This window comes from Macaca nemestrina, chromosome 1 (genome assembly GCF_043159975.1).
Source record: "Macaca nemestrina isolate mMacNem1 chromosome 1, mMacNem.hap1, whole genome shotgun sequence".
Classification (NCBI taxonomy): domain Eukaryota; kingdom Metazoa; phylum Chordata; class Mammalia; order Primates; family Cercopithecidae; genus Macaca; species Macaca nemestrina.
Window position 1 is genome coordinate 18,106,755 of NC_092125.1, and position 261,176 is coordinate 18,367,930.

Here is a 261,176-nt window from a genome sequence, read left to right on the forward strand (position 1 = left end):
TCCTTTACAGACAAGCAAATGTTGAGAGATTTTGTCATCACCAGGCCTGCCTTACAAGAGCTCCTGAAGGAAGCACTAAACATGGAGAGGAACAACTGGTACCAGCCACTGAAAAAACATGCCAAATGGTAAAGACCATCGATGCTATGAAGAAACTGTGTCAATTAACTGGCAAAATAACCAGCTAGCATCATTATGGCAAGATCAAATTCACTCATAACAATATTAACCTTAAATGTAAATGGGCTAAATGCCCCAATTAAAAGACACAGACTGGTAAATTGTAGTCAAGACCCATCGGTGTGCTGTATTCAGGAGACCCATCTCACGTACAAAGACACACATAGGCTCAAAATAAAGGGATGGAGGAAGATCTACCAGGCAAATGGAAAGCAAACAAAAGCAGGGGTTGCAATCCTGGTATCTGATAAAACAGACTTTAAACCAACAAAGATCAAAAGAGACAAAGAAGGCCATTATATAATGGTAAAGGGATCAATTCAACAAGAAGAGCTAATTATTCTAAATATATATGCACCCAATACAGGAGCACACAGATTCATAAAGCAAGTCCTTAGAGACCTACAAAGAGACTTAGACCCCCACACAAAAATAATGGGAGACTTTAACACCCCACTGTCAATATTAGACAGATCAACGAGACAGAAGATTAACAAGGATATCCAGGACTTGAACTCAGCTGTGGACCAAGCGGATCTAATAGACATCTACAGAACTCTCCACCACAAATCAACAGAATATACATTCTCAGCACTACATTGCACTTATTCTAAAATTGACCACATAATTGGAAGTAAAACACTCCTCAGCAAATATAAAAGAACAGAAATCACAACAAACTGTCTCTCACATGACAGTGCAATCAAATTAGAACTCAGAATTAAGAATCTCACTCAAAACTGCACAACTACATGGAAATTGAACAACCCGCTCCTGAATGACTACTGGTTAAATAACGAACTGAAAAGAGAAATAAAGATGTTCTTTGAAACCGATAAGAACAAAGACACAATGTACCAGAATCTCTGGGACACATTTAAAGCAGTGTGTAGAGGGAAATTTATAGCGCTAAATGCCCACAAGAGAAAGCAGGAGAGATCTAAAATCGACACCCTAACATCACAATTAAAAGAACTAGAGTGGCAAATCTGATCACACCACTGCCCTGGTTAAAACCCTCAGTGACTTCCCAGTTAACTCTGTAACCCGGTTACAGTGTGGAGACTGAAATGAAATTGGAGTCAGAGTAAATGTGAATAAATCAGGTCTCAGAAAGTTGGAGTGATCCAGGCCCTGTTGGCTAGAGGCTGAGACTACGGTAGTGACAATAGGTGGAGACAAAGGAAGATTTAATCGAACCAGCAGGGTTTGGGGACAGGCTGAAAGCCAGGGAATGAGAATGCTGAAAATATATATATTTTTTTAAAGAGTAAAGATAACTCCTTGGTTCCGGGGCTGCACACCTCCACTGATAATGCTGCTATTTAGTGAGTTAAGAACAATAGAGGAGGATTGGGTTTGGGACCTGAGGTGCCTTTATACACCCAGGTAGCGATATCTAGTAGCCAGTGGGGTTAATGAATTTGGAGCTCAGAAGACATGTGTGAGTGGAAGACAGAGGCTACGGAGCATTCTGTGTGATAGTAACTGAAGCCGTGGGCATTGTGAGAAAGACCAGTGAGAGAGAGCAGAGTAGAAGGAGGCTTAGGAACAAGACTTAAGGAACTCTTAAAATTTCATGCTGAATATAGAGCACTGAGGCAAGAAGGTGAAGGTGTAATCACAGAAATAGGAGAAAACCCTTAGAGTAGGATGTTTGTTTCCACTACAGGAGAAGGAAGTATTTAAAGAAGGAGGAGGAGGTGGGGCCAGGCGCAGTGGCTCACGCCTATAATCCCAGCACTTTTGGAGGCCGAGGAGGGTGGATCACCTGAGGTCAGGAGTTTGAGACCAGCCTGACCAACATGGAGAAACTCTGTCTCTGCTACAAATACAAAATCAACTGGGTGTGGTGATGCATGCCTGTGGTCCTGGCTACTCGGGAGGCTAAGGCAGGAGAATCGCTTGAACCAGAGAGGCGGAGGTTGCAGTGAGCCAATATTGCTCCATTGGACTCCAACCTGGGCAACAAAAGCGAAACTCCGTCTCAAAAAAAAAAAAAAAAAAAAAAAAAAGAAGGAGGAGGAAGTCATTGCTGAAGGTCAACCAAGATAAGCACTAAATACCCCTTTTGGGGGTGGTGCGATGGAGTTCATTGGCAGCCTTAGGACACTCCATGTTGTAGTGTGATGGGCTAGAGGCCAGGTTGGAATGAGGGAGAATAGTGTGAGAAGTGAGATATAGGAATATCGCGTGTACACAGAGCTTCTAAGACACATGACAGCGAAGAGAAGAGAAAATAGAGAATAGGGCAGTAGCTAGAAGGGAAAGTGAAGTGGAAGAAAGATGTAGTTTTTAGATGGGAAAAACCTGAGGATGTTTCAGGACAATGAAAGGGATCCAAAAGAAAGGAGAAATACAAGATACATGAGAGATGAGATTAAAGTTATCTTATAAGTTTTTGTAGAGAGTGGGGAAAGAGGGACCCAGCACCCCCACTACAGAATGTCCTTCTAGGATAAAAGAAGCTTGCAGGGACTCACCCATCCTGTTTCTTGGGATCTGTCAAAACGTAGATTGGGTAAAACTGGTACTAGTGGCCGGGCGCGGTGGCTCACACCTGTAATCCCAGCACTTTGGGAGGCTGAGGTGGGCAGATTATGAGGTCAGGAGATCGGGACCATCCTGACTAACATGGTGAAACTCCATCTCTAATAAAAATATATAAAATTAGCCGGGCATGGTGGCGGGTGCCTGTAGTCCCAGCTGCTCAGGAGGCTAAGGCAGGAGAATGGTGTGAACCCGGGAGGCGGAGCATGCAGTGAGCCCAGATCGCACCACTGCACTCAAGCCTGGGTGACAGAGCGAGACTCCATCTCAAAAAAATTAAAAAATGATATTAGTTCAGGATTGACATTTAAATTCATAGAGTTTGACTTTATAATCAGTCCCAGTTCAGGGAATCAAACATAGAAAATGGTAAAATTAATCATAGTACACGTGTAACTAAATGTAACAGCCATAGAAAAAGATGTTCTAAAGAATATAATGTTAAGTCCAGAAAAAAAACAAATATACAGTATATTCTTTACTGTATATTAAAATATAAGTTTTTATAAATACTGTATGTGTACATTGTGTGTATATGTATGTGCGTGTATCACACATGGTCACAAATTCATGATACTAGCACTCCACTAGCTTCTACAGCCTCCTGATGTGGCCCGCTGTCATTCAGAGTCAATGCTCTTCATTCCTTCTTATCCTCCTGCCTTGCTGGGATGCACACAAAAGAATTTGTTCACACTAAGGTAGGAAGAGTTAATGCAAATGACAATGGCATTTATCCATTCCAGTTAATCCTCCTACAGCCATACACTGTTCATTTCTACATGTACAAGTGATGGAATCCTAAATTGAATCCAATAGGGAAGACCCAGGGTCCCTACAGTCTCAGTTTCCTTGGTGGTGTCTCCCTCAGCCAAGGTCCACTCCTCTTCTGCCCATCTCATGGCTCAGCCTCAATGGGGGCCTGGATCCCAGCCACAGAGATTCCGGCCTGGTGGGGGATCTTCCTAGGGTGAGGCCTGGACATCAGGGGGTTAAGGCTTCCAAGGGGGCTCTGGAGTGCAGCCAAGGTTGAGAGCACCACTTTGGTCTTTTGGGTAAGTTGCAGTCACACAAACACACAGATGTGACTTCTCCAGGAGTTTATGATACGGTGCCAGTGACAATGGTGCACCTTCCCCCTGAAATTCCCCTATCCCTCCAGACCTAGACTTGCCGCTACTCTGAAGCCCTAAACTCCGCCATTGTCCTCTGTCTTCATGTGCTAGGGCTGCCATAACAAAGTTTCACATGCAAGGTGGCTTCAACAACAGAAATTTATGTTCTCACAGTTCCAGAGGCTGGAAGTCCAAGAACAAGGTGTCAGCAGGGGTGGTTTCTCCTGAGGCCTCTCTCCTTGGCTTGCAGATGGCTGTCTTCCCGTGTCCTCATGGTCTTCCCTCCATATGCCTCTGTGTCATCTCCTCTTCTTGTAAGGACAGCAGTCATATTAGATTAGGACCCACCCTGATGACCTCATTTTTCCTTAATTACCTCTTTAAAGACTGTATCTCCAAATACAGTGGCATGCTAAGGTACTAGAGGTTAGGACTTCAACATCTGGATTTAGGAGGGTCACAGTTCAGCCCATGGCACTACACTACACCACGTGGTGCTATGTGTTCACAGCTTGTCTCCCTCATTAAGCTAGATTGTGGAATCCTCAAGGGCAGAAGCACATTAGCTCTTCTTCGTATTTCCATTATCCAGCAGGGTAGCACAGCCTCGCACTATCCAAGTGGATAATCGGGAAGCACTGTGGAAGTGCCTGCATGTTGGAGAAGGAGGCATGGTTTGTGTGGGGACTTCCGTTGGTCTCTGGAGACCTTGCTGATGAGAGAAGGAGCTGGCTTTAGTAGCCCCTGTGGCACTGCTTTACCCTTGAGTTTGTGAAGTTTTAGAGAGGGATGTCAGAAAAGCAAACATTTAGAGAGCGTCTGAGTTTTAAAAATCCTATTTATTTACAGTGATTCACATAAAATATTCTTTTAAAAGGGACAACTGTTTCTTCTTCTTTAAAATGATTATTGGGACATAATGAATCACAGAAATGGACTCTAATTGTGTCATCCCGAAAGGATGATGTACAACATCTGACAAGAAGAAGGCTTTTTGTCATTGATTAGGGGGCGGGATAAAGTCCCAAAGCCATTTTCTTCCTCTCAAATTGCACTTCTACCCTTTGGAAAATTGTAAACCACTCTGAGGTTCCAGGATACCAAGAGGCCCTGCAATGGGACACAGGTTTCTCAGGTTATATCCCAGTTTTGACTCTTGTTTGGCTTTTCATTTCAGATCATTGAATGCCAAAGCTGGAAACCTAGATTCCTCATTGCTAAGGAATCAGGGGGGTCCCAGGGTGGGTGAGTGGTTGCAAACAGGGAGATCATCTGGGATCCTGATTCTCAGACTGAGATTCTTTTACCTGCCTTCTAGTTCCCCCACCACACAGTCCTCAGTCATTGCATTAAAACCTTTCTGGAACAGCTGGAAAGTTGAGTAAGTAAAAAAGTAAAGCTGGAAGTTGAGTAAGTAAAAATTCAGGCATCTAATAGACAGACACGGTAGTTAAAATATTCCTAGTCTGTTGATGGTTAGTCCTCCAGGTAGGCCAACCTGAGTTACATAAATGAGGGAAGTGTTCTTTGGACAATGGAAAACTGGCAACATTGAGTTACGTTATTTAAAGAGAAAGTAAAAGCGTCTGTGGCCTTGCCTTCATCTGATAACATCTTTGTCCTGAAATCACTTTTAGGAGCAGCTTCAGTTAATCTACCTATCACGGAACATAAGGCACACCTAAATGTCTGGCTCATGTCCAGGTTCGGAAAAGCTTTAAGGAAGCTTAAGGAAGACCTGACTTCACCTGGAAAAATACGGTTAAACCTCCTTAGCCTTACTCTCTCGAGTGGATTTACTGGCAGATGAACTTGAACGACCCTGAGGAGCACTTTTCTGATGTCTCAGCCCTGAAGGCGTCGAATCCTGACCTGGGTTGAGAGAATCGCATGTGGGAAACAGCATTGCAGTTCCATGCTGTGTTCCTCAAAGGTTCCGCATGCACCACTGTGTACCGACACTGTGCACTGATACTGTACTGGGTGTGCTGGGGAGTGGCAGGTGCAGGTGCTGTTCTCCCAGACCTCAGAGACCAGTGCACAGGTGAATATAGCCCTGTCGTCACCCCAGACAGTTTTTGTAGGCCTGGGCTGCCTCTTGGTCATATTTACCCAGCACAGCTCAAAATAACCGGGCGCCAAAGCATTTGCTTGTGAGAGATGATAGTCCCCTATTGAAAAATCACTAAGGGCCCTGTCTTAGTCCATTCAGGCTGCTATAACAGAATAGCATTGACTGGTGACTTATAAACAACAAGAATTTATTCTTCACTGTTCTGGAGGCTGAGAAGTCCAAGATCAAGGTGCCAGCAGACTCAGTTAGAACACAGTTGATTCATTGAGTGTAGGGGTGAGAGACTTAACCCTTGCCTGGCCTGGCCTTCGGTCCTGTTGATAATTTGGTATCTTATTGTCACAGAGAGTCAGTTTTGTCAGTCTTATGACCTCTATTTTAACATGAATGCAGGTCAGTTGCTGTGTCTAAACCTTAAGAGGGAGGAGGTATAACGAGGAGTGTCTTACCTCTTGTCTCATCATGGCTGAAAACTCAGTTTTTAAGGTTTTTTCCTGGGGTCCCCTTGGTCCAGAGGGAATCCATTCAGTCAGTGGAGGACTTAGGATTTTATTTTTTATTTATACTACCACTGGGGTTTCTAAACAAACCTGAATGGACCATCAAGAGTGTCCAGGGGAGTCTATGAATTGGGGGCACCTAGAGTGGATTCTCAGGACAATTCCTCCTGTTCCCAGAAGGATCCAGAAACACCATCCTCCCATTTCCCGCCCAGCGATTGAACTTCTGTACAGAAATTCAACGACTCTTGCAAAGCTTGATTTATGAGTCCAGGGAAAGGAGGTTAGAATGCAGCAAAGAGAGTACTGGTAATGTTGAGTCTTCATCATTTCATTAAAGTTATTGTAATGTTATTAAAATTATTATTTCATTAAAACGAGACAAATTCTGCCGGGAGCCTTACAAGCTTGGGGACCCAGTTGCTTGCTTGTCTCTAGGACAGGATGTGACCCGGAAGCAGTCCATCCCATCACAGGCTTACAGTGCACACACTTAATACACACCCTTGTTGCCCTCAGGCATTCCTGTGACAGCTGGCTCAGACTCAACAGGGTTCTGGGTCCTTCTTGCCCTCTGTGGGGTGTTAGTATACCTTCAGGGCAGCCAGAGGCACACTTTTCCCTTTTATATCGATGAAAACACCTTTCCAAAAATTGTAACAGTGAGAAAATTATAGCAGTGGAAGAGAGCTGACGTAACTAACTCCATCTTGCTTTTAACCTCCAACTGCCATTGGTCATTCCTGGGCATGGGCTGAACTAACTTGGGAGAAACTAACTTGGAAGAAATTTAGTTTATAGTGTAAATGATCACCCTTCCTAAAACTAAACTGCCTTTATAAAGCAAATAAAAGGTCATAAGTTTAAGAGGAAGAGAGGAGCCTGAATTCTGCTAAGATGCAGGCATACACAGTTACCAGCCATTATTCCAGAGGTCACAATATTTGCAACTTCCCCAATTACTTCTGTAATTAATATCACTATTATAGAACCTAAGATTGACCTTTTAAGATGTCTCTTCAGACTTTTGCTTTTCTGACAACCAGATGACTCCACTTGGACCAGCAGCTCCTCTGTGGGCCCCTACACAGAAGCAGACTCAGTGCATGAGGACCGTTTTCCACACCCCTATGATTGCATCCCCAGCCAATCAGCTGCACCCATTTCCTGCCCACCAAACTATCCTTGAAAAACCCTAGCCTCTGAAGTTTCCAAGTGACTGATGTGAGTGATAATAAAACTCTGGTCTCCCATTTAGCCAGCTCTATGTGAATTAAACTTTCTCTACTGCAATTCCCCTGTCTTGATAAATCAGCTTTATCTGGGCAGTGGGTAAGATGAACCCACTGGGCGGTTACAGTGACACTTTCTTTTTTTCTTTTCTTTTTTTTTGAGACACAGTTTCACTCTTGTCACCCAGACTGGAGTGCAATGTGCGTGATCTTGGCTCACTGCAACCTCTGCCTCCCAGGTTCAAGTGATTCTCCTCTCTCAGCCTCCTGAGTAGCTGGGATTACAGGCACCCGACACCAGGCCTGGCTAATTTTTGCGTTTTTAGTAGAGACGGGGTTTCATCATGTTGGTCAGGCTGGTCTCAAACTCCTGACCTCAGGCAATCCACCGGCCTTGGCCTCGCAAAGTGCTGGAATTACAGGCGTGAGCCACCGTGCCTGGCTTACAGTAACACTTTCTGCAGTGAGCAACGACTTAACATATTTTCCTTCTCCACTGTTTATTTTGTCTCCCCTCACCATCTTCCCTGTGCTCCCAGCCTGTTCCCCTTTTCCTGTCCTGCATTAGTAAGGATTCACAAGTGTTGACGCATGACATGGGGTGGAATTAGGATGCAGTCTGTGTAGACAGAGTAGGAATGGCAGAAGTTGCCAGTTCTTTGCATCCAGCACCAGTGGTTCCCTGAGGTAAGGCTGAGAAGAGCTGAGAGAGAACTGAATTGCCTGTCTGATGGATCTCATACTCCTAACCCACTGGGAAAGCAGCACGTTTGGCAGCTGTCTTGGCACATCTGGAGGTGGGTGGAGGAGTGAACAGGTGGCTGATTTGTGACTGCTTTTTTCTACTCATGGTAATTTCCAGGATGTTTGTAATGGGCATTTGTTGGTTTTGACACCCAGCTTCTCACCCCTTTGAGGCATGTGGACGTTTGCTGTTTCTCCGCGGCCCCTCTGGTGTGTGCTGTCTCAGTAAGAATCTAGAGGCAGGTGCCCTTCTCCCCCACGGTGGCTGAGAGCCCAGGAGGCTGCCTGGTGGGCCCTCCTCTCCCCTCCACAGTATAGACTCCTGAAAGGGGTGATGTGCTGATGGGGTGATGTGCTGATGGAGACAGTCTGAGTTCTTCACTTCCAGCAGCAGAGAAAGATGAGCAAGCCTTCCTGCCAAGACCTTCGAGGATACTTGATTCCACACCTGCTTCCTCAGCCTCTCCTGTGATCTCATCAGATCTGCTGTTGTGTTATAAGAAATATATTTGGTCTTTGTTCACAGTTCCTGGCACAGAATGCTGAAAACCCTTGGAATTTCCTGAGTGATAAGAATGGCTTTTGTTATTCATAAGGAGCTCCCCTTTTTAATTGACACATAATAATTATACATATTTATGGGGTAGAGGAGATGTTTTCATACATGCGTAGAATGTGTAATGATCAAAGCGGGGTAATTAGCATATCCATCCCCTCAAACGTTTATCATTTATTTGTGTTGGGGACATCCCCAATGTTCTCTTCTAGCTATCTGAAGTATTTAATAAATTATTGTTAACTATAGTCATGCTACAGTGTGCTATTGAACACTAGAAGTATTCCTTCTGTCAAACTGTGATTTTCTATCCATTAGCCAGCCTCTCTTCATCCCTCTCCCACCTACCCTTCCCAGCCTCTGGTAACCATCATTCTACTCTCCACCTACACGGGATCAACTTTTTTAGGTCCCACATATGAGTGAGAACTTGCAATATTTGTCTTTCTGTGTCTGGCTCATTTCACTTAACATAATGACATCCAGTTTCTTCCATGTTGCTGCAAATGACAGTTCCATTTTTTTTTTTTTTTTTTTTTTTTTTTTTGGAGATGAAGTCTTGCTCTGTCGCCCAGGCTGGAGTGCCGTGGCGCAATCTTGGCTCACTGCAAGCTCTGCCTCCCGAGTTCACACCATTCTCCTGCCTCAGTCTCCTGAGTAGCTGGGACTACAGGCACCCACCACTATGCCTGGCTAATTTTTTGTATTTTGTTTAGTAGAGATGGGTTTCACCCTGTTAGCCAAGATGGTCTCGATCTTCTGACCTCGTGATCCGCCAACCTTGGCCTCCCAAGGTGCTAGGATTACAGGCATGAGCCACCGCGCCTGGCTGACAGAGTTTCGTTCTTTTTTATTGCTAAATAATATTCTATTGTGTATATACACCACATTTTCATTACCTATTCATCTACCGATGGATACGGCGGTTGCTTTCGTATCCTGGTTGTTGTGAGTAGCTCTGCAATAAACATGGTGTGCAGATATCTTTTAGACACACTGAGTTCATTTCTTTTGGGTATGTACCCAACAGGGGGCTGCTAGATCACATGGTGAATCTATTTGTAGTTTTCCTGAGGAACCTCTCCACACTGTTTTCCACAGTGGCTGTGCTGGTTTACAACAGAGTGCCTTTGACCATGCCTGAGTTTATGCGAATGGGGTGACTAGGGTGAGGCCCCTAGAAACCCTCAGAGTGGGCTGGGTTACCAAAAAATCAAGTGGGTCAACACTTTTGGCCCCACTCACTGGCCTCCAGGAAGGGGAGGAGCTGGAGATTAAACACTATTTCAAACTCTTGAATAAGATTTGATGAGCTGCTGTGCTGATAAATACATCAAGGTGTTGGGAGGGAGCAAGGTGCAGCTGGAGAGGCCATGGAAGCTCTGCGTGCACCCTCCACACCTTGCCTGATGCATCTGTTCCATCTGGCTGTTCCTGAGTTGTATGCTTTTTTTTTTCCGTTTTTTTTTTTTTTTTTTTTTTTTTGAAACGAGGTCTTGCTTTGTCGCCCAGGCTGGAGTGCAATGGGTGTGATCTCAGCTCGCTGCAACCTCTGCCTCCCAGGTTCAAGTGATTCACCTGCCTCAGCCTCCTGAGTAGCTGGGATTACAGGTGCCTGCCACTACGCCTGGCTAATTTTTTTTTGTACTTTCAGTAGAGACGGGGTTTCACCATGTGGGCCAGGCTGGTCACGAAGTCCTGACCTCAGGTGATCCACCCACCTCGGCCTCCCAAAGTGCAGGGATTACAGGTGTGAGCCACTGTGCCCGGCTGTATGCTTTTTTAAAACAAACAAACAAAAAACAAAAAAACAGTAATATTAAGAGTTCCTGAGTTACACGAGGTATTCTAACAAATCACTGAACTCGAGGAGAGGGTCATGGAAACCCCTGATTTACAGCCAGTAGGTCAGAAGTGCAGGAGGCCTGGGATTTGCAGCTGGCTTTGTCTGAGGTGGGGAGATGTCTTGTGACACTGAGCCCCTAACCTGTGAGGTCTGTGCTAACTTTGGGTAGTTTGTGTCAAAATTGAATTGAATTGTAGAACACCCACTAGTGTCTAGAAAAATCAGAAAATTGGTTGTGGTTTTGGAAAACACCCCAGCCCTACACACTTTCAATAAATCCTCTTTGCTTATTTGCCTGAGTTGGTTTCTTTGCTTTCAACCAAAGAACCTTAACTAATAAGCCTTTATTGAAATAAAAGCCTACCCAGAAGCTCAATAAATGCAGAAAGTAGAAGAAATTGTATCTGCTCTGTTGAAGCAGATGGAGAGTGTCAGTGCAGAGCTCCACTATGCCACATCCTCACTTCCTATGCCTGGGTGCCCTGGAGGGACTCCTGGGAGCATCGGGGGCTTCTGTGAACACTGTGTAAAAACGACTGTCGGCCGGGCACGGTGGCTCGCGCTTGCAACCCCAGCACTTTGGGAGGTGGAGATGGGCGGGTCACCTGAGCTCAGGAGTTTGAGACCAGCCTGGGCAACATGGAAAAACCCTGTCTCTACAAAAAAATACAAAAATTAGCTGGGCATGGTAGTGTGCACCTATAGTCCCAGCAACTCAGGGGACAGAGGCAGGAGAATCGCTTGAACCCAAGAGATGGAGTTTGTAGTGAGCTGTGTTCACGCCACTGCATTCCAGCCTGTCTCAAAAAAAAAAATATGTATATATATCCTAAGACACCCACCTAACTGAATGGACCTTTGCTTGACCATGGGAAGCCCAGAGTAACCTTGCAAACTGAGTTCTCAGCTGTGATGGGATAGAAGATCAGATGCACCTTGCTATACCCTCTCCCTCAATCCCTCAATAACTGCAATGAGGCTTTCTTCCCTGAGGGCTGAACAGAAACCAGCCCTTTCAAAAGACTCCACCACTGAGATGAACCAGCTGCTGGACACTGCCCCTCCTCTTTTGCCTGATAAGAGATCACCTTCCAAGGAGTGGCTTTGGCCAGTTTACGGAGAATGTGCAGTACAGGTTTTCATGCCCTCTGCTTCACCTTTTGATGTCAGAGGGCTGAAAACTGCCCCCTTGGATCATGCTAATGCTGCCTTTTTGTACATGGGACCCATAAAGGGGCATGGAGCTCAACTGTGCAGTGTACACTGCTCTCTTTATGAATATTCATGTCTCCTCCTATAGCTTATTAAATATGTATATTAGACCACCCTGCTCAGCTTAGACTCCTGTTCCCTTTGCCCTTCCCTTGAAGTGTTTGTTTCTGGCTTCTGGCTGGAGGCTACACTTCCCAGCCTGTTGGAATGGCCATCCTGCAGTCTGCAGCCCTTTATGAGAAATGAAGCTCTCCTTTCCAAACATGAACCTAGTTATTCTTCAGTTGACATGAGACACACCCAAAGACTACGTTTTCTCTCTCAGTGTAACATCTGTGATTAGAATGCTGCTGCCATCAAGAGTCCCAGCTTCTGTGACAGATGGAGGAATCGTATTTGACCTTAGGCCCCTCCAAATTTACCTAGGCAAGTACCTACTAGACATTCTGGCAATCTCCGTTGAAAGCCCTCCTCCTGCTGCTCTCTAGCCCTAGGGGTGTATGTTTTGAGTGGACAAACCGTTGCCTGTGTCAGCTGTATGTGTTCAGGTGGACTTGCAAAGGTCTGGTCTCTATAGCGATAGGGAAGGTTTATGGGTCTCCCTGGGCCTTGTTCCCCAAGAGTGGCTGTGGCCTTTGATCCAGCTCTTTCCGGCCAGGCTCTCCAGTCTTCACCAGCGTTCTCAGTACTCACAGCACCTACTTAGGTTCAGATGCATCGACATGTGTGGAGGGTGGGGTTGTCATCAGTAAACTGAGTTCTTTCCCAATTTTGCATCAGTGGCAAAGAAAGGATATCTAATTGGAAAAGGCAGCTGGGTTTTATTTATTGGCCAGAGAATGGAGTAGGGAAGCTCTCCTTCCAAAGGCATCCTTTCCCTGAGCAACAGGAGGCAGGGTTTTTAAGGACTGGGTGCGGAGTGAGAGAGGTATGTTAGCATGCGCAGGGTGGGACTCCAGACACATGGGCATGCTTCCTAAACATGCTTCTTCATACATTGCATATACACCAAATAGTGGTGACCTTCTCTTAGGGGAGGGGGTTTTTAGCATTATAACGCTCTGTTAATCAACTAAAGGCAAGAGGGGTTGCCTGTTGTAATTCGCACCGGTTTCTCCCGGATCTTATCTTCCTCTGGTATTTGGTCAGGGGTCAAGAAGCTCTGGCAGTATCCTAGGCCATCTGGTTTCTTTAAGCAACTGTGCCTATAGATAAAGGCACTAAAGAAAAGCAGTAGGGAAGTGAAACTTTCCCAGTTATTTCATCAGAGCTACCCTGCTAACAGGATGGTGGGTGTGAAGGGTTACATTTACCCCATACGATAGTGTGGTTTTCACTTTGGGATGAGATGTCTGCAGTCTCACTGTCAGCCAGTGGTTGGAGGAGGACTCAAACCAAGATGGGTATGATTGTAAGGAGCTACTTTTCAAGCTGGTCCCTACATGTCCACGCCCATCCCAGCACCTCCCGGAAAAAAACAGTTCCTCTAGAAGAACTAATAACAACCACCTCCCCCTCAGACCCCAGCTGTTTTCTTTGTTCTTAGGCACAATAGTTGACCCACACCCTTTCCTCTTGGGTCCACTCCCCACGGTTGTAGGATTTTCTTCTGTTTCACCTTTGCACGCCCATTCTTCAGGGAGCTAGGGGCAGGGCAATCCTGGGGCTTTTTCTTTTCTTTTCTTTTCTTTTTTAGACAGAGTCTCGCTCTGTCACCAGGCTGGAGTGCAGTGGCACGATCTCAGCTCACTGCAACCTCCGCCTCCCAGGTTCAAGCTATTCTCCTGCCTCGGCCTCCTAAGTAGCTGGGACTACAGGCACCCACCACCATGCCTGGCTAATTTTTGTATTTTTAGTAGAGACAGGGTTTCACCATGTTGGCCAGGATGGTCTCGATCTCCTGACCTTGTGATCTGCCTGCCTCGGCTTCCCAAAGTGCTGGGATTACAGGCATGAGCCACTGCACCAGGCCCTTGGGGGCTTTTTCTCCACAACTGGCCCCTTGCTGGGTGATAGGACAGATTATCAGAGGAAGAGAAACTCCCCAATAATCCTTGAGGGTGGTTCAGGGGTGACTGAAAAAGGTTGACACGACCTGGGCCCCAAATAGGAGAACAACTTGGCGTCCGAAATTAGTTAAGGATGTTAGCACTGACTAGAACAGAACGCTGCTCCACCACGTCAGCTGGTAAGAGGACGTGTAGAGAGGATGGTCAGAAGGGTGCTCGATAAACATTCTTGCAGCCACCTCTTCACCTCTCATGCTACTTAACAATCTGTGGATGAATGATTTTTGTGACTTTGGGTGGGCCAAGGGCAATGTACCAGGATTCCTCCAAATCACAGCACAACCCTGCTTTAAGGGACTGCAGTACTGGATAGAATTTATGGGCAAGATTGAGGTTAACAGACAATGTAGCAAGATGCTGAGCAGGAGAATGGATCTTGTATCTCTGAGTAGGGATGTTAAAGACAGTCTCTGCTCCCAAAGGAGGGAAGGAAGGGAGGAAAGGAAAGAAGGAAGGAGGGAAGGAGGGAGGCAGAAAGAAAGGAAGGGAGGGAGAGAGGGAGGGAGGGAGGTACAGAGGGAGAGGAAAAAGAAGAAAAAGAAAAGAAGGTCGGGCAAGGTGCTCACACCTGTAATTGCAGCACTTTTGGAGGCCAAGGCAGGCGGATCACCTGAGGTCAGGAGTTCGAGATCATCCTGGCCAACACGGAGAAACCCCATCTCTACTATAAATCCAAAAATCAGCCAGGTGTGGCGGCATGTGCCTGGAGTCTCAGCTACTCAGGAGGCTGAGGCAGGAGAATCACTTGAACCCAAGAGGTGGAGGTTGCAGTGAGCTGAGATTGCGCTACTGCACCCCAGCCTGGGCTCTGTCAAACAAACAGAAAGAAAGAAAGAAAGAAAGAAAAGAAAGAAAGAAAGAAAGAAAGAAAGAAAGAAAGAAAGAAAGAAAGAAAGAAAGAAAGAAAGAAAGAAAGAAAGGGAGAGAGAGAGAGAAAGAAAGGAAGGAAGGAAGGAAGGAAGGAAGGAAGAAAGAGAGAGAAAGAAAAAAGAAAGCAATCCAAAGTTAGAAACCATATAGAGGAGAAAATATGTTAGAATCTAGGGAACCATAATTATATAGGTCTTTTTCAAAATCAACTCACTAGATTTTTCTGTAGGAAACAAATTCAAAGAGAGGAGAGCAAGCAAATTAAATTTCCTTCCTGCTTTCTTCTGAAAGGACCTTAATCTCACCATGGCAGAAGATAAAGGGTTCGCTTTCAGCAAACACTGATTAGAGAAACTGCATTATTTTCACACAAGGGCCTGTGGACTGGCTCGAAGTGAGTATCTTGGACATTTACCCCACATCCTGCCTCCCCTCTCCCCATCTCATCTGCCTTGGATGTCTGCCTTTCCCTGTTGCCAGCAATTACTTATAAATGGCTGCTAATATTGAAGTGCCAGGTTACCCAGTTTTAACCAAAGAAAATTCGGGCAGAAGGCAAGGCCTACTGCAAACACATTTGCTTTTATTTGTGGTCATTGTACAGATTACTGTTTGCTGCCTTCCCTTGAAAGCAGCTTTGCCTTTTTCCTGGACTGAAGCATTGCATTCATTGTAATCACCGAAGATTTAAGGCAACTATTTGTAAGGCGGCATCCACTTTTATGGCCCATGTCATGAAAACATTGCAGGCTAGAATTCTCCACCCATATCCAGCCATTTGTTGCTTTATAGTCATATAGAGACATGAAATATTGCTTATCTGATGTATCGGTTTGCTCCGGCTGCCATAACAAAGAAGCACTGACTGGGTGGCTTTAACAACAGAAATGTAATGTCTCACGGTTCTGGAGGCTGGCAAGTCCCAGACCAATGTGTCGGCAGATGTGTTTCCTTTTGAGGGTTCTCTCTTTGACTTGCTGATGGCTGTCTTCTCCCTGTGTCCGTCATTTCTCTGTAACTATCCAAATTTCCTCCTTTGTTTTGTGTGTGTATGTGTGCTTTTTGTTTTGTTTTGTTTTGTTTTTTTTGAGACAGAGTCTCACTCTATCACCCAGGCTGGAGTGCAGTGGTGCAATCTTGGCTCACTGCAACCTCTGCCTCCTGGGTTCAAGAGATTCTCCTGCCTCAGCCTCCTGAGTAGCAGGGATTACAGTTGCCTGCCACCACACCAGGCTAATTTTTGTATTTTTAGTAGAGATGGTGTGTCAAAATGTTGGTCAGGCTGGTCTCGAACTCCTGACCTCGTGATCCACCTGCCTTAGCCTCCGAAAGTGCTGGGTTTACAGGCGTGAGCCACTGCACCATGCCAGGTTCAAATTTCCTCCTCTTAAAGAACATCAGTCATATTGGATTAGACCCCACCCTAGTGATCTCATTGTATCTTAATTGTCTCTTTAAAGACCCTAACTCCAAATAAGGTCACATGCTACATATGAGGTTTTGGGAGATATTGCTCAGTCTGTAACATTTGGGAAAATTTTTACTATTCTTTTGACTTTAGCCCTTTCAAAGAACATCCAAGAGTGCTGGGAAAAACCCTCGTTTGACCACTTCTGCATATGCCTGTTGAGGATTCTTTGGTCTGTTCAATGGGAAAATGCTATCTTAAGTATTATATATGGAATATTCTGTCTGTGGTAAACCAGGGGATGTATTTTCTCATCTGATACTTATTTAATGATGTCATAGGGCTTCAGAAATGAATGCACGGAAGTGAGAAGTAAAAAATAAAAGATCCCCTAAGCACTTAAGATTTCTGTTAATAGAAATGCATGAAGAAGACCATTTAATGGGTTTCTTAGGCTCAGAGGTTGCCGCTTGTGCATCCGAATCAAGTGTTTGTCTTTGAGCAGCACATTCTTCCATGTCAGGTATATTTATTTTTTTGCTTTGTCCTTAATGAGACTGTTCTATTTAGGTTTAGAAGACCTTAGAGACAAAGGCTGTGAGTTAGAGTCATATAAGGTAGCATTATGATTATTCATTATGGTATATGAATTTCATGTTTTACCTATTTTATGAAGTAAGAAATTCCTAACCTTATTGAAGAAGAGACATCTGATTCAGGCCTGCACATGCTAATAGAGGATCAATTCCTTAGTCCATGGTCTAGGAAATCAGTAACCCAAAATGGTTCTGCCTCCACGGCTGAGCCAGTGTCCCCTGGCATATCATTATTAGCTTCTCTTCTCAATCCTCCTGGTTTCGTCTCCCCCAGCCAAGCTCCTGTCTCCCACATGTAATTCTCTAGCTGCTATCTCTCTTCCAAGCTTAGATCCTAGAGATTCCAGAATATAACACTTTTCTACTTAATTTTCTCACGGGTAACTTGAACTCAACATGACCCTAATGGAAACCATTGTCTTACTCCAAAATTTCCTCCTCCTCCGCCTGCATAGTCTCTATTTGATCACATCACCCCACCATGCATGTAGCTGCCTGGTCCAGAAATCTTGCAGTTATTTATTCTCCCTTTCCTCTCCTCCCTCCCATTCCGTTTTCCAGTTCCTGTGATTCTACTTCCCTAGGACCTCTTGAATACATGCCAGCCTCTCTTTCCTCATTGCGGCTCTCCTAGACTCTGGCCTCAGCAGTTCTGCACTGGGGTACTGAAAAACTAACTAGTGCAGGGCAGTATCAGGGTTAGTAGTCCATTTTCTGTTGCCTATAATGGAATTCCTGAAACTGGGTAATTTATAAAGAAAAGAAATGTATTTCTTACAGTTTTGGAGGCTAAACAGTCCCAGGTCAAAGGGTTGCATCTGAGGAGGGTCTTCTTGCTGGTGGGGACTGTCTGCATTGTCTGGAGGTGGTGCGGGGTATCCCATGGTGAGTGGGCTAAGAACACTAGCTCAGGTCTCTCTTTCTCCTCTTTTTCTTTCTTTCTTTTTTTTTGAGACAGGGTCTCATCCTGTCATGGCTCACTACAGCCTCCACCTCCCAGGCTCAAGCAATTCTCCTGCCTTAGCTTCCTGAGTGGCTGGGACTACAGGCATGCACCATGATGCCTAGCTAACTTTTTGTATTTTTTGTAGAGACGGGGTTTTGCCATGTTGCCAGGTTGGTCTTCAATTCCTGGGCTCAAGTGATCCACCTGCCTCGGCCTCTACAAATGTTGGAATTACAGGCATGAGCCACCACACCTAGTCTTATGGGCTATATCTTAAGGCTGAAACAGGAAAATATCCTGTAACAAATGTACTTTATCTCTAGAACTTGATCTCTTGGCAGCAGCAAAATCTTCCCAGACAGCAGAACTGTGCAGTGCTCATCAGGGCTTACTGGTTCAATCACCATAACAGGGTTAATATATGCAGGAAGAATAGATATGCAATTGGCATAGTCCATGATTTTGACATGCTTTGGAAATGAGGAGGCCTCTTGTCCTCAGCAGAAACCACACTTAGGAGTGGTGAGGATGATAGGAGAGCATGGAGTGAGGTAAGGGGACTTGGAGTCAGAGCAGAGACCATCCCTGTTGTCCAAGTATTTGGGGGGCCCATCCCACAGCCCTCTTTACACGTAAATCTCAGGCCCAATGTAAAGTTGCTGGGCACGTGTTTCTTCGCTTGTGTTTGTTTAAGAAGAAAATTTGTTTTAAAATAGGGATGGCAAAGGGGATGAGTGAGGATGAAGCCAAGGCAAACCTTTTTACCTCCTTTATGAATATGCCTTACTCTGCCAATCACTCACTCTGGCTAAGAGGACAGCCTTGGCTCTAAGAGCCTAAATGGGCAATCCACAGTCTGAGAAGGGGCTAGGCTGTGGCGACTTCCCCAGGCTGCTTTCAAAGGCCAGAAAGACTGAAAGACAACTGAAAGAATGATTTTCAGAAGGGTGTACTCAGCTATCTGGGAGGCTGAGGCAGGAGGATCACTTTAGCCCAGGAGTTCAAGGTTGCAGTGAGCTGTGATTGCGCTACTGCACTCCAGCTCAGGCAACAGAGTAAGACCCTGTCTCAAAAAAAAAAAAAAAAAAAAAAAAAAAGCAGATTTAGGAAATGGAAGAATCCTCTGTTCTTCTGAGATTTCCAAAATGATCATTTAAATTTCAGGACCCCTTCCCTGTCATTTACTTAGTTTCATCCTCAAATTATCCCAGTGTAATTATTATTATTATTATTTTTCTGGCATCTCTAGTTGCACAAGTGTGATTCTTGATATGGGCTGTCTACACTCTCATAGGTTAGAAAGCAACTTTGTTAATGTGTGTGATATAAACTAGGGCGTCCTTCTTTCCCTCTTAAAATCTACTACCTAAAAGTGAAATTAAACCCAGTTGTTTTCTTTGATCCAAGGAAATATGACTCATTCTGAATGCATTTCTCTTTACTTTCTGGACGGTATTCCTTAACTCTTTCAGTCTAAAAAGTTTCTTTGCTAGTTATAGTTGAGACGTTTCCTTGGCCTCTTTTATACCTTGCTGGAAAAGGTCGGTGAAGCCTGTGTGAGGGCATACACTCCTTGGGAACTGCAACTCCCAGGGCCTAGAAGCATCTGCAATCAAAGTATCTGATTCCACATCTGATTTCCTGGCCATTAAGCCATGTGTCCTTAGGCAAGCCATTTAATTTCATCTGTAAAATGTGCATAATCATATACAATCTGTCTGCTTAATCAGTTGCCATGATGACCAAATGAGATATGTATGAGAAAGTGCTCTTTTAAAATGACACAGTGCATGGAATGGTTGTCTGTGTGAGTGATGGGATTATACATCATCTTTTTTTCATCTTTATGTTATCCATAATTGACACTTAAAAATTAATTTTTATTAAAATATTATATATTTTAAAAAGAAATCATGCAGTGAAGTTACTAAAACTCTTCTTTTGGTATTAAGCTCTAATTTTATAAAATTTCCTTTATTAACTTTATGTCTCAAACTGATGATATCAGAGTGTTTTTGGGGGATCTGAGTGTGTAGAAGACAGTTAAGCTGTATATTTATACATTAAGAAATAGGCCAGGTGTGGTGGTTCACACCTGTAATCCCAGCACTTTGGGAGGCTGAAGTGGGCAGATCACTTGAGGTCAGGAGTTCAAGACCAGCCTGGCCAACATGGTGAAACTCCATCTCTATTAAAAATACAAAAAAATTAGCTGTGCGTGGTGGCGCACACCTGTAATCCCAGCTACTTGGGATGCTGAGGCAGGACAATCACTTGAACCTGGGAGACAGAGGTTGCAGTGAGCCAAGATCGTGCTACTAGACTCCAGCCTGGGTGACAAAGCGAGACACTGTCACAAACACACACACACACACACACATACACACACATACACACACACGAAATGTAGAAATAGGACTTTACATGAGTTGGTCAATTTAAACACAGCAAATGCCTTTGCCCAGGGCTAGTAGAGTCCTACTACTAAGAAACTTCAGGTTTCTCTACTGAATGCACTGAGCATGCTGCCTCATCTCTCCCCTCTGGTCTGTCAGAATTCAGCTTCCCCCAGCACTGGGCCAGCTCTGGCAATCATCCACTGACAGCTCATCAGTAGAAGCTGTAGGTGTTCAGCAAAGACGGAAGGGTATCCCCATGCAGATTTCCCTCTGCACAGCTTTCTCCTCTTTGATGCCCTGCCCCACATGCTCTCTAAATTTCAATCTCAGTCTCTTCAGAAGTGAGCCCCCCAGTGCTCTGCCTGGATTCCAGAAAGTGTCTCCGGGTAGAAGCCAGGGCAAGTGTAGGACTCACCTTACTTGTTAAGTTTCCCTCGGGGACCACAGTCCCTTGTTGCCTGCCACCCAATGTCTGAAAACAGCTGTTTCCTAGGTTTTGTCTGGTTTTCTAGTTGTTAGCTGCAGGAGAGCAACTCTGGTACCAGTGACTCTATTATGACCAGAGGCAGAAGACCCCACACGAGTTTTTTTTTTAATAGTTTGGCAGTAATTTATCTTTTTTTCATTTCCAATCTTTTAAAGTAGACACAGATTTGCTTAATGTAAAGCTGATTTTAAGAGCACACAAAAGGTGTGCACAGAGGACAGGATTAAAATCACTAATGCAGAGTGATGAAGAGTAAAAGACACTAAGCAGGGGCCTTCAGCAGAAAGCTGATCATCCACGGCAATTACCTAATAATCGGAGGCTGAAGTCCTTATGCTGCAAAAGCAAGACTACTTTAGTGCATGAACTGCAAAGCTGAGTTTGTAGCTATATCTTGGTTTCTGCCAAATAAACTTTTAAGGTCAGAGGCTTCATCTCCTAAATGGGGCTATTCACATTCTGGATCAGGAGTTTGGTGAGTGTGAGACTGACCTTTAAAGCTCTTTGTATCTCTTATCCCACCTGGGAGAGTTGCAGAACAAAATAGAAGGATAATTGACTCAACAAGGAATTGGTGTGTGCCTACGATGGCTAGGTTTTCATTTGGGCCTGGGGATGCAGCAAAGAACAAGACATCAAGGGTCCTGCTTGGTGGAACTTAATCCAGAACTGCCACATAGATGGCAAAAAGGGTAGCAGCCTGGAGGGGACAATTTAAAGGATATAAAAAGCCCTGCTTGTCATCAAAGCATCCTCTTACCACTCCACTGCCATAAGATCACCTTCTGCATTAAAATCCCCACCTCTGGGCTTGACTTTACAAATTTTTTCCCAATACCTGCTATGTGCTGTTTACTGGGTTGGATGCTGAGGATGATTTGATGATGAGTAAAGCACGCCCCCTGCCACCAATCAGCTTAAAACTGGTGGGGGAAATGAGGCATGTATGAAAACAATGATTCAACTCCCCGTAACCACCTATGTCCCCAAGACCACTGGTTTGAAAGATTGACTGACACTAGAAGCAGAGTCTCCGCAATCCTTCTCTGGCAGGCCCAGGCACTGACCTGGCCAGTGCATTCCACAGGCCAGATATTGAGCAGGGAGCTTCTTCCCCGAGGCAAGGAGGCACTGCAAAAGTGGGGACCTGAGTAGGGTGCTGATACAGTTTGGCTCTGTGTCCCCACCCAAATCTCATGTCAAATTATAGTCCCCATCCCCATGTGTCAGGGAAGGGACCTGGTAGGAGGTGATTGGATCATGGGGGTGGATTTCCACCATGCTGTTCTCGTGATAGTGAGTTCTCACAAGATCCAGTGGTTTAAAGGTGTAGCAGTTCCCTCCTCACTGAGTCTCTCTCCTGCCTCCATGAAAGACATGCCTTGTTTCCCTTTTGATTGAAAGTTTCCTGAGGCCTCCCCAAGTACTGTGAGTCAATTAAACCTCTTTTCTTTATAAATTCCCGTCTCACGTAGTTCTTCATAGCGTGTGAAAACGGACTAATACAGGTGCAAAGTAAGGACAGTCAAGGAAGCCAGAAATGGTGTGGAAGCTGGTGTATGAGCCAGCTAGAGAGATCAGTGTATGGGATGCACAGAACAGGAGAAAACTCACTGGGGACTCAGGCAATTGTCTAGAACTTCTGCTTCTCCTCAGGCCTGTTTTTATAATGTGGTTGGCTACTTGGTGGCTGCACTATGGGAACCAGAACCTGCCTAGATACTGAAGGGATAAAGGAAGTTGGCTGAGGATGTGGAAGATGAGGAAGGAGCTGGCACCCAAAGGAGCTGGAAATGAGGCCCCTTGCAAGAAGGGTGGACATATGATAGAGGCAAATGGCCTGAGGACCATGATGAGTGACAGGGAACTTTACCCAAAGGGTAGGCTCCAAGAATGAGGGAACTGCTGAGAGGTGGTCCTCAACTTCACAATCTTGCCTGGAGCTCATCTTGGGAAGGGTGAGTAGTAGAGGGGTAGTGACTGCTTTCTTGATTGCTGGGTTTACCTGGTTTTCTTGATTTCTTAGGTGTACCTGCCACTGGACTTCTGATTGGCAATTCCCCCATGGCCTCCAAATTAATGTGTATCACACTGACTTCTTCACTGTCTTCTTTGAAGACTATTTCTCCTGTTATGTTCCTTCTCTTTGGGAGAATTAGCACATTCACCTTGCTGCCTGACACAGAATCTGGGCTTACCTTTGTCTTCTTCTCTCTCTTCCACTGTAATCAGTCACTGTTGGTTCCCCATCCATAATATCTGTCCATCTGACCTCTCCTCTTCCTCCCACTCAATAAAAAACTCCACGATAAGGGGGCTTTATCTGCCTTGTGCTCAGAAACACCTCCCATATCTAGCATAGTGCCCTGCCATGTCGTAGGTGTTCAAGCAATAGTTGCTGCATGAATGAATGAATGAATGAATGAATGAATTGATCCTCACTGCTACTACTTTGATGTAGGCCCTCATCTTTTCAGATGAACTGCTAGGATAGTCTTACTGAATTCAATGAGAGCAAGTCACAAACCCTTCAACCCATTGACCACAACTCTACCAAAAGGACCTACTGTGGCCTAAATCTTTGTCTTCCCAAAATTCAGGTTGAAATTTAATCCCTAGTGTGACAGTATTAAGAGTAGGGATCTTAGGATATGATTAGGTCATGAGGGATTTGCCCTCATGCACGGGATTAGTGTCCCTGTAAAAGAAGCTTGAGGGAGACCTTTTGCCCTTCTACCATGTGAGGATGGTGAGAAGACACCATCTGTGGGGAACAGGCCTTCATCAGACACCAGGTCTTCTGGTATCTTGATGTTAGACTTCATAGCCCCAGAAATGTGAAAAATACATTCCTGTTGTTTATAAAGTATACAGTCTAAGGCATCTTGCCATTGCAGCCTGAACAGACTAAGACAAAGTGTTTGTTTGTTTGTTTGTTTGTTTTGTTTTGTTTTTTTGAGACGGAGCCTTGCTCTGTCTCCCAGGCTGGAGGGCGGTGGCCAGATCTCAGCTCACTGCAAGCTCCGCCTCCAAGGTTTACGCCATTCTCCTGCCTCAGCCTCCGGAGTAGCTGGGACTACAAGCGCCCGCCACCTCGCCCGGTTAGTTTTTGTATTTTTTAGTAGAGACAGGGTTTCACCATGTTAGCCAGGATGGTCTCGACCTCCTGACCTCGTGATCTGCCCGTCTCAGCCTCCCAAAGTCCTGGGATTACAGCCGACAAAGTGTTTCTAAAATACACTCAGTTCTCATTATTCACAGAGGTTCCATTCTATAAAGTTGCTGTGCACACTGAATTAATGAATATTAAACCATTGCTCCTAAATGAAAATATAGGATAAGGTTCCTATGAGCCTCTGTTCACAGCATTTTTGTCAGTCCATCAAGGCATAACCTTGTTTCATGCATGTTTCTGTTTAAAGATGCCTTATTTAATGTACATTGCTGATTCATTAACATTGAACTCATTGCTAACAGCACTATAACTCATACCTGAATGAAGCTTCTCTAACACACACATTTTCTCCATGAGGTGCATCCCAGCCTTCTTGCACTTTGGAACATTACATAGCATTTCAGCACTATGCTTGGGGCCATTTTAAACAGAGAAATCACCTATCAAAAGCACAAAATGGGGAAAATATGCTATTAAGTAGATTGCAAAAAGAACACTTGTTTACAAAACAAGAGCTGAAACAAGAGGCAGAGTGTTGGCTTATTCCACCTCAGCTGGGAATGTGTGCATCAGGTGACTCAAAATTTTCACCACTCATATATCCACAAGTGACCCCAAAACTGTCACAAGTATTGATCTTGAGGTTACAAATAAATGTTAGCAAGAAGGTGAATTTGTTGGCCAGGCATGGTGGCTCGCACCTGTGATCCCAGCACTTTAGGAGGCTGAGGCAGGTGGATTACCTGAGGTCAAGAGTTCGAGACCAGCCTGGCCAACGTGGTGGAACCCCATCTGTACTAAAAATACAAAATTAGCTGGGCATAGTGGAGCACGCCTGTAATCCTAGCTACTTGCAAGGCTGAGGTAGGAGAATTGCTTGAACTTGGGAGGTGGAGGTTGCAGTGAGCCAAGATTGTACAATTGCACTCCAGCCTGGGCAACAGAGAGAGACTCCATCTCAAGAAAAAAAAAAAAAAAAAAAGAAGGTTAATTTGCAGTACAGAATCTGCAAATACAGAACCTGTGAATACTGAGGATGGACTGTAAAAATGGACCCTGAAATCCCCCTGCCTGAGCATTCAGTGCCTTGCTATTGCACCCGGGAAGCTGGGTATCATCTGCCCCACTTTGATCATAGGACCAATTATGCATATTTAACTTGTGAGGTTACATGCTGGTCTCCTGTGTATCTTAAGGGGAGGAAATATTGGTTGGTTTGTATCCTACCACATAGCACAGTGGCTGGCACATAGTAGATGTTTAATAAATAATAAATAAAAATTAATAATAAGTGAATGAACCACTTAAGTGAAAAAAGTAAATTAAGAATGGTAGATCTCAAGGTCTCTAGAGTAGAAGGGAGGCCATCACTTTAAAAGTTATTTTCAATTCATGACAGATGTATCTGGAGGGAGTATGCAAATCTATTTCACTCGTTAATTAAACTTTGGTAAAAAGCTTTCCACTGGAAGAATAAAAAAGGTAGGAACCTATTTGCTGGCCTGTACTGCTGTTTGCTGCATGGGATTTATTGTAGAATTCAGCTGGGCTCATCTGTAGAGTTGAATAAAGCCCAGTTCGCTTTCACACTGCTGTAGGAAACACTGATGACTCTGTGTAAATTAATTCTGTCTGGTGCTCCTGATTCTATTTACAGTCCAGTTCCCCTTTGCTCTTCATGCAGTTTCCTGGCCAGTGTGCGCTGAGAGCTTTTGGTCTTCTTCCACTTTCTGTTCAGTGAATTTTAACCCCATTATTCAATGTTCATTTAAATAGTGAACGGTGCCAAGCGTGGAAACTCCCTGATTTTTAGTTTCAGTTAAGTTGTTATCTGAACAGGGTTTGCAAACAGTGTCTTAACCAAAGGATTCTTGGAAATGCTGGCTGCAGTTAAGAAGAGCTTTTGAATGAATTGTTTCCGTTTGAATTTTGTCATCTGAATGACTTTTATTTTGTATGACAGTCTCAGTGACCACTAGAGTCATTCTCTCAATTTGTATTCATTCAGGATAAAAAAAGGAACGTGAATAGATGTTCTCTGAGGATAATTCTCAAATCTCTATGCACAACCAGTCATCAAGCACTACACACACCCTCTCCTTTCCATCCTGACAGCCAGGCCCTTGATCTGGGGGGCAGCTTTAACTCCAGCATGTACTAAAACATTAGCTTCCTTCCTTTTTTTTTTTTTTTTTTTTTTTTTTGAGTTGAGCTCTCACTCTGTTGCCCAGGCTGGAGTGCAGTGGCACAATCACAGCTCACTGCAACTGAAACTCCTGGGCTCAATAAAGCATTAGCTTCTTAATTTTTCTTTTCTTCTTCCCGTATGTCAGCTCTTTTTCCACTCCCATTGCATCCCTTCTGTACCTCTGCTGTGTTAACCCTGTAAAACACAGATTGCGGCTGGGCACAGTGGTTCATGTCTGTAATCCCAGCACTTTGGGAGGCCAAGGAGGATGGATAGCCTGGAATCAGGAGTTCGAGACCAGCCTGGCCAACAGTGAAACCCCGTCTCTACTAAAAATACAAAAAGTTAGCTGGGCGTGGTGGTGGGCGCCTGTAATCCCAGCTACTAGGGAGACAGAGACAGGAGAATTGCTTGAACCCAGGAGGCAGAAGTTGACATGAGCCAAGATGGCACCATTGTACTTCAGCCTGGGTAACAAGAGTGAAACTCCATCTTGAAAAACAAAAGCAAAACACAGATTTCATTATTCCTGCACTAAAGGTACCTGTGCTACCTGTGCTTTACACTCCCTTCTTGTCTAAAAGCTCATCTGGTTTATGCAGTTCCTCAGCTCATTAGATTTTCATCATGGGGAGCTCACATGCCCACTCCCCATCTCCACGATGTCACTCATGTTGGCCTCTGTCTTGTCCTGTCTCTAACTCCTTAAAGGCCCAGAGAAGTCTAACTCCCTTTCCAAGTCCTTTTCTATGGATGGTCCCCATTTATGAACTCCTGGAGTCAATAGCACTCTATTTTGGTACTTATACTATTCACTAATGCATTGTATTTTTCTTAACCCTTTCATAAATACATATACATATATATATATACACACACACACACACACACACATGCATATTTAAATTATGAGCCCCTGAAATCCAGGACTTATTTTAGACTGGCACTGTTCAATAGAAACATAATGTGAACCAAAAATGCAAGTCTCATATGTAATTATAAATTTTTTAGTAGCCGCTTTTAAGTAAACTTAAACAGTAGCCATTTACATTTTTAAACAGTAATCAGGAACAGGCCAGGTACAGTGGCTCATGCCTGTAAACCCAGCACATTGGGAGGCTGAGGTGGGAGGATTGCTTGAGCTCAGAAGGTCAAGGCTGCAGTGAGCTATGATCACACCACTGCACTCCAGCCTGGGGAGACGAAGTGAGACCCTGACGCAAAAAGAAAAATAAACATAAAATCAACAGAAATAAACAAGTGAAATTAAAAATGTATTTTATTTAATGAAATATATCCAAAATATTATTTGAACATGCAATCAATATGAACAAATATTAAGGAACTATCTCACATTTATTTCACGGTCAGCCTTTGGAATCCAGACTGCATGTCATGCTGACTGCACATCTCCATATGGACTAACCACATTTCAAGGCTCAGGAACCCTTTGTGGATAGTGGCTGTCCTGTTGGGCAGATCAGTTTTAGGCATTCTTAGCCCCTAGTATCCCATAGTTAAGTGACGGCAAAATATACACAAAATATGTGAGTCAACAGATTGTCACCAGGCACACGTTTCTGTCCTTGCGCTGTTCCTGTTTATTGTTTTCACCGATGGTTGGGATGGTGCAGCGTTCAGGAACCTGCTCTGCAATGGGCACACAGTCAACACTACCGCGCTCTACACTTAAACATTGGTTAAGAGGGTAGATTTCATGTTATGTTTCTTTTGCCACATTAAAAACAAACAACCAACAATAAAAAAAAACCAGCCACGCTGAGTCAGAGAAACCTTACTTTCAAATCTCAGCTCTACCACTCACAACATGTGTGAACGTGGGGAAGTTAGTTTCTTCCCTTGACTTTGATTTCATCATCTGTAAACGAGGATAATTATACAAACCTCAAAGGAGTGTCATGAAGAGTAAATGAGATACTGTCTATAAAATGCTTACCCCAGTGCACAGAACACATTAGGCTCTTAAAAATATTAGGTATTGGCCAGGAGCAGTGGCTCATGCCTGTAATCCCAGCACTTTGGGAGGCCAAGGTGGGCAGATCATGAAGTCAGGAGTTCGAGACCAGCCTGACCAACACGGTGAAACCCCATCTCTACTAAAAATCCCAAAATTAGCCAGGCGTGGTGGTGCGTGCCTCTAATCCCAGTACTCAGGAGGCTGAGGCAGGAGAATTGCTTGAACCCGGGAGGTGGAGCTTGCAGTGAGCCGAGATAATACCACTGCACTCCAGCTTGGGCAATAGAGCGAGACTCCATCTCAAAAAAAAAAAAAAAAAATTAGATATCACCACTATTATATCACTACTAACTGTATATATATTGATTTGGTAGATGTGATAATACTGGGAAAAATAGGTATAAAAAATCAATGCTCAAAAAGCTTTTCTCAGATAGGATTTAACAGATTGAGTAAAACAAAAGGAAATGTAATATAAATAAGTTTAAGTATGGCACTTACAGTAAAAAATCCAACTACACATGAAGAGGTATTTATTTACTCATATAGACAAAATATAATTCAGAATAAAATTATTTTTAAAATACATTTTTATTTTATCACCTTTATAATATAAAAATTCAAATACAGTCATGTCCCTCATAACATTTTGGTCAATAACAGACCACATGTATGACAGTGGTCTCATAAGACGATAATGGAGTTGAAAAATTCCTATCACCTAGTGATGTCACAGCCATCCCTATGTTGTAGCGCAGTGTATCACTCACATGTTTATGGTAATTCTGATGTAAACAAACCTACTGTGCCGCCAGTCTTATAAAAGTATAGCACGTATAATGATGCACATTGCATAATATTTGATCATGATAATCAACTATATTACTGGTTTATGTATTTACTGTACTATACTTTTTATCATTGTTTTAGAATACACTCATTCTACTTATAGTTTTAAAAAGTTAACTGTAAACCAGCCTCAGGCAGGTCCTTCAGGAGGTTTCCAGAAGAAGGCATTGCTGTCATAGGAGATGACAGCTCCATGCATGTTATCATCCCTGAAGACCTTCCAGTGGGACAAGGTGTGGAGGTGGAAGGCAGGGATATTTATGATCCTGACCCTGTGTAGGCCTAGACTAGTGTGAGTGTTCTTGTCTTAGTTTTTAACAAAAAAAAAAATTTTAAGATGAAAAAAAAAGGAAAAGGAAAAAGCTTATAGAATAAGAATGTAAAGAAGGAAAATAGTTCTGGACAGTTGTACAATGTGTTCGTGTTTTAAGCTAAGTGCTATGACAAAAGAGTCAAAAAGTCAAAAACAATTTTACAGTTTATAAAGTGAAAAGGTACATTAAGCTAGGGTTAATTTATTATTGAGGAAAAACGTTTTGGCCAGGCGCGTGGCTCCCGCCTATAATCCCAGCATTTTGGGAGGCTGAGGCGGCCAGATCGCTTGAGGTCAGGAGTTTGAGACCAGCCTGGCCAACATGGAGAAATCCCGTCTCTACTAAAAAAACAAAAATTAGCCAGGTGGTGGCGGGTGCCTGTAATCCCAGCTGGATGAGGCAGGAGAACTGCTCGAACCCAGGAAGCAGAGGTTGCAGTGAACCGAGACTGCGCGACTATCTCCAGCCTGGGTGATGGAGCAAGATTCTGCCTCCAAAAAAAAAAACCAGAAAGAAAGTAGTTTTTTCATAAAGTCAGTGTAGCCTAAGTGTCCAGTGTCTATAAAGTCTCCAGCAGTTTATAATAATGTCCTCAGCCCTCACATTCACTCATCACTCACCCACTGATGTGCCCAGAGTAACTTCCAGTTCTGCGAGCTCCACTCATAGTGCTTGACACGTGAACCATTTTTTATCTTTTACACCATGTTCTTACTCTACCTTTTCTATGGTTAGATATATTTAGATACATAAACACTTGCCATTGTGTTACAATTGCCTACAGTATTCAGTACAGTAACTTGTTGTACAGGTTTGCAGGCTAGGAACCATAGTCTGTGCCATGTAGCCTAGGTGTGTAGTAGGCTACACCACTTAGGATTGGGTAAGTACACTCTATGGTATTTGTACAATGATGCAATCACCTGACAATGCATTTCCCAGAACGTATCCCTGTCCTTAGGTGATGCATGACTGTAGTACTAAAGGGTATACAGTAAAGGGTTAGAAACGTCCCTTCCCTACACTCTAGAAGTTAACATCCACTGTCCACATTTTCTGACATGCCCTCCTGGAAATATCCTATACCTAAACAAGGATGTATTTGTTTATCCTTTTTCTATTTTAACACTTAGGGGGATAGACTGTTATTCTCTTGTGCATCTTACTTGGAAAGGGGTTAAATAAAACTGAAGTTGGATTTAAGTTCAATAGCATGCAGAAATGTGATGTGTCACTCCAAACTTTCATTCAATTTTATGCTTCAAAAGAAGTAGGCTGTCAAGTGGAAGAAGCCGGCCACCGCTATTTAGAACATGTCAACACATCTGAAATTTTTCACTTACATACGGGCACGACCTTTTAAGACAAATACTGACAAATTGTGTGTGTGTGGAGGAGGGTGATAAAGGAGGTAAAATATTAAAACTATTTCTTGACCGAAGACCAGCTGTTTGAGGACTTAAGGATATTTGAACTGTAGAAGGGACAGTTCAATTCCTCCAATTCTTGGAGGAATTCTCTAGGAAAAAATAGCCATTGGAATGAGCTCAGGGAGAAGTGCTCACCCAGGGTTCCGTCAGTTATGTGAGATATACATATATAATTTTTTGGGGGGGATAGAGTTTTGCTTTGTTGCCCAGGATGGAGTGCAGTGGCACAATCTTGGCTCACTGCAACCTCTGCCTCCTGGGTTCAAGCAATTCTTGTGCCTCAGCCTCCTAAGTAGCTGGGATTACAGGCGCCTGCCACCACACTGGCTGATTTTTTGTATTCTGGTAGAGATGGTGTTTCACCACATTGCCTAGGCTGGTCTCAAACTCCTGAGCTCTGGCAATCCACCTGTCTTGGCCTCCCAAAGTGCTAGGATTACAGGCGTGAGCCACTGCACCTGGCCTATGTGGCATATTTTGACTAAGTAAGGACTTTTGTGGAGATGAAGAGGTAACACATATAAAAGGGCTTTTTTTCTTTCTTTCTTTTTTTTTTTTTGAGACAGAGTCTCACTGTGTCACCCAGGCTGGAGTGCAATGGTGCGATCTTGGCTCACTGCAAGCTCTGCCTCCCGGGTTCATGCCATTCTCCTGCCTCAGCCTCCTGAGTAGCTGGGACTACAGGCACCCGCACCACGTCTGGCTAATTTTTTGTATTTTTAGTAGAGATGGGGTTTCACCATGTTAGCCAGGATGGTCTCGATCTCCTGACCTTGTGATCCACCCGCCTCGGCCTCCCAAAGTGCTAGGATTACAGGCATGAGCCACTGCACCCAGCCCACTGCAGCCTTGACTGACTGGGCTCAAGTGATCCTCCTGCCTCAACCTCCTAAGTAGCTGGGACTATAGGTGTGTACCCCATGTTCAGCTCATTTTTAATTTTTTTGTAGAGACAGGATCTCACTATGTTGCCCAGGCTGGTCTCCAACTCCCGGGCTTAAGCGATCCTCCCGCCTTGGCCTTTCAGAGTAAGGATGGAGACCACCCCTCATATTGTCTTATACCCAATTCCTGCCTCCAAAGAAAGAAGAAGTAAAGACTAAAAAGCAGAAATGAAATCCATAGGCAGATAGCCTGATGGACGCCCTGGGCCTAGTAGTTAAAAATCAGCCCCTGACCTAACTGCTTGTGTAATCTATAGATTCCAGACATTGTGTGGAAAAGCATTGTGAAAATCCCTGTCCTGTTCTGTTCCGTTTTAATTACCAGTGCATACAGCCCCCAGTCACGTACCCCCTGCTTGCTCAATTGATCACGACCCTCTCACGTGGACCCCTTTAGAGTTGTAAGCCCTTAAAAGGGACAGGAATTTCTCACTCAGGGAGCTTGGCTTTTGAGACGCAAGTCTGCTGAAGCTCCCAGTTGAATAAAGCTCCTTCCTTCTTTAACCCGGTGCCTGATGAGTTTTGTCTGTGGCTCATCCTGCTACGAGAGTGGTGGGATTACAGATGTGAACCACCATGTAATAATGCCTGCCTTTCCTTCTTTCTTCCTTCCTTCCTTCCTTCCTTCCTTCCTTCCTTCCTTCCTTCCTTCCTTCCTTCCTTTTCTTTCTTTCTTTCTTTCTTTCTTTCTTTCTTTCTTTCTTTCTTTCTTTCTTTCTTTCTTTCTTTCTTTCTCTTTCTTTCCTTCTTTCTTTCTTTCTCTTTCTTTCCTTCTTTCCTTCTTTCCTTTCCTTCTTTCTTTTTCTCTCTCTCTCCCTCCCTCCCTCCCTCCCTCCCTCCCTCCCTTCCTTCCTTCCTTCCCTCCCTCCCTCCCTCCTTCCCTCCCTCCCTCCCTCCTTCCCTCCCTCCTTCCTTCTGGGGGCTAGTGAATGACAGTGTTTCCACATACTGCTTGAGGAATGGACTCCCCTGTCCTCTCTTCCATTTCCAGTGTTTCGACTATCCCCTCTAAGTGTAGACTTTGTTTCAGCCTTTACATAAACAGTTACATGGATTCTGCCTTTGGTATCTTCCCAGTAAGAAGCCAATGGCCTGTGGCAAGGCTCTATTGTTTATTAACTGAGCAAACTTGGGCAACACAACTACGTTTTATCAGCCCTTTATTCCTCATTGCCAGGTAGAACTCTGAGTCATACTCACCCCCCAGTAGTTGTTTGGATCAAATGAGAAAGCTCTTTCTAAAGTATCAAGAGCTGATGATTTCTATTTCCTATCTCTGAATTACCACCTAAATCAGGCCAGGTTGCCTCTCAATTCAAAGTTGCATTCCCCTCTTAACTATTCTTCCTCCCTCTAGTGTCCACTCATACACAGCCTATTAGACATGAAAGTGCCAGAATGATCTTTCTAATGCTCTGATTATTTTAAAATATAACCTCCCATTGCCTGTACAATAGAGTCCAAACTTCTTAGCATGGAATTCAAAACTCTCCCCAATCTGAGGTCAAAGCCACTGTTCCAGCCTAGCTTCCAACCAACCAGGAGTCTACCCACTCTCCCTGGTCTGTCTTCACTTTCTGAAAGTCTACTTACCCTTCAAGCCTACTTTAAGTGAACAGTTTTCTGTTATACATTTTCTGAACTGTACAATGAATCCTGCCCTGCTGGGACTGCCACAGTGTTTGATCTTCATTCCTATCACGATGCCTCCTACATGATCTCACCTGATGAATTGGAAGTCACTTGAAGTCATGGATTGACCCTCATGCATGTTCACCATAGAGCTTTGCACTGTAGCTTACACATAGTAGTGTCAAAAGACCAACTGAGACATACTGAAATATTAAAGAGTTTGAGCAAAAAGTGTTTCATAAATCAGGCAGCTCCAGACCACAAGTGGCTCTAGGCTCTGACAAAGGGACAGGAGGGAAAAAGCTTTTATAGGGTGAATGAGGAAGCAAAGCAAAGAAAATATTTGATTGGTTAAAGTGGAGCAATGGCCTTATTTGGATCATTCCAGTGGACAGCCCCCAGTTAGAGGTTAGTTGGAGGTTTCTGACTGGTTAAGCTTGTTTTGTTTTACTGTTTACACTGAATTAGGTTTTAACTTGCTTAAGTAGGAGCCCAGAGCACTGGAGCTGCCTCAGCCTAATGACCTCCCAATTAATTATTTTAACAGTAATTATTCAACAAATTACATTGAATAGTATGTCCATTAAAAAACTACATATATATATATATATATATATATATGTGTGTATTTGCTATCACGAGGCACCCAGCATTGTGCTATAGCAAAGAAAGCTTCATACTTGTCTCTGACCAAATAAAAAATATTGTCGAGGCGACAAGGCAACAATTTAAAAACTATATAAAGGAATCTATGATTAAATGCTAAGTTTCCCATTTTTATGTACACATAGTTGCACACAAAAATCTTTAAGAGGCATTATATAAGCTTTAAAATTTATAACTTGTTTTAGAAATGATTGAAATATAAGAAATTATGTCTTGAAATAAATACATTTGCTAAAATTTAGCCCAAATTCATTGTACAGTTGCTCTCAAAGTAATCTAGTTTTAGGTTCTGTGACAAATGAAAAATGGCAAGATAAACTTCTCTATAGTTAGCAGCATTTAAAGTCATCAGCTTGAAAAAGCAAGCTCAATTGGTGTCTTTTTCAGGTTCCTTCTAGTCTATTAACAACCTAAGTTATTAAACTTTTAGAATGATAAAAACAAATAAATAAAACACACAAAGACTGTAGAGTTCCTGAAAGCAAACAACAAGTGGGCAGAGATTAGAGGTGGGGAGGAATCTAGTGGCTGGGTTAATAGAAGGTCAGAATGGAGGCACACGAGAATATCTCTAAGTAAATGCCTGGAAATTCATAGGTAAGTTGAGTACCGGCTAGAAAGACTGATAAATCTAGCTTTAGATCTACCCAGTGTCATTGGACACTGGTGACTCTGAGGCTTGTGCTCCAAGGCCCAGGTCCCTAACCTTGATTGAAAAAGTCTAAGAAAAGACGTGGGTTAGTGAATAGAGTACTGGATTAGAAGTTTGTGTTTTCTGATTTCCAAGAGCCTGTGAACAACAACAAAAAACAGAAAAGACTGATTTAGCTTCATGGGTGATGATGAAGCCTCACTCTGATTTGAACTCAGAATACAGATGTTTTGCTATAGTCTGAATGTATGTGCCCCCTGCCAGCCCCAAATTCATATGTTGAAACCTAACCCCCATGTGATGGTATTGAAGTGAGGTCTTTGGGAGGTGACTAGGTCATGAAGGTGAAGCCCTCATCAACAGAATCAGTCCCCTTGTAAAAGAGGCTTGAGGGCGCTCCCTGGCCCCTTCTGCAATGTGAGGACACCCAGAAGGTGAAATCTATGAGGAATGAGCTCTCAGCAGACACCACAGCAGCTGGTGCCTTGATCTTGGACTTTCAGCCTCCAAAACTGTGAGCAATACATTTCTGTTCTTTACACATTATCCAGTCTCAGGTGTTTTGTTCTTTACACATTATCCAGTCCAGCCTAAATGGACTAAGGTAATGTTTCAGTGGCTTAACGCAAAAAAACACATTGTCCAAAGTTATTTATTACTTCTCTCCCATTATAAGCACGAACTTTAAAAGCTACTTTATATTGGCATTTGAATAAACAGACACTAACACTCCCCAAGGATGTCAAAATATTTGTTGCATAATAGTTTCAGGTTTATACAAATAATGTCTTCACCAGCACCACAGAAATTCTGTAGAAACTTCTCCTCACCCCGGGATGTTATTTGTTGATACTGATTTCAATACAGTCACATCACTGAGTATAGGCCAGAACGCAGAGCCTGCCTTTAAAATGGTAAGGCTGGCCGGGCATGGTGGCTCGTGTCTGTAAGCCCAGCACTTTGGGAGGCCGAGGCGGGTAGATCACGAGGTCAGGAGTTCAAGACCAGCCTGGCCAAGATGGTGAAACCCCGTCTCTACTAAAAATACAAAAATTAGCTGGGTGTGGTGGCAGGCGCCTGTAATCCCAGCTACTTGGGAGGCTGAGGCAGAGAATTGCTTAAACCCGGGAGGGGAGGTTGCAGTGAGCCAAGATCGTACCACTGCACTCCAGCTTGGGTGACAGAGTGAGACTCCGTCTCAAAAAAGAAAAAAAACATGGTAAGGTTGGCATTGTCTAAGTTATGTCTCTTTTCTCGAGTCCTGACACCACAGACCTCATGCTGCTGTCTTGCTGACCCTAACCTTCTTTTCCTTCTGCAATCCATAATTCTCTGATGTATGTGCTTTAAAATGATTTCAGTGCCACGATACTTCAAAGTGATTTCTTTTCTTATTTCACCATCACATAGCTGAACCTCCTATCACCTACCTTGAGTGATTACTGCAGGCAAGACTGCAACGTGACCAATGAAATTAAAGAAATTCATGCAGGCTGGGCGCAGTGGCTCACACCTGTAATCCCAGCACTTTGGGAGGCCGAGGTGGGTGGATCACCTGAGGTCGGGAGTTTGAGACCAGCCTTGCCAACACTGTGAAACCCCATTTCTACTAAAAATACAAAAATTGGTCGGGCGTGGTGGCATGTGCCTGTAATTCCCGTTACTTGGGAGGCGGAGACAGGAGAATTGCTTGAACCCTGGAGGCAGAGGTTGCAGTGAGCCGAGATGGCGCCACTGCACTCCAGTTTGAGTGACAGAGGGAGACTCCGTCTCAAAACAAAAAAAAAAAAAGAAAAGAAATTCCTGCTAAGGTGTGAACCAAATGTCAAAATGCTTCCCACCCCTTCCTTTCCCTTACTCCCACACAGGCAGACTGGTCACTCTTCTGAAGACACCCACCGTTTACATAAGTGAATGAATAAATACCTGACATCCAGAAATGTGACTAGGTAATTAGTGGGAGGTGAGGCACAGTGAAGAGGCGGAAAATTCTGGGCAGTGGGTGGGGTGGGAAGCCTGGGTGCTGTCAATCACACCGCCTGCACTAAAGCTTCTTCATATCAGTCTTACCCAGTTGCAACCATCCAGGGAGAATATTGTGCCAATTTCAAAGACACTGCTTCTGGGGTGGGCTCTAGGAGGTGGTAGATTAAAGGGTACAAAACAATCCAAAGTGCAGGGCTCTTTTACGTTGGGTGTCTGAAGGGCCGAGAACACTTTGTAATTTTGATCCCCTTGAATGTATTTAGAAAATTAAATCCCTTTATAATTAAAGCCAATAATGAAAGGGCATTAAAGTTATCCAATCTATACACCGCATTAGTTTTTAATCTGCGGTTGGGCTGTAGCCTTTACTTCTTGATCTTTTCTATCTCTAATCTGGTTATAACTGCCTGTCATTTTTACTTTTCCTGGGAGGGGCAGAGCCTCTCTTTTCTCTTTTCCTCTGAGGTGTGCGAAGTGTTTTTTTTTTTTTTTTTTTTGCCTGAGTTGATGGATAGTTTCCGAGATTTAATCCCTTTCTCTGGTTTCCTGACATTTCCACTTAGAGTTGACTCTTGTGTTCATGGCCAGAATGAAAGGCATGTTTACTAGTGCTTTGAAGTTTCAAAAGTGGGCCTGGCGTTCTTGCTGACTGCTGCGGGTACTGCTGCACAAGGCCGTGCTGAGGACAGCGCTCCCGGCGGCAAGGAGCGACCTGCCCCGGTCTGGGGCCCCCAGCCCTCCCGGCGGCGAGTGGGAAGTAGCAGGAAGCGGGCTGGATTCCGCCCTCGGGGAGGGCCGGGGGTCCTGGGACTAGAGCCAAGCCTCCTCCCCTCGACGTCCCGCCGGTTGCGAGCCAGAGCCTCGGTACCCCCACCCCCTGAAACAGCCTGCTTCGTGGAATCTGAAGCTGGGCCACCCCCTGGGCAGGGCAGGGCTCGGTGAGGCTAGGAGCTGAGGAGCGCTGGCAGGTGAGGGGGGGAGTCTGGAGCCGGGCTGGAGGTGAGGGGGCGTTGAGGGGTGGTACAGAGGGAGTGGAGGCGGGGCTGGGGGTGAGCCAGTGAGCTGCGGGGGTGGCACAGAGGAGGTGGGGACAGAGATGGGGGTGAGCCGGAAACATGAGGTGGGGATGAGTGGGTTCGGAGCTGAGGGTGAGCCAGTGAGCTGGGGGTGGCACAGAGGGCGTGGGGGCGGAGCTGGGGTGAGCCGGGAAGCTGGGGGTTGGCACAGAGGAGGTGGGGACAGGTGGGGGGTGAACCGGAAAGCTAGGGGTCGCGGGGGTGGTGAGTGGGTTCGGAGCTAGGGAGTGGCACAGTGGTGACGGGGCTGGAGGTGAGTCGGGGGGTTAAAGGGTAGGCACGTGGAGTTGGAGATGAATTAAGGCTTTGGAGGGGCACAGAGGTAGGGGGGCACTCAGGTGGAGGCGAGCCCGGCTGCTGGACGCGGACGCCACCCGGACCCGGGGCCGGCGCAGAGGCCTCGAGGGGAGGGGGCGGGGCCCTGAGGGGCGTGGCGAGGGAGGGGAAGTGGGCGGGGCACCGCCGGGAAGGGGGCGGGCCGGGGGAAGCCTTGGGTTGGAGCAGCGGGGCGGGCGCGTGGCCTGGCCGCGGCGCGATGAGTGGGGCCCGGGCGGCGCCCGGGGCCACGGGCAACGGCGCGGTCCGGGGGCTGCGGGTGGACGGGCTGCCCCCGCTGCCCAAGAGCCTGAGTGGGCTGCTGCACTCGGCGTCGGGCGGCGGCGCGTCTGGGGGCTGGCGGCACCTGGAGCGGCTGTACGCGCAGAAGTCGCGCATCCAGGACGAGCTGAGCCGCGGGGGCGCGGGCGGCGGCGGGGCCCGGGCGGCAGCGCCGCCCGCCAAGCCTCCCAACCTGGACGCCGCTCTGGCGCTACTCCGCAAGGAGATGGTGAGTGGGGCTCCGCGAGCGGGGGCTCCTCCCGGTCGGACTCGCAGTCCCGGGAAAGTTCGCGGGGACCGCGCTCTGTCCGGAAGTCCCGGCGCCCACCCGCCTTTTCGGGTTCCTCGGCTCCCGGCTGCGGCGCCGTTCTCCCAACGACCCCCCTTTTTCTCGCGCGCCCCGTGCCCACGATTGGGCCCCCCCGCGGGAGAGGCCGCCGCGCAGAGAGCGGCTTTCTTACGCCCGGCGCCCTCAGTCCGGCCCCGCTGGCTCGGAAACCTGGGCGCCCGGAAGCGCAGTGCGGGGTTCGCGCCTGGCCTGGGGGCGGGGGCGGGGGCGGGGGCGGGGGCGGCCTTGTCACCCCTCCCCGAGTGAAACAGACCTTTCCGGTGGGGGAAAGGCTTTCACAGCGGCCCAACGGGTTAACGCGATTGCGTTTTCCTACCACGAAGAGGACAGCTTTTGTCCGTCGCCAGTGTAGACAGCAGATTGGAACAGCCCGGCCCCCTCCCCGGCGCCCCAGGCCGCGCGTCCATGATCCGATTACCGCGGGATGGCCCCGGCGCACAGATGGCTGTGAAAGCGGACGCGCACCCCGGGCGAGGGAGGCGGCCCGGTCCCTCAGCCCCTAGAAGCTGATTGCCCAAACCCGCTTGAGAAAGATGTGAGGTGGCTGTCCTCCCGGTCTGGGTGCTGTCCATGTGAGTTCTGCGCCTTGTGTCTGAGCTCCAAACCGTGGGCTCAGTGTTTCTCTGTGCTTGGGAAGTACATTAGCTGTTTGTGGACCAGAACACACATGATTTAGGGTGACGCTAAAAGTAGGACAAGGGCAGGGGTTTAGGCAACAGCGAGTCTTTCCCCAGCTTTCTCGGCCAGGCATAGGCCAGACAAGAAGAAAACAAAAACTTTTCCTCTTTTCTGCCATGTTACTGGCCCCCATCACCTCCTCCCAATTCCCTCCTTTTAAAAGCCTCCCTTTCCATTCACCTCGTCCAGGTTGACTCTTTTCCCTATGGGTAAATTATTAAGGAAATCTAACATTAGGAAGGCTGCCTTTTCCCAAAACTAAATTTGCCAAAAAAAAAAAAAAAAAAAGAAAGAAATTGTTACAGGAATCTTTTAAATATGCATCTAGTGCATTTAAGATATTGTTTAGAAACATTCAGAGTATGCATACTTTTTTTCAGGAGCATTATCTGTTCTGAAAACTAAGACTTAATTGAATTCAGAAAGCAGCCTTAACACTTTTAATCAAAGAGATATTGTCTTCCTACTCTGTAGCTGGCATTGAAGTGATTTCCAATTCTCACTGAAAAGATTTTCTAAGCTTCTTACAGAACCACTTAAATTCCAAGCCAACCGTTTTTAATTTATTAAAAAACATTCATTGACATAAGCATCACACAGCTGGTGAACTGCATTTTAATTAGATAAATCTACACGTAGTGTGTTCACAGTCTGAACTTGGACATAGCAGAACCACGGGGTGAAGTAGGAAGATCATCTTTGATTATTTAAGTTCCATACTTGAGCAAGAGACGGAAAAACCTCAGGGCCACTCCTGTTGTGAAGCTGTGGTTTATAAACATGCTCTGGAGTCTTGCTATGGTGGCTTGGGAGTCAACGTGCTATTCCCAAAAGTATTTTTCCAGGTCCCTTCTGGTGTGACTGAAGCACAACCACATCCGTATAATTACGCCTTGGACCAGAGCTCTCTGTAAGCCTATTTGAAGCACAAGAAAAATAAACAGCCATCTTTGGTCTGCCTGGTATTTAGCTGAGATAAAGATAAGGTATGGCTGCAGGCCTTGACAAGTTCCTTTCAAGAAATGTCACAAGGCCTTTAAAGTTGCCCAGAGAATCTTTCAACTTTTTAGTTGATTTACTGACCATGGGGTCTGAGTGGACAAAGCTGAGACTCCCTCTGGGGAGGCCTTGCAGAATAAGAACTGGGAGTTCATTTCTGAGATATCTGCAGAATAGTTTGTGTTGATCGGTTTAAGTTGAAGGCCTGAGGTCAAATCTGTGGCAGGAGACATAACTAGATGTCATGGCAGAAAGTGATAAATGCCTTAATTTTTATTTATTTTTATTTTTTAAAGCAAGCATAGAAAGAGGGACAACTTCCAGCAGGGACAGGGAGCAGGGTGGTGTGGAAGACCTCAGAAGGTGAAAGAATTTCAACAGGGGAAAAAGGCACCAGGAAGGCAGCTGTGGAGCTGGAGCTGGGAGTTCCCCTGTTTGAAATGGGAGTGCCCCAGTTTGAAATGTGAGCAAGAAGGGGCTGGGCAGGTTGACCAACTGGACTCTGGGAAGCTGAGTAGCAAGGATGGGTGTTCAGCAGGAGAATGGTACTATCCCTGTTGGACTTTGAAGAAATGAATTCTACAGCAGGGTGCAGGAGGGAGAGCTGGACTTCGGAGGCTCAATGGGAAGATGAGAGGTGTTCATGGGAGAGGTGATGGAGTCCCCAGCAGGACAGGGCCTTGCTAATGTGAAACAAGACTCATGTGGGAGACACTTTTCTGAAGCAGAAGCTGGAGGAATTACTGAGTCAGGGAAGATGATGAAAAGGGGATCAAAGATAACTTAAGCTTTTTTATGCAAAATGCAGCCAAGCAAAAAATTAAAAATTACAGTGCTAGCACCTAGAAATAATCACTTTTAATATTTTGGGATATCTTCTGTTAGGTGCAACGTAAGTGCTTTCCATATAGTATCTTATTTAATTGTATAAATTCTCCATGAGATAGATACTCAAAGTCTGTTTTATATTAAAGAATGGGATGCTGAGAGTTGAACTCCCTTAAGGTCACAGACCGTACCAGGTCTGTTTGGTTCCAAAGCCCTATTTAACCATTGCAGTCTGCTGTCTGTGCACATGCACGCACTCACACACGCACACACATACATACAACACATTGATCACGTATATTTTGGTTTGCTTTTTGGGCCACACATTGCAAATATTTTCCCAGTCAAGATATAATGACTTCAGTGAGTGTGTCGTGTACCACTGTATGGCAGTTAGCAAGGTTTTGAAGCTTAATAATCACTGGTGAAGTGGGGTTCACTGTAGCATTTGGGGAGTCAGGAGGAGTGGTTGCTTTAGGGAGGAAAGTAATTTGTCATCACATCAGCTGAAGAGCATGTTAAACATTTCAGAATGTGGAGCTGGAAGCTGGAAGAGAGGTTTTGGGCTGGAGATAACTGGTGGAAGAGATGGTTGGAGCTGAGGGAGTAATACAGTCTCAATGGGAGGAGAGGCCATTAGGATGCCGAGGGTGGAACCTGGGAGAGCTGGAGTCCAGGGCTGAGAAGCGTCTGTCCCATGACTGCTGGTGCCCTCCTCTGCTTGGAGAGTTGTGGTTTCAGCTCCAAGTTTCAACACCTCCTGTTCTAGTAACCCTTGTGAAATTCTGCACTACTCGTAAGTCCTCGTCCCCCACCCCGAGAAGGGCCCATTTGGAAAGCTTCAAGGGTCACACAGATAGTTACTGCTCTATAGACCAAAAAAGTCCCTTTGAAAAAGTTGATGATGATTATTTTTACATCAGAGAATATTTTTAGATCATGTTTAAGAGATGATTACTGGGTGTTTGTTAGATAGAAAGTGCTGTGGACGCTTTAAGGGTGAATAGGAAATATCTAGATGTTAAGGGGCTTATCACACCTGGTAGATGTGGGTGTCTTTACAGAAAAAGAATTGCTTTAGTTTGGACTAGTTTTCATTTTTCATGACCAAAGACTGTATATTAGTAATAGAAACTTAGTCTGAACTAGCTTTTGCAAAAGGAGAATCTTGTAGGCTGGAAGTATACAGAGACAGACTAGAACCAGGGCTTATGGGGAACCTAGGAAGTCCACTGAGGTCTTCTCTTCCCCTCCTCCTCTGTTTTGTTTCTTTCCTCCATTTTGGAACCTGGCCGCTAACAGTGGCCCCCCTCAATTTTGGCCATGCTGCTTAGTTGCAGTTTGCAAATACTGTGGAAGGATGCCAGTTGGCCTAGCTTGGGTGGCCTGGCCAGCCTGGGCCAGCCAACAGTGACAAGGACAGGATTGTATTTTAATAAGATGGTGTGAGCATGTGGATGGAATCAGACGCTGGGGATTCTCTAAAGAAAGGACAGTTTGCAAAAATGGAGCAAGGGGTAATGTAGTAGATATATACTGCAGACCCCCTTCTATTTAAAAATACTTGGCCCTCAAGGGTCCCACAATTTGAAAGATTTTTTTTATCTGCTAAGCTGATGGCTAGCTTGGCTAACTAGATCTTGGTTGGCCTTTAAAATATTTGCATGTGGTTGAAGGATGTCCTTGACTGGGTGTCAGCTGGGACCCCTGGCACACACCAGTCCTTGCATAGATTTCTACATAGACTGCCCTTCCCAGCACCTGTGCGAGGTTAGATCATCAGCCTTACAGGTAACCGGAAGTCACACTAGAGCGTAGAGACACAAAGACCCTCGGCCCTGGGGGCAGGAGAGCTTCGAGGAACTGGGGATTCTTGGGTTCAGCTGCTCCCATGGTCAGCAGCAAGGTCTAGTAGCTTTGATTTGGAATCTCTTTGCCTCATTTTTTTTCTTTAAACTATCAGTTATTTTGGTCTCCCACCTGTGCAGAGTGGGAAGTCATCCACACAGAACTTTTGAATTCCCAAATTGCAATGCTGTGTAAAGAATTGAACCTAAGAAAAAAAGAAGTTGAATTTGTGAAACCAGTAACAATTAGCTTTCCTACATTTTAGTTGAAACAACTAAATGCCTAATGAGTTTGTCCAGTGAACTGGATTCCAGCTCATTAGCTGGAATAGCTGACACCCCAGTGGACTACAGTCCTTATCCTTAATGTGAAACCAGTGTCTTACAGAGGAAGTTTCAGTCTTTAAGAGGCTGTGATTGAGTCAGGCTACGAAGTGCCATTTGGAATAAGAGGATTAGCTCCCAGTGCAGCATTCTTGATTGGCATTGGTCAGAGGAGATTGGGAATGTCCAGCAGCCTTTAATACTGTCTGTTTTCACTGGTCTTTCCACTAGCATAGTCTAGCACAGCGATCCCCAAAGGATGGACTGCCAGCTCCAGAATCTCCTAGGCTGCTGGCCCAAATGCAGATTTCAGGGGCACATTCTAGTGGAATCAGAAGCTGAGAGAAGGAATCTGCCTTTTTTTTTTTTTTTTTTTTGAGACAGAGTTTCGTTCTTGTTGCCCCGGCTGGAGGGCTGGAGTACAATGACGCTATCTCGGCTCACTGCAACCTCCGCCTCCCGAGTTCAAGTGATTCTCCTACCTTAGCCTCCTGAGTAGCTGGGATTACAGACACGCGCCACCACACCCAGCTCTTTTTGAATTTTTAGTGGAGACGGGTTTCTCCATGTTGGTGAGGCTGGTCTCGAACTCCTGACCTCAGGTGATCTGCCCGCCTCAGCCTCCCAAAGTGCTGGGATTACAGGCGTGAGCCACTGTGCTTGGCAGGAATCCGCATTTTTAGCAAGCCCTTTAAGACTAGAGAAGCACATGAATCAGGGATCAAAAGCTCGAATTTGGTGTTAATAAACTGTGTGATATAGTTCTGATAAGCCACTTCACTTTTTTGGGCTAAAATCTCTTATTGGGAAAATGAGAATTAAATGCCATAAAGGGCCCTTTTGGCCATGGCAGTATTCTTTCTTTCTTTTTTTGAGATGGAGCCTCGCTCTGTCGCCCAGGCTGGAGTGTAGTGGCGCGATCTCGGCTCACTGCAAGCTCCGCCTCCCGGGTTCACGCCATTCTCCTGCCTCAGCCTCCCGAGTAGCTGGGACCACAGGCACCCGCCACCACACCCGGCTAATTTTTTGTATTTTTATTAGAGACGGTGTTTCACCGTGTTAGCCGGGATGGTCTTGATCTCCTGACGTCGTGATCCGCCCGCCTCGACCTCCCATGGGATTACAGGCGTGAGCCACCGCGCCTGGCCAGCAATATTCTTTACCCCTCATGCCCCTGTGGTTCTTTCTGGTGCCTATAGAAGAAATTTGCTCTGTCATAACTTTTGGGCACAGGTGCGGGGCCTGTCACCAAGCAATATGCTTGGTGTCCCCAAGGACACTTCACAGCTATACCTAGTTGCTGTGAATTCCTTGAATGCAGAGAATGGGAAGCAGGAAAGGAAGAAGGGTACAAGTTTGCTATTCTTGGGCTCAGTTCATCAAAAATTAGGCTGTCTGCAGCAGTTATTAAGATTTTCAAGCCACTGCTACCCTGTACTTTTCCTGACCCCATCCCAGTATCCACCTTATAAAAGCAAAACCTAAAAAAAGAATATCTAATGGTTTGTGTGTATGAAAGCTTGCCCATGTCTTTGGTGTGAGGTGGGGGACAGTAAGGGCAGTGTGTGGGTCGCTGCCTGGCTTCGTTCACTTGGTGCTATCTCCAAGTGAGGTTAGAATTCTCGTCCCAAGATTTGAAGATACAAAGGATTGAAAGTTTTTTTTTTTTAATACCACTTTAAACTTTGCTCTATTACAGTACCTACCTGTAAAGTACTATAAATTGATATTTTTCATAACTCACAAGTATCTTACAACTCTTCTTCTTTTTTCCCTTTTGTTTAAAGGTATGCATCTGTTCAGTGTAAATGTAAATGTGCCCCAATAATTGGCAGTGTGGGCACCTCTTCATCTGCAGATAGCCTCAAGTGAGCTGTAGGCCCGGCATTTCTGTGCCTGGCAGACACTGGTGCGTCCCCTGCTCTGGGTCCTGGCCTCACCGACACGGCTGTAGTCCCCTGAGACCAGGTGGGCAAGGATGTTTAGGGAGGGTTCAAGAAGGGGACCATGCCCCCGTTGCAGTTCTCACCCACCAAGCTGCAGATGGAAGTTTCACAGTTTTGCCCTGGGATTGGCTGCAGGAACTCCATGGAGGCTTTACCCCCCACTTGGAAAAACCAAGCTTTTCGTAATCCCGTGGAGGAAACCAGGCAGACCACAGACTCCATACTCAGGAAGCGAGCCCCGAGGCTGGCTGCTCAGATATTTGCCCCCCTTGCCAATGTCATTCCCCATATGGAGCCCTGGCCTCCTGGCCGCCTTGGCCTTTGCCCACACGCTCCTGATGTTTGGAAGTGATGATTAGACAGGATTCGTAAAGGCTGCCCGTGGCTTCCTGTGGCTCGTTCCCCACAGACACTTAACACAGATGGTCACCGTCTCCCAGGAACTCTGGAGACAGAAAAACCTTTAGCCTGCTTTAGAAGTCTACAGAAATTCATTAAGACATGTGGCCTTTCCCGTTTTGGTGGGCACTCTCTGTTCACTTCCTTGATTGGCCCTGACAGCCATCAGCTGGCCTAGTTTTGCAGGTGTGCGCTTTCTGAGCCTCAAGGATTTGGGAGGGAGGCACCATCTTTGACCAGAGGAGGGATCTGGGGAGAAAGGAGGGCCTCTGTCCTCTGCCCAGGGCTCTCTAGTCAGGGGGTAATTGTTGGGGAACCCCAGGCCTGTCCCAGCCAGGAGAGCCTAGGCTGAGGAAGAAGGTGACTGAGATGCACGTGAAAGCGAGTGTATTCTTAGGTCGGTGACTTGGTTCACCTAAATGGATTAATAAAGTTTCTCAGCTTTCATTTCCAATAAGGTAAATATTGACAGGTATAACTCACATAAACAAAAGCTCTTTGGGACTCTCAGTTGCAATTAAAATTGGATATAAAATATCCAAGTTAAATGCTGTTAAAAGAGCAGTGGCAAGGTGTTTAACATCCCTTATAACCACAGATGTGTGCATTAAGACAATAAGGTATCATGTTGTACCTCCAAGACCGACAAAGATAGAAAAGCATGATCCTGTCACAGTGAGGGTTTGGAGAAGTAAACCTCATGCATTGCTGGGGGGTGGGGTGGGTGTAAAGGACTGCAGGGTTTTTTTGAGCGCAGTTTGGTAATACCTCTGAAATTGAATATGTATGCCTGTCTTTTGACCCTGTAATTGCATTTTTTAAAAACTCTAAAATGGCCTTGTATTAAATAGCAAAGCAGAATTGCAATATAGTTTTAAGATATGTGTAACTTAGGTCACAAAAGCGATGTAAAATGTTTGCAGTATGACTGTTAAATCTTCATACAGCTAAAGCCAATTATTGACTTTTTTTATACCAACACAAACATAAAATCATTTTGTGATGAATAGTAGTCCAAATTGAATCACTTTATTGGTAAATATCTTTCTTCCCATTACATTTTCCCATTGCTTTGGATCTGAGGCCCGGGATTGGAAATGCGCCTCGGGCATTCTTCTCCTCTTGTCCTCCTTGTCCCCCACAATTTCATATTCACAAGTATATCTTAAAGAAGCATCCACACAAGTGGATAACAGCACTTGTACATGGATGTGTATTGCAGGATTTTTTTTATAATAGTGATAGAATACTGTACAGTTGTTGAAAAGAATATGGTAACTATATATGTATATAGAAAGATGTTCACAGTGTAAAGTTACAAAACAGTATTTACCTGACTTTGTGTATGTGGTAACAGTAGAGAAGAAACCATATGGGTGTGCATAGTGCCTTGAGGAATATATGCTAAACTACTACAAGTGGATATCTGAAGAACCACAGTTTCAAAGTGTGGTCTGGGGACCCCAGGGGCCCCCAAGATTCTTTCAGAGGGTCCATAATTATATGATGGTGATATTGACAAATGTGACTTTTTGGTTATTGTGTAAGAAAATGTACCAACATTTGGAAGATGCCGCATAATTTATTGAATCCATTTTCCACCTTTTTCATATGACTAACGCTTGATATTAAAAGATCCATTCAACGTGCAAGACTGATGGGTTTTAATGTAATAGAGTGTGAACATTTCATTGGTATAGTTCCAAATTCCACACTAAACAACAATCAACTAAAGGGCAGTAGCAAAGAGGAATATCCACGATTGTCTGAAAAGGCTCTACTCCTTCCTTTCCCAGTTATACAGCTGTGTGAGGCCAGATTTTCTTCGTTTACTTCAACCAAAACAGCACGTCACAAAGGACCAAATGCAGAACCAGATAAGCCAGACATGTAAAAAGATTTATGAAAATATTATTTGTGTTAACATGTAATGGGCTTATTATTATTATTATTATTATTATTGAGACAGAACCTCACTCCGTTGCCCAGGCTGGAGTGCAATGGCAAAATCTTGGCTCACTGTAGCCTCTGCCTCCCAGGCTCAGGTGATCCTCCCACCTCAGCCTCCCGAGTAGCTGGGACCACAGGCAAATGCCTCCATACCCAGCTGATTTCTGTAATTTTTGTGGAGATAGAGTTTTACCATGTTGTCCAGGCTGGTCTTGAACTCCTGGGGTCAAGTGCTCCACCTGTCTTGGCCTCCCAAAGTGCTGGAATTACAGGTGTAAGCCACCATGCCTGACTGGTTTATTATTTTTAGTGGATTAATACATATTTTAAATTTTCTCGGTTTTAATTTCTAGTAATGTAAATATTCATAGGTATAACCCACATAAACCAAAGCTCTTTGGGACCTTCAGTAATTTTTAAGAGTGTTTGGAGACCAAAACATTTGAGGTCTGCTGTTTTATAACAGGGAATTAAGGAGAACTGGTTCATATGATTATGAACCATTTGAATTTTTAATACAATTAGAATACAATTAGAGTGTTTATTTTTACAATCAGAAAAAAAAAAAAAAAAGAATGTACAAAGACATTTCTTAAAGAAAATGATCAATTGTTTTTCTTCATCTGTTCCCAGGACAGAACAAGAGGAAATGGGCTTAGTTTGTACAAATGTTAGTTTAGGTTAGAGATAAACAAGAATGTCCTTCTGAGAATTGTTAAATTGCAGAACTGGCTCCGTGTCAGTGTGGATGCCCTCACTTGTAAGTTAGCAGAAAATCCAACCCAAACCGCTTTACCTGGTAGAGGAGTTTCCTGAAAAGTGTAGAGGTGGGATGTGCTTTGGGTTTAATGGGGCTTAATCTGGAGGCACAGTCATGCAATCTGGTTTATCTTCTGTCTCTGAATCCTGATGGCTCTTTAGAGTCTAGTCTTCAGCTTGGCAGGTCTGAAATATTAACAGGGGATGAAGCTGACCAAATGACATGGGTGTGTTTCTGCCCATTGGGAGGAGAAGGCTACATAGGAGACCACGTCATCAGAAGCTGTTTAGTGAGCACAGAGCTGGAACCCACCAGGAAGCTGAGAGTCCTTCAGGGTGTTTCTGTCAAGCTTGGGTAGCTGAGCTCATAGGCCGTCTCCAACTGCATCAACACTGATGAAGTCTCTCTTTGGCTTTTTCTAAGCAGTATGAAGGGCAGCATCCTTCAGTCAACACATCCTTTATCAGAAATCAGGTTATAATCGATTAGATCTCTGCTTTCTTCAATTACAGTCCAGGCCTGTGGATATAAACTAGACATTGTGATTAGATTTGGGGCATTTACCAAGTCTTTAAAATAAATCTGTGAGCCATCTGTATATGCTTACTCATTCATTGTGTTTCTAAAAGATAACTGTGAAAGTTTTCTCATTGTTAATACATTTTCATAATAGAAAACTTAGAAAATTCAGAAAAGCCAGAAATAAAAATTGCCTGTGATCCAAGCAGCCTGCTATACCACTGCTGAGTCTGGGGCCTCTCTCTTCATCTTCCCTGCATAGGCAGTGCAGGGTGAGGTCAAAGCACCCGTTTCAGAGTCCTGCAGACCTGGTGTCACTCTGCCACTGACAAATGGTCTTAGGCAAAGGCCTTTGTCATCTCTTTTCCTTTCTTTTCTTTTCTTTTGAGATAGGGTCTTGCTCTGTTGCCCAGATTGGAATGCAGTGGTGCGATCACAGCTCACTGCAGCCTCAACTTCCTGGACTCAAGTGATCCTCCCACCTCAGCCTCCCAAGTAGCTGGGACCACAGGCACGTACCACCACGCCCAGCCAAATTTTAAAATATTTTTTTAGAAATGAGGGTCTTGTCATCTTGCCCAGGCTGGCCTGGAACTCCTGGGCTCAAGCAGATCCTCCTGCCTCAGGCTCCCAAAGTGATGGAATTACAGGCGTGAGCCTATAATCTGCACCTGCTGGTTTTTTGGTTTCTAAAAAAACTTAACATTTTTCATGGTGTTTTGGTTTAAACCGACACAAATTTCCTTTGAAAGGTTCCTCTCATCTTTTAAGCCTTGTTTCCTAGTGGTCATGTTTCTATTGTCCTTTCTTTAAGTTAGGAAGAACTCTGTCTCCCATGCAGCCTCCAGAGATACTCAGAGGCTTTCAGTGACCTAACACCCAGCTGGGAGCCACCGCCCTGTCTGAAGTGTATTTGTATGTGGAGCCTACTCTTTTGAAAATCCGAAGTGAAAGGAAGCAGTTTCAAGGGTGGTTTGGGCTTGTTTGGCCCCATTGTTGGGAATGCTGTGGCTTGCGGGGCCACCTGCGTGTGTTGCGGGAGGGGTGGAGGGGAGCTCTGGGCATGGGAGAAGAGGAGTGAATGATCAGGAAGGAAGCAGGAAGCCTGCACAGAGAGCGGAAGGACCTGCACTCACAGTTTACAGCCATGGAAGCTGCTGATTGTTCTTGAATTTAAAGTAGAGAATAAAGGACCACAAATTGCAGGGTTTGAGCATTCCATGTTTTTCTTAAATGAGCCTGTCTGCATTTTCAAAACGTGTGCTTTCAAAAGAGAGCTGTATTTTCTGAATCCAGCTGTGAATGTGGAGACCAGCCGTCCTCCAACGACATGCGGGAACGCACCATTAGATGCAGGCTGCTTCTGCTCCGAGGGTGGCTTGCACGGTGGCTCCCCAGCCACTCCTTTTTCTGGAAGGGTGAGAGGTTCTTGTTCATGGTGACTTAACCATGTCTTACAATCAAGTCCTTTTGGATGGTCACTCTCTCCCCTTCCTGCAACCAAGACCCACATGCCTTCGGTGTAGAGAGATTGACCGCCAGGTCTGCTCTCTGAAGAGCGCTCCTGAGGAAACTTGGTTGGGTGTCTTTGGCCCTCGATGTGGTGGGAGGCACGCGAGGACTCAGTAGTCTGGTGCTTCCCACAGGGACACCTGGTGGTGTGCAGGGCACTCGGTGGCTGCCCGTTCAGCCTGCACCTCTGTGACTGCCTGAGGGATGCAGCCGGAGGTCTGTGGGTGCCAGCACCACCCCACTGCCAGGCCACTTCTGCAGCTACGTATTCCCTGGGAGGGTGTCTGAGATCTCTGCAGCCAGGCGTTGTCACTGATTCACCAAATATCTGCCTGTCTGCTCTGTGAGTTTCTGGGCTGGGTACTGAGAGATCCAAAAGGGAAATGGTGTTTGCCTTCATGGAGCTTGTCCCGTGTCAGGAGAGAGAAGACCCGTGTACACACTGATCACAGAAAGAGGAGTAAATGCCCTAAGACAGATGGAGAGGGCGAGGGGAAGGGGTGAATGAACTGGCTGAACCAATCACAGTCTGAAGAGTGGAGGGAATCAGGTACAGGGCGGGTGGTTGAGGAGCATTGACAGATGCAGTGGGGATGGGGGTGTAGTGGGGGACAGTCTGGGCTGTGCAGGTTGGGAGTCAAGGGCATAAGCCTGAAGAACAGTCAGACCAGATGGTGGAGTGCTGGCTACGGATCTTCCGCCTCCCTCTAGAAAACGTAAGTGTTGCTGTGTAAACCGCCACAGCTGAGGAAGAGGGGCCCGGGCTAGGAAGTCTTGGTTTACTGTGCAGCGACTTACCTCATGTCCTCCGAGCTGATTTAGAGGATTTCTGGTAAATCAGGAAGTTTAGTCTGGTGCCTGAAGGCAGTGGCATTGAGAGGCTGGGACGTGTGTAGGCGTGTGTGTGCGCGTGCATATGTATGTGTGTGCGTCTAATCCTTGTTAAATCCGTCTGAACTTTTGCCATGTGTTGGGTTGGGTAATAGGTGTGTGCGGGGCTGTGCTGTATTCCTAGGCGGGTCAGAATTCCTTTCTAGGCCAGTGTTCCACCTGATGACAAGGCAGCTTTGTGAGTCATCTGGGTGCTACAGTGCAGAAGTGTCCAGGGAGAGATCCTCTTTGCTTTCCACTCCTTGCCGGGTGCGTCACCTCGGTGGGCCTGGGAATAACTTGGAAATGGCACTGTCAGGAGAAAAGCCTGGAGCCAGGTGTTTGGCTGGAATGGAGTCATGGGGGAGTCAGAGCCTTTGAAACCTAGAAGCGGTCAAGCTCCTGTGTTTACCTGGGCCGACCTCAAACCATCCTAGGAAGGAGAAAATCAGACCTGCTCTGATACCAGGGTGCCTACTGCTACTTAGGTGTTTTTCAGTGATTCATTCCTGGGGTGAGAAACTGAGTCTTGGATTTACCCACCCTGCTGGTGTCAGAGGGGCTCAGCAGGGAAGTAGGTCTAGGATTCCAGATGAACTTCTTCCATGATTTTTGAGCACGTACTGATGTGACCCCCAAGAGGACGTGGCTTTCTTGATTAAAGTTAATATTTCTTTTATTAAATCCTAGAAAAGATAGGGACGTCAGAGCTGGCCGAGTCAGACTCCTGGGGCATGTTGATGGTATCCAGATGCAATTCTACAGAGGAATCCTGGAAAACAGGAGCAAGTCTAGAGGAAAGGCCGCGGGTGGTTAGTGGGCAGGAGGTCATAATGAAAATAGTGGAAGAGCCTGAGATATTTAGCTTGGAGAGAAGAAGACAGGGTTGGGTTTTGTTTTAGGGCATAGGGGTGGTGGAAAGTAAATGACCTTCAGATTAAAGGGTAGTGAGGAAAGAGTGAAACTAGATCTGTTTGGATGCCCAGCCATCACACCCAGCATCAAGCGCTCTGTGGGGCCTCCAGGCTGGGAGGCTTTGACTTTGTATAAAATAATCGTATTGGTTTGGAGAGGAGCGCACTGGTTTGGAAGGTCCTCCTTTTGGGGTTTGAGGTAAGATATCCCAAGTCCTTTCCTAATTGAAAGTTTCCCCTTCCTCACGAGGCAGTGTCACTGGCACCTTGTCACCCTGCCTGACTATGCTGGCTGTCTTCTGAGCGAAGGTGACCATCTGGCTCCTTCCCATGTACCACCTCAGTGCTGGATTGGGAGAGGAGCGGGAGGAACAGTGGGACGGGGGCGCTTCTGTTTTCAGAGCCTGGCTGCACCTACGGCTCCTTCCTGAGGCGAGTCTGCCTGCTAGCAGAGTGGAAGAGAAACCGTGGAAATAATAACAACAATGAGAGTAGAGGCTATTGATTTTTTTTTTTTTTTTAGTAGCTGAGCAATTTATCCACGATTTCTCAGCTGGTGAGTGGCAGAGCCAAGATCTGAACCCAGGCAGGGAGGTAAGCAGGTTCCGAGCCTGCACTTTTAATTCCGTGCTCTTCTGCTCGGCTGGCCTGAAATTCCAAACTTACAGGATAATAAATGTAAGTGTCCCAGGAAAATCAGAAAGATATTTGTGTCAAGATCACTGGTTCTTTGCTGGAACTGGGCATCAGTATCATCTGGGTACCTTTTGTGTTATTTATTTTTTCAATAGAAAATTCCTAAACTGACTTTTCTTTCCCTCCTTCTCTCCCTTCCTTCCTTTCTTCCTTCTTTCTTTCCCTGTCTCTCCTTTTTTTCAATAGAAAATTCCCAAACTATGGATAATTTTTAAAACACAAATGACAGGTATGCTGTTTCCCTCCTTGACAGACACACATCCTATCGAACTCTAATCAAGAAAAAAAGCAAGCAGTGGTGTCTGCCCTAGGGTGTGGTGGCCTGGGCATCTCTTAAGTTGCCCATTGCTTGCCTATTCAAGGTATGCTTTTGAGATGCCATTGAATGAAGTTTGCCCTCTGAGTACAGCCCTGGAAACTGTCTCTCTTTTGCTTGCAGTTCATTTAGGACAGAGAAGCAACAGTTTATATAGGGTCACAAAGTGTTTGAGCTAGCCATAGATGAGCCAGCCAAAGTCCCCCATTTTATAGGCTGGCAGAGGGTCGGGACCTCAACCAAGCCACAGGGGATGGCAAAGCTGGGCCTGGAGACCACGCTCCCGACCTGTGACTGAGGTCTCTTCCTAAGAAAATTTAGAGATTCTAGTGTCATGAGTAGTTGTGGTAACAACAGAACCCACCTCTCTATCTGGAAGTCTTCTCGAGTGTCTTAGCGAAAGATGCTCTGAAGGCTGGGCGCAGTGGCTCACGCCTGTAATACCAGCACTTTGGGAGGCCAGGGCAAATCACTTGAGCCCAGGAGTTTGAGACCAGCCTGGGCAAGATGGCAAGACCCCATCTCTACAAAGAATTTCTTTAAAAAATTAGCCAGGGATGGTGGTATGCACCTGTAGTCCCAGCAGCTTGGGAAGTTGAGGCAGGAGGATCCCTTGAGCCCAGGAGTTTGAGGTGGCAGTGAGCTATATGGTCATACCACCGCACTCCAGCCTGGTTGGCAAAGCAAGACCCCATCTCTAAATGTGTGTGTGTGTGTGTGTGTGTGTGTGTGTGTATGCTATGTAATAAAACATAGTTCTGATTTTTATGGTTTATTCAGGCCGTAGGAGAGAGACAGCCAGTGTTCACTTGGCAATTTAGAGTAGTTGGAGGATTTGAAGAATAAACCTGGAATTTAACACCCAATCTGTTTACAAGATGAACACTTTTTACCAGGCCTCAGCTTCCTTTTGTGAAAGCCCTGCTGTCTTATGTGTAAAATCTTATTGCTAGGTAAATGAGTCATTTTGGTAATTATAGAATCTGTAAATCCTCTGACACTTTCTGTATGCTTTTCTACATGCACATACCCATGCATCTTTAGTGCTTTAGCCCAGGAGGCATTAGCCCTGTTTATTGAATGGATTGATACTGAATCTCCCTAGTAGCTCCATAAGAGAAATTATTGTTCCATTTTGCCATCAACCAAGGCACTGAGATGAAGGTGATAAATGCCTTGCTCAGTGGCCAAGAAGTTGAAGGCAGGTCCCCTGGTGTCTTCTTGAGTTTCTTCCCGTTGCCATTCAGAGCAGGGTCTGTGGAACAGCAGCATTGCACGGGATCACCATAGGGGCTTGGTGGAAGCACAGCCATCCAGTGGCACCAGACCCACTGAATCAGAGTCTGCTTGTTGAACAAGATCCCCGGGTGGTTCTCATTCACTTTAAAGGTTAAGAGGCGCTGATGCTGTTCTATGCTGCATTTCCAAGTGGCTTAACTGTTCTCTCTTTGGTATTGGTGTAAACGATGCATTTCCTGTTCTGATCCTGCTCTTTTCTCTGGGATGGGTGGTGGGGAAGGGAGGAACTGGAAGATAAACAAGTATATGACTTTTATACATGTTCTTTGTTCTTTTGCTGCTTGTTTTTGTGGGACTCGTTTTCAGGAGGCACTGTAGAGCCCTTCATCTTCCAGGGCTTTCTCGTACTCAGTCAGTTACTCTGGGGAGGGATCCCAGAACCATCTGGGATAAGACTGACCCTGCCTGGAGGAGAGGGAGGCAGTGTAACCTCTGACCACTGAGCTACACAGAGGTGGGTGCTCCAGGGGATGTCACATTGGCCAGCTGCTGTCGCCGGCAAGGGGCATTCTGTTGCCCCTGGGAGTTGAGAATGACTGCATCGCTCAGATCCTAACACAGTAGCAGGGAAGGCCAATGTCGGTCTTCTCCGAGTCTAATTGGGAGAGAAGGTGACACACTCGTTTCTTGGCGTCCAAAGTGAAAGCAGGTGGGGCCACTAGAATGTGCAGTGCTGTTGCTTCATCAGGCGTGCTCAGGAGGGCCACGGTAAATTCTGCAGGCTGACCTAGTTGCCTCACAGATGCGATCCTCCCTGGACTCATTGAGTAACGTCTGAGGTGTGGGCATAACACAATTAAGGTGTTCTCAAAGCTGGAAATCCAAAGCATCCGAGTGATGCTCTGAATCATTCACTGTGTGGAAGGAATGTGCTGGCAGGCGCAGATTGCCGGCTGAGTGTTCCACCGAAATTAAACTCAAGTGCTGACTTCTTGTTTTTTACCTCCCCACCCCTTCCCTCAAGGTTGGTCTCCGCCAGCTGGACATGTCCTTGCTCTGCCAACTATACAGTCTCTACGAGTCGATTCAGGAATACAAGGGGGTGTGCCAGGCAGCCTCCAGCCCAGACTGCACTTATGCTCTGGAGAACGGCTTCTTCGATGAAGAGGAGGAATATTTCCAGGAGCAGAACTCCCTGCACGACAGGAGGGACCGAGGCCCTCCTCGGGACTTGTCACTGCCTGTCTCCTCCCTCTCCAGCGGCGACTGGATTCTGGAGTCCATCTAGAGGGTCTTGGGAGGGATGTGACTGTTGGGAAGCCCTTCATACTGGACACACTGTCAGCATTTGCTGCTTCTCTTGCAAGAAAGCACCTCCGTTTTGGATGGTCCTCGGGCACAGGGGATGAGTGCTACCAGTTTCATTTGTAGGCAGGGAGTTCTCCGCGGACGCATGGTGGCAGTCTGCTTTGATGGCAGCAGTTTTTGCTTAGGTGACCTAGAGGTCCTCAGCAGTATCCTCCACACCTTTCTATTGAGGTGCACCTGCTGGGGATTCATAGTGAGAATATAACAAGAGGATCTCGGTGAAAGGCCTCAGTGGGTGTTTTGTGTGAGGTGGCTTGTAGCCAGCTGCTTCCTTGTGGATGGTAGAGTATTCCAATCCTCTTTGTGCTAGGGTTCTTGCTTCCAGTTTGGGATGTGTTAGAACCACCATTTCACTGCTTCCCTTCCTCAATATGCTCTGCAGCTTTTCTTGCTGTTTAATGAGCTTTTAAGCCTCTCGCTTCAGCTTTATTTATTTGTAAGCTGCATTACTAACTGCCCAGTGATTCGGTGAAGGCTTTTTACTGAAAAAGTTCACATTTCTAGTCACCCCAATCAACTGGCTTTTTTCAACCAAAAATTTATATCATTCTTTATGAGGTACAAGAGGAAGGAAGATAATACAAAGACATGTTGAATAGTGAAAAAAACAAAAAACAAAAAAACTGAGGCAAGCCAATGTTCTGTAAAACTCACTGTAAGATGGCAAATGTTTTCATTTTTAAGATTCTGAATGTAAACTAGTGTGCTAGAAAGCAAACCACCCTCCACTCAAACCAGTAATTACCTTAAGCCTTAATATATTTATTAAAATACTTTATGAGAACATTATACTTTGTAGGTTAAAAATGAGGATAAAATGCTAAACTATCTGTTGTCGTGTGTTATTTTATTCTGAGTTTGAAATAATCCACTTTCATGACTTGAATGCATTGAGTCCAAATAATGAAAGAAAATTAGTTTGTTTTTCTGCCACTAAATGCATTTGAAAGAAGGTTGATCTGTTGAGCTTAAGGAATCATTTTAGCAAGAGTAGATCACCATTTACAGCTGGTTCTCAGTGCTCTCTTTTTTTTTTTTTTTTTTTTTGTGAGACGGAGTCTAGCTCTGTCGCCTAGGCTGGAGTGCAGTGGCACGATCTTGGCTCACTGCAACCTCTGCCTACCTGGGTTCAAGCAGTTCTCCTACCTCAGCCTTCCAAGTAGCTGGGATTACAGGCGCCCACCACCATGCCCAGCTAATTTTTGTATTTTTAGTAGAGACGGAGTTTCACTGTGTTGGCCAAGCTGGTCTCAAGCTCCTAACCTCGTGATCCACCCGCCTTGTAATCCCAAAGTGCTGGGATTACACGCGTGAGCCACCATGCCTGGCCACTCTTCTGTCTTTGAATGCTGCAGACTCGTTCATCTTTCTTTTGGTGCGATAATTGCTCACTAGAGCCTCCTTCAGGTTAGGGAGAGGAAGACATCTCAACGTCATGCATCGCCCAGTGTTAACCTGTCAAGTACACCCTGTGTCAGGAACTGGGGTGAGATACAGGGAAGGAAGAATATGCCTGCTTATTTCCTCTGTTGAAAGGAGGTAAAATGAAAGGCGGCAATTAATTGCCTTCAGCACATAACTGGTCAGTGGGGACAAGAAAATTGAAAGCAGTTAAGACCAACAGAGTTAAGTTTGGGTCACTTGCAGGAACCTGTTCTTTGAGGCTGTTCCATGGTTACAGTGAGTTGAACCCTTAGATCAGCTGTTCTTGAACCTGCCCACTTTAAGAATCACCTGGGGAATGTTTAGGAAAATACTGATGCCTAGGGCTGGGCGTGGTGGCCCATGCCTCTAATTCCAGCACTTTGGGAGGCCAAGGCAGGCGCCATCAGAAGGTCAGGAGACTGAGACCATCCTGGCCAACATTGTGAAACTCTGTCTCTACTAAAAATACAAAAATTAGCCGGGCGTGGTGGTGCTTGCCTGTAGTCCCAGCTACTGGGGAGGCTGAGGCAAGAGAATCGCTTGAACACAGGAGGCAGAAGTTGCAGTGAACCGAGATCATGCCTCTGCACTGCAGCCTGGCGACAGAGCGAGACTCCGTCTCAAAAAAAAAAAAAGAAAAATACTGATGCCTGGGCTCCAGCACCCCGCATCCCTAGTCTGGATTAGGGATTAGGAGTGAGGTGTGGGCACTTCTATGGAGTGAGGAAGCCTCCCAGGTGATTCTAATGTGCAGAAATGTTGCGATACAGTCCTTCAGCTACATAGTGTTCAAAGCGCTGTGTTCAGAACACTACAAAGTGTTGCGTAGATGAGACCTGCAGAATCTCAAAGCACCCTGGCCCTGCTGAATCAGCCCCTGCCTCTTAACAAGACGCCTCCGATGATTCCTCTGCACAAAGCTTGGGAAGCAGCTTTCTGTCGGCTCAGTGCGTAGCACTTGGAGACCACTGCTTCGTAGAGGGCTACCAGGATCTCCTTCGGCACTGAGGAAGAGCGGGCCCCCGGGCATCGTCAGGAGACCCCAGTCCTCTCAGAATGGGTCAACAATAGCAAGGGAGTGAAGCTCCAAGGACAAGTTCAGGCTTGGGGGAACTCATGGTTCAGAATGGCTCCCTTCCCTGGGTTGCTGCCTCTGGGCTGTTCTGGAACTGCAGTGATTCATTGTGCTTTTGAGTTTTGGGGCTTTCTTCTCACTATTGCTGGATAGTCTGTCAGAGTTAGACGCGGAATGAGTCGAGGCAGGCCAGGGGCCTCTGCCTTGCTGCTGGGAAGGGCCAGCACATTCCTCGTTCCTATGATGAAGATGCACGTGTATACAATAACCACCACACTTCTTTATACTCCACTTAAAACACGTAAATAACCCCAAACTGTTACTCCAAGTATAATGTGAATACAGCTTGGCAAGGAATTTAATATTTACAAAACTATAAAATGTTTTGTAGTATAATTTCTTTACAAAAGGTGTCACAAGGGATTAGAAAATTCAACGATTGTCCTTTATTGCCACCTGGTATAAATCATATCGTTAAGCTCAGAGTGGGACTTTCTCTGCTGTTCTTGAGGTTATACTCAGTGCCCAACAGAGAGATGTTAAGGCCATCCCACATTAACTGATGAAAGCTGAAAAAAACATGATTTATTATGTGAGGCAAAGTACATAGTAGTCAAAGCAAAGATTCTGTAGCTTTCTACAGCATGTGTGCAGTGAACCCAGAATTGTTAATAATTCAAGCCTTGCAATCCACAGATAAGGTGCAGTTCCTCTATGTCCCTAGTAGAATTCATATTCAACTAATCGACTTGACTTGTCGCTTTCATTTGTCCCAACCTAGGCTGATACCATTTTTTCAACTAATATTTAATTTAGCACTTCTCCGGGTCACATTGGTCCAAGCACCAAGAATAACATGAAGAGCCTTGGGCAGATGTGACAGTTACACAAACACCCCAACCCATATGGTTAAGTGTTACCATAATAACATCTGAGTCAGCTTTGAAGATGGTTAAGTTCTTTACGAGGAAGAGTGAGAAGGTTGACAGAGTGGCATAATCAAACTCCCCTCCACAGACTTTTATGTCTAGTGTTGTATTTCATAAAACATTTTCATTGCTTTTTTTTTTTTTTGAGATGGAGTCCCACTCTGTTGCCAGGCTGGAGTGCAGTGGTGCGAACTTGGCTCACTGCAGCCTCCATCTCCCGGGTTCAAGCGGACATTTTCATTTCTATCATGAAAACACAGGTTAAATGATTTGCTGAAGGTCATGGCTAAATACAGGCAGAGCTAGAGTTCCTTCTCAGATGCAGTTTGTGCTCCGTGTACATAAGGCACAGGCAAGTACTGCAATATGACAAATCTAGAGAGATTGTCGGGTATAACCCTTTTTTTTTTTTTTTTTTTTTTTTTTTTTTTTGAGACGGAGTCTCGCTTTGTCGCCCAGGCTGGAGTGCAGTGGCCGGATCTCAGCTCACTGCAAGCTCCGCCTCCCGGGTTTACGCCATTCTCCTGCCTCAGCCTCCCGAGTAGCTGGGACTACAGGCGCCCACCACCTCGCCCGGCTAGTTTTTTGTATTTTTAGTAGAGACGGGGTTTCACCATATTAGCCAGTATGGTCTCGATCTCCTGACCTCGTGATCCGCCCGTCTCGGCCTCCCAAAGTGCTGGGATTACAGGCTTGAGCCACCGCGCCCGGCCGGGTATAACCCTTTAATCTTATGTGACAATGCTTTACTATTTAATGATTTATTGTGTAATTTTTAAGAAATCAAATCTTGCTCTGACTTCTATGCGGACAGGCCTAGTTTCTTTCAGAGCCTGTTGTCAGCAGTATACGCCAAGCGTGTGGATAATGGGGAGGCTCTACAGCATCTTAAGTCACCTCGCTGTCGGTGAGCTGGCCATTTCATGTCAACTTCCTGCCCAAAGAAAACTTTAGAAATCGAAACCTCCAAGCATGTACAGTCTTCTTGTCTTCATGATTGAGTATACTTTCAGCTCAGAGAGATTTATTCTATTAGGAGGTAGTAAAGGTTATGATAACCTCTGGAAGATAACATCTGGAAGTTGCCCCTGATGAACAGCTGACCCCTGCTTGATGACGATTTCATGGGTGAAAAAGCTACAGGAGTGTGGGTCTTCCGGCCACCTAGTGTGAGCCTTGGAAACAGCTTCACCAAACAGCCTGGCTGATGCCTCTCTTCTAGCCAATTGTGATAGGAATGCATTACTTTTCCACCGTGCCTCAGTCCTCCCAACTTCTCTGGCCACTGGTAAAGTAAGGACAAGTTCCGAAAACCCAGCTTCCTACCTAATTCTCCTGACTGCCATGGAGAACTTACACAAGCTCAGCATCTATAGAATGTTGAGCAAGGGTCGGGTGCGGTGGCTCACACCTGTAATCCCAGCACTTTGGGAGGCCGAGGCGGGCAGATCACAAGGTCAGGAGTTCGAGACCAGCCTGGCCACTATGGTGAAAACCTGTATCTACTAAAAATACAAAAATTAGCTGGGCATGGTGGCAGGTGCTTGCAGTCCCAGCTACTCGGGAAGCTGAGGCAGGAGAATCGCCTGAACCCGGGACGCGGAGGTTGCAGTGAGCCGAGATCGCGCCACTGCACTCCAGACTGGGCGATAGAGCAAGACTCCATCTCAAAAAAAGAAACAACCACAACAAAAAATGTTGAGCAAGGCCAGCAAAGCAATCTTAGCAAAAATAAAAGCATGAAACAATAGTAAGGAAGATGTTATAGCCTAGGATGCAGATGCCCGAGGCGAGGAGAGGACGGGGTAAATGCTAACTGGAAAATTATGTGTCCTCAATTTCAGGCAGAAGCTCAATGGCTCCATATTCCTGTTTCCCATTCTGTCTCCAAGATAGAGAATCTCTAATAAGCTCAGTGAGGAATGGAGCCCCAGAAACCATTATATCAGGAAAGTAGATTTTGGTGGGAGGGGTACTTTCATTAGAAAGAGGCACAGTAAAAGGAACAGTCACCATACAGTCAGACAGCTCTCCCCAGTTCCCCCAGGGCACATTCTAAGAGAAGGGAAATTAGGATTCAACAACTTTGATCAGTTCTGTTCTAGTTAAGGAAAAATAACCTCACCTTTCATTTTATTTCTTTTCCTGCCCTTAGGATGATGAGATGTCAGAGTAGGGCTTAGGGAGAAAGGGTGAAAGAGGAGACCATTTAAGATGGCATCTAAGCCTGGGCAACATGGCAAAACACCTTCTCTACAAAATATACAAAAATTAGCCAGGGATGGTGGTGCATGCCTCTAGTCCCAGCTACTCAGGAGGCTGAGGTGGGAGGATCTCTTGAGCCCCAGAAGGTGGAGGTGGCAGTGAGGCGACATTGTGCCGCTGCACTCCAACCTGGGCAACAGAGAGAGACACTGACTCAGTATATATATATATATTTTTAAGATGGAATCTTGCTTTGCCACCCAGGCTGGAGTGCAGCGGCGTGATCTTGGCTCACTGCAATGTCTGCCTGCTGGGTTCATGCGATCCTCCTGCATCAGCCTCCTGAGTAGCTAGCATTACAAGCACATGTCACCATGACCGGCTAAGTTTTTCTCCATTTTTAGTAGAGATGGAGTTTCGCCATGTTGGCCAGGTTGGTCTCGAACTCCTGACCTGAAGTGATCCACCCGCCTTGGCCTCCCAAAGTGCTGGAATTACAGGCGTGAGCCACTGCACCCGGCCTAAATAATTTTTTTTTTTTTTAAGATGGTGTGTTAAAGTGGAAAGAAAGCTCGTTTGAAATTCCTAAGTCCAGCACAATGGTAGGAAGGCCACGGGGATCTGAGGTTGCAGGGCAAGCTAGCAATCCTGCCCATTTGTTTGGTGTGTCCCTGTGCATACATGCTTCAGGAATCTAGATGGAGAGGTCTGGAGACTGAGGGTGGGTGCTCGCTAACCGGGCTCAACTCACAGGTACTGTGATTACAAGCATGTCATGACCAGCAACCTCTCAACTGGGCACTCGTCCCTTTTGAGACTGTTCCCCAAAGTTCTTGCTCTGTTTGCCTTTTCTGGCAGAAACATGAGGAAAGGCAGGCTCAGCTCAATCCACCTCCAGTCATACACCATCACTAAGTGACTTCTCTTGACATGCTTCTATCAGACACACCCTGAATGACTGTCTCATTGGTCAGAAACCTGTACAGACTCAGCCACCCTTACCAACTTATTTTCATGTGCAGAAAGCTCGAATTGGAAGGAGCTCCAACATAAGACCTGGAAGTTGCACTTGTCTCCACTTGGTGCTGAAGAGAGAGTCCAAAATTGCCCCTATAGGGTAGGAACATGTTCTAGACCAGAGCTATGTTTTATCATACATTTATTAAATGCATTGATGTTATTTATATACCCTTTGTTCCTAAACTTATTCCAGGATGCATTATAAAATTCACATAGCACAAAATGCAATTTTAAGAACTGGTTTTAGGGTTAGGACAAAGGGAATACAAGGGCAGGACAGATAAGATGAAACCAGTTATAAAATCGTACAAGCAGCACTCACTGTGAGAAGGACAAGTAGTCGTATTTGTTTGCAGGACGTAAATGAGTCAGGTACTGACCTTGAATGCAAATTAAGGACCGTAGATAGATGGTAAATGCTCAGCTCTAGAGCAGGTGTTTGCTTGGTTTCTCTGCCAAAGGCATTCGAGTAAGGTGACTTCTGGAAAACAGGGAAGCGTTCGAGTGGCTTTCTTTAAATGTTGCAAGGGAATCTTTAGCATTGTATCAAATCCACCTCTTGACCAGTGTGGGGATCTCCATCACAGACATCCGGCCACAGCTCTGAGGGCAACTGGCTCCTGCATTTTGAGGCGCCTTTCAAAAACTTCCTGCAATGCCGTGAAATCTGCCTTTCTGTAACTTTGATGAAGCTGCAGATAAAGTGTTCTGCTCCTTGCAGAGTCTTGCTCAAATTTGGGAGGGTGTGGATGGATAGGTTGGCAGGGATACTACTAGCCAGATGATTTTGTGAGAGGCTGAAAAATGCAGCTCCCCCAAAGCTCTCTGGGATTTGTAAGTGTGACCTTGCTTGAAAAAATGGTCTTTGCAGAGGTGATTAAGGATCTTGAGTTAGAAAGATTATTCTGAATTATCCAGGTGGGTCCTAAATGCTATCACAAATATCCTTATAAGAAAGAAGCAGAGGGAGGCTGGGTGTGGTGGCTCACACCTGTAATCTTAGCACTTTGTGAGGCTTAGTGGGGAGGATGCTTGAGCCCAGCAGTTCAAGACCAGCCTGGGCAACATGGTGAAACCCCATTTCTTTTTTAAAAAAAAAGATTAGCTGGACATGGTTGGTGCATGCCTGTAGTCCCAGTTACTCAGGAGGCTGAGGTGGGAGGATCACTTGAAACTGGGAGGTCGAAGCTGCCACAGTAAGCCATGATCACACCACTGCACTCCAATCTGGGTGAGAGAGCAAGACCCTGTCTCAAGAGAAAGAGAAAGAGAGAGAGAGATTTGACTCACATAGAGATGATGTGAAGATGGAAGAGAGATTAGAATGATGTGGCCACAAGCCAAGCAATGGCAGCAGTCACAGAAAGCTGGAAGAGGTAAGGAATGAATTCTGCCCTAGAGCCTCCAGTGGGGAGTGTGGCCCCACCAACAACTTGATTTGGGCCCAGTGAAACTGATTTTTTACTTCTTGCCTCCATAACTGATGAGAATGAATGTGCTGTTTTAATTCACCCAGTGTGAGATCATTTACTTCAGCAGCTATAGGAATCTCATGCAGATTTCTGGGCACCTGTGTGTTCTCTCCCCTCAGTCCTTCATCTGCCATGATGGCCATCATCACTCAGTTTGCACCATAGTCACTCAATCTACATCATCATCTTTCAATCTGTACCATCACCACTCAGTCTACACAATCATCACTCAGTCTACACCATCATCACTCAGTCTACACAATCTTCACTCAGTCTACACCATCATCACTCAGTCTGCACCATCGTCACTCAATCTACATCATCATCTTTCAATCTGTGCCATCATCACTCAGTCTATGCAATCATCACTCAGTCTACACAATCTTCACTCAGTCTACACCATCGTCACTCAGTCTACACCATTATCACTCAGTCTACACCATCGTCACTCAATCTACATCACCATCTTTCAATCTGCATCAGCATCACTCAGTCTATGCAATCATCACTCAGTCTACACCATCATCACTCAGTCTGCACCATCATCACTCAGTCTACACAACCACTCAGTCTATGCCATCATCACTCAGTCTACACAACCACTCAGTCTATGCCATCATCACTCAGTCTGCACTATCATCCCTCAATCTCTGCTATCATCACTCTGTATGCCACCATCACTCATTCTGTGCTATAATCACTCAGTGTGCACCATCGTCACTCGATCTACATGATCATCACTCAATCTGCACTATCATCACTCAATCTGTGCTATCATCACTCAATCTGTGCTATCATCACTGAATGTATGCCATCATCACTCAGTCTACATGATCATCACTCCATCTGCACAATCATCACTTAGTCTGCATTATCATCACTCAGTCTGTGCTATCATCACAGAATGTATGCCGTTATCACTCAACCTACACGATCATCACTCAATGTACACCATCATCACTCAATCTGCACTATCATCACTCAGTCTGTGCTATTATCACTGAATGTATGCCATCATCACTCAGTCTACACGGTCATCACTCAATCTGCACCAGTCACTCAGCCTATGCCATCATCACTCAATCTGCACCATTATCACTCAATCTACACCATCATCACTCAGTCTACACCAACATCACTCAATCTACAGACCCAGCACATTATTCAAACTCCTCCAGTACTCTCAGAAAACTTCCTGATGCGTTCTTCTAGCTGACAAGCATCTTCTAGGGATACTGTGGGGATTAAACAAACTAATACTTTTAAAGCCCTTAAAACGGTGCCTGGCACAAAGTAGATAGTATTTATAAATATTTGTTAAATTGGATAAAGAAATAGAATCCTGTTTTGCCTACCAAGGATCTTGCTTTTATAATGCTCTTCCTCTGTTGGATGTTCAGGAGTGAGGGAATATTTTACATTTAGTCTTGGCTTAAGAAGACTAAATGTAAAAATTCCCCCTCAGAACGTTCCCAATTTTATAACTAAAGGTTGTGGTTAGAAGTGTTAGAGCCATGAGGTCTCATGAAGTCTCACAGGTGTTCCACTAAGGAAAGAATACAGGAAAATGCTTGTTTCCTACCAGAGCTTCTTCCCCTGGAGAAAAAAGGCTAAGATTTAAATCGGGTTCTGGTCATTTGAGTTCTTATTGGTTTAAAATTCTTTTGTTCCCTATTCCCTGTATTTGAAGAACAGGATATTATCCTCTTTCTCAGTAAAGGAAGACAGACCCCGCCCCAACCCCGCACCCGCAGGGATCCACCATTGGAATACAAATAGGGACCCTCCATTAGACTAGGAGTGGAGACCAAGACAGACCCAATTTTGTCACTACTTGTGTGACCTTGGGCAAAGCCCTTAACTGTTTTTATTTTATTTTAAGGTAAAGTCTTACTCTCTTACCCAGGCTGGAGTGCAGTGGCATGATCATGGCTTATTGTAGCCTCAAACTCCCAGGCTCAAGCAACCCTCCCACTTTAGCCTCCCAAGTAGCTGGTACCACAGGTGGAGGCCACCACTCCTGGCTAATTTTTTTTTTTTTTTTTGAGATGCAGTCTCACTCTGTCACCCAGGCTGGAGTGCAGTGGCACGATCTCAGCTCACTGCAACCTCCGTCTCTTGGGCTCAAGCAATTCTCCTGCTTCAGCCTCCTGAGTAGCTAGGATTACAGGAGAGCACCACCCCGCCTGGCTAATTTTTGTATTTTTAGTAGAGATGGGTTTTTGCCATGTTGGCCAGACTGGTCTTGAACTCTTGACCTCAGGTGATCCCCCCACCTTAGCCTCCCAAAGTGCTAGGATTACAGGTGTGAGCCACTGCGCCCCACTTCCTAGCTAATTTTTAAAATTCCTTTGTTGAGATAGGGTCTTGAACTCCTGTGCTAAAGCGATCTTCCTGCCTCAGCCTCCCAGAGTGCAGGGATTACAGCATGAGCCACTGTATCCGGCCCTTAACCATTCTAAGACTGTGATTTTAAAAATGTCTTTTAACTTTTCTGGTTAATGCTTTTTGTCTTGCTGTAAACATCTAAAAATACCCTTTCTTTGGCTCACCATGATGTTTTCTTCCCAATTCGCTTCAAATGACTTCAAACACTCTGGTAGAAAATCTTTTAACAAAAGACCACTTGTCTATTTTCTGTGTGACATATGAGTCTATATTGTGCTCTCATAAATTGAGTACTTTTTCTACTGTGGCTCTTTGCTGTGTTGAAAACTCAAGAGCCAGCAGTGGGCTCTGTCAAAGCGTAACCATAGTGTGAAGAAAACTGATACATAATTGTGATTCCAAGACAGGTTTTCTAGGACGGCTGGAGTGCATGTACTTTTCAATAAAGATAGGGCACTTAAAAGTGATTTAATTTTTATTACTTCAAGTGGCTTTTCACATAAATACATTTTGTTGTTGTTAGACTGCATCTCAATGTAGGAGGGTGGTCAGGAGGGGTGGTTTGGGAAATATAGACATCATTCGAAGGCACCAAGCATCCCCACCACCTTCTAACTTCCCAACATAACCAAATGGGCAGTTCTGCCTAATCTCAGGAATCATCTTTAAAACAAGCTGTAAAATGAAGTTAGGGCAAAATTAACAACTGTAAAATTTAGGTGGTAGACATGTGTTTTCATTGTACCATTCTTTCAACTTTTCCGTATCTTTGAAATTTTACATTAGAAGTGTTGAAAAGATTTAGGGCCATGAGTTCACAGTGTAGAGATGAGATGAACTCTCCAGGCTTGGGTGTGGGGAAGACTGTGGGGAGGTAATAATGAGTTACTTTCTCTTGCAGTCTACCTAGTAGGCCACTTGAAGGCAGCCTCTCTTCCTTCTTCCTGGGGTCTTACTCTTTCTTTCCCCACTTCAACGAGTGATATAAGAAATAATATGCTGAATGGAGTCTAACGTTAGTGATGAATCAGGTGGGCTTCCTTTGCAACTAGTGGGTCTAGGCCAGTCCTCTACCACATTCCATAGCCCTTAGCTGAACACTGCTCACAAACATCTTGCTGTTATTAGGGAAAGGGGTTCTAGTACTTTTAAAAAATTTTATAATTTAATTTCAATAGTTTTTGGGAAAACAGGTGGTTTTTGGTTACATGGATAAGTTCTTTAGTGGTGATTCCCAAGATTTTGGCATGTTCGTCACTGGAGCAGTACACGCTGTACCCAATGTGTAGTCTTTTATCCTTCACTTCCCTCCCACCCTTCCCCCCAGTCCCCAAAGTCCATTATATCATTTTTACACCTTTGTGTCCTCATAGCTTAGCTCCCACTTATAAGTGATAAGATATGATATTTGGTTTTCCATTCCTGAGTTACTTCACTTAGAATAATGGTCTCCAACTCCATCCAGGTTGCAGCAAATGCCATTATTTCATTTCTTTATATGGCTGAGTAGTATTTCCTTGTATATCACATTTTCTTGTATATTATATATATGTAATCACTTTTTTTATTCACTTATTGGTTGATGGGAATTTAGGCTGGTTCCATATTTTTGCAATTGTGAATTGTGCTGCTATAAACATGCATAAGCAAGTGTCTTTTTCATATAATGACTTCTTTTCCTCTGGGTAGATACGCAGTATTGGGATTGCTGGATCAAATGGTTGTTCTACTTTTAGTTCTTTAAGGAATTTCCATACTGTTTTCCATAGTGGTTTCACTAGTTTACCTTCCCACCAGCAGTGTAAACGTGTTCTCTTTTCACCACATTCATGCCAACATTTATTAATTTTTGATTTTTAAATTATGGTCATTCTTGCAGGAGTAAGGTGGTATCTCATTGTGATTTTAATTTGCATTTCCCTGATAGTGATGTTGAGCATTTTTTTCATATGTTTGTTGGCCATTAGTATATCTTCTTTTGAGAATTGTCTATTCATACCTTTTGCCCATTTTTGATGGATTTTTTTTCTTATTTGTTTGAGTTCCTTGTAGATTCTGGATATTAGTCCTTTGTTGGGTGAAGGAGCTTTTTAGTTTAATTAGGTCTCATCTATTTATTTTTGTTTTTGCTGCATTTGCTTTTAGGTTCTTGGTCATTAACTCTGCCTAAGCCAATGTCCAGAAGAGTTTTTCCAATGTTATATTCTAGAATTTTTATGGTTTCAGGTCTTAAAGTCTTTGATCCATGTTAATATTTTTTATAAGGTGAGAGATGAGGATCCAGTTTCATTCTTCTACATGTGTCTTGCCAATTATCCCAGTACCATTTGTTGAATAGGGTGTTTTTCTCTACTTTATGTTTTTGTTTGCTTTGTTGAAGATCAGTTGACTGTAAGTATTTGGCTTTATTTCTGGGTTCTCTATTCTGTTCCATTGGTCTACATGCCTGCTTTTATACCAGTACCATACTGTTTTGGTAACTATGGCCTTGAACTATAGTTTGAAGTCAGGTAATATGATACCTCCAGATTTGTTCTTTTTGCTTAGGCTTACTTTGGCTATGCAGGCTGTTTTTAGGTTCCATATGAGTTTTGGGATTGTTTTTTCTAGTTCTATGAAGAATGATGATGGTATTTTGATGGCAATTGCATTGAATTTGTAGATTGCTTTTGGCAGTATGTTCATTTTCACAATATTGATTCCTCTCATCCATGAGCATGGAATGTGTTTCCATTTGTTTGTGTTGTTGATGATTTCTTTTAGGAGTGTTTTGTAGTTTTTCTTGTAGAGATCTTTCACCTCCTTGGTTAGGTGTATTCCTGAGTGTTTTATTTTTTGCAGCTGTTGTAAAAGAGATTGAGTTATTGATTTGAGTCTCAGCTTAATTGTTGTTCATGTATAGTGGTGCTACTGATTTGTGTACATTGATTTTGTATCCTGAAACTTCACTGAATTCATTTATTGAATTTAGGAGCTTTTTGGATGAGTCTTTAGGGTTTTCTGGGTATATGATCATATCATTGATGAGCAGTGACAGTTTAACTTCCTCTTTACTGATTTGGATGCTCTTTATTTTTTTCTCTTGTCTGATTGCTCTGGCTAGGACTTCCAGTACTGTGTTGTATAGAAGTGGTGAAAGTGGGTATCCTTGTCTAGTTGCAGTTCTCAGGGGGAATGCTTTCAACTTTTCTCTGTTCAGTATAATGTTGGCTGTGGGCTTCTTATGGATGGTTTTTATTACCCTGAGGTATGTCCCTTCTATGTCAACTTTGTTGAGGGTTTTAATCATAAATGGATGCTGGATTTTGTCAAATGCTTTTTCTGAGTCTATTGAGATGATCATATGATTTTGTTTTTAATTCTGATTATGTGGTATATTACATTTATTTGTTTATTGACTTGCAGACATTAAACCATCCCTGCATCCCTGAAGCCCACTTAACCACAGTGGATTATCTTTCTGATATGCTGTTGGATTTGGTTAGATAGTATTTTGTTGAGGAGTTTTGCATGTATGTTCATTAAGGATCTTGATCTGTAGTTTTCTTTTTTTGTTGTTTGTCCTTTCCTCATTTTGGTATTAGGGTGATACTCGCTTCATAGAATGATTTAGGGAGGATTCCTTCTTTCTCTATCTTTTGGAATTATTTCAGTAAGATTAGTACCAGTTCTTCTTTGAATGTCTGATAGAAATCAGCTGTGAATCCATCTGGCCCTGGACTATTTTTGTTGAAATTTATTTCTGTTTCAATGTTGCTACTTTTAATTGGTCTGTTCAGAGATTCTATTTCTTCTTGATTTAATCTAGGAGGGTTGTATATTTCTAGACATTTATCTATCTCCTCAAGGTTTTCTAGTTTGTGCATGTAAAGGTGTTCATAGTAACCATGGACGTTCTTTTGTATTTCTGCAGTATCAGTTGTAATATCTCCTGTTTTGTTTCTAATTGAGCTTATTTGGATCTTCTCTCTTCTTTCCTTGGTTAATCTCACTAATAATCTATTAATTTTGTTTATCTTTTCAAAGACCAGCTTTTTGTTTCATTTATCTTTTGTATATTTTTGTTTAAATTTCATTTAGTTCTGCTCTGATGTTTGTTATTTCTTTTCTTCTGCTGAGTTTGGGTTTGGTTTGTTCTTGTTTCTCTAGTTCCTTGAGGTGTGACCTTAGATTGTCTGTTTGTGCTCTTTCAGACTTTTCGATGTAGACATTTAATGATATGAACTTTCCTCTTAGCATTGCTTTTGCTGTATCCCAGTGATTTTAATAGGTTATGTCACTATTACTGTTCGGTTCAAATAACTTTTTAAATTTACATCTTGATTTTATTGTTGACCTAAAGATCATTAAGAGCAGGTTATTTAATTTCCATATATTTGTAGAGTTTCAAGAGTTCCTTTTGGAGTTAATTTCCAGTTTTATTCCACTGTGATGTGAGAGGATATTAGATATAATTTTGATTTTCTTAAATGTATCGAGACTTGTTTTGTGACCTATCATGGTCTATCTTGGACAGTGTTCCATGTGCTAATGAAAAGAATGTATATACTGCAGTTGCTGGGTAGAATGTTCTGTAAATATCTGTTATGTCCATTTGTTCTAAGGGATAGTTTGAGTCCATTGTTTCTTTGTTGACTTTCTGTCTTGATGACTGGTTTAGTGCTGTCAGTGGAGTACTGAATTCCCCTACTATTATTGTGTTGCTATCTCATTTCTTAGGTCTAGTAGTAGTTGTTTTATGAATTTGGGAGCTCCAATGTTAGGTGCACATATATTTAGGATTGTGATATTTTCCTGTTGGACTAATCCTTTTATCATTATATAATGCCCACTTTCTCTTTTTGTTGTTGTTGTTGTTTTAAAGTCTCTTTTGTCTGATGTAAGAATAGCTACTTGTGCTTGCTTTTGGTTTCCATTTGCATGGAATATATTTTTCCACCCCTTTACCTTAAGTTTATGAGTCCTTATGTGTTAGATGAGTCTCTTGAAGAGAGCAGATACTTGGTTGGTGGATTTTTATCCATTCTGCCATTCTGTATCTTTTAAGAGGAGCATTTAGGCCATTTACATTCAACATTAGTATTAAGATGTGAGGCATTGTTCTATTCATTATGCTAGTTGTTACCTAAATACCTTTTTTCCCCATTTTGTGTGTGTGTTTGTGTGTGTGTGTTTTCTAGGCCCTGTGAGATTTATGTTTTAAGAAGGTTCTATTTTGGTGTATTTCAAGGTTTTGTTTCAAGATTTAGAACTCCTTTTAGCATTTGTTGTAGTGCTGGTTTGGCATTGGTGAATTCTCTCAGTATTTGTTTGTCTGAAAAAGATTTTTTCTCGTCTTCATTTGTGAAGCTTAGTTTTTCTGGATACAGAATTCTTGGTTGACAATCATTTTGTTTCAGGAGGCTAAAATATAGGACCCTAATCCCTTCTGGCTTTTAAGGTTTCTGCTGAGAAATTGCTGTTAATCTGACAGCTTTTCCTTTATAGGTTCCCTGATCCTTTTGTCTCACTGCTCTTAAGATTCTTCTTTCATCTTGACTTTAGATAACCTGATGACTGTGTGCTCAGGTGATGATCTTTTTTGCGTTGCATTTTCCAGGTGTTCTTTGAGTTTCTTGTATTTGGATATCTAGATCTTTAGCAAGACCAGGGAAGTTTTTCTCACTTATTTCCTCAAATAAGTTTTCCAAACTTTTAGATTTCTTTTCTTTCTCAAGAACACCAATTATTCTTAGGTTTGGCCATTTATCATAATCCCAAATTTCTTGGAGGCTTGTTAATTTTTTAAAAATCTTTTTTCTTTGTCTCTGTCAGATTGAGTTAATTTGAAAGACCTGTCTTCGAGCTCTTTAGTTCTTTCTTCTACTTGTTCTATTGTCGAAACGTTCCGGTGCATTTTGTATTTCTCTAAGTGTCTTTCATTTCTAGAAATTGTGATTGTTTTTTCCTTATATTTATTTCTCTGGAGAATTTTCCATCCATATCCTGTATTGTTTTTTAAATTTCTTTAAGTTGGTTTTCAAGTTTCTCTGGTATATCCTTGAGTAGCTTAATAATCAACCTTCTGAATTCTTTTTTTGGCAATTCAGAGATTTCTTCTTTGTTTGGATCCATTGCTAGGGAGCTAGTGTGATCTTTTGGGGGTGTTATAGAACCCTGTTTTGTCATATTACCAGAATTACTTTTCTGGTTCCTTCTTATTTGGGTAGACTATTTCAGTGGAAAGGCCTAGAACTCAAGGCCTGTTGTTCAGATTCTTTTGTGCCATGGGTTCTTCCCTTGATGTGGGGCGCTCCCCTTTTCCCTTGGGATGGAGCTTCCTGAGAGCTGGACTGCAGTGATTGTTATTGTTCTTCTGGGCGTATCCACTCAGTGGGTCCACCAGGCCTGGGCTGATGCTGGAGAATGTCTGCAGAGTCTCATGATCTGATCCATCTTCAGGTCTCCAAGCCATGGATACCAGTTCCTGCTCTGGTGGAGGTGGCAGGGAGTGAAATAGACTGTGAGAGTCCTTGGTTGTAGATATGCTTAGTGTGCTGGCTTTCTTGAATGCTGGTTATGCCAGTAGTGAAGTTGTCACGTGGACAGATTCAGGACCTCTGGTTAGCCAGGATGTTGCAGACAGTGGAATTAGCTGTTGTTTTCTCCTTCCTGGGAACAGGGTTATTCTGCAATGAGTTGCTGTAATGGCCTGAGTTGGCTGGCCTCTAGCCAGGAGGTGGTGGTTTCAAGAGAACACCAGCTGTGGTAGTAGAAGGGGGCTATAAGCTTGTCGTAAGTTGGCGAGGATAAGTATTCAGGTTTCTCGGATGATAGGTGAGGCCATAAAACTCCCAAGAATTTATGTCTTTTGTGATCAGTTATCAGGGTGGGTAGAGAAATACCATGGTGGGGTTGGGCAGGGATAGGTAGGTCTAGGCTCAGACTCTCCTTGGGTAGGGCTTTCCGATACCATTGTTAAGGATGAGGGGGTGGTTCTCTGGCCAATGGGGTTACGTTCCAGAAGGGATTATGGCTGCCTCTGCTGTGTCATCTAGTTCACCAGGGAAGTGGGAGATAGCTGGTAGCGAGAGGCCTCCCCATGCAGTTGGTGAGGCTGGTCTCACTCCTGCAGTGCCCCACTCAGCCCTTGCCCCAGGCTGTAAGCTTCCCCACTAAGAAACTAAGCACAAGTTTCAGGCCTTACCCCTCCATGTCTGCCCACATTGTTGGTGGCGGCTCCTGTGCTCATTATCTGCAGCAGTTACCATTTACCCACTGGATTCTGCTCAAGAAAATTCATGCCTTGTAAAAATTATTACAAATTTCAGTTGGAAGCTTCTTTCACCCTGTTTAAGACCTCCCTAATTCTGCTGTCTGCCTTCCCTGAGGGCTCCTGTGAGATGTAGTCAGGGATGGCTTTCCTGGGCTTGAACTGGAGACTGGGAGTGCCTACAAGGCTCTTCCCACTGCTGCTTCTACTTTTGTATTTTGTGCAGTTCCCTAAATCTGTTCCAGCTCTAGGTAGGGTTAAATCCTTCTTCTGTGATCTGGATTTTCAGATTCTCTAGTGGGGATGTGTGTTCAGAGGTAAGTTTTCCCTCTTTCACACATTGAGAACTCACAATTTTTTGCCTGTCTTGCAGAATTTGCAGAGGTGTGCTGCTTCTTTCAAAGGATTTGTAAATTATTTTGGCTTGCCTGGCATGTTCCTATGGTGGTCCTTGGAGCAAAAGTCCATGGTGAGTCTCCACACTGTTCTGTCTGTCCAAGAGGGAGTTGCATGTTAGCCCTGTCTCCCTGTCTCCTATCCACCATCTTCCTCCAGATCTACCTTTTTTTTTTAATGACTAATAAACACTTCTGTGGTGATAAAAAAAAAAAGAGATTTATTAATTTATAAATGGAAGATGTGTTTATCTTCACTTGTCTGAGTTAACAGATTAGACAGATTTGCAAAGCTATAATCATTGATGTATTACATTTTTGGTCCTTTTTCTGACACTTTTTTTTTTTTGAGACGAGTCTTTTTCTGTCACCCAGGCTGGAGTGCAGTGGCACGATCTTGGCTTACCATAACCTCTGCCTCCCAGGCTCAAGTGATCTTCCCACCTCAGCCTCCTGAGTAGCTTGGACTATAGCTGTGTGCCACCATGCCTGGCTTTTTTTTTTTTTTTTTTTTGTAGAGACAGGACTTTGCCATGTTTCCCAGACTGGTCTCAAACTCCTGGGCGCAAGTGATCTGCCCACCTCAGCCTCCCCAAGTGCTGGGATCATGGGCACGAACCACCGTGGATGGCCTCCGACACTTGTTTTTAACTGACCTTTTCCTTTTGGTTGTATGCCTTTGAATCCTGTTCTCCCTCTCTCCCCTTAACACTTACAGAGGGTCAACAGCCCTCTCTGTCCTGTGGCTGTTTTGAGATGTTACCCCAATTAATTTTTTCTAATCTTTGGATTCTTCTGTTTAACTAGCTGTGCTGGTTTCACAGTCCTTGGGGACAAATTACAAAAGGTTCTTCATAAACCATTTATATGACTTCCTAGTGTCACTGTGAAGCCCCCACTGCCGAGCCTCGTCCAGGTGTCTATGTACTTTCAGGCCCTGCACAATCTCCAACACACTCTCCACCCTCTAATTCAACATGTGTTCTTGTTCTCTCTAGCAGGGATACTGGAAAGTTCCTTTCCTTTCCCCTTCCTCTCCAAAGCCCTCCCAACTTCAAATGCTGCAATAGGTGTTGCTACTCTGTACTGCCCAAGCACCCTGTCCCACCTCTTCATTGCACTGCACTGTGATTCTCTACTCATACTTCCGAGTCCAGCACTGCCCAGTAAGCTTCAAGGGGACCATGTCTTATTCACTCCTGTAACCACAGGGTCTGCCACAGAGACAGCAGGTGCTCAGTAAGTATCTGTGGCATGAATAATAATGAAAGAACAAATGAATGAAACAGGGAGAGTGGAAAGGGGAGAGGTGTTATTTGTTTTTAATCACAGCTTTATTCAGATGTAATTTACCCTTGTAAAGTATATAACTCAGTGGTTTTCATTATCATTTATTTTTGGATCACCCAATTTTAAAGATTACCTTAATTACTGAATTGAAAATTTATAAAAACTCGGTTTATTCTGAAATACTTTATTAAAAGCGTTTCTACTGTAAGAACACAAAATATTTTAAGCCAGTAACAACATTTAAATTAAAAAGATACAAACATGTCAAAGGAATGAAACCTAGATGTTTTATTATGTGTGAATTATGAGTGCTTACCTGGGCTTGTGTATAACATATACATCTTCACCTGTTGCATGTCATTTAGTCTCTGCAGCAACATTCTTTGTGTCCGTGTGGGTGTTTCTATATGTGACTGTGAATATCTGTATGTAAATGGCTTGTCTCTTGGGTGCATCTGTGGGGGTGGGTATCCACTGCTATTATCATTGCTTTCTTTTTCAGAAAGTGTTTCCAATCTTTGCTTCATTTTACTCAACAGAAATGAGGAGGTTGGTTTATATTTCATGTCTTTTCTCTTTCAGATACAGCTGGTCATGCCACAGATAGTAAAGATGAATAAAACTGTGAAAAATAAAGGATGTATTTAGAATGGCACATTCTGCTGAAAAATCAAACTGACAGACACTTACTAGGGCAAGTCCTGAGTTAAGGTGGATACAAAGGAACCCAAGTCATGCCTCTCCCAGCACCAGACTTCTGAGCAGGCTAGGGGAGTGAGGCATAAACACATGAAATTTTAATGCCAGACACAGATGAGTATAAAACATGAGATCATAAAAAACAGTGTAATGGCTTTCAAGTGATTGAAGATATATGACCTTATTTTCCTAACTATAAATTATAATTGACTGTTGGACAAGCAGATACACTTATGAAAGCAGAAACAAAAGATCTGACCCGGGGGCAATGTCAGAAGTTCTTGGGCAAGTGACTGCTGTAGGTGTTAAGTTGAGCACTAGGAAGTAAACGGAAAAAGCACTGCAAACTGGAGTTTTTGGAAAGTCTTCACTTATTCCATGGAGAGGCAAAGCTGACCATATTTGGTTAGGTGGAGACGAGGGCCCTGCAGGACCCAAGGAGAGCATAAGGCAAGTTTGGAGAAGAGAGGACCTATGGTGGATGTGGAACGTAAGTAGGAACATGCCTGGGGAGAACAATTAGGATGACATTATGGAGGGCCACACTAATGCTCAGAGAAAACTAAAGACATTCTTCGGAAAGAGACAAGAAACTCCTATGTCAGCAATCAGAAATGATGGAAAAATTGAGAAGGCCCCCAGGAATGGTGCTCCCTGAAGACTTACATGGTAGCAGTATGGGTTGCAGGCTGGTTTGGAGGTGTTAGAACCTTTAGGCAGGAGAGGGTGAGGTCTGAGTGAAAAGAGATGAGGAGCATTTTAAGAGAAACACTATCAGAAAAGGACTCTGCTTCAACAGGAGAGTGCAGGTGACACTGAATTCCATATCAGACCTGTGGACACTTGAGGTAATGGCAGGACCGTCCTGGTAGGAGGCAGGGGACCTGGCAGAGAGGGGAAGCTGGAGGTATGAGGCCTGGAAGGAAAGTGCACAGGTATGTGCACAGTGAGCGGGGAAGGAATAGAGCTGAGGACAGAATCCTGGCACAGGCAAAGAAGTCAGTGAAGAAAGATCTAACAGGAAGGGACTGGGTGGCCTGTTTCAGGAGGAGCCAGGAGCCAGAGGTTTCTGGAGCAGAGCTGAGGGAGGAGGAGGACTCAGGAAACAAGTGGGAATTGGCTTCCTTGTGTTTTTTTTTTTTGAGACAGGATCTTGTTCTGTCACCCAGGCTGGAGTGCAGTGGTGCAATCACAGCTCACTGTAGCCTTAACTTCACGGGCTTAAGCAATCCTCCTACCTCAGCTTCCTGAGTAGCTGGGAGTACAGGTGTATGCCACCATGCCCAGCTATTGTTTTTTTTTTTTTTTTCTCCCTGTAAAGATGGGGTCTCACTATGTTGCCCAGGCTGGTCTTGATCTCCTGGGCTCAAGCCATCTTCCTGACTTGGCCTCCCAAAGTGCTGGGATTACAGACATGAGCTATTGTGCCCTGCTCTCCTTGTGAATTTTAGGAGCATAGGTTCAGGAGACTCTGGGTGAAAGTATGTTTTACGAAGAGAAAAGGTAGTGAAGAAGGAGGGGAAGCAGGCTTACATCAACTGTTCTGGAATGAAGAGCCTGCATGTACACAGGCAGAGGGGAGAGAGCTGCTATACAAAAGAGAGGGTCAGTGAAGCAGTGATATGTCTGAAGACCCAAAAAGGAGGATTAGCTGGGCATGAAGAAAGATTAAGGCAACAGGAGTGGAGGAGTGGAGGATGGCGTGTTAGAAGAAGCTTTACAGCCGCTACTTGCAAGGAGGATGTAACAGAGCAAGGAGGGAGAGACCAAAGCGCAGCCTCAACTCTGTCCCTCTGCTCCAGTGTTTTCCTCACTCTCTGGCCCAGCCTTCTGGGATCCTGCCTAAGGTCCTGCTTCCTAACACAGAGGCTGCCATCCACGGTCTGGCTGTGACTGGAGGGAGGCGGACACCCACAGGTCAGAAACAGCCCCAGAGAGGAAGCTGAGCACAACATGAGATAGGAAGGAGAGAAGGAAGAAAGAACGAGGAAGACCGAAGAGGACCTGAAGTGAAGAGGGAAGCTTAAGGAACTTGCGAAGGTCTCACTTCTCAGCAAAGTCAGAGCAGACACAGGGGACGACCAGAACAAAACAACTGAGGTATGGCCCTCTGATGGAAGGGCCACTGGAGGTGACTATGAAGGCACAGGAGCACCATGACATCTTCTGAGGTTCTGTGCACTGGCAGAGGTGGCTGCTCAGGAAACACTGCGAGGCTCTCAAGGAGACAGGTGGCAAGACCCACCCAAACAGCCTTAGCAAAGCGTGTATGATGGAAGGCAAAAGGCTGATAGATGCCAAGGTACTAACAGAGAAGAGCACAACGCAGCCTACAGGTTCCAGGTATGGTTAAAAAAGAGGCAAGGCGGGTCAGAAGCAGAGGAAAGTGAGAGGTCAAGAGACTAGAGGTGAGAAAGGCAGCATAAAGCTGGCATGGGGGAAGGGAGGGTGGAGAATGGTTGGGAAGGGTAGGAGACAGTTTTAGAGTCTACAATCCTAGTAGAATGGGTGGGAGTGGAGGTGTTAGAAAAATTGTGAGGATAGGACCCTAGAAGCAACAAAAACATGGATGTTGATGTCCCAGAGGGTGACAAAAGGAACCAAAGTGAAGACCCCTGGGAGCCATGTACTAAAGTCCTCGAGGAAGATGAGGGTGACCTAGAGGCAATTAGACGCTAGAGAATGGGTTATGTAAGGGCACCGACTTCTTTTACAATGACATCTGTCTAATTTGAGAAGGCTATATGTCTGAATGCATGAATACCACATGCTTTCAGTACCTCTTCAGAAGTCCTGAGATTTATAGATGGCACAATCACTTCCAACATCCCATTCCATACTCTGGAAGAAGTAGACCATGATGCTTTCCAGCAGTAAGCCACTCACCATGGCCAAGAAGGAGAGCTTTCGGTTGATGTTTAGGGTCACTGGAAAAAAGAAGGCAGCCAATAAGTCCAGAATTAATGAAACGATATTGATATGTAAATTTTGGTGTAGTATGAATTGTTCTGTAAAGCTGTTTTTAGAAAAATCTATTTTTGTTCTTATTAATCTGTGCTGTTACCTTCTCCCACTTTTCCATCTACATGTTTTTAGAGAACCAAAGCCTCTGCTTACAACAAAACACTAAGCCCCTCCTCCTCAAATCAAGTGGCAGATTCCCATGAATATCAAAGGAGAAAACAAAAAATTCTAAGGCTATAAGAGAATAACGACAACAACAAAATGATACTTCCAGTCTCACAGTTTGCAAGATGACAAGCGTTCTGATAAAAAGTATCAGGTAATAAGTTCATTTAAAATAGGACTTCGGCCAGGCACAGTGGCTCATGCCTGTTCCCAGCACTTTGGGAGGCCAAGGTGGGCAGACTGCTCGAACCCAGGAGTTCAAGACCAGGCTGGCAACATGTTGAAACCCTGTCTCTACAAAAAATTAGCGGGGTGTGGTGGCATATACCTGTGGCCAGCTTTTCAGGAGGCTGAGGTGGGAGGATCACTTGAGCTTAGGAAGTAGAGGCTGTAGTGAGCTGTGATCGTATCACTGCACTCTAGCCTAGGTGACAGAGTGACACCCTGTCTCAAAAAAATAAATAAAAATAAATAAAATAGCAGTGTGTACAATATATGGGGAAAATGAAGGCACACAGGGCTGCTCTTCCTGGTATAGCAGAAATTGTCCTGGATTGAGAGGCAGATACTCAGCATTCTCTCCTGACTTGATAACTGCCCAGCCATGTACCTTTGGACAAGTCACTCAACCCTCAGAGTCCCAGGAGCTCATTCATAAAATCAAATAATGGCTGTTCTACTAACCTCACAGGACACAGATGATGCATATGACAGCATTTTGAAAACTATAAAGTATTACATGGGTAAATGTAACAAAACATGAGTACCTGCTATAGAAGTGTTAGGTATTGTTACTATGTGATGACGAATTCCAGTGTTCAACAGGTTGTATAAAAACTGCGCCCTAGAAACAAGGCTTTAAGCTTTTTATGGGTTGAAAGCTGAGAAGGCAGAATAAACACATAAACATACCTCTAATTGCCTGAAAATTTGATGTTAGAACAAATACTTTGATGAGTTTGAGGCACAGAGGTGTGTAGTCATGTTCCCAAATAACAGCTGGAATCAGCAAGAGTTTTCCGTAGCTAGATAATAATAATGCTTTCAGCAGCAAAATGAAGTTGGGCTTTTTTTTCGCCGTCATGGGCCGTTCTACCCACAGGAAGGTAAAAATGCCAATAAAATAGGCAGTCTGTTCTAAAGAAGAAATGGAAAATAAAAGTATGAATGTCCCCATCCAAAAGATATCCCCCTAAAAACAAATAAACCACAGTTCCAAAATACAGTTTAGCAGCTGACATAAGAAATACTTTCTCAAGATCACAATCTCTTTTTCTTCTTCTTCTTCTTCTTCTTCTTTTTTTTTTTTTTTTTTAAATAAACTCCTGGCTTTTGTATCAGATCCTGCTGGTATAATTTCAGAAACATTATCCACTGAAGAAAAAGTAACTCCATTAGAATTGTAATCATCAACTTTCTGAAGTTCCTTCAAGTTCCTTCAAGTAAGATTCTGCTTAAACATCTTCAGTGTAAGAGCTCTCCAAAGAATAAAACAGGAGAATGGAGGCTTTTCAGCCTGAAAGATGGGTCCCATCCTAAGAATGGGATAACACAGGAAGACATTTTTCTTTGTGCATTCTTCTACTATTTAAGTGCCTATTATCCACATGATTTTTAATATTGTTAATTGAGACTTCCTTTACTCATTTTAACGACATTTTAAAATGCAATTCCTTACACTTCCAGAAAGTATCCACAGGACAGAGTCCAGAGTAGCAGCAGCAATAGTTCCACTGTCCCCTACAGTCAGAACACAGCACAATCTGTTCAGCTTCTGCTAACTAGGAATTTAACATCTCTTTTAACTGTGCTGTAATTTTTATTAGGATTGTTAGTCATCTGATTACCCAACTGTATCCATTCTGAGTGGCCAGTCCCTCATTTTGTTTTTTCCCATATAAGCTATGTTATTAGCAGTTTAGGTGTCTGCAGAATTAGGTTTCTCTGGACACATGTATTATATTACAGCAGAAACAACTATCCTCTTTTTTGAACTTAATAAAACCAAACTAAAGAGGTTCCAAATGTAGGTGGATTAGGATCAATAAAAATAATTTAGGATGGTTAACCTCCATGAAATAGGATGTATTTCATGCTGTCTCCCTTCAAAATAACTAAAAGGCTTGTCAGCTACAAGAATCTACTCAGGTAGATTGTAAAGCTTGGATTTTGGATAAAAATAATAAATAATTCCTTGAATGAATACATAGTGAATGAATAGCAAATAACAAGAACCATCTAACAATGGTAGGTTGACTCCTGTCACTGGAGACATTCAAAGCTACAACCTCTCTCAGGAATCTAGACAGAAAGATTTCTTGCACCAGACAAGCTAGACTAGATAACCTCCACATCTTTTAAATGTAGGATTCATGAGATTTACGGAACTACACTAGCCCTCAGGGTCTCATCAGTCAGGTCAGTTCAGTAGGAGCTGCTACCTACCTATAGAATACTCCAGTGTGGAAAACACTGAAGGGGGTCGGGAGACTTTCCTCAGTCTCAGCACTGATAGTGACCCACTGTGAGGCTTCGGGAAAATCTATACATCTATGTTTCCGCAGCTATAGATGGGGGAACCCCTAACCTACCTACCTACCTCAGAGGATGATTGTGAAAATTAAATAATTCCTGTAAAAGCAGTTTTTAAATTATAAAATGCTTTATTTATGTAAGATATTCTTCTATTTTTTTGAGACAGAGTCTTACTTTGTCATTCAGGCAAGAGGCATGAACGTGACTCACTGCAGCTTTGATCTCTTGGGCTCAAGTGATCCTCTTGTCTCTGCCCCTCAAGTAGCTGGGACTACAGGCACATGCCACCATGCCCAGCTAAGTTTTGTATTTTTTATAGAGACAGAGTATTGCCATGTTGCCCAGGCTGGTTTCCAACTTCTGAGCTCAAGCAATCCATCTGTCTTGGCCTCCCAAAGTGCTAGTATTACAGGCGTGAGGTACCACGCCCGGCTAAGATATTCTTTTGGACTATACAGTCTAATTAGGGATTAGACTAAGACACACAAAAAAAGTTGTGATGAAAGAAACTTCTGATTTCGTAGAAAGAATCGTAGAAAGAAACTTCTGATTAAGCATCAGAAAGATCGTAGAAAGAAACTTCTGATTAAGCATCAAAATGTCTACTACAGAGTAGTTGCTATAGGAATTCCAACCCATTTAAAAACAAGCCTGGTTTTTAATACTATATACAAAATATGGACATATAACAGTTTATCTTTAGAAATTTTAAGAAAGGCCAGGACCAGTGGCTGATGCCTACAGTCTCAGCACTTTGGGAGGCCCATATGGGAGGACTGTTTGAGCCCAGGAGTTCAAGACCAACCTGGGCAACAGAATAAGATACTGTCTTTACATAATTTTTTAAAAAAATTAGCCAGGCACAGTAGCATGTATCTGTAGTCCCAGCTACTCAGGAGACGGAGGCAGGGGGATCCCTTGAGCCCAGGAGCTCCAGGCTGCAGTGAGCTATGACTGTGCCACTGCACTCTAGCCTTGGTGACAGAGCAAGACCTTGACTCTTAAAAAAATAAAAATTAAAAAAAATTTTAAGAGGCTTTGCTTTAAAGTTTAAAATCATATTAGGTTCTAATTCTTGGGCTAGATGATGTGCTCAAGGATGTTTTTAGTAGTCTTATGTTTCATAAGATAAAAAGGCTAACATATTCTTTTGTATATTTCAAATATTTTAAATTGCCGCAAGTCCAAATTGTATATAAAATTATCGATAGACTGGACATCATGGCGGTTAAGCTGTCATAAGCCTTAGTAATTAAATAATAATGGACGCGGAGATTTTTCTATGTATTTTCCATGGATATATCTCTAGTACCTAAAGTAGTAACTGGCACCTAATAAGTATTTTAAAAATATTTATTAAGGGAATGAATAATAATGAATAGTGAATGAATAATCACCAAGTGTAACTGATGGTGACTTGCTCAAGTTAGAGTGCGTACATGAATGTAGTATGCAATAATTCATTCAATCGGCTGAGCAAATATTTATTAAGCACCTACTATGGGCCAGGCACCTAAGTGCTTGAGCTACAACCGTGAGTAAAACAAAGAGCCCTGACCTCATTCAATTGATATGTTAGTGGAGAAAGGCACTAACAAAAGATAATAACTTCTGTGATATGTTAAATGGTAAGTACCATAAGAAAAACAAAGTAGAGCAGGAACAGGAGATCAGGAGTGCCAGGGGAGGTGGTAGCATTGATCAGGGTACACTTAATTGAGAAAGTGTCATTTCAGCAAACTCTTGAGGGGTGTGCAGGAGTCAGACATCTGGGCATTAGGGGGACAGCATTCCAGGCACAGGAAGAGCCACTTCAAAGGCCTTAAGGTGGAAGTTTTCCAGTCTTTCTGAAGCAAGTTAACTAGATGGGGAGGGTCAGAGTAGACATGGGAGACGACAGCTGTGGATAAAATGAAAGACGTACTGGGAGGGGCAGATTCCAGTACAAGGCCCGCTGTAAAGACTTCAGCTTGCACTCTGAGTGCAACGGGGAGCTACTGTGTTCTAGCACAACAGTGACATGATCTGGTTTGGTTGAAAAGGACTACTCTGTGTTGCGTGCAAATACAAGGTGGCTACTGCAGTCACGTAGGTGAAGGATGAGGGTGGCCTGCACCAGGGTGGCAGCCCTGGAGGGAATGGAGAGTAGTAGTAGTATAATAGTAGAAGTGTGGCTGGGCGCAGTGGCTTATGCCTGTGATCCTAGCACTTTGGGAGGCAGAGGCAGGCGGATCATGAGGTCAGACGCTCAAAACCAGCCTGACCAACATGGTGAACCCCTGTCTCTACTAAAAATACAAAAATTAGCTAGGCATGGTGGTGCACGCCTGTAATCCCAGCTACTCGGGAGGCTAAGGCAGGAGAATAGATTGAACCCGGGAGGCAGAGGTTGCAGTGAGTCAAGACCGTGCCACTGCACTCCAGCCTGGGCGACAGAGTGAGACTCCGTGTCAAAAAAAAAAAAAAAAAAAGTAGAAGTACTTTGAAGGTGGAGCCAACGAGATTTTCTGACTATGGGGTATCAAAGAAAGAGGCACCAGGGATGACTGCAAGGCTTTCTGGTTAATGCAACTAAAAGAATGGAGTTACAACTGAGAAGGGGGAGGCTGCAGTAGAGGCAGAGAGATGAGGAGCTTAATTACGGGTATGGTGATTTATTAGATATCCAAGTGGTGATGTTGAGAAGGCAGATGGATGCAGAGTCTAGAGGTCTGGAGAAAGATCTAGATTAGAGATGGACATTTGAGAGTTCTCAGCAGACAGGTTATATGACCAAGAGAGCGAGGGCAGATAGAGAAAAAAAGAGGACAAAAGAAGACACACAGACCAGAAATGTGATATTGGAGTGGACTGGAGACTCAGTATTACTAAAGTAAGATTTCATTATAATCAAAGAGTTGAGAAGCAGAGGAGCATGGAACTAGCAACAAAATAGTCACAGAAATTAGCTCAACACAATTCTGACAATAGGAAAACAATAACTTATGAAGTCAAATTCTGAAAAGCACTTCCTGAACTTAAGGAATTTTGAGAAGTAGCCAAATTCCCTGCATGCAGTCAGATAAGTAACAAGTAACAAAAAATAACGAACCCTATAAAATACACTGCATTAGTATAATGGAATTAGTACAATACATTGCGTAATGTCTGGCAATTATCTCTATTAATAAAGATAGGACCTAGGTAACTTTCAGACTGGATAATCAAAACTTAAACATTAAGAATTTTATTGGCCAGGCACAGGGGCTCACACCTGTAATCCCATTGGGAGGCTGAGGTGGGAGGACTGCTTGAGCCCAGGAGTTCAAGACCAGCCTGGGCAACATGGAGAGACCCCCATCTCAACAAAAAATATAAAAATTAGCTGCAGGTGGTGCATGGTGTGGTGGTGCATATCTGTGGTTCCAGCTACCTGGGGGGCTGAGGCAGGAGGATTGCTTGAGCCCAGGAGGTCAGGACTGCAGTGAGCTGTGACTGTGCCACTGCACTCCAGCCTAGGCAACAGAGTGAGACCCTGTCTCAAAAAATATATAATAATAAAAATAAAAGAATTTTTATCAACAATATTGTGCTTCAAAATATTTTATGAAACTTTCTAATGTGATAAGCACAACTATTTCCATACTATATATGTTGTAACAGATTTTTAAAAAGCAGGTGATTCAAACACACTCACTTCGTAGGTTAGTAGTGGTGGAGCTGAAAATTCCTTCTCAAGTCCCATATTAACTAGCTCTTCTTACCAACGATTAAGACTACATGTCTTAGTGTTAACCAGATTAGTTAAGTAAGAATAGTTAACTAAGAATGGAAAGCGTGGCATCTCCTTACCTAAAGCAGCAATCGCAAACATTCTATAGAAATCCCATTCCTTAGCATATCTGATCAAGTCGTCAGGGGCAGTATTCTGGTTGGAATCTTGAAGCTGCCACCACCTCAGGTATGCTTCACAAAGCAAACAAAATATGCAGAGTTTTCCATGGATCTGATAGTCAAAGACATTGCCATTCAATTAGGTAACGAAACAGTTGCATTAATATCAACAGGTACAGAGTATTTGTGGCATCCCACCTAGTCACTTTTCAAATTCAGAACTGCCCAACTAAGTGGCTAATTGTAGTCATTTTGTAATCAGTGGGTTTTAATCAGCAATGTACCCCAGAAGCACATGGGGAGATTTCTTCAAAAATTTAAATGTCTAAGCCCCAGTCCTGATTCAGAATCTTTGTAGTAAAACACAGACATCCATATTTTGCAACAGTTCTGGGGGGATTCTAATGTGCACCCCTAGTTAAGAATTACTGCTTTAAATAATAGTTCACCTTTCATTACACATTTTTGACTTCTGTCCTTTCCACAGAATCAAGCAAAAAACTTATGTATGATTCATGTATATGTGGGAACAGCAATAAGAGAACAGATTTAATCTGAAGATTCCATGATATTGAATAAGCAACTATTAGTCTGAACATCAATTTTTAAAAAATACCTCTGCCTGGATGAGTATGATTCAATATATTAAAAGAGAACAAATAAAATCTGGAAGTTCTTAAGAGTCTGAAATTTTGGCTAAAATAAAAAATACTAGGCAACAAAAATTGGCTTTTTTCTATGTAGTCCTCCTTCAGGTTGAACTTTCTCCATCAAAATAAAGTAAGGAAGAGGCTGGGCACAGTGGCTCATGCCTGTAATCCCAATACTTTGGGAGGCAGAGGTGGGCGGATCACTTGAGGTCAGGAGTTCCAGACTAGCCTGGTCAACATGGCGAAACCCCATCTTTACTGAAAATACAAAAATTAGCTGGGCATGGTGATACATGCCTGTAATCCCAGCAACTTGGGAGGCTGAAGTAGGAGAATCACTTGAACCCAGGAGGTGGAGGCTGCAGTGAGCCAAGATCACACCACTGCACTCCAGCCTGGGTGACAGAGCAAGACTGTCTCAAAAATAAATAAATAAATAAAATAACAGGATGCCCAGTTAAATTTGAGTTTCACATACAGCACGAATAAATTTTTATTGTGTAAGTACGTTCCATGAAATATTAAGGATGTTCTTATACTAAAAAATTAATTCGTGGCGTATATGAAACTCAAATTTAATTGACTGTCCTCTATGTTATCTGTCAACTCTACCCAAACTATTAAAGAGTTCACAATTCTATTCAACTTTATAAATCAGGATTAAACTTTGATTAAACTGAAAGTTATTTATCTTATACATTCCTTTAATAGCAAAGTATAAAATGCAATAAATTATGTTTTTAAAAACATTTTTCTTTTAATGTTTGCTTACCTCATTTAGGTATAATTCTCTCCCTACTTGGATATGTCTAATTGTATTCTGTTAAAAACCAGTGATGATTGTTTCTATTTACTAGCAGGTAATTCAGATTATGACTTGTCAGTTTCCTGCCAGTGACCACATTCTTAAACACTCATTGAGCATTATGCACCTTTTAAAGTCAACATCTATTATTTCTAGAAACTTCCAGATACGTTGCAATAAAAGACCCTCTTAAGTTAGAATTTCTTTTTCTCTTTTATAATATTCTTTACTTCTGCTTAAAATTCTTATTTTTCAAAATGTAACAGCATCAAATAAAATTAAAAAATAAAATGATCACAACTTACATTTATTTGAGTATTGAAAAGAATATGTCTGTAGGCCTGAGCTTTGCACAATATAGCATTAATCAAGATGATAACAGGATCATACTCGATGTATTTGTCCACAGGTTTCTGGCAGGATTTCTGAAATAATGCAGGATAACATTAGAACAAGCAAATGTATACTTTCTGGAATCCTCAAGGATTTCAAAACAGCAGGGTCTATTTTGGACACATATAGCAATATTGCCATATTAGCAATTATTTATATAAACTTCCATTCAGATATAAAATGTTCATCTACATAAGAAAGGGTTTCAGAAAGGACTAATCTTCTAGGCTAGGAATATTAATATTTTAACCTCATATTCAAGAAGCTAAAAATATATCTAATTTAAAGACTGAGTTTAGGCAGGAAAGTATTCTAGAAGATTTTACTTTCAATCTATACAGACTCTATGTCCAATTCTACTTTCAATTTGTAGGAATTATTATAAAATAAATACATTTATAATGCACTTTCATTGATAAATTATTGCCTCTTGGCTAGATGCCCCTGACTTTGTGGTTCTTGGTATATGATTTGGAGAAAAGTACTCAGTAAAGTTACCTTGTCCCCAGAACTACTGAGAGCTGCAAGCAGGTAAAGAACGGGGCACAATTCCAAAGATCCTGAGGTGGCCGATAACAGGGGAAGCCTGGGATTTTCTCCAGTAACATCAAGGATATGGAAAGAAAATGGTTTTTCTCTGCTAGAGTAGAGGCAATGGAGAGTGCTGGGCTGTGTAAGGAACTAGGTTGTGCAGCCTAGATCTAGGTTCCAAAATCAAGGCTCCCTTGGCTCTTAGCAGTTCACATTAAATGGCTTTCTTCCCCCCTGAAGGGTCACCAATTTAGAGTTCAGATTCTCTAGACACATGTGATTACAATGTTACCAAATTCCCACACCATTAGAACATAAAAAATGCAGGTATACACAAACAAGCTCATTAGAAATGTGACCTCTAAAGCAGTACTAGTCACAAAGTTGCATCAAAGCTACTATTCACTTTATAAAACTAGAGCAGTACTCCCATAGCCACAGTTTTGCTTTCTGCAGTTTGTAACCTGAGGTCAACAACATTCTGAAAATTAAATGGAAAAATCCAGAAATAATCCTAAGTTTTAAATTGCATGCTGTCCTGCTCCACTGCCCGGGATGTGGATCATCCCTTTGTCTAGTGTGTCCACGTTGCAGATGCTCCCCGCCTGTTAGCAATCTAGTTGCTGTCCAGGTTAACGGGATTAAGGATCATAGTATTGCAGTGCTTGTGGTTCAAGTCACCCTTCTTTGACTCAACATTGGCCCCAAAGCACGAGAGTAGTGATGCTGGCAATTTTACAGCCAAAGAGAAGCTGTAAAATGCTTTAAGTGAAAAGGTGAAAGTTCTCGGCTAATAAGGAAAACAACAATCTTATGCTGAGGTTAAGATCTATGATAAGAATGAATCTTCTACCTGTGCAACTGTAAAGAAAATAAATTGTGCTAGTTTTGCTGTGGCGTTTCATACTGCAAAAATTAAGGCCACAGTATGTGAGAAGTGCTAAGTGGAAAAGGCAGGGCCAGGTGCCATGGTTCACATCTGTAATACCAGCACTTTGGGAGTCCGAGGTGAGAGGATCACTTGAAGCCAGAAGTTTGAGCCCATCCTGGGCAACAAAGCAAGACTGTCTCTGTCTCTCTCTCAAAAAAAAAAAAAAAAAGAAAGAAAGATGGGAAAAGTATTACATTTGTGGGTGGAAGGCATGAACAGAAACGTATTCCAACTGATGGTAATCGGGTTCCGTACTACCTATGGTTTCAGGCACTCATTGTGGGTCCTGGAATTTATCCCCCAAAGAGAATGGGGACTACTGGAATGGCTACAATTCACACGCATAACATTTGGAAACTTTGAGGAGATAAAATAGAAGAGTTGCGAGTATAAAAACAGTCTAGGCTGGCCTTTTAACTACATTAAAGTGCTGGAAGAAAAATGAAGTGCACTGAAGAATACTGACCCTGCAATTCAAATGTAATAAAAAATTGGATGTGTTCCCAATTTACATAGTTTCTCCACTTCATTTGCGTCATTACAGGAATAGGTATGTTTTCCAGTTACCAAGTGATCCAATGACGTGAGATGTGCTGTTACCTCAAACTTAATTCTGCTTAATCAGGGCCGGGCGCTGTGGCTCATGCCTGTAATCCCAGCACTTTGGGAGGCCAAGGTGGGCAGATCACGAGGTCACAAGATTGAGACGATCCTGGCTAACATGGTGAAACCCTATCTTTACTAAAAAAAAAAAAATACAAAAAATTAGCCGTGTGTGGTGGCAGGTGCCTGTAGTCCCAGCTACTTGGGAGGCTGAGGCAGGAAAATGGGGTGTGAACCCGGGAGGTGGAGCTTGCAGTGAGCCGAGTTCGGGCCACTGCACTCCAGTCTGGGCGACAGAGCAAAATTCCATCTCAAAAAAAAGAAAAAACATCTGCTTAATCAAACTGAGGCATAAGGAGTTAATATTTCTGCAGTTCTTTATCTGAGCAGGGAATAAGCCAGCATCTAAACAGAAGCCCCAGAATCAGAAATTCCATGTCCATGACAAAGAGCTGTTTGATAGGTCTTCCTTGGCTACTCACGGGGAGCATATCTCCTTCCTTTCTACGTGCAATATTAGGACACCAGAGAGGCTGCTTCATGTTAAAATGGAAACCCTAAGAAGTCAGGGGTCCTCTCTGTCCTTTAAATGTTCTCTAAAAGCCATTTTTGGACAGCATCACAAGTCTAAGGCTGGGGATTTGGACAATACTTGGAAGGAGGCAGGCAGAAACCAACACCAAGAGACACAGCAGCTGTTATTCCTTTTGCATTCATCTGTTTGACAAATGTCTTTGGAGTTGCTATCACATGCATAACAATCGCTCTCTTTTCTTGGCCATTGTATGGACCAGGAACTTGCAAGGTGCTAGATACTCACCTTCAGCCACAGTTTCTATCCTCAAGGACCTAACAGTTTAGAAGCAGAAGACAAACATGCCTCTATGATATGGTCTGATGACCACAGTTCATCAGACTATGTAGCATCCAACGGCTACAATGGGATGAGCACAGGGTGATATGAAATCAAACGGAGGAGGCAGCTTCTGGTAGTATGTGATATCCTATGTGCTTTGCCCATTTCCCTTCTTAGCATTCAGCGTGTTTTATAAATGCTGAGAAGTCATTAGAATTCGCTGGTTCCCTCTCAGTTTACACCTCACTTTCCTTGTTCTCCCTCTGTTATTTGCTTTTCCCTTAAGTGCTGCTTGCAACTTCCTTTCCCTCTGCCTTCACCTTGAATGTAAAGAGAAAAACTACACATACACACACACACACACACACACACACACACGCACACACGAAAAAAACAAATGTAGATATCCCAAAACAGACCACTGGGAGTCGTATTTATTCAAATTAGTATATATGTTTCTTTTCTTTTCTTTCCTTTTTGAGACAAGGTCTCACTCTGTGGCCCAGGCCTGGAGTGCAGTGGCAGGATCTTGTCTCACTACAGTCTCTGCCACCCGGGCTCAAGCGAACCTCCCACCTCAGCCTCCTGAGAAGTTGGGGCTACAGGCATGTGCCACCATGCCCAGCTGATTTTTGTAGTTTAGTATAGATGGGTCGGGGGCAGCGGGTGGTCTCACCATGTTGCCAAAGCCGGTCTTGAACTCCTGACCTCAAGTGATCTGCCATTTAGTCTCCCAGTGCTGGGATTATAGATGTGAACCATCATGCCTGCCCAGATTTAGCAACTATGTTTCTTATGTTTCTTATTTTGGCAAAATTGTTTCATTTACTACTTTATAGGCAAGTATCCTGAAAAGAGAAAAATCTTCCTCTAAAGAATCCCTACAGCACAAGGACCAAGCATACTCTGGGAATTCAGGCTGCTCCCACCGCCTGTCTCAACATGGATATGACTTCCTCTGTCCTGCTGTGTTCTCCAATGCCTGACGAATCAGATCTCTTTTAGAATATAAATCAGACAAACCAAATTTGTTCTTAAATATTCCTGCTGTTTCCTTCCTGTCATCTCTAGGAGCATTCCCTTCCCTTCTTTAAGTCTTTAAGCTCCTCAAGGATAGGGCTGTGTCTTATTTATCTTCACATCTAGGATCCCAAGGGTGGGAGCCGAATGCTGTAGTGCTGAAGGAAATGGAAACTTAGGAGAATCTTACAGGAGTTTTGTTTTGTTAACATAATAATGAATGTATTAAATATCTGTGCACTTAAAATAAGCCAAGTCCTATAGTAAATACAGAGTACTGTATCTTTTTTTTTTTTTTTTTTTTTTTTGAGACAGAATCTCACTCTGTCATCCAGGCTGGAGTGCAATGGCGCAATCTCAGCTTCACTGCAAACTCTGCCTCCTGGGTTCAAGCAATTCTCCTGCCTCAGCCTCCCAAGTGGCTGGATTACAAGCATGCACCACCACGCCTGGCTAATTTTTGTACTTTAGAGAGACGGGCTTTCACCGTGTTGGTCAGGCTGGTCTTGAACTCCTGACCTCGTGATCCGCCTGCCTTGGCCTCCCAAAGTGCTGGGATTACAGGTATAAGCCACCGTGCTTGGCCAAAAGTACTGTATCTTTAAGCATACTTATAATAAATTGTGAAGAGCTGAAGCAGCAGGATTGGCTAAAAGCAAGGGACACATGATATATTAGACAGAGGAAAGGGAAAGACAGAAAGGCAAGCTGGGAGGAATGGCAGTGAAAAAACAAGCAGAGCAAAAGGAGAGGAGACTGGGATGAAAAATACAGGTGAGCAATCAGGCTGAGTACCTTGCTGACTCCAAGTTTGGTAGGGAAGAGACCAAAGTATGTATGAGTAAGCACTTAGAAACTCTGGAGATTATGTCATAACAAATGGTCTAATGTCTAAAAACTTCTTACTTTTTGTATCTCAGAGGTTGGAGAGCCTTTAAAATAATTCATCGCTTCATGGTTTAATTTTTTAGTCTGGCATAAACGAAACGATTTTTCCTGAGTGGTGCTATTATCGTCTAAAGTTTAGTATGCATTAGTATGATAGTGACACGGCTATTACAAACTCTGTCTCATTATGGAATGACTGTGGACAATAACGAATCCATAAAGTACTGTGCCACCATTCAATACTCCAAATATAACTCCAAAATCCATCTCCTGGGAGAAAGAGTATGATGTTAGGGAACAAAGGGGAGGGTGGAAGTGAATGTTGACCTAAACAGGCTATCCAATAATTATTTTGCCTTTCCATAAACAAAACAAATACCTGTTGTTTAGCAAAGGGATTTTGTTAGCTTAATGCCAACAAAAAAGATATTTTTTGTATTTTTAAAGACTACTAAAATGCATATACAAATACTAGCTTTTCTTCAGACCATATTCAGTTATGTGGTTATCATCTTCCAAATGAACCATTTAATTAGACCAGTCCAAAAGTTATTAGGTTTAGACCACATATAAGATCTTGTTCTCTTCCTCCTACCTGGATGGCCAAGCATATGCTAATCTAAAAACCTGGAAGGGATACATTTATTCAACAGATATTTACTGAGTGGCTACCAAATGTCAGTCGCTATTCTGAGTGATACAGCTACGTTAATGAATAAAACAGACAGAATGTCTGTCCTTGTGTAAATTACTTTCCAGTAGGAGAAGATACACAACACTAAGTCAATTATATACAAGATTACAAGAAGATAGGCGTTATAGAGAAAGACAAAGCTGGGAAGCCTATCATACTTTTCAATAGGGTAGTCAGAGTAGACTCTCTGAGATGTTTGAAGGAGGTAAGGGAATTAGTCACGCAGATACTTGATAGAAGAGTGCTCCAGGCGTTGTGCAAAGGCCCTGAGAAAGGAACTTGCCTAGTTTGAGAAACACCAGGAGGCCAGTGGGACTGCCGTAAAATAAGGAAGGGAAAGAGTAGCAGGAGACTACATAGGGCCTTATAAGCCAGTTCAGGGATTCTGGCCTTAACTCTGAGATGGAAAACCATCAGAAAGTTTTGGTCAAAGGAATGATATGATCTAAATTATATTTTTCAAGGATCAGTCCCTGGCTACCGCGTGGAGAGAAGACTGAAGAAGTGCAACGATGATGTAGGGAGACCAGATAGGAGTTACAACAATAGTTCGGGTAGACATGATGGTGGCTTGGATGAGGATTGTAGCAGCAGGAGTAGTGAGAAGTAGTGGATTCTGAACATAATTTGAAGACAGAACAGGATTTGCTGAATAACTGAATATGGGATGTGAGAGGAAGAGTAGAAATAGGGATGACACCAAGGTTTCTTGGTTTTAGGAGTTAAAATGGTAAAGTTGCTACTAACTGTGATGGGTATATGTGAGCTGTCTATTGAAATCCAAGTGGACAAGTCAAGTAGGTAGTTGGACATTTAAATCTGGAGTTTAGGGAAGAGGTTCAGGGTAGAAATATAAATTTGGAAATTGTCCAAATGTTGATGGTATATAAAGCCATGAGACAGAATGAGCTCTTCCAGGGAAAGCATGCAGACAGAAGGAGGCCCAATGACTATGCCTTGGAATACACCATGATTAAGAGCTAAGGGAGGTGAAGCAAAAGCAGAAAGGAGATTGAGGGGTAATAGCCAGTGAAGTAAGAAGACAATAAGAAGAGCACTGAGTCCTGAGAAGCGCACACAGCATTTCAAGGAGGAGAAAGTCATGAGGTAAAATGCTGCTGATCATTAACCGAGAATCGACTACTGGATTTAGCAAAGTGGAAGTGGTGATCTTAACAAGAACAGTTTCTAATGAAATGTGGGTGCGAATGTGACTAAAGCAGGTTCAAGAGAAACTAGGAAAGGAAATAGACAGTACAAACATATCTTAGAAGGCCTGCTTTCTAATTAAGAAGAAAAAGAGCAGAAGCTAAAGGGGGAAGTGGCAGCAAGCGTATTTTGTTGGTGCTGTTGGTTTTATTTTTATTTTTTTGATGGAAGAAGTAATAGTATGCATGCTGGTGGGCATGATCCAGCAGAAGGCAGAAGAAGACAAGAATACAGTAAAGAAATAACAAATGCCAGTATTGTGTTTATGTTGGTTTATGTTGTTGCAAACCTGGTGGAAGTTCTCTTCTGTTTTCGCGGTGGCTCACGCCTGTAACCCTAGCACTTTGGGAGGCTGAGGTGCGTGGATCATTTGAGGTCAGGAATTCGAGACCAGCCTGGTCAACACGGTGAAACCTGGTCTCTACTAAAAATACAAAAATTAGCCCGTCGTGGTAGTGCGGGCCTGTAATCCCAGCTACTCGGGAGGCTGAGACAGGAGAATCGCTTGAACTCGGGAGGCAGAGGTTGTAGTGAGCTGAGATTGCCCCACTGCACTCCAGCCTGGGTGACAGAGGGAGATCCCATCTCAAAAAAAAAAAAAAAAAAAAAGAACAAAAACGAAATAAGATTGCCAGACAGCATGAAAGGCCTACATGAGGTTAATGGTCACAAATTTGTTTTCCCCCAGCAACGTACTGCTGCATGGGTACAGGGACAAGACCGGGCAATATGTTGGATTTAACAAGGGTTGACATTTTGACAAAGGAGGGAAAGCATTTGAGAGAGGAACAGGAAATTGAGGGTGTATACACCAAAACGTTATGTGGTTGACAGATTATATAGGTATACACTCAGTTTGTCTATTCTCTTGTATATTACTACAGACCATAATTTACTAAAGAGATTATTAGAAAATCACAAGATCTAAAATGGGACAAAAATGTACTCTCTATTCTGTGACACGTTCTTTGCTAATTAATACCCCCAAAGAACCTCCAACTTTGTAGACTCTTTAAACATAGGATTATTCTCTCTTAATAAACTACGAACACCTTGAAATGAGAATTTTTACTTCCTCACTTTTGGGTTTTGTACCACCAACGTCTAGCATAGTGCTTTGTACACAGCAGACATTCAATAACTACACTTGACGAAACCTTAAAAAGCATCGTAGGTGGATTCAACACGAGTTGTGGAGGGTAAGGATGGTACCATCTCTCTGTCAAAGGGAGAAGAGCTACAAGGAAGTAGCTTTGGCATGAACCAAAATGTCAACCGAATTGATCTTTACATTTCTCTGCAAAATGCCCACATCTACCTCTGCCTGGCGGTCCGGTCCGTTCGCCAGCTTAGGTCGTATCACCCAAATATGCCCCAGGATGAGAAAAGCGCTGTCGGGTAGCTGAGTTCTCTATCAGTACAGATATTCATGCAAAGACCCCGGGCAGGAATATCAACTACCGAACTAAAGACTGTATCAGAGGACCCTGCTCCTCGCGGTCCCCAAATCCCGCCGCGCCATTTTCTTCTCAAGGACACCCCACATCTGACAACTCACACAGATGGTTATCTTCAGCACACCGTGGTTATAGTCTCGGTACAACTCTTTGGCCTCCTGGTTGCATTCGATGCACCTGTACTGGCAGGAGGCCGAGGCAGCAGTAGGAGTCGCTGCCACCCCATCCACATTCCCTTTCCCCTGCTGCAGCCCGCTCCGCCCGCCGTTGCCCATTTCCACTCAACTGCAGCCCAGAACTTCCGATTCTGTGGCGGGTAAGACGTCAGACGCCAGACCGGAAGATTTGCGCCGCGCGGGGCTTTTGGGATTCGTAGTCCCAGCACCGGCAAGGTGGCCAGGGGCTGGTCGAGCTGGGACTACCATTCCCAGCACACAATGCTTCTCCCTTTGCCCCACCCCCTTGCCACGGTCCACCTGCCCACCGTGGGTTAGAGGCGGGGAGGCCTGAGAGCCGGGCAAGGGCTGTCGCACATGCGCCTTGAGGGAAGATGGCACCTGCCGGCTGCTGCTGCTGCTGCTGCTTCTGGGGCGGCGCTGTGGCCGCCGCGGGCGCCGCCCGGGGTGTCCTGCTGCTGCTGCTGCTGGGGGTCCTGTCCGCCGTGCCGCGGCCGGGAGCCCTGGCCACCGAGCACTACTCGCCGCTCTCCCTGCTGAAGCAGGAGCTGCAGCACCGGCAGCAGCAGGAGGCCCCGGCGGGCGGCGGCGGCTGCAGCCCGCAGTCCGGGGACTGGGGGGACCAGTACTCTGCCGAGTGCGGCGGTGAGTGGGCGGCGGCGGGCGTCTAAGTCGGCCGGGGCCACGGGGCGGCGGGGCTGGGGTCCGGGGCCGGGGTACAGGCCGCCCGGGCCTCACGCCTCCGGCTGCGGCGCGCTATCCGCGGGAGCCGGCTCCGCCAGGGGTCCTGTCGGGCTGCTTCCCGCCGCTGCCACCCACGCCGCCGCTTGCCCTCCTGCAACCGCCTCTGGTCAGGGCGGCGAGTCGAGAAAAGAGCTGACGGCATGCTCCCGGGGCCAGGGCGGCCTCTCCTGAGTCTGAAGCGACTGTTGGAAGGGTGGCAGGGGAGACGGCAGGTGGCCCGGGACAGCCCTGTTCCCGCCGCCGGCCTCCCGAGGATGCCGAGGGGGCGAGGGAGGGGCGGGCGGATGAGCACCCACCCCGGCGTCTTGCGGAGCCCGCCCCGGGAGGGAGACGCCTGGCCCATCTTAGGCCTGGAAATCAGGTTTCCTGATCTCCTGGGTTAATGTCTCGTATAAAACAGTTCCTAAAAATTCGATCCCTGGAATGGAAAAAAAGAGCAAGCCCTTCTTATCTGCTCGTTGACATCCTACTTCCAGTTGTTTAACCTGCGATCTGTCAGGTGTCTCCCAGAGTGAAAGAAGGCCCCTGCAGGCCTTGAGCCTGTGTGTCAGTGCCGTGTGTGTATTGGAGCTACGCCAGCTCATTCATTAAGAATGGGCGCTATTAGCTTCAGTTTAATAAATAATAGCATATGCCTCTGGAACGAAATACATGTGTACATTTTTTTTTGTTTTGAAGTTCTGTCGTGGGTCTTTTTACCCATCAATCCCCTCCCTTTCTCTTTCCCCATTCTCTATGTGAGTTCCCTTATAGTTTGCTTTGGGAAAGACCTGGGTCTACCAAACTCACTAGGAGATGGTTGCTTTTAAGACTTGGCAGCGGTTTTCTTTAGCATTATGTATCTGGGAAAACAATACCTTTTTTTTTTTTTAGTTGAGATGAGACATCAAGATTAGCACAATCTGATTTCCTTTTAGCATAATCTGACTTCCTTGAGGAAGTGTCACTCACTGAGAGGTATGTGACTTTTTTTATTTTGCAGTAGGCGGTAGCTGGTAACAGCATAACACGGCTAGCCTTGCACAGTGGAAAACGAATGGCGTTTACTTGCCTCTGTCACTTTCTGTATCTCTGAGCTAGTGAATTACCTGTCTTTGTAAAATGCCTCCTCTGTAAGTGGAAAGCACTGTTCACCTAATTGTGGGGTTTTATTTTCCTCACGAGGGTGCTGTGAGGGAAATGAGAAGTAGCCGACATATATTGAGTGCTTGCTGTATGCCAGGTGCTGTTCTAAGTGCTTTAGGTCTATGAGCCTAGTATATTAGTCTGTCAGAAAAACAGTAACCACCTCATTAGATGGTGGCTCATTTTCTCAGATGAACAAACTGAAACATAGTGAAATTGTCATCTTCTTGAGATCCCACAGCTGCCAAAGGAGGAACCCATGTAGTCGGGCTCCAGACAAAACCTTTGTCTTCACTAAGTTGTTGTAGGTAGGCAAACCACATCTGTAGTATTTACTTGCATATGGTGCATGTTGGGTAAATTTCCGTTTCTCCTTTGGTCATGTGGTGCTTCCTGGCTAAAGGAGCCCCAGCGTTTAGACAGTAGAAGGTATATATTGATTAATACTATGAAATCTATTGGTATTATTGATGTCAGTGCCTCATTTGATTCTTTGGTGTCAGGCTAACCACCAGTATTTAAGAACCCTTGTTCAAGCCAGCTCTGACTTGTATTATGATTTTTCCCGGGAGTATGAACACTGTATCATGAAGCTTTAAACATAATTTATTTAGATGTTTCTACCTTCTTTTTCTCTCTCCCATGTAGTACTTACTTTTTCTAGCTTGGAATTTAAAATGTACTGTTGCAAATGAACGACCTGAGTCTTTCAGATCACCTCCTCTGGCTGTGTGAGTAGCTGCCAACAGGTGCTAAATGCGGGCAGCTGCCGCTGTGGTCACCCAAGAAGTCATTTCCAGAATCAACTACTTGGAGCTCCAGCTGTTTCCCTCAGCTTTCCTGGCTGCAGTATGCGACAAAAGCCATCTCTGTTGTTGTAGGGGCTACTGAAATACTTCTCATTTCTCCCTCTTCGCCCTGGACAACTGTGTAGAAGCTGGACCCTATGAAACCTGCTTCATTTCTTCTCTGTCCTAGGATGTGGGGATGAATTCAGGATTTACAACTAACCATGCCATAGCCTGAGGGGCAGCTGATGCTCTGTATCTGGAAACTCATTTGAGCAACATTAGGGTCTAGACAAATGTCAGGATCCAGAACTAGTCAGTTCTTCAGAATCATACAGACTTGGCTTTACTAAGCATTGATCATGCCATCGTCTCTTGCTTGCCTGTCCAGCCACAAACCTGTTCATATCAATCCAGCACATATACTGAGGACAAGCACAGCAGCACAACCACTTTTCAGAATCTTTCCCACAGCTTTCAGGTTCAAATGGCTGAGCTGATGCCTGCTTGGGTCTAAATTTAAATCTGCATAGCTCCTTACAAGCAGTATGTTTATTCCCTTGAGACAGAACTGCCAGTGATTGTACATACAAGGACAATGGCTAGTGGGAGCCCACCAGTCCAAAAACAACAGACTGGCAATGGCTGGCCCAGCTATACACACCACCATCACATGGAATCCAGGTCCCAGGGAACAGCCTAATTGTTCAGTGGGCTGAGTCCTACCCAGATCCACTGCAGAGGTTACAGGCATGGATGCCCCTCTGGTGCCATATGTCTCAGCCTGAGCTTTGCATGTTTCCCGTTCCCCCTTTTAACATTTTCTACTCCACATTTTTACCGTACCTTTTTGATTTTTGATTTTATTTATTTTTACCTTTTTACTTGAAAAGCATATATAACCACAAATTTGTCTTCTCTGTTTACTTGTAGAGAAAATAATATTTTTAAAAAAGGAACACTGTATTGTACATATTTTAAAAAGTAAAATTCCTGTTGCCAAAGCCCTATCTTTAATTTGTAACTGTAGAAGGAAATAATGAACAGAAGTATTTTTCCAATTCTTTCCTCACTTTTTTAGTTATATCGTCATAAACACTCTGCAATCTTTTTTAATCCTTTTGATAGTGAAGTAGGTGCTGTTGTTTTTTTCTATTTTTTTAGAGACAGGGTCTTGCTCTGTTTCCCCGGAGGTAGTTCGGTGGTGCTATCATAGCTCACAGCCTCGAATTGCTGGTTTGAAGCCATCCACCTGCCTCAGCTTCCCAAGTAGCTAGGACTACAGACGTGTGCCACCATGCCCAGCTATTTTTTTTTTTTTTCTGTAGAGACAGCATCTGGCTATGTTGTGCCTAGGTTGGTCAAACTCCTGGACTCAAGCAGTCCTTCCACCTCAGCCTCCCAAAGTGTTGGGATTACAGGCGTGAGCCACCATGCCTGGCCAATGCTGTTTTTAATTCCCATTTTACAAACTGAGACAGAGAAGTTAAGGTTACACAGTGAAGAGTGGAGCCAGGATTTGAACCTGACCTGGCCATTTGTGTGTTATCTTCAGTAATTGTTGCATATTAGTATAATTTCTTAGTAATATTAATGATAAAGTCCTATACCTTCAAGCTTTGTTGAAAGTTACATTCTTAAATCACTGTTAGAATTTTGTATTTGACTACAAATACAAGGATGCTTCACCAAACCTAGTATTTTGAACTGCATGGCTAGTATGGGTTTGCTCTTTCATTGAAAAAGTATTTGTATACCTACTAGATGCTACTTAGTATTCTGGACCCTGGTGATGCAGCACAGCTGACTGAGTTCCTAGTGTGGATCCTGTGTCTTGATGAGGGAAGAAATAAGTACAGTTACATACCATTTAACAACAGAATATGTTTTGAGAAATGTGTCGTTAGGCGATTTCATCATGGTGCAAACATCAAAGAGTGTTTACACAGACCTAGATGGAATAGCCCATTACACACCTTGGTTGTATGGTATAGCCTGTTGCTCCCAGGCTACAGACCTGTAGCATATTACTGTACTGAATACTATAGGCAGTTGTAACGTAGTGACAAGTGTTTGTATATCTAAATATAGAAAATGTACAGTAAAAATATGGTATTACATGTCTTATGGGACCATTCTCATAGATATGTGGTCCATCATTGGCCAAATCATTATGTGGCGCATGACTCTATATAGTAGGGCCTGGTAATACATGCCTTGAAAATAAAGCAGTGTGACAGGATAAAGAGCAGTGTGTAGGTGCTACTTTAAGAGGTGGCCTGGGATGGCTTCTGGTAAGGAGACATTTGAGCTGAGACTTGGATAGAGTGAGATTTGGAGTGATCTTAGAAATATCTTAATTTGCCACTCTAATTTTATAGATCTAGTGAATTAAGGTCTTGTGAAATTGTAACTTGTTCATTGATTTAAAAATTCAGGTTCTCTGCTCTTCTTTTTTTTTTTTGAGATGGAGTCTTGCCCTGTCACCCAGGCTGGAGTGCAGTGGTGTGATCTCAGCTCACTGCAACCTCCGCCTCCCGGGTTCAAGTGATTCTCCTGCCTCAGCCTCCCAAGTAGCTGGAATTACAGGCGCCTGCCACCAAGCCCAACTAATTTTTTGTATTTTTAGTAGAGACGGGGTTTCACCATGTTGGCCAGGCTGGTCTGGAACTCCTGACCTCGTGATCTGCCCACCTTGGCCTCCTAAAAGGCTGGGATTACAGGCGTGAGCCACCACACCTGGCCCCTCTGCTCTTCTTACCAAAGCTAAACTATATCTCTTTCAAATGTAGTATGCATCATGTATTAAATTATATCTTTATACTCTTTACAGACAGTATAAGGTATATTTTATGGTTCAAGCATATGCATTTCTATAAGTTGTTTTAAAAATACTTTTTTTCTCCTTTTGTCTTGAAAATGTAGTAGTAACAAGAACAGTGAGTTTGTGAGAATCTTTTTTCCAATGCCTTCAGCTTTTTTTCACTGCTCTTGAGTGATGCAGCCCTGTACTTGATGTCTTAATTTTCTTTAGTTTGTTGAAATTAATGAACCCAGAATTGTGTTTGTTCTATTTTTTCTGCAGTTCTTTATGGAAAAAGGCATTTAGAGTCTGTCTGTCCAATTTGGGAATTATGAGCTGCCAGAAAAATAAGGAAGTAGCTGTGAACCTAGCTCTGTGTTTTTGACAAGATTGGTAACACTGAGATTGTCGGTGTATATGGTAGCTTTCTTAATTAAGGAATTGGCCATTTAAATACGTGAAGTCAGTCTTTTCGCTCACAGCACATAGATCATTGCTATGCCTAGAGATGGGAGAGAATCAACAGAAGGAAACTTATGGTATGAGAGCTATTTCCTTTTTTTCTCTATGAGGAAGTTGAGAACCACATTTTGTGCTCAGTCATAGCAACTGTGGTAACCATTACTGTGAGTGTATTTAGTCAATCCTTTCGTCTCTTGGCTCTGATTTTCTGTGTTTGTCATCGTACATAGTTTCATGGCAGACCTCTTCATGTCTTGTTTTTCAAGGCGTACCTGAGTAAATTTGCCAGGGCAACGTTGCTGTGCTCAGAGACTGAGGCACAGAGTGATGAAGAGATTGTGATCTTGCCACATCCTGGCCCCTGTGCCATTGCCAGAGGGTGTTTCCCTTTTACTCACTGAACGGCATCTTTCAGAAAATCCTCTGGTTTAGAAGTAGCATTTTATAGCTTAAGCCCTACGATGATGGCAGCCTATCATTCACTTTTTCACATATATCTGTTGTCATTAAGAGTTACATCTACCTTTTAAAAGATCTACACATTGCTAAACCTGTTCAGCTTCAGGTGATAAGGGTTAATTATTATTTTTTAATCTCTGGGTGGAGGCAGAAGTTACGTGGCTTGGGTTTTAGAACCTACTTGGAGCATGACTGTAGGAAAGTCAAGGCTCTTCAATGTGCACCACTCAATGTACAGACAGCTTAGCTTCATTGCACTCGATAAATACATGACTAACTTTTAAAACTTCTCCCTTTCACAATGGGTTGTTTTAAAGAGGTCATTTTATTTGGGCTCATCTTATCTTGCAGATAGAATAAATACACGATTTATCAAAGTAGCAGAATTTTAATACTTTTAACTTTGGGTGAATGCTTTCTGACATTTTCCTTTTCTTATGTTTTGGTTTTACTTTTTTATTGAAATACAACATATATACAGGAAAGTACATATGTCCTAAGTGTAGATAACTCAATATATTTTCATAAGCTGAACAACTTATGTAATCAGAAAGAACCGAAATCAATAGCTGTCTGTTTTTAAGATTGCCGATAGTCTCATTCCATGCTAACCCTGGTTTCATTTGGGAACTGTTTCGCCTTTCTTTATATCTGATTTAGGGTCCAGCACCATGCAGTGGACTTACACTGCACATGTGCTGGCATTCTTTCCATAGACTTTCACTTAGGAATCAGTTGGTGCATGTCAGGACCACCTCTACAAGAGAGGACCAGTTGTCTTCTCTTGCACCTTTTCCCTGCTGGTGTTTGCGATGTTCTCAGTGACTCTGTATTCCCTTGTCACTAATCTTTTCATGTCAGTGCCTGGCTCTGCTTCAGCATTCCCTGTGGAGTTGATGTTGTCTGCCAGTATGTGTGGGCTTATGAGAAAGCTTTTAGCTCTTAAAAGTATGTGTCACTTTGAGCATCTGATGCATCTTCAGTCTAGTGTATAAACTTACGCTAAGTAACTGCCCTTTGTGGGGAAGGCCTGGCCACCCGGTTTGTTGGTTAAGGCATCCTTCTTCTGTTCTGCTCATGTAATTTGCTACTGTGCCTTTTTTTCCATCCTGTGCAGTGAATTCCTTTTCTTTTGATTCTTTACATGTGTTAATATTTGTATGTGGGTTAAGATACCTTTGATTCGATTACATTCAAGCTTTATTAAAAAACAAAACAAAACAAAACTTCTGTCTCTTTAAGATGGCTTTTGTGGATCCTTGGTTCCAATGGATTAATTATATGTTTACTTTATAATTTAATACTCAGCAGGCAGTCTCTATTTTCAGTTTGCTTTACGATAACACATCTCAGGTACTGATGAATATTTCATTTCATTAAATGAAGCATATAAATTCTTCAGAGCATTTTGTCTGTTATTACACTCTAAAAGGAACTTACCCCTTGGGACCATATTTCGGGGCCATTGAGCAATGTAGTATATGATGTCAACTGTGGTTGTATTTTTTTTCTTTTTTTGAAATGGAGTCTTGCTCTGTCGCCCAGGCTGGAGTGCAGTGGCGCGATCTCCGCTTACTGCAAGCTCTGCCTCCTGGGTCCACACCATTCGCCTGCCTCAGCCTCCCAAGTAACTGGGGCTACAGGTGCCTGCCACCACGCCCGGCTAATTTTTTTGTATTTTTAGTAGAGACGGGGTTTCACCGTGTTAGCCAGAATGGTCCCGATCTCCTGACCTCGTGATCTGCCTGCCTCGGCCTCCCAAAGTGCTGGGATTACAGGCGTGAGCCACCATGCCTGGCCACCTGTGGTTGTCTTATATGTGCAAAAATTGATAAAAGCAAAAGACACTACAAGTTGATACCACATAGCCACCTGGCCTTCAGGTAGTTCTTCCAGCCACAAGAATTCTGCCTTCTCTTCCCAGGTTTACCCTGTGCCTGGGATTAGGATTGTCAATAAATAAGTTGTAGCCTATCCAAGCTGAAAGCCCAGTCATCCTTGTATTCAAGTAGCTCAGTGTACAGTCTGTTATAACTAGGTGGTTGAGTGATGAGTGCTACCCAGCAGCTATTGATTTCCTTCTAAATTGGCCATGGGTTTGCTGCTTATAAGCTTTCAGTCAGTTTTCTCACACACATGGATGTGTGAGAAATACATGCTACTGCCAGTGCCACCTTCTCTCCTTCCTTGGAGGTGATGACTGTCATCTTATTTGACTAAGAAAGAAGCAGTGAGAAAACAGCTTCCTTGCTCCCCACCACCCCAGCTGCTGGCCTGCTGGCAGATGGACTGGTCGATTTTGCTTTCTGTGCTGTTGTGGTGGCTGAGTGGCCGGTGCCTCTGCCTAGTTCAGCTCTCTGTTCACTGGCTGTCATTTCCTCTTGTCTTCCATCAGCATACAGATGCTCTTAATAACTACCATCCTGAAAAGACAAGCAACCAAGATGACCACACATCCCTCTAGCCGCTGCCCCATCCATCTACCTCCTTTTACAACAGAATTCCTCAAAGGAGATGTTCATATGGACTGCCTCCACCACTCCACTTTCTCTTGGACCTTCTATGGTTAGCTTTTGTCCTCGTCACTGTGCCAAAACTGCTCTTCTTAAGGTCAGTTGTGTGTGAGGTTTAGGAGGAGAGGAAAGAAGTTTCAAGACACTGCTATACCTAAATTGTTCTTACTAGGACCCAGCATTGGCAGAAAGAGTTGTGACAAATGTACCGTGTTCTTCATTGCTGTGGCGAGACCCGGCTGTGCTATGTCTTTGTTTTGTGACTTGAAACATGTTCATTAACCTTGAGTTTATTTCCCCATGTGTACAGTGGGCATAGTGTGCCTTGTACCTACCTTGGAGGATGGAGAATCAAAAGAAATAAGGTTTGTGGAGGCATTTGGAAGCTGGGAAGCACTGTGAAGGCCAAGATAAGCTTAAAGAAAGTAGATAGAAAAATTTAACAGAAAAACTCTACAATTTTAGCCTATAAGCATATACTAACATTTAACAATCCTTTTCTATGCACAGGGCTTTATACCTTTATTCTTTACAGTAGCCCTGTGAAGGTACCTGGGGGTGGTTATTTCTGTTTTACAGATGAAGGAGCTGAGGCTAAGATGTACTAAAGGACTTGCTGTAAGTCAAACAGCCAGGGAAGCATCCGATCTGGGTTAGTCTTGACTCCATAGCCCTGCCCTGAACCACTGTTACATTGCCTTCAAACTAATTAATTACGTTTGAAGTCAGGGAAATACTAGAATTAATTATAAGACCTAGTTCTTTGAAAATACAGCTTAAGATTAGACAGTTATCTAGCAAGCCTAATCAAGAAAAGTGAGAAGAAACAAGTGTTTGGCTTGAGGAATAAGCAAGTAAATAAATATGAAAATCATTACAATAACTATGTCCAGCTTTATGGCCCAGATGTAGAACCTTTCAAAGAAATGGATAGTTCTTTTAACAAAAGATAAATTGCTAAGTTGATTCTCCCACTATCTCTTAAATGTTCATCTTCACCAGGGTCAACTCTTCTCTTATTTTTTTTTTGTGAGACGGAGTCTCGCTCTGTCACCCAGAGTGGAGTGCAGTGGCCGGATCTCAGCTCACTGCAAGCTCCGCCTCCCGGGTTTACGCCATTCTCCTGCCTCAGCCTCCCGAGTAGCTGGGACTACAGGTGCCCGCCACCTCGCCCGTCTAGTTTTTTGTATTTTTTAGTAGAGACGGGGTTTCACCGTGTTAGCCAGGATGGTCTTGATCTCCTGAGCTCGTGATCCGCCCGTCTCGGCCTCCCAAAGTGCTGGGATTACAGGCTTGAGCCACCGCGCCCGGCCTAACTCTTCTCTTATTAAACGTAAGCTTCCTAAGCTTTCTTAGAGATTGTACTTACAGTCTCAGCTTATCATCCACTGTAAGTTAATGATTATCCAATCATCACATCCATATCTGTAGCATTTACCTTTCTCTGGACTTTCTTAACTACATGCTAGACAGCCTCCAGCATAATCACTTGACTCAAACCCAAAGTTAGCTCTTGATTTCCCTCTAAAACCTCTCTTCCTCTTAAACTCCCTGTTTCCGTTGATGGCACCACTTCTTCCCTCATTGCACAAACTGGAAACCTGTGTCTTTTCCCTCTTTCTGTGCCTAACTCTTTCTCAAGGCCTTGTGCTTTTTACTTGCTGTATCCTTTAGACTGTGACCCTCTGTTTCAACTTGATGGCTGCTGCCGCCATTCAGACTTTGCTCATTTTTACTGGCCATGGCCTCCCACCTGCGCCCTGCTCCCCTTGCCCCTTCTCTCCTCAGACACCTGTTAGTGATGTCACCTCCTGCTTAAACCCACCCTGCCTTCTTAGTTTAATACTAAGAAGAAAGGGAATAAATGAACTAGATACTGAACTTGAGCTGCGAGAAGAGGTAATAAGGGAAATTAGAAGGCCTAAATACAGCAAAGCTGGTATAAGTGAATTAGAAATAGAGCAGAGTGGAATTGAGAAATAGACCTAAGAGTTGTTTTTTTAAAAAAGGATGTTTAAGAAGTTCTGGAGGTCTGTTTCACATCAGTGCACATATACCTAATACTACTGAACCATACAACCTAAAAATGGCTAACGTGATTGCTTTTATCTGATGTGTGTGTGTGTGTGTGTGTGTGTGTGTGTGTGTTTTAACCACAATTAAAAAAAAGCCCCTCCCCCCTGCAGGAGAACAAATTCTTAAGTGATTAAATAAAACAAAAAAGAAGAATAAAATAGATAAGTCTGATGAAGTGACCACAGAAAGAGGGAACAGGTGCGAGCATCATTTGTGAACGAGAGGCATGTGCGGAGCTCTAGAGGCCGTGAGAATGAAGAGACAACTGTGCAGAAATCTCTGCTAAGGAGTTAAACTCTGACGCAATGAAGAAATGTCCGGAGATGATGTAGAAGAACAAGATAGAATTCTGTGATGCATTTTCACATGGTTTCTGTAGTAATCAGCACTAATTTTACTTGTACAACGTAAGCAAGGAAGAAAACTAATGCTTTTCCTATCCAAGGAAATTTATACAATTTATGTACAGCTGGTTGAGCTGTAATTATTTATTATATTATGTAGTTATTCTTTAATATAATCATGTATGATAGTAATTAAAGCCATTGTGAGTATATATTTTAAGATTGAAGAACAAATTTAACCTCCTGTTGCAAACAACTATAGTTATAACTCTAGCAACTATTTCTCTATTGCAGACCTTAGAAGATGCATACATAGTTGTAAAAATTTTAAGTAAAATATTAGTAAATTGAAACCAGCAAGCAATTAAAAGAATAATCTACCTCAATCAGAGTTTGTTTTAGAAGTACACAGATGGTTCAACTTGAAAAAATTAATTGGTTCATAAGCCAAAAGAGAAAAATCATAGAAACATCTAAATAAATCTCAAAAGGTGCTTGATAAAGGTCAGCAAGCTCTCCTGATTTAAAGTTTCTGGTAAAAAAAAAAAAAAAAAAAGAATAGTTCTTTTAATACAGTGAAGTATATCAGTCTCAACTCATAGCCACCACAGAGCAGCTTTCCACTGGATGTTGAGAAATGTTAGATGAAAAAGTTTTATCAAACGTTGATGAAATCTTAGTTATTAAATGAAGTATTAATGTCAGGAATAAGCAGGGGTGCCTGTTAATCACTGGCGTTATTGAGCACTTTTTAGAAGTTTCATCTAGTATAATAAGATGCTAAATGAATATAAATATTTTAAAAGACCTTGATAAAATTACATACAGATATCAACTGAATAAATGGAGACATTAATAGGGCTATAAAGAGTTCAATAATGTGGGCAGATAAAATATTCAGCACTAGGCAGTTAGACAAAGGATTTACCACGTGCTGGTATTTCTGCCTGACTGCTCTCCCAGTGCCGTAGCCTCCCATGGTGAAATTCTTAATTTCCTTCAGGTCGCCTTCCACTTATTCATGGCTAAGAGCACAGACTCCAGAACCAGACTGCCTCGGTTCAGGGAGGCCTCCACTGCTTTGCTAGAGGGTAGTCTCAGGAAGATTACTGTAAGTTCCTCGGGTTCATTTTCCTCATCTTTGAAATGGGGATTTAAAGGTTGCCTGTACAAGGTAACTATGTGTTAGCTGATATTATTCACATCCGCGGGAAGCTGACCAGGCCACGTCTTCCTACTGTGCTGTCATATGTAGCTTTCACACTGTTGTTGGTTTACGTTTCTTTGTGTACTTTGATTGCTATCAGTTTTCCCACAGGGAACTATAATCTCTATGTAGAAGAAGCGTCATTTCTGGTTTTGCTCAGTAGAGGCTAACACAGTGATAGGAACATAGTAGATGCTCAACAAATATGTATTGAATCAATGGTTATCAACCCAATTTAAAAAAATCACATGTAAATCCTATATAAAATGTATGAAGTGTCATGTAGTTTAATAAAATATTTTAAAAGATAAAATTTTATAAAGAAGTATTTATTCTTCTATTAATCTACAATTTTAATGCCATCCTAACACAAATCATAGAGAGATTTTTTGTTTTGGAACTTAAAAAACTGAAGTTTATCTGAAGGAAGAATGTTTATATAAATAGCCAAGAAAGTTTTGGAATAAAATTGATAATAGCTTTGCTTTATATTAAAATGTATGTATTGTGTATCAAGATATCACCCTCTACCCCGTATGTACAATTATTATGTATCAATTAAAAATAATAAAAACCAAAAAACATTTATTGTGAGGCTACAATAATTGAAACAATGTGATACTGAAATCAAAACAAACAGATCATTATAAGGGATTAGAAAGTGTAGAAACAAAAGTTTCTTATAGAGAACTAAAAATTTATTTTAAAAATATTAAATGAAAAGTGATATATAATCGTAAGTTTAAGTAATTAGGAGAAAATTTAAGTCAGGTGCAGTGATTCATGCCTGTAATCCCAGTATTCTTTGGGAAGTTGAGGCGAGAGGATTGCTTGAGCCCAAGTGTCCAAGACCATTCTGGGTAACACAGTGGGACCCTGTCTTCACAAAAATAAAAATGAAAAATTAGCCAGGTATGGTGGTGCACGCCTGTGTTCCCAGCTACTAGGGATGCTGAGGTCAATGCTGCAGTTAGCCGAGATTGTGCCATTGCACTCTAGCCTGGGTGTCAGAGTGAGACCCTGTCTCAAAAAAAGGAAAATAAAATTTAATCAAATGGGAAAACATTTACATTATATTACTAAGTTAAGAGGACAGGTTACTAAGCAATGTATCTCATTCCATTCTCACATTATCCTAATGACGATAGTGGTAGGTAACATTTTTTTTGAGCTCTTTCTGTGTGTCAGAAACTGTACCATATGCTTTTCATATATTTCCTTATTTAAATATTACAACCACCCTGAGAAGTTGATACTATTATTGACCGTATTTTGCAAATGAAACTGGAAGATTACAATGGCTGAGAGCCAGGAAGTAGTAGCAGAGAGCAGGAATTCAAATCCAGACTGTCTGATTTCAGAATTACCACTTTTTATTACGTATACCAAAATTTTCAGTGGTTCTCAATGAATGATGCCATTCTAAATGATTTTTACTTATGTTCTGCAATTTCTGTATATTTCGTATTTTCTACAATGAACATGAACGTGAAATACTACTGTAATTTTTAAAAACGTAAATATCCATGCAGAGATTGGACATTTGTTAGAGCTGTTGCTGAAGTTGCACTTAAATCTTAAAAAAATGTTTTTTAACTTATTCAAAAAAAATTTATGGGTACATGAATATTAGTTGTATGTATTTATGGAATACATGAGATGTTTTGATACCAGCATGTAATGTGAAGTAAGCATATCATGAAGAATTAGGGGGGTGTGCATCCCCTCAAGCATTTATCTTTTGAGTTGCAATCCAAATACATTCTTTAAGTTATTTTGAAATATACAATTAAGTTGTTACTGACTATAGTCATCCTTTTGTGCTATCAAATAGGAGGTCTTATTCATTCTTTCTGGGGTTTTTTGTAACCATCCCCACCTCCCCGCCATTCCCCTACTATACTTCCCAGCCTCTGATAACTATCCTTCCACTCTCTATGTCCATGAGTTCAATTGATTTGATTTTTAGATCCTACAAATAAGTGAGAACATGCAGTTTGTCTTTCTGTGCTTGGGATATTCCACTTAACATAGTGATCTCCAGTTCCATCTATGTTGTTGCAAATGACTGGATCTCATTGTTTTTTGTTTTTTAGACGGAGTCTTGTTCTTGTCGCTTAGGCTGGCATGCAATGGTGTGATTTTGGCTCACTGCAACCCCTGCCTCCTGGGTTTGAGCGATTCTCCTGCCTCAGCCTCCTGAGTAGCTGGGATTACGGGTGCCTGCCACCAGGCCCAGCTAATTTTTGTATTTTTAGTAAAGATGGGGTTTCACCTTGTTGGCCAGGCTGGTCTTGAACTCCTGACCTCAGGTGATCCACCCACCTCGGCCTCCCAAAGTGCTGGGATTACAGGCTGATCTCATTGTTTTTTATGGCTGAATAGTACTCCACATTTTCTTTATCCATTCATCTGTTGATAAACACTTAGGTTGCTAACAAATCTTAGCTATTGTAAACAGTGCTGCAGCAAATATAGGATTGCAGGTATCTCTTCCACATACTGATTTCCTGTTTTTTGGGTATATACCCAGCAGTGGGACTGCTGGATCATATGGTAGCTCAATTTTTAGTTTTTTGGGGAAACTCCAAACTGTTCTCTATTGTGGTTCTGCTAATTTACATTCTCACTGCAGTGTACAAGGGTTCCCCTTTCTCCATATCCTCACCAGCATTTGTTATTGCCTGTCTTTTGCAGTATACACCATTTTAACTGGGGTGAGATGATACTCATTGTCGTTTTGATTTGCATTTTTTGATGATCAGTGATGTTGAGCACTTTTTCATATGCCTGTTTGCCTTTTGTATGTCTTCTTTTGAGAAATGTCTATTCAAATCTTTCCCCATTTTTTCTTTGGATTATTAAATTTTTTCCTATAGAGTTGTTTGTGCTCCTTATATATTCTGGTTATTATTTGCTTGTCAGAGGGGTAGTTTGCAAATATTTTCTCTCATTCTGTGGGTTGTCTCTTCACTTTGTTGCTTGTATCTTTTGCTGTGGAGAAGCTTTTTTTAACTTGATGTGATCCCATTTGTCCCTGTTTGCTTTGGTTGCCTGTGTTTGTGGGTGTTGCTCAAGAGATCTTTGCCCAGACGAATATCATGGAGAGCTTCCCCAATGTTTTCTTGTAGTAGTCTCATAGTTTGAGGTCTTGGATTTCAGTCTTTAATCCATTTGGATTTCATTTTGTATATGGTGAGAGATAGGAGTCTAGTTTCATTCTTTTGCATATGGATATTCAGTTTTCTCAGCACCATTTATTGAAGAGACTGCCTTCCCCAGTGTGTATTCTTGGCACCTTTGTCAAAAATGAGTTCGCTGTAGGCGTGTGGATTTGTTTCTGGGTTCTCTATTTTGTTCTGTTAGTCTGTGTGTCTGTTTTTATGCCAGTACCATGCTGTTTTGGTTACTATAGCTGGATTTAAATACTCTTAAAGATTTCCTTTAAAAGAAAGTGTAGAAACAGATCCTAATGTCTATAATGTATTATAAAGGTGGCATTCAAATTGATAATTTAACAAGTGGTGCTGGGACAACTGGCTAACCATTTGGAAAATAGATAATTAGGAATTTTTTTCAATACCTTATGCATGGATAGGTTTAGATGACTTAAAAATGAGCAAAGGATATAAGCGATTTACAAAAGAGGAGATACAAATGGCCAATAAACCAAAAGTTTAACTTTATTAGTGCTATGTTCAGATTGGGAAAGACAAAAAGAATGTCAGTACTCTGGAGGGAAATGGACCTTCTCAAACTGCTAGTGGGAATGAAATTGTTATTATATGCTAGGAAGGAAATGGGGCAATATATATGAAAAATACTAAAATTGTGTACACCCTTTGACTTGACAATTTTATTTGTTGGAATCTATCGTAAGTGGGTACATTTTCAAAATTATAGGTCAAGAATACTTACTGAAATACTGTTCATATTGAGAAAAAAGTAGGGACATCCTAAGTATCCAATGATAAAAGTATGGTTAAGTTCCATATTATGGAATGCTGTGCAGCCTTTTACAATTATGTAGGTGTATATTTATTGAAACTGAAATGGATTCCACAAAAGAGAGGGATTGTTAGAATAAGGCCATGTATACACATTGCTTAGCACAGTGCCTGGCATATAGTAAGTAAGCTAAGTTTTCTTAGCTTAGAAAAGGCAGGAGAAACAGGTTATAAATGTGTAAGTTTCCAAAATATCTTTCGAGTCATTATTCTCCAACCGTCTGCCAGGAACCATTACTACCTTCATTCTTGTGGGACTAAAACCTTTCCCTGGGGTTCAGATCAGGCTTTCTGCAGTCTGACCCCTCACCTTCCAAACTCATACTTTTTCTTTTCCAACACAAACTCCCTGCTCTAGCCAGGGAGTAGAAGTAGGAGTCTCTTCACTGCCCTTTGCATTTCCTTGCCTTTGCACCTTCGTGTGTAACACTTGTCATCCTATCTGGAATACCCCTTCCCTTTCTCTGCCCCAGTCTAAATCCATCCATTCTTTTTTCTTTTCTTTTCTTTCTTTCTTTCTTTTCTTTTTTTTTTTTTTTTTTTTTGTGAGACAGAGTCTTACTCTGTCATCCAGATTGGAGTGCAGTGGCATGATCATGGTTCACTACGGCTTCGACCTCCTGGACTCAGGTGATCCTCCCACCTTAGCCTCTGGGTAGCTGGGACTACAGGCATGTACTACTACACCCAGCTAATTTTTTCTTTTGTAGAGATGGTGTTTTGCCATGTTGCCCAGGTTGGTCTCAAGCTCCTGAGCTCAAGGGATCGGCCTGCCTCAGCCTCCCGTGCTGGAATTACAGGCGTGAGTCACCACGCCCAGCCTCCATCCATTCTTTTAAACCCTGCTTATGCCTTGTGAAATTTAACATTGCAGCTTCAGTAATTATTCACCACCCCAGGGCTTCTTTGCCATATCATGTCTTGCTTCTTATTGTTAAGATGTACAACATGTGAGAATTTAGCTGAATTATACGTTCTTTGAGGACACAGACTGATTTTGATATTATAATTTATTCTCTCCCTCAGATGGTTCCTTGAACATAATTTAACGTTCTTTAATGACTGCTGAATTAGAACATATCTTTTTTTGCAATAATCTATCAAGGTGAGATGTTTTAATATAAAATTAACCATTTTAGAGCAAACAATTCAGTGGCATTCACCACGTGCAACCATCTAAAGTTGTTTTCAACACTCCAAAGTAAAACTCCTTATCCATTAAGCAGTTTCTCCCATTCCCTCTTTCCCCTGTCCCCAGCAATCACCAATCTGCATTCTGTCTCTATGGATTCACCTATTCTGGACATTTCATATAGATGGAGTCATATGATAAGTGACCCTTTGTGTCTGGCTTCTTCCATTTAGCATAATGTTTTGGAAGTTCTTCCACATTGCAGTGTGTATCAGTAGTTCATTTTTTGATGGTTGAATAGTATTCTACTCTGTATATACCACGATTTGTTTATTCATTCATCTGTTGGTGGACACTTGGACCGTTTCTACCTTTTGGCTACTGTGATTAGGGCTACTATGAACATGAATACACAACACTTGTTTGAGTCCCTTTTCAATTTTGGGGTATATACCTAGGAGAAGAATAGCTGCATCATATGGAAATTCTGATTCACTTTTTAAGGAACTGTTTTCCATAACCGGTGTACCATTTTACATTCCCACCAGCAATGCACAAGGGTTCCAAGTTTTCTGCATTCTTGCTATCACTTGTTATTTTCTGCTGTTTGGTTATAGCCATCCCGGTGTGTGTGTGAAGAGGTACCTTATTGTGGTTTGATTTACATTTCCCTAATTGGTAATTAGTAATGATGTTCAGCAGCTTTTCATGTGCTCAATGGCCCATACAGGTCCTTTGCCTGTAAATTGTGTTGTCTTAGTTGGGTTGTAAGAGTTGTTTATATATGTTGCATACTGGACTCATAGTGTGTATCTTTTTTTTTTTTTTTTGAGTCAGAGTTTTGCTCTTGTTGTCCAGGCTGGAGTGCAATGGTGCGGTCTCGGCTCACTGCGACCTCTGTCTCCTGGGTTCAAGCGATTCTCCTGCCTTAGCCTCCCAAGTAGCTGAGACTACAGGCGCCTGCCACCATGCCTGGCTAGTTTTTGTATTTTAGTAGAGACAGGGTTTTGCCATGTTGGCCAGGCTGGTCTCGAACTCCTGACCTTTGGTGATCCACTTGCCTTGACCTCCCAGAGTGCTGGGATTACAGGTGTGAGCCCCCGTGCCTGGCCTAGGGGGTATCTTTTAACATTTAAGTCTCCCTGGTTTGGCTTATTCTCCCTTTTGTGATTTTTTTTTTTTTAATCTGTGGTAAATGCTGACCCATAGATGTTCAACTGAAGGATCTTAACAACAATATTAGTTCCACATGTGTCCTGAGACAAGCATTGTACTAGTACTATTTCTGTCCTGCTGCCTTTAGATAAGTTACAACCTATTTAAACCTCATTTCACCATCCAGGAAGCTCACTGGCTTTGCTCATTTGAGAATGGTGGTGAGGACCATTACTAATGGTTGTGCAAGATACTTGCAAACTGTAAAACATTACCCAATTATAAAAGTAGGATACAGGTTGCTACTTCTATTTTTCGTTTTCTAGAGACAGGGTCTCACTATTTGAGACCAGGCTGGTTGGTTTGCTGTTGCCCAGGCTGGTCTTGAACTCCTTGCCTCAAGCAAGCCTCCTGAGTTGCTGGGATTACAGGTGTGAGGCACTGTGCCCAGCTGGTTGCCACTTTTAGTGTTGTTCACACCTATTCTTATTTTGGTTTTGTGGATTCATAGTGTCTGATTCATAATTAAGCACCTAAGAGCATAAATTAAGGTGTAGAGAATAACCAAGAATGCTTGCCTTTCAGAGTCATCCTTTTTGAACTTCCATGACTCAGACTGTGAACCCAAGGGATCACCACCCTGTGACTCCTTGCTTTCCCTCAACACTGAAAAGATTCTGGTATGTATCTTCTCTCTGTGTTCTGTTTTTGTGACCTGAAGTCCAGTAATACTAGTTCCAAAAAGCGGAAGTCGCCTCTGTCAACTAGAAGTTGGGCCTCATTGAGTCTATATGCATAGGATAAAGATAGGTCGTCTGATATTTTGTCACATTGAATTATTATGACTTATGCATTGGACGGTTGATCATTCAGGACATAGAACTTTTAATTTGCAAGTCTCAAGAAATAAAGGGGACATTATAGTTCAACCTTTTTTCTAGCAGCCTTGTGTATTTGGAGGTATAGTAGACTCTTATTTTTCCAACCTTTGCATATGTGGGTATCTTTTGTATCTATGTTTTCTATCAGTACCAACTGAACTATACAGTGGACCTCTCCATTTCAGGGGTGAATACTTGACGGTAGGTAATGTTTGCGTCTGCCCTATCCATGTTAGTGTGTCTCCTCCTCCAGCCTGGCTGCCTCAAGGGGGATGGGTCTTCTTTTTGTTCACACTCAACTCTATGAAGCTGATTGTTCTTTCCGTGTACAAGTTTAATATATTTTTTTCTCCAGGCCTTTTCCTTCAACATCTGCATAGATACTCTTTGCATCTTCAGTTTAAAATTTCCTTTTAAGATTTTTTTTTTTCCTCAAACAAAGCCTTGCCTTTTCATGTCAGAACTACTGAAGATGGATTGAAACTGCAAACTAGAGATCGGCTGCTTTTACCTAACTCGCTGCATAGTAATCAACTTGATATATGGAAAACTCTTGAATTAGACTTGCCTAAAACCAGAAGGGGCCATCTTGTAAAGCAGTGAGTTGGTCATCTCTGAAAGTGTTTAAGTAGAAGTTGGATAATCCCATCTTGTATAGGCAGTTAGATTCTTAGAGTTATGAAAGTCTTCTTACTGAGAGTAGTTAAAATATTTTCTACTAGTTGCATTTCCAGTTTAAGCTAGCGCTAGCTAGTGTCCTATGGGAGAAAGCTCATTAGTCTTGGCCTTTCCTTTTCCTGAGGTTGAAATACGGGACTTAGACTATTCATTTATTGATCCAGTCTCCCAATATTTATTTTGTACCTATTATGTGCCAGGCATTGCACTAGGTGAGTATTAGGAATACAGCAGTAAGCCAGATAGTGTTGGTCTCTGCATTATGTACAAGGCATTGTGCTAGGTGAGTAATAGGAATACAGCAACAAGCCAGATAGCGTTGGTCTCTGCGCCATGACTTCTATAGTCACCAACCAAATCGTTATGCAAATAAACATAAAAGTGTGATTGTACACATCATATGAAGGAATAGCAAAGGGTCAACATAATCTCCCTTTATTTAGGGGTATCGGGCAGTTCAGCTTTCAGGAACTGAAACATAAGCAGGGATGAGAAAGTTGGATTGAAATTAGTCTACTAGTGATGTTGAGCTGTGTGTTCAAACTTACTTGAGCATAGCTTCTCAACTTTATCCAGAGGGGATACTATAGATGCAGTATTAGAAATAGGAAAAATTCTTTTTCATCAAGAATTTGATTTGTTGTTTGGCCAGGCACGGTGTCTCATGCCTGTAATCCCAGAACTTTGGGAGGCTGAGGCGGGTGGATCACCTGAGGTCGGGGGTTCAAGACCAGCCTGACCAACATGGAGAAACCCCCATCTCTACTAAAAAAATACAAAATTAGCTGGGGTGGTGGTGCAAGCCTGTAATCCCAGATACTCAGGAGGCTGAGGCAGGAGAATCATTTGAACCTGGGAGGCAGAGGTTGCGGTGAGCCAAGATCGTGCCATTGCACTCCAGCCTGGGCAAAAAGAGTGAAACTCCATTTCAGAAAAAAAGAATTTGATTTGTTTGTACTATCCTTCTCCTGCCCACTTTCTAATGAATACAAACAACTTGAAATCAAATATATTCTTCAGTGTACTCTTCAGGTTGCTTAGCAAACAATTTGTGGAATTTTATTTCTGTCCTCGTCCCAGTATCTTTTTGCAGAAAGGCTTGGCAAATGGTAGACTCTCCTCAAATATGAAATAAAGCAATACTTACAGACTCTTTTTCTTGGCTCTAAGCAATTTACTTGCTTTTTTTCCCAGCTTCACTGAGGTGTAATTGACAAATAAAAATTATATATTTACAGTGCATAATATGATTTTATATGCATATATATAGTGAAATGATTGCCACAATCAAGCCATCTAAGCAATTATTTGGGGTGCAGTGGCACAAGCAGGGCTCCCTGCAGGCTCGACCTCCCAGGCTCAAGCCATCTTCCTGCCTCAGCCCCAACAAAGTAGCTGGGGCTATCGGTGTACATCACCATGCCCAGCTAATGTTTTTTGAACTTTAGTAGAGACAAAGTCTCACTGTGTTGCCCAGGCTGATCTCGAAATTCTGGAGCTCAAGTGATCTTCCTGCCTTGATCTCCCAAAGTGCTGGAATTAAAGGCGTGAGCCACCATGCCCCATCTATCTAAGCAATTTATTAAGGAGAAAAATCTTTTGCATCTGTGAACTTGTCCATAAACACTTGACAAAGAGGAAGGACTCATATTCTGATCACACCCAGCTGTATACCATCAGTTACACCCTTACGCGTTGTTCAATCTGCCACATCTTGAAGCTTTACCGGGTTCCATGTGTGGAAGCTCCCAGCTGCCTAGCAAAACTGGAAGGAGCTGATAAGAGTTTCCCTCTCGTCATCAAGGTTTTACTGAAAGCCATAAAGTGTAAAACATTCCCATAATAGTGGCATTTTCTTGCTTCCACTTAAATCAAATGTAGCTGTAATTTTTTAAAATACAGATTTTAATACAAGTTTTCCTTCATTTGTGATAAGCTAAAATGTATGCTTCTTTTTTTTTTTTCCCAGAGCCAGGCCAAGTCTATTGCAGAACAGAAGAGATTTCCATTTGCCACTGATAATGACAGCACAAATGAAGAGTTAGGTAAGATTTGAATCTGGTAATATTCCTGTAATATTTGCCTCAAATTTTTGGTTAGATGCATAGCAGGAAGACAGGATGGTAAGATGTGGAGAGACTGGCTTTGCCAATTTGAGCTGTTTGATCTTGCATGGAGCATTCAGCCCTTGTGACATTCCATTTATTATATGTCAAAAAAAAAAAATGGTTTGGATGGAATAATCTGTTTCAGCTCTCCATTTCTATGGAAATTAATAATTATGGCAGTGAGGTCTTATGAGCTGTTCTGATTCAGTAAAAGGTTATTTGTGTGCTGTCATCAGTTGTGAGCAATGAAGAAGTGAAAGCAGAATAGAATCTCAGACTACCTACTTTTCTGTGTAGTGAAATAGCAATGTTGAAGTTATTTTAACTTAAACTTTATTTTACTCATTTGGCTAGTCATTTATTTTTGGGTCTAAGAATGTGGGTGTAGAAAAATTGAATTCATTCATATCTGCATGAGTCACATAGTTTGGTGTGTTCATTGCATGTTTTAAAACAGGCTGATTTTGTCAGTGTCAGATATGCACTGGGTGTGTTTCCCTCACTGTCTAGTGAGTTTACATTTGAAGAAGTGGAGACAAAATTGAATATAGGGCTGAGCAGTGCAACTGGGCAGTCTATTGAAGCACATGTTCTCGCATGGGGCCCAGTCGCCCAAAGCACCTGCAGGAATTCTTCTCTATCTAATTTAGGAATAATTATTTTATCCTTACCATGGCCATACATGTTTGATATTAAGATTAAGTGCTCCTTATACTGGCTTCTTTCCTGTTAGTGTAGGGTCTTCCTCTGTGGCCCAGGCTGGAGTGCAGTGGTACAATCATAGCTCACTACAACTTTGAACTGGGCTCGAATGATCTTCTTGCCTCAGGCTCCTGAATAAGTAGGATTACAGGTACACACCACAGTGCCTGGCTAATCTTTTTTTATTTTTTGTGGAGACCAGGACCCCCCATGTTGCCCAGGCTGGTATCAAACTCTTAGGCTCCAGGGATCTCCTGCCTTGGCCTCCCAGAGTGCTATTTTGAAAATGCTGATTACCTTGTGGTGATATTCTTTGAGGAGGCTTTGATGACTGCCCTTTAAGACATCAGATCTAGTCTTTTCTGAAGTCCTTGGATTCTACTTAGAGTAGTATTTATTAAATAATGGGTTCAGAGCCTGATATGTGCCAGGTCTGTTTTGTTCTCCAAGAATAATCCTAGTAGACCCTGGGGTAGTGTAGCGCCTGAGCTGGCTTACGATCTTTTGTACCCAGTATTTTGTCTTGAAAAAATGGCATCTGTGAACATATACATTGCTCAGAGATGTGGGGTTGCTGGTGAGTAGAGATTTCTGAGAGAAGTCCAGTTATACCAGCTTTTCCTTTATGTCTTTAGACTCCTACAGCAAAATTTAGATCCTAATAGTTATTTGTATTTGTACAAGATTTGGATTATGATTATTCTTTTTTTTTTTTGAGACAGAGTCTTGCTGTGTCACCCAGGCTGGAGTGCAGTGGCCCAATCTCGGCTCACTGCAAGCTTTGCCTTCCAGGTTCATGCCATTCTCCTGGCTCAGCCTCCTGAGTAGCTGGGACTACAGGCACCCACCACCAAGCCCGGCTAATTTTTTTGTATTTTTAGTAGAGACAGGGTTTCACTGTGTTAGCTAGGATGGTCTCGATCTCTTGACCTGGTGATCTGCCTGCCTCGGCCTCCCAAAGTGCTGGGATTATAGGTGTAAGCCACTGCGCCCAGCCGATTATTCTTTCATTAATAGATACTTCTGGTTTTGTTCACAAAATGTTGAGTTTTAGGTGGAGAGATTTGAAAACTGCATTTGATTTGAAGTGGAATTCAATCACTTCGATGTGGACAGCCATTTATTTTTTTATTTTTATTTTTATTTTTTTGGAGACGGAGTCTTGCTCTGTTGCCCAGGCTGGAGTGCAGTGGCCGGATCTCAGCTCACTGCAAGCTCTGCCTCCCGGGTTCAGGCCATTCTCCTGCCTCAGCCTCCCGAGTAGCTGGGACTACAGGCGCCCGCCGCCTCACCCGGCTAGTTTTTTGTATTTTTTAGTAGAGACGGGGTTTCACCGTTTTAGCCAGGATGGTCTCTATCTCCTGACCTTGTGATCCGCCCATCTCGGCCTCCCAAAGTGCTGGGATTACAGGCTTGAGCCACCGCGCCCGGCCCTGGACAGCCATTTAAATATGTTCCTAAAGTACAAAATTTATCTCTGAAAATCATATTTGTTTTTATGGCTCATTGATTGATTTGTTCATTCAACAGATATTTACTGATTATAGGATAATAAATAGGAAATAAAAATTTAGATTTGAAAGGAATCTTTAAGAAAATTTTCTACAGGCATATTAAGCAAGACCCAGACAGTTATGAGAAGTGACTGAGGTCCCCATGATCACACGGCTGGTGAGTGGCAGAGCCAGAATCCAAGCTCAGATCTTGGCTTTCTGCGCAATCGTCATCTTCCTGCATTCAAAGAAGTACAAGTTTATGTTTTTATCCATGTTCATCTGACCATTAAGGAATTTCAGCCACTTGGCCATCCCTCCAGTGCACAGTGGTTTGGGAACTGCCTTGAATTTTCTCAGCGTACCAGGCTCCCTGGGAGGTTAGGCTCCGGAGCCAGGCAGCTTGCTGCCTTCCTCTCACTCTCTGCTTATGGTCCTTGGACAGCTTGTTTAACCACTTTCTGCTTTATTTCCTTGTCTGCAAAATGGGGTTAATAATTGTACCTACCTCATTGCAGTGGAGGAGCAAATGAGTTAATACTGGTAAAGGATATTACTATGCCTGACACATATTAAGAATGCAATGCCTGTAAGCACTGTGATTCTTGCTGCTGTTTTCACTGCTAATATTACTGCCCCCATCCCCTGCAACCCCCGCCAAAACTAAAGGTATCCTCTGGTTACCCGGAGGTTAGCTAACTGAATGGTATCCATTGTCAGCATTCTGAACATGTATTTGGGCTTAATTTATCTTTCCAAAGAAAGTAGGGCAAAAGGGCTCTCTTTTTATTTTGAAGAGTGCCCCCAGAAGTGCTTATATTATTGTGGTGTTCAATATGAACTTTATTTTTACTTTATTGATTTATGAATATATTTTAAACTCTTTCTGCATTTCATATCTATTTCTGCTTTGTTTAATGTTTTTACTACTTTTAACTGTCAGGAAATATAAGCTCTTAATGACAGTAAAAGTTTTCGTTGCCCGTCGTCTTGAACACTTATTTGGTCCTAAAGGGTATTGCAGTAAAGTTTTACAGAAAAGCTTTTTTGCAAATAAATGTTATCAAAATAGTTATGTTGAGTGATGAATAAAATGTTTTTCAAGGATTTTGGGGGGCCTAAGGGTTAAGCAGTCAGGACAAATTTTATAGATAGTAATGTAATCTAGAAAATTCAAAGATTGTTTTTTGGATGGGTGGCAGAATTTAGTCAGAATATTGCTGTGTTTTCAGAGATTGTCCTGGCTCTAATTTCAAAATACCACTCTCCTAAACAATGTGATACAAAATGATTCATCTTTAGTGTATACTTTAAGTAGCGTTTTCACTATATTTTGAATGGAAGAAGTAGGAAAAAGACTGTCATTGCATTATGGTGGTTTGTATTATCCACAGTTAAGCATTATGTTAACATATTTGAGTCCCTGTTTTTGTTCTTACTAGGTAATTGGCAGTAAATTTAGCACTTTCAGGAATTGAAATTTGTGATGCTGTTTGGGTATTTCTCATAACATTCACAGTAAAAATCACATTGCCATGTTATGTGGACATTATTTAGGCTTATTACTAGCTTTTGTGATAGCTAGGAGACATCACAAAGGTTATTTGGGATCTGAAAATGAATGATGGGCTTAGAAAAAGATAAGTATCTCTTGTAGGCAGATATTTTATAGATGACTTTAACAATTTAAATCTAAATGGAATTGGAAGGCTGATTAGCAAGTGCAGAGTGGTGAAAGTGGAAGAATTCAGTGACACCTTATTAACTTCTAGGTTTTCTTTCACTGCTTCCAGTGCTTGGAGCTGCCTTTGGAGATTTACCAAAGAAGTTAGTTATTGATTCTAGTTTGAGCTACTTTATTCTTTCCTTTAATATTTTTGTATTTTGTTTCATAGCTATTGCTTACGTCTTGATTGGCAGTGGTCTCTATGATGAAGCAATACGGCATTTTTCAACAATGCTTCAGGTAATTTTTCTTCTTATTTATGGAATTTCGAGTTTATGGTCATGCCAAAATATGGACTAATGCACAGCTGAAGTGCTGTAATACAACGTGTTTTTAAATTATACAAGAAAGCGAAAGAAATTGGTATGGACTGAGCACTTTCTTGGTGCCAGGCCTTGTGACATGCTTTCATTTAATCTTTGAAAGATTTTAAATAAAACTTCATTTTAAATGAGAAAAAGGGAATCTAATCAGGTCAAGCAATTTACTCATAGTCTCCCGACCATCAAGTTGCAGAGATGGGATTCAAATGCAAGCTTTAAAAAAACATTAGCATCAGTTCACTTTCCTCTCTACCACAGTATCTCCCATGAGATATGGACACTGGAAATTCTTGAAATTCCAACTTATTTTCACACAGGAGTTGATCTTCATGATTAACTTAATTTCTACTCATACATATGTTTCTCACCTTAAAGTATAATTATGAGACTCCTTAATGAAGTATTGGGTCTTTACTGATTGGTGGCTGTGCTAAAGTCTAGTTAAGATAAAACATGCAAGCACTACATGTGTAAGAGTTGCAGAGAAGGCTGGTAGCTGCCCAACATCATTGGCCTTATATCTTGTATCATTATTTAACTGTATGCACTGTTGGTGCCTAACCATTTATTGATTGTTGATGTGTCTTTCCAGTAAAGTACAGTGAAGATGACGTGGATTTTAGAGCTAGAGATGCCTTAATTCTAATCCACTGTGCTTCCTGCTACCAAGTTATTTAAACTCCTGAGTTATGGAGATAATAATAACTACCTCCAAAAAAATTCTTTTTTCGTTTAAATGAAATATCCTATTAAAGTACTTAGTACCTAGTGCCTGGCACATAGTAAATGCTTAGTAAATTTTGGCTAGTCAAAGTACTGTTCTGGTATATTCATCTGTGTTAACCATAGCAAGTGCCAACAAATACCTTACAGTCTAGCAGGCAGACTTAATTTAAATGATCCACTTTGAAATGTTAGCTCTGCTTTTGTTTTCTCTTTAAAAGTAAGGTTAATTATATTGATAACATCTTCATTCTCAAACAATTGATGAGATATTTTTAGTTATTACTTTGAGGTCTTTGGATCCAAGGAGCAGTGTATTTGGGTGGTCATGTGGAACACTATTCTTCAGTGGAATTTAAAGTACAAAGGGTAGATTGTAGATAGTTTTAAAAATCACATTTCTATTAAGTATTGGCAATGTTATAAAAGGTAAGCAAACACTTTTACACAGTTAACACTTGATCCTGGTTTGAAAGGGAGGTTTTGATGCATTTATAGGAGCAAATATCAGTTAATTTAAGGCAACCAGGCTGGAGTGTAGAATCCAGCAGAAAATAGGAATTTGCAGATGTATTATTTTATTCAACTTTTTGAAAATGTTATTACCATTGTGGTTGAAGACAATATAATACTGTTAAAGAAAATATTTTAAATAATAAAAAATTTTCGAATTCTGCCACTTTAACATGTTTAAATTTTTTATTTATGCCTTTTCAAGGTATGCAGTTGTTTTATAATCTGAATGTATGTACTGTTTTGTATTACTTTTTCACTTAATTCTATGCTATAAATGTTTTTCAGTATTTTTCTACAATCTTATTTTTAATGGCTCTATAATATGCCTTTGTTTTGTCCATTTATAGTTGTAAGACATTTCTCTTGCAGTTATGTTCAGAAAGTATATTAGCATTTTTCTCTTGGTGCAAAGAAGATAATGTATTGAAATGTGATACCGCATTTTCATCAATCTGTGATACAATGGGTTGCTTTCAGCTGGGAAATCTCTCTTTGAGAATGTGTGGATTATAAGGTTGGACTGCTTTACTGGCATTTCAGACTATCGATGGGGCAGGGATGAAGGCAGTGGAAAGTTCAAATGCAGAAGAATGAACTGGGTGGTCATGTATAACATATTTTTATATAGCAGCAAGAATGCCCTTGGCTTTCCTGCTGGTGCTTTTCTCGGTGATTTCTCTTCCCTTACCCTTTACCTCAGTGCTTCCCAGCTCTTTCCACATCATGGCACATGTGGAAATAATATTTGCATGGCACATGGGTAAGCAAGAATAATTTGGAGGCATCCAGATAAAGCTTTGTGAAAATCTGTCACATTTTCTTTATATTTTATGACTGATAAGAAATAGAAAATTCGAAGATTCTACACTCCAGCTAGAGAGCAAGAACCTGTCTCTGAAAAAAAGAAAGGAAATACCAAGATTCGATGTTAAATGCTAACATTGTTTTCAAAAATTTTAATAAGAAACTTGATCCTACTTTTCTGGACAAAACTTTTCTATATTCGAGTTTATGTTTGAAAGTGATGCACACAGTCTCTGTTTGAGTTTTCTGTTGATTTCATCAAATTCTCGATAGCTAGTGTCATCAAGACACTATAAAAGTAGGTGGTAGCAAATGTCCAAAGAATAGTTCTTGCTGCTTCTCCAATTGACTGAAACTCCTTTTTTCATCATGAATCATAATTTGCATAAATCAGTCTCTTTAAATTATATATTACACATATGATTATTCTCTAAATCTAATTACTCTTTTCTTTTTTGTTTTGTTTGTTTTTTCTTTTGTTGGCAAACGTAGTGATAAAATTTCTTGCAGTATGAAATACATTTTTATCTCAATCATACTTTTTCATATCCAATATTTCAGAATAGTGATAAAGCTTTTCTTCAAGTATATACAGATGTTGCTGTACTACTTTTCATTCTTCAGGTTGTTCCTGAACTAAATATCACTTGAGAACCATTTTTCTCTGTATATGCTAATACATTTTTACCTGTTCCTTGCAGGACCTTCTAGATATGCAAAAATGCAGTATTTTTAAGCCAGTAGATGACTTTTAACAGATCTACAAAGTGGTAGCTATTCATGCACAGATTTTTTGTTTTTTTTGAGTTCATTAACTCTTGGCAAAATTTTTTTTTTTTTTTTAATGAGACAGCTCATGAACTCCAGTATGAAGCAGCAGAGCATGGAATATGATTCTGTTTATAGAATCAGGCAACAAATGGGGACTCGGGGGCTTGGATTTTATTAGAATTGCTATTTTGATAAGCTCATTTAATATGAATTTCAAATCTACATATAAAGGGTACTTTAACTCCAGAATGACTTTTTGATATAAAGCTCTTATACCTTTCCTGTTGTCTTGGTTTCACCAGCAGGTGACAAACCTGGGAAATATTTCCATAATCCTCGGTGTTTCAAAGTGTTTATTGGAATGTGTATTCCCTGTGGTTTGATTTTCCTTTACAGAAGTATCAAGGTTTCTAACTGAGCACAATGACAGGGTTTAATAGATGTCGGTCTGCATTGGAAACTCTTGATTTTTAAAGCTTATGAGTTAGTGTTGCCTCTATGCCAATGCCCTGAAGTCACTTCCACGTGTGTCAATGCATCAATAATAGTGTTCTTGAGTTGAAAAGTAGAACTTTTTCCTGATTTCTGTGTTGCTTTGGTCCCCATGCAGGGATGGGTATAACATAAATGCTTCAACAATTTTATGAGGCAATTTGGCCTTTGCTTCATTGTGTGATCTTGAGCTCATCTGATTTTGATCTGATTCCAGTGGAACTGAACTTGTAAAAGAACATTATTTCTTATTTTACATTAGCATACAAAATTGAAAACATTCCTCTGCACAGAATTTTTAATAACATCCTTTATGCAGATACATGTGTTCATCACTTAGGTGAAATCTAATCCTCTTTACATTGCTTATCTACTGACTGTTTCGACTTGTTTGTTTTTAGATCCAGTGACTTTCCAGTTTTAATAAAAAGCCAGCCTTATAGTGGTAAATACTGTAAAATTTAAAGTCACTATATAAGTAATAAAATGAGAATAATATATTAGACTTTTTTTTTGAGAATTGAGACATCTAAGTAGACACAACACCATTTAGGCAACTGTTATACCATGATTTTGCAGTTGCATAAAGTAAAATTGGAAGAATGAAGTATTCATTTTCATTTCACTCTTTTTAAGTTTAAGAGTATAGAAACTTTTTAAAGAAACTTTTGAAAAAGTTTCTGAAAACTTTATAAAGTATAAATATTATAAAAATATTTTGAAAAATTGCTCTTCAGAGCCTAATTTGTTTTTAGAAATAAACATTGGTTTTTATTTGGAAAAACCCAGAAATTTACTATGGCATTCCATAAAGAAAAGTTTTTGGCTTTTTAGCTAATGATAGAAAAAATAATAAATAAAGTATCAACTATTAAAAGTAATAAAATCTGTTACTTAAATTTAGGAACGCTTGATACTGGACTGTAGATATAACAGCCACAGTAAGTATATGTCCTTCTTGACTGTTAGGAAAAAATTCTAAAAAGAAAGAATAAATTGGGCCGGGCGCGGTGGCTCAGGCCTGTAATCTCATCTCTTTGGGAGGACGAAGCGGGTGGATCATGAGGTCAGGAGATCAAGACCATCCTGGCTAACACGGTGAAACCCCATTTCTACTAAAAATACCGAAACAAAACTAGCCAGGCGTGGTGGCGGGCGCCTGTAGTCCCAGCTACTCGGGAGGCTGAAGCGGGAGAACAGTGTGAACCCGGAAGGCAGAGCTTGCAGTGAGCCGAGATCGCGCCACTGCACTGGGCCACAGAGTAAGACTCCGTCTCAAAAATAAATAAATAAATAATAAATAAATAAACAGAAAGAATAAATTGAATACAGAAAACCTAAATACTTTACAGATAAGCACAGTAATCAATTCAGTGCTGTAGTAATGATGAGACCATGGGGTGACTTGAGGGGAGGCCCATGCGAGGGGCTCTGTTGTGGGGCACACATCCAATCCTGCAGTCAAGATGATGATGGCTACCTTTAGGAAGTTGTCAGTGTTCGGATATTTCAGTTGTTGCAAACTTGAATGACTGGGTTTTTTTTGGTTTGTTTCTTTTTTGTTATTAAGTTTAAAATTTTTATTGCTACAAAAATGTTCTAACTGCAAGAGCTGGAGGCCCACCATACATTAATCACTGTGGTATATCTGTCATAGAGCTTTGCCTTCCTGTTATCCTGGATCGGGTTCTTGTTTTCCATTGACTGCACCCCACTATTATTAGCCATGTTGTCCTGCTTGCTTCCCCTTTGGGAAGAACAGGCTTAACAGAGCTGACTTTGATCTGGTAGGTGAATCTCTTGTCTTCTGTGTTGGTTTTTGCTTGCTATTCCTAGTAGGTGGCAAGAATAGCATGGCTTTGTGTGGTATTCCTAGTGCATGGAACCTGAGATAGCTAACAGTAGGCCCTTAGTAAATAATCGTGGAATGAGTGGCTGACATCCATACAGTGTACAGTGGGATAAAGGAGAAGGAGCATATTTATTTTCTAGGGGAGTCTGCAAGGAATCCACAGGTGGTGTTTGAGCTTAGACTTAAGGGATGAAAGGAATTTCATGGGGACCAAGGCAATGGGTGAGTGTTTCAGACAGAGGGGATAGCATTTGCAAATGCACTGCATTTGGGAAAGCATCTTGTATGTAGGGAATTATTAAATAGTTCTGATTTCTGGGGTATGAAATGAAGCTGGGTGTGGTGGCTCATGCCTGTAACCCCAGCATGTTGGGAGGTTGAAGCAGGAGGATCGCTTGAGCCCGGGAGTTTGAGACCAGCCTGGGCAACAAAGTGAGACCTCCATCTCTACAAAAAAATTCTAAAATAGCCTGAGGTGGGAGCATCACCTGAGCCCAGGAGTTTGAGGCTGTAGTGAATTAGGCTTGCACCACGGCACTCTAGCATGGGTGACAGAGTGAGACCCTGTCTTTATGAAAAAAAAAAGAAAAAAAAAAAGAGGAAGGAGATGAGGCTTAACAGTAAGGCAGGAAAATGATTAATATTTTCTGCAGAGCCATTTAGATGTTACTTTTTTTTTTTTTTTTTTTTTGTGGGTTGCTGCCCTTTAGTGGGTCCTGAAATTAATTGACAAGTTAAGATTAACACTTTTTTTTTTTAAGTGAAATATGCTGGACTAGAGAATATCAGATTCCATAGTGTACAGTAAGTCCTAGGTGTAACCTAGTGAAACTGTTTTCTAATACGTGTGTGTATATATCGTGCACATGTGTATGTGTGTACTGGGTTGTAATGTAAAATGTATTTCAGTGATTTGGAGTTGAAAAAGTTTGAATGTCACAGTATTAGGTGTTGGGGAGTCACTGAATAATTTCAATTACGGAAGTGATATGATGAGACCTTAGTGTTAGATAACTCTTGGTGTGTATCTGGAGAATAGATGGGAAGAAATGAGAACAGGTAAGGTGATCACAATATCCTAGGTGAGAGAAGAAGGCTTAGAATAGGGTAGTGGCTGATGGAGTGGGCGGGTGGATGCTGATCTGTTCAGGAGGTGAGATGGCCAGGATTTAGTGAGGGGTGTGTGAGCTGAAGAGCAGGAGGATACCAGAGCACCAGCCCCGGCCATGGGTGTGCGGGGATGCCAGTTGTATTAGTAGAATAACTGCTTATTTACATATTTTTCTGTTTCACCTCTTGGTCATCTGGAGTAAAGTTTTTTCTCAGTTAGGAGAAAAGCAGCTCAGATAATATATTTTGAACCATAACAAATCTGAGCATAGGTTTGGTTCTTCCTGGAGATCGATGTTACCTTAAGCAAGCTTGTCCAACCCATGGGCCAGATGCAGCCCAGGATGGCTTTGAACGTGGCTCAACACAGCTTTGTAAAGTTTCTTAAAACATTATGAGATCTTTTTTTTTTTTTTAACTCATTAGCTATCATTAGTGTTAAAGTATTTTATGTGTGACCTAAGACAGTTCTTCTTCCATTGTGGCCCAGGGAAGCTAAAAGATTGGACACCCCTGCTCTAGAGGATGAGCTCCCTGGGCTCACTGACTCCCACACCAGCCTGGCCAGGGTTCTGTTCAACCATTGACTGTTCTGTCTTCTGGCTTTTTTTGCTACAGAAAAGCATGAAGCCAGTATTACTTTTAATTCCTCAATAGGTTCCCTTTTATCCTGCTCCCCTTTTCCCCCTGACACCTGTATCCTTTCTCCATCCAAACAACTTATTCTGCCTTCCTTTAAGCCAGGAAAAATATTTCAGCGTTTAAAGTTCTTATCTCTGGGGGGCAGGCTTATAGGGCTCCTTTACTTTCTGCTTGGTACTTTTCTTCATTTTCTGAAATTTTTACAGTGAAACATGTATTACTTAAAACATATTTTTTTCTGGTTATAAATGAGCATGTCTGTTTTAAACAATTAACAGGAATATAACAATGTATTAAGTGCAATGGGAATATATCTAGTAATCTCACTCCCCAGAGGAAATTCCTGGTAGCATTTTGGAGAGTTTCTTTCTGTGCACATAATGGCTCATACAATCATGTATAAGTATGATTTATGAAATGTAAATACCATCTTTCTGTAGGTCTATAACATGTACTGTTCCCCGCCCCACTTAGCAAATAGCATGGCGACCTCTATGCCAGTTACATATAAGTTATAACCTATAAATCCAGAACTTTATAGGGGCCAGGGAGGTAACATGAGCAAAGAGAGTTGGCACAGTGTGGCTGCGATGGGTAGGCCCTGTGGTGAACTGATGGACTTGTACCTCTCATCTAAAGAGACAGCCAGTGCTTAGCTCTAGTCAAGTATTTATTGCTGTGTGAGAATGCCAACATGTGGGCCTATGTTTGTTGAATCTTTTGATGTTCTAAGATAAGCTAGAAACCTAAAATTGTTTAGTTTAAATTTTCCAATTTTTCATACACCATGTAGTCCAATCTGCTGTCTGGGTTGTGGCTAGTGATATGCCGGTTTACCACTGGATATAGATGCATCTCATTCTATTGAGTAGCTTTTAAGAAAATTTAAATGAGTGTTATCTTCTCCTTTATTTTTTCCCATTTACTCATCATTGAAGTGGATGTGTTCATTTTCTACAATACTGGCAGATACCCTAGCTCAGATATGAAACTGAACAATAGATTAATCTATCAAGTTTTTGCAAAGTTTCTTTCTGGAGAATCCAGTGCTGTTCTATGAAATCCCTTAGCAGTGCAATACTTCCACCCAGGACCTTATAGCCAGAGGTGGCTGTTTATTCTTCTTTCTTAACTGTATAGCAAACCATTCAGAGAAGTAAAAATTGTAGAGGCTAAATGTAGATGAGAGGCAATTTCATTCACTCACCAGCTAACCTGTATGTAAGGAAGGACTCAATGGCCGGGATCAACAGATGTTTTGTCCTTGGTCCTAATAGGTGTTTCTTCCACCTATTCTGCAATCTGGATTGCAGAATAACCAGAGAAAGCATGAGAGCAGGCTACAAAAAGAGTCTGGTTTTTTATTTCGACCCATTAGTATGAAGGGTTGGATTAATTTCCAGCAGATTTCAGCGCAGCCTCATTTCTAGTTCGTCATTGTATTGGCACTGAGTGGTTCTTTCCTCTTCAGGTTATTTCATGGATATATGAAAGGAAACACACTAGTTACAGGCATTACCCAATCCTTTGCTCACATCTCTTTACCCCTCTGAGCCGCCTTCTTCTCTGTAAGACATGATTGCTGATGCTGCCAGAGTTGTTGAGAGGATTGCATTTTAAATAGGATGACTCTGTGAAAGAAACCAGCATATTGCTCTGTAATGTTGGTTCCCTTCTCCTCTCTTTATTATTTCTTTCAACATGAAACTTTTATCACATTTCATTTAAATGAGCTTTAAGAATATAGACTTTTCAGGTTGGAGACTGCATATTGACTTATGAGTGGTGGTAGCATAAAGAAGTAGAGCTGTCACTTGTGGCATTAACGTGCTTTAAGCAGAAACTGATTTTTTGTTTTGTTTTGTTTATGGTTTTTGACGTGTTTCTGTTTTGGTCTGACTAGGAGGAGCCTGATCTGGTTAGTGCAATTTATGGCCGAGGGATAGCCTATGGAAAGAAGGGACTACATGTGAGTATGTAATAGTTACGATTGCCATAGCGCCTACATGATCTGACACAGACCAGGGTTTTGCTAGAACTGCTACTGTTCATTGACCCTTGATGGCATGTGGAGTGGTATCTATCGTTCCAGTTCACAGATGAGAAAATGGCAGCTAGTAAGTGGTGGACTGGGGATTTCCACCCAGATCTTCTGAAGTAAACTTTGATAAACTGGATAGACTAAGAAAAGCATGAGAACCTGCTTGCATTCCTAAGAGATATTCAATGGTCCAAGTGGAGACTGGGCATCAATAGTGAACTAGGACTTAGAGTTTGAGTTCCTTTCACAATTATTAAAGGTTGATGAAAGAACAAAAGGTTTTTTTAAAGTGTGTAAAATTTATTTTTATTTGTTATATTTTATACTTTTTGCACATAGGTATAATATATTTGTAGCTGTAATCAAATTATTCCCCTTATTTCTTTGAGGAAGGCTGGAGGAGGACTATAATAATCATATTTTACACAAGCAAAGGTACTACGGTATAAAAATGAAGACTCCTGAAATTATATAGTAAATCACGAAATGGTGTAAGTTCAGTTTTCCAAATTTTTAGTCTAGGACATTATATGCAAACTTTTTCTATTGTCTTATTGTATACTAAAAATATTTGTGTGAAATTGTGCTTTGAGAGAGCAATACCACTTTTGCAACTTTTACATTAAAAATATTAAATGTTTAACATTTTTATTTTATTACAATTTATAACATATTACAATTAATATTGTACTAACCTTGTGCTGGCCCACTGGAGAAACTTTGTGTATCTGTATACTTCTGAGACATAGAGGACTGAGAATGAATTCAGAATTGGGAATGATGGAAGTGCTTAGGAAGGAAACGATATTTTACTCAGAGCATCAATAAATGACCAGGTTGAAGTTGCACTAGTAAAGTTCAGAGCTGCCTCTTCCTAATTCACATCTTTTAAAATTGTACATCTTGAGATTAAATTTGCGTGTATATTTAATAAAAAGTTACACATGCATTTTTAATGTAAAAGTAACATGCAAATGTTAAAGAGAATTTACCTAAACTTCTTAAGATATAGATTTATAGGCTTATGTTTTTGATAGATACTATCTTGACCCATTTCTGTTCCCCCATTGCCACTGGTCAGCATCATTTCACGTGCTGGTATCCACATACTCATCCATTGAGATTCGTTGATTCCATGTTTAAGTAGATTAAGTTTAGATAATATCCTGCCATCTGGGGAACTTGTGATAGGTAGCCGGGTCTAACATGTTATTGTTGTGAGTAAGTAGATAGACTTGAGTGAGTTAAATAATTGTAATATCATGACTGATTTGACATGGCACATCTCTTACATAGAAGTGAAGTTCATATTTATTTTTAAACCATTATCATTACTAAATTATTAGTTTTCTCAGAAAATCTTTTGAGCCTGGTTTTGAGTAACAGTATGTCTCATACTAAGCTAATGCCTTTTCAAGGACATTAAGAATGCTGAGCTTGCTCTGTTCGAACTGAGCCGAGTAATTACCTTGGAACCAGATCGTCCAGAGGTATTTGAGCAGCGAGCAGAAGTGAGTGTGGTTTTCTTTTTCCCTCTGTCGTTATTGGAATAGTTGAATCTCAATATTTTTCCTATCATTTTATTACTTGTAAATTTTAATGCTCCCTTAAAACTCTTATGTTTTTCTATGTAGGTACTTAATGCCTTTAAGCATGGTTGAAATTACTAGAAAACTATGGACCGAGTGATATTCCTGAACTAACACAGAAGAGTAATATTTAGTATGAAAATATGTGGTTATGATGTATACTACTTCTATAGATATTCATTGAAAAACATAACACATATTTACTGTATATGTGACCTACTCTAGCGAAACTTGATATGACTGTTTGTCAAACTAGAATTCACAGCCCTTGGAAGTGTTCATTCTGCTGATGTGTATGTGTGTAAGCACTTACCTGTAATTCTTATGAGATAGACCTAGCTGCGTGGACACATAGATCAAGTGGATGATTACAGCCACATCTTAATGGAACTTGACATAGAGACAGATAACACGTGGTGAAGATGCCATGTAGGACTGGCTCAAGTAGACACAGGAGGTGCTTCTTTGAGAAGAGAAGAAGGGGAATGTTAGGAGTGTTTGCTGAGGCCATCAGAGGAAGCGAGGCTGGAGCTGATGCAATCCCATGGTGTGATGGGGACAAGATGGAGGAGAGTGTTCAGTGCAGGGAAGAGAGTCTGTACAAAGGCATTCTGTTTTATGTTTTTAAGTGAAATGTGTTTATTTTACTTTCTGAAAATAATAAGCTATCTAGGCTTGATATGTGTTACTGTATTTAGTCTGAATAAAACAACTTTTAATCATCTGATATGATCTCATGGTTGAACTAAAGAAAAAATTACTTTTTCTCTTTTGGGAGAGAAAACTAGTAAAGGAAGTGCTAAGGGTGTAAGAATTTAAAAACTGTATTTATGATATTTTTGTTCTCAAGATTATTGTGTCTTACAGTTCAGTCTCTTAAAGTGAATTTTTGTTTTGTTGGGGATTTGGCTTTTTGAATAAAATCTTTCTTAATGAATGATTTCATTTCTTACATCTTACCTATTTTGAATTGTAACCCTAAGGGTTAAGTGACTATAGTTTATCACTGCTTGAGACTTGCTGGTATTTAGTTGGTGTTTAGTGGCTAATTTGGTGACAACTTTGGTGATCATCTGCTTCTGGGAGAGGGGACTGATGCTTTTTCCCCTATATTACTCTGGTTTGTGTTAAAATCTGGTAAATCATGAATTAAATTAAGTATATTTAGGTAAGAATTATTTAACAGGTCTTTACAATTCGCATATCTAGTAAAAAGCTACTGTTTATCAGAATGGAATGGGTAATTAGAAAAATACTTTTTAATTGTCTTATGTATAATAATATTCTCTTTTTCTGGCATTATTGGGCAATAATGTTACTACATACTGAATTTTCCAGCTAAATTATAACATACCATTTATATATGTCAGAAGTCATTTTATGAGAAATCTTTCACTTTCATGCTTTCTGAAATATTCTATATTTGATGAACATAAGTTAACTTTTTAAAGTTACTCATTCTTATGCATATTGATTGTTGTGCTGGGATATGATAATTCAGTTATGTACCTAGGGGTTGATAAACTCAGGAGGGATGATTTTCCTTCCAAAATACAACCCCAGCCCACTGTGCTTTTTGAATTCTCAGGCTTATATTCAATTTCTTTCCTCTTTCTGAGCTATCATGCTTACTACTGGTGATAGACCTGCCCGAATCCTCTCTCTCGCTGATTTTAGAGTAGGAAATTATAAAATTTGGTAGAAATAACCTGTCTAATAAGGATAGAATAGGCTGGGCGTAGTGGTTTATGCCTGTAATCCCAAAATTTTGGCAGGCCAACACAGGAGGATTGCTCAAGGCCAAGAGTTTAAGACGAGCCTGGTCAATGTAGTGAGACCCCTACCTCTGCAAACCAATTTTAAAAAATAAGTTAGCAGGGCATGATGGCATGACCCTGTAGCCTAAACTACTCAAGAGGCTGAGGTAGGAGGATTGCATGAGTCCAGGAGTCCGAGGTTACAGTGAGCTGTGATTGTTCCACTACATTCCAGCTTGGGTGACAGAGTGAGACCCTGTCTCTAAAACAACAACAAAATAAACCCTAATTTAAGGACGTTTATTCAGGATAAAGTGCTGGGGCTTGATTGCATGAACACTGATACCCACTTTGGATTTTCTTATGTCTTTTTGGTTTACTTTTGCATTCTGAACTGTCTTCTGTATTTTCATGTTGCCTGAATACAACTGATTGCTGGCTCAAAAGAGCTTTTCCAAACAGGCTTGCAGATATTTTTCCTCCTACTCTGCAGATCATGACTCATGAGTTAAAAGTTGTTACACAAAAGGGCTTAAAGAGCATCTGGAATCTTAGAGTTGTCATTCAGCTCTTCTTACCATAGAGGACAGAGCTAAAGTCCATGGAGGACTCTAATCTGTGTCCAATAATTTGTCTATTTTAATGGTTCAAAGTTATCTTTCAGGTTAATTTTGACATCTTTGTGTATATATGCCAAATTTTGATTTAAAAGGTAAAGTCAAGAAAAAAAAATCACATTGTAAGAAAAGTAACATCTGGTACAACCCAGAATGTGAAATAGTGACAAGGCAGTTGCTGCAGTCATAGTTCATCAGCCTCCTGCTTGACTGGACAAAGATTAGTGGCACCTCAGGTGGTTGACTTTGAACACCACCACATAGTATATGGGATCAAGGATTGCAGCCTGCTGAGAGTAATTTTGTGAGTGGAGTAGGGTGAAGTGGAATTGAAGAGTCAAAAACATTGGGATTTTAGGGTTGGTCATTGGTATTTTTCCTGATTACATGTTTGGGATTTCTAGATTCTGTCCCCTCTGGGACGAATTAATGAAGCAGTGAATGACCTCACTAAAGCTATCCAACTGCAGCCTTCAGCACGGCTGTACAGACATCGGGGAACCTTGTACTTCATATCAGAGGTGACTTGTTTTTGTCTTGAAGTATTTCTTTTTATGATGATGAAAATTTCATTTTTCCCTTGACCTCAGAAAGTGACTCTTTGATAGATTTGGGCTTTGGCTGTTTAGTAATATATCTGTGTCATAAGAGTTATAGGCTGGGCGCGGTGGCTTACACCTGTAATTCCAGCACTTTGGGAGGCCGAGGCAGGAAGATCGGGAGGTCAGGAGATCGAGACCATCCTGGCTAACATAGTGAAACCTAGACTCTATTAAAAATGCAAAAAAATTAGCCGGGCGAGGTGGCGGGCACCTGTAGTCCCAGCTACTCGGGAGGCTGAGGCAGGAGAATGGTGTGAACCCGGGAGGCGGAGCTTGCAGTGAGCAAAGATCCTGCCACTGCACTCCCGCCTGGGCGACAGAGTGAGACTCCGTCTCAAAAAAATAAATAAATAAATAAATAAAAGTAAAGAATTATGAAAGCATTTTCTGTAGCTGAAATTAAACCCGGTGGAGAACATTAAATACTAAAAACATTTTCTTGTTTGAGCTGTCAGCAATAACTAATTCTGGACTGGCATTAAAAAAAGAGAAAGATAAATTTAGTTTGTGGATTGTATGTCAATCTTTCTTGCAAATGTCATCATAGAGAAGCAGGTGTGCATGTTGTCAATGTGATTATTAAACTTAGAGGTACAATTTGAATTTCTTTGGGTTTCACAACCCAAGAAACATACCCTGAACTAGCATGGCTTTCCAGACTATAGCTTCTCTATGTAAGTGACCCAAGCCTAACAAGGTTGTCTTTTATCATCAGAGTGACATTTATGATTGCCACAATTATTTCTGTGGCTTATAGTACTTTAAATAACAATTTTCTGTGCCAAAGAAAATATATTAAAAGAGTCTCAGCATAACACATTTTAATGTTAATCTGTGGCACAATTATTTTGGAACTATCCAGTATGATAAAATGCTAGTACCAGAAATCTCTCTAACAGATTATTACTATAATACTATTTGAGATAAATTTTTTTGTAGTTAAGACAGAGTGCTTAATTAAACCTTTGTGAGTTTTTCTCACAATTGCTTTTCTTAAAAAGCTCCCAACTATTTGAATGAGTAGCATAAGCATTTAACCAATATATAGTATCAAAAAATGTTTCCTTTGAAGCCAAAAAGGGCAGAGGATAAATTGAGATATTTTTTCTCTACCAGTCAAAAATTAGGAAATGTTCACATATCTAATAAATACTATTTTATTTTTCCCCCCACTCTCCTTTTTGTAGGACTATGCAACAGCCCATGAAGACTTTCAGCAGTCCTTAGAACTGAACAAAAACCAGCCTATAGCTATGCTATACAAAGGTTTAACTTTCTTTCACAGAGGACTTCTGAAGGTGAAAGTGTTGTGCATATGTGTACCATATGATGACTCTGCTTCTCTTTTGTGGGTGGGAGGAATTTCTTTTGCTTGGTAGCTGATCTGATGTAGAAGGTAGTCTGAATCAGCATATTTATTATTTATTGAGCTTCTATTCTTTGCTGGGTTCCTGGAGGGAGATACAGAAAGAGAAAGGATCAAAGGTTAATAAGTGGGAGAAATGATACTTTACCTTTATAGAGGATACAGTTTGCAAAGCTTTTTCCACATATAATTTATCATATGGTAAACATACTCAAGAACATAATATAAACAAAGTGCTTTGAAAATGTAGATAAGAAAGATTCACTGGAACTGCAGAGTTAGAGAAAGTTCCAAAGAACAGGTGGACTTTGTCCTGGAGCTGGAAGACTGAGTAGGATTAGGGGGTGGAAGTGGGAGAAGAAAAGCCCATCAGGCAGAGAGGAAAGCGTGGGTGAAGACTTGGGGAGATGGAAATATGGGCAGTTCACAGAGTGGGAAGTAGTTGGGTGTGGTTTAAGGGAGATGAAGCTGGAAGGTTGGTGGAGGGCAGGTCCTTATCCTGGAGTACTGTGCTAAGCATTTTGACTCAAATTTGCAGGCCAGAGGAGCTATAAATTCTAGATTGCCAAAATGCATAGGTTCCAGCACTGAGACCAAATCTGTAATTTAGAAAGTCGATTCTGACAGCATGGTGGCTGAGGAGATGGGGGACAGAAGGACTGACCGGGTGACATTGTTTGGGTCTAGGTCAGTGGGCATGAAACTTGACCCAGCTCCTTGAGAGACCACAGGGACAGGTTGGGAGACCCTTCTGAGATTGACTGTATTGGTATCACTTGAGGACTGCCTGACTGCTGGGCAGAGGAGGTAGAGGGAAACAAGAAAGCTATCTGAACTGACTGAAAGTTTGGGCAGAAATGTGGCCTGTAGCCTGGCCTTTCCTCCTGCCCAGGCACTCAGTTCCATGTTCTGAGTCTGTGCGGGGAACCCACCGTGAGAAGGCTTGTGCCAGAAGCCGGGGGCCTGAAACCTGATGAGGAGCTGCCTCTCTCACCTGGGCTTCCTTAGTGCCACTCAAAGCCTGCCACATAGTAGGTGCTCTCACAAAGGACACATCCAAGCTACCTGATGGAAGACAGATGGGCCTGAGAACGAAATAGAGTCAGCCTGCACAACTGAAAAGCGATTCGTTCTGATAGGAGCCCCAGAAGGTGGTACTTAACGAGAACTTTGAAGGCTGTGAAGAAATTCAGTAGTGTGTGGCAGGGATGTGTATCCTGACAGAAAGAACAGACATTTTATTATTGAAAGTGGTTTGAGGATCTGACATACATATATTTGGGTTGTGGGGAGAGTGTTTACCTGTGAAAAGGCTGCACATTGCAAATCCTCAGTGTTAAGGACAATGCCTGTCACATAGGAGGTGCTCAATACGTATTAGTGGAATAATGAATTTCAAGGACAGAGCACTGAAGTTGGTGTTAAAAGGTCTTGGTTTGAGCTCTTGCTCCAGGCTCCATGGGCAATCAGTTTCTCCTTCCACGTCTGTAAAGTGGAAACAGTTCTACTTTCTGCCTCTTGGAGTGATCACGAGGATTCAATAAAATACTCCATATGAAAAGTACTTTGTAAGCTTTAAACAGGAATCGAATATTAATTATTATAGATTATTTTATCTGTGAAAATTAAAAATTTTACAGATTCTAAAAGAAAACTCCCATTCCACTAAAAGCCAAACCAAAGGAATTTTGCAGATTCTATTTCATAAACCTCACATTCCTTTTGGAAGTATGTGGAGGATGCTCCTAATAAAGACCTCTCTCTCCGCTCAGGATTCAGACTGGCAGCCATAGACTTTGAGAGCAATTTCTTAAAACATGCTTTGAGCAGCTGCCAGATAGACTTGTCCAGTTTATTTTGTATCTACCCTCTGTTCCTCTCATCTTCTCTGATAGTCACCTTAAATTTAAAAAATTCAGAACCTCAGTACTCTACTCAAATATCTCATGGAGGAGAAAAAGATTACAAATACAAAAAAATACCAAACTATTCATATTAAGAGGTTGAAAATATTTTTAAAAGTAAGCAAATGCAAACGATTTCACTTTTAATGTTGTTACTGTAGAGCCAGGTTAGGAACGTGGACGGGGCTCTTTGGGGTATTTGAAAATGAGAATTTTTCAGAAAAGAGAAACTAACCACAGTTCAGCACAAGAACTGAAATTCACTTTGATTTACTTTAGATCTGCGTGATAAGAACCTAGAAACAGTGCTTTCATTTTGAGCGTTAGAAGCCCCTCAGCAAACTAGTCCTACCAAGTTATTTGGTGCTCTGTCCTTTTCACCAGGCTCATAAGCGCAGCATCAGCAAGTATAATAGATGGGAACTCTTGCTTTGCGTTTTTATAGATCTGCTGTCTGAGGAGGTTAGAGTGGTTACTTACTGTCTCCTTCATCCCAACGGCAACCCCATGAGGTGTAGGAGGAGTGGAAGGTGTCCCTGTTACACAGATTGGAAAACTGAGTTCATAGTGAAATGGCTGAATTAATAAATGAACTTTGTTTAGATTTTTTTGTTTCTCTTGTTAACCTTAGAGACAAGTATTAAATGGACCAATAAGTTTGAGCTATTTTTATATCCTAAAGGTGGTCTCTCTTGGCCAACAGCAATTTAAAAATTAATTAAGTGGGTGATTGCTTATTTACTATATGATGTCATACGTTAGAAGTATATTAGGCAATATTACAAATTTTATGACTATCCAATTCAGGGGTTATATGAGGCATTTTGGATCTTCCTAGGGAAACAACAAAAGCTTTTCTATTGAATCCCATTGTTTTATCTATGTTATAAGGATATTTCACAAACCATGTGTCCCAAGCACCATCAGCCTTCACTTTGAGAGTTTTCTGAGAGTGTTCTCTTAGTTAACAAGGAACAGCCCTAGGGTGGTGGTTGCCTGTCAACTAGTAAGAAAGATGGGGACTGAAAATGGTGGGATGGCATTTGCCGAGCAAATTAATTCAGAGCCAGTTCATGTGCTTAGAGATTGATTCATTCAAACGTAGTTTCTTTGTTCCCAACGCCTTAAAATCTTGATTCTACTATGTCCCCTCTTTGGCAGAATGAGGTAGAGAGCTGTGCAGTGATTAGACAGGAACCCTGAAACCAAAGACTCTTAAAAGCTGAAGAGAAATCAGACTTTGAAGAACTGTGGCGTCCAAGCATGCTGTAAGTGGAGTGGGCAGCCCCCTGGGCGTCTCCACCTAGCTGTCCACAAGCACTCCAGACTTAACACGCCCCGATGGGCTCGTTATTCCCTCCTGCCCCACCCCATCCCCACCTGCAGCTGCCCTTTCTCCTGTACTTCCTTACTTGGTTAATGCTCTCGCCACCCACCCGAGCTCTTCAGCTTAAAAGCTTCCTACCCTTTCTTCTCCCTCATCTCCCATACCCAGGCAGCCACCAAACTCTGTTGTAGTTTGCCTTTCAAAATGTCTCCTGAGGTTGACCCTTCTTTTCTCTCCTCAGAGACAGTTTCTTAGTTTGAGCTTTCATTATCTCTTGCTCCAACTACTGCAGCAACTCCCTCATTTGGCTCCCTGTCTCCATTCTCTTCCCTCCCTAGTCTGTCTTTGTTGCTGCTAGTAGTAATCCTCTCTAAAAAGTACATTTCCTGAGGTCATGCACCTGTGTGAAGCCCCCTAGTCCTCACTGCCTGCACAGTTTGGCCCAGGAGGCCCTTCCTTTCCTGGCCCAGCTTTCCACATTAGCCTGGTCTCCCATCTTTTCCCTCTCCCCTGTACCCAACCATGCACCCTGCACTCCTGCCTCACTAAATTTTCCACCATTTCTGAGTGATCTATGCCACTGTACAGTACTATTTCCCCTCTCCAAAATGCCCTCTTTCTTTACCAAATTCCTTTTCATTCTCCCAAGACCCAACTCAATTGTCACTTCCTCCCTGAAGCCTGTTCTGTTACCCCAGGCTCAGTTAGTGGTTTCTTTCTCTTCATTCTCAGAAACTTACTTATATCTCTATTGTAGCTCTTAATTTGTATTCCAATAACCTGGTGACACAATTGGCTTTCTAACTAGACTCCATTCTTAGAGGACAGAGATAATGACTGGCTCATCCTTGCCTCCCCTGCACCTCACACTGTCTCTGGCACATAGTAGGCGCTCAATACATGTTTACTGAATTAAGAATATAGTGGTAAACTCTTAAAAGATCAAGGTTACACTGTGGCAAGAAGCCTAACTAAAAGTGATCTTTAACATTTCTTAAATGTTAAAGTTTATCCATTCCCATCTCTCTACCCAACCGTAGATATTCAGCAGGAGTCCTTAATGAGTAGATTGTCATCCCATTGTTGCCTTTGAAGAGTTTGCACACCAGCCTCTCTTGTCCTGCTGTCTCCCTTTCAGAGAAAATCAAGGTGCAGGGAATGAATGCCTTTTTGAAAGCAATTAGAATTGTACTGCTTTTGCAAAACAATTTTGTGTGCCTTACCAAATCATTAAATATTTATTGAGTGCCTACCATGTGCAAGGTATGTGACATCTTCAGTAGTTTTCTTCTATGAATTATCTAATCATGTGTAAAATTATCTAAAGTCAAATCTTTTGCATTAAAGCTATTAGAGATCATGATGCCTTATAGCAGGTAACTTTAGTATGTCTTTTCCTTAGGAAAAATGTTAGTAAGCTATATAGTCATAATTTTTTTATTGCAGTGTATGAGTCACAGTGAAAAGTACATTTAACATTGGTTTAAGCCTAGGTTGTTTCTACTTAAATAGAATGGTTCATTTGATTAATAGTTTTCATAGATGGAGAGGGAGTTAGGCAGTAGCCAAGTATACCATGCATTTCCAAGGACAGCTTCCCAAAGCACAGCGCCTGCTTAGCAGTTCTCACTGTCTTAGCCTCAGACTTGGTATTAGGCAGATGGAAGCTCACCCCAAACACCTGCAACTTAAGGTTTTTGTTTTGTTTTGTTTTACTTTTTCTTTTTCCTTGTAGATCATGGGAATCCTTCAGATGGTGAATCTAGGAGCCTTTTTGCTTGTTTTATAAACAGTTTCACATTGGGCTTTCTTTTTTGTCTCTCGGTTCAATTTTAAATGTTGCCAGTTATGATTGTTTTAAATTATTTCACACAGCTGTTAGGCTTGCTTTTGGTCCTAGGGCCTTTATTAATTAAGGATATGATATTAATAATATGAAGGTGAAATGATTAGTATTCAAAGTTTTAATGAAGTAGCTAGTAATAAAGTAGGTAAAATGGAAAGCTGATTTCCCATTGTAAAGGGGAGAAATTTAAGGCTCGTATTTTTCATAGTAATGCATTTGTTTACTGAAATTAAAGCCTTCTGACTTATAGTTTATTGCATTTTCTGCCTGTCTTTTTTTAAAGTCCTCCTATTTAAAAGAAAATCTGTCAGACTATGTAGGATATATATTTAAATCCTTTTACGATTTAAGTGAAACTCAATTCTAACAGTTATGCAAATGAAATAATTTTCTGTACACTTTTTACAGGAAGCTATTGAATCCTTCAAAGAAGCTTTGAAGCAGAAAGTTGATTTTATTGATGCATATAAAAGTCTAGGGCAGGCGTATAGGTGAGTAAAATAATAACAGTTGGGGTAGGAGGGAGGCTGAAGAGTGGGGAGACAAGATAGCTTCACATAATATTTTAAAAGAAATTATATTTCTTAACCAAAGGAGATGGGTATTTTGAATTGCACAAGTATGTATAGATTTGTTGATATTTTCTGTGGAATGCAGAAAAAAATAGTGTCAGAGGATGTCATGATGCACAGTATTCTCTCTTAACTTCAGTGTGTGTGTTGGTCTAGAAAACGTTCGTCCTTCAAGGATTGTTGTTTTGAACAGTGGCATTATAAGCTGTTGGGGTATAGATGCTGTTGCTACTTTCTTAGACAATAACTAAGGTAAATTTCCTATGATCTTTTTGAAAAGTCCTAGAATGAAGGGATGGAAAAGTTGTGATTATAATGTACATCTATTGAGAATGAAAAGTTGTAACTAGAACTTGGCTTCCTGACCCCATGCATTGCCCTGATGAATAGAGCTATTGTGACTTTTGGCCTTAAAAAAAAAAAAAAAAAAAAAAAAAAAAAGTAGGCCAGGAGAGGTGGCTCACACTTGTAATCCCAGCACTTTGGGAGGCTGAGGCAGGCATATCACTTGAGGTCAGCAGTTCAAGACCAGCCTGGCCAACATGGTGAAACCCCACGTCTACTAAAAATACAAAATTAGCCGGGCATGGTCGTGGGTGCCTGTAATCCCAGCTACATGGGAGACTGAGGCTGGAGAATCGCTTGAACCCGGGAGTCAGAGGTTGCAGTAAGCTGAGATCATGCCACTGCACTCCAGCTTGGGCGACAGAGTGAGACTCCGTCTCAAAACAGGAAAAAAAAAAAAAAGTATATTGTGTTATGAAAAGGAAGTAGGATGACATGAGTGAAGGAGCTCATGACTTAGTTCTGCCTTGGTCGTTCTGCAGGTATGAGTGCTTAACTTCTCTGAGCTTCTGGCTTCTCACTTGTAAAGGTGCTACAAAAGCTAGAAAAGAAAAATAGCGACAGAAAGTCCCTTTATTAGGTACCTTATTCTGGAAGGATTATATTCAAGAACTTATTTATCTGATAGTTTGCGGAACTCTTATACTAACTTGGAAAAAGTGTGTCTGGATTTGTTTGGGGTTTAAGGGATGATATTTATGCTTCCTGTCTCACAGAATTTTTGAATAGAAATTGAAAACAAATTTGAAAGCACCTTGTAAAGTGCTGTATGAATGTAAGCAGGAATTGTATTTTTTAAAAATGTCCATTATATATAGAGAATTAGGTATAGAACATTTTGAAGTTACTTCTATTCTTTGTAATATATAAAAGAATGAACTGCCAGGCTCTGTGGCATGTGCCTGTGGTCCCAGCTTTTCAGGAGGTGAGGTGAGAGCATCACCTGAGCCCAGGAGGCTGATTTCAGCCTGTGCAATGCAGTGAGACCCAGTTTCTAAACCTATTTAAAAAGCAAATAAAAAGCAGATTGATCCATAACAACCATTTCCATTCTGGAATGGTTACAATTCTAAAATACACTTCTTTTTTCAGAATTCTAAATTATATAATGATTTACTAGATTTTAAGCAAAGCAACTTTGGTGACCAAAAAAATGCATTTTTAAGGCTATGAATTTGATTGAGAATGATGAACTGTTTATGATTATAATTGGTATACTTTTTTCCAAATGGGAAAAGTATGTTTTTATCCATATATTAAAATTTACACACAGTTCTTTAGGGTTTGGGACTCATTGTGAATAATCAAGGAGAGAGGTTTGAATAAGCATCTGCCTTTGGAAATCAGCAGATGAATTTTCCCCACAGAATTTCAAGAGCTCTGTGGTTATCCTATAAGCTGGTAAGATTTAGAAGTAAGTAGAATGTAATGTGTCAGAGGCTATAAAAAAGTAACAAAGGGAACACCCGCATCAAGGTATCTTGTTTACATATTGGTCCATAATTCTGAGGATAGCTTATTCTGTATGTTTCCTGTAATGTCTATACTGTATTCATAACTATTATTAAATACCTAGAGAATTGGGCAATTTTGAAGCAGCCACTGAGAGCTTTCAAAAGGCACTGTTGCTCAACCAAAATCATGTGCAAACCCTCCAGCTCCGGGGAATGATGCTCTACCACCACGGCAGCTTACAGGAAGCCCTTAAGAACTTTAAGGTGAGCATCCGTAAATAAGTACACAGTAATTGGAATTCTTGGATTATTCTTCAGTGAAGTTTAGTGAAATGAATAGAGAAGGGGGACTGAGAATAGTGTTTCTACTCCAACAAAAAGAAAGAGAAGAAATCATTGCCCTTGTCTTATAGTCTAGTTTACAGGTCTGGTTTAACCTGGAGGGAAAACTAATTCCGGAGTAAAGAATAAGGCATTTCAAAGGTTTCTTAAACTGTATTGATACTAATGCAGCATTTTGTCCTCAGCGGTGTCTGCAGCTAGAGCCGTATAACGAAGTGTGCCAGTATATGAAAGGGCTCAGCCACGTTGCCATGGGACAGTTTTATGAAGGGATAAAAGCACAAACAAAAGTTATGCTGAATGATCCTCTCCCAGGCCAGAAGGCTAGCCCTGAGTATCTTAAAGTGAAGTATCTCCGAGGTAAGTCAGAAAATCACAGAATTGTTGGATTTTCATGCTCAAAGCTGTAGAAATCATATTGCTTGACTCTTTTATGTTCCATATGAAACAGTGGAGTCTGAAAGAGGCTAGGTGACTTGTCCACAGCCACACCTTGTCAGTGCTAGTGTTGAGACTAGATGTTTATATCTTCAAAAGATCAGTCGAACGCGTTTTCTACCACTTTTAAAATTTTTACTTTCTAAAGTTAAAACATTTTTTACTTAAGTTGAAAAGCCATATTTTGAACTAAATGTGACGAGCATCTGGAGTATTTGTGTCTCATCACATGTTATCCAAGAATACAGGAAGGGCAGGAAACTGACATTCTGTGAGGTTCTTACTGTTTTTTGTTTTGTTTTGTTTTGAGACGGAGTCTTGCTCTGTCACCAGGCTGGAGTACAGTGGTGCAATCTCAGCTCACAGCAAGCTCCGCCTCCCGGTTCATCCCATTCTCTTGCCTTAGCCTCCTAAGTAGCTGAGACTACAGGGATGTGCTACTATGCCCAGCTAATTTTTGTATTTTTCATAGAGACAGGGTTTCACCATATTGGCCAGGATGGTCTTGATCTCTTGACCTCGTGATCCACCTGCCTCGGCCTCCCGAAGTGCTGGGATTACAGGCGTGAGCCACCATGCCCAGCCAGTTCTTACTGTTAAATGTGAACTTGGTATATTTGACTTGTCATTCCTTCATATCAAAATTCTCATATATTTTGGAGAAATATGAGGTGAGGAAGAAAGCAAATCTTGCAGTTACCCTTTTATTAGTTGTAGTTTTACTCGCCTTTTCTCTCCTGTCTCTGAAGACAGTTTTTTTTATTAAAGCCTACATTTTCTTTTGTTATTGTGAGCCCTTTATACCATGACTGTCCAAAAGAAAAAAAAGTATAACGCTGTGTGTGTAATTTTAAATTTGTAGTAGCCACATTAAAAAAGTGAAAATCAAAGAAGTGGAATTAATTTTAATAATGTATAATTTTAAATTCAGTATAGCCAAAATATCAGTTCAACATATAACATAATTAATATGAAACTGCTATTCATTAGATACTTCACATTATTTTTTGTACTAAGTCTTTGAAATCTGGTGTATATTTTATGCTATAGTACATCTCAATTTGGATGTTAAATTTTCATTGGAAATACTTGATCTGAATTTAGAATTTATAATATTTATAGTTGAAAAAGTAGGTTCATATGTGCAAGTCATTTCAAACATACTGAAGTTTTCTAATGATTGAATCAAGTATCAGTTTGTAGGTTTAAATTAATTCAAATTAAATAAACTTTAAAACTCAGTTTCAATCACCCTAGCCTCATTAAGTATCCAATAGCCAGGTGCCTTGGGGCTACCTATTAGGCAACATCTTTCTTTACCCTGAATTACAATTCCCTTTTTTCCTGGTTTAGTAGAGCTTGCACTTGTGAATTATAGGCAGAAGGGGCAGGCACTCTGTACTTTGGGTTTTTTCCTACAGTGCTTTCATAGAGATAAGCAGCAGTCCATTAGTCGGTTGGTGAAATCATATATCCAGTTAATCTATATACCAGTTGACAGAGTACCAGGCTCTGACACAGAACTTGGATTCTCAAACTCTGGAATTGAAAACAATGAGATTTTTAGTGGTTTTCCTGGAAAGGTGATTAAAATTTAACCAAAGTAGGCCAGGCGCGGTGGCTCATGCTTGTAATCCCAGCACTTTGGGAGGCCAAGGTGGGGGATCACGAGATCAGGAGATCAAGACCATCCTGGCTAACACAGTGAAACCCCGTCTCTACTAAAAATACAAAAAGTAAGTCAGGTGTGGTGGCGGGCACCTGTAGTCCTAGCTACTCTGGAGGTTGAAGCAGGAGAATGGCACGAACCTGGGAGGCAGAGCTTGCAGTGAGCCAAGATCTTGCCACTGCCCTCCAGCCTGGGCGACAGAGTGAGACTCCGTCTCAAAAAAAAAAAAAAATTAGCCAAAGTAGAACCAGACTGACTGACTTATATTTGACCTTGTTATCTCAAGTCAGTGGCAGGTTACCTCTATCATATACTAATAGTGACTTACTAAAATTTAGAAACTCTTTTTAGAATTCTTATAATTGAAGAACAGCTTGTTACAAAGTATTTGTATAGCAGTTAGACATAAGAAAGTTTCTTTAGCAGTATTTGGATGTGTCAGATCTCATTTCCTTTCTGCAGAGTATTCTCGATATCTTCATGCACACCTTGATACCCCCCTTACGGAATATAACATTGATGTGGATCTGCCTGGAAGCTTTAAGGACCACTGGGCTAAAAATCTGCCTTTCCTCATAGAAGACTATGAAGAGCAGCCAGGGTTGCAACCCCACATAAAGTAAGTGCTTTAAATGAAGATCATTTTTTTTCCCTTTCTCAGAACTGAGCTATAAGCTGGGCGTGGTGGCACGCTACCCCCTGCTACCTGGGAGGGTGAGGTAGGAGAATTGCCTGAGCCCAGGAGTTCAATCAAGCATGCTATCCTTGTGCTTGTGAATAGCCATCCATCGCACTGCAGCAACACAGCAGAGACCCCATCTCTAAAATCAAAACAAAACAAAAAACACCTATAGCAAACATCATTTTAACTAATGAAATGGTAGATACATTAACATTAGCATTGGGAGTCAAACCAAAAAGCCCAGAATCAGTGCTTGTCTGTAATAGTGAACTATAAGTCCTAGACAGTGCACAGAGAGAAGAAAAAGAAATCAGTGATATGGATTAGAAAGGAATATAGAAAGCTGTCATTGTTTGCAGATCACATAATTATCTACAAAGGAAACCTAGAAGATCTACAAATTATAGGAAATGATGAGATTTAGCAAGGTCATTGTTTATAATCAATATACAAGAATCAGTTACATTTCTATATATGAATAACAAAAATATCATTTATAATAGTAACAAATACTTAGAAAAAATCTAACAAAATCTGTATAAAACCTGTATGGAGATCACAAAACTTAATTGAAAGTTACTAAGCAAACAAACAAATGGTGAGAAATACTGTGTTCATGGATTGGAAGTTCAGTAACATTAGAAGGCCATTTCTCTGCAAATTAATTATAGATTTAATAAAATGCCATTCAAAATCCCAAGTTTTTTGAGGCACTTGTTGAGCAAATTCTGTAAATTCTATGGAAGAACAAAGGACCAAGAATAATTAAGATACTCCCAAAGAAGAGGATGCTCAGGCTTGAAGGGGAAGGTTCTCATCCTACCAGGTGGCAAAACTTAATATAATAATGAGCAGAATGGTGTTGGTGCAGGGATAGACAATGGACTAAAGGAAGAGAATAGATACCTTAGATAAATGGTAAAGGTGTGTTACAGATCAGAATGGGACTGGTCAAGATGTGGGAGTGGGCCAATTAGGTTATTTTATGGATAAAATAAAATTGATATTTGTGATGGCATAGTAATCTAATTCCAAATGGATGAAAATCTGAAGTACGAATGGCAAAATATTTTAAACTTTAGGAGGAAATATAAACGAAGATGTTTATGACTTTGGGGTAGACAAGGATTTATTAAGAAGCACAAAGCATAGATTTGAAACAAAAAGATTGATAAATTGGACTACATTGAACCTAAGAACTTCTGTTCAACAAATGACACCATAAGGAAAGAAAAATAAGCCCAAATTGAGTAAAGCTACTTGCAAACTTAATAACTGATCAAGAATTAGTGTCCAAATTTTTGAAGTGTCCCTACAAATTTAAAAATAAGAGACAACCAATAGAAAAGTGTGCAAAAGACATGAACAGGTAATTTTACCACAGGGAAAACATGAATGATAAACATGAAGAGATACTTAATAAATTAAGGCCTCATGAGATTTTTTTCAGCCACTAGATGAGCAAATGTCACAAAATCTGATAATAGTAATATTGGTCAGAAGGGAGATTATGGAGAACCTTTATACTCCTGATGAGAGTATAAGTTACTACAACCACTTTGGAAAGCAGTTTGTCATTATCTAGTGAAGATGAATATTCTCATACTTGATATGAGATTCTGTTCCTGTGTCTATTCAGAGAACTTTGTACTTGTGCACATATCTACCAGGAGAGACTTGAACAGGTCTACCAGCAGTATTTGTTCACAGCTAACACTGGAAATCAACCCAAATGTCCATCAGCAGAAGAATGGATAAATGTGATATAGTCACAGTCACACAATGGGATATTATACAGCAGTATAAACAAATGACTCAGGCAACAATGTGGATTAATTTTTAAATGTAATGTTGAATAAAAGCAGCAAGTCAGTAGGCTGTGCTATCACATATTTTTTTCTCCCAAAGTTCATAAACAAAACTGTAGAGTATATTGTGTGTGTATATATGTGTGTGTGTGTCTGTGTGTGTGTGTAACAAACCTAGTTTTTAAAAAGGTAAGTAAATCAGGAGCACAAATTTCAAGAGACAGGAGGATGGGATAGGAAAGCAGCATACAAGTAGATACAACTGCATGAATTACTCTAGTTCTTAAACTGGGTAATTTGACTTTGTGTTTTCTATGTGTCTCAACTATTAAATGAATAAAAATAATAAAAAGAAAATTGATTGCTCATGGAAGTTTTGTATGTTCTCTAACCACTCCTTTTTTGAGAAACATTTATATGCACAAAAGTGTTAACATAGCAGGCCTATGACTGCTGTCCTTAGAAAGGACCGCTTGCAAGAGTGACCCTCGGTTGGTATCTGGGAACTTGGATTTCGAGGGGATTCCTACCACTCCCAAAACTAATAGGAGTAGTTCTCTGTGCCTAAACTGTTTGTTCAGACAACGTGGTTTCTATTGAACACGTGCTTTCCTTCTGGGTGTCTGGAATTTGGGAACTTGCCAGGCAGAAGGTGTCTATAATCCTGGCCACTGAGTCTTTAATGAGCTTTCCTGGTTGGCAGCATTTTACGCGTGTCCACAACGAATTGCTGGGAGAGTTTAATGTATCATATATGACTTCCTTGGGAAAGGACCCTTGGAAGCTTGTGCCTGGTTTCCTCCAGACTTCTCCCAATGTGCTTCTTCCCTCTGCTGGTTTTGTTTTGTGTCCCTTTGCTGTAATAAATCACACGTGCTGTGATTTATTATAGCAAAAGGACACAAAACAAAAAATGATACTCACTATTGTGAGTATCATTATGTGCTAAGTCCACTGAGCCCTCCCAGCCAATTTCTGAGCCTGAGTGAGGGTGGTCTTGGAGATCCCCAGAACAACCTATAATTTAGAGTTTCAGTCTTCGTTATAAAAGCATCAAGCAGGTTGGCAGCTAAACAATAGTATTTCCATGTACCATTCCAAGTATACTTGTTCTAATACAACTTGGGCAGGAGTGAGGAATGGACAAAGGGCAGAGGTTTGGTTGCTTGTTGAAAAAGGCAATCCATTCAGGTATGTATTCTGGAGAAGTTTACATAGCAAATAATGGAAAGAGGTGTCTTCTGAATTGCACACTAGTTATCATAGTTTTCACTGTTACTAACCAGCATGTGATGGCAATTATGCACATGCTGTCATAAAGATTCCCTTTTAAACTGAGGTGTAGTTGGGTGCAAAGGACTGAAGTAAGGATTATGTGGTCGTAGACTGCTTCATTAGTTTTCCAGTGGAGGAGGTGACTGCTCTTCAGGTGGAATTGGATTGCCAAATATCTGTTGAAAAGTCCTTATCATGTACATGTTTCTTCCAGAGATGTGTTACATCAGAATTTTGAGAGTTATAAGCCTGAAGTACAGGAGCTGATTTGTGTGGCTGATCGTTTGGGATCCCTGATGCAATATGAAACACCTGGTTTCCTGCCAAACAAGCGAATACACAGAGGTATTCTGGAAACTATCTGAAAATGAAAATATTCCTGGCATAAGAGCAAGGGTGGTTAAACCATGTCGTGTGTTTTAAAAAATTATTATTTATTGTACTTGTTCACATTCTCCATGTGATCAGAATAGAAATGTGTAGAATCATTCAAACTGAATTCTGAAAGAAGACTCCTTACATACTTGGCTTTTTTGCTATTACTGTAGTAGAGACTAGAATATAGGTCTTAAGTCCTTACTTAAAATCAGACAGCTGATCCAGGGAGCTATTTCCTTACTCCCTGTGTGGAAGAATGCAAACCTCCACTTGGATTAGTAGGAAGCAGAGTTGGGCGCAGACAAACTCAGCTGTCTCTAGTTAACTCTGATGGGTTTTAATTTTAGTAGGACCATCATGACTGAAACATGTGTTGGGTCTTTTTATATCACCAATATAACTGACCCTTTATGTGTTAACTATTGACTTATCACTGAGACTCTGTAAAGTAGGTGGAACTCAGTCCCTCTAAAGTATACTAACTCTTCTCGATATTCCTTTCTCATAGCTATGGGTTTGGCTGCCTTGGAGGTCATGCAAGCCGTACAGCGTACATGGACCAACTCGAAAGTTCGAATGAATGGAAAGACACGGTTGATGCAGTGGAGAGACATGTTTGACATTGCAGTTAAATGGAGAAGGTAACTAACATCTCAGTGAAAATAAACTGTAAGTCTTATCATTGTCAAATAACGTCAGTCTGTTTTAGCTAACAGGCTGTGAACCCTGTTTTGCTTGCTAACACCAGGCCTTCTAAGTTAGGTTTTCCTCTCTAAAGTTTGTCAGAAATTGTTGGCATCTTTATTCTTTGACATGCACTTAACTATTATTTTCAAAATAGGAATTGATTGGCTGGGCGCGGTGGCTCATGCCTGTAATCCCAGCACTTTGGGAGGCCAAGGCGGGTGGATCACGAGGTCAGGAGATCGAGACCATCCTGACTAATACAGTGAAACCCTGTCTCTGCTAAAAGTACAAAAAATTAGCTGGGCATGGTGGCAGGCGCCTGTAGTCCCAGCTACTCGGGAGGCTGAGGCAGGAGAATGGTGTGAGCCTGAGAGGCGGAGCTTGCAGTGAGCCGAGATGGCGCCACTGCACTCCAGCCTAGAGGACAGATTGAGACTCCATCTCAAAAAAAAAAAAAAAAAAAAAAAGGAATTGATTGTTGTCACATTTCCAGTCACCTGTTTACCTGAAGCATTTTAGAAACAGTCTCTTTGAAAGAACAGATCTATTACCTGTGGTACCTTTGAATGAACTTCACTGGACCAGTCCCTTTATAGTTAATGGGGTGCCTGGCAACTAGCTAGTTTAGAGTAACCTTTGATATTCGTTTGCATGGCAAAAACTGTGCTCCGCTCCTAAACCTTTACATTTACCTGGCTTCTCGCCCAGTCTAGCTGGAACACCTGTTTGGAATTTGTAGGTATGAACATCATATAATGGACTAGCTGTTGCTTTACCCCCACCTTTGCAAACACTTCTACATGTTTTATTTGGAATGCTTCTGAGCACTTCTGGTTTTATAAAGGTCTCTGTTTTATAGGATTGCTGACCCAGACCAGCCTGTGCTGTGGTTAGATCAAATGCCAGCACGAAGTCTTAGCAGAGGTTTTAACAACCACATCAATTTAATCAGGTATGAAGCTTTTGTGCATCTTTCTTCTTTTCCTAGGAGTTTCTCAAGACACAGGCCATGGAGACCAGGAGTGACCCATTGCTCCTTTCCTGGTGACTTTTTGACCGGGGAACATACACCTACGTAATCCTGCCTGCATTCCTTTCCTGTAGCCCAGCTGCAGAAAGAAACATAGTATGTGCCATGCTCCTTCCCCAGGCCCTTCTGTCTGGTATAGAGCACGACCGAAGGGTAGATTGCAGATGTTTTCCTAGGGCGTCAGTCTTTAAGGTGTCCTAAAACATCATAGAAAATGATTAGATGGAGAATATTACATTTACCATAATATTCTGTTAATAATACTACATGGCTCTTGACAAGTCTCTCGTTGTGGAGGAAAAGCTCCCCGTCCCACCTCAACACACAAAGGGTTTGGATAAATAACACTCTCTGGTAACTAAGCTGCCATCTGGGGAGGGCAAGTCAGGTTGGCTGGAAAACTTCTGTTTTGTCCAGAGCCTCTGCTAGTTGGGGACATGGGTGAAATGCTCACTTCTTTACCCTTTCTTTATGTGCCTAGCTGCCTTCTAAATAAATGGTGAACAAATGTTAAAGAATATCAGTTTCAAGGGGACCTATATTATCAGCCCATCTTTTAATGAATTTAATTTTAGATAAAATGTATAAATATGGTAGTTGTGTCACCTCTAAAAGGCTTCTAGTTCAAGGAAGCTGAATTAAGAAAATATTATTCAGGCCAGGTGCAGTGGCTCAAGCCTGTAATCCCAGCACTTTGGGAGGCCGAGGTGGGTGGATTATGAGGTCAGGAGATCGAGACCATCCTGGCTAACACGGTAAAACCCTAAAACCCCGTCTCTACTAAAAATACAAAAAATGAGCCCGGTGTGGTGGCAGGCGCCTGTAATCCCAGATACTCGGAGACTGAGGCAGGAGAATGGCTTGAAGCCGGGAGGTGGAGCTTGTAGTGAGCCGAGATGGTGCCACTGTACTCCAGCCTGGGTGACAGAGCAAGACTCTGCCTCAAAAAAAGAAAAAGGAAAATATTCTATACACCTTTGACATTTAAGTTTGGGTTTTAATGGAAATATAATTTGTATGTATATATTTTTTTAACTTCTAGAAAACAAATTTATTTTCACCTTGTGACTTGTATATTCCTATTTCTCATGGAATAATTTGTGGTGTAGATAGGTAGACTCAAGCAACTAACTTTAATTGAAGACTACTGTGGATCAGCCAGTGTGCTGTGCTGTGCTGTGTGATGGGGATACAGAAGGGAAATACAGCCCCACCTACCGAAAGCTCACAGCAGACAGACCAGCAGACAACTACTATGCAGTGTGTTAAGAGTGAGGTGATCACATGCACAGGATGCCATGGGAACCTGGAGAAGGGGTGCCTGATTTAGCCTTCTGGTGCTACCAGAGCTATTTGGAAAAATGGAAAACAGAGAGGTGGGGTGATTAACATGGACCAATGGATGAGTTAGGTATGGTCAGAAAACTGTGACTAACTTGTTATGCCTGGTAGTGAGTTTGCAATTAAGGGAGTATCAGGAATTGAGGCTAGAAAGATAGGCAGAAGTCAGAACATAAATCATTCTATAGTCCAAGCTAAGGAATTTTTTCCCCTGAAGACAATGGTGAGCCATTCAGAGATTATAAGCAGAGAAGTAACAGGAACAGATTTACACATTGGGACGATCACCTTGGCAGCAGATGGCAAAATAGATTGGAGAGGAGGCAGGAACCTCGGAGGTAAGGGAGGAGATTGGAAAATCGTGTAGTTGTTCAGGTGGACAAGTGCCAAGGTCTCGAAAGCTGTATGGTAGTGAGTTGGAAAGGAAGAGCTAGACTCTTAGAAGGTAGAATCAGGAGCACTGGCAGTGGGCTGCAATCAGAGAGGGCATGGAGTTAGAGGAAGGCCACCTTCCCTCTCAGGTACATGGTGGTTCCATTAGGCGAGAGAGCACCAGAATGAAAAGTAGGTGAACACATTTAGTGGGGAGGCTGGGAGAAGTGTGGGGTGCAGGAGGGAATTCTTACTTGACAGTAACCTTTGAGGTTTGGGATGCCTGGTGGGAACCCAGGGAGCGATGTCCTGGGAGCAGTCGGCTGTGTCATGTGACTCAGCATGTTGGCTGAACATGGAGTTCTGGGGGAGAGTGTGAAAGAAAAGGATCAGAAGGGATAGAAATGTGAGGAAAAGAATATTCAGAGTGGATAGAGGAAAGGAGACTGCTAGTGAGCTAGAGAGCAAGACAGGGTGTTCGATGATGCTGTTGGGAAAACGGAGGGAGGGGGCATCACACTGCCCATAAGTGATGGGGTCCGTCAGAGGACGCTGATATGAAAGTCTGAAGCTCACTTCAGTGCTGGGGGATTTGTCTTCCCATTGTGACTGATCTGGCGCCGAGTTTGATGGCTCTCCTGCCAGGATAGGCCCCGTGAGCTGCCAGGCGGTCTTGCTAAGACGGTGCTTTGCTTCTCCACTCATTGACTATGAACTGAATTTCCCAGACTTTTTTTTCCCTACATTATTCTCATAGTTTCTTATTTTTTTAAAATTAGCTTTGAAATTAGATATTGGCTTAAGCATATTCTTCTATAAAAATATTCTTAATTTTATTATTTTTGCCTTATAGGGGTCAGGTGATCAACATGAGATACCTGGAATATTTTGAGAAAATACTTCATTTTATTAAAGATAGAATTCTTGTTTATCATGGGTAAGCCTTTAATTTTCTCCTTCTTAGTAATGAGTTGATTTCATGTATTTTATATTTGTTGTATTTTTGAAACTTGAGAACTAAGCCTGTTGACAGGCTAAACAAGGGCTATCAAATTTTTACATAGTGTTTAGAATCATAAAGGCTTTCATAATCACTTTCTTTTTAATAACTCTACAAAATCCATAGACCTCAACTGAAGTGTTAACTTTACATGCACTATTGTGACTTTTCTAGTCTCTTTCTTCTATAAAGCAGGATGTTTCTTTGGGTTTATCTGTTAGGGATTTCACCTTTAATACTTATTCTCCTTCACTTGAAAGGCAGGATGGTATAGACAAAACAGTGAGCAGAACACTAGGGGAAAAAGATCTGCATGCTTAAATATCACCAAGTAAATATAAAATTGGTGGAAAAACCTAGCAGAATACTTTCATTTGAGCAACTTTAGAAAGGAAAAAAGCAAAACAAAACATCTACATCTAATTTTAGAGCTGGAACAGGAAAATCAGGGTTTCAGAACCAAACTCATAACCATACATGTTCACACAAACACTGGCTGTTGATCCATTCTGCTTTTTCCTGTTTTGCCTTCTAAATGTTTCCTTAATTCTCATCTGCTGCTGTTTCCTTAATTTTTATCTGTAGTCCAAAACTCATTAGAATTGAACTATCCCATTATTTAGAAACTTTATTTGTGGCCTACCATTTTGAATATTGAGCTACTCAAAATTGAGGTCAATTTATTTAACTTAAAGATAATAGCATGATTAATTATTACAATTCTGCATTAATCTCAGTTGCCATCTCTCTCTGTCTCTCTTTAAGAGCTAACAATCCTAAAGGATTGCTGGAAGTTCGAGAAGCCCTGGAAAAGGTACACAAAGTAGAAGACCTTCTTCCAATTATGAAGGTAACTTTAACATCAGCATGGCAGTCCATGTTTTTAGAGGAAAAGAAAACCAACAGCACTTTCTAAAAAAGAATTCAGAATTATTAAATGCTATTTGAAATCACTAGTATGAACACATTCTGAAAAATAACCAAAATAAAAGAACATACAGGCATCAGACTCAGCTTGCGAGGAAGCAGTTAATATAGAAAAAAGAAAACTTAAAAATACTTATAATTGAATTCTGCTTCTGGCCACAGCTGAGTAACTGGTACTCAGCTGCCCTTCCACATGATTGCAGTTATAAAACTGGACAAAATATAAGTCAGTTATTTTCAGGCACTGGCTCATTACAAGACTCTGAACCTCACTGTCACCCCTGGTTTCTACTGGGAGTATTTATTAGACCACTGCATGGTAATGTGGAGCCCAAGCAGAGTACAGTGGTCTTGCTAAGCTAAGGAGGTAGAGAGTGGAGTTTGGGTCTGCCAAAGTGGCTGGAATTTGCAGAGCAGAGTATAGAAGAGAAGGAGGCCATGTAGGCTGGGGAGTGTTCAGGGGTCAATGTGAGCACTCCTTTTCATGCTTGACTAAGACCTTGATCATGAACATGCAGTGAAAGACCGTGAGAGGCTCAGCAGAGAGTAGCTGCTGTGGGGAAGAAAGCTGAGCAGAGGTATCAGAGGTGTATGTGCTGAGAGACATTGGAGTTTCGGTCTTGCCAATGTGGATGGATCCTGTGAACACCTCAGGCGTTTAGTTAAGACCTCAGAAAGGACACGCTGTAAAAGTAAGACCACACTCTACAGTAACGCCCACAACCTAGGACTGAGAACCATTTCTAAATAGACTGCCCTAACAAAGAATGAAACTAAGTCTAAAGGATTAAATGGATCTGCTAGTGATTTTACTACCTGTCAAAACTCAGTACCCTTTAAAGGAAGGCAAAATAACCTATACTCTTTAATTACTAGAGAAGTAAATGCCATTGTTTGAATGTGTTCCCCCCAAAATGAATGTGTGTCGGAACGGAATCCTCAGTACACACATGTTGGGAGGTGGAGCCTAATGGGAAGTGTTTAATGGCAGAGCCCTCATGAATGGATTAATGCCGTTATAAAAAGGGCTTCGGGGAGTGACCTCTCTTGCCCTTCCACCTTCCGTCATGTGAGGCAGCAGTAAGAAGGCTCACATCAGATGCTGGCACCTTGATCTTGGACTTCCCAGCCTCCAGAATAAATTTCTGGTTTTGTTTTGTTTTGTTTTGTTTTTGAGACAGAGTCTTGCTCTCTTGCCCACACTGGGTGACAGAGTGAGACCCCATCTCCTTAAAAAAAAAAAAAAAAAATAGATAGTATGATCCAGGTATACCAGGCAAATGCTAATGAGAAGAAAAGTATGTGTGGCAATATCAATAATGGAAACATTTGAATTCAATGGGAAGAACACTACAAGGGACAGAAATTATTTGACTAAAGTATAATCCATTAAGAAATTATAACTGTGTGAACCTTTCCTCCATCTAGGAGTAAAACTACCCCAAAACATTCCAACAGCAGTTAGAATTGCTTTTCCAATTAGTGATTTGAACACTAACATGGAACTTCAGTAAATGTTTTCCTTGTAGCTATAGTAGATGAGATTGATTCATGTAAAATTTAGGAAATTTGTATGAATAAGCAAAGTGTGTCCATTTCTAAGGAATAACGAGGAAGTAGCATATCATGAACACAGGTAAGCATCTGACCCAGGACCCACATCTGCCTGGCTGGGTGTGGATGAGCCTATTTTACAGTTATTCCAGGTTTTTGTCTGCTGAAGACCAAATATTCTGGCCAGACCTACCTTGGAGAGTTTATTGTGAGGGTCTGATGCACTAACACAGCGGCCCTCAACCTTCTCAAACTCACTGTGTTGACTCAGTAAACATGTTCAGATGCCCCCTTTACTTACTCTTTTATTGCACTAGGATGAACTTCATAGAGAATATGTCTCACCTACTAAAAAATGTCCACGCAAAGTCATCTCAGTATCTCAGTTCACACAATGTCCACACAGTGTATCTCAGTATGTGGAAATTCGGGCATGCCTTCTCTAGAAGCCGGAAAGCAGCAGCCAGTGCTTCACACCTGCACATAAAATCATGGTGAATGTGACAGTTACAAGTCCGTCAGCCCCATATCTGTGAGTTATTTGGTGAGCTACGTTGTCATTCGCAATGTGGTTTTCTGAAATGGTAAACCATGCTTAGCAAAGCTCCAAGCTATATATAGTATACTCCTTAATGTATATGCTATTTGCATTCCTGGCAAATTCAGTGGTATGAAAACTTATAATAAATAATCAGTGTTTAAGTGCAAAACAGTCTGGTTCCAGGCCCACATATTGATTAAATGATAAACATGTTCTTCATCTACATGAAAATCCAGTGGGACATTAGAAAATCATACATTATGTGTGACAATCCCCTGTACTGTGGGACATATAGTAAGCTTGGCTCCCAACTCTCCAATCCCTGTAACAATCAGTCTCCCATAAATTCCCTCAGTGCCCCACAGGGGGCAGAATGGCTTCACCACAGGCCCTGAGATGTAGCATATAGAAAGGAAACTGGAGTGTGTGCGAGGGCTCTTCTGCTGCCTTCTTGTGGGTATTCTAGTCAGGCATTTAGATGTCCTGTGGTATTAGGCAGAATACAGCATCAGCTTAGGGAGATTTTAATATTTTATATGTCTTTGTTTAAGAAGAAAAACAGAGTGGGCTACAAGACTGTAGTTACTTAGCATGCCGCCGGAGAGACGCGGCATCGCCAGTCTCAATGCGCCTCTTGGTGTGAAGTCCCAACTGTTTGGAAGATGTAAGATGTTTGTTCTCTGTGGTGGGATGACATTCCACTTCAGCATTATACATCCAGCTTTTACCCAGGATTACGGATATATTGGTACTTTGCAAGGCACACACAGCGGAATATACAACAAGATATTTCAGTGTTTAAAGTGCTTGGTGAAATGCACCAGGTCAGCTTCCACTGAAAGGCACAACGGTGCTGTTGATGAAAACCAAGTTAACGTGTATGTCAGCGCCCCCTAGAGGCGGTTTGTTAGCAAGTAACGCGGACTGGAATTCACCAAGGCCTTTGGGCCCACATTCCAACTCTGCGGCTTCCCTGCTGGCTGGGACTCAGCCAGACTTTGCCTCACCTAGTTCGTTTCTCATCTGTAAGATTGAGACCATACCTAGTGCTATCAGTATGTTGTGAGGATTAGATGAGAATTGGCACATAGTGTGTTAGCGCATTTCTTCTGAAAGTAGTTTTTTTGCATGAAAGATGCTTGCCTGTTCAGTGCCTGCTGTGGCCCTGATGGCCTGTGCCACTCATCCTCTGGCTTCTGGGCTGCTGGTGACACCTGGTGCATCTTTCTGTTTCTAGACAAACTCTCCCCTCATGAAGCAGCAGCCTCTCTTACGTTACTGTTGCTTCTCTTAACTTCCAGTCCATCAATTTTTTTAAAAAGGCAATATTAAGTTAACTGAATTTGGGGGTCATTTTCTGAAACTTGTTTATTGCCATTGCAGGTTTGTCCCAAATGTTTTAAACAGAAAGCTAACATCTGAAACTGTGTTCATACACTTATCACCCCGAAGGCCATTCTTAACTCTGAGTAATTCCTTTAACTTAACTGACTTCTCTGTGGCCCACAGAGTTGGGTGGGTGTGGGTGTGGGTGTGAATGAAGTTCTCCAGTTAGTGGATATAATCCTGGCTACTATTCAGAAAAATCAGACTCTGCTTTGAGCACTAGTATGAGAGTTGCATTTTTGAGTTACAGGATGTTAGGTGCAACTATTCTGCTGTGATTCAAAGTTGCTGCCTACTAAGATGGGCATGAGAAAACATTCAAAGGGAGCTCTTAGAAGTGAGCAGTGCCCCTTCTTGATGAAAAGAACCTGTGAGCTTTCGGTGCTGAGGTTCTCTGCTGGCCTCTGGTGGGAGCTGTGGGGAGCGTAACCTGGGCTCTGTTGGGGCCTGAGGACAGGCAGAGATGTCCTTGGCCACCAGGACACTATCTCTTGTATCGGATGACCTCCTTGGCTTTTTAAAAACATGTAAGGTAGAGCCAGCGCTACAGAATTGCAGTTGGGGTTTACAGTGAATGAAACACTAGTAACGTGAATTTTCTTTTTCCCTGAAAGCAGTTTAATACTAAAACAAAGGATGGGTTCACTGTGAACACGAAAGTTCCCAGCCTTAAAGACCAAGGGAAGGAATATGATGGATTCACAATCACGATTACAGGAGACAAGTATGTGCGCTTCTTAATGTGGTGTAAGCTAGAGACGAGGCAGGAAGGGTGCCTGTGCTTATTGTCGCTGTAGAGTTTTGTCATGTTGAACTTTTGCTCCATCCTGAAATGAAAAGTATCAAGGTCCAGTGAGCAGTTATAACCAGTTATTTTTTAAAATGTGACATCTAAAGTATTATACCAGCAGATACATTTTCTGACTGTCTAAATCTAAGGACTTTCTAGATACTAAGTATGATGTAGTTTGTGGAAGACATTCTTCTGGGTTTTTGAAGTTCCTTGGGGGGCGCGAGGGAGGCTTTTACTAATAAAATGAAAAAAGATGAGCAGTTGGCAGATTGAAGTCCCTTGTAGATTTAAATATATATATATGTAAGCCAATCTATCTATCTATCTATCTATCTATCTATCTATCTATCTATCTATATGTAGAGAGAGAGAAACAGCTTTAATAATTAATGAGTAGTATAATCTTATAGAAAATTTAGAATATACAGATAAGCAAAATTAACAAAATAAAAATCAAGTTATTTTCTTTAAAAACTGAGGTTAGACTGTTCCACTATTTACCCTTACCATTACATTATCACAGTCATTTCCCCAGTCATATTCTTAAAAGTATTTTTAGTAATTGCATAATATTCCACTGTATAGATGTAGAATTTCTCTGATCTTTTTGTTATTGACCACTTAGGGTATTTCTCATTGTTTTACTTTATAAATAGCACTGTAGTAAACATTTTTGTTAACTCTAGTTTTATTTACATCTGAAATCCAAGCTTTCTCTGTCAGCCTCCATATTCCTTGAATTGTGGGTGGAATTGCCTTGAGCTGTGCACGTGCACACCCACACACACCCCCCCACCACATACACACACCCCATCTTCAGGTGCATAGCCTTGGGAAGTGCCATGCCCTCCCCCTGGTTTCCACCTGCTCAACAGTAAGACTGTGACTCACTTTCTGCAGCCCCTCTGCCTCTTGGGCTCTGACTTTCTCACATACTTTTCCTCTAAGCTACAAGGAGCCACCTCTTCAAGTTTCACATCAAAACTTAAACAGGGTAGGGCGCGGTGACTCACGCCTGTAATCCCAGCACTTTGGGAGTCTGAGGTGGGCAGATCATGAGGTCAGGAGTTCAAGACCATCCTGGCTAACACGGTGAAACCCCGTCTCTACTAAAAATACAAAAAAATTAGCTGGGAGTGGTGGCGGGTGCATGTGGTCCCAGCTACTTGGGAGGCTGAGGCAAGAGAATGGCGTGAACCCAGGAGGCGGAGGTTGCAGTGAGCCAAGATTGCGCCACTACACTCCAGCTTGGGCGACAGAGCAAGACTCCGTCTCAAACAAACAAACAAACAAACCAACAAAAAACAACTTAAACAGGTCTTCATGAGTAAACACCAGTTCAGCAACTTCCAGATTTCGGGGCTTTTCTATATCTTTGAAGTCTTGATCTTCACCTCAAGCTTCTTATCAAAGTACGTTCCCAATAAAGATCATTCTCCCCTCATTGCAGGGTGTGCTATTTAATGTAAAAAGTGTTTTCCTCCCTTTTCACACATCCATGATATGTATCCTCAGATCAGATTCCCAAACAGAAATGAAATTACTATATAAGTACAGTTGATCTTTGAATAAGTCCGGGGTTAGGCGGATTGACCTTCCCACCCCTAGCAGGCAAAAATTTGCATATAACCTTTGACTACCCCCAAATTTAATAGCCTACTGTTGACCAGAAGCCTTACCAAAAACATAAACAGCTGATTAACACATATTTTATATGTATTACATTTTGTATTCTTACAGTAAAGTAGGCTAGGGAAAAGAAAATGTTATTAAGAAAGTAGGCTGGGTTCGGTGGCTCCCGCCTGTAATCCTAGCACTTTGGGAGGCCAAGGCAGGCGGATCATGAGGTCAGAAGTTCGAGACCAGCCTGGCCAATATGGTGAAATCCCATCTCTACTAAAAATACAAAAATTAGCCAGGCATGGTGGCACGCACCTGTAATTCCAGCTACTCAGGAGGCTGAGGCAGGAGAATCGCTTGCACCTGCAAGGGGAGGTTGCAGTGAGCCAAGATCACGCCACTGCACTCCAGCCTGGTGACAGAGTGAGACTCCGTCTCAAAAAAAGAAAAAAAAGAAAATCATAAGGAAAATAAACTTAACTATGTATTAAGTGGAAGTGGATCCTCATAAAGGTCTTCATCCTCATTATCTTCACATTGAGTAGGCTGAGGAGGAGTTGGTCTTGCTGTCTCAAGGGTGGCAGAGGCGGAAGAAAATCCTCGTATAAGTAGATCCATGCAGTTTAAACCCATGTTGTTCAAGGGTCAACTGTACATGAAATTTCTCCCCCTGAAATGTGACATCTTTCCTCAATTGCCTGCTTCACTCCACTTATTGCCTCCCTTGCTCTGGGCCTCCTGACCCCTTGAGACGACTCTGCCTGGCATCCCATCTCCTGTCTCCTGCTTCAGCAGCGCTTCACCAATGTTGCTAAAGCTCCACCTCACTGGACGTTCCCCTAGCTCCACAAATCTCTCCCCTCTCCATACGCAGCCATTTCCTGTGGCTACCCAAACCAGCTTCCCTCCCAGGCATTCACAGCCTCTTACAAAGTGGCCTCAGACATTTCCTGCTTGACCTGGACCATTTCCCTGTTGGAACCTGGCCTGCTAGTCCGACTGGAATGCTTGTTCCCCAGTTCACCTCTGCTTTCTGATGTCTGGGTCTCTCACTCCCATCCCGACCCACGGTCAGGCCACTTCTCCCATGAGACCTTTCCTGCTTTTTTCTATGTTGTCCAAATTAGATTCTTTTTTTGAACCTCTGATGAGCTACATTATGACCTGAATCATGGTTTCATAATAATTTGTGGCCCTTGGCCAGAAGTGGTGGCTCATGCCAGCATATTGGGAGGCCAAGATGGGAAGATTGCTTGAGGCCAGGAGTTTGAGACCAGCCTGGGCGACATGGTGAGACTCTGCCTCTGCAATGGATTTTTAAAAATAACTACAGGTGCGTACCAGTAGTCCCAGCTACTCAAGAGGCTGAGGCAGGAAGATCACTTGAGCCCAAGAGTTTGAGGCTACGGTGAGCTATGATCATGCCACCGCTCTCCAGCCTGGATGGTAGAGCAAGATCCCATCTCTAATAATAATAATTTGTGGCCCAGTTTCTTCCTTCCTTCCTCAATCAAGGCAGCAGCTGGGCTTTTCTTTGTAGGCTCCAAGGACTAAATGCAAACTTTGCTAGTGGCGTTATACAAAAAATGCCTGTTGTATCAAACTTATATCCTCCATAGAACCTAAGTGGACCTTAAGCTCCACTTTTTTTTTGTTTTGATAAAAAACAAAAACATGTTGTCGTCCCTGAACTATCTTCCTACACACAGTTCTTGCTTGTGACCTTTAATCCTAATGGGGTGGCTTGGAAAATATTTACTGGTCATTTAAATGCATTCTTTACTGTGTGTAATTGTTTTCCACATATTAGCTTAAGTTTGTGTAATAAGTACATGTAGTTAGACTTAACTGTGAGCAAATGAGTTACTGATCACTTAAAGGTGAGGCAACTATCACATTTTATGAAGAAATAATGCATTCTCATGACACCTGCCTTGCTTGTCTGTAGTTAGAAAGGTAAGGCACATTCTTGTGTATGTTTAGTGCCACATCAGCGTGCTCTTTGGTTTTTAAAAAAAACTTTGTATGTTTGGCTGTTTGAACTTATAATATATGCCTTTGACACTTATTTTTGTATTTTCAGAGTTGGCAATATATTATTTTCTGTGGAAACTCAAACCACGGAAGAAAGGACACAATTATATCATGCTGAAATAGATGCGCTTTATAAAGATTTGACAGCAAAAGGAAAAGTATTGATTCTTTCATCAGAATTTGGGGTAGGTTTCTCTTTGTTTCCATTTTTCTGTTCTTCTCATGATTATTTTTAAAACTTTTTGAACCTCTGCCCTTTCATTGAGATTGTACATCTTATGCTTGAAATTGGGTTGAATTGACCTAAAAAATATTTCTTATTTCTTATAGGCAAAAATTCTCGTATTTAGTAACTACAGTAATGGGGAGGATAATAAATTAATAATTTAGTACTGTGCTACAACATTATCATAAGTTTGAACTTTGACAAGATATAAAAAAGTTGGTCCATAATGAAAATGACCTGTTCTTCACCTTTTCCTTCCATTTTCTTCCCTTCATTGTGGTTGTTGCTTATAACGATATATTTATAATGAGCTTTTGAATGTAAACTGGATGATGTATTCTGATGAGTTAATGGCAAGGAAAGTACAATGAAGTTGTGTATACTTTGCACTTAGTGGCCCTTTCCTGGTCTGTGGCTTCCTCCCTTGGTTGTCCGCCTGGACTCGAGGTGGCGTCGTTGCAGGCAGCAGGGTATGGTGGACATTCTATCCCCACCACGCCCCCTCCCTGTGTTCTGCAGTGGACGGATGCCCCTTACCCTTGAAAAGTCACCTTATTTCTCCAACATTTAATCACTGCATCCATATAATTAAACATCTAAGTTTATATACATAATTGAGCATCATCCAAATCTCAATGCAGAGTAGGGGAAGGGGCTTACCCAGATCGTTTGGGGTAAGGATGCATGTTGTTTGAGGAAACATATTTGGTGTTAATAAATGCCTTTTAAAATTTTAGTCACAATATATATTTTGACATTTCAAATAACATTAAAGGAGACTGAGATTTTTATGTTTATCAAAGAGTTGCCATTTAAGAAACAGCTGGGAAAACATTGCTCTAAATTGAACTAAATTGGAAAAAATGATACAAAAGGGTATAGAATATTCAAGAATTTGAAAAGTAGGTTCTTATGGGAGAGGAAGAAAACAATCCTTTTCTCGATGTAAATTATTCTTGTGTGTCCTGTCACCTAATGAAAAATTAGTTCGTAATCTAGTATTTAAGTTTATGAGCCTGTGTCTTTTTTTCTAGGAGGCTGATGCTGTCTGCAACTTAATATTATCCTTAGTTTATTACTTTTATAATTTAATGCCACTCTCTCGAGGATCCAGGTAAGTAATATCCAGTCATTAAAATTATTTTAAATTGAGAAATGTGTTCTTTTTTGCTTATCCTTCCTGTTATGGATGTAGGTACAGAGTACACAAAGAAATGGTAAGGAACTCCCTATTTTTTTTCCAAAATCTACACGAAAAAATATTTCCTTAGTCTATCACATCATCAAAAGAATTATAGAAGACAGTTCTAATATACTGTGCTTACAGTGCTTAATAGGATAGGGATTCATCCATTCAACACAAGTTCATGGGAAGTTTACTGTGTACCATGCGCCGTGCTCAGTGTGTTTTGATTTTTTGTGTCTGCCAGCCTCTTACTGAACCTCCTCCTCCTCTCCCTTTTCCATTTTGGGCTGTCAGGCGACCCGTAATCCTCATGTTTTATACTTTGGGGCCACCAGTCACTCTGTACTATTTTTATTATTTTTGATAAATTCTTGCTACTTGTATATCAGGAGCTTTTTAGGTATCATTAAAACAAGGGCTATGACTGTAGAGTTTTCATTTCATTCTCCTTTTCCCAGTACTGTGTGCAGTAAATCATGTAAATGGCCTTTTGCCATTGCTGGCACATAGTTGAACTTAAGATGTTTTGGCTAAAAATAATACACTTGAATGTCTTTATCTTTGATTAATGCTTTAGGAAGTAAAACTCCCCTAAACGCGATAGTAAATTTGGTTATAGTATTTAAGACTCATTGAAATGAAATAGAAACATAAATGTTATCTTATCAGCATAATATTGCTAGTTGTGTCCACTGAATAAGTGATGTGAGGCCTGTACACATCACTGCCTGTGGGCCCCACGTGCAGGCACCGTGCTCAACAGCCAGCATCTGTCCTTTGTCCTTTGTCCTTTTTCCTTGCAGCAGTTCTGCTGGCTCCTGTGTGACATTGAAGGAAGTGCAGCTCTGATTGTCCTCAACTCTCCCTCATCCCTACATCTCTTTAGTCCTAAATAGTCTGTTGGTTGTGCTTCCCACACTTCCGTTTCTCTCTTCCCTATACCCGCTGCAGCTAGCTTTGCTCCTGCTCCTCTCTGTGCCCTGCGGCTCTCCAGCACCTTCTGAAAACTATGGGCTCAAGCCGAGCTTGGCAGCACGCACAGTGCACAGTGCCAGCCCTGCCCTGCCCCGGTTTGCCTTGGCTGCAGCACCGCTCTCTTCCGCTGCTCTTTCTCCTCCCCTTGGCTCTCCGCATGGGCTATCCGCCACATCTCCTTGCCTTCTCTGCCGCTTTCATCTTCAGCCCTGGGGCCCTGGAGGATGCAGGGCACATGTCTTTAGCCTCTGAAGTCTTCCCTGCTGGAGAACCCCATGAATCACCTTGACTTGCTTTTCTTGGTGTCCGCCTGTGGCACTTGTTAGCTTTCTCTGAAGGTGCTCATGCCATCCTTTCCCCCTGCTAGGATGCATTATCTCATGGGCGAGAGCTGTCTTTATCTTGAGCCGATTTGTTTTGGGAAAAGCACAACACTGTGGTTACAATAGCGGGTCCCATGGCCTTTTGCCAGCTTCTTCCACCCAGAACCAGCCAGCTCCCTCTCTCCCCTCACCAAGAGCAGAAGCACAGCACCTTGCAAATGCCTCCTACCCCAGACCTGCACATTCACAGCTCTATACTCGTTCTGGAGTGACAGGGCAGCAGACCTTGCCCCACGAGCCTCCGAGCCAGCAGGCAAAGGTATCCCACAATCTCCTGGCCTCTAACAGCCACCTCGGAGCCCTGGCAGTTCACACGCACGCCCAAAGCTCCAAACCATCTATCCGTTAGTACATTGTGAGAATGTATTCTGCATTTCTTCCTTGAAGGCCAGCATTTCTAATGCTTAAAAAGTAAGACTAACATATGTATTTGTATTTATTGTATACATGCATTGCTGGAGTGCAGTGGCACGATCTCAGCTCACTGCAACCTCTGCCTACCAGGTTCAAGCGATTCTCCTGCCTCAGTCTCCCAAGTAGCTGGGACTACAGGCGCTTGCTGCCACTCCTGGATAATTTTTTGTATTTTTGTTAGAGATGCGGTTTTGCCATGTTGGTCAGGCTAGTCTTAAACTCCTGACCTCAAGTGATCCACCTGCCTCGGCCTCCCAAAATGTTGGGATTACAGGCATGAGCCACTATGCCCAGCCTGATGTTTGTGTTTTTAGTAGAGACAGGGTTTCACCATATTGCTCTCAAACTCCTGACCTCAAGTGATCTGTCCGCCTTGACCTCCCAAAGTGCTGGGATTACAGGTGTGAGCCACCTCGCCTGGCCAGTAAATACATTCTAATAGTAAATAGTAAACTATTCTTAAATAAATAGACATATTTTCATGTTAAATGAAACATTTAGTGTTTTATTCGAAAGAAATTTTGAATAAATTTTATCTTGCATGATGGGAAGTCCATGGTGAAATTTACCATGGTAAGTATAGACCGTTCAGGATGGATTGACCACTGTTCTTTATTTAAATAGTGTAATCGCTTACTCGGTCATCGTGGGAGCGCTGATGGCAAGTGGAAAAGAAGTAGCAGGAAAAATTCCCAAAGGGAAGGTACGTTGGAGGGGAAGGGAGACATGCTTGGTTGTATGTTAAGTCCCAATTGACAGATTTTTATTTTAAGGTACACAAATTACACCAATCTCCAGCCGAGCCTGTGTCCTCCACATTTAGTAACGTTCCTAAATGTCTTTCTTTTTCAGTTAGTAGACTTTGAAGCTATGACAGCCCCTGGTTCAGAGGCCTTTAGCAAAGTCGCCAAAAGCTGGATGAACTTGAAAAGGTAACTACTTGAGGGGGGTCCACACAGTATCATAACTGGAGGAGGAAGGGGAGTTTCCTGTTACTTGGAGCTCCGTGAAAACTGGAATTGTTATACTCATTTTTATAAGTTAATGTGTAGTAAAATGAATTTGATCCACTTTTTCAAGGTTAAAGTGTTTTGCTGTTGTATAAGATAACCTTTTAAGGGTGAATGTATGGATAAAAATGGACTATGAAGGCCAGGCACGGTAGCTCACACCTGTAATCGCAGCACTTTGGGACACTGAGGTGGGAGGATCATTTGAGGCCAGGAGTTTGAGACCAGCCTGGGCAACATAGTGAAACTGCTCCCCTCTACAAAAAAAATTAAAATTAGCCGGGCATAGTGGTGTGTGCCTGTAGTCCCAACTACCTGGGCAGCTGAAGCAAGAGGATCACTTGAGCCTAGGAGTTTGAGGCTGCAGTGAGCTATGGTTGCACCACTGTACTCCAGCCTGGGTGACAGAGTGACACCTTGACTCTTAAAAAAAAAAAAAAAAAAAGAACCATGAATAAAAAATTTAAAAAGTAGTTGGCGAAAGAAAATTACCAAAATCTTATTTATATGATCAGGTATTCACTTCTTTTGGCCTACTTACTCTTCGGCTCAGTATTCAGGAGTGTTTGAACTTGTAGACAGAGCCCATTTTACATTACACTGAGTGGTAGCACTTAGCCTACTTAGTGCATTTTATTGCAGCCAGGAATTTTATAGCAGCCAGGAATTATCCCTGACAGTCACTGTGTGTGAGGAGTCTAGCAGACCGTGATCGTTCCTGGCTCTTGTTTCCAGAAGCACTGGAGAGGACTGTGTGAATTTGAAGTGTGTGAAATTAAACTCATAGATGCCTCAGTAGTTAATGAAGAATAAGTAAGCCTCACTGTTCAACCTTCGTTATTCTTGCCCCTTCTCCTGCTTTTTCACATCCCAACCACCCCCAGTTTTGCCTTTCACATCTATTTGACATAGCAACCACTCTATTGCTGGGTAATTTATATTCTGTTTAAAACAGAAAAATTTGTGCCTGTAGTCCGCCATTGCTCAATTTGTACTTTAGCTTTGCAATGAAAGCTTCTAACAGTTACACCTTGTCCTGGTACATTCTTGTTTCAGGTTTATTAGTTTGCACATGTTTTAGTAATATGACCCCCAGGCCAAAGGTCTTGCTTCTGTTTTTACATAATTGTACAATGAATCTTTTGAACATTCTTTAAGGAATTGTACAATGTGAATCTTTTGGACGTTCTTTAAGGAAGGAATAACAATGCTACCTTACATCCTGCAGTTGACACTTTACAGTGTACCTCGAAATACCTTATCTCATTCAGAGCTCATGGTAACTCTGCGAGTTAAGAACACTGTCCCTGTGACAGATCAGGGAAGTGCAGCCTAGAGAAGTAAAGAAAGCTAATAAGGAGTGAAGCTGGACCTGAAACCTGTGTCTTTTGATTCCAAGCCCAGCATGCACCACAGCTGGACATGTAAATCAAGAGTTTAATTTTCTTTTTCAAAGCTCTGGTTTAACTTCCAAGCAACTTGTCACACGTCGGCTGATACCACAGGCCATTGTGAGAGGAGCCATTCTGTTCACAGCTCCTCCCTGCCTTTCTAACATTGTTTGATATTACAGAATGAATATAATAAATATAATGATAGGAAAAAATATAAGCTCTGCCTTTTTTTTTTTTTTTGCAAATTTTGTTAATTTTCATACCGCTACTTTGTGTTTTTCTTTTTCAGTATTTCACCTTCTTATAAGACTCTTCCGTCAGTATCAGAAACGTTTCCAACGTTAAGATCGATGATTGAGGTGCTAAACACGGACTCTTCTCCACGTTGTCTTAAGAAACTCTAGTTCTGTTGTATTTATACAAGTAAAGGGCCGGACCTCTTGCTTCTTAAGTTATTTTTTAAAACATGGAATTATAAAGAAATTAGGTCCTCTATTACTTTTGATACCAATTTTTGATAGGAATTGAATACTTGAAATCATTTTCTTTACTTTTCTGAACCATAACGAAAATCATGAAAGAAGCTTTCGGGGGAAAAAGCTACTTGACTTGGAGGGAAAGTGTATTAGCCAGCAACCTGTTGGTTTCCACTTATAAAGTCATATAACTCCTTTCTTACAGTAAAAAAAAACCATTTTCCTCAACAACTAAAAATAATAATGAAGATGAACAAAAACAAAACCAAATAGGAGTGTTTGTATTCCTTTAGAGATTTGAATATTTTTCAAACTTTCTTTTTACGCACATTGTGATAGAGCATCTTTTGTTGACTCACGTAACCTCCATGTGTGGGTCCTTCGTTTTATTAGAACTGTGGAAGAAGGTTCCTGGGCCATCAGTATGTGTTGCAGAGCTCACACCCAGGAACACTTATTTTGAACAATACAGACAGTATTTGCCAATGTCCCAAATGCTGAATTATTGAACCATGTTTTTTTTTCCTTTGTTGAAAAAAATAAACCGGGGTGATTTCTATAAATCACCAGTTTTTGGCACTGGATTATGTATGTGTTTATTTTGTGAACCAGTTTCACTTTCAGGTATAAGAACATTCAGAAAATCTCTCTCGTTTTTTTTCCCAGGCACGGTAAATGACAGTGAGTAAAATGGGTTAATTAAAACTGCTGCTGTTTCCAAATGGCACCATCCATTAGCAAGCCTGCTCTTCTCTCCCTTCTACAGGATGCACCTTCCATCTCTTCGCTTGACCACTTCTCCCTGTACATTGTAATTTCTCTTGGACCACTTCTGTAGTCTCCTGACTCATCTTCCTGCTACTGCTCTGTTTAAACCCCACAGCCTCCCTTTGTCCTAAAATGAAACGCAGTCTCTTGCTGTAGCCTAGCTGACGTGGCTCTGTTTCTCAAACTGAATCTCTTACTCCCCACACTCCCCTTTGTTTGCACCATCAACTCACCTAACCTTTTCCTTCCTTGAGAACCATTCAGTTAACTTGACACTGTCCAATAGAACATTCTGTGATGACGTTCCAGAATGTTCTATGTGCTGCCAGTATGGTAGTCAGTAACCTCATGTGGCTACTGAGCACTTGAAACAGAACTGGTGTGCCTGAGGAGCTGAGTTTCACATTTAGTTTGATTAATTTAAATTCAAATAGCTGCATGTAGCTAGTGGTTATTATATTGGTCCATGCAGCCTACAGAGTTCCTAGTGAGACTTTAAAGGTTTTTGCACAGAGATGATCCAGAATGGTGGTCTCCCAGGGTAATTTAATATCATTTTGAATTTGTGGTTATAGACTTGCCTGAGTAGCTAAGCTCTTACTATGATCCGTTTTTATTCACAAGAGTTCTGATACCAGATGTGTGGAGTTTTCCCCTCACACCAACCAATTCTCCAGCTTTCCATATATCAGCTGGAGTGGGGAGGGATCCTGCAATTCACATCTGACACTAACTTCCTGTAGTTAAACAGACCCCAGAGGTTAAGGGCTAGTCTCACAAGACTGCCCCCTTTTCAGATGCCAATTGCAAGTCACTGCCTCCTGTACTCCTGACTGGCTATAAGTTGGGGGTTCCCATCACACCCTCCCACCTCATGTTTGATAATTTGCAAGAATGGCTCACACAATTCAGGGACACTCCTTACTTACTATTACTGATTTGTTATATCGGATACACATCAACAGTCAAATGGAAGGAGGTGCACAGGGCAAGGTATGGGGGCAGCATGGAGCTTCTATGCCCTCTCCAGGCCCACCACCCTCCCTCCACCTCGATGTGTTCACCAGCTAAAACCCCCAAACCTTTTCACTTAAGGTTTTTTATGGGGATTCCATTGCATAGGCATGGTTGATTAAATCATTGGCAGTTAGCTCAATTCTCAGCCCCTCTTTTCTCTCTGGAGGCTGGGGGTTAGGACTGAAAGTTCCTCTAATCACATGGTTAGTTTCTCTGGCCCCCAACCCCCATCCTCCAAGAGTCATCTCATCAGCATAAATTCAGGTATGATTAGAAGGTGCTTATTAATAACAAAAAACACTTCTCACCCTGATCACTCAGAAAATACCAAGAGTTTTACGAGCTCTGTGCCAGGAACTAGAGGGCAGAGATCAGATACAGCTTTCTTATTACCTCAGTATAACAGTTCTATTGATAAAATTGCTCCTGTGAATCAAGATGTTCAAACTTTTAAAAAACTAACTTGAAAAAATCTAGAGCAAAATTTGCTAGTACATTAAGAACTTTAGTGTGGAATTTCTTTGGTATAGAAATGAGGGACAAGAAACTGCCCTCCAACTCTGTGATCATTACTCTCTGATAATTTGCAAATATGGAATAAAATTGATATGCCTCAGAGGAGAGATGAGCAAAATCACCTAAAGAAACCCAGTGTATCCCAGACCAGCAAAATCTGAGGGTTCATGAATACCTCTTAAGATGTCTGTAATGGAGCCCATCATTCCTTCACTCAAAGTCTGTTCCTCCGCATGCTTCTCTGTGTCAGAAATGGCTCCCTCTTCACTCAGCAGCTTCTGCCAGACACCCAGGCGGCCTCTAGGGTCTACACTGCCCTCCTCCAGTTTTCAAATCATCACCATCCAGTCCGATCCTGTTTACCTCTAAGAATATCCCAGATCCATTCATGTCTAACTATCTCCATTATTACCCCCAGGCCCAAGCTACTTAAAGCTAAACTAATTAAAATTAAACTAAATCGAATGCTTGTTTCTGTCTCTCTAGCTGTCTTTCAAGTGCTCAGTAGCCACATGTGGCTAGCAGCTATCTGATTGGACAGAGCAGACGTGGGATAGCCCCATCACCACAGGACATCCCACTGAGCAGCACTGCTATCCTGAAAGCAAACAGCTCAACCCAACACACTGCTGTATCCCTGTGGTCTTAAGCAAGGGTCCAGGGGCTTTATGGGTCAAAACCACAGTGTTTGGTGGCAGCATGGGGGCACAAATGAGAGAAAGAAAAAAAACTTCTAGACTGGCTTAAAACGTTTCCTTCTGTTTTCTGATCCAAGGGGTCTGTGGTTAGGCCTGGGATCTCCAGCTTCACCTGAACCTCACGTGATTCACACAGAAGTGGTCCAGGAACCACACTCGAGAAACATCAAACTAGAATATCATGAAAATCTACCTCACTGTACCAGAGATTTTTTTTTTTTCTCCCTAACTGCCATCATGAAACCAAGTATGTTTTTGAATATTAGAGCTGTGATTAGATTTATAATAGTCCTTTTTGCTTCAAACTGTGTTCCCATAAATATAGAGTCCCTTTAGTTTTATATGTTGTAAACATAAATTTTACGAGTTAAACTAGTCTACAGAAAGTTGGATATACAAAATGAGATCACACTACACTGTGCTTAATTTTTAAAATTTACTTTTTTCAGTTAACACATAATGAATTATATGTCAATAAATATATTTGTAACATTTTAAGTTGGATATACAAATATATATGTAATTAAGTCTTGAACACAGGGAGCTTGGTTGAACAGAACTTGGTTCACAGGCTTCAATTCCTACTGGGAATAAAGAATTTAACTTGGGCCCATTCAAGGTGACTCAGACATGTGCAGTTTTAAATTGCCTTAAGTTCCCAGCCTCCTTGCCTTCGCCCTTCAGGGAACAGTCTGATTTCCTGAGCCTGTAGTCTCGGCCGCCCTCCGGCCTTTGCCCGGATCCTCCGCACCGAGATTTAGCTCGTGTTCCCTGTGCTAGGGTAGCAAGCCTTGGTCGGTCCAGCGTCTACTGTTGTTTGACCTCTACCCGCTCGGGTCCGCTGGCCAACAGCGCATGCGCTGCTGCTTCCGCCGCCTCTGTGCAGCAGACTTCTCTACCTCCAGAGCCCTGGGCTGCGGTACTGAGCATGCAGAACTAGGAGCAAGTGCCCTGCCATTGTGGAGGCCCCCCTTGGGCCCCCTACTCTATTCTATGACACACTGGGCTTGGGCTTCCCGCCACCTCTCGAGGGGTGGGGGGTTGCAACCGGATGCTTCTCTCCCCAGGGTTTGGGGCCCTTTGGGAGCTAATGTGTTTTAAGCACTTCCTGCGGCTGGCATTTTTCTTCTTCTTTTTTTTTTTTAATCCTGAAAACGGTGTCTCGCTCTGTCGCCCAATCTGGAGTGCAATGGCGCAATCTCAGCTCGCTGCAACCTCCACCTCTCGGGTTCAAGCGATTCTTCTGCCTCAGCCTCCCGAGTAGCTGGGACTACAGGCACCCGCCACTACGCCTGACTAATTTTTGTGTTTTTAGTAGAGACGGGGTTTCACCATGTTGGCCAGGATGGTCTCGATCTCCTGACCTCGTGATCCACCCACCTCGGCCTCCCAAAGTGCTGGGATTACAGGCGTGAGCCATGGCGCCTGGCCGATTTTTTTTAAGCTTTGTACATTGTTTTACTCATTTAATCCTTTGAAGAGGCCTGTGAGATAAGCACTAGTAGTATCCCCGCTTAGGTGACAAACGGGCTCAGGTAGGGGAAGTGACTTGCCTGCCATAGCTCTTGAATGTTGCCTAGGGTGCTTGCCATGCGAGGTTAAGTCCTCAGTGGAGAGTGGTGGTGGGGCCAGCGGGGATTTGACTGCCACATTCTTGGCCTTAAACAAATAAGCCCTTCTGTCAAGGAGCTTGATTGCTTTCAGCCATCTACCAGGTAGAAATGACACCGTATTACTCAAGGGGCTTCCAGCAGTCATCCATGGGGGGCCACGCGGATTGGCTTGTTGTATAACACAACTCTAGAGATAATGTCAGAATGAACAGATTTGTCAAGGCTTATGTATAAGCCCAACAAAAACTGGAAATTGTCACTTACTAGGATCAGAATTTAAAATAATACATATCTGTCCAAAAATAGATTCTGAATCAATGCATCTTTTAGTAGGCTTCTAATGCAAAGAACTAGAACAATTTTTATATGCAAATTAACTCCTCGAATTACCAGTTTGGTGTAGAAGTAACTTCTAAAGTGAATATAGCACTTTCTGTTTCAGGTAAGTACAAATGTTAACCATCCAGTTTCACAGCTGGATAAAAAAAAAAATACAACACGTAAGAAAAATATGAGTGGGAGAAGCAACTAACTGATCAAGTATACTTGTTTTATACAGATGCCTTTCAATGCTCATAGCACTTGAGAGCTAAGGAGTTCTCAGATCATCTAGTCAAGCTCCTGTAATTTGCCATCGAGGAAGCTGGGACAAAAAGAGGTTGAGTAGCTGCCCAAAGGTCAAACAGGGAATGCCACGGAGCTGGTGGTCAACCTAGGTAACCGTCATTGAGCGAAATGCACAAAAATACTTCAGACAGCTCCCCTGCCAGGACTTTGCTTGTTCAGCCTAAACAGCTCCTTCTGTGGCTCCTCCCACCTCTTCATACTCCTTAAAATGAAATAACTGTTCATAGTTAAACATAATAGTCCACATGTGTGGACTATTAATAAATAAAATCTTTTTACTGAAATACAACACACATATGAAAAATGCACATGTGTGTGCACATTGGTGAATCTTCACAAACCTAACATAACCAGCTTTGAGATCAAGAAACAGAACATTACCAGCACCCCAGAATGTATATAAACATATGTTTATATGAATAATGTATAAATATATGTATATGTATATGTATAAATATACATCACATATTTCATATAAACATATTCCATATAAACACAGCTACATACAGTAGCTCTCGAAGGCAGCTTTGTCACACTGTTGACCCAAGTCAACTAAAAATCTCTAACTTCAGTCTTCCCTAGCAGCTGTGTCTGTTAATAAAGCTTTACCATTTAATCTTACCTCCACCAAGTGTCATCTAATATCAGTCCATTCTTATAGCTGTTTTCTTTTGTATTATGAAATCTGATTTTCATCCAGTATATTATCACCCTGTTTATTTTGTGTCAGCCATAAGTGATTTCTGTTAAAATTAATCCAATAAGAAAAATCACCTTATCTCAGGCTTACTCCAGCCTTTACACCTCCAATCTTTTTTCCAGAAACACTCCTATCATTATAACAATTGATATTATATTTCTGTTTGTGATTTTAAAAATTATCATCTATGAACACTTCTATTTTAAGAGCCTTTACTTAAAAGTAAAATCTTGACTTTGTAATCCTTTTATTACAAGAACATTTTCATTAAAATAATCTTCATTCTTCTGTTCCTATGCTACTTGACCCTTCTACTTTCCCTTTCTGTATCTGTTACACTTCTTCTTACTCTGCCTTCAGGGCAGCTTTAACCAATACTCTGATTTTGGTAATGTGTGTGCCTAGGAGCACAGCTCTGGCCCTCCGAGTGAGATGCTAGCTTGGCCATTGAGCAGCCCAGTTCTGTGCTCCACATCCTTGGGAGACCAAGAATATTGAAATTACATGGGGGCACATTCCTTCCAAAAATTATTTGAGCAATTGAAATGCCTTAGATAAGGGGGGAAAAAACTTTTGTCAAGTTCTTCCCATCAGATAGTATAAATGCACTGGATTCTTACATAGTGACGTGCCTTTTTCCAGTAGTCCAGATTGTTTTTTTCTTTGCTTTGTTCCAATTCAAGAGGTTCTCATGAATTAACATGGACTAGGTGACAGTTGCACGAGATAACTTTAGATATGCAGGTCTAGCCACAACACGTAAAGCATGATGCCAGTTCTTTACACTGGCAACCAAATGGACATCAAATGCTAGAATTGCAAATAATTTTTATATTTAAAATTGAAATTATATTTTAAAAATAAAATTTAGATTTAAAGGTTTGATTTTTAATTTAATATTTGTAAACTATAATCTGCACACTGCCTTTAATTTTAATAGATCGTATTGAACACTTAAAAAATTTTTTAAAAACCAAGTTTAAAAATGTTTACATTTATTTAAATTTTTTGAAAATATATTAGATCTGGCATATTTTTACTACAATTACATCTTTTTAAAAATTCTTTTTAATCCATTACTGATGATAGAGCACAAATTCAGTAAAAATCTTGAATATAACCACATTAGTGATTTTGCTGAAATGAAGGCAAGAATGATACATTTTAAGGAATTAATGTGATTTTTGAATCATGCATATCTTTATTACTCTGGCTGATGTCAGAACCTATCGAGAACACCAGATGTGTAATAATGATTAAATTTGCTGGTCTTTGGCATTTTGCAAACTTTTGAATATGTTAAGCCTGTAGCTTTACACATGTTTCATATCCATTTTTTTCTTATGAAAGTACATTTATTAAAGTAAGAAGACAGGATATGTTTTATTTGACAATGGATTTATAACTTCCAAGTTTTTAGATATGTGATAGGTGGGTCCATTTATATTCTGGCCCTGGACCCTCAAAATGTTTCAGCTGTGCTGGATGTGGGCTCTGTCTCTCCTTTCTGCTCCTCTCTCCGTCTGCAAACCTGTTCTCCTGACATGGTGGGTGCAGGGCTACTACCAGTGTTCAGCTTTGCACCGGCGACCTAAAAACAGCCCATCCTTCGCAGTTCTCATCCCAGAATCTCAGGGAAAGGACTCGTGATTGGGCCAGCTTAGGTCAGGTGACCACTTGGACCAATCCAGACTGCCATAGGGTAGAGTCATATGATACTCCTTGTTTAAATCATAAAAGGGATGGTGATTTCTGGATTAACCATCCCTTCATTGTATATTATACTTTGGCAGAATGTAATTGCTTTATTTGAACAGACTTCTCTTTTAGTGGTTTCAAGTCATGCATTCACTTAATGTTTCTTTTCCTATTGTACATAATTTCCAGAGCTAAAACTTTCCAAACCTAGGTTACAAGGAAGACAGCCCTAAACCCCAATTTGCTCAGAACAATCCTGATTTATGCCTGCTGTCCCATTGTAATTATTAATAGTGCCACTTTCCATTCAAAAGTATCCTGGTTTGGATAATCATTCTTATGGTGCCCCTGACTGTAAGTGACCTTTTGTTTGGTGAGTGTGAAAGTTCACTTGTATCCCTGTTTGGTCCACATGGCACCTTCCTCCCAGACCCAGCAACTACTAGAGACCAAACTGTGTCCTAGATGTTGGAGATATAGTTGAGTAAGACAGTAACTGTTTCCAGAAGGAGCTCACAGTCCTAACAGCAGAAATTGTACAAATTATGTCATGATACAGCCTAAGAAGTCTGGGTAGGAACAGAAGAGCAGGGAGTAGCTCTGCCTGGGGAGACTGGGAAAGACCCCAGAGAGGATGCAACATTGGACCGGGTGACATGAACTTCCCAATTGTTGACTCTGGCATATTAGAATATACCTCTTATTTTTATTAGCTACATAATCCGAGGCTAAGATGTTTGTTATTCATAAAGCTCACAGAAGATTACTGACTTGGGAGAACCCATCAGGGATGCCTTTAGGACAACGAAATCAGGCCACTTCATCCCCAGGTTGAGTCTTGGAGTAGGCGTCTCAGGTATGCATGCATGTATCAGGAGAAAGGAGGGGGAAGTGCTTGTGCCATGTGTGAACACCAGAACGTCCTCAAGTCCCTGGCAGAGGGAACTGCAGGATTCCAGAATCAGGACTCCCTGATGCTCTAGAAAGAGCTAGAGTAATGACCAGCTGTAGAGTATTCAGTCAGGACACGTGGGCTCCAAAACCAACCCTGCCGCCTACCACCAAGCAAAGCATTTAATCTCTCTGGCCTTACTTTACCTGGAAAAGGAAAGCGTGAAACTACGTCATCTACAGTGTTTTATCGGCTTTACAGTTTTGATAGGTTGTATAGTGGGCCAATTACAAATTCTTAAGTTTTCTCTAACTTACTAGCCAATTTGAGAAGATTCAGAAAAACCAGAGCTCATTTAAAATAGTTTTTCCTTTTTCATGCTTTTGATATAACCAAGGCTTTTATACTGATAAAGACTTATCAAAGGATCTCTGCATTTTGAATCCCATGTGGGAGATGTAGGGATAATTAGAGAAACCAGCCAAGAAACGCTGGCCAGTACAGGCACAGTGCCTCATCCCTGTAATCCCAGCACTTTGGGAGGCCGAGGTGGGAAGATTGTTTGAGCCCAGGAGTTCAAGAGCAGCCTGGGCAGCATAGCAAGACCCTGTCTCTACAAAAAATTAAAAAACTATGCAGGCATGGTTGTGCATGCCTGTAGTCCCAGCTACTTGGGAGACTGAGGTGGGAGGATCACCTGAGCTCAAGAGTTTGAGGTTGCCATGAGTTATGGTCACGCCACTACACTCCAACCTGTGTGGCAGAGCAAGATCATGTCTCAAAGCAAACAAACAAACAAACACATAAAAACTGGCCAGTAGAATAATACGGTTTCTGGCTCTTGCTTTCCCCATACCAGACTGTCTTGGTCACAAGGGCTGGAATAATTTCATAATGTAAACTTTGCTGTTTTTTCCTGCCTCCTTAGAGTAAAAAAACAAAACTCAGAAGCACTCTCAGGAAAGCCTTTCAAATTCCTTTTTGTTCTCTGGCTCCCAGTGACAAATACTTACTCTGTCTTTAATGTCAAAAGCTGGAGTCATAGCTTTGCACTATTTGATCCCTCCAGAAGCACAGCTGGGAGAGCAGCTGTCCCTGCAGAGCTGCTTCCTCTTGCTTGTTGGTAGAGCTACGATCTGCTTTGTCTAGGATTTCTTTCTGCTGGATCTCTCACTCCTCTCTCTCTCCACTTTCTCCTGCCCCAACCCAAGTTAAACAGCTCTTATGTGTTTATTGGCCACTTGTATTTCTTTTCTTTTTTATTATTTATTTATTTATTATTATTATTTTGAGATGGAATCTTGCTCTGTCAGCAGGCTGGAGTGCAGTGGCGCAATCTTGGCTCACTGCAACCTCCGCCTCCAGAGTAGCTGGGCCTAGGGGTGCACGCCACCATGTCCAGCTAATTTTTTGTATGTTTAGTAGAGACAGGGCTTCACCATGTTGGCCAGGATGGTCTCGATCTCTTGACCTGGTGATCTGCCTGCCTCGGCCTCCCAAAGTGCTGGGATTACAAGTGTGAGCACCACGCCTGGCCTTCTTTTTTTATTTTTTGGAATCAGGGTCTGTAGCCAAGGCTGGAGTGCCATGGCATGATCATTACTCACTGCAACCTTGAACTCCTAGGCTCAGACGATCCTCTTGCCTCAGCCTCCCGAGTAGCTGGGACTACAGGCATATGCCATCACACCTAGTTATTTTTTAAAAACTTTTTGTAGAGATGGGGTCTTGCTCTTTTGCCCAGGTTGATGTCCAACTCTGGCTACAAGCAATCCTCCTGCCTCGGCATCCTGAGTAGCTGGAATTACAGGCATGCACCACCACACACAGTGACAGGGTTTGAATGTGTGTCTCCTCCAAATCTCACGTTGAAATGTGATCTCCAGTAAGTTGGAGATGGGATCCAGTGGGAGGTGTTTGGGTCCTGGGGATGGGTCCCTCATGCGTGGGTTGGTGCCCTTCCGGTGGTAATGAGTGACTTCTCGCTTTCTTTGTTCACATGAGAGCTGGCTGGTTGTTTAAAGGAGCCTCTCATCTCCTCCTCCTCCCTTCTGTCTTGCTCCCTCTCTCATCATACGAAGTGCTTGCTCCCTCTTTGCTTTCTGCCATGACTGGAAGCTTCCTGAGGCCTCACTGGAAGCAGATGCCAGCACTGTGTGTCTTGTACAGCCTGCAGAACCATGAGCCAGATAAGCCTCTTTTCTTTATAAATTACTCAGCCTCAGGTATTCCTTTATAGAAATGCAAAATGTATTAATATACCCAGCTAAGTTTTACAACAATTTTTTAGAGATGAAGTCTCACTATGATGCCCGTTCTGGTCTTAGAACTGCTGGCCTCAAGCAGTCCTCCCACCTCAGCTTCCTGAGTAGCTGGGATTACATGCACAAGCCACCAGCTTGTATTTCTTTGTTGAACTGTCTTCATGATCTTCAGCTGTTGCTTTCAATGTATTAAGAAAGATTTGAAACACATTATTTTGTGGTTCATAAATGTGAAACACACTTAAGGTTTTTCATGCTCATGTGTGAGATATCCCTCCCTCAAACCTTGTGACAATGTTGGCACATTACCTGTCGGACATGAGAAGGAAAAAGAGAAATATTTGAAACACACAAAGAATATAAATAATGATACACAAAAGCTATGTGAAGGAAGCAAGCTTCACCAATGCAGCTGGAGCCCTCCGTGCACTCTCCCCTGATTCCCTGCCATCCCCAAAAGGTAACTGTGGCCCTAAGTTTTGAGATCACATGGCCCATCCATCTTTTTATAATTTCACCATAGATGTTTGTTTCTCTACCATTTCCTTGTGCTTATGGATGTATCTGTAGCAATTTGCATCATTAGGAAACATCCTCTAGAGTCACACTTACGATAAAATAGCTTAACCACTATAGCTCACTACTGATGCTAAAGACCACAGGCTCTTCAGCTCCCCCATGTAATGGGAATTAACACGGGGCCAAGCAGATTTCCCAGACATGGCTTTATTTTGGGGCTTGTACTCCAGTAGAAGCGAGACAGTGAAGGTGCAAGGATTCTCCAGGTAGCTCACTGGGAAGAGCTGGTAGGACTTTTTGTAATCAGTCAAAGCATGGGACTTGGCATCAGGGGTAGGGTGTGCAGGCTGGGCTGGGCAAGGCACGTGAGGGGAAGGGCGTGCAGGTCAGTGCACCCTACCTGGTTGTGATGGCAGGGGCTACCTGGTAGTCTGGCCAGTAGCAACAAGGCTGTACATCAGGTTTTCAGCATTCCTTTCTGGGGTGGGACATTCGGGAACCTTGGTTCAATATTTGGATCTCCTAAGGTCAGTTTCTGGAATTCTTTAAGTAAAAGGCATAAGCATTATGACAGCACAGAAGAACGCTATAAAATGGCTATTTTCCCTGTATGACTAAAGCCTCGGTGTTGGCAGGCATAGTGTCAGTGAGGTAGTGGTGTGGGTTTTGTGATCAATGGGACGAGAGAAGAAGAAAAAAGAGAAAGCATGTGAAGGAGGAGCCACAGCCCACTTTTATTCTATCCCACTTACTCTAGTTTTATTGTTTTTTAAAATTTTCACTATGTTGTCCAGACTGGGGGATGGTGGTTATAGCGGTTATTGACAGGCACAATCCCACTATTGATCAGCACAGGAGTTTTGACCCGTTCTGCTTCCAACCTGGGCCAGTGCACCCCTCCTTAACCTGGATGACTGGGTGACCCCTGCTCCCAGGAATTCCCTGGTACTGAACTTAGTACAGACACCGAATCTGCATAGCACATTCCAGCCCAGAATGCCTGGGCTCAAGCGATCCTCCCGCATCAGCCTCCTGAGTCACTGGGCCTACAGGCACACCCAGCCTTCTATTTCTTTCAATCATTTGAAAAAATGATTAGCTCATTTTTTTGTTTAGGAAAAACAAAAATAGCTCATTTTTTTTTGTTTAGGAAAAAGCATATTGGTGACTGGCAAAAAGATGATTCTCAGACCATCACATAGGAGACAGGAGTCATGGTGTCTATGTAACAGAGATGAGAAACAGATTCTGCTATGAAAACCTTTCTCTACACTCTTTTTTCAATGTTACAAGTGTCTTTCCAATACAAGAAAAAGAAGAAGGAATGAGACAGTATACGGAGCACTGACTACATAAGCCTGTCTTTTTCCAGCTCATTCATTCATCCCATCTATCCAACTAATAAATGTTTATGGAGAACCCACCATAAGTGCCTGGCGCCGAGCTAAATGCTGGGGAACAAGAATGAGAAAGACACAGTCTCTGCCCACTCATAGCCAAATTAGGAAACAGACAAATAATAATAATGAAAACAATAATGATAGCTCCTGGTTGGTGAGCACTTACTATTTGCGAGGCACTTGCTAAGCATTTATTTATGTTATCTCGTTGAATCTTCGTGTGATATGCATGGAATGGGAAATAAAACAATACCTGTGGGCAAATGGAGGAAGAGAAAACATAAGAAAATGACCTGAGGTTGAATGGTGGGGCTGGGATTTGAACCTAGGCAGTCCGACTCCAGAGCCTGGGTCTTTACCAGCTTCACCTACTGCAGAAGAAATGAATAATTATGATCGAGTGAGATAAGAGCTGGGACACAGGGGCAGAGGGACCGCGGGGCACTGACATCCTGCAATCCTTCTTTGAAAGTGCAATCTTAGCTCCCTGCAGCCTCGAACTTCTGGGCTCAAGCAATCCTCCCGCATCAGCCTCCCAAGTAGGGAGGACTACAGGCATGCACCACCATGCCAGGCTAAATTTAAAATTTTTTTTTGAATACAGATGAGGCTTGTCATGTTGTCCAGGATGGTTTTGAACTCCTAGGCTCAAGCTATCCTCCTACCTCGGCCTCCCAGAGTGCTTGGATTATAGGTATAAGCCACCATGCCCAGCTTAGTATACTTTTGTTAGTTTTGTGTTACAGCATTATAAATAAGCTAGTCATAAAACCTGAGGGAAAAGGCATCCACCAACTTGGTAACTTAGGGCCACAGAGAGATCACTGATGTCAAATAGGGTGGTTCTTTGCCAGGTGTCACTTGGCGGATCCCTGAGGGGCTGCAGAGCGACAGAGGAATTTCTCTTTTAAAAATGACGTGAGGGGCCAGGTGTGGTGGCTCACGCCTCTAATCCCAGCACTTTGGGAGGCCAAGGCGAGTGGATCCCTTGAGGTCAGGAGTTGGAGACCCACATGGGCAACACGGCAACACTCCGTCTTCTACTAAAAATACAAAAATTAGCCAGGCATGGTGGCACGCACCTGTAATCCCACCCAGCTACTTGGGAGGCTGAGGCACAAGAATCGCTGGAACCCAGGAGGCAGAGGTTGCAGTGAGCCGAGATCGTGCCGCTGAATTCCAGCCTGGGTGACATAGCAAGACTTCGTCTCAAAAAAAACCAAAACAAAACAAAACAAAAAAACCAAAAAGTGACTTGAGGAAAGCAGCCAGAGTTGTATGGTCCAGCCAGACTTTAGGACTATTGCCTTGGTGTAGTGTCAAAGTGCCCAGCTTCTCAACAAACAGCTGGTTAGAAATCGTGAGAAGCTAAAGACGGCAAATTAACAAAAGAGCAAATCATGGAAGGTTTGAGTATGAGGACTTGTGAACAATGGGGAAATAACTTCTGTTATCCATACTATGGGGTGTGGCTACAAACCCCTCAGAAAAAGAATGAGGATAAACTTCCTGCAGAAAGCCCCTTCCACTTTCTTCATGCTTCAGTCCTTTTCTGGACAGACCTCTTACCAGGAAGTAAGGATTTAACATTTAGTTGCTGACATGAGTTTAGATGATGGCAACAGATCCCTAAGTCTACCTCCTCCTCACAAATGGGCTTGGATTACTGCAATTTACAGGAACTGTTCTCTGTTTCAAATTAGTCAGAAAAATTACCCTAGCCTCAGCCTCTCAAAAGGAAAATTGCACTTGTACTCAGGTCCCGTGCCTATGCGCATCAACTATGATGGAGAGCACGCACCCAGCCCTGTAAATCCAAGTTAAGTCTCTGCTGATACCTGGCAAATACTTGTGGATACACTTGCTTCTTTCTCTTTGGTAGCAATCAACATTAAACAGTGGACTCTCTTCCAAGCAGGAACCATATCCAGAAGGCTCCTCTGTGCCAAAATTCAAGACGTTTAAAATGCAGAGATGATTTTTCTGGAAATAGGTTTCAAAATCCTTAAAAATGTTCACTCCTTTATTATTAGGTAGAACTCTTTGGGTGGCAAGAAACCTATTCAAGCTAACTTAGGCAAAAGGAGTGCATTTCCTGCAATGGCACAGCCTGGCCTCAGGCAAGGACAGGAGGTGGATGTCTGTGGAGAAGCCAGGAACTTTGAGTCTCTCCCTCAAAATCACGTTTCAAAAGAATAGGATTCTCTCTCTTTTTCTCTTTCACTCCCTGCTGCGTAGAGATTGTCTGGCCTGTCTCTGAGTCGCAGTTTCAGGTTCCTAAGTAAAGTCCTCTAATTGGCCCTGGCCTGTTCCAAGAGAGACAGGGTTGCATGGTACAAAACCAGCGGCGGTCACACACTGAGGAGAGGGAGGTAGAGTTCTAGGAAAGGTGGGTTTTCCTAAGGGTCTTCCTTCTGGTGTCTGTAAAAGCCCCCAAATATAGGTTCGATTAAATAAATTATGTATCCTTTTATTTGGAATACTATATGGCATTTAAGTAGAATATTTAACAAAGTTAGAAAAATGTTCATAATATTGTTGATTGAAAGGGGAAAGTTATAGTGTAATATTTATTTTTATTATAGAAGGATAACTTTCTTATATAAAAAGAATTGTATTATTATTTTTTGTATATATACAAGCATGTGGAGAAAAGACCAGAGTGTATATAATAGAACGTTTGCAAAATTATATTTTATTTGTGTCTTCTCCATTTTGCACTTTTTTTTTTTTTTGAGATGGAGTCTCGCTCTGTCACCAGGCTGGAGTGCAGTGGCGCAATCTGAGCTCATTGCAAACTCCGCCTCCCAGGTTCAAGTGATTCTCCTGCCCCAGCTTCCTGATTAGCTGGGAGTACAGGCGCCCACCACCACACCCGGCTAATTTTTGTATTTTTAGTAGAGATGGGGTTTCACCATGTTGGGCAGGATGGGCTCGATCTCTTGACCTGGTGATCCACCCACCTGGCCTCCCAAAGTGCTGAGATTACAGGCATGAGACACCATGCCCGGCCTATTTTCCACATTTTTAATGACATTTATTATTTTGATCATCAGAACAAAGTTAATTTTTAAATTAACTGACAAAATTATCTGAGATGGAAGAAAACTCATAACTTATGTTCTGAATTTGATATTTTATAATTTTTGTTTTTAATCTGAAGAGACAGGATCTTGCTGTCACTCAGGCTGGAGTGCAGTGGCACGATCACCGCTCACTTCAGCCTCCAACTCCTGGGCTCAAGTGATCCTCTTGCCTCAGCCTCCCAAAGTGCTGGGATTACAAGTGTGAGCCACCGCACCTGGCAAGTACTTTAATTTCTGAAGACAACATGCAAACGAATGCAATAAAGGTTACCTAAATAAGTGCCTCTTTTTAGAAATAGTCTGGAGAAAATAATTCAATACCTCTTATTTATAGTTTTGTAATGTTCTTTTTAAATGCTTCTTACAATATATTGAAAGTTAAGATCTTTCAAGGAAAGATTTTGAAAGGTGTCCTGGTCTGAAGTCATTATGTTTTAGAATCACGTTTTTAAAACATCTTAAAAAGCCGTGTCTTTAGTATTCGGTGCAAAATTTAAACATTGCCTGCAATTGTGGAATAACAATAATCCTAGTGATAGACATGATTGAAAAAGGTGGCCGGGTCCAAAAGAGAAACTTCTTTCGGGGAAAATGGCCATCCCATCGTTCTACATAAACTGCCAGTTTTTCTTTAGCGTGAAGTGAGAGGCTTGAGGACAGGGAAGCATCCGAAGGGAGTTTCTTAGTTGGTCATTTCCTAGCAGAGAGGTTGAGTTAGGTGCTTCTCCCTTGATATGGTTCGGATCTGTGACCCTGTCCGAATCTCATGTTGAGTTGTAACCCGTGTTGGAGGTGGGTGGGGTCTGGTGAGCGGTGATTGGCTCATGGGGACCGTTTCCCGGGGTTTAGCACTACCCCGCCTCTTGTTACTGACATCCGGCTGTTTGAAGATGCGTGGCCCCTCCTCCTTTTCTCTGCTTGCTCCGGGTCTGGCCTGACTTGCTTCACCTTCCATTACTTTCCTGAGGCCTCCCCCAGCCATGCTTCCCGGGCAGCCTGCAGATCCATGAGCCAATTCAGCCTCTTTTCTTCGTAAATTACCCAGGCTCAGGCGTTTATTTATAGCTGTTTGAGAATGGACTAATAAATACATCCCCTTACTTAGCCAGCCCTTGAAGTTTCAAAAACGAGGATCAAGCCGTGCCTGGGAGCATCCTTTAAGACGTTTGGACATAGGTTTTACTTGGAGTCTGGGAGATATGACCGAATCTGGAAGTCAAAGGAAAAAAAGCCAAGGTGAATCAGACAATTGTGTTATCAAATCTCAGGAGAGACGACTAGCGTGTCAACACCAGGGCAGAGCTTCCAGATGCTTCTAGAAGCCTTTCCCACCAGCTACCATCAGTTTCACTCAAACTGTTACCCATTCCCACGTCTACTGGTAGTGGAACCTGCTCCGGCATTGCCTTCCGCTCATTTCTACCTTAGCCTCTGATCTGACCCCTCCCTCTCCTCTGTCCATGGACCTAGCCTTCCCCTGGCTTCTGCTCTCTTCTGGCTGCTTTTTTGTTGACTGTCTTTTTTTTTTTTTTTTCTTGCTTCCCTGCTCTGGATTGCTTGATCTCAGGCTTGATTCAGAAAGAAGTCATACGTAATAAGACAAAGTGATAACGATTTTAAAAAGCAACATCAAAGTTGCTTTAGGAAAGCCAAAAGGCCCCAATTATTTCCACCCGAGGTGGATAGCTGTGCGGCGGCTATACAGAGGAGGTGTGGAGAATGTGGGACCGCAGAGGCGGAGTAGAAATGTGCCAGGTAGCAAAGGACCTTCCCAGCAGAGGCAAAGTTGGTAGAAAATGTTCAGAGAGGTGAAAGTGCCTAGTGTGCTTGGGATGGCTTGCAGATGCGGCTGGAAAGGGAGTGTGGGGCAGAGGGGCTGGTCTTGCCTTCATCTTCAGGAATTTGGACTTCATTCTCTGTATGTAGATTGTAAAGCATAGGAATGACTTGACTAGAATTAGGAAGATCATTTGCCTTCAACACCAAGGATGGCTTAAAAGAAGGCAGGTTTTGCTCCTGCCCCTGATGTGGTTCCTCTCTGCAGCCTTAGCCCTCTCATGCCTCAGTACCATCCTTAACTGGGACCGCATTCCATGGTTCTGTTCTAGGTCTCTCTCTCTCTCTCTCTTTTTGAGACAGTCTCGCTCTTGTCGCCCACGCTGGAGTGCAATGGCGTGATCTCGGCTGACTGCAAACTCCGCCTCCCGGGTTCAAGTAATTCTCCTGCCTCAGCCTCCCAAGTAGCTGGGATTACAGGCTCTTGTGATCAGGCCCGGCTAATTTTTTGTATTTTTAGCAGAGACAGGGTTTCACCATGTTGGCCCGGCTGGCCTCAAACTCCTGACCTCAGGTGATCCACCTGCCTCAGCATCCCAAAGTGCTGGGATTATAGGCATGAGCCATCAAGCCTGGCCAGGTCTCTCTTGTTTCAATTCTTTCACTGACTGTATCTGTTCTCATGGTTTCAACCATCATCCCTGCACCATTTCTAGTGCTGTCCTCCCTGCCAGCTCTAGCCTTACATTTCTAGTTGGCTTCGAATCCTCTGTACCTACATCGATCACCAGCTCCTCAAACTCAAATTGTGTGCAGCTAGACTCTTCAAATCCTTCCCTCCAAAATCAGTTCTTCCTCCCGACTCATTTCTGCTCTTTGTTTCACCATTCTTCAAGTTATCCAAGCTTAAAACTTGACAGCGGTGACCTCTTCCCTTTCTTTGACTCTCATCGTTAACCCATGTCCAAGCTCTGTCAAGTATTTCTTTGTGGTATCTGACACCTGCACGTTCCCAGACCTACAACCACCATCCTACTTGAGACCTGTTCCTTGTTATAGAAGCAACAGCCTCTTACCTGGTCTCCTGTCCCTGGTAGCTCTCCTGGATCATCCTATTTTGGTATAGTTTCTAAAAAACTGTTCTGATTATATAGGGTCATGTATAAGGTAATATTGAGCATAATCAAAATTACCCTTAAAAGTCTTTTAAGGAAGGCTGGGCATGGTGGCTCATGCCTGTAATCCCAGCACTTTGGGAGGCCGAGGTGGGCTGATCACTTGAGGTCAGGAGTTCCAGACCAGCCTGGGAAACATGGTGAAACTCCATCTTTACTAAAAATACAACAACAACAACAAAAAGAAATCAGCTGGGCATGGTGGCACATGCCTGTAATCCCAGCTACTTGGGAGGCTGAAGCAGGAGAATCACTTGAACCTGGGAGGTGGAGGCTGTAGTGAGCTGAGATCGTGCCATTGCACTCCAGCCTGGGGGACAGAGTGACTCCATCTCCAAAAAAAAAAAAAAAAAGAAAAAGAAAAAGAAAAATCTCTTAAGAAGATGCTATATTAAAATCTAACAAACTATGTCTCCTGAAATCCCACAACAACAAAATGCATTTCTTAGCTGAGCACGGTGGCATGTACCTGCAGTCCAAGCTGCTCAGGGGGCTGAGGTAGGAGGACAGCTTGAGGCCAGGAGTTCCAGGCTGTAGTGCGCTCCGTTTGGACCTGTGAATAGCCACTGTGCTCCAGCATGGACAATACAGCACGACCTCATCTCTAAGAAAAAACAAAAAAGACACATTTGTTGTCTCCAGCAGGGGAATAGATTGTGCTTTCTTCTGTCAAATGCCAGATAATGTAACTGACTTGCATTTAGAAGGCATTTTTGGAAAAAAAGATGTATTTTTAACACTCCCTCCATGTAAGGCAAACAAGAGCTGAAATCGACGAAGAGACTAACAGCAGATTTGTATGTCCTTACCCATGCTCACCTCAGGCATGAGCTTTTGCAAAGTTCTTCTGTCCCTCTCCTTTAAAAAACAATTATCAGGCTGGGCACAGTGGCTCGCACCTGTAATCCCAGCAATTTGGGAGGCTGAGGTGGGTGAATCACCTGAGGTCAGGAGTTCGAGACCAGCCTGGCCAACATGGTGAAACCCTGTCTCTACTAAAAATACAAAAACTAGCCAGGTGTGCTGTCAGGTACCTGTAATCCCAGCTACTCAGGAGGCTGAAGCAGGATAATCGCCTGAACCAGGGCGGTAAAGGTTGCAGTGAGCCGAGATTGGCCACCAGACTCCAGCCTGGGTAACACAGCAAGATTCCGTCTCAAAACAACAAAACAAAAACCAATAATCATTATTATTATTATGTTTGCTTTTGCTGAATGTATGTAATCCAATGGGTGGAATTAAGTGCAGATACGACAACATTTCTCTGGTGGTTCAGCTGTTTGGGCTGGGGTGTCCACATGTCCATACTGAGGCCCTCTTCAGTGCCAGTCAGGGCTGGGTGGGAAGAAAAGGAACCTGGGGCCTGTCCCCCTGAATCCTCAATTCAGTTGAAAGTCCAAGGATTCAGAAGCTTCTCAGTTCAATCCAGGACACCCAGGTCTCTGTGAAGGTGTATTTTTCAAGTCAACTTGGTAACTTCTAGATATTTAGAGATATGGTATAGGACCCTCTGTTTGTATTCTTGCTTTGGTCCTACACTGAATACGTAGAATGTTTTCTTGAATTGGAGGGAGAAGCAGCAGTGGGGGCTTTCCTACATACCTGCACAGTGCAAACAATTTCAAATTGTTGGGAAGGCCCGCAGCCATTCTCACTGTCTCTCCCCAAGTCTCCTGGGCTCCTGCTATCTCCTTCTCCCAGGCAGTCTTATACTGTACTACAAGTAAATCCCAAATGCTTCTTACTTTCTGAGGTAGAGAATTCCGATGCCTGCATGGCACCTGTTTTCTAGAACCTGCTACTTAAAGTGTGGATCACAGGCCACAATAGCAGCAGAATCAGGAAGCCTGGTGGAAATGCAGCCTCTCAACTGCCTGTGAGGCAGCATTTCCTATTCCTTGGAGCCCTAAGGAACATAGTGGGGAAATGCTGGCAGAGAAGCAGTGGATGCTATAGGAAAATGTGGGACAGGGCAGGGGAAGAGAGGAGCAAAGGTAGGGCCTCCAACCTTGAAGAAGAATAAGAAAATGGAAAAGAAATGGTGAGAAAAGCAAAAACAAATCCAGGACAACAACAAAAGCCTGAATGAAGAGAGTTTTCTCCAGGGGACCAGAACCACCACAGCCTCCTGTCTCATTCAGCAGAGGGGCTGACGAGGGTGAGAACAAGAGAAAGACCCTACCTAGACTTGACAATCAGGAGGCAGAGTGAAACATGGGAGTGTGTTGAGGGGAGGGCCTTGGCTTGTAGGGATAGAGGGTGGGAGGAGAGGACCAGAGTCTGGAGGTGGTGAGAAAATGGAATGGAGGGGAATCTGTCCACTTTGGAGAGACAGAGGAAACAGGTAGGAAATGCCCCATGTGCATTTGGACAAATGGACAATACTGGTTTCTTTCCAGCCAGGCTGCCCCAGAGAGGCAGAAGGAGAAAACACAGCCAGGCAGCTCTGGGCAGAGAGAGAGAACACAGTCTAGTGGTGGAGGGGTAGCTTTGGTCTCTTCCAAGGCATAAGGACCTGACCCTCCTAAAATAGCCCAAAGTCACCCCACACCCCTCTGCATCAGGCTGCAGTGTCCACTGCTGGCTTCTGTCCTGCTGGGCCACATCTCTGATCCTTCAGAGGTGCCCCTAGCTAAGCCACAGGAAGCCCCCAGAGCACCTTCCTTCCTTTTCAGCCTTCCTGGGCTAAGTAAGGACATGCTCATATTTGGAGGAAGATAGGACAAACCCCAGGGCAAGAGGTAGGTGCCATGTGAGGGCCTCTCTGGTGCCATCTCTCTTGCCTAAGGTGCTGAGACCATAAGAGCCCTGGGGAAGTAGCAACTCTCAGGGCAAGCCTGGTCACTTCCAACCCAGCATTCTTGGAACCCAGCCCCTTTTACTGTTGTCTGATGGGTTTTTCTTGCCCGAAGCACAGATAGAGCCAATTTACCAAGACAGCAATATTGTAACAGAGAAATAGTTGAATAAATGGAGCTGGCTAAGTAGAAGACTGGGGTTTATTACTCAAATCAGTCTCCTCCAAAATTCAGAGACTGAGATTTTTAAAGAATGATTTGGTGGGCAGGGGGTGAGGGAATGGGTGCTGCTAATTGATTAGGGATAAAATCACAAGGGTGTGGTCTTCATGCTCCTCTAGGTGGGGGTGAGAGGACCCAGTGGGGTCAGTTAGTTGTCAGAAATGCAAGTTAGAAAAACACCTTAAAAAAAAAATCTTAGGTTCTACAATAGTGGTGTTATCTACGGGAGTAATTGGGGACGCTACAAATTTTTTGACTTCCAGAACAGTGCTGGTTCCATTTAACTATGCCTATGTCCCTCTCATGACCCTAACCTTGTGGACTTTCGTTAGTTTTACAAAGGCACTTTAGTTTTGGGAAGGGTTATTATCATCCTTGCTTTAAGGTTAAATCATAAACTAAATTCCTTTCAAAGTTAGGTTGGTCTATACCCAGGAATAAACAAGAAAAGCTTGAAGGTTAGAAGCAAGATAGAGTTAGGTATGTTAGATTTCTCTTACTGTCATTTTGCAAAGGCAGATTCATTGCCTCCAGGCACTCAGTTCTGCTCTCCACTCCCTCCCTGTTGCTTGGGCTGGCGGGCTCTCACCCTCCCACTCTCAGCCTCCCTTCCAACTATTTCCCTGGACTGCTCGCTCCTTCTCCTCACACAGCTGGCTTCAAATCTAAATTTAAAAACTTAACCTAAATAAAAAAATCCTGCAGTGGTTTTTTTTGGAATTACTATCACATTTGACATACGCAGAAACTGAGGCACAGGAGGTCGTCTGTTGGTGTCACACTCCAGAACACTGGTGCTGGGGTTGGAATGCAGGTGGCCAGGCTCCAGGGCCCTCTCTGTGCCTCTTTGAGGAGACAATTTCCTCCTCAGCCTGAGACCTCCTCCACCACGCTCAGGCACAAACCTTCACGGCCAGGGAATCATTTGCCCAGGGGAGGGAGTGTACAGGGATGCCCAGCAGAACACAGAGGTCAGCTGTCCTTTTCAACACAGAGGTCAGCCGTCCTTTTCAACACAGAGGTCAGCTGTCCTTTTCAACACAGAGGTCAGCTGTCCTTTTCAACACATTTCTAAACTTGGCCACAGCAGCGAAGTGGCCACCCAGCGTACTTTGGACTTACATGTGCTTGGCTCTGTGTCTGTAGGAGAAAGAGAGGTGGTTTTGCTTTTGTTTTGTTTTTTTAATTTTTTTTTTTTTTTTTTTTTTTTGAGATGGAGTCTCACTCTGTCGCCCAGGCTGGAGTGCAGTGGCGCAATCTACGCTCACTGCAAGCTCCGCCTCCCGGGTTCACGCCATTCTCCTGCCTCAGCCTCCCCAGTAGCTGGGACTACAGGCACCTGCCACCATGCCCGGCTAATTTTTTGTATTTTTAGTAGGGACGGGGTTTCACCGCGTTAGCCAGGGTGGTCTCGATCTCCTGACCTTGTGATCCACCCGCCTCGGCCTCCCAAAGTGCTGGGATTACAGGCTTGAGCCACCGCGCCCGGCCCGCTTTTGGTTTTTAAGTTTCACAAGCTTAGCTGTGACCATCGTGAGGCAAATACAGGAGAGGCAGAAGACAGTGTGGTGAGATAAAGCCAGTTCTTCACCCCAAAAGGAGTGGAGCCAGGGAAGCAGACGAGGAAGCAATAGAGGCAGCTTCTGATGTAATGTGGACCCTCCAGGTCTCCACCACTCCACCTTCCCCGCCCACACTTCCTCTCCTTTAAGCGCCCTGTCCAGGCGGTCGGAGTGATCCCTGGCCCCGTGCTTTGTCTCTTCTCAGGACTGAGAGACTCTGTCGTCTCTTTCTCACCATGCTTCCCCTACCTGTGTGCCAGGTGAACCTCCTTATCCTTCACCCTCTGTTCTTTTTCTCCTACAAGAAAGTTATGGATTTCCTCTGCAGAGCCCACTGTGGCTTCTGCTTATTTCCACTGTAGCCTTTATCTGCCTTGTTATCATGCTACCCAGGGCAGAGAGAACGTCTTTCCATCCTAGGGTATGGTCCCTGGCTAGGGCTCTATCCTCAGACCCGTGGTCACAGACCTAGGTGAAGACAGGGATTTTTGTTCTCCTCCCAAACGTTGCATTTCCCAAGACCACCCTGGCCTGCTACGTCCCCATCCTGTGCCTATAAAAACCCCGAGACCCTAGCAGGTAAACACACAGGCGGCTGGATGTTAAGGGCATATTCACAGGCACTAGCAGGCCAGCAGGCCATTGACCAGCAGAACAACTCGGAGTTTAGCTGGGGTGGTCAGAGAAGAGTTGGCCGCTCAGTAGCCACCCTCCAGGGGAAAACTTTCCCACTCCATCCCCTTCTGGCTTCCCCCACCTGCCAAGAGCTATTTCCACTCAATAAAACCCTGAACTCATTCCCCAAGTGCAGGTGTGGTCTGATTCTTCCAGTACATGAAAGCAAGAATCCCAGGATACAGAAAGCCCTCTGTCCTTGTGATAAGGCAGGGGTCCAACTGAGCTGACTAACACAAGCCGCCTACGGACGGCTAAACTAAAAGAGCATCCTGTAACACACGCCCACTGGGGCTTCAGCTGTAAACCCTCACCCCTCGATACTGCCATGGGGTCAGAGCCCCACAGCCTGCCCATCTGTATGCTTTGAGTTTGAGCAGCGGGGCACTGAAGAAGCGAGCCATATCCCATTGCATGCCCTGTGAGGGACAAGGGAACCTTTCCCGTTTCAGAGGCACCTGCTAATGCTGCTGCTTTTTTTCTTTTTGTTTTTCTTTTTTTTTGAATCTCATTGTGTCACCCAGGCTGGAGTGTAGTGGTGCGATCTTGGCTCATTGCCACCTCCGCCTCCCGGGTTCAAGTCATTCTCCTGCCTCAGCCTCCCGAGTAGCTGGGACTACAGGCATGCACCACCATGCCCAGCTAATTTTTGTATTTTTAGTAGAGACAGGGTTTCAACATGTTGGCCAGGCTGGTCTCAAACTCCTGACCTCAAGTAATCCACCCACCTCAGCCTCCCAAAGTGCTGGGATTACAGGTGTGAGCCACCACACTGGCCCCTACTAAAGCTTCTTAACTCTGCTGTGTATATACTGCTTAGAATGGGCATATTCTTTGGAGCTGGAGTTTGGAGAATGTCTCAAAGCTTCCTAAGCATTGAAGACAGACACCATTCCTTCCTTAGGCTGTGCCGCCCACCAGCCTCTTCTCCTTGATGAACAGGGAAGAAGAGACACAACACTAGAAGGAAAAGGGAGTTCTGGCACAGTCCTGGTGTTTGTCTGTCCTTCTGAGATTGGCTCTGGGAGTGTGTGGATGCATTTTGGCTCCATGGTGAATGGCTGTTGGAGGGAAAGGATAGTGTGTTTAGATTTCTGCTCTGTCACTTGTGAGTGGTGAGGCCTTGGGCAAGCACCTGACCTTGTAGAGATTCTGCTTTTTTACTTGTAAAATACTTTCTTCATAGGGATGCTATGAGAACAAATGACAGGCACCGTAAGGATTCAATGGATGCTTGTTTCCTTCATAGCACTTAGCACAGCCTAGTGCTTTTGTCTGTGTGCTTGCTTTTCATTCTCTTCCTCATCTATTAGATGACAAGCTTGATAAGAGCTGGGTCTTATGCTCATTGTTCCTGGGAGCCTAGCACAGTGTCTGGCACAGAATGAATGAATGAATGAATGAATGAATGAATGAATGTGTACTGAATAACATACTGTGATAGCACACTAGTTTGAGATTCCAGCCTCTGAGTTTTATTCTCATCACTAACACTGAGATATTCCCTGAGCTTGAGTAGATCACTTTTTCTCTGTCTCTAGACTAGTTTCCCCAACCATTAGGTGAAGTAAATTTAACCTCTTTCTTCTTAATAGGAATATTATTAGGACCTACGTGCTAACGTGTCCAAAGTACTTAGTGCTTCTCAGATGAAGGTTTCTATTAAGTAGGTACGATTAATCTCAGGGAGTTCCTTGATTTTCCCCCAAATACAGGATACATGGCAAGGGTGGTTTTTGCTTTTTCTGAGGAGATTGGGAGATTTTGCAATAGTGGATCCCATATAGCGATTGTTTATTGATATAGGAACATAACTAATGTTTCTGAAATGTAGCTTCCTTGATTTGATCTCTATTATATGATGTTTTCAAAAGAGCTTAATCAGAGCCCTCCATATTTCTGTTTGTTGGCAACAGGAGTGCCCTGTTGCTAGGAAGTTCACATGGGCATTGCGGAAGGTGACAGCCACTGTAGGTGCCAGACCCAAAGGGAGAAGGGGATGGGGACAACATGCGGCAAGGAGGTTCTCTGGGGACTGCTTGTCCATGTGGGCACACTGCCACCTGTGTCATCAGGTGTCCTCCTTGCAGCAACTGCTCAGGGGTTGCCAGAGCTGCGTGACTGTTGTCCTTATGTGGCAGTCAGTACCCACAGTCTGCTTCCTGCTGTGGCCATGGCAGCAACAGTGGCCATAGCATAGAGGAGAGGGGATGTGGTAAAGGTCGGTGAGATGGCATTTAATCCAGATCTTCAGAAATTGGTAGAACTTGGACAGGCAGGCCTGAGGAAGAGCAGCTTTCTAACCAAATGGTCTGATGCAAACCAAAGCACAAAGGTCACAATGAGGATGGTCTGTACCCAGGGCTTTGGTGATGTGCTGTCACTGGTGACGGCTGGTGAAGGCCAGAAAGAGCTGCTATCTAAAGTAATAACAAAAATAGAGACACCCAACCAGAGGGTCTGTGAAAGAGGAGGAGGCCTGCAGAGGGGCACAGGGTGATTGTAGAGGAGGAGGCCTGCAGAGGGGCACAGGGTGATTGTAGAGGAGGAGGCCTGCAGAGGGATGCAGGGTGATTGAGGAGGGGGAGGCTGGCAGAGGGGGGCAGGGTGATTGAGGAGGGGGAGGCGGGTGGGGGGGGTAGGGTGACTGAGGAGGGGGAGGCCAGTGTGGGGTGGGGGCAGGGTGATTGGAGATGGGGAGGCCTGCAGAGGGGTGCAGGGTGATTGAGGAGGGGGAGGCTGGCAGAGGAGGGGCAAGGTGATTGGAGAGGGGAAGGCCAGCTGGTGGGGGAGAGAGGCAGGGTGATTGAAGAAGGGGAGGCTGGCAGAGGGGGGGCAGGGTGATTGAGGACGGGGAGGCCAGCAGAGGGGTGCAGGGTGGTTGGAGAGGGAGTAACCCGGAGTTGGGAAGACCAGGCACACCAGATAGACAATTCGACCTGGAGTATGCTAGTGGCAGTGGAAGAGGAAAGAAAAGGACGGCATACTTTGAAGACCATTGCAAGCATGACATAACTTTTTCCTTGAGTAGACCTGCAGTATGAAGCCATGAGCTGAATTATTAATACAACATGACATTTGGAGGCCAACTTGTAGGCAAGATGCCCTCCTCCATCCACCTCTCATTCATTTAAAAAGGATTAACTGAAGGCTCCCCTGAGGCTCTGGCCAGTGGTTTTCATGGACCCGAAGGTGGGGAGCCATCTGAGAGGGAAGGCTGTCCTCCCTTACTTCTCATCCTGCAGAAACTTCATAGACAACTGTTTTCACTTTTCTGTATTTGTTCCCATTATTCATAACATCTTGGTATTTTGATATATTTCAGGTTAATGGAATTCAAGAACATAAATTCAAGCGGATAATATAATGAAAATACTACTATCTCCATAAGTCAGTCTTTTTAACTGCCTAAAGTTTTAACCAAGTCCCAGAGCTTTGGCTAATGATGAAAGAGGTAACAGAACAAACTCAAGTCTCTCGTCGAGCAGATGGAGCTGGTGGATTCCAGGACACTCCCCAAGGGAGCCAGGGATGACCATCTACGGATCTCAAAGTGCCGACATTTGCAAACCAGGACCCAGGAGCCCATTTAACAAATGTCAGGGCAGCCTGCAGAGAGGAATGGAAGGAAGAAACATGCATTCCACATCTGGGAGTGTTTAGAAGTTGGAAACCGATCATTTAGAAGAAGAGAGGAATTCCCTTTACTTCTCAATCAATAAATCATTGCCACATAGTTTAATAGCCTCCTCTCCGTTGGCCTCTTATTTTTAAATCTCCCTCATCCTCCCTCTCTCTCTAACTGCATTTATACACGGTTATTAAACCAAAGATTTATATGAGTTTAAAGCCATTTCCACATGTATAATGTGGAAATGTTGGCATTATTCTTTCCAGGACACCAAAATTTATGTGAGGTCAAACTATAAAGGAGACAAACTGTCTCTTTTGTGCCTGCCCTCCCTCTGTCTCCAGGGAAGAGCTCTTTTGGGTGGAGGTGATCATGAGGACTTCCTGGAGGAGGGGGCATTTGAGCAAGGTCCTAAGGACAGGATTACTGTAGTTGGAGATAACCAGGTAGGAATTCCAGGTGAAGGGAAAAAAGAGTAAATAACTGATTCTAGAGTTATTTACAGGTATACCTTGTTTTATTGCATTTCACTTTATTGTGTTTCACAGATACTATGTTTTTTACAAATTGAAGATTCACGGCAACCCTGTATCGAATGAGTCTATCGGTGCCATTTTCCCAACAGCATATGCTCGCTTTGTGTCTCTGTCAGCATTTTTTGTCAATAAGGTCTTTTTAAAATAATGTATGTACTTTTTTTTTTTTTTTTTTTTTTTTTTTTTGAGACGGAGTCTTGCTCTGTCGCCCAGGCTGGAGCGCAGTGACCAGATCTCGGCTCACTGCAAGCTCCGCCTCCCGGGTTCCCGCCATTCTCCTGCCTCAGCCTCCCGAGTAGCTGGGACTACAGGCGCCCGCCACCTCGCCCGGCTAGTTTTTTGTATTTTTTAGTAGAGACGGGGTTTCACCGTGTTAGCCAGGATGGTCTCGATCTCCTGACCTCGTGATCCACCCGTCTCGGCCTCCCAAAGTGCTGGGATTACAGGCTTGAGCCACCGCGCCCGGCCGTATGTACTTTTTTTAAAGACATAATATCATTGCACACTTAAGAGGCTATAGTATAGTGCAAACACAGCTTTGATAAGCTCTGGGGAACCACAACATTTATGTGACTTGCTTTATTGTGATATCTGCTTTATTGCAGTGGTCTGGAACTGAACTTGAATTATCTCTGAGGTATGCCTGTATATTTTTATAGAGGCTAATAATCTTAAAGGCCTGTCTAAATGTAAACATTCAGGTAGGTAGGAGATGTTTATTGCTTCTGAGAAGTTGTTTAGCATTTTTCACAGAGCAATTAAACCTGTTGTCTTTGCTAAGTATGGTATAGACAGAAAGAAAGGTCCAGTTTTGAGTCTCATGTGAGTCACGTGGTTTTGCCCAGAGAAGACGATTCTGTTCCAGGCTGTAGGTGCAGAGAGCACCCCAGACCCAGCATCACTTGCCTTGGTGACAAATCAGTGTCTCAGGGAAAACTCTCCCTACAGTTGGAAAAATAGCCCAAAATATTCAAAGCACACTTTATGCCGAGAGTAGTTTGGAACATCATCTTCTCGTCTTCCCTCACTCGCGCCGGCCCTCCTTTGTCTTGCCCATGAACACTGCTCTCCAATTACGCAGTGACTCCCCTAAAGAAACCAAAGCTCACTCTCATGCACTCCCATGCTGTACCGGTGCCGGGGGTCGGGAGAGCAGAGAACAGTCCCATTGCAGGGCAGCATCTGGAATAACCAGCCACAGATGTAGGCATGAGTCATCGTCCTCTGGGAGCCTCGCCCGCATCCCTGCTGAAGGCCCACGCGGGGCAGGCCAGCTTGATCTACTGCCCATTGCCCTGCCAGGGCTCAAGGCGTCAGATGATTTCCCTCCCCAGGCTGCCATGTGTTTGCCACAGCGCACGGCACTTCACCAGCAGTTTGGCAATGGGCTCACGCAATGTTGGAGCTGGTCTCTCAGCTGTAAGAAGCAGGCTAGGACGCTGCCTGTGGCTTCTCCATGGCCTTGCAGGACATCTCCATGGAGAAGAACAGGCTCACAGATGACTGTTTTGAGACAGCAAGTTCACTGGACACCCATTTGTACCAAGGGCATACTTGGCATTCAGCTGTGTAGCAGGCACTTTGGGATGGGTGACAGAAAAAGAAGAACCCTGCCCTTATCTTCAGCTAAGGTAAAAGACCTGAAATAGCCATAGATAACACTGAGGGACCGTACATGCAGGCAGACATGACAAATACAACAGCTGTAAGTGTCGAGTGGACACAGAGTCAGGGACGCTGGGGTGGCTGGTGTGTGCTGAGGGAGGGGCCTTCGCATATGTCACCTCTGTCATTTGACGCTACCCTAGAACGTGGATAGTTACCCCATCTTAAAGAGGAAGAAACTGAGGCCCAGACAGGTATTTAGCAGAAGATTTTTGTGAGCCATACGTCACCCCTTCGCCCACCTCTGTGGTGGGCAGGTGAGTGATGACGGCGCTCCACCTCCAACACAACTCACTTCACTGTCTCAGGGCCTTTCTCCAAAGCCTTTGGGTCTTGTCAGCCCCCAGGGGTGCGCCCAGGGCAACCTTCAACCATGGGGAATAGGAGTTGAGTCAACAGATAAAGATCCCAGCCTCCTGTTCTTTGGGGGTCCAATTCTGAGGGGCTTGTAACACGGTTCACAGACAGTGCCCCGTGTGACTGATCTCCAGTAGCCCACAGTGGCAGTGGGCTCAATGACACATAATTGTTTGATTTTTCCTACTTCCCATCCCTCATTCCGGCTTCCCTGTATCACTTCCCAAATTAACTACACATATCCAAGTCCATATCATAGTCTCTGCTTTTAGGGTAGCCCAAAGTAAGATAACAGGCTAAGGAGCTTGTTTAATGTCATCTATGAGGCTAAGGAGCTTGTTTAATGTCATCTATGAGGCTGCAAAGTGTCTGAACCAGGACATAAACAAACCTAGGGCTTCTGCCTCCCACCAAGGTTCTCTGTGCCCTGTGTGACCCTGTCTCCCTGGAGGGGAAATTTCCCAAGAGTGCTGAGTTTTTTGTTTTTTTTTTTTTTGAGACGGAGTCTCACTCTGTTGCCCAGGCTGGAGTGCGGTGGCGCGATCTCGGCTCTGCCTCCCAGGTTCACACCATTCTCCTGCCTCAGCCTCCCGAGTAGCTGGGACTACAGGCACCCCCACCACGCCCGGCTAATTTTTTGTATTTTTAGTAGAGACAGGGTTTCACTGTGTTAGCCAGGACGGTCTCGATCTCCTGACCTCGTGATCTGCCTGCCTCGGCCTCTCAAAGTGCTGGGATTACAGGCGTGAGCCACTGTGCCTGGCCGAGTGCTGAGTTTTGAGCCAGACCTTGAAGAAAGTAATGGATGTCACTGGCATGGGAGAAAGAGACAGTGTTCTGGGAAGCATGAAAGACCTGATCAAAGGCACAGAAGAGAGACCCAGAAAGCTTTGAAAGGGACAGCAAGAGGCAGGCTCCCTGGATGCTGGCTGCACAGAGGTGAGGGGAGGAGGTGACAGATGAGACAGCGACTGCTCTACTCTTACCAAAGTCACCCGCAGCTCCTGAGTCATGAAATGACATGACACTAACAATATCCGGGATATGATGAGGTGGTACAGTGCAGAAAATGGATTTGAGTAGGTTGGGACTCAAAGGCAGTGATGCTGGCTCTTGTCCTTATGAACAGTTGTCTACCAGGCCATTTTGATTTCCTATGAGGCAGCGAAGGGTACCCTGGACACAAGTTTTGTTTTAAGGCGTCCTTGTTTGTGCTCCTGGATTGCTGGAGGCTCCGGTCTGGTAACCTGTCCTTGAGTCATGACAGGGAGCAACGCTGTATTCAAGGGTGGTGACATGTTACCCTAGAACACTGGTATAGTTACCCCCATCTTAAAGAGGAAGAAATGGAGGCACAGACGGGTACTTAGCAGAAGATTTTTGTGAGCCACGCCTTACCTTTGAGCCCACCTCTGTGGTGGGTAGGTGGGTGATGGCAGTGCCCCACTTCAAGCACACCCCACTTCCCTGTCTTGGGACTTTCCACCAAAACGTTTGAATCTTGTCAGTCTCCAGCCCTCCCACGGAAGACCCTAGGGCAACTTTCAACCACAGGGAAAGGGAGTTGAGTCAATGGATAAAGATCCCAGCCTCCTATCCCACCAATTTCAGAGTGTGGTCTCAGGACCAGTAGACCAGCATCATTTGGAAACTTGTTAAAAACTAAAGTTCTTGGCCAGGCACGGTGGCTTATGCCTGGAATTCCAGTGCTTTGGGAGGTCGAGGTGGGAGGATTGCTTCAGTTTGAGACCCATGTGGGCAACATAGCAAGACCCTGACTCTATTAAAAAGAAAAAGAAAAAAAAAAAGGTTCTTGGTCCCTACTGGGGACCTACTGAATCAGAAACTGTCGGGGTGGCGCCCTGAACTCTGATTTAACAAGGCCACTCTGCCATGCTTGAGCTTCGGAAGCACAGCTCGAGGATATGAACGTCTCTGCCAGTGTGTTCTACTTTAGCTGCTGTTTTCATCCTGTTGTTCTTAGTCCTAAAGTACTCCTTTAAGCCAAGCTGGGAAAGAAAACAGAAGTTAGTTCTTTGATAGCAGGTTCTCATTAAAACATAGACAAAACATCTAATAGAAAAATGTCTGACTAATGGACGACATCCGACTAATGTGATTTCACGGTGCCTGTTGCAGAGGAGATCCTCAATAATGTCAATTTCACTTTTCTAAGCAGGGAGATAAGATAAAACATGAGAATATGGTAAGCAAATGCCAAAAAAACAAATATATAAGTAATTATTTTAAATGATAAAGTGAATTTCTACTGGAAGACACCAGAAACACATGAGTAGAACAGACAGCATTTCCCTGTTGTTGTGCTCTGTGAACAGCCAGGAGTGCAGACAGAAGGGGGAGACCGTCATTCTGTCTTTGAGGGTGAACAGGTTGGGCTCAAACAGGGTGTGGCAGTTTTCTTGTAGAGGTTTATTTCTCTTCCTCGAGACCAGCCGGCCTTGCTGTCTCTCTCTCTCAATAAATTTTTTTTGTTTTTTAGAGACAGGGTCTTGCTTTGTCACCCAGGCTAGAGTGCAATGACATGATCATAGCTCACTGTAGCCTCAAACTCATGGGCTCAGGCAATCTTCCTGCCTCAGTCTCCCGAGTAGCTAGGAGTACAGGTGTGTGCCACCATACCTGGCTAATTATTTTATTTTATTTTTGTAGAGATGGGGTCTCACTGTGTTGTCCCGGCAGGTCTCAAACTCTTGGCCTCAAGCCATACTCCTGCCTTGGCCTCTCAAAGCTCTGGGATTAATAGATTTTTTACGTGGGACTGTTCTAGGGAGAAGAGTTCCAGGGCCATGACTGTGAGCCAAGATGTCAGACGTGTAATGGGAATGTTGGCCATCACTTTGGGTATTCGATTGTTACACTGAAAAATTAGTGCTATGTTTGACTTGACTTCCAAATGAGTGACTTGGAAACTTTAATACATCGTGCCGTTAGGGTCAGTTTTTAATATCATTATTATTATATCCAATGGTTAACCTTAGACACATCAATCCAATGTTACGGATTTAACAAAAGACAAAGGAACCCCTGTTCTGTGATCTCAATTCTGCCCCAAACTATGAGGTGAGCGGGTGGTCGCGGACAAGCTTAGGTGGGTCTCTTCTGTTGACGCCTCAGTTTTCTGTAGAGAGGGAATTAATGATGCCAATTATGGAATACTTATTCATTCCTTCATAATTCATAATTCCTTCACTATGAATAAGGCATTATTGTTTATAACAGTAAACAAGACAGATAAGGTTCTCCTTATTGTAAAGTTTGATTTCTAGTGGTCACTCAAGAACATTTCTGAGGAAAATGACTGAAATGGCACTACACAAGGAAGAACTCCACAGCTCAGGACACCAGAGACAGTTTGACTCAGTTAAAGCACTTGTTGCTATGTCTCCCTAATTTTTTTTCTTTTTTTTTTGAGTGGGGGAGGCGGTGGGGACAGCTCTGTCACTCAGGCTGGAGTGCAGTGGTGTGATTTTGGCTCACAGCAGCCTTGACCTCCCAGGGTTCAAGTGATCCTCCCACTTCAGCCTCCCAAGTAGCTGGGACTACGGGTGCATGCTACCACACCTGGCTAATTTTTATATTTTTTGTAGAGACGGGGTTTCATCATGCTTCCCAGACTGGTCTCAAACTCCTGGATTCAAGTGATCCACATGCTTTGGCCTCCCAAAGTGCTGGTATTACAAGCGTGAGCCACTGTATCTGGCCTCCCTAATTGCTAAGAAAAGCATTCCAGGAACGAATACCATGTTGTCTCAGTCCATTTTCTGGTTAAAACAGTACACTTGAAACTAGATAATTTATAAAGAAAAAAAAAGGTGGGAGGGGGTAAGTGATGAGAAATTCCTTAATGGGTGCCATGTACATTTTTCAGGGAATGGTCATCACTAGGCGATATATCCATGTAACAAAACTGCACTTGTACCCCCAGAATTTATACAAAAAGAAAAAGAAAAGGAATTTATTTCTTACAATTATGGAGGCTGACAAGTCCAAGTTTGAGTGGCTGCATCTGGAGAGGTCTTTCTTGCTGGTGGGGACTCTCTGCAGAGTCCCCAGATGGTGCAGGGCATCCCATGGTGAAGGGCTGAGCATGATTGTTCATATTTTTCTGCTCTTCTTATAAAACCACAAGTTGGCTGGGCACAGTGCCTCATGCCTGTAATCCCAACACTTTGGGAGCCCAAGGCGGGTGCATCACGAGGTCAGGAGATCGAGACCATCCTGGCTAACACGGTGAAACTCTGTCTCTACTAAAAATACAAAAAATTAGCTGGGCATGGTGGCAGCCCCAGCTATTCGAGAGGCTGAAGCAGGAGAATCGCTTGAACACAGGAGGTGGAGGTTGCAGTGAGCCGAGATCGCGCCACTGCACTCCAGCCTGGGCGACAGAGCGAGACTCTGTCTCAAAAAAACAAAACAAAACAAAACAACCCCTCCCCCAAAAAACACAAAAAACAAAAATACAAAAAAGCTACCAGTCCCACTTCCATAACCCATTAATCCATTAACCCAGTATTGGTCCATGAATGGATTAATCCATTCATGAGAGCAGAGCCTTCATAACCCAATCAGTTGTTACGGGCTCCACCTCTCAATACTGCCACACTGAGGATTTAATTTCAACATGAGTTTTGGAGGAGACAAATATGAAACCAGAGCACTTATGAAAACCTGAGGCTGCTTACACAGACCTGGTAGAGTGTGCTCAAAGCCCTGGAAAGCCGATCTTGTGTGGGACCCTGATCACGGAACTAACGCTGTTCCCACACCCTTTTCATCTCCCCCCATACTGCTTAACATGAAGTAGCAAATGCCTCAGTAAAATGCTAATGATTAAAGGAATGCTCTTTGGACCACTGCAAGGTTTGAAAGCATTTCCATGGGTCAGGGACCACGTGTTAGCCTCTTCATTTTGTGAACAGAGAGAGTCTACTGGCCAAACCACATTCACAAAGAAAGATAATTTAGGCGGCCTCCATCCAAATTCTTACCTAAGAAGATGTTACAGACTAAATGCTTGTGTGCCCTCAAAATTCTGATGTTGAAACCCTACCTAATACCAATGTGATGGTATTAGGAGGTGAGGCCTGAAGAAAGTAATTAGGACTAGATGAGGTTATGAGAATGGAGTCTTTAGGAAAGGGATTTGTGCCCTACAGGAGTCATGAGAGAGCTTGCTGTATCCCTTTTCCCACCATGTGAGGATATAACAAGAAGCTGGCAGTCTGCAACCCAGAAGAGGGCTCTTACCAGAATCTGATCACGCTGGCATGCCAATGTCAGACCTCCAGCCTCCAGAACTGTAAGAAATACATATTTGTTGCTGAAGTCACCCAGTCTATGATACCATGTCCCAAAGGGACTGAGACAGGTTCTTAGTACTACAGCAATCCCGCACTATTTTACTTGAAGTCTTGGTCTATTCGGGCCACTATAACAAAATACTATAAACGGAGTGGCTTATCATTAATAGGAATTTATTTCTCACAGACCTGGAAGCTGGGAAGTCTGAGATCAAGGCATCCGCAGACTTGGGGTCTGGCTCTGCTTCCTGGCTCATAGGTTGTGCTTTCTGATGGCACCTTCTTGCTGTCTGGTCACACGGTGGATGGGGCAAGTGAGCTCCCTTGAGTCTCTTATAGGGGAACCAGTCCCATTCATGAGGGCTCTGCCCTCCTGACCTAAACATCTCCCCAAAGGCTCCACATCATCTTACCAGTTAGGATTTGAACATATGAATTTTGGGGGACGTAAACATTCAGATCCTGTCACTTAATTACATATTTGGAATTTGGGTTTTTTTGTTTTTGTTTTTTTGAGACCAAGTCTCCCTCTGTCGCCAGGCTAGAGTGTGGTGGTGCGATCTTGGCTCACTGCAACCTCCGACTTCCCGGTTCAAGCGATTCTCCTGCCTCAGCCTCCCGAGTAGCTGGGATTACAGGCACATGCCACCACGCCCAGCTAATTTTTGTATTTTTAGTAGAGATGGGGTTTCACCATGTTAGGCAGGATGGTCTCAATCTCCTGACCTCGTGATCCGCCCACCTCGGCCTCCCAAACTGCTGGGATTACAGGTGTGAGCCACCGTGCCTGGCCGGAGTTTGGCTATTTTTATTCCCTCCAGGAGTAGATAAAGATATATGTAAAAAAAATGTTTCTAATTTCAGCCAAGTCATCTGTTAGAGCCATATTTTAATTCCCCTGGGTTTCTTCTTATAATCTGGAAGAATTTTTCTTTTAGTTACCACCTTATCATTCAGATCACAGACTTTACATACTTTGGCCAATGTCCCTGAATTATCTCACGCTTTTGTTATCTTGAAAACTTCTTTGACAATCAATTATTGCCAGACCCAGAACACCTCATGGGGTTGTGCTTTTTCTTTTTGAAAGCAACAATTATTTCTACAACTGCTTTGAAAACATCATGAGACCAAGTTTCTAAGGGTACAGGCAGCTTCTCATGTGAATATCAAAGCAAGCCTGGGGATGTTAATTAAATTTCAAGAATACATCTTTAAATATTACCTACATTATTAAACAAGGATTAGAGGAGAGAAATCAGTGGGGTTCAGGTCAGTGTACTGAGCCTCTGTAGCATCAACTTAAACAGAAGTTCATACCCCAAAAAACTGTCCTTAAACTTCCCGTCTCATAAACAACCCGCCACTTACTGTGGAGGCTATATTTGGTGGTTCTTGCCTTTCCCTGCTTCAATATATTATGTTGTGAACACTGTTGATAATAATGTCTTTAACTGTAGAGCCTGCCACATTCATGACATTCCAAAAATATTCTGAGGATTTCTGGGCCGGAAGATGAGGCCATCTCACATTTAAAATAGGACTTTGCAAGTTATTTCTACTCTGTGTTCAGAATAATCCAAGCAAAGACTCTAAGTAACAGCTGAAATGCTGTTTTTTTATTTTTTTTATTTTACGAGTGGACACAATTCTCATCTGAGTCCTGTTAGTCTTGTTAAAATAAGTCAGACAGAGAGAGGGGGCTGGGGCAAGTAGGGGCTCTCTATAATTTTAATTTTGTGGTCTGGGACACACCTCAAAATTACAAACCCCGGCCCCCTACTGTTGGGATGTCGCCTCTGAGTCTGAAAACTTTCTGCTCCTCTTTGGTTTGTTTGCGAACATCGAACTGCCAAGAGTTCTGAGCTCCTTGGGTTGGGGAAAGGCACCTGGGCTACCGGCTACTTCATGCACACTCCCGGCCCTGAGGGGAAGCCAGAACCAGACGCCCCGCACAGGTCTAGCCTTCCACGTCTCCCTCCCGCCTCCGGGCTGTCCTGCGGCCCCGGCTATCTGCAGCTCACCGCGCCAGGCCCCGGGCCCAGCGTCCCGGACTGGCCCAGAGAAAGCAGAGAAGGTGTGGCTCGTCCGGGAAAGGGACAGAAGGAAAGGAGTAAAAACAGAAGCCAGGCAGCCAGCGGCTCGGCCCGAAATGCTGGGGCTTTCTTAGGCTCACTGGAGGTTGAAAAAAGTTTCCTTTGTCAAGCAGTGGCCACGTGGCGCTATGGCGGTCACTACCGGGAATTAACCACGGCCACACTCTCAGGGCGCCAAGCGCCGGCTCGGGGACACGCCGGCCACCACCTCAGCCGGCTAAGGGGAACCCGAAACCTGCTGGCACCGCGGGAATCCACTATGGAGGCGTAAAGGGGGACCCATTGGGGTCCGCGAGGGGGGGCAGGGGGAGGGGAGCGGAGGGAGGAGCTCCCGGGGAGGGGGCCGCGGAGGGCCGGGGTCCCGGGGCTTGAGGAGATGGGTTGGCTGGGAGACCCGGGTCCGCGGCTGTGCAGGGCGGGGTTCCCGGAGGGGGCGGGGCTCTGGGCGGCGCGGGGCGGGGCGGGGGCGGGCACAGCGCGGGGCGGGGCGCGGGCCGGGAGCGGCAGGCAGGCCGGGCATGGCGTCCATGGCGGCGGCTATCGCGGCCTCGCGCTCGGCGGTCATGAGCGGGAACCGGCCTCTTGACGACCGGGAGCGAAAGCGCTTCACTTACTTCTCGTCGCTGAGCCCCATGGCCAGGAAGATCATGCAGGACAAGGAGAAGATCCGCGAGAAGTACGGGCCCGAGTGGGCGCGGCTGCCGCCCGCGCAGCAGGACGAGATCATCGACCGGTGCCTGGTGGGGCCGCGCGCTCCGGCGCCCCGAGACCCCGGGGACTCGGAGGAGCTCACGCGCTTCCCCGGCCTGCGCGGGCCCACGGGCCAGAAGGTGGTGCGCTTCGGGGACGAGGTAGGTGCGGGCCTGGCCGCGGACCCTCTTCCCCGCCTGGCGCCCCGGCCCGGGGGGGCACATGCCGGCGTGAGGCCGCCCCAGCTGGTAGGGGCTGGAAAGGAAAAGGCAGGAATGGCAGTGGGTGGGAGGGGAGCCCCAGAGCCGAAGGTCGGGGAATGGGAGTTCCGCTGGGGGAGTTGGTTAAGAGATCGCCGAGAGGTGGGGTCGTTAAAGAACCTCCATCTAAACCTGATCCGCCGGCTCGCACGGACTCCAGACTTCTCCCGGAGCTGTCGTAAGCGAGGCTGACCAAAGTGGAAACAACAAGCAGTTTTAAACCAGACAAACCTGGGTTTTAATCCAGCTCTGCTACTTACTACCTGTATGGCGGTGGGTGAATTAACTTCTTAGAGCCTCAGTTTCCACTGTGTAAAACAGGGATAATAACGCCCATCCCGTGCCTGCCCGTGAAGGCACTCAGCATATGATATATATTAACATGAATACTTGTGATGAGATGTATGGGGAAAGTAAAATTGCCAAGCCAGGCAACAGGAAAGAAAAGGTGTCTTCCAAGATAAGGAGGGAAACCCATCCATCACCCTAAGATGTTTTCCAAGTGAGCACGACGTCCAGGGTATGTTTTAGGGGTGAGCATGGTGACCCTGTTTTCCACCAAAAAACTAAGGGATGATAAGCTTAAATGAGCTCCAGTAAGTCTTGGCCACATAACAGGGCATGTTTAGGTCTCAGATCTAGGCACTGTCCAGACTGCTGGAGGGGCAGTAGAAACGCCGAATCTGTTCCAGAAAAAGCTCAGGGATGACCCACACTTAGACACAAAGGCCTGAATCTTCTGTGGGGTTCAGAAACTTGGTCTTCTTTTTCTTAGAAATGTGTTTAACCGAAGCTTGTTTGGTGCCTTTAGAATTTGCACTGTGGCTCTTTGGCCTTTCAAACTCAACTTTTGCCATGAGGAGCAAAGTCAAGCAGAGCAAAAAGTATGAGAATGAAATTGCTCGCTGTTAAGGCTGTTTCTTAGGCTAGAGGGGAGAGAAGCTGGGAAGAGTTTTTTTTCTGAAGAAGTTGTGGATTATGGATGGAATTCAAGTTAAGGAGGTTTAGATCAGATTTTCAGGCTTGGGTGTGCTGAGACATTTATTAATACAAAGTGTTCGTGGTCATAAACCCACTTTAATGTGAGGGAAATGTGAAATGACTGAAGGTTGATGCCAATGTTGCTCTATTCTGATGGAATCAAAAGGAAATTCTCTACTGGACTTCAAATTCTGATGGCTTTGCCAGGAAAAACAGGGTGTGGTAAACTGGGGAGGGGAAAATATAGGTTTTAAAATGTATTCCTAGAGCCGAAACATTTTCAGTGGGAAAATATGCGTATTTATAAAGACATGTGTGCAGTGTTTGCGCCCAGATTTGGGGGATGAAAAAGCAGGCAGCACTCCTCTGGAAGAGTCACGAATAAATATGAGAGGAAGTAAACTTCTAAGTACTTACAAATGTTGGAGAGTGACTGTCATTTTCCCTTAGCTTGGTGTCCAGCTAAGAATATCTACACGCCTACTCATGATCAAAAAGCTCATGTCATGGAAGAGCCCAGTATCACTGACGAGGAAGAATATGGCCAAGTTAATTTTTTATTCTCATTCCTTATCTGGTGCCAGACTGAGCTGTTTCTTAATTCGTAAACTCAATGTGATTTCAAAGCAAGTGGGACTGTACTGTGCTGTGGTGCCTGCATGTCCTTCCAGGAGCAGCTCAGGAGAATTGAATCTCAGCTTTGCAAAACCAGCTGAGAGCATGTTCTGAAATGCTTCTGACCAGCCTCAGCTCAGACGGCAGAGGGGCAGATAGACCCTGTATTTTAACAGAGGTACATAGGAATGTGGCCCAGGGTAAGTTTTTGCCTGCAGTGGCTGTGTAGGTTTATAGCAGTAGGGAATTTAAATTGCCCTGGACTGGGCCAGAGGTTGGCACCAAAGTGGAGTCAGTTGTCTCATTGTTGTCCCCACGAGATCATTCATGGAGGAGGGCCAGCTCCTAGGCACAGGGATGATGGATAAGGACAGGGTAGGCTGCTGAACAGAGGTACCCACCAAATAGGTGACCCCAAGTTTGTCTTAAAGGACTGTAAACTAGATAGAGTGGGGCCCTGTGTTCCTTCCCACTTGATCAGTCTTCTGATGTGGTCCTGGGGCCTCCACAGCCCTTTCTGCTGCCCTGAAGGACACTGACTATTTCTTTGAATGGTGTCTTCCCCCCCCATTGCCAGTAGTATTTTTCTATCTCACATAGCAACATTTTAAGTGAGAGCATGCAAATATAGCCTCCAAATGTGGTGACCATCTTCTAGACATTTCTTGTGTGTTGCAGGAACAAACAGAAATTGATTGTATGATGCTGATCACAGATCTTCATGGTTTTGAATGTGGTCAGGGGCTCAGTTCACTCACTGAAGTTGCCTGTGCATCTGACAGATGTGGCGTCCGTGTATGTTTTCATCCTCATCCTCTGGCCTGAGGCCCAGATGGCTCTTTGCCTTGATGACTTAACCTGGTTCTCCTCAGGGAAGGAGGCTGCTGCCTTTGAGTACTGAAGCCGTGAAGGGCCCTATCAGTCTTTAGGTTCTTGCTTCCTTGGAAATCAGCTGAGCAAATATTTCTCAAAGCCTGTTATATTAGAGACAAGGCATTCTAGCTTAGGGTACTTCATCCTCCCATAATCTTTACCAACTCCTTTAAAAATACCCCCATGTGAACATATGATCTCAGTAAAAAAGCACAGAAGTATAGCTTCAACCTAGGTCCTAACCCCTTCCCACAGCCACCCAACCCCCTTTTGTGGAAAATCTGGAGCTGCTGCTGGAAGAACGTGTCCCAACCAGCAAAAGGAGAGAAGCCTGCAGAGCCCCAAGTCCTGGATTCTTGTCCTGACCATGCCACCAGCAAGGTGTCGTCCCTCTTAAGGGGTAGTTTGCCCCTCTGTGAAGTCTGGTGGCAGAACCAATGGCTCACAGAGTTTCAAACTCGCTGGCCTGGCTTGGAGCAGGCACAGACAATGAGAACATGCACTTTGGGTCCAGTATTTTGGTAAGAACATTAAGGCAGGTTTGCAAATGGATGCTTTTGACGGTCTTTGACCCGCGCTGCTTGATTGCTGCGTTCTTCCTCCAGCAGTAGGGTTTCAGGAATGGCTTACTTTGGAGGGGAAAGTTTTTCATTTTAGAAGGATCACCCTGTCTGCTTCTGCTGTTTCCTGTTATCCCAAAGGAGAAAACCCCACACACCTCTGAATTGTTAAGAATGTGTTGCTCCCTGCTCCTGCCCCCAATCTCCTTGTCACTGATCTAGCGAGATGTGAGTACATGGTGAGAATTACAGGGTTCCACATTCTGTGAGACATTCTTGACTCCAGATGGTCCCTAAGCAGATGATTGGGGAGCTTGGGGAAGCTGGTGCGTCTTGTTTGCCTGGACCTACTTGCCTCTTCCATCTCTCCATATGGTGGAGCTGGGCAGGAAGGGTGTTTCAATATCCCTAACTGGGGTTTCACATGTTGTGGAACGTGGATTTTTAGACCCCGGAGCCAGACAGCTCTGTCCCCTCTTCAACAGCTTGGCATGATCCACTGCCGTGTCCTTCCAGCGCCTTCGTGTCTGCCCCTCCTACAGGAACCTGGGGACTTGCTGTTGCTCTCTTACTCCTCTTGGCCTTAGCTTCCTTTTCTGAAGCTGTTTTTGCCTCCCTGTATCTCCTGCATTGCCTGTGGCCTCTTAGTCCTTAGGCTAGAGGACTCCACAGGTGCTGTGGCTATGGGTACCTATGTTTAGCAAACTGCTGAGCTGCTGCACCCGTTCTGTGTGGTTAGGGCTATCTACAGAAGACCCTTCTGCAAACCTAGGAGCCTGTGTGCTGGCCAACCTAGAGGTTTGCTTGCTAAAATAAACCAATTTATTATAAAAGTTTTTACCTGTACATTAATGTTAAAAGTTTCAAACCAGGCAGAAGCAGCATTATAAAACAGCTGGTAGAATCAATCGCTTCAGAACTTTCCTTGAGCATTACATCTTCGTTAGATTTGGTTTGGCTGCTGTGTCTCCTCATCCTCTTTGCCTTTAGTAGACTGGCCTTTTCGCTTTGAAATCTGACATTAAGAAAAAAAAAAAAGAAAGAAAAAGAAAATTAGGGAGTTGCTTTCTCAGCATTTTGGACTCCTTTTTTAAGGAAGGTGGAATGTTTGATTTATGATTCCCACCTTTTGCCTGGTGTATCCATGGATGTTTTAGAAAGGATGGCAGGGTTTTCTGAGTCCCTCTACCTGGGGCCCTGGGCAGGAGTTGAGATGACCCTGCTTCAAATCCAGTTCCACGGGCTGAGAGGAGAGGGCGGTCGGGCCTGCTCTGTGAGCTTCCCTTTCATGCTGTGGGTTCTCTGCCCCGAGTAGCACCTGGCCTGGTTCCCTGGGAGCTAAGGCCTCTCCTCCCCAGGCACCTCTGCTAGCTCCTGTGGGAGGGTGGCCCAGTGGCAGCCAGGGAACAGGTTTAGCAAAGAAATGAAGTGACTTGGTCACTGACATGCAGGGAGGGAGGGCAGGAAGCATGGCGACAGGTGTAGAGTCATCTTTTAATTGATAAGAGTCACTTCTACACTCTAAGCAAGGGATTCTCGTAGTACTGGAGAAAATATCTATTTCTTCTTCTGAATGAATGAATGAAGGAAGGAAGATGAGATCATTTGTTTAGACTTCCTGTCATATTTTGCTCATTTCCTTAGAATTTCCTCCACCTACTCTGTATCCTGTTCCCATTACCATGCTCGTGCTGAGTTTTTGTTTTGCTGTAATCTATGGAGGACTGAGTTTCTGGATTCGTATTCATGGCGGAAAACATGCCCAGTGGTGAAATCAGGACTGTTTTTCTGTCTTTGGAACTGCAGTGTTGTATTTCCAGTTATGGAAACCCCCTTATCTCAGCAGAGTTAAAAATATTACAAGTCAAAGGGAAAAGCATGGATTCCATAAATATGTAAACAATACATCCTAAAAATAAGCAGTTGGTAAAAAAAAAGAACATATTTTAATCATTCTTCCGTACTCTCCTCTTTTTAAATAGACTTAATTTTTTAGAGCAGTTTTAGATTCACAGCAAAATTGAGCAGAAAGTACAAAGCTCTCATTACTTCTCTGGCTCCCCCACTGTCAGCATCCACGCCACAGTGGTGCATTTGTGACAGCTGATGAATGTGCATTGACACATTGTTACCACCCAAAGTCCATAGTTTGGGGTTCACTCTTGGGTTGTCCACTGTATGGATCTTGACAAATGAATAATGACATGTACCCACCACTATAATATCACACAGGAGAGTTTCACTGCCCTAAAAATTCTCTGTGTTCCACTTATTTATCCTTCCCTCCCCCCAACCCCTGGCAGCCAACGATGTTTTAACTGTCTCCATGGTTTTGCCTTTTCCAGAATGTAATATGATTGGATTCATACAGTATGCAGCCTTTTGAGATTGGCTTCTTTTACTTAGTGATACTCATTTAAGGTTCTTCCATGTCTTTCTGTGACTTGGTAGCTCATTTCTTTGCTAAATAATGTTCCATTGTCTGGATGTATCACAGTTTACTTATCCAATAACTGAAACACATCTTGGTTGCTTCTAAGTTTTGGCAATTATGAGTAAAACATCTGTGTGTAGGTTTTTTGTGTGGACCGAAGTCTTCAGTTCATCTGGGTAAATACCAAGGAGTGTGATTATCTCACTCCTGTAACATATTTATTTGTGGAAAAATAAATATAGAAATAACTACAGCAGAAGCACTGTTGAATTTGTGCATGGAGCTGCGGTTGGGAGGCTCTCAGTTGGTCAACATGTCCAGGGTGCTGTCATTATCAGTGACAACAACCAGTGTTGTCACTTGGTAATTAAGCCTTACAGTTGATCCACAGGACAGGCTCTGGCATCTCTGAGGGAGTGATGGGCACGACACAGCTCACCAGGAACAATGTGTTCCACCCTGGGTGAGCCAAGATACCCAGGCCACCTGGCATCACTACAGGGTGACACACCCTTCAACCTATGGGACTTTCTGTCCTGCTCACATGCTCTGCTGTCTAAACCTTATTTCTCTAGCTTATAGAATTTCTCAGTTTACATTTCTTACCTTCAAGCCAAGATGCCACAGGTGTCAACCAGAAACTCTCCTTATTTATGGACTTCAGGTAGACGAGGACCATTTCTGGCGTCAATATGTGTGTGGTCGTGTTCCCAGATCTTGATGCTGTTTTAGAATCACCCCAGAAAGCCTCACTCCCTGCCCAGCTGTTTTTCCTGGAACAGCTTGTGGAGGCCCTAAGGGAGCCCCCATGCTGGACAGCGCCCTCTGCAGGCGCTATCCATCCACACAGCAGAAAGAAACACTTGCAGAATGTGATGAAATATCAGGATGTTTGTTATGGTTGTAGCCTGTGGTGTGCTGGTAAATATTTAACAGCCGGCTCTGGGGGAGTGAGGCGGACTAGCCCTGACTTCTAGCATTTGCCAGTTGCCATGACCAGATACTCCACCGTGGCCTGTTCCATGCTCTTGGCGTGACTAACGGGATGCACAACTGGGCACCGCGCTATGTGGTATTTCCACCTTATACATACAATGGATGCAAATAACCTCAAGACCATGGATAATAGTAACTGTATTGAAATGTTGAGTTTCTAGTGTTTGTTACTTTTTTTTTGGTGGGGGGGGGGGGCACACTTTAAAAAAACATTCAGTTTTTAGAGTAGTTTTAGGTTCCAGCAAAATTGAACAGAAGGTACAGAGAGTTCCCACGCAGACCTTTCCCAAAATGTGCACACAGACATGCATATGCGTGCAGCCTTCCCCACCATCGACATCCTAAACCAGAGTGGTGCATTGATTGCAATCAATGAACCTGCATTGTTTTTATTATTGTCACGCAAAGTCTCTGGTTTACACTAGGGGTCGCTCTGGGAGGTGTACACCATGATGGTATCATACAGAGGGGAGCCACTTCCTTAACAGAAATCCTCTGTGCGCCACCTGCTCATGCCTCCCGCCCCCCAGGCTCTGGCAGCCACTGATCTTTTTACTGTCTCCGTAGTTTTGCCTTTTCCAGAATATCATATAGCTGGAATCATACAATATGTAGCCTTTTTAGATTGGCTTCTTTCCACTTAATAATATTCATTTGAGGTTCCTCCGTGTCTTTCCACGACTTTTTATTGTGGTAAAATACGTATAACATAAAATTCACCATTTTAACCACTTTTCTGTGTGTAGTCCGAGGCATTTAGTATAGTCACAATGTTGTGCAATCATCATCACCATCCATTTCCAGAACTCGTGTATTATTTGAAGTGAAATTATATCCTTTAAAGAATTAAACTCTGTATATATTAAACAATAACTCCCCATTTCCTGGCCTCAGTCTCTGATAACCTCTGTTCTACTTTCTGTCTCTATGATTTTGCCTACTCTAGGTACCTTATATAAGTGGAATCATATGATTTTTTGTCCTTGTGTCTGGCTTAGTTCACTAAGCATAATGTCTTTAAGGTTCATCCATGTTGAAGCCTGTATCAGAATTTCCTTCCTTTTTAAGACTGAATAATATTCCATTGTAGGGATAACCACATTTTGTTTATGCATTCATCTGTCAGCGGATACCTGGTTGCTTTCATCTTTTGGTTATTGTGAATGGCGCAGTTACAAACATTGGGGTATAAGGATCTCTGAGCCCCTGCTTCCAGTTCTTTTGGGTGTATACCTAGGAATGAAATTGCTGGAACAAATGGTAATTGTATGTGTAATTTTTTGAGGAACTGCTGAAGTGTTTTATATAATGGCTACTTTATTTACATTCCCACCAAAAGTGTACAAGGGTTCCAGTGCCTCCACATCCTCACCAATATTTGCTATTTTCTGCTTTTTGATAGTAGCCATCCTTGTGGTGTGAAGTATATCACCTTTATTTTTAATACAATGGATTTAATTTCAAGTTTATATAATTCACCTTTTTAATCACGCAGTTAAACAACAGGTTCAAGAAAGTCCTCAAAATTTTACAATCAGCTCTCGTTAGTTGGTGCAAGCCTGCTCCAACACACCTCTGCTTGCAGCCTTGCAGCCTCCAAAAATAAAAGTGTCTAGGAACCACAGAGTTCTTAAGCCCTCCAGTATCCATTTTTTATCAACAAATAAAGAAGTAAATGCTGGCGATACGATTCAAACATGTATTCCAGCACTATGGAAAAAAAAATGCTTTATTATTATTATTTTTTAAATTCTGTTTCATTTAGAGTTTAGGAGGTACACACTGAATTGGATGAACATTTCCCAGAGAAGAGCAAATACTCAAGGTCTCTGGGATGTTAGGGGAAAAGATTGTTTGTGTGTGTGTTTATTCCAGAGTTCTTGGAGCTGCGTGGGGACTGGCAGAGCCTTTTACATGTAGTGCTGGCCTCTGATAATTGCCAAGTGCTCTGTGTTTCTGGTGGCTTTCTATAGCTTCCCCTCTGCTTTTTGGCTTTCTCCTCTGGGATTTGGTGATCCGAGGCATCTTTCTTCCCTGCACTCCAAAGAAGACATTGTTTCTGGAGAGATTCAGTGCTGCCTTTGGTATGGATGCCTCTTACGGAATTTGACTCTGAGGATAAGTCCTGGCCAACAATGAAGCCCACTCTCTTGTCGTGTGGCCTAAGTAACAGATGTGTTTTGGCACTTAGATGATTTCAGATCCTAGGCGCCAGAGAGGGGGGTGGGAAAGCCTTCCAGGCAGTCCTAGAAAAAGCATATGTGATTGGTCCAAGAGCATGTGCCTGGCCTCATTTTGGTTGCCTGCTGGTCACCATGGGAGTAGAAGAAAGGATAGCATTGTATATGTGTGAGTGGGTGCCACCACTTTGCAATTCTGATCCCATTTGCATCCAACAGCCTAGGGAGCCTGTTCTTGCCACCAGTGCTTTTTGTGGCTAGAGCGTGCAGTTGAAGGCTGACATCAGAGCTTCCATCACATTTTTGTTTGGCATGTTTATTTTTGTTAAGCACTTTATTGTTTTTTATGAGCTCAGAATTACAGAAACCCAAGGAATCTGCCCCTTGACTTCATTTCTTGCTGGAGCAAACAAAAGACTATTGACTCGACACTAAGTTGGGGAGAAATCACAGTGTGACCCTTTCTCCTCCTGCGACCCCCTTGGAATTTCAGCTAATATGGGTTGCCGTCACTAGAGAGTTGGCTGTCCCCAAGCTCTGGGCTAAGTCTTTGTTCCTAAGAGTCTTATATACTGAGCCACCTTCCAAAGCCAAAAGCCTTATTATTTTAATCTTTGCAGGTTTCAAAGGGACTCAAGGTATATAATTAATATTTAGAATCATATCAAGTAACAGGGGAGTCCAGCTACATCATGCCCCGCCCTGGCCAGTGCTCCTGCCCTCTGCCTGCCCCGCAGGTGTTCATACACTTCGTCTTTCCATTTGGGTGGCCAGCGGCCTGTTCAATTCTGGATGGAAGGAGCACCTTTGCCAGTTGATTTCCATTTACCTTCTTCCAAAGATCCAAAGCTGGGTCTCTACTCTACCCTGTGGATGGCTGGCCGTTCCTCCTGGGACTAAGAGCTGTGAAGAGCCGGTGAAGTCTTAGAGGGAGTGTGAGTGTGGGGTGTGGAGGCTGGGGAGGAAAATCAACCTGTGAAAATATACAGGCTTGTGCAGAGATCATTTATTCACGAAGAGTTAATGAATGATTAACTAGAATAAATGATACTTATTCCATCGGCCCCTTTTATTTTTCCCATGTGAAAACAAAGCCCTTCTTGGTTTGATTACTTCTAAAAGGAACTCAGAGAGTTCTGAGGATTTTAGGGACTTTGGTTATTTAGCTTAACTGTACCCCTAGCATACACCCAGAGACATGGACCAGGAGCCCCCTACAGCTGAAGGCTGGCCTTCTACCTCTGCTAGGGGACATCTAATCGCAAAGCCTTGGTAACTCACATTCCTTCAGGCATCCATTTCCATTTTTGGAGGAACGAAGTTTGTGCATTGGGAAGTAACTTGAGTGTAACTGAAATTCCAAACAAAATGAGGTTCCTCTCATTTTTAAAGGTTTTGCTTGACAGCCATGAGGCAGTGCATACCAACCAGTTCAGAAGTCAGGATCATAAGCAAATACCATTACAGGAGAATGACTGTAACACTTTGAGGATGGGGGTCACCTTACTGTGCACACGGTCATCAGTTGCACACACTACGTGGTTCTCAGAACTGACTGATACACTTTAATGCAGCTTGACCCAGTTTGTAGGGCTTTCCCCCCACTTTTGTAATTCTTAATATTTATAACTAGTATCTTTGTTAGTGGTGTTTTTTTCCTGATATAAATATGTTTAGTCCTTTTATATGCACTCCTGGGAAAATAAAGACCTAATTCTGGCCTTTCATACTGCCTCCTCTCTGGGTTTTCCTTGCTCTTTACCCCCGGTATATGTGAAGTATTTGTGCCACAAATGTGCCAGTCCCTACTGCACAGAACCAAGGCACACAGCACAGCCATCAGGACACAGAACCGGATCTCTACCCTGTCGATGGCCAGCTCTTCCTCCTGGGGCCAAGAGCTGTAAGGAGCCTGTGCCCCCACATTGAGAAGTCTTGGGGGAGTGTGAGTGTTGGGAGGGGGAGATTGTGGGGGAAAATCAACCTGTGAAAGGATCTGGGCTTGTGCAGAGTTTGTTTATTCACATATTCTCAAAGAGTGAGTGAGCGTCCGCTACGGGCAGTCACTGAGTCTTCCAGGCACTGGGGATAGAGGAGTGGACAAAGGCCCTGCTCTGTCACCCTTGTCATCTAGGGTTGGCCGTGCTTGGGCTGTGCAGGAGAGTCATCACACACTTCCTTCCCCATCCCTCCTTCTTGGGAATAGGCCTTCAGCTGCCCAGACCCTGGCATGCCTTCGTTATTCGAGTTCAAAGACTGGCCTCCCACTGGCCGTTCATGTTAGGAGGTGTCTGCAGAGAGAACGCATGCTCAGGGTCTGGAAGGCTGAACGTGTACACTTATATGTTGGTGAGGCACTCCCCCTGCGTGGGCCCTGGCATTTGCCCCCAGTGTCTGAGGCTAAGCTGGGGTGGCAGAGGCTCTGTCAGAAGCTGAAAGAAGAGGGTCTGTGGGCAGAACTGGTTTGCCCTGTAGATGAGAGGGAAGCCAGACCACTTGACTTAGGGGCACCGTGTCAGTGTATCTCTGGGTGGGAAGAAAACAGTTATCCAGGGATACTTAGGGAAGGACATAAATCACCTGGAGTTTTGGGGAGATATGGATATGATCTCAGTTTAAAATATTTTATCCCATTTTCGCCTGTATCACCCAGTGTGTCCTGATTTTTCATTCTGAAAATAGTTCCCAGTAGAAGCAGTCAGACCTGGTGCACACCTGTAGTCCCAGCTGCTCTGGACACCAAGGCAGGAGCATCGTTTGAGCCCAGGAGTTTGCGTCCAGCCTGGCCAACATACTGAGACCCCATCTTTTAGAACAAACAAACAAACAAAAGTTACCCAATTGAAGCTGGACACAGATGAGACATTTGCTAGCACAGGAATAACTGCAGGCAGAGGGTGGGACCTAAGGAAAGGTGACTTCTCCAAGTTATTTGTGCAGGCCAGTGAACAAAACATACTGGATCCAAGGTCAAATTCCTAGTGATTGTTCTGTAGGGCTCTTTCTGTCCTGCTCTGTTTGGTGGGGGTGGGGCGTGATTTCAGAGTTCTTGTTATAATTAGTCACATGGATTACATTGGCGTTTTTCTTCATTGATTCTGCTGATCCATGCCCTTGAGCTCTCCGGTAGGCCTGTTGGGGAGGAGGGGAGCTCCTGTGTTGGCATTGACTGGCAGATTATGGCCTGGCATTATTTTCCCAGATTACCTCATTTAATCCTTATAACAGCCCTGCAAGGGAAGTATCATTCTACTTTTACAAATGAGAAAACTGAGGCTCAAAAAGGCTAAATCATCTTCCCATGGCCACACAGCTAATCATTGTTCAGGGCTGAGTCTGTGCCTGATTCTGCTGAGACCATCAAGCTCTGGTCCACTCCTACTCAGCTCATCTGTCTGAGTCCATTGGGGGGACTCACTGGCATATACCCTGTTGTCTGTTTGGCTGGGGAGGGGAGTGTCTGGCAGCCTCAGCGGGAAAGGTGAGGGAGCAATCTGGCCAAGATGGTCAGCACGTTATATTGAGAGTGTCAAAGCATCAGGCTCGTTTAGAGCCAGCAGTTGGGATTATTCCTAAGTTTTGGTTCCCTCATGGTCCTGGGTGGATGTTTGCATGGGATATGTCTAGTTTGGATTTCAGATTTATTCTTGAATTTTTATTTCAGGATCTAACTTGGCAAGATGAGCACTCTGCCCCTTTCTCCTGGGAAACAAGGGTAAGTTGGATTAAATTTAGATCTATTTGTTCCTTTAAAAATAATTGAATAATTGTATATTTTTCTTTCAACATTTGATGGACTCAGAAGACAGCCCCCTGACTGCCAGGCTGCAGGGGATGTGCCCATTGTTGGTAGAAAAGGAGGGGATGGGAGGAGCATGGTGAGGAACTAGGAAACTATTGTGTGTGGTTTGGTGATAGAGTTCAAAGTAGTAGTGCTTTAGCCAGGGTCCAGTGAGGCCCTATGATGCCCATTGATTAAGGGGGCCAGCCCTCTTGGGGGCCCTTTCTCTGCTCATGCCTCTAGTCCCCAGCACTTAGCACCTTGGTGAGAGATGCCCATAAGACAAAGTTTTGAGCAAATGAGAGGCGACGAGCCGGTTGACAGACATAGACATGCATTTAGTTAATTCATCCCAACTTGGATCACTATTCTGTCTCCCAGCCATTCTTCTTCATCATTATCATCATCATTGCCAGAGCTGCTTAAGAGCATCAAGCTTCACTGATGTTAATTCATTTTCCCCTCTCCTAAGTTGCCCCAGTAGAAGTACATTCATAAGCAAAATGACTAAAAGGCAGGTGTCTTTAACCCAAGGAACAGAAATAAAAGGCCAAGATTTTCTGAATTCTAGAACAATTTGGTGGTGTGTGTTGGAGGGTTCTTTACATCATGAGAGTGTGTTACAGACAGAGACAGTGGTGAGCCTGGAATAGGGCTTGGACTCCTGGGCAGATCAGGGTTTTTAAATACTGAAACTTCAAGGTTTTTTGTGGTTTTTCACTTGTCCACATTGTTGCTGATCAGAGCCCTCATCCCAGCAGGAGGCCTATGAGCAGGGTGGGCCCGAGTGAAGGACCCTGAGAGGCCCTTATGTAAGCGACTGTGTCTTAAAATGAGATGTTGCCCAAGGGTTCAGATGGACAAGGACCGCTGGCACTGTTCTTGGTACACAGACAGTATTTAGTAACCTATTGCCAATTGCCCTGAGTGAAGCGAGCTGGCCTCAGGGCATGGGAGCATGGGACAGTTGAGATGATTGTTAGAGTTAAGAGGTGATTTTGGGAAAGACATGGCATTAATTTAGTCTCCCTAGGGATCTGGGTACTGGTTGCAGGGGTGACCAACATTGTCTTGGGAGAGAGCACAAGATGTTAAGGAGCCACCTGCAATTGGAATAGCTCCTAAATCCAACACTGGATCCTGTGTCTACTGACATTGCAAAGGAAGTCATAGGTGGGTAAAAAGTGCATCATTACATGGATTCTCAGCCGGGGCCCTCAATATTCCTTTTCTATGGGCTCCCAAAATGGGTAATTGTGAGAAACACTAATCCTATAGATGATATCTAGTGGTAATAGCCAGATAGATTCTCTGTGTGTTGGAAATGAGCAACCTTGGGTGTGGTGGCCCAGAAAGCAGTGCAGATTTTCCTGGACTGGGTCTGTAGTTGATGATATCACAGTGATAAAGGCAGAGGAAAGTAAAAAATAGTTAAAGTGTCCTAAGACCTAAGCTCATCATGTTCCCCATAAGAATATCTATTCTCTTAAGAATTTACCTTGTTAAATGTTCCCGAATCAGCTATTTGTGGGACAGGACATTTCATCTTTTATTAACTTGGCATAAAAGACATTCTGGGACAAGGTAGTGCAGCTCCTGAAGTGGCCACTGATACAGACACAGCTGCTGGGGCCAGAGTGGGAAACAGGTGCCCGGAGAAGTTCTCGAGAACAGAAAGAGCAAGTACAGTCCACTTGGATCACACTTGTGCTGAGAGACTCATTGTCCACAGATGCCAGCATATCTGGTCCCTTAGGAACCAGTGTAAATTGAGGAAGCTTGCTAAAATCCGGTTAACATGTGTCACCCATCATAACTGGCATGCTTTTAGTAAAGTGTAGTCTTCATTGCTCAGAGTTTGCAGTTTCATTTCATGTTCCTGTTAGATGAGAGTTCCAGTTTGTTTCACAAACTGTTGGGCTCACTCTGTGTCCTCACCTTCCTGTTTGATCTCTTGAGGTCAGACTTACTATAGTTTGCTATTAGAAATGTCTAGGGGCAAAATAGAGGGTATCTCGGAGAGCAAGGGAGCTGTCCCTTCCTCCTTCTTCACTAGGCAGTGCCGAGTTTTAGAAGCCCATCACTCATTCCTCTTTAGTCTTAACCCTGGAGTGCCCTGCCACCCTGCTTGAAGAGATTTGCCAAACTCTTCTTAAGACTTCAAGGCTTATAAGATCCTCATTGGAGAGCCACAAACAGGAAGTGGCTTTAGTGAAGGTAGGACCCCTCAATCTCCAGTTGCAGGAATGGAGGGAGACTTGGACCCATTTCTTGTTACCTCTCAATTGATGCCTTCCTAACTCTATCAGTTCTCTATAGATGCATAACAAACTTAATGGCTTGAAGCAGCATTTTATGTGTTGATGATTGTGTGGGTCAGTGGTTGGAGCAGGGCTCAGCTGGACTGTTCTTCTGTCGGCCTTGCCTGGGATCACTCATGTGTCATCTGATCTCCTGATGGGAACTCGATGCTCTGAGAACCTTGCTCATGTGTCTGGTTGGTGCTGGGTGTTAGCTGGGCCACATGTCTCCAGCAGCCAGCCTGGACTTCTTCACACAGAGGTGGAGAGATTCGTGTGCAGGAACAGAAGTGTACGAGGACTCTTTTTGAAGCTTAGGCTGGGCAATTGCATAGTATCACTTCTGCTCTGTTCTGCTGGTCAAATCAAGGCACAAGCCAGGCCAGATTCAATGTGTGAGGGAAGAGATTGCACCTCTTGATAGAAGAGCTGCGGTGAGTTTGCACCCATTTTAAATCTAAGATTCCATGCCCTAGTAGCTATGTCATTCATTCCATGCTTAACCTTGGTTACTTCTTTCCATTTTTAATGAATCACTCATCGATTTTTTTTAAGTTTTATTTTTAATTGTGGCAAAATACACACAACATAAAATTTCCCATCTTAATCATGTTTAAGTGTATAGTCTGGTGGCATTAAGTACGTTCACATTTCTGTGCAAACATCATCATCCATCTTGAGAACTCTTTTCTAAAATTATTATTTTTAACTGACAAATGAAAAATTATATATATTTATGATGTATAACAAGATGTTTTGATATGTGTACACATCGTGGAATGATTAATCCACACCTCCAGAACTCATCTCACAAAACTGAAACTCTGTTCCCACTAGAGAATGACTTCCCCCGACTCCCACTAGCCTGCGGCAGCCACCATCTATTTTCTGTCTCTGAAATCATTCATTGATTTTTTTTTCCAGTAGACATTTATTGTGTACCCTGTTTATGTCAGACATTATGCCGCAGGCCCAGAGTTGAGCATATGCCACTTCTGTGCTCGAAAAACAGCTCAGTGAGTGGACAGCTATGTTTGGTGGCAAATCTCACTTAGGACAAAAGCTATAGCCACCAAGTCACTCCAGTCATTTTCCCCATTCATTTAACCCATATTTGTACACATGTTGGGTAGATGTAACCTCATGCCCTCCTTCAGCTATTCAGTTCAATAGGCATTTAACGGATGCCAGGAGAGTGCCCAGCTCTGACTTCTCCATCCTCTGACAAACCTACCTACACAAGGGTAAGCCTGACCCAAGGTCACGGCCATGGGCAGAATTAAGAATCACAGGGATTTTTGGTTTCTCACCCAACTTTTGCACCTCCGTATGGGTTACTTTCTCTTGGCCAGCCCATGACCGTTCCACCTCCACAGAATGAGCTGCAGTTGTGCTTGGGACTGGTGGTCGCTGCCCCCATGCAACACAGCTTTGATCAGGAGAGCTCACTGTGGCCTCACTGTAGCAGCTGTGCGCCTGCCTCATTTTCCAGCCTGTCCCCCATGCCTCAGTTGCCTCCTCTGAGGCTGATGCTGGCTGTGGTGCCTCTGTTGCCCAGACTTCTTCCATCGTGGAAGGGAGGCCTGCCGGTCCCAGAAGTGGTGGGGGTGGTCGTGATTGTCATCTTTTCCACTCATCGATCAGCTTGACAGGCGTGCAGGTGGAGAGGGGGCCAGTGGGGACCTAATGGTGCATTCCTGTCTCATGCTACTGCTGTTTTGAGAGGAAAAAACTCAGCACTTAGAAGGCTTCAGACGGGATGAGGAGGCAGGGAGTGGAGAGAGGATTCTTTACATTCCCCAGGCGGCCTGGGCTGGAGAATTCAGAGGAGAAAATGCCTTTGGGGCAGGTCAGGCCCTGTCTCAAAGTTGGCTGGGCTCTTGGGACCCCATCCCCAGCCTTGGTTGGCTGGGCTCTTGGCTGGCTGGGCTCTTGGTTGGCTGGGCTCTTGGTTGGCTGGGCGTTTTGACCCTGTCCCCAGCCTTGCCCCTCCTCCAAGCTGTCTGTCTGCTTCTCCTTTCTGGCTACCCCATTCCTTCACCTGATGTCCAGCTGCCTATTAGGACAGTAAGTAGGTTGGGCTGGGGATCGGTTTCTTGATTTGGTGGATATCAAAAGATCTCAGGGGGCCTGTATAGATCATTCCCAGAGTAGGGAAGCCTTCCAGAGCCCTCCTCGGGAAGACATGTAAACATTTATGAGCACAGGCCCTTCCTCCGTGCTGTGCCCATGATAGGGATGTGTGTGCACTTTGAATTCTTTCACTCTCAGGAGGCTGGTGTCCCTGTTCACGCTGTGGGTCAGGACACCGGGATGCAGGGGGTCAGGTGCCTGGCAGGTCGAGTGGACGAAGAGCAACTGGAGCTTGGGTCTATCTGTGGCTTGCAGGGCTTTGCTGCCCATGGTGGGACAGAAGGGCTGTTTCAGCAGGATGTTCCTGGACATAGAGGATTCACTGGCTCTGCTCGGTGGTTCCTCCTCACTACCAGTCACAAGGTTTCTGAGAGGCAGGGCACCCTGGGGTGGCACCCACCCACCCGCAGCTTGGTCTCTGCGCTCCTCACCGAGACCCCCATCTCTGCCCAGCAGTCCCCTCCCTTCCTCCTGCCCTTCCTCTGGGCTGTGCCTCACCCCTTCCTGAGACAACAGTGGACCCCTGTGGGCCTCTGCTCTCGACCTTTCCCTGCTCTCCATGTATGTGGGGTGAAGTGTCACTCGCTCAGCCCTGCCCTCACCCTGCACTGCCATCACACAGGCTCTGTTCTCGCCCACCTCAGAGACTATGTTCCCTTGAATCTCAGTGTTTTGCTTAGTCCCCTGACGCCCATCCACCTGAGAAGGCCCCACCTGCCCTCCAGACTCAGCACAAAGCCTCTTTTCACACTTGTCCCAATCAGGAATCTCACCACGTGCCTGGTGTGTGCTGAGCACCCTCCCTGCATTGCAGCATGTAATCCTCACAACAATCCACTTTACAGATGAGGAAAGCAAGGCATAAAGTGAGGATGTGAACCAGGCAGTCGTAAGCCCAGGGCTGGGCCCTTCACCCCTGTGCAGCTTCCAGAGTTGCCCTCTTCCTCGTTACCGTTAGGAAGCACTGTGATAGAGGAAAAACAGGGATCGTGCTGATGAATTCCTTGTTGGTGCATCTTCGTCCCTGTGAGATGATGAGCCCAGAATGGCAGACACAGTTATTTGTCCCTTAACCTTGACATCCCTGGGGCCTGGTGCACCTCTGCACCCATGCCCTGTTGGGCCTCCGCTGAGTTCTCCCTGGCTGGTGTTTGTTGCCTTAGAGGCTGACGGGGCGGGTGTTTGTTTGCTTACATTCATTGCCCCGTCTCTTTGGGCCCCTGGGTTTGTCCCTGCCAGCTGCCACTTCTACTGAATTTGTGATTTGAAGGTTTTGAGTGTCCTCCCGCTCATCTTCCTCCTCTTCCCTCTTTGGAGGGGAGGTGGCAAGAATCGGTGTTAAGTGGTTGGTGAATGTATTAGGATCTGCTCCATTAAATGGTGATCTTTTCTGACAAGGCTTCTGTAGCCTTTGTCTCAACAATTTAGATCTGGCCAAGGCTGCCAAGCCAAACAGTTAGTTTTGGCAGCCTGCCCTCGTCTTTTACTGAAATATTACACATTCCTCTTCAGTGAGTGGGACGTTAAAAATAGACACTGGGCTCAGTTGTGGTCCTTCTGTTTTTAGAACAGACATGGCCAACTGAGACCTAGCTCCCCGCATGGGACGACTGACGCCCAGCCCTGGCCTGGCTGGAGGGAGTCCGCCCAGCAGAGCCTCCGTGGGCACTTGGGACATTGAGGCTGGGCTGTCAGTGTTGCTGTTAGGAGGGACGGTTTCCTTGTGGGCTCTCCTATCTCCCCTGTCCCACTAAGTTGAATCCCCAAACCCCGGCTTTCTGTCTGTGGCCAGTGCCCATGAGTTGGCGTTCCGTGGCCCATGGGTTCCTCCCCTTCATGAGCCTCATCCTCCCGCCAGCCCTGGCTCCCTGTTGCTCAGTGCCGTGGGAGAGGGCTGACATGACCTCCTTTCTCAAGAGCCCAGCTCTTTCCACACCTGTAGAAAACGGATTTTTGTTCTAGGAAAGTCTAGGACGTGCCCTGGACTGGAAGACGGGGAACGGCCAACAGTGTGGAGTCACCGAAACAAAAAGCAGTAAAACTTACTTTGAAATGGCAAAAGGGGCTCTGCCTTCCTGTGGCCTGCATGTCGATGTGTCTTTGAAAATGAGCTTGGAGCCACTTTTCGCTCTGTCCTGGTGCTGCGTGCACAGACACCAGGACAGGTCCCGCCCGGGTAGAATGAGGTCCCTGGGCGGGATGGGCTGCAGTACCTGAGAGATGGGCTTCGTCTCCCTGGGGCCCCCGCCTGGCCCTGCTAGAGTCTGTTTTTATTATAGTTCCTGGAGTTTTTAGAGCTGAGCAGAGTTGATCTAGACAGGAAAAAAGATTCTTCCCCTACCCCAAGAGGTTTGTGTCTAGAAATTCTAGATGACAAACCCGTTTCCTTCGGGGAAAGCAGTGGGGAAGAGGCCTAGCACCCAGCAGGGTGATGGATGAGGGCAGGTTTTTTTTTTTTTTTGATATATAGTTGTTTGAAATATTGATGGGGTACATGTGATATTTCGTGAAATCATAGACTGTATGTTCACATTGGGGAATTTGGGGCATCCATCACTTCGAGTATTTATCATTTCTGTGTGTTGGGAGCATTTTACATCCTCTCTTATAGCTATTTCAAAATACACAGCACACTTCACTATAGTCAGCCCTCTCTGCTATTGAACACTAGAGCAAACGCTTACTCCTTCTATCTCCTTAACCAACCTCTCTTCATCCCCTTCCTACCCACACACCCTTCCTAGCCTGCAGTATCTATTTCTTCTACTCCCTGTCCTCATGAGATCGTCAGGGCTGTTTTGTTAAAGGAGATTGTGGTTATATGTTATTTGCAAAATTATGAACAGCATACACATACATAGGGAAAAAGACTTAGAAGCAAATGCATTGGAACTTTTTTCTTCTCTAAGTTCTTGTCTTCCCCATAGTCACCTCCAGACCCCCTAAACTAGGTAGCTGCTTCTGCCAGCAAAGCCGTCTCCTCTAGCCAGATGACACCCTCCTCTGAAGAGCTGTTGCCAGGTTTCCAGGTCTCCTGTTACCCAAGCAGGGATGGGAGCAACCTCTGTCATTCTGTTTGAGGAGGTCACACCCAGCTAAGTGCTGCCTGGTTCCCTTCCCGCAGCACCCCTGCAGCAGCCCAGGAACCACTGTGATGGGCGTCTCCCCCCAGCATCCCTGGCTCTGCCCACTGCTGCCCTCCACGTACACAGGAAGTTCTGTCTCACCTTCTAGAGGCTTCTGAGCAAAGACACCCATGGGAGAAATTGCTGATCCTAAAAAAGCCTGGGGTTTGATGAAGTGCTCAGTTTTAAGTGCTGTCCTTACACTACAATTTCCAGATCAAAGTCAACTCTGTCCCCTGAGCTGGGCCCCACTTCTGAGCCATTTTTAGTGATTCACCTATTTCAAGAAACCGTCATCTCTATCCCACAGTTTTTCTGTATTCTGTTGTGGAATTTGGAAATACGCAGAGTATTCAGAATGCATCACTCAGAAACAGTCCTTTAAAATCAAATTAGATCACACACATACATAAAGAAATCCTACTGTGTCCACTGCTCCTGGTGGCTTCCATGGGTGTCGTACCTGGTGTTATTTTGTAATGCAGGATGCCCAGCCATGGATTCAGGCTTGGAATCTCTCGATCCAGGTTGAAATCCCAGCTGCCGATCTCCTATTGGGCTGGTGACCTAGGACAATTCTCCATTTTCTCATTTGTAGAATGAAAATAATAATAATTTAGAAACAACATTCCTGACACATCAGGCACACTGAGTAATCTACATTGTCTTTAACCAGAGCTCCTGGAAGAACCAGTGCTTTGATGGCTGTCGCCCAGGTTAGAGTGCAGTGGCACGGTCTTGGCTCACTGCAACCTCTGCCTCCTGAGTTCAAGCGATTCTCCTGCCTCAGCCTCCTGAGTGGCTGGGATTACAGGCATGCATACCATGCCCGCCTAATTTTTGTATTTTTAGTAGAGACAGGGTTTCACCATGTTGGTCAGACTGGTCTCAAACTTCTGACCTCGTGATCTGCCCGCCTCGGCCTCCCAAAGTGCTGGGATTACAGGCGTGAGCCACCGCGCCCAGCCCTTGGGTTTTCTTTCCAATAACATTGAGCTTCAGGGCAGCCTAGGCTTGCGTTTTAAAGTTGAATTCTTCATGGCCTCATGATCTCATCTCCCAAGCCTGGGGGGAAGACGTCTGGCCGTCAGAAGCTGGGGTTTTAGAAGTCTCAGACTCAAGAGAGCGTGTGCAGCTCTCTCTGTTCAGGGCCTGCAGTTCACACAGGAAAAGCAGTATTTCCATCCGTGCCCTGACAAATACGCCCCTGCCTGTTGGCAAGAATCCTGGGAGAGTGCTGCTGTCTGCAGAGACCTAAAGAACTGAACAGACCATTGATTATGTGAAAGACTGTGCATGAAAGGCACGAAGAACCATGTTGTGTATCTTAAGTTAGCACAGGCAGTTTCAAATTATTATACTCAGTGACTGAAAATGCTACTGTGATGTACATCTGGTGGCATTAGAAATTGGGGCAGCCGCTAGAAAGCAGATTTGATAGTATGCATCCAAAACCATAAAAAGGAAAGGTTTAAATTGTTTGTATTTTGATATTTCACTTCTAGAAATCTGTCTAAAAATTTAACCCCAAATGAGGAAGATATTGTATGCATGAAGATGTTTATGGCAACCTTAATTATAACAATAAGGCCTAGAAATAGCAAATTGTCTGATAATAAGAAAATGGTTAAGTAGGTGGTGTGACAGCTACTGAAATATTTTTACAGCCATTAAAAATAATGGTTATAATGACTATAAACAACGTGGATGATGCTTATGATTAAGTGGAAAAGCAATACCCCAAATCACATGCCCAGCAGAACTACAGCCTCATAAAACACATATATGAAAATGGTTACATAGAAATAACAAAAAGCAGTAGTGATTATGGGAGGAGGGAAGGATTGTGACTGATTCTTCTTCTTTTTTCTATTTCCCAAACTTTTTGTCATGTAGTTTTATTACTTTTGTTTATTTATTTTTAGTATGTATTTTCTTTTTTCTTTCTTTCTTTTTTTTTATTTGAGATGGAGTTTCACTCTTGTTGCACAGGCTGGAGTGCAATGGCGCAATCTTGGCTCACCACAACCTCTGCCTCCTGGGTTCAAGCGATTCTCCTGCCTCAGCCTTCCTGAGTAGCTGGGATTACAGGCATGCGCCACCATGCCTGGCTAATTTTGTATTTTTAGTAGAGACGGGGGTTTCTCCATGTTGGTCAGGCTGGTCTCGAACTCCTGACCTCAGATGATCCACCCGCCTCGGCCTCCCTAAGTGCTGGGATTACAGGCGTGAGCCATATCGTGCCCGGCCTATTTTTAATATATTTTTTGAGACAGGATCTTGCTCTGTTGCCCAGGCTGGAATGCAGTGGTGCAATTGTGGCTCACTGCAGCCTTGGCCTCCCAGGCTCAAGCAATCCTCCCACCTCAGCCAACTGAGTAGCTGGGGACCACAGGCATGTGTCACCATGGCAATTTTTAAAAAAAAATTTTAGCAGAGAAGGGATCTCACTTGTTGCCCAGGCTGGTCTTGAACTGGACGCAAGCGATTTTCTATCCTTAGCCTCCCAAAGTGCTAGGATTACAGGCGTGAGTCACCACATCTGGCATATTAATTTATTTTAGAAAGAGGCAGGGAAGTATGAGGGAGTAGAAATGGTGAGGGAAGAGAGAAGTCTTCAAAACTGATTTTAGAAATAATTGAGATTACAAATGGCTTGTTCTGCAGAGCTTGGAAGACAACATTCTACTCCAAAGAGGTGGTTTAGGTTGCCGTGTAATGATTTTGGTGGTCAAAACAGCTCAGCAGTATCATTTTTAGAGATCACTGTGGTTAGCAGCATCCAGATCAAGGAAAGCATTTTGTGGGTGCTCAGATGTGGGGCATGGGCTGTGATGGGTCCTGGGCCCTGCCCTCTGGGTGTTTGTGATCTGAGGCTGGGTTCTGACCCTGGCTGCGGAGTGGCCTTTTGTTGCAGTGTGCACCTTTCCTCATAATCCTCCCAGTGAGGGTCGTCACCTGCCAGGAAGGTGCTAGAACCACGCTGGAGGAGACAGGCGGGTGCCCTGTTTACCAAGCAGAGAGCCCTTACTCATCGGTAATACTCAGATGCCTTGAGCTGCATGTAGCATAGTGCATGAGGGGGTGTATTAGTGTGTTCTTGTGTTGCTTTGAAGAAATGCCTGAGACTGGGTAGTTGATAAAGAGAAGAAGTTTAATTGGCTCACAGTTCAGCGGGCTGCACAGGAAACATGGCCTCGGCATCTGCTTGGCTTCTGAGGAGGCCTCAGGGGGCTGTGGCTCATGGTGGAAGGCAGAGGAGAGCAGGTATCTCAAATGGTAGAGCAGAAGCAAGAGGGAGAGAGGCAGGGGGAGGTGCCACACTCTTTTAAATGACCAGATCTCATGGGAACTCACTCTCATGAAGACAGCATCCGCCACATGATCCAGACACCTCCCACCAGGCCCCACCTCCAGCACTGGGGATTACAGTTCAGCATGAGATTTGGGAGGGGACCCCCACCCACACTCTGTCATCCGGCCTTGGCATTTAAGCTTCTGATGCATTTCAGGTGTGCAGTGGAAGTCCTGACCATACCCACCACTCAGGACAGACAGTTCCAGCACATGGGCAACAACTCGTGTGTGGCTGGCATGTGTCCGCATGCTGAGGAGGGGGTACGTGAGCTGGCACACCTGTAATGGTCGATTCTCAGTATCACTTTCTTTTTTCTCTCCTTTCTCACATCCCACCCTAGAGTCAGATGGAGTTCAGTATCTCCGCCCTATCCATCCAGGAGCCGAGCAACGGCACCACCGCCAGCGAGCCCAGACCCCTGTCCAAAGCTTCCCAGGGCTCCCAGGCCCTCAAGTCCTCCCAAGGCAGCAGGTCCTCCAGCCTGGACGCCCTGGGCCCCACCAGGAAGGAGGAGGAAGCATCCTTCTGGAAGATCAATGCCGAGAGGTCCCGAGGGGAGGGGCCTGAGGCCGAGTTCCAGTCGCTGACCCCTAGCCAGATCAAGTCCATGGAGAAGGGGGAGAAGGTCTTGCCTCCCTGCTACCGGCAGGAACCTGCCCCGAAGGACAGGGAGGCCAAGATGGAAAGGCCCAGCACCCTCCGTCAGGAGCAGCGTCCCCTTCCCAACGTGAGCACCGAACGCGAGAGAGCCCAGCCCGTCCAGGCCTTCGGCAGCACGCTGCAGGAGGCCGCCCCCTCCCAGCTCGAGGGGAAGCTGCCGTCTCCTGACATCAGGCAGGACGACGGGGAAGACACCCTGTTCTTGGAACCCAAGTTTGCACAGGTGGGTGGCCTGCACTAACGTGTTCTCAGGCAGGGTTATACCTTCTTCCATGGGGACTGAGAGGGTCCCCCACAAAGCAGGCAGGCCACAGGTGCCCATGCTCTTTTTCCTCTCCCCCCTCCATCCTCCTTCCCCTGCCTCTTCCTCAGAGGAGGCCTAGGCTCAGCGTGCTGAACCACCAACACATATGCAACAAGACAAGTTTTGCGAGTTGATCTGGGCGCCCTGATTTGTGTGCCAGTTAGTGGATTCTGTGGCCCACTGCGCTTTCCCGGGTGTGGGGGCTGCTATCAGAAGAGGCCCCCGGAAGGTGCTACGCCCAGGGCTGTCACAGCTCAAGGCTGTGTTAGGCCTTCTTTTTGGGAGCTATCCATAGAGGCAATGGTCTGTTCTTTAGGATTTGGGCCAGGGGAGCTGCCTGCTGGCACGGTGGGCAGGCACACTTGGGAGGCCATACTGGGTCTTGCCCCTCTGTGGGCCTTGCTGGACTCCTGGCTGCCTTGCTGAGGAGTGAGCCCAGGATGCAGTTTCCTCCATGTTAGCCCCACCCGGCCTCCTGTGGCCCTTGAGACTCCTTGGTTCTTGTGGTTACTATTCTTTTTTTTTATTTTTAAGATTTTTTATTTCCATAGGTTTTTGGGGAACAAGTGGTATTTGGTTACATAAGTTTTTTAGTAGTGATTTGTGAGATTTTGGTGCACCCATCACCCAAGCAGTGTACACTGAACCCAGTTTGTAGTCTTTTATCCCACACCCTTCTCCCACCTTTTCCCCGAGTCCCCAAAGTCCATTGTGTCATTCCTATGCCTTCGCATCCTCATAGCTTGGCTCCCACTTATGAGTGAGAGCATATGATGTTTGGTTTTCCGTTCCTAAGTTACTTCACTTATTATTAGAATAATAGTCTCCAATCCCATCCAGGTTGCTGCAAATGCCATTAATTCATTCCTTTTTATGGCTGAGTAGTATTCCATCATATATATATATACCACAGTGTCTTTATCCACTCATTGATTGGTGGGCATTTGGGCTGGTTCCACATACTGAATTTTAAAAGTTTTTTTATTATGATAAATATTATGATAAAATATTAATATAAAATATTATGATAAAATTTACCATTTTAACCATTTTACAGTATAAATTTGGTGGCATTTGAGTACGTTCTCAATGCTGTGTAACCATCACTACCATCCATCTCCAGAACTCCTTTCAGCCTGCACAACTAAAGCTCTGGACCCGTTCAACACCAACATCCCGTTCCTCCCTCCCCCGCAAGCTCCTAGCAAGCGCCATTCCACTTTCTGTTTCTGTGAATTTGACTCCTCTAGGTACCTCATATAAGTAACACCATATAGTATTTACCCTTTCGTGACTGACTTATTTTACTTAGTGTGGTGTCTTCAAGGTTCATTCATTTTGTAGCATGTGTAGAATTTCCTTCTAAGGCTAATATTCCATTGTGTGCTTAGACCACATTTTGTGTATCCACCCATCCGTCGACAGACACTTAGGTTGGCTATTGTGGTCTGTTAGGAATACTGCTGCTGTGAACGCGTATGTACGAATATGTCTTCCAGCCCCCGCTTTCCCTTCTCCTGGGTGCATACCCAGATGTGGAATTGCTGGATCACATGGTGGTTCTATTTCTACTTTTTTGAAGAACCTGCATCCTATTCGCCACAGCAGCTGCATCATTTTACATTCCCATCAACATGGGTTCGAGTTTCTCCACTCCCTTGCAAACTTGTTATTTTCTGTGTCTTTGCTAGCGCCATGCGAAGGGGTTTGAGGTGGTGTCTCGCTGTGGTTTAGACTTGCCTGTCCCTGATCATGAGTGGTGTTGAGCCTCATTTCATGTGCTGATTGGCCATCTGTGTATCTTCTTTGGAGAAATGTCCAATGGTCCCTTGCCCATTTTTAAATTTTTGGTTATTTTGTTGTTGAGTTGAGATCATCACTGATAACATTGAATGTCACCCAGAGCGGGTTTCCAGTGCTTCCATGCCTCCCTCGGCAGATGGCTGGACGTGCTGTCCTCCTGAGGAGGGAGGATCCAGCAGTGCTAGTACCTGCTCCCCACCTCGGCTCCCCATCAGCGCTCCAACCTGTGCTCCTCTTCATGTTTCTGCACCTTCTTAAGCCAGTGCTTTCAGCCCTCTCGTTTCCTGCCTCCTCCAGTACCTGCCCATCTCTCCGTTCTGTTTTCTGTCTACATCCTCCTGCCCATCAGCTCCTCCTTACAGACAGGCTGTGTTCGCTGCCTCCCTAACCAGCACTCTTCTCTGAGACTCTGCACTGGGGGCTTCCTCTGAAGGATGGATTTCCATAAAATAGGTGATAGTCCCTACTCTAAAGAGAAGCAGGAACGTGTTTCTGTGTGGGCAGTGGAGTAGGAGACAGCACATGAAATTCCTTTGAGAGAACAGATTTCTGAGAGTAAAGCACAGTGAAATGCCACTGCATTTAAGAAACTGGAAGGAAACCAGAATAAGGAAAACTGGATTGCACCTCTTCCATTCTGCATGTTTTGCCTCACTGTGCACCAGTCTCACATGCAGCCAAACTGGGCCTGAGACAGGTGTCAAGGGCAAGCCCCTTAGGCCATTGCCTGCTCTTGCCGCCATGTATGCATTTTCTGCCTGCCGGCCGCTTGGAGGGCGGAGAGTCAAGGTTTCTTTGCTCAAGAGGACCTCAGCGCACCAGGTAAATGTCTGCCAGTGTTAGGCTGGAGGAAAGGGACATTGGAAACGGGCTGCTGAGTGGAAGCCAGTCAGAAGGTTTATGAAAACAGCAGCAGCTTGAGACAGCCTGTGCTCACAAGAGGGGACCTGTCAGTCAAGCCCTTTCCCCTGAAAGAAGAATGAAATTAAACCAGGCCTTGTGGTGCACACCTGGTGCATGCCTGTAGTCCCAGCTATGTGGGAGGCCGAGGCGAGAGGATCAGTTGAGCCCCGGAGGCTGAGCCTGGAGTTTGGGAAAATCACCTCATAACCTTTCACAAGATCTGAAAGAAATAAGCTTCACATTCTTTCCATGCTTTGTTTACTTTCTCAACTTTGCAAGTTCTTTTCTGTTGTGTTTGCATGTGATGTTTGTTTTATATTTGAAGGAATATCTTTATTAATTGTTCTCTTATTTAGGATGAATACATTTAAACATGGCTGTCATTCAGAAACATAAAAGATTTATAGAAAAATACAGAGACATTGTTCTTTTCTCTGTAAGGTCTGTAAGCTGCTCCCAGACGCGCCTGGGGTTGAAGAGGGGTTAGTGTTGGATGCCGGCAGAGCGTAGATTGCATTGAACTTTATTTAATCTTCTGATTTCAAGCACTGAGATAAATGGAGGTCAGGGAACCTCTGAGACAGAAGTAGGCTCTTTTATCTGGGTCGTTTGAAATGAGATGCTGTTTTTAGATTATGCATAACTGAAAAAAAAAGGCTCACGTCTGTCTTCCATGTTTTTGTCCCTTCTACAGGTCAGCTCAAGTAATGTCGTCTTGAAGACGGGATTTGATTTTCTGGACAATTGGTAAAATGTATTAGAAATATGCAATGAAGAACCCTAAAATGTTTTCCAAAGTGGTGTGGTGGAGGAGGATTAAAAGGGCCACCTTTTCCTATGTATTTTCCTGGTTTCTTGACACTCTTTTCTTAATCATTTGGAAACTGGTCAATATTGCAGATTTTTTCTTTTTTGGTAGAACCAGATATAGATGCTATTTTCAGTGATTTGATAACAGAAGTTTTACATTTGGAATTTTTAAGGTCTGTTAATAATTCAGGAGATCTTGTAAATAAAACTTCTGTTCCCAGCTCCACCCAATTTTCCCCCTCCTCAAAGGATGTATTTCCACCAAGTCACAAAAATCGTAAAAGTGATTTCCATCTCCCTCTCCATTATTTCCCCTCCCCCCTCCCCTTTTTAACATATGGGTTCCTTTTGAGGGGTGATTGAGGGTCATGTTATCAGCCATGACATCAGCGTGCTGGCCGTGACCCCGGAAAGATTGGCCCCCAGAGACCTTCTTAGCCAGCGCTCGCAGCTGTCCGGGACTTCTCTGGCGGAAGCCACGTCTCTCACATCATGTGCCAGCCTCCACTTTCACGCCATTTCCAGGGAACAGACTGTGGGTATGTGGCAGCGTAGTCTTCAAGCTGCCCTGATACGTATTCAGAGTATGGATCGTTGTTTTTAAAAAGAGTTGCATGTTTAAAGAGTTTTGTATTAACTTTTCATTATTTTGTATCTAGATGATCAGCAGTGGGGCTACCACTTTCTTTGGTTTTGTATCCGTTTCCTCTTGGAAGTTCTTGTTGCTTATGTGACCTGTTGGTTGTTCCCTGGACTGGGCACCTGCAGGAGTCAGGGCAGATGGCAGGCGTGGCTGGAGGACAGGGCTCTTCTGCTTAGTTGTGTTCAAGTCTTCCAGCGTGGGACTGGTAGGAGCAGTGGGCATTCTTTTTCTAAGGGCTAGCCAGGCTGCATCATGTCGGACCTTCCCCAGCCCCGACCACCACCAGAAGCAGAAGAGTGGAGTTCGCGATCACCTCAGCAGCACCCGTGGAGACCTGCGTGGTGTCATCGCAGCAGTATCTCTTGGAGCTGGTGCAGACGCCGAGGCTGCCCAGTGGTACAAGGTGGCCCACCTCCCCTAGGGAAGCTGCTGCACTCACAGGCTGCCCTGCCCCGTGGCCCTGGAGCTGTGTGACCTGCAGGAGGCATCCAAGCAGAGCCTCAAGCCCGGTATGGCGCCATCTCCACGTCGCCATCACTGCGTTCTCACCTGAAGCCTTAATCTCGGCGACCCCGGCCAGTGAGCGCTTGGTTTCAATACCAAAGTGTGTTTTTTTTTTTTAAATGTGTGTTTCATAGGACCTTCTGAAATGATTTCCAGAATATTTTATCTGGCTCCAAAATAAAGCACATCGCAACTCACCTCAACCCCTCATCACCTCCAGGAAAGTTTCTGCCAAAGCTGTGGCATAGCCAACATTTGGTTTGGTTCTTGCCAATTGCTTTATGTCCCTAAACCTCATTTGGCTCCTTGAGGTGTATTTTATCTTTCTCCTTCAGTGATTTACTGTAACTTTTCAAATATGGTTCTTTCTGTACCATTTAATTATAGTCGATATATGTGAGGCAAAAAAGGTTTCAGCACGGTGGTGAGGGGAAAAGGAGCTTAGAAATCCCAGTTGGCACAGCCTGAGCAGGCGCCAGCTCCCCTTGGGGCTAACGGCACCGTTCACACAGGGATCCTCAGAATCAGCGGCCACCTGCCTCCACCTTCTGCCTGGAGAGCACGGGGCTGTTGCAGAATCTATGGTAGCAAATGTATATGTATGCGTTTGTATTCTGTAGTGTTGTTGTAGCACAGAAGAAAGACCTGTGTCTTAGACACTAGGCCAAGGTTATCTGCCTCTTCTCTTGGAAGAAATTCTGATTTTTTTTTTCTTTTTTTGAGACAGAGTCTCGCTCTGTCACCCAGGCTGGAGTACAGTGGCGCAATCTCGGCTCACTGCAAGCTCCACCTCCTGGGTTCACACCATTGTCCTGCCTCAGCCTCCCGAGTAGCTGGGACTACAGGTGCCCACCACCACGCCCGGCTAATTTTTTTTTTTTTTTTTTTTTTAGTCGAGATGGGGTTTCACCATGTTGGCCAGGATGGTCTCAATCTCCTGACCTCGTGATCCGCCCACCTCAGCCTCCCAAAGTGCTGGGATTACAGGCGTAAGCCACCACACCCGGCCAGAAATTCTAATTTCTTTCCCCCTTTCTCATAAAGCCCAATATTCTCTCCAAGTTCTTCTTGGTGCCGAGGGCTGTGGATATTATTGAAAGCTTCTGCCTCACTCAGTACCGACTGGGGCCCAGCACCTAGCAATGTTAACTCTAATAACAATGTTTCTTAATGGAATAGCCTCCTGAGATTAAATGTAAATCAAAAATTAGGAAATCTTGGAGGGAGTCCTCAAGTTGTATTGCTTTGCTCTGCTTTTTGAAGAAGGGACGACCCGGAGGACACAGGCTCGTGTGTGGGTCTTCATCCTGCCTGACCGGCAGATCTTCCTCTGCACCTTGGGCAAAGTCTATGCAAAGATGGTTTCTTAGCTCTGCATTTGCCATGTTTTTCCTCCCATGCATCAGGAGGGAGTTTCTAAATCCAGGAGTTTATATTTATTTTTTAGAAAATACACACTTTTCAGGAGAAGCCTGAGCATGATTTTGGATTCTCCACCTCCCCCTGGTCTCTGCACCTGGGATTCAGCTCAAGGATTCAGCGTCTTCATTTTTACAAAAGTTCCCCCAAGAAATCAGCAACCAGCCTCTGTTTCATCTGGGGGCCCCTCCCTTGGCCCCCTGGGTTTGGGGGTGCAGCCCCACTGGGAACAGTGGGGGTCCGTCACCTGTCTGAGCCGCACCCTCTATGTGGATGTCAGGAACAGCCTCACTTTCTTTGGGTCTCCCTTTCTTTAATTAACCTTTTCAAAAATAATAAATTCTTACTGACGACTTGTAACTTAGTCATATTTTATACTCGTAGCCTTTAATAAAGCCATTTAAAAAATGCTATTTGTGTCTCTGATGGGCCTCTGCTGGTGTCAGGAAGCCTGTGGAGATGATTGCAGTTGAACGCAAAAGAGAAAAAGGGGCTCGTGTTAGTGAAAGCTAGCTTAAGCCACTTCCCGAAGCCTGCTTTGCAGTCTTGGTGTGGTCCCCTCTGCAGGTTTGTGGGAGGTGATGGCTCCTAGCAGGAGGGGTGGGCTCTGTCCTGGGGGGCGCTTGCACAGCCCTCGGGCAAAATGGAAGCGTTGGCAAGGCTTTCCAGACAAGCTTATTGTATTGGGTGAGTGGCTCTGAAAAGCTGCCTCCCTGAAAGCTTTCATGTTGCATCTAGTTAAAGCTGATTTTTGGTGGGAGGATGGGGAATAGAAATGCAAAATAAAATATGGCCAGTCAGTCCTATTCCATTCATTAAAGTGTAGATGGTAAATTACCAACTTTAGATTAAGGAGATGTCAATTTCCCATATTAAATAAGCTTTTAAGGCTAAAAATGGTGAAAAATGCTGACCTAGGTTGGCAGACTTCTTCTAACTTATGCACAGTGGGACCTTGCTGCTTTCGGGACTGGACATTTCTGGGAGAGTGAGTAATTGCACCTGCCGACTTAGTAGCATATAGTATTTGTGATGAAGTTTGTGGGTCGTCAGTGTTGGATGATTCTATCTATACATTATGAGAGGAAACAAAACAAACAAGCTTCTAGGTTTGGCAGTAACTGAGTATGTGTTATTAACACATCTTTTAAAAAAGTGTTTCTGTGCAAGAGGGAGGAGCCGCTAACATAGAGGCCAAACCTACCTGGGTGTATTCAGCACTTCGCAGCCAGGGAGGGAAAATGCTGAATCCGGGGGTGCAAGAATGCTAGTTGTTGCGGGGTGGGACTATTCATGGCCTTTTCTGGCAGTTTTTTTTTTTGTTCCAAGGCAGTCTTCTGATGAACTTGCCAGCTTTCTGTGAACATGGGTACCAACAGGGAGCTCCCTAGGAGGAAATCAGTGATTCTGAATCACACCCAAACTTGGGTAGAAAACAAGTGGGCAACCCTGGATATAAGATAAACTTTTAAAATTAAGAGCAGGGTATTGGTTTGCTAGGGAGGCATAACAAAATGCCACTGGCTGGGTGGCTTCGACAGAGGCTTATTTTCTCACAGTTCTGGAGGCTGGAAATTCGAGATAAAAATGTCAGCAGGGTTGGTTTCTGAGGCCCCTCTTCCTGCTGTGTCCTCACCAAGGTTGTTCCTCAGTCTGTGCTGTGTCCAAATCTCTTCTTATAAGGACATCAGTCGTACTGGATTAGGACCCACCCTAGCCACCCCATTGTAACTTAATTACCTGTCTGATGGCCCAGACTCCAAATAGTCACATTCTGAGATATTGGGGGTTAGGACTTCAACATAAAGGAATTTGGGGTGGAGGAGGGACAATTCAGTTCCTAACAAGCAGCAATTTGAACTAGAAACAAAAAAATACCCCTCATAATGGCAGGCACAAATACAGCGTCCAGGAGTCAATGTAAGCGCACACACTTCTTTAAGGAAAACTCTAAAAGTTAAATAGAAAAATTAGAAGAAGATCTGATTAATCTTAGATGGGTAACAATATTTGAAAAGTTACTTCCCAAATAATTTCATAAAGTTAGTGCAACTTTTTTTCTTTTATTCTTTTTTTTTTTTTTTTTTTTTTTGAGGCAGAGTCTCGCTCTGTCGCCCAGGCTGGAGTGCAGTGATGCGATCTCGGCTCACTGCAAGCTCCGCCTCCTGGGTTCACACCATTCTCCTGCCTCAGCCTCCTGAGAGTTAGTGCAACTTCAATAAAAATTCCAGTTGGATAGTTTGAGAAATCAGATAAATTACTCTAAGTTACAAACACAGAACTAGTTCACTAAAGAAGTGAGGGAGGGGTGGCTTGCTCTGTGATGAAAGCATGTTACAGGGCCATGGAATTACAGTTTGTGGGTATTGGTGCAAGAACAGACAACTGGAGGAATGAAACAGGATGGAGAGCTCAGGGACAAAGCCATGTGTCTTTGGGAACCTAATTTACAATCAAAATGGCACCACAAACTGGCAGGGGAAAGGAAGGATTCTCACTATATGGGTGGATGAATTTGCACAGAGAGATGTAAATGTGGGTTCCTACCCCACACTATGTAGAAGGTGAGTTCTATGGATTAAAGACCAGATTGTCATAGGTAAAACTGTAAAGCTAATAGAGGAAAAAAGCTTGTGACTTAGGGCAAGAAAGGTCCTTAATAAAACTTCAAAAGCACAAACCATAAAGCAAAATAACCTGATTACATAAAAGTTTAGATTTTTATCAGTGAAGATGGATAGAGTTAATTAGCTGAGAGAATGGAGAAGTTGTTTGCTATGTCAATTCCAATAAAGCACAAGCATCAAGAACATAGAGGGCACTCCTGTAAATTAACAAAAGGAGGTCAGTGATCTCAATGGAAAATTAACAGAGAAAATCCTAAAGACCATCAGTCTATGAAAAGGTGCTAAAAATAACTGGTAGAGAAAATAAAATAGAGAGCTGGATCATGCCAAGTTTTGGCAAAAATGGGATAAAGCAGTGGTTCTCAACTGCAGAGACTTCCCCCACCCCAGAGGGTATTTGGCAGTGTCAGGGGACATTTTTTATTGTTACAGCTGGGGAGGGAGGTGCTACTGGCATTCGGTGGATAGAGGCCAGGAATGCTGCTAAACATCCTACAGTCCACAGGGTATTTCTCCACAACCAAGAATTATCCAGCTCCGAAGGGTAATAGGGTCAAGGCTGAGAAATCCTGAGGTGGAGGAACTGTGCAGCTAGCATGTCAAGAGTAATCTGGTACTATTTTGCCAGATTATTTATACGTATATCCTGTGACCCCACAATTTCCCACATATATATCCCTTAGTAGTTCTCACACAGCTACTTAAGGGACCTGTTCATTGTACGGGGCTGTTCACTACAGTGCTGTTCATTTGTGGGAGTTGGAAGCAAGCTGGATGGGAGGAAGGAGGGCTAGGTGCACCCACACCATGGAGTATTAGGTACCAATTAACAGCAATGAATTCGATGTATACATAGAAATATGGATGGATCTGAACAAGCATATTATTGGAAAAAGGAAAACACAAAATGGAATATTGTCTTAGTCCCTTTTCTGTTGTTTATAACAGAAGAACTGAAATGGGGTAATTTATAAAAGAAAGGTATTTATTTCTTACAGATATGGAGGCTGAGAGGTACAAGATTGAGGGGCTGCATCTGGTGAGGGCCTTCTTGCTGGCGGGGACTCTCTCCGGAGTCTCGAGGTGGTGCAGGCTATCACATTGTGAGGGGACTGAGTGTGCTAGTGTGCTAGCTCAGGTCTCTCTTCCTCTTCTTATAAAACCATGAGTCCCACTCCCATGGTAACCCATTAAATCAATCCATTAATCTGTTAGTCCATGAGATTAGTCCACCATAAGGACAGTGCCCTCATGATCCAATCATCCTTTAAAGGCCTCACCTCTCAATAGAGCCACATTGGGGATTAAATTTCAGCATGAGTTTTGGGTGGGGGGGGACATTAAAATCATAGTATATATAGCAACATCACTTGCGTAATTTTAAATATATGCAAATAAACAAGATATATTTAACAGAATAGAATGGTAGCCTATGGGAGGAATAGGGGTGGAAATAAAGGTGGCAGGAAAAAAATATAACAGAGGGGTCTTAAGTGAACCAATGGTAATCACGTGCTAGTAGGCGCCCACTTACAAAGAAATTCGATATTGTGCATCACCTAAGTCTGTTGCTGAGCTCTCACATGAGACAGGAGTCTCATTTATTTAGCCAGCTTATTAGATCAGAGGTGGTCCTTGGCCGACATTGATTCAACATTTTGTGACTTGGCTGTTTGGCTGCAGTTGGTGTCACTCTCGATAGTTGTGTGACTCTATAGTTCATCAGCTGACATGTGTAAAGCTTAGTGGATCAATGCAAGTGGGACCTGGTGCCTGTTCCTTGGGGACAGAAGTCACACAGGCTGTGTGAGGTGGGGCAGGGCACTCTGCAAAGGAAGAAATGATTTCATCAATTGGCCAGTGGCTTCACCACAGCAACCTGAAGTTTACTCCAACGAAGTTTGTCATGCAATAAAATCATAGACAATAATGTGTGAGGATTTCTGAAATTATTTTAAGTTTTCTAACTACATTACAGAACGTGTTGGAAAATATAGTCGAGTGCGTTAACACAATACCAGCATTTTAAAGCATTTTAAAGCATTTTATTATGAAAATAGTCAAGTCCAAATGAAAGGCATGTATTTCACAGGGACAGCCCAGATTGGAAATGAGATCCAAATGCAAATCTGGAAACCACATGGGCCCTGGCAGTTCTCTTTGTGTCATGCTCTCTGTTTCCCTCCCTCAACCCCCTCATTTTGTTCTCCTTCCCTGATTCATCCAGCCCCAGAATTATAATACTGTAATGTATTTTTTATTCATAGTCTTACTGTGTTGCAGCCTGGTGCTGGGTACTGGGGATTCAGCAGTGTATAATACAGACATAGTTGCTACCCTCATGGGGCTTATATTCTAGTGGAGGAGACAGACTAAATATATGACTACACAAACAATTTTATAGTTGAAAGTTCTTAAAAGAGGATTTCTGCTTCTGGCAATAACAGAGCAATTGGGACAAGGCTTACCCTCTTGTTATAAACAACTAGAAAAGTGTACAAAGTATGTGAAACAACTCTTTATAGACTTTGGACAACAGACAATGTAGAACTGTGATCCTTGGGAGAGAGGACATGAATGAGATAAGCCTTATGATTGTCACGGCTTTCTGGCTTGAGACATTTTCTCGATTGTGTTGTAGGAGGTGAGGATTCTAAGCACAGCACACAAGTTTCTCTGAGCTGAGGAGAATGAGTTTGGGCACAAAAAGGAGGCTGGGATTTGCATGAGGGAACCGTGCAGAAAAAGAGCTCCAGAAATATGCATTGGAGTCTCCTTGAGAGTGTTGGCAGTAATTTCTGGACTGTAGCATAGGAGTGGGGGAGAAGTACAGACAGAGCCTGGCAGTTTTGCTTTGCTAAGGAGGATGAGTTTGAAGTTGGGGAGGCCAAAGGGGCTAGAATAGACAGGGCAGAGTTCCAGAAAGGAACGTTTCCAGAAATTTGCATGGAGATTTCCTAAATCTTTGGCCAAAGACCAATCTGTACATGTGTGAAACTTTAGTGCCTGGACAACATCAACTTCCAACGAAGCAACAGTTATCAGGGAGCTACAAAAATGAATAATTCCCAGAGTTTACATGAGGCCAAGAATCACTCAACCTCCCTCCAGCCACAGTGCAAACCAGGTTGCATATGTGGGGCTCTCATCAGAGATGCTAGAAGGGCCATGCATTAGAAGTGGGGTTAACTTTGCCTTAGAATAAAGAGTAGTCTAGATCTGCCCTAAAAGAGTTTTGAAACAAGGCATGAAAGTATTAAACCGACTCACAAATGACTTAGTTGCTACCAGAATAGGCCCAAAACTCTTTATAAAAATATCACAATGGACCGGGCATGGTAGCTCGCGTCTGTAATCCCAGCACTTTGGGAGGCCGAGGCAGGTGAATTGTTTCAGGTCAGGAGTTCGAGACCAGCCTTACCAACATGGTGAAACCCCTGTCTCTACTAAAATACAAAAAAAAAATATATATATATATATTAGCTGGGCCTGGTGGCAGGTGCATGTAATCCCAGCTACTAGGGAGGCTGAGGCAGGAGAATTGCTTGAACCCAGGAGGTGGAGGTTGCAGTGAGCTGAGATCGTGCCACTGTACTCCAGCCTGGGCAACAGAGTGAGACTCAGTCTCAAAAAAAAAAAAAAAAAAATCACAAAACGTAGCACTAAACAACATTAAATTCGCAATGTTCAGCAACCAATCAAAAATTACTTACTGATTAAGCAAGAAAATGTGACTCATACACAGGAGAAAAATCAACTGATAGACCGACCCAGAAGTGACAGAGATGAGGAATTAGCACACGGGAGATTAAAACAACTGTGATAAACATTATGCAAATGCTCAAGGATGTGAAGTAAAATGTGAAGATGATGGAAGAGGATAATGGAAGCTGAAAGGACAAAGCAATATATAAAATAAAAATTTCCTATATCAGATTAAAATTAGATGACACACTGCAGAAATTATTGAGCTAAAAGACATAGCAATAGAATCTGTCCAAAGTGAAGGACAGAAACCAAAAGATTGGGAAAAAGAGGAATAATTCCTCATTATCATGTGGGGAAATATTACAAGATCTAATGTATGAGTAATGAGAGTCCCAGAAAGAAAAGAGAGAGAGGAAGGGATCAAAAAATTTGAAGAAATAATGGCCAAACTTTTTCAAAATGTGGGGGTGATAAAAATTTTAAACTTACAGAAGAAGTTCAATGAACCTGAAGTAGGGTAAACACACACACACAAACACACACACACACGAACATACCAAAGCATGCTACAAATAACTGAAAATCAATAATAAAGAAAATCTATAGAACAGCTAGAAAAAAAAAAGACCTATGAAGTACAGAGAAGGAAAAAAAATACAAAAATGACTACAGATGTTTCACCCCCAAATATACAAGCTTAAAGTAAGTGGAACATTTCACTCTGTCACCCAGGCTGATATGCAGTGGCATGATCATGGCTCACTGTAGCTTTGACCTCCCTGGGCTCAGGTGATCCTCCCACCTCAGCCTCCTAAGTAGCTGGGACTACAGGTACACACCACCATGCCTAGCTAATTTTCTTTCTTTTTTTTTTTTTTTTTTGACATGGGGTTTCACCATGTTGCCCAGCCTGGTCTCAAACTCCTGGGACCAGCCTACCCAAGATGGTGAAACCTCATCTCTACTGAAAATACAAAAATTAGCCAGGTGTGGTGATGCACGCATGTAATCCCAGCTACTGGGGAGGCTGAGGCAGGAGAATTGCTTTTACCCGGGAAGCGGAGGTTGCAGTGAGCCGAGATCGTGCCTCTGCACTAGAGCCTGGGTGACAGAGCAAGACTCTGACAAAAATAAATAAAAAATTTTTTAAAAGCCTACTATTTGATGTCTACAAGAAAAACACTTAACATTTCAAGTGGGAGCTTCGGGGGACACCTTGGAAAGAGGCCTGTTGGCTGGTCTGAGCCCTTCAACTGGAGAGCCCTGGGTTCGTTTCTTTCCTACCTTGAGGGTTTGCATCCAGTTTTTGTTGGGAAAAGGTTCTGGTGAAAAGACATAAAGGTGGAAGACCCCTGGGCAGTGAAAATGTTCGAGTTGCTTCCATGGTTCTTATTCTCTGTCTCTGAGCAGTTCTCCAGCTCCTTCGAGTCGGCCTTGTGGATCCTCATAGCTGCCCCAGCTTAGGAGTAGCCTGGCAGGAGTTACCTGTCCTGCCATTTGACAGACCGAGCTGTCCCAAAGAGCTGCCACCGGCCATATGCAGCTACTGAGCAATTGAAATGGGGCTAGTGCTAACTGAAGTGTATGGAAGTGTAAGGTACACACAAGATTCCCAAGACTTAGTATGAAAGAAGGCAAAATATTTCATTGATATTTTTGTTATGTTGATTACATGTTGAAATGATATTCTGGATATATGGGATTAAATAAAATATAACATCAATGAAAATTAATTTCACTTGTTTCTTTTTACACTTTAAATGTGGTTACACCTATGTGATAAAAATCACATATGTGGCTTGCATTATATTTCTGCTGGACAGCACTGCATAGAGCTTCACCCCCTTTTGGAAGGCCTTCTGTACATTCTTTCATTTGACTCATATCACAGCTCTATGTTAGGGTTAAGGTACCTATTGTATGAAAATGAGTCATGTAGGCAGAAGACTGAAGTCTTGTCCCCACTTACTTCTGCGACTTTGAATAAGTCTGTTTTCTTCTCTATAACACAGATGTAATCATCCCTTCCCTGCCGGCCCCATTGGGTTCTCAGGAGACCAAGTTAGGAGACTTTCAGGGAGTAGAGTTGGTGTTCTTATTCTCATGAGGGGGAAGGGAGAGCATATGCCCCGAGAAGTGAACTAGCTTGTCCAGGCTGGGCACAAAGCATATCCCCCTGGGCCAGCGTCATTTCTCTCCAGCAGGGATTCCACCACTAACCTTTCAGGGCCATGTTCCCTTCCACCCACTGCTCCATCAAGTCATCAGATTAATTTGACAGGAGAGGCCCCTGCAAAGGGCAGGTTTGCCTTTTGGCCCACCCCAACCTTTAGGGATTGTGAGCCAGGAAAATAAACAAGATCGATCTCAAAGAAGTGTACAAAATGGGCCTTGGGTCCAGCAGCTTATTTATGCAGCAGCTTTTCTTCCAAATAGCCGATGGGTTTTGAATCTTTACCAGGCTATTTCTTCCAATGACTCCTTCACCCCTTCAAAAAAATGATGACCATATTTCTCTCTGTTTTCCAGTTGAAGAAATAGAAGAACATAGAGGCTGAATGTTCTATTCAGAGGCATCCAGCCAAACAGCTGCAGAGCCAAGAGCAGCATCCCAGGGCCAGGGGAGTAGGACCAGTGAGGTAAAAAGCAGAGTTGTATGCAGGAGGCAGAGATGGAGCAGCTGGCTGAGAGCAGCCCGTGGGGAGGGGGTGGACAGGCTGGCTGCTGCCCAGACCCAGGGGCTTCTTCAGAGACATGGTGCACAGATGAGTGGCCATGACTTTCATATGAATGAGTTCAATGAATGAGTTCTCATTCAATGAATGAGCGGTCTCTTAACCACAGATAGGCTGGGCACATTCTCTGCTTTGGGGGTCAGAAGTCCTTTTCCTGGGTGAGATGGCTTCCCTGTGGTAGATTCAGGCCTCATGCTGCACTCAGCTTCTCCCATGTCTAATGGCAATGCTGACCACTGACTGTGCCAGTGTCAGGGCCTGGAGGATCACGTGGCCTTGCCAGAGCATGATGTGGGTTTGATTGTTGCCGGAAAGCAGGTTGAAGCCATCCAGAAAACAGCCACATTCTCTGTAGTGTGGTTTCTAAAAGAGCATCACTGACTGCTCACATTTGGGGTAGGGGTGGGGTCGTGGATGGGAAGACACAGGGAGTGGCAGGAGGGGTGAGCCAGTCTCAGTGACCAAAAAGTGCCTGGGCCCTACACGTCTTGAATCTTAGATCTGAGCTCCAGGGGCCTTGGCACGGTGTGTGCCTGGGCACGGTGTGTGCCTGCTCCACACTCAGCTCTCTTTCCTTCTAGAGCACAAGATTAAGAACACGGGGGTCTCCAATCCTCAGTTGCTTGTGGGACCCTCCTGGACAGCACCTCTAGTCTCAGCTTGGGGAGCTCCAGGTGAGGGTATGCAGGAGGGTGGGGGGTTAAGAATGGACTTTGAGTTGCACAGACTGAGATTCCTTCCCAGCCATGTGATGTGATGGATTCTATCATCTCTCTCAACCTCACAGGGTTGTTGAGAGGATTGAATAAAATAGCTGTTAACATAACGCCCGGCACACAGTAAGTGTGCCATCAGTGACAGTTGTTATTTTATCAGCAGTTGCACAATGAATCGGGGGCAGCTGGAGGTGAGGGGGCAGAAGGTGGCTCCCTGTGCCAGTGCCCCAAAAGGCTTCTACATAGCTAGCCAGACCCTTGTCCTCCTTCTTTGCCACCACCTCTGAGGCCATGCCTGTCCACTGAAGAGGGTGCCATGCCTTTGATGACTTTGCTCCCATTTCCAGGCCCCTCTTGCTGTGCTCTTTCTTGTGCATGCCACCTGACTCTGCCAGCTCCCTGCAGTGGGATTCGCTACCTCTGTTTTTCTGACTCCCCAGGGGCTGACTCCAGAGGGGGTGTCGAGTGCCTGGACCTAAGTTATGCTCAAGTTCCCTCCAACACGCCAGCTCCCACCCTCCAGCTCTCATTCTACTCAGCTCTTCCTCCAGGTGCATTCTGTGCCTGGCAGCACCAGAACATGGGTAGTGGATGAGGACAGTGGCTGAGAAGCCCTCCTGGCCTTGGGCAGCTGGAGAAGCAGGTGCCCAGTGTTGCTCCTGGCAGACTAGCCCTGCATACTCTGGTTTCTGTCTTCCAGCCCTTGCATATCCAGCTCTGCTCTCCCTGGGGCCCTTGCCCTCCTCCAACATGGGCTCTTGCACAGGTAGTGCACTGAGGCAGACGGTGCAGTTTTAGGGCCCCATGGGAGGCAGGCAGAACAGCTGATTTCTCCTGGAATCACTCACTTTCCTTGCATCAGCCTGCATCCCAGACTCAGTCAGCACTGATGCAGGGTTTCTGTGATCAATAAATAGCCTGCACTTTGGACAGTTTCTCTCCACTTCTCCTCATGGCCAGAATCCCAAATCCCTTGGGATTCTAGCCACAGCCACTTTTGCAATGCCATTTAGGAAAATGTGCTATTACGTGAATGACCTGCTTTCTAGAACTGGACCACTCATGAAAATCCTCCCCTACCCATTGGTTATGTCCTGTCAGGGGCGCAATTACAAATTGCTTCAATTACCCCAGAAAGAGTTTCCATTTCTAAGTGCCTTCTTATCAGTAAGTCACATAAGACATGTGACTTAACTTTTCTCTTTCCCAAGTTCCTCATCTGTAATACGGGTAAAACAATAGTTTTGTGTCATATGATTGGTACGAGGACAAAAGGAATAACACTGGCAGGCACAGTCAACAGAGACTGGCACGTAGCGGAAACCTCACCTGTGTTGTTTGTCATTATCAGGGAGCTCATTATCAAAGCAGCCCGAAAGCAAACTCTGGTGCCCTTTCCTTCCCCTGAAACTCGGTGACAGCTGCATCCTATAGCTTGGAGAGTTGCTTACAGTTTTGTTGTATCAGTGTCTGTCTTATGTAGCAAATGCAAATCAGAAGCAGGGATAGAGGTTTAATGTCCTCCAGGCATTAGGGTTACAACATGTCCTTTCTCCCCACAGCCTCCTGATTCTTTGCTCAGCAAACTGCCATCTACCCTGAAACACATCTCCTGACTGGTGACTCATATAGCTATTTTTGGATTTTCTAGATTAAACTGTAATAAAAATCGACATAGATAGCCATCTCTGCTCTCTATGATCTTAATAATCAAGTCATTTTACAAAGCACATTCATCTTCCGGCTGCCAGATAAAAGCATCCTTGACTTGCATGTCCAGTAGACCACCAGCTCCTTGAGAGTCAAGGCTCTGCCAGGCTTGCAGAATGTCCGGTCTCTGGAGCAGTGTCTGGCACCTGGTAGGCATCACTTCTGCTGGCCTTGCTGCTGCCAGATGGCTCTGGCAATTCATGTCCTCCCTCTGCACATCCTTGAAAACCCTATATGTTTGTGGGGGGCTATCTGGGGCTATCTCCATGGCAGGGCAACAAGAGAGACCATCGTGAGAGCCACTGGCCCATCCACTGCCTGGAGTGCAAACTGGACACCCAGAAGCTAGCTGGGCCTGAGCTGGACATTTAGTGCCAGAAAGTGAGTCATTGCCCCTAAGAAGAAGGCCTTAGGGAATGGTGGAGATATTGTCCAAAGAAGGGAAGAGGAATTTCAGAGGTAGTACAGTTGGAGAAAAAAAAGAGCATTATTTCCCCAGTGAATACAGTTGACCTAATAAACCGGTTTCATTAGTTTAGCTCAGGCTATAATTTGGGCCTGAAAAATACCCCTTCTATTTACTATGTGACTTTTTTGGGACCCTGTGGCCTGGTGGAGATGAGACCTTGAGGATGAGACCTTCTACTCTCTCTCCAAGCCCAGTGTCTTCGTGGAGGCAGCAGTTCCTAGACAAGTCTGTTGGCATCCAATACCTGGCTGACCCTGAGCCACTCTCCCAGGGGCATGGGACTTCAAGCCATGGATGCAAGCCTTAAAAGTGTGAGGGGGCACAAGGGGGTCTCACTGGGGTTCTTGATTCAGGGGGGGTGCTCACTGGAGTTCTTGATTCAGGGGTGAATGAAGTCCAGATTAGAATCAACACAGGGAAGTTTCCATTCTCCAAGGCTCTCGAAAGGCTCTGAAATCTATCAGGCAGATGGAGGCAGTGGAAGAGAGATAAAAAGGCTCTGGGTTTGGAGTTCTGAAGTCCAGTCCTGCTCTGCACACTATTAGCCACGTGTCACCTGCTCAGGGAGACAGAGGAGACAGGAACTAACCCGCAGTCCACAGGTGGTCAGGGAGTCTGCGCACGCTCTGAGATGACACACACGTACTTATGTGTCTGTGCATGTACTGGAGGAACAGACTCATAACTTTTTTTAACCAGATTCTCAAAGGGGTCCCTGATTCAGAAAAGTGAGAACCACTCCACAGAGGGCCTGCTGAGATTCTGACCGTCACAAGCCTTCTGAAGTTCTAAATGGTGCTCCTGTCAGTCCCCTCCGTGGGGCTCTATGCTGTAGAGGCAAAGACATGTGTCCTCGTCCTGCCCTGAGCCTGGCAGTGTGACTGAGAGGGGAAGCCAGGATGGGGTTCCTGTTGGATCCCACATGTGTTTCCTCCCTGGCTTGTGGAAGAAAACGCGTTCTCCAATGTGCTGTGCTCTTCCTAATTGGAGGCAGATGCTCTGTTAGAACCGTTTCCTTTGGCTCGCTGTCCAGAGGCTCTGGGCGTCTCCGAGGATGGATGCAGTCTGGATCAACGTCTCCAGCACCCCGTTACTGGGCAGGATCTGGTCCAACTTTGGCACCATATCAGGGGTGGTGGCTGCCCAAGCCTCAGGGCCCATTTGCTGGAGGAAAAAGACACCACCTGTGACATTTCACAGTCCGTGACACTCTCGGTCTTCTAGATACACAGGGACAGTTTTGTCAGCTTTCTCTCCGAAACCTTATTGTCTTTAGGTGGGGTCAGAAATTCATAAATGGGCAGTTTGGGTCCTGGGGAATTCAGTCAAACGAACTGGGCAAGGTAGGCAACAAATCTCTGCTGATGGAGCTCTTTGACTTCTTGCCCTCTTGCCCCAGGCACCGCCAACCTTTTCGGGGGAAGACCCAGACCAGGCCACCAAGGTCAGCCACCAGGATGTGGAGCTAGAAAAAGAAATGCTTAAATCTCCAGAGGCAAGTGACCTGAAGTGTGTGGTCCCCCGGCTTTTCCAGAGATAAAGGTCCCTGTGAGCAGATCTCACCACAGGCTATTTCTAGAAATCCAGGCCAAACCCATCCTTGGCCCACCGGGCTGGACTGCAACCGCCGCCAGGGCTGCTGCTGCTCTGAAGGGTTCACGCTCTTGGACAGCTCATTTTTTGGTATATACTTTGCTTCTTCCGGGCCTCTTCTCCCCTCTTTTAAAAAAGGCCTGCTTATTTATTTAGAGATGGATTCTCACTCTTTTTGCCCAGGCTCGAGTGCGGTAGGGCGATCTCCGTTCACTGCAACCTCTGGGTCCTGGGTTCAAGTGATTCTCCTGCCTCAGCCTCCTGAGTAGCTGGGACTGCAGGCCCACACAACTATGCTTGACTAATTTTTGTATTTTTAGTAGAGATGGTGTTTCACCACGTTGGCCAGGGTGGTCTCGAACTGAAGTACTGACCTCAAGGGATTCACCTGCCTCGGCATCCCAAAGTATTGGGATTACAGGCGTGAGCCACCGTGCCTGGCCACCACACCTGGCCCCAATTTAAATATTCATTTGGCAGGAGAGGTGGGGAGTTTTATTTTCCCACCCAAAGGCTTCACAGTTAATACCCTGTCAGCTGCAAGCGGCCTCCCTCGCTGCCGGAACCCGGCTCTTCCCGTGGACAGAGGCAATATTTTCCCTGGATGAGATGAACGAGCAGGGCTCTCCCAGAACATCCAGGCTCCTAAGCCCTGTGCCATGAACGACCTCCACATCACTGACGCTGGCTTTTCCATCCGCCTGGCCTGGCCCTGGCCAAGTCACAGGAGAAGGAGGAGCCAAGTTTCAGAGGAAAAGAAATGGAATGAGTGCTTTTCCACCACATGGGCATAATTGTGTGTTGGATGAATTTTCCCATTTCCATCATTGCAAAAGATCTTGCAATGATCTTGAAAAGACAAATTGCCAGTGTCTTGATGCCTGCTGTCACCTGGACCCAGGAATGGGATGCTGGGGAGTCATTATCCCTGGTATTTGTAGACAGCTGTGCAGTTTGCCATGACAGCCCTCCTGTGACTTGGACAGTATTGGTAGTAGGCAGGGGCCTTATAACCGTCTCATGGTACAGAAGCCCCTCTGCCCACATCCTCCTTGTTCAGGGCCTCATCCCTCCCCCCCACCCACTTGGCTCTTCTGAGACCCTTGGTTCATCTTCTTTCAATTGCCAGGCCCTCCATCCTCTCCTGGATTTCCTGGTTTCTTTCTTTCCGCATCTATGTCTTTCCTTCCATCTGAAATCCCTTGGCTGCCGGGGTCTCCTGCTAAAGCTTAGCGTGAATGTTTCATGCCCTGACTCCCATTGTCTGTCTGCTCCTGCCTCCTGGCTGCTGAGCAGAGCTGGAGAGAGGTGTGGCCAAGGCTTTGCAGTCCCTGATCTGTTCCTAGCCTCACTTCCCATGGCAGCTGGTCTCTCGTGTCCTTCCTAAGCCCCCATACCACCCCCAGGGTCCTCTCTCCAGGACTTTCTTCTCACCTTTCCTCTAGAAATGGAGGCTCCAGACCGGCCTGGGCCCTCCTCTCCTGCTCTGGCGCTCTCTGTCATGCCTGCACTGGGTGACTTGGGCAAGCTGCCTTGCTTCTCATGGTGCACTTTCTTCATCTGGAACGTGGGTGTGATGATGCTTCCGACTCTTGGGCTCTTGGGAGGGTCACACAGGAAGCAGGAGAAAGGCCTGGCTCCAAGAACAACAGCTGCTTTATTGGGGCCACCTTTGGACACAGCGCTGTCTGTTCAAAGCTGGTCCTCCATGCAGCCTCTTCAGCTTCTCTCTCCCATTCATGAGGACGGCTTCTCCCCATTAGCCCCAAGAAGCCACCCACCCACCTGCCAGCTCATGCCTGAGCTCCCCTACTCTACCTTCTGCCCTGCCTTACGTGCTATGTACTATTTTCCTTATTTATGCAAATGTATGGGGGCTCTACTGCCCCAGGCTCTTCCTTGTGTAGCCTTGAATCCCTTCTTTTTTTTTTTTTTTACCCTTTTTTGTCATCCCCACCACCCCAAAGTAAACTGAAACAATGCTCCCTTCTGTTCAAATAGTGTATCAGTTATCTATTGCCACACAACCCTGCATCAAAACATCAGAATTCCATGGCTTAGAACAATAGGCATCTATTTAGCTCCTAGATCCCTGGGCCAGGGATTGGGGGTCTCAGCAGAACTGTTCTGGACTCATTCTCCATCATGTGTCTGCAATCAGCTGGCACGGGGCCATCAGGGTGACTGAACTGCGTGTCCCTCTTGTACTCTGGTCAAATTAGACTGCTACAATCTCACGGAAGTGGTTGAGAACAAGAGCGAGGTTTTTCGATATACCAGTTGTGTCCCATTGGCCGACACAAAGCAAATCTCAAGGCTGGTCCCAGAGTCAAAGGGGAGGCACTCCAAAGTGATGGGGCAGGGACTATGGCACAGGCCAGGAGAAGGGTAGGGCTACATGCAATCAATCGATCACAGGTGACACCAGGAGCACTCACTCCTCTATCACAGAGGTCTGTTCCTGCAGCTGCCTCACTCCTCCACGCTGCAGCTCCTAGTAGCAGGAACTGCATCAAACTCTAGGCTGTATCCCCAGCATTTAATTTATCACCGTGCCTGGCTCATAGAAGACCCTCAATGGTAGTGGATTGAATTGAATGTTTCCTCTCATCTTAAACTCAGTCTCAAGGAGCTCGTTATGCATTTTTTTTTAAAGCCTACAGCATCCGGTGTTCCCATGTGGTCTCCCATCCAAGTACTAACCAGGCCCGACCCTGTGTAGCCGACAAGATCAGGTGTATTCAAGGTGGTAAGGCCGTAGACTGTGCTCCGCTTTTAAACAGCTGTCCTTGTTCCTCTGTAATCAAATGCCTTCCCTCATTCCAGGGCCCACTCAGCCCCCTATAGACCAAGCTTGTGCTCCCTGTGGTCAGGATGCTTGATGGAGCCATTTATAACAACTGTTCTTCGTTACATCCTTACCCATTCATATCTGTACTTTTGAAAGCCACTGGTAATCTTGGAGCACAATTAAGCCATTCATCAGCATCTGAAGCCTCTCTGACTTTTCAGTAACAAGCGGGTATCTCTTCTTCAGAACATTCTCCTCCCAGCAGTGTAGGACCATGGACAGAACTTGGCCTTCAGCCTCAGAGAGAGCCAGGTTGCATCACCTTTCGGTGGTGTGGCTCTAGGCCAGGTATCTGCTTCTCTCCACTGCGGAGCTGGCTTCTCTCTGGGTCTTAGCTATTGGCCCTCTCCATCTCCTCTCTGGTGCCTTGAATCGAACTCCTTTTCTGAAGACCTAGAAGATAACTGCACTTCTGGAAGCCTTTGGAGCCCAAGAAGAGAGAGGGTTTGGGTTGAGGGGATGTGTTTTTGTTTTAGAAGTAGTGGTGGGAAAAGAATGGACTTCAGATTCAAACATTTCTTGTGAAATCTTGGCTTTTAAATGACTTATCTGAATTGGCGCCTTTTAAATTCAAATCACCAGCTCCAAAATCTCACAAAGAATCCACTCCCACACTCTCATTTTCAATCAGGATGTTTTTACATTGATATTCCATAGTGACCTCAAATCTCAAACAGAAATATACTCCTCGTCACAATGACCCATTTTATTTTTGGTTTTGAGACAAGGTCTCACTATGTTGCCCAGGCTGGTCTTCAGCTCCTGGACTCACACGATCCTCCCAGCCTCCGGAGTAGCTGGGGTTACAGGCTCGTGCCACCACGCCTGCTTCCAGTTTACTCACTTGTGTTAGCGGGACCATTTCCTCCGTCTGTCCCATGGTCACGTCAGCCATCTTTGCTTCATCCTTCCTCTTCATGGCTCCTACCACTCTTTCTCTTCCGTCAGGCTTTAGGCTGGGCCACCACTGTTCCTCCGGAAGGTTGTGTGGAAGTGAGTAAGTATTCCTCTCTCTGCGCCTGTTCTACCTTCTTTCAAAGACAACATTAGAATTCCTGAATTTGTAAAGTGAGGAAATGAGGCACTGATTGGTTTTCATTTGTCTGGGCCACATGTTCCCCGGCACAATTAAGGGCAGTGTCTAGATATTTCAGACACGGGAAGAGGATGAGAGAGACAGACTGAGAAACAAAATTCTCTGTGCTTCTCTTTCATTCTGTCTGAGAACCAAAAGTATTACCAACCCCGCACCCCTGGTGAATGTATGTGAGAAGCCTTGGCCTCCGGCCTCTTCACATCCTCATATGTAAAGGCATGAACAAGGATGGTGGGATTTCTTCCACGCCTGGCTAGCTCTTTCCAAGAAGATGATCTCATTTGTCTTGGGTCTTGGTGAAAGGCTTATTTTTAAAATGCACATTCCATTTTCCATTATTTAATAGGCACATAATGTCTTGCAGCTTCCTTCTAAGTGATTTCATGCATGGTGATTCCATGTGTTTCTCCAGTTCCTATATGGGCCTCAGTGAATCTCTATATATTTTTTTCAACACTATGGTAATAAAAACACGTTGGGCAGTGTGTGGCTGTGGTTTCATTTCAGAAAAACTTTAGTCTAGAACATCAATGCCCTGTGACTTAGGAGCAGGGGCTGAGAGGGAGACTATCTGGCAGATGATCCTGTACTGCCTCTTCCAAACAGAGTTAGACAGGGGAGACACTGGGGTGTAAGCATGTGTAGGGTGGGAAGGGCAGGGATAGGAGATAATGTTAAATAAAAAAATAATCATGACATTTATTAAAGATGGTAAGGGAGGCCGGGCACGGTGGTTCATGCCTGTGATCCCAGCACTTTGGGAGGCTGAGGCAGGCAGATCGCAATGTTAAGAGACGGAGACCATCCTGCCCAACGCGGTGAAACCCCGTCTTTACTAAAAATACAAAAATTAGCTGGACGTGGTGGCACGAACCTGTAATCCCAGCTACTTGGGAGGCTGAGGCAGGGAAATCGCTTGAACCCGGGAGGAGGAGGTTGGCGACAGAGCAAGACTCCATCTCAAAAAAAAAAAAGATGGTAAGGGAGATTTTATTTATTCAGAAATATGGAGATAGGTGTAGGGATCACAGCAGTGGTGTTCTGCAGTGCAGGAGAGAGATTGGTCTCAACTCTGAATACAACAAGGAAAAGTGAGAATTTATAGTGAAGCAGTAGAGTGGAGGGAGTGGTCATCGGATGGAATATTAGTAAGAGGAAGCATTAGGGCTAAGGGGGATTCTGGCTAAACCAACCTAACAGGATTCTTGCTGAAGGCAGGCCAGGGTGATCAGACATCACCTGGCAAGTGGTGGAAGATGAGGAACCTGATCAGATATTGATGGTGATCAGATATTGAATATGGACAATCTGGTTAAGCTGACTTAGCAGGGTTCTTGCTAAAACTGGACAATACAGACACCAACATGGAAGTCCGAAAGTTGTGTCCATTTAAAACGTTATATTTGCCAGAACTTTCAGAACCATGTTGTAAAAATCGTAGACAAACATGAAACTGGGAAGCTTTCAAAACCCAGGATTCAGAGAACACTGACAAATCTTCACAGGAGGTTGCAAATTCAACCTCAGAGATGTCTGGAAAAATATTCTACTCAAGCTTGGTCTTGATTTCCAAAGATCTACACATCTAGTGAAGTTCTTGCTGAAGTGAAAATAGCCACCAGCCAACTGCAGCTAGAAGTTGAAGCACAGGTAGTCTGAAAGCTAATGGCTCCTCAGTCTCAGAAACCACCCAGTGATGAGCACGCCCACCAGTGATGAACATGCCCACCTTCATGAACAAAGGGAGGCGTGAGCTGTCTGGACAGTCCCCATCAAGGGGCCATGATAAGAAGTCAAAGGCACTAGAAAACAGTGATGGCAATTTTTCAGGAAATGGTTTTCAATTTAAAAGTAATCAGAACAAAGCTACAGTTTTAGTTGTACAGAAAAATTGAACAGCAAGCAGAGTATATCCTCTCTTCCCCTCTCTCCCTCCACAGTTTCTCCTAACACTAACACACACACACTCATGCACACGCGCGTGCACACACACACACATTAACACTGATGTGGTACATTTATCGCAATTGATGAACTCCAATACTGACACATTATTGTCAACTGAAATCTATCATTTACATTTGAGTTCACGCTTTGTGTTGTACAGTTCCAAAAGCACCTTCTGATTTTTGTGGAAAAATGCAGAAGTTAATTTAGAGAAAAAAAAAAAACTTTATATTTAGAAAAAATGGCTAAGGTGATTGACTACTCATTAATCTGAATTATATATTCTTTAGAAAGATTTATTCTGTGCAATGTGTTAGTATAAAATTTGCATTAACTCTGGTCTTTCCTATAAGAGTTGTAGCAAGCCCTTAGAATTTCATCATTACAATTAATCGCATGCATATATACTTTTCTATAGGAAATAACTTTTTACTAAAAACACATTACGTGTTCCCTTTAGACAACCTATATTCATGGCACAAATTGCATCTTTGCTTTCTCAGATTGCAAAAGTCTGTGTAACCACTGTCCTCAGCAATTGTCACTATTACTTGGCCCAGTGCCATTGTGCAAGGGAAGGAAGGTTTTGTCTTGGCTCAGTGGTAGGAGGACTAACTCTTCCCACATGGAGACATACTAGAGAGGATATTCTGGCCTCCCTGCAGCCTCAAGTTCTCTCCTCCCTGGGAGAATAGCTACTCCACAGATCTGTGTCTGCATGGAGAGGTCATGCATGTGTTCTATGCACTTTTAGCACCACCCAGGTACAGGGTTTGTCAGTCTTAGGTGCTAATCTCTCAGCTCCACATTTATCCACATATGCCCTGCTCTGTGGCACTGAGGCTGGTTCTCTGCAAAACCCATTTCTGTTTTGTAGCTGCTCCCTGTGAGGCTGTAACAGTAAGAGGCCTGAAAAGAGACTGGGAGGCTTGAGGAGGAAGAGGAGACTTGCTCCTTCTTGTCTGCCTTCTGTCCACTTACTGTTGCTATGACCATCACCCTGAATTCTCCACCCCAGCAGCAGTAGAACCTTCCTATAGCTGCAGCAAAGTCAGTTTGCAGTTTTTCTAACCCTTGTAGAGTTAGCCTAAACCCACCCTCTTCAGAGCTGCTACATTGCCCTCATGACTAACCCATTCTCCACAATCCAGATTTAAGCAGCACTTCAGAGGAGTTTGCCCAGTGATGAATATATCTGATTCTTTGTTCACCAACTGGCTATTGCTATTTGTGCATTGACTCCACTGGTCAGAACCAAAGACAGCAGGAGAGGTAAGTCCAGCCAAATTCATCTAGCCTCACACTGACCTTCCTATGATCCATACTGCCAAGTGAGGTGTCTGCAAACCAAAGATACTTTGCCAACTGGCTTACTGTTAGGTACTGTGAATAGGAGAGAGGGCCCGAGAGAAGATCAGAACACAGAAAGAAGAGAGAATCTTCTCTTTCGGGTTTGACAGTGTGGTAGTTTCTGGAAGTTTGTAACACCAGCAAGAACAGGGTAACACCTGAGCAGAAGTAGGATTGATCTGGGCTCAATCCTGGGCAAAGGCAGTATCTTTTTGACAATTTCCAATCTCTGTGGTGCCTTCAACCATGCAGCAGTAGGTACAAACTCAGGAGCACAACTCTTTTTTGTGTATGGAACAGACATGAATATTGCAGCGGGGAGGGAGTCTGAGGGTGAACTGTGTAAGGCCTGCTAATGGCCCTCTAAATTATTCATGCCCTAATCCCAGAAACCTGTGAGTGCATTATGTCATCTGGAAAAAGGGATTTTGATATGTAATTAAGGTTATAGACATTAAAATAGGCAGATTTTCTGAATTTCTGAATATTCTGCATGAGTCCAGCAGTGGGGAAAACGAAAACTACTAAATGCTGCTGTGGTCCCACCTAACAAAACTTACAAGCAAGGCTCAAAAGGATCAAACTCATTTCAGACAACTGTGTCCCTGAACAAAGCTTGATAATATTTATAGGAATACAAACTATCCAGCAACCATTGTCTGGCATTCAATCACAAATCACCAGTCATGCAAACAAGCAGGAAAACACAACCCATAATGAGGGGGAAAATCAGTCAGTTGAAACTGAC

General features: G+C 43.6%; 4 protein-coding genes, 2 long non-coding RNA genes and 1 pseudogene across 13 annotated transcripts; 4 read left to right on the forward strand and 3 right to left on the reverse strand.

Annotated features, from left to right (window-relative positions):
* Nucleotides 1-38,174: 38,174 nt before the first annotated feature.
* On the forward strand, nt 38,175-56,615 carry LOC105499166 (family with sequence similarity 89 member A). The gene is made up of 2 exons (XM_011771648.2): nt 38,175-38,500; nt 55,442-56,615. The coding sequence occupies exons 1-2, from the start codon at nt 38,210-38,212 to the stop codon at nt 55,703-55,705; spliced, it is 555 nt and encodes a 184-aa protein (XP_011769950.1). The 5' UTR covers nt 38,175-38,209; the 3' UTR covers nt 55,706-56,615.
* LOC105499165 (uncharacterized) lies at nt 47,291-51,312 on the reverse strand. The gene is made up of 4 exons (XR_011610508.1): nt 51,181-51,312; nt 48,664-48,809; nt 48,388-48,536; nt 47,291-47,473 (listed from the first exon to the last, which is right to left on the reverse strand). It is a non-coding gene; the product is annotated as an uncharacterized lncRNA (long non-coding RNA).
* Nucleotides 56,616-75,382: 18,767 nt separating the features above from the next.
* LOC105499161 (ARV1 homolog, fatty acid homeostasis modulator) lies at nt 75,383-95,803 on the reverse strand. Its single transcript, XM_011771646.2, has 6 exons — nt 95,611-95,803; nt 87,233-87,352; nt 85,431-85,584; nt 79,977-80,201; nt 78,716-78,862; nt 75,383-75,858 (listed from the first exon to the last, which is right to left on the reverse strand). Exons 1-5 carry the CDS (start codon nt 95,782-95,784, stop codon nt 78,720-78,722), a joined length of 816 nt encoding a protein of 271 aa, XP_011769948.2. The 5' UTR covers nt 95,785-95,803; the 3' UTR covers nt 75,383-75,858; nt 78,716-78,719.
* A 224-nt stretch (nt 95,804-96,027) lies between these two features.
* LOC105499159 (tetratricopeptide repeat domain 13) lies at nt 96,028-198,167 on the forward strand. 8 transcript variants are annotated; one of them, XM_011771639.2, is made up of 23 exons: nt 96,028-96,330; nt 115,086-115,180; nt 118,029-118,104; nt 122,258-122,328; nt 131,225-131,290; nt 132,781-132,873; nt 135,730-135,846; nt 137,115-137,225; nt 142,779-142,861; nt 144,864-145,005; nt 145,269-145,443; nt 147,653-147,809; nt 151,170-151,300; nt 151,842-151,974; nt 152,880-152,972; nt 155,617-155,700; nt 156,529-156,613; nt 160,786-160,895; nt 164,668-164,803; nt 165,879-165,958; nt 168,427-168,505; nt 168,655-168,734; nt 170,496-171,266. In XM_011771639.2, exons 1-23 carry the CDS (start codon nt 96,060-96,062, stop codon nt 170,608-170,610), a joined length of 2,583 nt encoding a protein of 860 aa, XP_011769941.1. In that variant the 5' UTR covers nt 96,028-96,059; the 3' UTR covers nt 170,611-171,266. The 8 variants fall into 8 exon arrangements, 7 of the variants coding, with proteins under 7 accessions (XP_011769941.1, XP_011769942.1, XP_011769945.1 ...); XM_011771640.2 differs by having other exon boundaries at nt 160,789-160,895; XM_011771641.2 differs by lacking the exon at nt 170,496-171,266 and adding an exon at nt 198,014-198,167 and having other exon boundaries at nt 96,045-96,330.
* LOC112423153 (small nucleolar RNA U13) lies at nt 181,685-181,794 on the forward strand (annotated as a pseudogene).
* LOC105499160 (uncharacterized) lies at nt 198,074-202,584 on the reverse strand. The gene is made up of 3 exons (XR_011610520.1): nt 202,276-202,584; nt 201,864-202,124; nt 198,074-198,297 (listed from the first exon to the last, which is right to left on the reverse strand). It is a non-coding gene; the product is annotated as an uncharacterized lncRNA (long non-coding RNA).
* Nucleotides 202,585-208,784: 6,200 nt separating this feature from the next.
* On the forward strand, nt 208,785-240,039 carry C1H1orf198 (chromosome 1 C1orf198 homolog). The gene is made up of 4 exons (XM_011771638.3): nt 208,785-209,145; nt 221,548-221,598; nt 232,921-233,463; nt 236,945-240,039. Exons 1-4 carry the CDS (start codon nt 208,813-208,815, stop codon nt 236,999-237,001), a joined length of 984 nt encoding a protein of 327 aa, XP_011769940.2. The 5' UTR covers nt 208,785-208,812; the 3' UTR covers nt 237,002-240,039.
* The last annotated feature ends 21,137 nt before the right edge of the window (nt 240,040-261,176 follow it).

Bases quoted from the DNA above. Each gene is read 5' to 3' on its own strand.
- C1H1orf198 (XM_011771638.3), top strand. From the start codon at position 208,813: ATGGCGTCCATGGCGGCGGCTATCGCGGCCTCGCGCTCGGCGGTCATG. The intron at 221,599-232,920 runs GTAAGTTGGATT...ATCCCACCCTAG, and splicing joins CTTTCTCCTGGGAAACAAGG to AGTCAGATGGAGTTCAGTAT. The intron at 233,464-236,944 runs GTGGGTGGCCTG...TCCCTTCTACAG, and splicing joins TGGAACCCAAGTTTGCACAG to GTCAGCTCAAGTAATGTCGT.
- LOC105499166 (XM_011771648.2), top strand. From the start codon at position 38,210: ATGAGTGGGGCCCGGGCGGCGCCCGGGGCCACGGGCAACGGCGCGGTC. The intron at 38,501-55,441 runs GTGAGTGGGGCT...CCTTCCCTCAAG, and splicing joins CGCTACTCCGCAAGGAGATG to GTTGGTCTCCGCCAGCTGGA.
- LOC105499161 (XM_011771646.2), bottom strand. From the start codon at position 95,784: ATGGGCAACGGCGGGCGGAGCGGGCTGCAGCAGGGGAAAGGGAATGTG. The intron at 85,585-87,232 runs GTAAGTTGTGAT...TTTGACTATCAG, and splicing joins TTTTCAATACTCAAATAAAT to ATCCATGGAAAACTCTGCAT. The intron at 78,863-79,976 runs GTATGTTTATGT...TCTTTTTTCCAG, and splicing joins AAATTTTCAGGCAATTAGAG to TGACCCTAAACATCAACCGA.
- LOC105499159 (XM_011771639.2), top strand. From the start codon at position 96,060: ATGGCACCTGCCGGCTGCTGCTGCTGCTGCTGCTTCTGGGGCGGCGCT. The intron at 132,874-135,729 runs GTGAGTGTGGTT...TGGGATTTCTAG, and splicing joins TATTTGAGCAGCGAGCAGAA to ATTCTGTCCCCTCTGGGACG. The intron at 164,804-165,878 runs GTAGGTTTCTCT...CTTTTTTTCTAG, and splicing joins TTCTTTCATCAGAATTTGGG to GAGGCTGATGCTGTCTGCAA.